The 288,358-nt window shown below is 35.9% G+C and overlaps 3 protein-coding genes and 1 non-coding gene across 6 annotated transcripts; 1 reads left to right on the top strand and 3 right to left on the bottom strand.

The window, feature by feature from the left end:
• Positions 1–2,723: 2,723 nt before the first annotated feature.
• On the bottom strand, positions 2,724–44,820 carry BRMS1L (BRMS1 like transcriptional repressor). Its single transcript, XM_065906522.1, has 10 exons — positions 44,547–44,820; positions 40,987–41,077; positions 37,136–37,263; positions 35,268–35,347; positions 15,367–15,463; positions 14,247–14,330; positions 13,491–13,555; positions 12,739–12,778; positions 10,687–10,813; positions 2,724–6,771 (listed from the first exon to the last, which is right to left on the bottom strand). The coding sequence occupies exons 1-10, from the start codon at positions 44,686–44,688 to the stop codon at positions 6,654–6,656; spliced, it is 972 nt and encodes a 323-aa protein (XP_065762594.1). The 5' UTR covers positions 44,689–44,820; the 3' UTR covers positions 2,724–6,653.
• A 5,760-nt stretch (positions 44,821–50,580) lies between these two features.
• On the bottom strand, positions 50,581–50,687 carry LOC136147733 (U6 spliceosomal RNA). Its single transcript, XR_010659379.1, has one exon. It is a non-coding gene; the product is annotated as a U6 spliceosomal RNA (small nuclear RNA).
• A 16,135-nt stretch (positions 50,688–66,822) lies between these two features.
• RALGAPA1 (Ral GTPase activating protein catalytic subunit alpha 1) lies at positions 66,823–266,981 on the top strand. Of its 3 annotated transcripts, XM_065906824.1 has the most exons (41): positions 66,823–67,333; positions 104,167–104,277; positions 104,832–104,881; positions 107,699–107,756; positions 111,579–111,622; positions 113,586–113,763; positions 115,098–115,213; positions 119,758–119,896; positions 122,205–122,413; positions 124,102–124,341; positions 133,634–133,831; positions 136,135–136,272; positions 140,232–140,380; positions 143,678–143,807; positions 145,507–145,744; positions 146,977–147,138; positions 161,288–162,832; positions 164,568–164,692; positions 165,605–165,821; positions 167,057–167,233; positions 168,930–169,082; positions 172,402–172,595; positions 172,834–172,932; positions 173,683–173,838; positions 175,170–175,298; positions 178,195–178,320; positions 181,801–181,859; positions 184,116–184,224; positions 185,507–185,617; positions 192,186–192,254; positions 196,051–196,185; positions 196,569–196,752; positions 202,873–203,737; positions 206,434–206,505; positions 218,232–218,355; positions 222,304–222,459; positions 237,886–238,044; positions 239,346–239,473; positions 256,766–256,890; positions 257,493–257,523; positions 265,628–265,735. In XM_065906824.1, exons 1-40 carry the CDS (start codon positions 67,228–67,230, stop codon positions 257,498–257,500), a joined length of 7,491 nt encoding a protein of 2,496 aa, XP_065762896.1. In that variant the 5' UTR covers positions 66,823–67,227; the 3' UTR covers positions 257,501–257,523; positions 265,628–265,735. The 3 variants fall into 3 exon arrangements, with proteins under 3 accessions (XP_065762896.1, XP_065762895.1, XP_065762897.1); XM_065906823.1 differs by lacking the exon at positions 257,493–257,523 and having other exon boundaries at positions 265,628–266,981; XM_065906825.1 differs by lacking the exon at positions 257,493–257,523 and having other exon boundaries at positions 66,825–67,333; positions 161,288–161,455; positions 265,628–266,981.
• Positions 266,982–269,043: 2,062 nt separating this feature from the next.
• INSM2 (INSM transcriptional repressor 2) lies at positions 269,044–270,675 on the bottom strand. Its single transcript, XM_065905955.1, has one exon. The coding sequence runs from the start codon at positions 270,673–270,675 to the stop codon at positions 269,044–269,046; it is 1,632 nt and encodes a 543-aa protein (XP_065762027.1).
• Between the last annotated feature and the right edge of the window lie 17,683 nt (positions 270,676–288,358).

Here is a 288,358-nt window from a genome sequence, read left to right as displayed (position 1 = left end):
AGAAATCACTTGCATTTCTATATACTAACAATGAAAAATCAGAAAGAGAAATTAAAGAATTACCCTCATTCACCATTGCAACAAAAAAATTAAATATCTAGGAATAAACTTACCTAAGGAGACAAAAGAACTGTAACAAAAAATTATAAGACACTAATGAAAGAAATCAAGACGACATAAACAGATGGAGAGATATTCCATGTTCCTGGGTAGGAAGAATCAATATTGTGAAAGTTACTGTACTACCAAACGCAATCTACAGATTTAATCCAATCTGTATCAAATTACCAGTAGCATTTTTCACAGAACTAGAACAAAAAATTTCACAGTTCATATGGAAACACAACAGACCCCGAATAGCTAAAGCAGGCTTCAGAAAGAAGAATGCTGCTGGAGGAATCAACCTTCCTGACTTCAGATTATACTACAAAGCTACAGTCATCAAGATGGTATGGTAATGGCACAAAAACAGAAATATAGACCAAAGGAAGATGATAGAAAGCCAAGAAACCCATGCACCTATGGATACCTTATTTTTGACAAAGGAGGCAAGAATATACAATGGGACAAAGACAGCCTCTTCAATAAATGGTGCTGGGAAAACTGGACAGCTACCTGCAAAAGAATGAAATTAGAACACTTCCTAACACCATACACAAAGATAAACTTAAAATGGATTAAAGACCTAAATGTAAGATGAGAAATTGTAAAACTTCTAGAGGAAAACATAGGCAGAACACTCAATGACATAAAGCAAGATCCTCTATGACCCACCTCCTAGAGTAATGAAATAAAAACAAAAGTAAACAAGTGGGACCTAATTACACTTAAAAGCTTTTGCACAGCAAAGGAAACTATAAGCAAAGTGAAAAGACAACCCTCAGAATGGGAGAAAATAATAGCAAATGAAACAATGGACAAAGGATTAATTTCCAAAATATACAAGCAGCTCATACAACTCAAAACCAGAAAAACAAATAACCCAATCACAAAGTGGGAAAAAGACCTAAATAGACATTTCTCCAAGGAAGACATACAGATGGCTAACAAACATGAAAAGATGCTCAACATCGCTCATTATTAGAGAAATGCAAATCAAAACTACAGTCAATCAGTTCAGTTCAGTCGCTCAGTCATGTCCAACTCTTTGCGACCCCATGAACAGCAGCATGCCAGGCCTCCCTGTCCATCACCAACTCCCGGAGTCCACCCAAACCCATGTCCATTGTGTCAGTGATGCCATCCAACCATCTCATCCTCTGTCATCCCCTTCTCCTCCTGCCTTCAGTCTTTCCCAGCATCAGGGTCTCTTCCAATGCGTCAGCTCTTTGCATCAAGTGGCCGAAGTATTGGGAGTTTCAGCTTCAACATCAGTCCCTCCAATGAACATCCAGGACTGATCCCCTTTAGGATGGACTGGTTGGATCTCCTTGCGGTCCAAGCGCCTCTCAAGAGTCTTCTCCAGCACCACAGTTCAAAAGCATCAATTCTTTACATTACATTACCATATGTAAAATAGAGAGCCAATGGGAATTTGCTGTGTTGCTCAGGAAACTCAAACAGGGGCTCTGTATCAACCTAGAGGGGTGGGGTGGGGAGGGAGATGGGAGGGAGGTTCAAAAAGGAGGGGATAGATGTATACCTGTGGCTGGTTCATGTTGAGGTTTGACAGAAAACAGCAAAATTCTATAAAGTAATTATCCTTCAATAAAAAATTAATTAAAAAAAAATTTCCCGGCACATGGCAGGCATTCAAATTACAAGCATTATTATTGCTGGCTGCTCACGAGCCAGGGATCACACTGGTCCAATAAACAGGGCAGAAGGGCAAAGTACACAGTATAGAAAGAACTGAGAGGGGGGCTGTGCATCTGCCTTCACAGTGAGATCCCAGTCAGCAGGATCCCAGTCAGCACCAGGAAAAACCAAATCAAAAGCTAAAAATGGAGTTGCCATGATTCAGAAATCCCACTCTTGGGCATACATCCAGACAAAACTGTAATTAAAAACGATACATGCGCCTCTATGTTATGTTCATAGCAGCAGTATTTTACAATAGCTAAGACATAAAAACAACCCAAATATTCATCAATAAATGAATGGAAAAAGAAGATGTGGTGTTGGGACTTTCCTGGTGATGCAGTGGCTAAGACTCTGCGCTCCCGATGCACAGGGCCTGGGTTCAATCCCTGGTGGGGGAACTAAGATCACATATTTCTCAACATGAGTTCGCATGCTGCAACTAAGACCCAGTACAGACAAGTAAGTAAAAATACACATTAAAAAAAAAAATATGTGGTGTATATGTACAATGGATTACTAACCATAAAAAGAATGAAATAATGCCATTTTCAGCAACATGAATGGACATAGAGATTAATGTACTAAGTGAAGTAAGAAAGAGAAAAACAAGTATCATATGATATCACTTATATGTGGAATCTAAAATAAAGCATAAATGAACATATATATAAAACAGAAATAGATTTCCAAGCATAGGAAACAGATTTGCAGTTGCCAAGGGGGAAGCAGTGTTGGGGAAACACGGATTCGCAGTTTGGGACTAGCAGATACAAACTATACAGGATGGATAAATGACAAGGTCCTAATGTATAGCTCAGGGAACTATATTCAATACCCTGTGATAAACCATAATGGAAAAGAATATGAATTAGAATATATATGTGTACAAGAATCACTTTGCTGTAGAAAAGAAATTAACATAAGATTGTAAATCAATTATACTTCAATAGAATTTTTTAAAAATCAGATTATAACAATGTGTCCTGCATAATGAGAGGATGGGTGGACTCCCTAAGGTTTCAACAAAACAATCTTTGGATTCCAAGTTTGATTTCACACGGATTTTCCTAGAAGGAAACAATATGCCAAGTAGTTGACTTGAGTCAGGTCTCCTCCTCAGTTATATTTCCCAATGTAAATTATTAAACTGACACGCAGATGTCACTTCAATCCACTGTGAGTGAGTTGGTCTAACTTTCCCAGAGTGGTCAACTCAGGGCGTGTTACTAGTTTGACAGACTCGCCGTAACAAATACCACAGACTGGGAGGCTTAGACAATAGAAATGCATTTTCTCACGTTCTAGAGGTTAGAAGTCCAAGATCAGTGTCAGCAGGTTTGGTTTCTCCTGAAGCCTCTCTCCTTGGCTTGCAGGTGGTAGACTTCTGTCTTCATATGATCTTTCCTCTGCACACATCTGCTGTCCAAATTTTTCTGTGTCCAAATTTCCTCAAAAGAAATTTTGAAAATAAATAAATATAAGGACATTAGACTGGATGAGGGCCCAATGTAAACACCCATTTTAACTTAATCACCTCTTCAAAGGCCTCATCTCCAAATACAGTCGTCCTGAGGTAATGGGTGTGATGGCTTTAATTTATGAATTGGGGGGGGGCAGACACAATTCAGCCCACGAAAGGGCATATGGATAGAGTTTAAGTTCTGGGGCCTATGAAGGTAAAGGACAAGACTCTGAGCCACAGTGACCAATGACGGAAATGCCTCAATTAATCCCACCTGATGCATCAGGCATACTTCCAGCAGTTCATCCATGAATACAACATAAGGAACATGTGTTTTCCCTAACTCCATTCTGAGCTTGCATGTTCTTTTAAAAATACTTCAGATTTCCTCATCTTTAGCAATTAAAATAGTTTATATTCCAACTTGGCAAGAAACCACATAAATCCTAACTAGTGTATACATTCATCCTACATCCATTTTCCTTATCTTATAAATTTATTTTAATTCAATTTTAGTGTACTGGACTTAGTGGATCCAAAATCAAAATCAGAAATAACAGACAACACTCTTGTTCTTCTTTTAAAATAATTATCAATTATTTAAGATTGTATATGGTTCTGTCCAGAGGTATCTGAGTACTGAGTAACAATACATATATCAAAACTACTTTTATGTGAAAGAAGTTTGCAATGAAAAGTACTCAGTGGCCAGTGAGAAGAAGGGACAAAAGGGACAAAAAGGAGTGTGCATTTACTGTTCGCTAACTATTTTTAGTGATGAACTAGATTAGTAACGATTACATTATTATAATGGGAAATGTTGGGGAGGGATAGACTAAACATGAAATCCTGGAAGTTAAGACAGAAAAGGCCACATAATGATCCTAAGACAGAGACTGATTGTAAGGTTACCAGCAGCTGCTACATCACATTTTGCAGATTCCAACAATTCCCCTAGACAGCATATTAAAAAGCAGAGACATTACTTTGCCAACAAAGGTCCGTCTAGTCAAGGCTATGGTTTTCCCAGTAGTCATGTACGGATGTGAGAATTGGACTGTAAAGAAAGCTAAGCACCAAAGAATGGATGCTTTTGAACTGTGGTGTTGGAGAAGACTTGAGAGTCCCTTGGAATGCAAGAAGATCCAACCAGTCCATCCTAAAGGAAATCAGTGCTGAATATTCATTGGAAGGACTGATGCTGAAGCTGAAACTCCAATACTTTGGCCACCTGATGCGAAGAACTGACTCACTGGAAAAGACCCTGATGTTGGGAAAGATTGAGGGCAGGAGTAGAAGGGGATGACAGAGGATGAGATGGCTGGATGGCATCACTGACTCAATGGACATGAGTTTGAGTAAACTCCGGGAGTTGGTGATGGACAGGGAGGCCTGGCGTGCTGCAGTCATGGGGTCACAAAAAGCCGGACACAACTAAGCAACTGAACTGAACTGAACTGAACAGTTCCCCTAAACTAAACTATTTGACCAGAAGTCAAATGGCAAACTGACAACAATGAAATCTATTTTATAGTACTTCAATCACAGACAAGCATATGCTTACCTGAATCAGCATCAATTTTATGGAATTTGTTTTATATGATACAAACATTGAAGTTCTGAAAGTAAATGTGCTAAATCATGGTTTTTAAAATAAAGACTTTTACTTAAAATTTCAGAACTTATTCAATATATTTTTATTAAAGTAGAACATATATGCATATATTTAAGTATAACTTAGCCATCTTAAATATTTGCAACAGAGGTTGAAACAGAGAAGCTGTAACATTTGTTCAACACTCCATATCTATTCATGTAAACTGGCTCAAATCCTTCTCAGAAGTAGACAGGTTATAAATAAAAGAACTCATGCACAAGTCATTCAAGACACTACGAATGACACTCAAACACATCTTTTTATTATATACTAAATTTAAAAATACAAATCTTATTAAAAATGCTTATGAAACATTGTATACATAAGTACTGTCAAATACTATCAGATTATGACATTATGTACATTTGCTAAGGTTAATTAGAAACGAACAACATTCATAATTTTGCTGACAACGAATTTCAGAAGTCAAATATTTTAATCAACATTTGGCAACTTTGAAGTAGTGATCTGCACAGGAAGATGTCTGCAGAGGTAAAACAGTGAGAAAACAAACGGAAAAATGCAGATATTCCTGCCCTAAGTGTTAATAAGTAGATCTCTTCTTCATCCTCTTAAGTCTCAATATAACAGAAATTAAAGTGCATAAGACCGCCAGGAATACCTGATTTGGTTGTACCCTAATACATACTACAGCCAATTGTGCTGCCATATTGAGGGCTTCGATCTCTGTACTGTTCCCGAGGTTTTAGAAGTTAATTTTGAATGTGATTAGGGGAAGAGAGGCCAATACTTTCTAAATTGCACGAAGTGGCCTTAAAGTGTAGAAACACTGAAGATAAAAGTATTAATTTGGGAATAGATTCAAGGAGATCAACCCTGTCTATTTTGCCCTAGAAATAAAATTAGGATATGAACCTAGTTTTACCTCTGGAAAATGCTTACTAAAAATCTGTCTTGAAAGATCAGACATATATAGCAAGTACCACAATACTGTCAGTTACTGTCCACCCACTTACATACTGTATCATAAATACCAGGCATCAATACCTGCCCTCCAAAGATTCACAAGAAACACAGGAAGAAGCATGATATTACTTGACACTAATCTTGCTAATCAACATAAAGTATGATCTGTAAAAATAGGTCACAACCATACAATCAAGGAAGAGGAGAAGGAAAGCTGCTAGTCTATAAAAGTGCTCCTTTTAGCTTTCAAGCCCAATAGCTTAATTTTGGGTAAAATAAGATTGTAAAGTAAGGCCATCAGTTCTAAATAAGCTGATGAAGCCATTTATACATACACACGTATACACGTTTAAATTTCAGTTCTGATTTAACACGAATGTGCTATTACAAACCATTTATAGGAAACATCTTATCAGGCTTATTTACAAATATATGATCAGAGAAAAGATCTTGAAAATCAAGAAAACTGCAGATAAATGTAGCCATTGCTAACACAGTTCACTAAAGGTAAGACAGATTTACATAAAAACCAAAGAAAAAAGTTTAGTAAGAAATCCCTACCATATACACCTATTGGTCATTGGATCAAAAAGGCAAATAAATGTAATGATCATGACTAAACTTTTATTACTGTCTCTTTTAATAACATATCAACAAGAGGTTTACTTAGAATACTACCTATAAATACACAGTCTCTCATGATTCAATGAGAATATTAAGTTATTGAATACATTTTTTAATTCCCATGGCACATCATACTTGGTAACACTAATAAGGTAGATTTAGATAACACTTAAATCATGATTACGAATGTTTAATTGAGTATTTTCCTTTCTGTAGCTGTGAAATGTAAAGCTTAGATTTGCTTCCATCAGGCCTCTTAAACCAAACTTCATCATGGTTAATTGTTGTAATTACAGCACTAAAAAGAAAAAAAAAAAAAATGAATGAATGACAGTATGCCTCCTCCACTCATTTTAGAGCATTAACTATAAAACCACAATAGCTGGACTGTAAGGGCAGACTCAGGTATGTAATTGTCATTTATCAGAATGCTACTAGCAGGGCATGCGGCCAGAAATACCACATTCAGCAACACAATTATCTCCTTTCTTTTCTTAATAGAGTTGTTAAAATTTACTCTTGGAATCATTAAAAGCACACTGTCCATTCCCACTCCACCTCCAAAAGACAAAAAAGTGGAGCTAAAACCACTCTTTATCTATGGTATTACAGCTCCAACTCATATTGATATGGTTGTAGGATATGTTCCAAATACAAATCTTAATTCCCAGTGTCAAGCATCTATGATACTCAGATTTTTTTTTAAACACTATTAATCTTTATATATTAGGGTGGTGCAAAGGTAATTGCAGTTTTGCATTGTAGAACTTTGCCATTTGATATTGGAATGCATTCTTAAATAAATGTGGTTATGTTACACATCATTTTTTAATATACATTTCTCACTTTATGTATTTTTGCTAATGACTTATTACTTGCTGTGTATTTTACATTTATTTTAGACAAGGGAAATGATGCTAGACAAAAAGCAGATTTGGGTGATTTATTCGAGTTCAAAATGGGTCATAAAGCAGCAGAGACAACTCACAACATCAATGCATTTGACCCAGAAACTGCTAATGAACATACAGTACAGTAGTGGCTCAGGATGTTTTGCAAAGGTGCCGAGAGCCTGAAGATGAGGAGTGCAGCGGCCGGTCACCAGAAGTTGACAACGAAATTGAGAGCCATCATCGAAGCTGATCCTATTACCACTACACGAGAAGTTGTTGAAGAACTCAACACTGATTGTTGAGATCAAATCGCCAACACCCGCTGGATATCGAAAATGCAAGGGAGTTCCAGAAAAACATCTATTTCTGCTTTATTGACTATGCCAAAGTCTTTGGCTGTGTGGATCACAATAAACTGTGGAAAATTCTGAAAGAGATGGGAATACCAGACCACCTGACCTGCCTCTTGAGAAACCTGTATGCAGGTCAAGAAGCAACAGTTAGAATTGGACATGGAACAACAGACTGGTTCCAAACAGGAAAAGGAGTACGTCAAGGCTTATTTAACTGATATGCAGAGTACATCACGAGAAACGCTGGGCTGGAAGAAGCACAAGATGGAATCAAGACTGCGGGAGAAATATCAACAACCTCAGATACGCAGATGACACCACCCTTATGGCAGAAAGTGAAGAAGAATTAAAGAGCCTCTTGATGAAAGTGAAAGAGGAGAGTGAAAAAGTTGGCTTAAAGTTCAACATTCAGAAAGCTAAGATCATGGCATCTGGTCCCATCACTTCATGGCAAATAGATGGGGAAATAGTGGAAACAGTGGCTGACTTTATTTTTTTGGGCTCCAAAATCCCTGCAGATGGTGACTGCAGCCATGATATTAAAAGATGCTTACTCCTTGGAAGGAAAGCTATGACCAACTTAGATAGCATATTAAAAAGCAGAGACATTACTTTGTCAACAAAGGTCCATCTAGTCAAGGCTATGGCTTTTCCAGTAGTCATGTATGGATGTAAGAGTTGGACTATAAAGAAAGCTGAGTGCTGAAGAATTGATGCTTTTGAACTGTGGTGTTGGATAAGACTCTTGAGAGTCCCTTAGACTGCAAGGAGATCCAACCAGTCCATCCTAAAGAGATCAGTTCTGGGTGTTCATTAGAAGGACTGATGTTGAAGATGACTCTCCAATACTTTGGATGACAAGCTCAGCGGTTGGACCAAGAAGCAGCTCCAAAGCACTTCCCAAAGCCAAATTTACACCGAAAAAAGGTCACAGTCACTGTTTGGTGGTCTGCTGCCCATTTGATCCACTACAGCTTTCTGAATCCTGATGAAACCATTAGATCTAAGAAGTATGCTCAGCAAATTGATGAGATGCACTGAAAACTGCAATGCCTGCATCCAGCATGCAACAGAAAGGGTCCAATTCTTCTCCACGAAAACACCCAAACACACGTTGCACCACCACCGTTTCAAAGTTGAACAAATTGGGATACGAGTTTTGCCTCATCTGCCATATTCACCTAACCTCATGCCAACTGACAACCACTTCAAGCATCTCAACAACTTCTTGTGGGGAAAACGCTTCTACAACCAGCAGGGTGCAGAAAATGTTTTCCAAGAAAGAGTTCATCACATCTCAAAGCATGGATTTTTGTGCTACAGAAATAAACTCATTTTTCGTTGGCAAAAATGTGTTGATTGTAATGGTTCCTATTTTGATTAATAAAGATGTGTTTGAACCTAGTAACAATGATTTAAAATTCACAGTCCAAAACCACAATTACATTTGCACCAACCTAACAGAAGTCTTTCTAAAACTATGTTTATGCTTAATTCTCTTTTATGCTATTTTATCTCCTCTTTAGGACTACCCTGGTGGCTCAATAGCAAAGAATCCACCTGCTAATACAGAAGACACGGGTTTGATCTACGCTGCAGGAAGACCCTGAGCCTTCCCCTGGAGAATGGAACGGCAACCCACTCCAGTATTCTTGCCTGGGAAGTCCCACAGATAAAGGGGTCTGACCGGCTACAATCCAAGGGGTTGCAAAGAGTCAGACACAACTTTGTGACTGAGCACAAGCATTTCCTTTCTAACCACATTTATGCTACACAGTAGTAGTTGTATGTCTCAAAAGCAATAAGATAAAGCAAAGAAGCCAGGGGTATTTTATATATATATATGTACATATATTTATAATATAATATAATATATATGCTTCCCAGGTGGTGCTAGTGGTAAAAAACCCACCTGCCAATATTGGATATCTGAGACATGGATTCGATCCCTGGGTCAGGAAGATCCCCTGGAGGAGGGCATGGCAACCCACTCTAGTATTTTGCCTGGAGAATCCCATGGACAGAGGAGCCTGGCAGGCTATAGTCCATGGGATCACAAAGAATCTGACACAACTGAAGCAACTAGCATGCACACACACAGATTCTAAGTAGTAGTAGTTATATGACTCAAAAGCAAGAAGATAAAGCAAAAAACCCAGGGGCATTATATATGTAACCTAGTAATTAATTAGCTCATTGGACTTTTATGAGAAAAGTTTGCTCCTGAAATGAGTATTTAATACTAAATGCAAACACTTTATTTACTATTACTACCTAGAAAAAGTTATTTTCTTACTGCAGAGGACAAAAAAAAACTCTGAGGATTAAATAAAAAACTACTAAAGGAACTAAAGAAGTGAGGCACATTAATATTTTCCAAAGGTCACAGCAGAGAAAACTTAGAAGGCTCTATAAATAATTATACAAACTTTATTTAAGCTCAGACAGGTTGAATCTTTTAAAAGGCAATTTTCAGTTTGCAAGTTATACTTTAATTACCATCACTCTAAATTTTCATTAATTTTCAATTCCTCTCCCATTCTAATTGACGTGATTTTTTTTTATACAAAATACTAAAATATTCCTCCAAAAGTTAAGAATTAAGAGCCACACGGTGGAAGCATACTGTCAAATTCATAGTAGTCTGGTTTAAAGGTCATAATACGAGAATCATAACAAGTCATCTACTGTAAGAATTAACAAATGGGATTTCTTACCTGGCTAAATAATTCTAATCTTTTCACTTATGTTTAATGCTTGTGTCCATGAACTTAATATGTAACTCTAGTGTATAACATTAACACTGGTGTTCAAACATGCTAATCAAATAATACATCACGAGAAGAAAGAAATCCATAGGCAAATATTAATGTATTATGAATGCACTACACAAGCAGCAAAAATTTACCGACAACAATGCAGTACACTCTAATACTAAGAAGCATTGAAATAATAAAGGCTTTTTACCTTGTAGGACATTCATCTTTTTTGTCAATACATATCGTCTGTCCACGTATATACCATTCACCGTCATAGTATAACCTTCCCTCTTCGGATCTAGCACTGTGCAGGTGTTTTTCCAGTTTCACGGGTGCTAAAGGGATCAGTTCAAAAACCATTATATTAATAAGACACTGTCAGAAGAACAAAAGTGCAGAACACTTAAGCATTAATACCAATCCATGCATCTATGTGAAAAAACACTAAAAATACTTTTTTAGATAACAAATCTACATCTAATAAAAACAAAGAGAATTTCATTTCCTACATTTTTTATATAATTCACTGTTTTTAATAGAGCTATTTAATAAAGTTAAACAATATATAATAAATCAATTAACAAGTGCAAGAGGGCAGATATATTACTCATTATTACTGCCAGTTTTAAGTAAGATTTAAAATCTGAGTTGTCATATTTCCACTGAAAAACCCTGATGGCTCAGACTGCAAAGAATCTGCCTGCAAAGCGGGAGATCAGGTTCAATCCCTGGGTGGGGAAGATCCCCTGGAGAAGGGAATGGCAACCCAGTATTCTTGCCTGGAGAAATTCCATGGAAAGAGGAGCCTGGTGGGCTACAGTCCATGGGGTTACAGAGAGTCGGACACAACTGAATGACTAACACACACACAAACAATATATAATAAATAAATAACTAGACAAGTGTAAGGAGGAGAGATGATGCAATCTGCTTTACTAGTGCCAATTTTAAGTAAGATTTAAAATCTAAGTTATCGTAATTCCACTGAAAATTATATTTTTTCATACTGTCTCACCTGACACTTTTATTGTCTCAACTGACACTTTCAAAAAAGCAAAGTTTAACATATATTCCAAGAATTTCCCAGGCCTTTGATTCTAAAAAGCAAATGCCCTCAGTAGAATTTTCATTTTGAAATTCTAGAAATGGTTTGAGATTCGTCAGATAAACTCATGCAGAAAAAAAAAAAATTCTTTATGGAAGCACACTGTCAAAAGCACACCATGAAATATGCCCCTCTGCATCATTCAAATGTCACCACCTCAGAAAGGTCTTCCCCAACCACTCTACCCACTCCTCGTTAATCTTCCTCACAGCTTTATATTTCCTTCATAGCAATTATTACAATTTGTCATTATCTAGTTAGTTATCTATTTACATATACATTATCATCTGCCTCCCTCAAGGAAGTTCCAGGAAGATTCAAGTCTTGCACCACTGCATTCACTGACCTCAAAAAGTGCCTGGTATATAAAAGGTTTTCAGTAAGTATTCACTCATTCATTCATTCAACAAATGTTTTCTGAGCACTGTGACTGAAACAGACAGATTTCTGACCTTTGTGGAGCTTACGATTCTCTCAGGAGACAGGTAAACATGTAAACAATCAAAAAATTACAAATTGTGGTAAGTGCCATGAAGAAAACAAAGAATACACATGCTAAAGATAACAGGGGCTGGGGAGGAGACGCATTCAACAGTGCAGTGAGACTCTTAAAGGAATCCATGGCTCAAATCTACATAGTGAAAGAAGGCAGAAACAGAGAAATTATTCTAGACAATAATGTCTGTCACTACTTTGGCAGTGATTTCTGGATTTTTGATGAACCCCACTGCAAGCATTCTAATCTCTCTCATAGAAAATATAGGTACAGAAGTAATTTTGCCCACAATTCCAGAGGCTTGTGGAATTGAAATTCCACAATTCCTATTCACAGTCTCGCTGAAGGCCATCCACGGACTCCAGACACCTCCCCTATAGAATTATTGAGCCCATTAAAAAACACTAAATAAGTACTTTTATGATTACTGATCCATTATCAGCAATTGTAATGCAGTTGAAACACTAAAAGAAGAAATACATTCCATTTAGAAATTGCAAAACTTTTACATGAAGCAAATACTCCAGAAGAATTTTTCACAGTTCTGCATATAGTGTCCACTGATGAAATGAAACCAGTGATGGGGGAGTGGTTTAATAAGTAGATGACTTTAAAAGTCTCCAAAGAGAAGATTTCTAAACACAGACAAAATGACTTACGTTCTGTTTTCACTCTATGTGGACCAAGTGTAGCCATTGCCTTAATTAAAAAAAAAAGAAGAAAGATGTCTGAGTTCAAAATCAAAGTATATTTTGATATCCATTTAATATATAAAACTTACAAGCTTAATAACAAACACAGTGAAACATGATCTGCTTCAATAAATTGGTAATGTCTAAAACCATGGGAATATAAAAAGAATGAAAATTTCTTCTAGAGATGTTATCAATACCTAATATAATCTCAAATTCTCAACCGAGAAGCTTCTGAGAATGGAAAATTTTAATGGGAAAATAAGTCTCTACTTTCAAACAGGCACAGAAAATCTTCTAACATTTCAATTTTTAATGACAAAATGCAAAAATATATAATAAAGATTCAAATATTCACTCACTTTCATTCATTCAACAAATATATCTTAGTGCCTTCTGTGAGCCAGTACCAGGCTAAGAACTAGGCACAGAATGGTAATTCATTACTATTTTGGGGCAACCTAAACACTTTTCCATACTTCTGCATAAATTATTAAGTACGTTATCACAGGAAAAAATACAATCAAACTGCTAACATGCCTCTCTTAAAATACTCTTGCAATCCACAGTTATCTGTATTAGTAATGACTGCCCTAGAGAGACTGTTGCAAAGTAAAGCATATTTACAACAATATTTTGATATATTAGTGAAAAATTATAGACTCTTAAAAAGTAGACTACAAAAAATATACTTGAATTCCATTGCTCTTTAATCATACCTTCCTTATTGTTGTCCAGTCTTCAAGAATATCAAGATCTTGTAACATATAAACTATATACGGACGTTGAAAAGTCAAGGTCAGTTTAGCTGTAAAAATTTCAATTTTAAACTACACTTCCAAATTTCTGTTTTTCAGAGACTGGTAGAATGACTTAAGACAGAAACCTTCAACATGCTGAATTCTGACTCCAAACTGTTTTTTCAAAAAACTTAGTACTGGCATAAGTATGTTCTAGTACTTCAGATATTATAACTATATTCTCTTAATCCTATGGTGTCTCTGACACTAAGATACACCAACAACCTAATCACTATTTTGAGGTGGATGACGGGAAAGCAGGAGCCAGGGGAGGGTACCATAGGGAATGCCAAGATTGAATGTATACATTAATTTAATTTAAAGACATACCAGTTTCAGAGACATTAAAAATGTTAAAAAGTACACATGAGAATTAACCAATCATGCTATATAATAAACAGCTGCTTCATTTCAAAGCCCTTGTGATCTACAAAGCCATATTAATTTTCAAAGTTGAGATCATGGCTAAATTTCTTATCCTCTCTACCTCGCTTAATCTAAACTATACCCTTCTGCTTTCAATCATTTTTAAAAATCATCTTTTCTTATTACAGTATTATGCAAATAAAGACAATGTATACTAATAAAAGTTACAGAGATATGCACAGTGCAAAAAAGTACATTAAAACAACAACAAAAAATTTAAAAAAAAACAGAAAATTTGAAAAAGGATATCTGACACAACAACTGGCTTCTTTTTGTCAGGACTGAAAGGATCCTTCCTCTTTTTTCTTGACTGAAGCTCATCGTTCCACAGCTCTGGCAAAGTAAATAAAAATTAAGTATTATCTGATTTCTTGAGATCAAAGGGAAAAAAAGACTATAATTTCATAGTAGCAAAACTGCATTGGTGGCTATGTTTATATGATATAAATATGGGTATATACTGTATGTATATATATGACTAGATATAATTTCATGAGCAGCTATATATTCATGAATTTTCCTCTGCTTTCGTTAGAGCAAAATTCAATTTGGCACTTAACGCCTAGTAACTGATGAACATAAATGTCAGGCACTTAAATATTCATCACATGAGTGGTCTCAACTAATCTTCGAAGCTACCTCTCAGGCAGACAGTTTCATTACTTCAATCAAATGAAGGGACTGACTCAGAAAAGCTAAAACAACCGTCACCCATGGTCACCCAACTAATGGAAGAGTGGCACGGGAGCCTGCCTCCTCCATACTGGAGAAACAGAATTTATAACAAGTAACATAGTACACATGCAAGAATCATAGGATAACCCAGGAAATCTTCCAAGGTGCAGAAAGCCTTTCCCTGAAAAAGCCAATTTCACTTTGTCCTAATCTCATTGTTAATAAATATTTCCCTTTTTTGAGACAAAAATCTGCCTCCTTATAGTATACATCCTTTTGTCCTAGTTTGTGTAGGACCAAGAGAAAAGGCTTCTATTCCTTCTTCCACGTGACAATCTTTCAAGACTTAAGAGGAAAGAATATATACTGTAGCTGTCTTCCAATACTAACTACTCTTCTGTTGTACTAATATTCTTAACTATTCTTACAGTACATTATTCTTATGCCTGTTGTTCTGACACACTTCTATTTCATTCCTTTTCATGTGCTTCACTTTCTACATCTTTCTGAAGTATGAGTTCAAATTAAAGCAACACTCACAATCACAGCGAATTCTTTAGCAGTCTTCCTCCTTGCCCTCTCTTTAGGACACCTGATTTGTATACCGTTGGTATAGGAGACGAGATGTGATGGGACACCTCAGTAAACCAGGGGTCCAGTGTCACTTACACGTGAGTCACAGCCTTCCCTTTACCTGAGGTAATATCGATGCTGTGCCGGTCCTCTTCAAGCCTTCTGATCTTCTCCTCCAGCTCACTCTGTACTGTATCATATAACAAAAGCTTTTCACTCTGGGAGAAAAAAAAAAACAGATCACACATAAGTAGGAAGGAAAGAATCGTTCCATATTTAACTAACAGTACCAAATAACTCACTCTTCAAGTATTTTAACATATGGTGCTTTTGTTGAAATTCAACTTAAAAATTTTAATGATGAAATGTCAAATATATGAATGAACTAAAACTAGAAAGTGCAGAATCTAAGTATACAATGAACTACACACAATTAAATTGTTTAAGAACATCTAAATCTTAAAAAAAGAAAAAAAAGAACATATAAATCTGCATGTGATAAAGAGGCAAATATTTACTTCATAAAAAACTCGTAGTGAGCTCCTGTAGCCCCCTTTAAATACAGGCAGGTCCCCTGCAGCACAATGGAGAGCCTGTCCTGTGAAATGCATCATTGTAAAACAAACTATTTTTTCTCCAATCAGAACAATTCCTCACTAATATGTCAATCATATTAAAAGAGATTAATATATCATCAAGAGAAAAAATTCAAGTATCAATTTTATAATTATTTAAACAAGTCAATTAAAGATAAAATTGTAAAATTACAGGCTAATTATATCCCAATCTTTCAACAAAGCTATAGAAAGACTGAGCCACTGGCTAAGAGACAAGACTGTTTACTAGTAAATCAGACTAGAATCCAGGTCTACTTGTTCTAGCCCATTGTTTTTTTTATTATAAAATACTGTATTCTTTATTTTAAAAGCCACAAGATGAGCATCAATATAATGTGTTGTGTATGTGTGTGTGTGTGTGTGTGTGTGTGTGTGTGTGTGCACTCAGTACTGTCCAACTCTATGTGACCCCATGGACTATAGTCCATCAGGCTCCTCTGTTCATGGAATTTTCTAAGCAAGAATACTGGAGTGGGTTGCCATTTCCCACTATAATCTTATATGATAAATTACACATAGATTTATCATCTAAAAGGCTGTGACAGATTGCCACCCACCTACCACATGCATATCTCTAGTAAAGACAATAGCCTATTGAGATATAGCTAGATATGACTGTCTCATAGTAGCTACTGGAATACAGTTAGTTATGATTTCTTGTGGAAGGCATAAGTCATGCCCATTTTCAGCATTCCCAGTGTCAATCATGAAGTCTTCTCTTTTGGGGTTTGAAATTTAGATTCTACATATGCTTGAAGGTTCTCCCAAGTGGTAGAGAAAAGATGGTTTCTGTAAATTTGAAGCAATCCCGGAGGTAGAGAGAAAGCAGAGCTAAAGAAGGCTAAAACTAGATCTCCTTTGAAAAATTATCTCATTACATGTTACTCTCTATGCTAACTTCCTTTTACTTACTCCTCTGCTTTTGGTAAAATTTTATTGAATAGTTTAGCATTATCTACATTGTACTACAAGATTTGGGAACTGTTACATAGCAGATAAGAAGCAAGAACAGGCTGCAGCCACAGTCAAGACTGTGTGATGGCTATGAATAAAACCAGATTCTCCAACCAAAGAGGACTCTGAAAGCTAAGCAGGAGTGATAAAGACTTTGCTTTCAAGAATATTTCAATGAAAAAAAGTTTTTTTAATTACCATTAAAAAAAAGAATATGGACTTTAAGCTGGTAAATTCTTTGTATTCCATCGATATATTTGCCCTAGGCCAAGCAGAAATTCTGAAATAAACCTACCAGTCATTGTTTACAATTAAAAAAAAAAAAGGTACAGTGGGACTGAAATGTTTGAAGTTTTGAAGGCATCTCTAAAAAATATAAGGTATACTTTAAATTACACAAATAGAAGTGTCTTGACTCTATCCTCATTATTCTTTGTTCTTCCCTCCCTTATCCCCAGCCCCTCAACAGCCTTCCATGAGAAGGAAAGAAAGTCATAAATGAAGCAAGTAAAAAGCCATCCAGAAAAGAAAGAGGCATTCAAACTCCCTTGCTTTGGTGCCTCTAAAGCCTTCTATACTGAATGGGTAATTTAGCTTTTATAAAGTATTACTAATTATAACTACATATTTGGCTTCAAAATCCCACCCCCCTCCAATCTTCACACGTATACTTAGTGAACCTGCTCACTGACCCCTTTCACCAACTCAGACCACGCTCCTTCTCATCAGGGCCATGTTAGGGAGTGACAGGAAAATGGCTCCAAGGTTCCATGTTTGCACTGGTCTCCCTCTGGCCTGGGTTCAGAACCAACTGCCTCTTGGCAGTTCCCTGACTAAGGCATCTCACAGTTTTGAACCTGAACTAGCGTCTTGGGAGATTTTCAAGGACTAGCATTACCAGAGAAAGAACAAAACATATTAATGAGGCTATAGTCTTTTTTTTTTTTTAAGTATGCTGCATTAGAATAAAAAGATAAGCAGAATGGGATTTAAAAGCCAAGAAACAGACTCCGATTGTAGAAAATGTTACAAAAAGGTGACTTTTTAAATCATTTGAAAACCAGATGATAATAAATGACAAGAGAAAAATGAGTTTAACTGTACAGAGACAAAAAAGTTGGCTTAAAACTCAACATTCAGAAAACTAAGATCATAGCACCCATCCCCATCATTTCATAGCAAATAGATGGTGAAACAATGGAAACAGTGAGAGACTTTACTTTTCGGGGCTCCAAAATTACTGTAGATGGTGACTGCAGCCATGAAATTAAAAGACACTCCTTGGAAGAAAAGTTATGACCAACCTAGACAGCTTATTAAAAAGCGGAGACATTACTTTGCCGACAAAGGTCTATCTAGTCAAAGCTATGGTTTTTGCAGTAGTCATGTATGGATATGAGAGCTGGACCATAAAGAAAGCTGAAGAATTGATGCTTCTGAACTGTGGTGCTGGAGAAGACTCTTGAGAGTCCCTTGGAGATCCAACCAGTCCATCCTAAAGGAAATCAGTCCTGAATATTCATTGGAAGGACTGATGTTGAAGATGAAACTCAAATCCTTTGGCCACCTGATGCGAAGAACTGACTCACTGGAAAAGACCCTGATGCTGGGAAAGATTGAAGGTAGGAGAAGGGGACGACAGAGGATGAGATGGTTGGATGGCATCACCAACTCAATGAACATGAGTTTGAGCAAGTACTGGGAGTTGGTGATGGACAGGGAGGCCTGGCATGCTGCAGTCCATGTGGTCATAAAGAGTCAGACATGACTGAGTGACTGAACTGAAATGATGCAGAGAAAAAATTCTATAACATGAGGTTCTTTGCCTTATGTTATACAAAAGAATTAATGGACTAAACAAATTTATAAAATGAAATGTAAAGGAAGCATATTGGGATGAAGAAAGCTTTTCAAAGCCCAAAAATCTGAAGGACAAGTTATTTTTTTTTTACAAGTTATGTTTTAAAAAACTATTTGTGCACACAGAAATTAAAGACACATTAAAAAGCAAAGGTAAGAAGAAAGCAATAAAAAATATCTGCAACATGACAAAGCCTTAAAACCATCAGATGAAATTAAACAAGCATAGATAAATCAGTAAGAAAAATCTAAATACTGTCCATACTCACTACCAAAAGCAGCCAAAAGAAGAGACAGAGACAAATATAAGGGCAAATTAAATGTGCAGTATGTAATACTATTCTTAACTTGGCAAAATTGTTTTATTCTTTTCAATTATAATAAACAACGCCTACCAGAAAAATAAATGACCCAATCAAAAAATAGGCTAAAAAACTAAACAGACATTTCTCCAAAGAAGACATATAGATGGCTAACAAACACATGAAAAGATGCTCAACATCACTCATTATCAAAGAAATGCAAATCAAAACCACAATGAGGTACCATCTCACGCCAGTCAGAATGGCTGCTATCAAAATGTCTACAAACAATAAATGCTGGAGAGGGTGTGGAGAAAAGGGAACCCTCTTACACTGTCAGTGGGAATGCAAACTAGAACAGCCACTATGGAGAACAGTGTGGAGATTCCTTAAAAAACTGGAAATAGAACTGCCATATGACCCAGCAATCCCACTGTGGGGCATACACAGTGAGGACACCAGAAGTGAAAGAGACACGTGCACCCCAATGTTCATCGCAGCACTGTTTATAATAGCCAGGACATGGAAGCAACCTAGATGCCCATCAGCAGATGAATGAATAACAAAGGTGTGGTACATATACACAGCAGAATATTACTCAGCTATTAAGACGAATGCATTTGAATCAGTTCCAATGAGATGGATGAAACTGGAGCCAATTATACAGAGTGAGGTAAGTCAGAAAGAAAAACACCAATACAGTATTTATTAACAGATATATATATGGAATTTAGAAAGATGGTAACAGCAACCCTATATGTAAAACAGCAAAAGAGACACAGATATACAGAACTGACTTTTAGACTCTGTGGGAGAAGATGAGGGTGGGATGATTTGCGAGAATAGCATTGAAACATGTATATTACCATATGTAGAATAGATCACCAGTCTAAGTTTGATGCATGAGACAGGGTGCTCAAAGCCGGTGCTCTGGGACAACCCGGAGGGATGGGGTGGGGAGGGAGGTGGGGGGGGGTTCGGGATGGGGGACACACGTATACCTGTAGCTGATTCATATCAATGTATGGCAAAAACCACCACAATATTGTAAAGTAATTAGCCTCCAATTAAAATAAATTAATTAATTTAAAGTAAATAAATAAACAATGCCAACTGATACAGAGAATACAAACCAACTCAACAATTTAGAAAGTAACTTACAAATAAGTTTTAAGGACTTCACTGACTATATCCTTTGACCTAGTAATTACACTGAGGATTCCATCCTAAAGAAATAACAACCTTGGCCAATGTTGCATGGAAAAGGATGCTCACAAAAGCAATACTTATAATGCATAAAACCAGGAACAAAGTAAAATCCAATAACAGAGTATTGGCTACAGAAATTATTGTACTACTCTGCAGATAACAAACATTCAGAATTCAAAAAGTAGGGGAAAACTGCTACAGTAAAATTACAAATGAATCCAGATCATAAACTCTCTCTTCCCGAAGACATAATGAAGTAAACAGAAAACATGTACAAAATAAATCAACAAACTACACTTATAGTTATCAAAGGAAGGAGCACAATGCCATGCCATAACCTCTGAACATGATAAATAAACTGAGACAGAACCCCAAGATCTGCATCATGTACACTATACACACGCAGGCACTCTGTAAAGAAAGAATTTAAGGCGGGGGAGATATTCGAAAAGTCTGAGTCATACTTCCAAATCTAGAAAGAAATGAAGAAGGGTCTGGATAGGGGAAAATACATGGGAAGCCCCAAAGAGCAAAAGGCTCACCAGTGAGAAGAAAACTTCTAGAGCTCAGCAGCTGACAAGCTCTGCACACAGGCAGATTTCATTGACTCACTCCTAGATACGTATGATGGCCAAAGGGGGCCAGTTGTTTGTGAAAAGCATCAAAACGAAAGACACAGAGACAATGAACAAAAAAGGAGTGTAAAGAAACAGAAACAAATCAAGATACAGAAAAAAAGTTCAAAACAACTGCATTTAAGACCCATAAAGGGATGAGATCACACCCATGAGAAAAGAATAGGAGTTGGAAAAAATATAGAACATGGGTAATCAGAGGACATAAGAGCTCCTGGAAATTAAATACAGAATGGGAATAAAATATTTAGTAGGAGGACTGGAAAAGAAAGTTGAATATACTCTTAAAAAGAATAAAATAAGAATGAAGGGAGGAGGTGGAGGGAAGCACAATAAAAATATAATATGTAAGATTTACATAATATGTAATAATATATATATGAAATATAAGAAAATTCAAAGATCAATCTTGGAGGTTCAGGAATTAACCAATAAGAGTTCCAAAATGAGAAACCAGAAAATGGAGAAGAAACAATATAAGAAACTTCTCAGAACAAAAGATATGTTTCCTGATATAAATGTTCCTGAGTATTCACATGAATGAAAAGAGACGCACATATCACCTTGCTGTTCCATAGCATCAAGGATAAAGAAAACATCTTACAGCTATTCAGGAAGAAAACAGGTCATGTACAGTGGATCAGGATTCACAATGATAACAGGCTTCTCAAAGTACTGGAAGCTAGAAAACAATGGAAAACTGCCTTCAAAATTCTGAGGAAACATCATTACTTACCATCTAGAATTCCATACTCTGAAGGGTGAGTTAAAAGATGGTTCCAAAAAAAAAAAAGATGGTTCCAGACATGAAAGATGTAAGGGTTTTAAAACATGTCCAATAAATCTTTGACATGCCTCCCTCAAAAGGTAGACCCTAATTCCAGTCCCCTTGAAAGTGAGCAGGACTTAATGACTCATCTGTAATGAACAGAATGTGGAAGAAATCTAGGTTATTAAAAACACTGTCACTTCTGTCTTGCTCTTGTGAACCATTCACTCTGGGAGAAGCTAGTCACAAGGTCATGGGAGCCCTCAGTCAGCCTGTGGAGAGGCCTATGGGAATAAGGCTTCCAACCAACAACCAGCAACAACCCGCCAGTCTTTAAGTCACCGTAGAAGCAGTTCCTGCAGTCCCAGTCAAGCCTTCAAATAGCTGCTTCCCTGGCTGACCTCTTCACTGCAATTTCATGTGATTCCCTGAGCCAGAACCACCCAGCTAATGCTCCCAAATTCCTGACCATAGAGACTGCAAAATAAAATGCTGATTACTGTTTCAAGTGACTAAATTTTGGAGTAATTTATTATAAAGCAATAGATAACCAACACAAGAAATCTCAAACAACTAACTTCTATACACTTTTTCCCAAGAAGCTACTCAACAAAACTGAAAAAAGAAAACAAGATTATAGCAGGGAAAGAAGTTAAAGGGAATTATTTTACTTGTGGAGAGATACCCATGAAGGCAGAGAAGCAGCTGGCATAGAAAGTATCTGAAGGATGGAGCAGAAAGGAACAGGGTCTAGGGATGGAAGACTTACTCCCAGGATGGAGAATTCCAGAAGGAAATGGGTCTCATGGATTACCTGACACATTTGACCATGTGGAAAATGGCAGTGTGGGTTTTCATAAATCTGCTGGGGTCTCTGGGGAGAACTGATAAATAAGAAAAAACTAACAATAAATGAAGCAATTAATTCCAAGGTTAAAAAAAAAATAGTTGAACAAGAAGGGAAGTTTGAGCAAAGCATAAATCTGGGATCAGCAAAAAATAGTTATTGTTACAACAAAAACAAAAATTGTGACATAACAATATTAGAAGAATGAGATGAGGGAAACTATTATGGAATCCTCAGCTTTCAAAAGGTACTATCCAAAACTGATATTATTTAGAAATAAGGCTAAACTCCAGAAGCAGTAGATAAAAGATTTAGATAGACAATTGCTGCTTGCATGTAGAACACAGAGATGGGAGTGGAGACTGCTATTTTTCATTATAAGCCTGTGCTTTCAGAAATATGTATACACATTACCCAGTAAAAGCAGATTTTTAGGAGTATTTAGGGAGGGGAAACTGGTTGAAGGCCGTCAAAAGGTACAAACTTCCAGTTATAAAATAAACAAGTACAACATGATTAATATAACTAACACCACTGTGTGTTATATACGAAAGTTGTTAAGAGTAAATCCTAAGAGTTTTCATCACAAGGAAAAATTTATTTTTCTATTTTTTAATTTTGTATCTATATGAGATGATGGATGCCCATTAAATTTATATCATGATGCTTGTAAATTAAATCACTATGATGCACACTTTAAACTTACACAGTGCTATATGTCAATTACATCTTCATAAAACTAGAAGAAAAAAAATTTTTTTTATTGAAGGATAATTGCTTTACAGAATTTTGTTGTTTTTCGTCAAACCTCAACATGAATCAGCCATAGGTATACATATATCTCCTCCCTTTTGAACCTCCCTCCCATCTCCCTCCCCATCCCACCCCTCTAGGTTGACAGAGAGCCCCTGTTTGAGTTTCCTGAGCCATACAGCAACTTCCTGTTGGTTATCCATTTTACATATGGTAATGTAAATTTCCACGTTACTCTTTCCGTACATCTCACCCTCTCCTCCCGTCTCCCCATGTCCATAAGTCTATTTTCTATGTCTGTTTCTCCACTGCTGCCCTGTAAATAAATTCTTCAGTACCATTTTTCTAGATTCTATATGTGCATTAGAATATGATATTTATCTTTCTCTCTCTGACTCACTGCACTCTGTATAATAGGTTTTTGGTTCATCCACCTCATCGGAAGTGACTCACATGCGTTCCTTTTTATGGCTGAGTAATATTCCATTGTGTATATGTATCACAACTTATTTTTCAATTCATCTGTCAATGGACATCTAGGTTGCTTCCATATTCTAGCTATTATAAATGTGCTGCTATAAACAATGGGATATATGTGTCTATTTCAGTTTTGGATATGCCTAGGAGTGGGATTGCTGGGTCATATGTTGGTTTTATTCTGGTTTTATTCCTAGTTTTTGAAGGAATCTCCATACCGTCTACCATAGTGGCTATATCAATTTACATTCCCACCAACAGTGCAAAAGTGTTCCCTTTTCTCCACACCCTCTCCAGCATTTATTGTTTGTAGCCTTTTTGATGAGGGCCATTTTGACCCGCATGAAGCAGGATCTCATTGTAGTTTTGATTTGCATTTCTCTAATAATGAGCGATGTTGAGCATCTTTTCATGTGTTTGTTAGCTGTCTATATGTCTTTGGAGAAATGACTGTTTAGGCCTTTTTCCCACTTTTTGACTAGGCTGTGTGTTTTTCTGGCATTGAGTTGTATGAGCTGCTTGTATATTTTGGAAATTAATCTTTGTCAGTTGTTTCATTTGCTATTATTTTCTCCCATTCTAAGGGTTGTCTTTTCACTTTGCTTATAGTCTCCTTTGCTGTGCAAAAGCTTTTAAGTTTAGTTAGGTCCCACTTACTAACTTTTGTTTTTATTTCCGTTACTCTAGGAGGTGGGTCATAGAGGATCTTGCTTTTATGTCATCGAGTGTTCTGCCTATGTTTTCCTCTAAAAGTTTTATAGTTTCTCGTCTTACATTTAGCTCTTTAATCATTTTGAGTTTATCTTTGTGTATGGTGTGAGGAAGTGTTCTAATTTCACTCTTTTGCATGCAGCTCTCCGGTTTTCCCAGCACCATTTATCTAAGAGGCTGTCTTTGCCCCATTGTATATTCTTGCCTCCTTTGTCAAAAGTAAGGTACCCATAGGTGCACGGGTTTCTTTCTGGCTTTCTAGCTTGTTCCATTGGTCTATATTTCAGTTTTTGTGCCAGTAACACACTATCTTGATGACTGGAGCTTTGTAGTATAATCTGAAGTTAGGAAGGTTGATTTCTCCAGCTTTATTCTTCTTTCTCAACACTGCTTTGGCTATTGAGGGTCTGTTCTGTTTCCATATGAATTGTGAAATCTTTTGTTCTAGTTCTGTGAAAAATGCTACTGGTAATTTGATAGGGATCACATTGAATCTGTAGATTGCATTTGGTAGTATAGTCATTTTCATAATATTGATTCTTCCTACCCAGGAACATGGAATATCTTTCCAGCTGTTTATGTCATCTTTGATTTCTTTCATTAGTGTCTTATAATTTTCTGTGTACAGTTCTTTTGTCTCTTTAGGTAAGTTTACTCCTAGATATTTAATTCCTTTTGTTGCAATGGTGAATGGAATTGATTCCTTAATTTCTCTGATTTTTGTTAGTATATAGAAATGAAAGTGATTTCTGCATATTGATTTTGTATCCTGCAACTTTGCTGAATTCACTGATTAGCTCTAGTAATTTTCTGATACTACCTTAAGGGTTTTCTATGTACAGTACCATGTCATCTGCAGTGAGAGGTTTACTTCTTTTCTGATCTGGATTCCTTTTATTTCTTTTTCTTATCTGATTGCTGTAGCTAGGACTTCCAGAACTATGTTCAGTAACAGTGGTGAAAGTGAACACCCTTGTCGTGTTCCTGATCTCAGGTGGAATGCTTTCAGTTTTTCACCATTCAGAATAATGTTTGCTGTAGGCTTACAATATATGGCTTTTACTATGTTGATGTAGGTTCCTCCTATGCCCACTTTTGGAAGAGTTTTAATCATAAATGGATGCTGGGTTTTGTCAAAGGCTTTTTATGCATCTACTGAGATTATCATATGGTTTTTAATCTTTCAATTTGTTAATATGGTGTATCACATTGATTGATTTTCATATATTGAAGAATCCTTGCATCCCTGGAATAAACCCAACTTGATCATGGTGTATGAGCTTTATGATGTGTTGCTGAATTATGTTTGCTAAAACTTTTTGAGGATTTTTGCATCTATGTTCATCAGTGATATTGGCCTGTAGTTTTCTTTTTTTGTGTTGTCTTTGTCTGGTTTTGGTATCAGGGTGATGGTGGCCTTGTAGAATGAGTTTGGAAGTGTTCTTTCCTCTGCAATTTTTTGAAAGAGTTTTAGAAGGATAGGCATTAGTTCTTCTCTAAATATTTGACAGAATTCTCCCATGAAGCCTTCTGGTCCTGGGCTTTTGTTCTTTGGGAGATTTTTTATCACAGCTTCAATTTCAGTGCTTGTAATTGGGTTGTTCATAATTTCTTTCTGGTTCAGTCTAGGAAAATTGAACTTTTTAAAGAATCTGTCCATTTCTTCCAGGTTATCCATTTTATTGTCATATAGTTGCTCATAATAGTCTCTTATTTCTGTACTGTTTGTTGTAATGTCTCCTTTTTCATTTCTAATTTATTGATTTGATTCTTCTCTGTTTTTTTCTTGATGAGTCTGGCTAAAGGTTTGTCAATTTTGTTTATCTTCTCAAAGAACCAGCTTTTAGTTTTATTAATCTTTCCCACTGTTTCTTTCATTTCTTTTTCATTTATTTCTGCTTTGATCTTTATGATTTCTTTGCTTCTACTAATTTTGGGGGTTTTTTGGTTCTTCTTTTTCCAGTTGTTTTAGCTGTAAAGTTAGGCTGTTTATTTGATGTTTTTCTTGTTTCTTAAGGTAGGATTGTATTGCTATCAACTTCCCTCTTAGAACTGCTTTTGCTGCATCCAATAGGTTTTGAGTTGTGTTTTCATTGTCATTTGTTTCTAGAAATTTTTTTATTTCCCTTTTGACTTCTTCAGTAATCTGCTGGTTATTTAGAAACGTGTTGATTAATCTCCATGTGTTTGTATTTCTTATAGTTTTTTTCTTGTAACTGATATCTAGTGTCAGCACTGTGGTGCCCCTATGTTGGGTGCACAGATATTTACGATTGTTATGTCTTCCTCGTGGATTGATTGCTTGATCATTATATAGTGTCATTGCTTATCTCTTGTGGTCTTCTTTATTTTAAGGTCTATTTTGTCTGTGTGAGCATTGCTACTCCAGCTTTGCTTCCCATTTGCATGGAACATACGTTTCCATCCTCTCACTTTCAGTCTGTACGTGTCTTGAGATCTGATGTGGGTTTCTTATAGACAGCATATATATGGGTCTTGTTTTTGTATCCATTCAGCCAGTCTGTGTCTTTTGGCTGGAGCATTTAATCCATTTAAACTTAAAGTAATTATGATATATATGTTCCTATTGCCATTTTCTTAATTGTTTGGGGTTGATTTTGTAGATCTTTTTTCTTCTCTTGTATTTCTTGACTATATAAGTCCCTTTAACATTTGTTGTAAAGCTGGTTTGCTTGTACTGAATTCCCTTAACTTTTTCTTGTCTGAAAAGCATTTTATTTCTCCATCAATTTTGAATGAGATCCTTGTTGGGTACCGTAATCTTGGTTGTAGATTTTTCCCTTTCAGTACTTTAAATATATCCTGCCATTCCCTTCTGGCCTGCAGAGTTTCTGCTGAAAGATCAGCTATTAAGCACTAGGGTTTCCCTTGTATGTTACTTGTTGCTTCTCCCTTGCTGCTTTTATTATCCTTTCTTTGTGTTTAGTCTTTGTGAGCTTGATCAGTATGTGTCTTGGCATGTTTCCCCTTGGATTTATCCTATATGGGACTCTTTGTGCCTCTTACACTTTATTGACTATTTCCTTTTCCATGTTGGGGAAATTTTCAACTATAATCTCTTCAAAAATTTTCTCATACCCTTTCTTTTTCTCTTCTTCTTCTGGGACCTCTATAATTCAAATGTTGGTGCATTTGATATGGTCCCAGAGGTCTCTGAGACTATCCTCAGTTCTTTTCATTCTTTTTACTTTATTCTACTCTAAAGAAGTTATTTCCAAAATTTTGTCTTCCAGCTCACTGATTCGTTCTTCTGCTTCGGATATTCTGCAACTAATTCCTTCTAGAGTATTTTTAATTTCAGTAATTGTGTTGTTTGTCTCTGCATGTTTATTCTTTAATTCTTCTAGGTCTTTGTTAACTGATTCCTGCATTTTCTCCATCTTATTTTCAGTTTTTCATCATCTTTACTATCATTATTCTGAATTCTTTTTCAGGTAGTTTGCCTATTTCCTCTTCATTTATTTGGGCTTCTTTGTTTCTAGTTTGTTCCTTCATTTGTGTGGTATTTCTCTGCCTTTTCATTAATTTTTTTTTTTTTTTACTTCTTGTGCTTGAGGTCTCCTTTTCCCAGGCTTCCAGGTTGAATTCTTCCTTCCCTTTGGTTTCTCCCCACCTAAGGTTGGTCTCAGTGGTTTGTGTAAACTTCATATAGGGTGAGATTTGTGCTGTGTGTTTGTTTGCTTTTCCTCGGATGGGCAAGGCTGGATGAGGTGGTACTCCTGTCTACTGATGATTTGGTCTATATTTTTGTTTTGTTTGTTGTTTAGATGAGGCATCCTGCACAGGGTGCTACTGGTGGTTGGGTGATGCAGGGTCTTGTATTCCAGAGGTTTCCTTTGTGTGAAAGGAATATCAAATCACTATTTGATACCACCTAAGGTTACCCTGGCGTCGCAAAGAGTTGGACACGACTGAGCGTCTGAACTGAACTGAACTGAAGGTTAGTTCTCTGGTAGCGTAGGGTCTAAGGGCAGTGCTCCCACTCCAAAGGCTCATGGCTTGATCTCTTAAAGTGCTAAGGAGCGTGGCTTGATCTTGCACATACTATTCTGCATCCCTTTCTGAGCTTTAAGTGCATAACTCTGTATTGTTCTGGGTTCCAAAGCTGAGACCTCATCAGAGCAGTGAATGAGCCAGTGGTTTCCTGGATGCTCCCTCAGTTTTGAACTGAGTTGGAAGATGTCGAGTTTCTGAAGAGATTATAGACCTATCTCATGCAGGGCTGGGTTTGTCGTTAATGAATCCCTACAAACAAAAATCTGAGTCTGTCAACTAGTAGAAGTTTGTCTGTTCCTTTTCTCAACTGCCAAGCACTGAGGGCAGCCAGGTCACTGTAGGGAATCTTGAAGGAAAGAACCTCAGGACAAACGGTCCCAGCAGCTGCTAGGGTCTTGTCCCAATATTCCTTGATTAGGATCAGCTAGCCACAAGCAGCAGGCTCCTGGCTAGCTAAGCCAAATTGATACTGAGTCCAAGCTTGATCTGCTCACTGCATAACAGGCCAATGAATCTAAGAGACAAGGGGCTGAGGCAAGAAAGAGACTTTTTTGGGGGGCCAGCTGATCAAGAAGATGGCAGGCTAGCGCCTTAAAAGAACCATCTAATTTTTAAAAATAAACAATAAAACACAAAATGACCCTCTAAAAAAAAAGTATTTAGAGCAATAACGATATGCTTATGAAATGTTGCTTATAAAAAAGTTAGGATACAAATAGTATACACAGAGTCACACCAGCTATGTGAAAAACAATTATACAAACATACGCACACTTAGGGCTTCCCAGGCGGTTCAGTGATAAAGAATCTGCCTGCATGCAGGAGCTTCAGGTTTAATCCCTGGGTTGGGAAGATCCCATGAAGAAGGAAATGACAACCCACTCCAGTATTCTTGCCTGAGAAATCCCATGGACAGAGGAAGCTGGTGGACTACAGTTCATGGGGTGACAAAAAGTTGGATATGACTGAGCGACTGAGCATGCATGCACACTTATTAACAGTGATTACTTCTGCTTAGTAGATTACGGTTGCTTTTATTCTCTTCTTTAGACTTATTTCTCAAGTTTTCTCATCAAACACTTACTAATGTTATAATCAGAAAAAAAAATAATCAAATGAATTGAAAGCCAAAAAAAATCAGAGCTCTGAAGAGCTCTCACCAATTTTTAAAAATAGGAATGCTAACCCTGAACCCTAAGGGCCTGGTTGAAACCTTCCTACCACCTGCCACCACATCTTAAAACTCATTACCAGCTCCATGGGGAGGCTTAAATGAGATAACCTAAATAAAGCATCTCTACCCATCTTAGTGTGTGAGGCACTTTATAGTATTCTATAAATATGATTTTCTTCCTTAATTTGACACAAACCATCTGCTGCCTTGATTGCCTCTGTATACTCTCTGTGTGCAAACCTGCGTGAACCCGTCTAGTCTCTGGTCCTGGCCCTTCTTTTCTATCTGCTGCTAATCACACTTTTACTCTGACAACTGGCAGTATGCCTTCCTTCTTCCCACTTCCCTTGCCCTTCAGGTTATTTCCATTATTATTATATGAGTCAAATGAAGAACTAAGGAATAAGCAGGTACAAAGCCCTGTACAAAGTTCAGATTTAACACTAAACTACATAAATAACTGGAAAAATCAAACAAAGGATTTCAATCCTTGTTCTGCTGCTTATTAACTGTGTGACTCCCAAGCAAATTACTTAACCTCTCTGAGTCTTTGTTAACCTATTCATAACAATCAAGACAATTCCTATTCTATAAAATTGTTGTAAGGATTAAAATGAGAGTGAATGTAAAACACATAACACTCTAAATATTTAAAGTTCCTATTCATCTTCTATTTCCTATCTAAAATGCCCTTGAGCTACTGGTCAGTATTTTCAGATTAACTATATAATTAAACAGATTAATTATAATAGTAATTATATATTAAACATTTAAAACATCAAACCATAACTAAACCAGAAGAAATTGAGGTAAATATTCAGCATCTCTATGAAGAAGCGAGGACTTTCAAAGCTGAAAAAATGATGAAAGAGAAAGAATATCAATACAATTGCCTAAGTAAAAAACATTACTTAAATGTATCTTGTTGACTTTTATTTATGGCAATGTAGTACACTATATATTCACAAAAAACAAAACTAAATAAAACTTCCAACACTCTAGACATTCTAGATAGAATACCACAAAATATCTTTTTAAAGATATAGCTAATCTCTCAAGAAAATAAGAGATATCCCCAAGGATCAAACATAAACAAGGAGCTAGAAACCAGCATGCTAACCTGATACTGAAACTGTGGTTTCCTTGAGGGTATTTGCTGGTTACTGAACAGAAGAGGCATGGTTTTTAGTGGCTGTTTGGTTAAAAGAGAAAGATCTTGGAGGTAACTGAGATCCCTGCATGGTTCTGAAGGGTTACTACATTTTATGAAAAAGCTGACTTAAATGATCCACCTGAGGGAAATCTCTCAGCATAGAGCGTAAGTGGAGAAAAAAGTTTTCCCTAAACATGTATCATCTCAGGTCTGACTTCTACCTATCTGAGATTTAAACACAGAAAATCCCAAGCCAAAAAAACTAAAGTAGTCATGTGCTGGTGGCAGATGAGGATACCTGGCTAAAACAACTCAGCAGAAAAAACAGCAGATACTATTTGAAGGGGGCTTCCCAGGTGGCACTGTGGTAAAGAACCTGCCTGCCAATGCAGGAGACACAAGAGACAGGGTTCGATCCCTGGGTTGGGAAGACTCCCCTGGAGGAGGAAATGGCAACCCACTCCAGTATTCTTGCCTGGAGAATTCCAAGGACAGAGCAGCCTGGCAGGGTACAGTCCACAGGGTTGCAAAGAGTCAGACATGACCGAGCATATGCATGCACACACATACACACAATCTCAAGAGCCACGTCTTCTGTCCAAGGCTCACAGAATTCCTACCAATAAAGCCTCCAGAATCATGAAATAAGGAAACAAACTGTGAGGTTTGGCAGAAATAAGAAACAGCAGAATTAGGCTCTGAAGAATGTCTGATAATGACTTACTGAATAAAAACAAGAATTCACTATTAAGCAGTATGAAAGGCAGAATGAGGACTTACATATGACTTATTAGAGTTCCAGAAGATGGAAGTAAAGACAATGGAAGAGAGGCAATACCAGAAAAGTTAACAGCTGAGGAATTTTCAGAATTAATGGAGGGACTTCCCTGCCAGTCCAAGTGGTTAAGACCTCACCTTGCAATGCAGGCAGTGCAGGTTTGATCCCTGGTCAGGGAGCTAAGATCCCACACGCCTCGCAGCCAAAAAAACAAATAAACAAAAAAACATACAACAGAATTAATGGAAAACAAATTATAAGATGCAGAAGTCACAGCAAATCCAAGTCAGGAGAGAAAAATAATCCTGTAGAGACACACAGTACAGAAACTAAAGAACAACAAAGAGAAGAGTTTTTGCAGCCAGTGAGGGGAAGGGAAAAAATTATCTACAAATGACTGTAGGCATCTAGCACCCACTATAGAAAGCAAGATCCTAAAAATATTAATAGGAAATAATTGTCATCCTAGAATGTTATAACCCCCTTAAACTGTTATTCCACAATGTTTACAAATAAAACTATTTTTGAACAAATAAAAACTGAACTAAAAGACTTTCAGGGAAAGAATGCCTAGGATATTCTTAAAAAAGCAAAACATAAACCTGCAGGGAAGGGTTGCAGCTAAAAAACAATGAACAAGGGGCTGCACTGGTGGTCCAATGGTTAAGAATCCACCTTCCAATGCAGGGGATGTGGGTTCGATCCCTGGTTGGGGAACTAAGACCCCGTGTGCCTCCAGGCAACTAAGCCTGCATGTGGCAACTACTGATCCGATGCCCTCTAGTGACCCCTCATGCAGCAGTGAAGATTCCGCATGCCACAGCTAAGATCTGATACAGACAAATTAATTAATTTAATAATTTAAAAAGTTAACAAGTAACTACTATTAATAAAATATGGATAAACTTAAACAGAACTAAATCTATGAGATCAAAGTAATGTCTCATCTAAAGTATGAAATGTAAGAAATTGTGAACAACTATAACTTGCAATTTGGGAGGGAGTAACTGCAGTTAAGAGTTCTAAGGTCCTTTATATAGGAATTCTATCGAGAAGAACAGAGCTATCGATTGGTATTTAGATTCTACTAATGGAGGTATGCATACTGAAAATTTAAGATAATCTTTAAAATATAGAAATGGAAAGTGTGGAGGTAATCAATTAAAATAGAAATAGAGGACATACATTTCTGATGTAATTTTAAAACTCAATAAATCACACACACTTATCAAAAAAAGGTCAGAAGAGAATTTTAAAAAAGGATAAAGCAGAACAAATTAAAAACACAGAATAGGCTGGACTTAAATATCAAAATAATTGGACTAAATTTATCAGTTAAAAGACAAAAATTGTTGAATAGCTTTATTTTAAATCAAGATATTATGTTATTTATAAGCAATACACCTAAAATACAAGGCCAGAATAAAGTTGAGAGAAAAAAAATAAAGAATGAAAAAACCTTTTATCAGGCAGATGCCAAGCCAAATAAAACTAGGGTACCTGCTTTAACTGTCAAGACAAAACAGACTTTAGGGCAAAAATCACTGTTACAGAGATAGAAGGATAAAAAAAGGATAAAATATTACACTCATTAAAAATACAAAAATGTTAATATGTGTGTGCTAATACAGATGCTCTCTCTCTCTTCTTTCTCTCTCTCTCTATATATAATATGTATATACACATATATAAAGCAAAAACTGATAGAATTAAGGAGATGTGGGAAATTAAAAATCTCATTTACAAGAGTATCTAAAACAATAAAATACTTAGGAATACACTAAAGTGAAAGACTTGTATACTAACAATATAAGACACTGATGAAAGAAATTAAGGAAAATACAAATAAGTGGAAAGAGAGCCCACATTCACGGATTAGAAGACTTATTATTGTTAACATGTCCATACTACCCAAAGTAATTTAAAAAATCAATGTAACCTCTATCAAAATTCCAATGACTTTTTAATAGCAATAGAAAAAACAATCCTAAAATTCATATGGAAATACAAAGGATCCCAAGTAGTCAAAACAATTTTGAGAAAGAAGAACAAATGTGAGGAGGCCTCACATTTCCTAATTTTAAAACATATTATAAAACTACAGTAATTATAACAATATGGTAACAGAATAATACTTAGACCAATGGAACAGAAACAGAGAGCCTTGAAAATAAACCCATGCATGTATGGTCAACTGAAGTTCACCAAGGGTGCAAAGAATACATACATCACTTTCACTGCAGCATTATTCACAAATCACATTATTATTTATATGATGATTTATTTATATTATTTACACTCTAAATTAAGAAAGGGTAACATGGTTGGATATAGTATCAATATATAAATTCACTCATATACACTCTTCAATATATAAAGCTCACTTTTCTAGGCAGCAGCAGAAAATAAAAAGTAAAAAAGGTAATTTTTAAAAAGCTGTTACTAAACAACAAATAAAATTAATAATAATAGCAACTGTAAGAAGAAAGAGAGCAAGGTAAAATTATTAGGCTATTGAGTCATCAACTTACTAGAATGAAAGCTGTAAAAAGAGAAATTGTGATACTGGTGCAAGAGGAGTCAAAGAAACCACTGGAACAGATGGAAAAAACACTAAAAACAAGCCAGCACGTATGTGGATATTTGGTAAGAAAAAGAGATGGAATTGTTGATTATTGGGGAAACAATGAAGTATGTAATAAACAGTGAGATTACCTATCCGTAAGCAAAGAAGTAAAATTAGATCCATACTTTAATCACACACAAAAATAAAATAAAGGTAGTTTAGCAACAAAAAGCAAAATTTCAAATTTTAAAAGAAAACGTATCGTTTTACTCAAAGTGAGGAACACACAAGAAACATATATAGTATTATAAAGGAAAGATGATAAATTCAACCACATTAAAATGTGAAATTTTGTTTAAAAGGTCATCAAAAAGAGTGAAAAAGATACCCCACTTCCTGGGTAAAAATATTTGCAAAGCTTATAACCAGCAGTGCATTTGTATCCAGAATAAATGAAGAATCACTACAGTTAATGAGGAAAAGACTAAAAGCTCAACATAAAGAAAGGCAAAAGATATGTACAAGTACTTCTTAGAAAAGAAAATCCAAACAGCCAGTAAACATTGAAAGATGTTTCATCTCAGTTATAACCAAGAAAATGACACAAGCTCCATTATTTTTATATCTGTCTACTCCCAGTATTTTAATAGTTTATAAAGATATGGTACATTAAGATAAGAATCATCACAGAACTTGTTCTTATTTTCACTAGTTATTTATGATCTTGTCTAGGTCTTATGAAAAGTAATCGGCAAAATCAACACTATGTTTTCCAGTGCTCTATAAACAGAATATAGAGAATCCATTTTTCCCCCATAGAGAATTTTGCCCTAAGATGTGGAAACAGATCTAAAAATTGAGAAATTAACAGAACTACTGTATATACATTTTTTGAGTCTTTAGCATTATACTAATTATACTATTTGGTGATGCCACATGACATAATCATTACAAAGTCTTTTAAGGTGACAGCTGCAAAACTTCTAAAATTATATCACTAGTTCTTTTGTATGATTCTTTCTTTGTGTCCTATTTCCAATACAGCTTTCAGTGAAACTGTATTAAAAAAAAATTGCATAAGCGGGCTGAGCTAAAGTACTATTCAATTTTGTTTCGTTTATTTTACTTTTTAAACTGCTGCACTCAGAAGAAGATTTGAAGAATTGAAATCAGCTTAAAAGTTAAGCAAAATAACAGTACCTCACAATGCTGGCGAGAAGCTTGAATTTCACATTCATATTTGTTCTTTACAGATTCTAAGCAGAGCTCTCTATAGATTCCTGCAACCAAACACAATTACTCTGATTATGTTAGCAATAAGGAGTTTCATTATCACTTCCCTGTAAGAATTCTGTCCTATTTTATAAAATGAATCAAGAAGAAATTGGCAGGTCTAACTTTACCTTTAAAAACTAGAAATAATAAGGCTCAGTCAAAATATATGTCAAAGAAGACTACAAAACTAAGAGTTTAAGAGCTAGAGAGAAACTACACTACAAATTTTAGTTCTTACCCATTTTTCTAAAGAATACTTCTAAATGCTTGATAGAGAATGATTAAAATGAAAATAAAACTCTTCACCTACGAAAAACGATGTCTCAGGACTCATAAGGGAAACAGAGTCAAAAAACTCTGGTTTCTCAACATATATACCCAAACTAACAACTGGATACCATAACCATCGAAACCACTCTTTTTTAACTATTACTTATTTTCAGAGTCCAAAGCTTCCAAGAAGACTAAGTGTATAAACTAATATAACAAAATTTATAAATTAACACAATGTTTGAGTGCTCCTGACAGAGCTTTACCTAGAGGATGGATGGTCAAGAGAGTTTAACTTAAGAGGTACCAAAACAACCACATAAAATAGGCACCCTAAAAAAAACACATAAAATAGGCCATGCAAGTACACCATCACAAAAATGGCAAAGAGGTCTAGATGTACATACTTAACTCTATGCCATAGCTGCCCCTAGAACTGCAATACTCTTTCCTGTAGAGTAAAGGCAAGGAACAGATATCTGGAACTATGCCTTCAGCAACACAATCACACACACGACTCTGGGTACAATCAAAAAGTAAAGGAGGCCAGTTAGTAGCAAAGTGAATAACTGACTCAAGTAATATTTTCAAAACATTAGGAAGTCTCACTTAGTTCTTTTCAAATGTCAAATAAAACTAAGGACATGTTTACTTTTAAGGATGTCTAAGTCAATATGCAAAGATAGCAGATTAAGCATCACATTATCTATACACTTAATATTAAGCACTCAAGACTAAAATTCAGTTTAAGGAGGATTCAGTATAAGAAGAACCTATTATCAACAATGCCATACGTATTATTCATAAATAACAGGTGTATGAGGATCAATGATTGTTCCCCAAAAAGAAAACAATCAGTATCTCCAGTAAATTTCAGTTTTTAGTTTTACTGTGAAAAATCATTACATGATCTTCAAATAGACATATCCTTTGTTAGGCATGGTAGGACACAATTCTGAGGCCAGATCCCAGTTACAAACAGAAGACTGAAATTTAACCACACAAATAAAATACATCTTCATTTATTCATAGTCACAAACGCATCACCAAACTATTCAAAATAAAAACTTATGACTGAACTACAGGTTTGAAGGTTAATTCCCTGTTCTTTAACATCCTGATCAAATTTTTTTTAATGCTTTATAAATAAGAACTCTTTATCACTCTTAAAGATGAAAAATACTAAGAGGACTTAAACTGAACATTAATAGAAAAATAACTATGGTAGTAACAGTATCTCTTAATGGAAATATCCTGGTTTCTAATTATTTCACGTGTAGAAATACCTTTTCAACAACACTGTGACCAATTTGAGGGCTTTTTTGTTTTAACCCTCCACAGCAGCAGAGAAAAGCAGGAGACATTTAATAAAATAACTATGGGTTGATTGATAGTATAATAATCTGGTCAATGTAAATACATTTGTACTTCTATTAACAACAACCACTCATTTGATGAACACCTTTTAAATCTATTGAAGAATTCATATTCTACTATATGGAAAAGATGTTTCACTTTCCTACCTGCTACCTTTGTACGAATTTGCATATTTTCTTGTAAAGTTGCCAGTGGTTCCAAATATTCTGGTGCTTTTCCAGCTATGACTTCTTGTAGTTTTGCATCCACCTGACTTAATCGTTCTTTATAAAGTCTTAACAAAGCAAAAATTAAGATATTAATTTTAAAAGCCCAGCAAAGGCTAACAATTTACCATTTCTATACATTCTCTCTTAATATCCTTCATATTCTAATAGCCTAACAAATGTATTTTTTCCTTGATCTCAGGTGACAAGAACAAATAATTACATCATTTGACTTTTATGCAAATAATCACAAAGAAATATTTTTCTATTTTTTAGATATATTGCTTTTTAATGGTTAATTTACAAATCAAAAAAAATACAACCAAAATAACTACCTCTGAACACTGTAGATGTTTTTAACTGCAGAATAAATCAATTCTAAGAGAAAAGGTCAAATAAACACTGAGTTTAAAAGGAACAAATCATTTTGAGTAAGTTAGATACAGGCATTACTAGCTGTCAGAAATAAATAATTCCCTGTCTCCTCTCCAAATCTCCTGAAAAGGAGTCAGTATAACAATATTCAGCCTACTTAATTTTTAAGAGAACAAAGAAGAAGCAGAGTGATGAAGGTAAAACCAAAGGCTAGGGAACTTAAGACCTGGCATACTCAGCTCATCTAGACTGTGAATGAAGAAGCTATAACAACATGAGTTGCTCAGCAGATGGGGAAGTGAAAAGTGGAGGAAAGAATCCCCGTTGCTCTTTTTAATAGTCTACGTGCAAAGAGGCCTAATGTAACAGCTGTCACATCAACACCTTCAGTGTGATTATCAAAGATGGTATGTGAGGCAACTCAATGTTTATTTTTACCAATAGTCCTGCAGGATAGAACTTTTTTAACAAGAAAATGTTGAAACTGTCATTCTTTATGAGAAGCGTTTCTAACCCTGGTTTTGTGGCATTTCAAAGATATCCTAAAATTTCAGAGCAGATTAACAATTTAAGATCATTATGTAAAAAAATTTTTGCCATTTATTACTGCATCATAGGTGAATATCTCATAATACACAAGGATGGCATGTAGTAACTCCCAGGAGAAACCACTGATCATGATTATAGCTGTTTGTATAAATAGCAGTTGACTATTGAAAACATGATGATACTTGGCGTTCATGTAATATTCCACTCTTTCCTCTTGAAAATACCAACTAAGACAACTAATATTGCCTATTATTGATCATTATATTTAGCATAGCAATTTATATAATGATTTTAAAGGAATAAAGCAAGTTTGAGTGTTCATGCTAGTTAATATTCTTTTTTTTACAACCAGAAAGGAAAAATTATCTGAATCAACTTCCAAAATAATACATTATCATGTCTGGGTTAAATTTTTCTAAAACTCAACATACAATGTATGAAATCCAAAAAGTATAACATGATACTAATGGTTTTTGAAATTATAAATACAACTTCAAACAAAATGCTAAAAACTAATACAAAAGATGACTGCACCTGAAAAACATCAAACTCATACAAAATATGGATAATAAGGTATCCTGAATAGGTGAACATCCTGAATGAAGAGGATATGTGAATTATCAGTATTCAATTAACTCACTTTAAAAAAAACAGATTCCTCAAAATCAGTATAATTTCTACAACCTTGGAATCAAGTATAAACTCATCAAAGGCAAGGATCATGAATCCTGCAGCAGAAACCACAATACTATTCACAGAACAGAAGCTAATTAATGTTTGTTGGATGCTGAACACGGAAATGAATGGACACTTGGGTGGGACAAGTCCCTCTTTCTTTTTTAGAAGGTGGAAGAACTCACCTTCCACCACTTTACAAACTGCAAATTGTGGATTTTCTGCCTTAGGAAAGGAGTGCTATATGTGCCCTATAGTGCTAGAACAGGCAAAGTAGGATATTTATTATTATTATTATTATTATATTTCCCACCTCTTCCAAAGAGGATTTGAGACAGCTTAAAGAGATACACAGTATGAGAAGACAAAAATAAAAAACAAAGAAAAAGGGTAAGACAAAAAAATAATTATAAACCTTGTGCCAGGATTTTTTTTTCAAAAACATATTTATAGATACCAATTCCTTGAGAAAGAATCCTATTAAATAGTGTTAATGAGTCTACTTTTAATACTTCCAGAAATGAATAATGCTGATGGGGGAACTGGCTGGTGATCATGGTGAGCCATGAGAAAGCAAAAACCAAGGCAACTGCCTGCCCCAAGGGGAACAAGATCAGACCAAATGACTCACTAGATGCAAACTTCTCTTATGTAATATATTACACTAGAGCTTTACAACAATTTTCATTTCTTGGATAACCAAAAAAGGCTCTATAAAAGCTCAATACGTGTATCTTAAATAACTGTTTTAAGAATCATTCATTCATGGATTTCTTATGCTAAAATACAAATTTGCTTCCTCTTTTCCAGAATGATCCCAAATGAACTGCATGAACTCTGTGTGCTGCCCAAATAATGGATTCCTGGGAATCCAAACTAATTTTAACTTCAAAGTAGTAATGTAAATCTTTAGCATTAGAAAATATCATGCTTTTTAAAAGCAAAATTTTACACTATGGATTATTTTGGATTGCTTATATTGTCACACTAGCATAGAACATTAACTATATATTCATCACTAATACCAATGAAAGTTAACACCAGAAATGGCATAAACAGGATTCGTTTGGTAACGAAATCTGTCTTATTTCAGGCTGGCAATTCCAGATATTAAATGGGCTTTCATCTCTTCTTTGGGCCTCTCTAGGGAAGAAGTAGGAGAAAGAGAATAAACAGCAAAATCACAAAAAATCCATAAACTAAGAGGCAGCTTCTGAATAAGTTAAGCTATCTATGGTCTCAAAGGTTTCTCCCTTTCATTTATGTTTCCTAAAGTATATCATGCCCCATGACCTTGCCAGCAAGTTCCAAACTGAATGTTCACCTTTAAGATTTCTTTAAAATCTGCATCTATTCTATTCTCTCCAATCACTGGAGCCCGTTCTTGCATTACCAACTTTACATAAGAGTTCTGGCATTATAAAGAGGGGGGAAAAAAACAGTATCTGTAAACACACACTACATGTCAGACAAATGGCTGAGAATTTTATATACTGCTCATTCAATCTTTACAGTGGATAATAAAGAACCTATTACTATATTTTTAAAATCTGTCAAGAAAGCCTGGATTCAGGCCCTGTGATTCCACCATGATTCCTCCAAAGTAATGTGCCTTAGTGGAAAGAACACGATAGCACCTAAGATGCAAAGCCTGGCTTAATTTATCACCCTCTGATAAACTATGAACAAATCACTTAACCTGTGTGATCAATCTTCTCAAGAGTAAATGAGAGATAAAACTATCTTCCAACCTTACAAACTAAACAATGCATGTGAAAACAGGCAATGTATACATTATCCAATGTTAAGATATAAATAAAAATCAACATGCCATCTCTTCGAAATAATCAAATTTTTTAAAAAATGTTATCTTTATCCAGTTATTTAACAAAGGGATGAATGAAGCATATTAGAACCAAGGGTGCAGCAATCCAAGGAAAACACTTTCATTACCAATACCCACATAAAAATCTTATTAAATTCCCCCCCCCCCCCACCAAAACCAGCCTCAAAACCCTTGATTAGTTAATGAGGCCTTCAACAGGCAAACAGTTGAAGCCTTTTTCAGGTCAGTCAGTCCCATACAAAACAAAAAGGAAAATAGTTTAGAATGAATATAATTTCTCTCATGCCAGTATACATGTGCCAAGGTTGAGATTCAGTGACAGTGACCTTCAGAAATTACTACTTACTGATCCTTGAGATCGGTAAATTGTTTTTCAAGATTGGACATTTCATCTAAACATTCCATTCTTCTTCTTTCACAGTCTTCATCATCCATTTCTGTTAATAAAATGCAAATATCAAAGATAAAACTAATGCTATGTTCCAAATACATCTGAATGTTAATTAGAATGGTTAAAAAAAAAAAAACAGAAGAAGTACTTTAGGACTTAAACATTTATCAAAAGTAATTTCCACTGTAGATTTAATGTAAAATACAGATAAGAGTTAAAACAGTGGCTAGTTCTTAATTTTATTCATTTTTTCTAATAATTGTATTTATTTGGTTTTGGCTCTGCTGAGTCTTTGTTGCTGTGCGGGCCTTTCTCTGGTTGCAATGAGTGGAGGCTACTCTCTAGATGCGGCACGTGGGCTTCTCGCTGTGGCAGCATCTCTTGTTCCAGAGCGCAGGCTCCTTGGAGCGAGACTCCAACACCTGCAGCACTCAGGCTAAGTAGTTACGACTCCTGGGCTCTAGACCACAGTCTCAATAGTTGTGGTGTATGGGCTCAGTTCTTTACAGGATGTGGGATCTTCCCAGATCAGGGATCAATCCTGTGTCTCCTGCATTGGCAGGCAGATTCTTTACCACTGAGTCACCAGGGAAGCCTCTTTATTCACTCTTAAATCATTTTATTAAAGGGCTGATGGGGCAGGGGTCCAGCGGTTAAGACTGTGCTCCCACGTGTAAGGGGCACAGGTTTGAGCCCTGGTCAAGGAACTAAGTTCCCACGTGCTGTGGCACAGCCAAAAAGGAAAAGGCTGACCTTAAACTGTGACTGTAAAGTAATTAGTCCACTTTGGGCTTGTTTTTCACCAACTCACCAGAACTTAAGCACCAAAAGATTATGTCCTTTAAAGGTTAATATTGCTCAAGAATACTTATGGATTTCCACTTACAGAATGCTCACATGGATAATTTGCGAGTCAAATAAAAAAAAGATTAACCTCATTATGTTCACCACAGAGCATCTTGGTTTCCTACTCCTAGGCCCCCACTGTTCCCACTCCCCAATTACAGTCAGTCAGTGAGAAAGAGGAAGGAGGCAGACAAGCAAACTTTTCAAGGAAAACAACGGACAGCTACCAGCTCTCTCCTAGATTTCAATTGTCTGTTTTTGTCAATACATCACATATAGCTGACAACATCAGAATAACTTAAGCACAAAATGATGTTCATATTGATCATCGTCAAATAAAGGTCAAACTATGAGAAAAAATTAAATTATTTTCAGTTACTTTCTACAGCAAGAAAGTATGATTTTTTTTTTAATTTTTCTGAAATAGATTAAAATTATTTCTGACTCTTCAGAGCTTATTCCTTCACTCTTTAAAATGTGGTCCCTCAAGATGATTCACTCCCCAATATCTCTAGATAGAGTTTTTCTGTAGCCTTAAGACTGGCCCAGTACCAAGGCTGGAGAAGAATAAAACTGTGGGAGCTTAACATGCAAGATAAATGGTAGAAAAGAGATGCAAAAGCAAATGCAACTGAAAAATTTATTTAATTTCTTTGTACTTAAAAAATCTGACTTGTGCTTCAAATCATTATCGTAGTCTTCATAAATTAATGTGTCCATTATTTTTTGGGACAGAACAAAAAACAGTTAAAAAAAAATAAAAACCCACAGGATCAACATAAAAATTAGAGGCAGAATTTTAGTAGATAGATGTCATTTTGAGAGATCCTGACTCCCATAAAAACAAAAACAAAGAACAAGTGAAGATAAAATGTTTTACAGATCCAGAAAACGTACTCACATAAAGCATAGATATTCTCTGTATTCCTCACTTTTGAAATCTCACCTATTTTCATGACTAAGCAGGTGAATTCCAAACTAGGCTTCTCATCCCAGGCAGGTTCCAATGCCACATTACCACCTGTCAGTTGGGCACTCTGACTCAAATATACCATCAGGACCTCGAAAACAACATGTCTTTCATGCTTTCATCTCAAATCTTTTTTTTTTTTTTCTGTTTCTGTTCAAACTACCACCATTCTCCTTGTATTTGGGTTTTTCTTCTTACATTGACTCCTAAACTTGTATTCATCAATCCCACTTTCTGCTTTTTTTCAAGTCTTTCACACCTATATCTTTTCCTTTTCTAGCTCAAATCCTTCTGCCAACCAAACTGGTTTTCTCACTCTTTTAAATAAAGCTTAAGCTCTGGCCTTGCACTTTTTCTTATATTGCTGCTTCTACAGAAACACCTGAACTTTACCACTCCAATCCAAATTCCACCCATTCTTCAAGATAATTTAGGTAATCCCACTAGCCTTTGCTGACCACCCTGTACTGAAAAGATTTCCTCTACCTCTGAATTTCCACAGTATTGTTTATAAATAAGCGTTCATTTGGCAATTGAATCAAGTGGTGACCTATGACAGCTCTTTAATTGTGGTCAGATCATAACTATTTATACCTTCTACTGAGTAGAACCCAATACTGCAAAAGCAAGTCACTCAGAAACACTTATTCGGGGTGGCTGATTTATTGACTGAAATTACATACTTCCATGGAGGTTTTCTCTGAAAGGGAAGCCTAAAAAAGAGAGTGTCACAGTGATAGGCTGTCGTCAACCTGTCATCAATCCTTGCTTCACATGGCCAAAATCAGGCCAAAACAAAGAAATAAGTCTCATCTTCATCGTATGGATAGAAGGAAAAGAACCCAGGTAATCATAAATTTCATTTCTTTTTAAAATAACCATTCCTAAAAGATTGCAAAAATTGATTTAAGGTGTTAACCTGCCCCCCTCCACTCTACCCCATCCCACTCCCTTCAAAACAGAAAACAAAAACAAATAAACAGACAAAAAAACCAGCACAAAGTTAGAAAAGATTGCATGGGAGAAGACTTGGAGAACTTCAAAGCTGCCAAAAATCAGCCAGTTATTTATAAGCATATGAAGATCTCCAATCGGTCCTCATGTTGGGCTGTTCTTCTCGGTCTTGAAAAGTTCACAGAAATGATGCAGATGACCCAGCTCCCACGTCAGCCCCCCGAAAGAGGACGAATGTCCAGTACGGACTGACACGCTGACTTGGAAGCTGACATTAATAAATTCTAAACCAGCCAAGAGCGAGTACCCTCGGGTCCCGACAACCCACACACGCTGAGAAGAGCTGCAAAGGTGCAAAAGAAGAAGTCGGCGGTGTGGGGAGAGGAGGCATTTCCAGCGTCTCCCAGACAAGATGCGGGACATTTTCCGCTCCGGATAGCCCGAGGCACTACCCGGAGGTCCCAAGGGCGGGGCGGATCGAGAACAGAACCGAGCATCGCCCGTGAGCCGGGCTAGTCCAGGCCCGCGCCCTGCCCCGCCCCGCCCCGTCAACCGGGACCCGCCAGGAGCTGGGCAGCGCCCCGCGAACAGCTTGGGTGCCACGGAGGGCCGGGAGCCAGTCTCCGCCCCTTCCCTCTCTCCCCGCCCCGCTCTCCCAGCAGGACGCAGCTGCCCGGCGTGCGGAGAGCGGCCTGTCGCTAGCCTGGCGCGAGGACTCGGGGTCCCAGCCCGCTGGGTCGCGTACCTGAGCTATCTCCATCCTCGGAGACCGACGAGCTCTCGGTGTCCTCGTCCTCGGAGCTGCTCCCCTCGTTTTCGGCGTAGTCCACCTCCATCTCATCGTGATGGTTCGTCTCCTTCTTATCCCCTCGGGAATGGACTGGCATTTTCCAGCCGCGCCGTCGCTTCCCACTCCCGGCGCCCAGCCCGGCCACCGCCGCTTCAATGAAGGGCGCGCCGAACGCCCCGACCCACCCAGCAGCCGAGCTCGTTCAGAACCCCCTCGGCTCCTCCCCGCCCCCGCCGGAGCCTCACAACCTAACCCGCAGGCTCAGCACTGAGAGCTCTGCCATTGGTGGAGGCAGCCCTCCCGAGCCGGGGGCCGGAGCTAATCCTGCTCCGGTCCGGTTGGCTGCCGGTAATTACGGCGCGGCCTCGGGATGTGTGTCGGGAATTGTAGTCCTTACTGTTCAGACCTGCAGGGGCCGCCGGCTTCGAAGCTTCAGCTACCCTGATCGCTTCTCACCTCTGGACTTCAAGTCCCACAAGGCACGAAAGCTGCCAGACTCGGTCGCAGTTTGTAAACTAAACAGAAACAGATTGTGAGATTTTGGTCTGTGTTTATTCTTTTCCCGCCAAGTGCTTGTCTGAGCTTCCAGGCCATCCAGGATGTTACTGTCAGATGTGAGAAGGTCTTTTGCCTGAGGGTTTTTCCTCCTCTTTGAGGCTACAGGAACTGGAGAAATGTCTCTTTAGCAAAGCCCTTTTATTACCACTATTAAACTATTGTTGAATTAGTTTCTGCAGACAACTTGCACTTTCTATGTTGCACAAAAATCTTTAAGTTACTCTTGAAACTTTTGCAATATGAAAGGAAAGGAAGTTTTATCTTGGCACTTTTCTCTAGTATCTTTTACATTTGTTTTTTTTTACCATATGCGGCTTTCCCTGGTGACTCAGACGGTAGAGAATCTGCCTGCAATGCAGGAGACCAGATTCGATCCCTGGGTCCGGAAGATCCCCTGGAGAAGGGAATGGCTATCAACCCCAGTGTTCTTGCCTGGAGCATTCCATGGACAGAGCAGCCTAGTGGGCTACAGTCCATGGAGTGAAAAAGGGTCGGACACAGCTGAGCGACTAACACAGTTCCAGTTTACCATACCCAGCCTGAATATGCCTCCAGTCTTAACTTCAGTTTTCAATGAAAAACATTTATTTGACTTAATGAAATGTTTTATTTTTTCAATAGTAGGAATGATAGACAAGATTGTATATCCTAATCATAATGACATACTAATTGACCACTTTTACTCTGTATCAAATACCCTGGTAAGTTCTTTACATCACTTACATTGTTGAATTCCCAATTTATTAGCCCTGAGTTAGGTGCTATTATACCCATTTTACAGATAAGGAAACTTTACTTGCAGACAAACCTAAAAACTGTATTTTATCCATTATAAAGACAAGGCTTCTTCCTGAAGTGGCAATTTGCTATTGAAAGAGATTTCATAGAATATTGTGGGTTGTAAATTTCTTTCTCAAACACAAGGTCCAAAGACATTTGACAGAGAATGATAAGAGTATCCAAGCATAAATGCATTAAAGTTAGATTTCGAATTTAATGACAGAAAACATCTCAAGGGCTATCCACCTCTTGGCTGAAATTCAAATTAAGGGACTTTTATTATCTAGTGTCAGCCTACTTGTCCTTTTCTTACTGTAGTCTCCAAAACTGGACTCATCAGTTGAGAAACAGACAAACTGTTGGCCATTTCAGTGTTCTTTGCATATCCTATTTCTCTGCAACCCTCTTGCACTCCTTTTTTTCAAAGTCACTTTCTTGACAATGTTCATCACCAGCAACCCCTCCACCATTCAGTACATGCCCCTGTTCCTTCAGATTACTGCTTGGCAACTTTGTACTTGTTTCTGTCACACTGTATTGTGGGTTGTTTACCAGATGCATCTCACCAATTGGATTGTGAATTCCTTGAGAACAGGGATCCTCTTAGCCTGGGATGCAGTTTCAGAGTCAAGCTTGTGAATACATTATATGAATGGTGTGGACTAAAGCTGGGTAGCTGCTTTTAGCTCCAGCCAGTTGTTGCTACATCTGAATTTGGGGCTAAGTGTCAGACCTTCTGATTTTCAAGAGAAACTTAGAAGTTTAAGTGAAATTTAGAAGTTTACATGAAATTACCAGATTTGTAAACATTATTTCAAGAGCATTTTTTGCTGTTACTTTGGTTTGGTTTGGTTTATTAAACTCCAGACCAAACAAAAGCAGCTGTGAGTAATACCCCTGGCCTCTGTTAATCTCTGTTATATCAGCAGCTAGCAGAGTATGTGCTAGATAGCAACACCAGCTTGGATTTCTGGTCACTCTTCATGTTCCAAGCACTGGATGTGCTTTAAGGAGATTAATTCATTTAATCATTATAACAACTCTATGAAGTAGATATAATTATGCCTTCCATTTTGTAGATGGAGAAACTGAAGCACAAAGCAGTTAGGTTGCTTGGCCAAGGTCACACAGCTAATAAGTAGCAGACTTAAGATCTGAACTTCAGTAGTCTGACCTCAGAGCCTGCAGTCCACTATCAGTACACAGTGTCCCACTAGCAGATGATTTCTGTGTTTCCGCTGTTTAGAGAAAAACAGAAGGAAGTTGGAGAGGAGGCATGGATTCTAGCCCTGCTAGTAACCAGGCAAGTCAACTTGGCAAATCATATACTCTCAGGTCAGGTGCAAAATGAGAAGTTTGCATTATGTTAAGTTCTCGTCAAGCTCTAAAATTCCTGTCCTCGATGTGTTTATGTTTAAGGCAGACAAAATAATGGGAGATTAAGCAATTAGAGTTACACAAAGATGTATTGCTTAAAAGGAGTTTCTTTCTCCTCTCCCCAAACAGATTTTAGAAAAGATACATAGGAAATGTAAGAGGAACCATAAGGGGAAAAATGAATAAGGCTGGAAAAGAATATTGTCACCTTTAGAAAATACAAATTAACGTTAAAAAAAAAACCATGAAAGCAGAATAAAGTTTTCTCAGTTGAGGCATTTTAAAAGGTAGGAATCATGCCTTCCATTTACGTTTACATTTCACACAGAGTTTATATAATCATTAGATACATTTTAAGTCTCATTTTTCATTAATCCTTAATAAGCACTCATTTATTGAGAGCCTTCTAAAACTCATGGTCGGTCATCAGCAAAATCTGCTATATCGTTACCCTCTTCTCTGGAAAGGTCCCTTAACTTTCCTGTTCTAAAGGGAACGTGGCACTCCCCGAGGAGCCTTGTCATGGAGTAGGTATACTTGGTGTCCTTGTTCCTTCTAGATGGTCATTTCCACCTCCCCTCCCTAAAAGCCCCCAGCTTGTCATCAGGATATGCCACACCGTCTCTTACTTGTGGCTGTTCTGTACATACCTCCCAGGCTCACCCTCCTCCCCTCATTTTTTGGAGATTTTAGCTCTTGGCTCATTCTCTCCCATGGTATGCTCACCAGAATCCTTAGTCATTTTAGTATTCAGTAAATAGGCCAATACCACTCCATTTCCTACTGGGTTTGCTCTGGCTTGTGAAAATCATTCAGTCATATTCAACTCTTTGTGACTCCATGGACTATATAGTCCATGGAATTCTCTAGGCCAGAATATTGGAGTGGGTAGCCTTTCCCTACTCCAGGGGATCTTCCCAACCCAGGGATCAAAGCCAGGTCTCCCACATTGCAGGCAGATTCTTTACCAGCTGAGCCACAAGGGAAGCCCACTCTGGCATAGAGTAGACGTAAAATAATTCTGGCTTTTTCTTTGTACTTTTTCTCCTGTACCTTCTTTGGTATAACTTTTCAATCTGCCTTATTAAAATTTTAACATTGACATGATAATTTAAACACATAGAAAGGTAATTCAGAATATTATATATATAACAACAGAATGCCCTCTAAGCTTTGTCAGATCTTATCATTTTATTGCATTTGTCCACATCCCTCTTCATTCCCAATTTTCTCCTTCCCTCTCCAGAATAACCATTATTCTGACTTCAGTGTTTTGATTGCCATGCATGTGTACATTTCATTTTTTCTATATTTAGAAATGATTATGTGTACATTTCATTTTTTGTATATTATAGAAATGATTATTTAACATGTTTTAAACAATCATGTAGTAGAGTAGTGTCAGTCATTCAGTCATGTCTGATGTTTTGTGACCCGATGGACCATAACCTCCAGGCTCCTCGGTCCATGGAATTCTCCAGGCAAGAATACTGGCGTGGGTTGCCATTTCCTTCTCCAGAGGATATTCCCAACCCAGGGTTTGAACCTGGGTCTCTTGCATTGCTTTATCATCTGAGGCACAGAGAAGACCTAAACAATCATATCATATATGATACATATAATACATAAGTATTATATAATGCATATAATACTAAAACTTCCTTTATCCTCAACAATGTTTTTGAAACGTATTTATTATGATACAGGTAGCTCTAATCCAGGTAACTTTGATCTGCTCTAAGGTAGTCCCTTGAGTACACTTATTCCATTGAATAAGTATTAAAAGTTTCACTCACACACGCAAAAAATTCACTCACTTACCTATTAATGGACAGGTAGGTTGCTTTCAATTTTTTCACTACTAAAAACAGTTGCCTCTATGAATATTCTTGTATTTATCTTTTGGGGCCTTTGTGTGAGGATTTCTCTAGGTCAGTGGTCTCCAAAGTACGGTGTGTGTATTCAGGGAGTATATTCTAGGGGATAGGAAGAAAAGATTAAAGCTTCAGTGTATAAAATTTTCAATTGCATTTTTATTTGGAGTAAAGTAGATATAGGGAGGAAGCTACAAGCCCATTTTTTTTACTCTGATTTATCCTCATTATGGTTTCCCTGGTGGCTCAGGGGTAAAAACTCCACCTGCCAATGCAAGAGATGCAAGAGAAGCACGTTTGATCCTCTGGAGAAGGAAATGGCAACCCTTTCCAGTATTCTTGCCTGGAAAATTCCATGGACAGAGGAGCCTGATGCTAAAGTACAGAGGGTCGTAAAGAGTCAGACACGACTGAGCAACTGAGCAGCACACACGAACTTAATTCCAAACACTACCACGTGGTGGAGCTGAGACATCAACTGTACATCCACAAACCTCGTTCACAACTGACGGACCCAGGCCAGATGCCAGTTAGATAGAAAAACAAAGGCAGGAGGCAGTAACTAATGGCTAATAAAATCAGGGTAAACATTTTAATCATTCAAACTAAGCCTAGGTCTTTAGAGATCTACTAAATAACTAAATAATAATAATCCACTAAATTGACAACTAAATAAGACCAATTTATTATCAATTATATGAGACCATGATAAAGAAGCCGCCTGCCAGTGCAGGAGACATAAGAGATGAGGGTTCAATCCTTGGGTCAGGAAGACCCTGGAGAAGGGTATGGCAACCCATTCCAGTTTTCTTACCTGGAGAATCCCACGGACAGAGGAGCCTGGCGAGCTACAGTGCATAGGGTTGGAAAGATCAGACACAAGTAAAGCGCATTACATGCACCATGATTTCAGTTGCTTAAGAATGAAACTTTTTTAGTGTTAATCATTTTATTGTTATAATGAGACAGATGACAATTTTTCATATCACCATTGCATTCATGCTAGGGATAACAATGCTTCCTCTACTAATAATGCTATTTGATCTTTTTTTTTTTTTTTTCAGTGGGTTTTGTCATACATTGATATGAATCAGCCATAGAGTTACACGTATTCCCCATCCCGGTCCCCCATCCCACCTCCCTCTCCACCCGATTCCTCTGGGTCTTCCCAGCCCCAGCCCACCAGGCCCGAGCACTTGACTCATGCATCCCACCTGGGCTGGTGGTCTGTTTCACCACAGATAATATACATGCTGTTCTTTCGAAACATCCCACCCTCACCTTCTCCCACAGAGTTCAAAAGCCTGTTCTGTACTTCTGTGTCTCTTCTTCTGCCCTGCATATAGGGCCATCGTTACCATCTTTCTAAATTCCATATATATGTGTTAGTATACTGTAATGTAATTATGGAACGCTTCACGAATTTGCGTGTCATCCTTGCGCAGGGGCCGTGCTAATCTTCTCTGTATCGTTCCAATTTTAGTATATGTGCTGCCGAAGCGAGCACGCTACTTGATCTTTTTAAGACATGTTATTTACTAAGCTTGGAATATCTGGGAATGCTTAATGAAATAAAAAATTATAAAACATTCCAAATTGTTCTTTTACTTAAGCAAAATACCTAATTTTATTCAATTTACACACAACTTTTCACTTAGAAAGAATGAAACTATTTCACTTCTGACATTTAACAATTATTAGTATAAGATTATTAACAATTACTTTTAATAAAATCCATTCCCTTCTCCAGGGGATCTTCCCAACCCAGGGCCTGAACCCAGGTCTCCAGCATTGCAGGCAGATTCTTTACCATCTGAGCTACCAGGGAAGTCCAAGAATCCCTTCTCCGGGGGATCTTTCCAACCCAGGAATCGAGCCAGGGCCTCCTGCATTGCAGGCAGCTTCTTTACCAGTTGAGAAACCAGGGAAGCCTAATATAAAATTATTATAATTATTATTAATAAAAGAATAGATTCTGGGAAAAAAAAGAATAGATTCTGTCACCAATATGATGGCCTTGGCATCTTACATATTACGTTTGCAGTTTAAATTAAGTCCTATTTACCAAGCCAAGATAATGAACATGCATGCATGCTAAGTTGCTTCAATTGTGTCCACTTCTTTGTGAACCAATGGTCTTATGGTCGGAGGACTCCTCTATCCATAGGATTCTCCAGGCAAGAATACAGGAGTGGGTTGCCATGCCCTTCTCCTGGGAAGAATGGAACTATTTAAAGGTGCTTGAAATAGCCTATTGACAGTACAGGACCCATGCCTGTATTAACTGTCTATTTGCAGAAATTAGTTCTTGGATTAGTTCAACTATAAACCTGATAATATTCTATTAGCATATTTATGTTATTATTCCACTATCTCATAGCTCATATTATCATGTTCTTTTGTTGTCAATAACTGATTTTTTTTAAGTAGAGAAATTTTTCTTTTCTCTTTTAAGATTTTTCTCAATGACAAACATTTTACATACAGTTTTATTTTTAATCTGTGTTTTTCCTCTTCAGATAATTTTTTGGTATAGTTACAGTGGGAATCTTTTAGCCTCCTCAATATCTATCCCCTTTTTGAAGCAATAGCTCTTTGATTTTCCCTTCAATAACTCCCTCTGCTTCATTCTTCCCATGTGGTTCAAGTGGCCAATCAGAATATTATATTCTCTTGGTCCAGGGATGGACACATGGACCAACCTAGGCTGTGATGGACATTGACAGAATTTATATTGGAGCTATTGAGAAGCAGTTTTTGTCTTTAGAAGATAAAAGATCCATGAAGCCTATGAACCTAGCTTTGCTAGGGTCATTTCTCCTCTACATGCAACTTGGGGAAGCAGGGAGGCAGGCGTGGGAAGCAACAGAAGAGCAGAGAGAAAAAGCAAAAATTCCTGATGACTTTAAGCACCTGGATCCACATGTGTTCAGTGTTAAGCCTTAGACTTTCAGTTACATGACCTAATGAACTACTCTTCTTATTGGAGTGGTTTTTCTGGTTATTCTTACTTTCAGCTAAAAGAGTTCTGAGCACAACAGACAGCTAATTATTTTTTCTTTAAAGTGTGATTTGAAAAGCAAATAAAATATTTTAAAATCTATCGTAATTTCTTTGTTCTTATCAAAAGTCCCCTCTCATATTCACTTATATAGTAGCTATTTATTGAATGTGTATTGTGTTTCAGGTAGTGCAGTGGTTTCAGGAGATTCAGTGATGAACAGAACAAACAGCGTCTGCTTGCACAGAGCTCAGAGAAAAGTAAAGAGGTAAATATTAAACAGTTAATTCTGCAAATTAAGGGATGTTCTCTACTGGTGTTACGAGAGTGTAACACAGAGACCTGTGGAAGTGGGCATCAGGCAAGACCGCTCTAAAATAGTAATATTTCAGCTAATATCTGACAGTTTGGCATTAGGACAGCTTGTATGGAAAGGAGGAATATCATAAACGGAAAGAACAGGATGTGTAAAGGACATTTGATTTTTTTCTAAATCCTAAATGCAGTGGGTTGCCATTAGGAAGTTTGTACGAAGGGATGCCATTAGATTAGTGGTAAGATTACACTAACTTAAAATCAGACCTCTTAAAAAAAATCACTCGTTGCTTAGTGGAAAATGAATTGAGTAATAAAGGAAGAATCAATCAGATATTGAGGTAAGATAATGGTGGTTTGGACAGGAGTAGAGGCTGTATGACAAAAAGAAATGGACAAATTTGAGATAATGGGAGATAAAAATCAACAAAACTTACTAATGGATTAAATATGGGACTTGAGAGAAAGGATATACAATATAGTTTACTTATCTATCTTTGAATTAATTTCCTGATGCTATTAAATAATGTTAGCAGTCTTTGCATCAACACATCTCATTAAAAATGTATTTCGCTTAAGAACTTCTATATTCAATGTAATATAATTTTCAGCATTTTCTGACCTTAACCAATCATAAAGTTTCTTCCAATGCTTCTTTTTTTTCCCCAGTTTTACTGAGATATCCTTGTTCAGTTCAGTTCAGTTGCTCAGTCGTGTCCGACTCTTTGCAACCCCATGGACTGCAGCACACCAGGCTTCCTTGTCCATCACCAACTCCCGGAGCTTGCTCAAACTCATGTCCATCGAGTTAGTGATGCCATTCAACCATCTCATCCTCTGTTGTCTGCTTCTCCTCCTGCCTTCAATCTTTCCCAGCATCAGGGTCTTTTCCAAAGAGTCAGTTCTTCGCATCAGGTGGCCAAAGGATTGGAGTTTCAGCTTCAGCACCAGTCCAAATGAATATTCAGGACTGATTTCCTTTAGGATTGACTGGTTTGATGTCTTTGCAGTCAAAGGGATATCCTTGACAGCAATGCAAAAGTTTAAGGTATGCAACATAAAGATTTGATTTACATACATTAAGAAGTGATTATCACAAGTTTAGGATAAACCCATCATCTAATATAGTTACAAAAATTAAAAAAATAGAGAAACAAATTTCTTGTGATGAAAACTCAAGATTTACACTCTTATTAACTTTCATACATAACATACATCAATTAATTATATTTATCATGTTGTGTATTACATTCCTAATTCTCCTACTCCTTCTTGACTTGTATGTAAATGCTACCTGTTTTCCCAAAAAATTAAATCATAATGTATAAAATTCCAACAGAAAGAAATTACAAAATTTATTGACATTGGAAGTGAAGGTACAAAAGCAATGATAAGTAAAATGGTTGGCACATTAGCATGAAGGCAGTGATACCAAATGATACCAACATTCACTGTATTCTTCATTACCAATTTCACTTACGAATATCCTAGATGAATCAGGAGAGATCTTTATGTGATCCCAAGCATTGAGTGGGCTTCCCTGGTGGCTCAGTGATACAGAATCCTCCTGTCAATGCAGGAGGCATGGGTCAAGATCTCTGAGTCAGGAAGATCTCCTGGAGAAGGAAGTGGCAACTCACTCCAGTATTCTTGCCTGGGAAATCCCATGGACAGAGGTGCCTGGTGGGCTACAATCCATAGGGCTACAAAAGACTTGGACACAACTTAGAACCTAATCAACCAAAGCACTGGTACATCATTTTTAATATTTTCTGTGGAAAATCCTACATACTAAAGTACAGTGGTGGTCTTCAGGAAGAATACTTGCACAGTTAAGTTGTAAGCTAACCTAGCAACTTGATTCAAGGAATGACATTTTTATTTGAAAGAACTGACAAACTATAGTTTTTCAGGCTTGGATATTTGGCAAATATTTTCACAAAATATCAAATAAACAAAGTGAGCCTGTCACTTTTAGTAAAACAATTGACAGTATTTGTTACTAAAGGTTAAATTCAAGCTTCCAAATGATAATTAGGAATTCAGAAAACTTTTATTCACCATGGTGAACATGACAACTTTCTAATACTTAAAAGGATTTTCTGATGTGTTTGATTTTTTTAAATATTTATATTGTTTAATGAAATGTATTAACATTTGGAATATCTGTATATCTCAGTGAACAATTATTTTTCAAATGGCAAGTGTATAGTGCTACAAAATTATGCATAGGTAAAAGTTCCACTTAAAGTGCAAGATTTTAATGTAAAGAATACAAAAATTTCTTGATATGCTTTCATAGTCCATGTTACAACTAATATTTAAGAAACTACCCCTCATTGAGTTTAGTTTTAGTAGAGTGGTGACAATTATCTGAAAAAAAATTATTAAAATATTCCCCTTTTCCAATTATCTATTTGTTCTCACAAAACATTTGTTGTCTTTTAAAAAAAGATATTTTATTTTTCATAAATATGTCAGTTCGAAATACATTTTTCAAAAAATTTTGAATATTATCTTGCAACAGCATATCATTGTTATTTTATGCATATTAAAATAGCTTCACAATTTCTCAGGTTTTTTTTTTTTATTAGTTGGAGGCTAATTACTTCACAACATTTCAGTGGGTTTTGTCATACATTGACATGAATCAGCCATGGATTTACATGTGTTCCCCATCCCGATCCCCCCCCCACCTCCCTCTCCACCCGACTCCTCTGGGTCCTCCCAGTGCACCAGGCCCGAGCACTTGTCTCATGCATCCCACCTGGGCTAGTGATCTGTTTCATCATAGATAATATACATGCTGTTCTTTCGAAACATCCCACCCTCACCTTCTCCCACAGAGTCCAAAAGTCTGTTCTGTACTTCTGTGTCTCTATTTCTGTTTTGCATATAGGGTTATCGTTACCATCTTTCTAAATTCCATATATATGTGTTAGTATGCTGTAATGTTCTTTATCTTTCTGGCTTACTTCAGTCTGTATAATGGGCTCCAGTTTCATCCATCTCATTAGAATTGATTCAAATGAATTCTTTTTAATGGCTGAGTAATATTCCATGGTGTATATATGTACCACAGCTTCCTTATCCATTCATCTGCTGATGGGCATCTAGGTTGCTTCCATGATTAATGATTTAAGAGACTTTATTTTTAGAACAGTTTGAAATATATACAAAAAATTGAACTAATACAGGGAGAGTTCCCATTTGCCCTGCATCCAGTTTTCTTTTCCTACAAATGATATGGTACATTTGTTACAATTAATGAACCAACAATGATACATCATTAACTAAACAACATAGTTTATCAGGTTTCCTTGGTTTTTACCTAATGTCCTTTTTGTATCCCAGAATCTCATCAGAATTCCTTGTTACCTTTAGTTTTCATTTCTCCTTAGGCTCTTCTTGACTATGATAGTTTCTCAGACTGTCCTTGGTTTTGACCTTAACAGTTTTGAGGAGCACTGGTTAACTGGAATTTGTCTAATGTTTTTCTCACGATTCGACAGAAGTTATAGGTTTCAAATAGGAACCACAGAAGTGCCATTTTCATTCTATTATACCAAGGGTACATACCCTCAATGTGATACCTCACTGCTGATTTTAGCCTTGGTCACCTGGCTGAGTGTGTGTCATTTCTCCACTGTAAAGTTTCTTCCTCTGCCCCTTCAGTACTCTACTCTGGAAGAAACTCTTAATGTGCAGATCACACCTAAGAACGAGGGGCTTACTCTCTATCTCCTTGAGTCTCTATATAAATTCTTTGAAAATCTTCTTGAATGGGAGATCTGTCTCTTCTCCCCCATTTACCTTTTATTCAATTATTATTTACATCAATATGGACTCATGGATGTTTATATTTGTGGTTATAATCTAAGATTACCTTGTTTATTTTGTTGTTCACATTATCTTAACTTTTGCTATTGAGTGCTCTTTCACTTGATATATTCCTGTCACTTTTGTGTGTGTGTGATGGATTTCCTTATTTCTGGCACTACAAAGTGCTCCAGGCTCTTCTTGTAGATGGGAGAAGGCAATGGCAACCCACTCCAGTATTCTTGCCTGGAAAATCCCGTGGACGGAGGAGCCTGGGAGGCTGCCGTCTATGGGGTCGCACAGAGTCTGGACACGACTGAAGCGACTTAGCAGCAGCATCTTGTATAAATGAAACCTAGAATCAGCTCCAGTCCTAAAACCAGACATTTTTCCAAAGAGCTGTGTTGTTTTTTAATTGGAAAATGGTATTAAAGCCGACATCTGGCTATGGTGTGTTTGCTGCTACTAGGGTGTCATTGCTTCTAAATCCTCTCAGCTCAGAGCAAGGAAATACACATGTGTTTACTAATCCATCCACATACACCTATCTGTAAATATTTCCACATGTAACTGCCTGTATCTCTATTAAGATAAACAAGTTCCTGGTGATCTCTTCAACTCAAATCCACTACCAAAGGGATTATTCTACCCACCTCCCTGGGCTTATCTGAAAAACCCCAACTCCAACAAGGGAGAAGCTTGGGTCCTGCCATCTGCTGTCCATTTACATAGTTATTTAATTTCAGTATACATGTATACCAGTGTCAGAATTAAGCCATACCCTCATGGGAAAAAGATTTAATCAACTGAAGTATGGTGTTTACATACATTTTCTTTAGTCTTTAGTCTTATAGATTTCTTTCATTTTCAAATGAGTATGTTTTCCCTACCTTCTTCAGTGAAGCTGGCTCATACATGTAATAGTGTTAAATTATTTTGTCACATTCTGTGTTCCAACTTGGGATCCTATAGCCTTCTAAATTATTTCTTTTAATTTGCATGTATTAAGGTTCACTAGAGGTTCTATAAGTGTCTATGAATATTGATAAATGCATAGAGTCAAGTATCCACAATTAAAATGTCATATAGAATAATTTTACCCCCTAAAAAACTGCCTGTCCTTTACCTATTCAATCTTCTCCCCCTCCTCTCCAAGCTCCTGACAACTATTAATTTTTACCATTGCTATCATGTTGTCTTTTCCAGAATGTTATATAATTAAAATCATAAAGTATGTGGCCTTTTCAGACATTTCTTTTATTTAGTAATACACATTTAAATTCACCCATGTGTTTTCTTGGCTTGCTTTTTTTTTCACTGATGAATAGAATCCCATTGTATGGATGTAACACAGTTTTTTATTCACTCACCTATTGAAGAACATCTTGGTTCTTCCAAATTTTGGAGTTATTAATAAAGATAATACAAATATTTGTGTGCAGATTTTGGTGAAGCCATATTTTCAAATCAGCCATATTTTCAATTTCAAATACCTTGGAGTGTAACTGCTGGATCATATTGGAAGAATATGCTTAACTTTATAAGAAACTGCCAAACTGCCTTCCAAAGCAGGCTGTACCATTTTACAGTCCCACTAGCAATGAATACTTTCCCACCAGTATTTAGTGCATCATTGTTTTGAATTTTAGTCATTCTAATATATGTGCAGTAGTATCTTACTGTTGTTTGAATCTGTAATTCTCTAATGGTCAATGATATTGAGCATCTTTTCATTTGCTTATTTGCCATTTGTATATCTTCTTTGGCAAGGTGTCTATTCAGTCTTTTCACCATTTTTTAAATTGGGTCACTTGTTTTCTTGAGAGTTCTTTGTATATTTTAATCAAGTCCTTTATCACATATGTATTTTGCAAAGATTTTCTGCCAGTTGGTCAGTTATCCTGTGATTCTTTTTTTTTTTAATATTTATTTATTCATTTGGCTGCACTGGGTCTTAGTTGTGGCATGTGGGAGTTAGTCCCCTGACCAGGGATTGAACCTGGGCTCCCTATATTGGAAGTGCAGATTCTCAGCCACTGGATCACCAGGGAATTCCCCTCCTGTGATTCTTTTCACCATGTCTTTCCTACAGCAGAAACTTTAATAAAATCTGACATCATTTTTTTTCTGTCATGGATTATGCTGTTGGTGCTATATCGAAAAACTCACTGCCAAATGAAAGCTCACCTAGGTGTTCTCCCATTTTCTTTTAGTAGTTTTATAGCTTTGTACGTTACCTTCAGGAATGCTCCATTTTGAGTTAACTTTTGTGAGTTGAAAGGTCTATATCTAGGCCTTTTTTTCTGTATGTGGATGTCACTTGTTTCAGCACATTTACTGAAAAGATTATCTTTTCTCCATTGAATTGCCTTTGCTCCTTTGTCAGTTGACTATATTTGCAGGACTCTATTTCTGTTCCATTGATGGTTGTGTCTGTTCTTTCACCAATACCACACTTGTCTTGATTATTACAATTGTTAAGTGAGTTTTCAAATAAGGAGGTAGCAACTTTGTTCTTCTTCAGTGTTGGTTGGCTGTTCTGGATCTTCTATCTTTCCACATAAACTTTAGAATCAGTGTGTTGATATCTACAAAATAACTTCCTGGGGTTTTGATTGGTATCGTGTTCAGATAAGGTTGGGAAGAACTGACATCTTTAAAAACCTGAATGCTCCATTCCATGAACATGAAATATTTCTCCAGTTATTTTTGGTTGCACTAGGTCTTCATTGCAGCATGTGGGCTTTCCTCTAGTTGCAGTGAGCGGTCACAACTCTTCATTATGGTGTTCAGGCTTCTCATTGTGGTGTGTGTGTGTGTGTGTGTGTGTGTGTGTGTGTGTGTGTGTGTGTGCTGTGTGCTAAGTCGCTTCAGTCGTGTCTGACTCTTGGCGATCCTATGGACTGTACGGGACCAGGCTCCTCTGTCCATGGGATTTTCCAGGCAAGAATACTGGGGTAGGTCGCCATGCTCTCCTCCAAGGGATCTTCCCTACCCAGGAACAAACCTGCGTCTCCTGTGACTCCTGCATTGCAGGCGGATTCTTGACCCCAGAACCACCGGGGAAGCCCTCTCATTGTGGTGGCTTCTCCTATTGCAGAGTCCAGGCTCTAGCGCATGTAGGCTACAATAGTTGTGCCTCTCGAGTTATAGAGGGCTCTGTAGTTGTGGCACATGGGCCTAGTTGCTCCGCAGCTTGTGGGACCTTTCTGAACCAGGGATCGAACCTGTGTCCCCTGCTTTGGCAGGTGCATTGCTACCCATGCACCACCAGGGAAGTCCATTTCTCCACTTACACACACACACACACACACACACACACACACACACACACTCCTCAGCTTTAATTTTAATAATGTTATAGATTAGCAAAAGCTATTTGTGTGTGTGTGTTAGTTGTTCAGTCATGTCTGACTCTTTAGGACCCCATGGACGATAGCCCACCAGGCTCCTCTGTCCATGGAATTCCTCCAGGCAAGAATACTGGAGTGGGTTGACCATTCCCTTCTCCAGGAGGTCGTCATGACCCAGGGATCAAAGCCAGGCCTTCCATGTTGCAGGCAGATTCTTTACCACCTGAGCCACCTGGGAAGCCCTTTGGAGGCCCTCAATAATTTTGATCCTGAGACACAGAGGTTTGAAAACTATTAGTCTCTCTCCTGATCACTTCTTTTGGTTTTTAATTTTGTGTTAACTTCAGTTCCTTGCCATTCATGTCTCATTAGGATTCAGCTGGTAAGCATTCTGCTCCTCCTTTTACTAATGCAACACAGTTGGAATTTCAACCTTCTCTTTCACAAGTAGTGAAACTAAAACAGACGCCATGTCTAAAGTAATAGAAGAAAATGTACAGCTTTTATAATAAAATGCAGTCAACTAATATTGACTCACATAGTGATTTTCCTCCGAAGAGAATGGTAGGGAAAAGCCAAGAATAAATCAAAACAAAGCAAAAATTTACATTGGAGAAACCTGCCAGTACGTTAATCAGGTGATCTAGGTCAACATTAACAGTGGAGGTCAGGTTGATAGTACTTACCATTGATACGATGTGATGAAAATGGCTTTATCTCTGTGATCTTCCTCCCCCAAACCCACAACTTTAGTCTAATCATGAGTAAAACAACTGACAGATTTCAGTAGAAGGGCATCCTTCAATAAACCTGACCAGTATGCCTCAAAACTGTTAAAGTCATCAAAACCAAGGAAACTATGAGAAACTATCACAGCCAAGCGGAGCCTAAGGAGAAATAATAACTAAATGTAATAACCTATCCTGGATAAGATCATAGAATGGAAAAAGGACATCAGATAAAAAATAAAACTGTGGCATGTCGTTAATAATGATAACATATCATTTTTATTTTTTGGCTGCACTGGGTCTTCATTGCAGCCCAAGGACTTAGCTGCCACCAGGCATGTGGAATCTTAGTTCCCTGATCAGGGACTGAACCCCCATCCCCTGCACTAGAAAGTGCATTCTTAACCACTGAACCCCAGGGAAACCCCTTATTGGTTTATTAATTGTAATAAACATACCATACTAGCAGTTGAAAACATGAGAAGTCTTTATACTATTGGCCTAATTTTCCTGTAAATGTTTTAAAAAATGAGTCTGTTCAATAAAAAGATCAGTGGTTGCCAGGGGTTAGAGAGAGGGATGAATAGAAGAAACACAAAGGATTTTTATGGCAGTGAAAATACTCCATTTGATATTATAATAGTGGGAAAATGTCATTATACATTTGTCCAAGTCCATAAAATGTGTATCACCAAAAGTGAACCCTAATGTAAGCTATGGTCTTTAGGTGACAAGGATATGTCAGTGTAGGCTCACTAGTTGTAACAAATGTACCGTTTTCATGGAGGATATTGCTAAATGGGTGAGGCTGTGTACATGTGGGGGCAAGGAGCATCTGTGAACCTAAAACTGATTTACAGAAATAAAGCCCATTAAAAACAGTTTTTAAAGGTCTCTTCAATTTGAATAAACCTGACTTTATAAAAAAAATAGTAACGTAATGTTTGCATATGGGAGTTTGATGATGACATGTTTTTCTCAGGATGCTCATGATTTTAAACTTAAGTTTGAAGTCTAGTTTTCACAAGCGGTATTATAAAGATAATTTTCTAGGTTTGTCTTTTCAAAATAAATATGTCTTCAATGGGGAGAGATTTTAAAGAGAAAATCAGGCAGTGGATTGGGCATGCTATCTCTAAATTACATTTGTGCCAGCTTGTTTTGCTACGGTGTTATGGTGTTTCCTTTTTCCTCAGGTGTGCCAGCCATATAATTATTATTAATGATATGTTACATTTTTTATTTTCTATAATCATTTCATTCATTCATCAATCATTTACTGAGTGCCCTGCAAGAGAAAGGGAACGGGACTGACACTCATTCTTCCATTCAACAGGTATTTATTGAGAGCATTTTGTACTGGGCATTTTGCAAGAAAATGGGATATAGGATAGTGGGGTTGCAAATTTTTAAACAACTACACAAGTTGCTCCACTAAAAGTCTATCAAGGAAATGAAAGGGAAGTAACATTATATGTCAGCCATTGTAGAAGTAACTTTCAATACCACTTCTTACCTAATTATCACAATTACTGATATGGTTTACATATGAAGAAAATGAGGCTTAGAGAGATTAAATTATACACCAGAGATCCCTGATAAAGTAAATCCTGAAATGAAAGGTCCAGCTCAGATCTACCTAACTCTAAAGATCATGGCTGAAAACACTATTATTTCCTGAATTTCACAAATCACTGAGAGCACAACTTATCTTGACTTGCCTAATGAGGAAACTGATGCTGAGAGGAACTAGAACCCAAATCCCTTGAATAATTCATCTTTCCACCGAATCATAATGTTTCCTCAAAATAAGCTCTGTAACTTTCATGATACAAGCTATGCATGTGGGAAATGAATAATTTTTGTAAACTTTAAAAAAGGATATATTGTCATTGAAATTAACTACTATAAGTAACACATTGGGGTGGGTTTTTTTTTTTTTAATATTGGGGTAGGTCTTACAGCTCTCTTAGCTGAATTTAAAATTTTTTCTATGCTAATCAAGTATTTCATTGTATTTTAGACAGGGCTATTGATATGGGTCAGGAAAACAGTTTTGCAAACAAGCAGACTTACTCTTATTTTATAGGAGAAATTTTCCAAGCACAATTTCAATTTATACCATTCAGAATTTTACAGATTTTTTTCAGCTATTGCAGATTCTTTTGGTGACTCCATCAATGTAATAGGACATCCTGAATTTTTCTTTGCAGAGGAAAGTGTTTTTCTTTGCATAACCATGTTTATATGAGGTACAAATAGGGAAAGAGGATTTAAAAAACCACAATAATAGGAGAGGAAAGCAAGATTAATTTCACAGAAAACATATAGCTCTGCTTAGAAGCCTTTCTGTTTGCAGCAAGAAAAAAAACTGGGATATGATATAGCAAATAGAGAAAATATATACAAAACAAACACAGAAATAGTATTGGAAATATTCTTAGTAATACATTTGGGACAGAATGAATTGCCCAAAATGTAGCCTCCAAATTTATCTTTCTACTTGAGTCTCTGGGGACCACAACTTATGTTCATTTTCATGGATAAATCATGGAAACATTTAATAAAGACTACTTTTCTTTTCCCCTATTCCTTGCATCTTTATTCTTGTCTCAATCATGTACAACTTTCTCATCTTTTAAAGCTTTAATTAGCTATTTGACCTTCATAGTTGAAATAGATCAACATAAAAGATGGAAAAAAAATTCCACCTCAAACCCTAAGGAAAGCATAGAACACATTTCCCTGTGAATTGAAATCTGAAAAATAATCAAAGATTGACTTTGCTTACATACTGGCCTGCCCCTGCTGGGCATTGTTTCTCCTTCCTTAGTCCTCTTTCCATCATCCTCAGCGGAAACTACAACTATTATCTTTGCATAAATTCAGTAAGCATTTACTGAGTGCCTAGTGTTTACTTATTCTTTCCATAAATATGTATTGGATGCCTACCTCATGCCAAATAGCACTGGAGAGAGCAGAGAGAGAGAGACAGAGGAAAAGCAACTCTTGGAGCCTGGAATTATGCAACATAGGAAAAATTTTAAAAACCTGCCTTAAAGACAGATTACAGCTTAATATAATGGAGATGAAGCATAGAATGACTATAGCATAGAGTAAGGTGAGTGTCATGGTAGAGAAAAAGCACTGGAGGACCTCAGAAGAGGGCTGTAGTCTTGCTTTCAAGCAGTTTTTTTTTCTTTTAAAATTTCTACTCCCTATTCAGCCTAGCAGAGTATCTTTAAAGTGTCTAAGTCAGGAACTTTTCCTATTGCAAGTGACTGAAACCCAAGTGAAATTGGCTAAAGCAAAAGAAGGACTTTGTTGACCTGGGAAATAGAAAAGACCATGGTACTTTAGGCAAGTTGGATCCAAAAGTCCAAGTAATTCAAGACTTACTCTCTACTTAACTATCCCCTCTGTTCTCAAGCGTATTGGCCTTGTCCTCAGCAGATTCTTTTCACCTGTTAATTCCTAGCAGTTCCAGGCCTTCATCTTGGAAAAAAGAACTTCTCTTTTGCAGTAGTTGTAGGAGAGAGTTTTATTAGACTGAATTGGTCACGTGCCCATCCCTAACACACTTTCTTTGCCAAGTGCTAGAATACCAAAGTCTAAAGGGGGCAGTGCAGCAGCCTATCAGATGAGATATCAGATGAGAGGGGTGGCTTTCCAAAGAAAAATCTGGGTGTGTTACCAGATGGTAGGCAAGCTAGCGTGTATCCACCACAATCAATGTGGCTAATTCCTTTTTTTAAAATTCCACTTCAATAAGTTTAGAAAGAGCGAGAGTCTAGGTCTGCTTTTCCTGCATCATCTTAACAAACTTAGAGACTGGCTATAATCACTATGAAGTGGGAGCAAGGCATAAAATCTGGACATGTTTATAGCCTTTCCTCAATATGGGTTTTGTTCTTTAATCCAAAGTGCTGTGCATTTCCTGGCTATAAAATATATCCTTAAGCAAATATGTATACCAAAAAAATAAAAATAAAAAGAAATGTCTTGATTTATCCATGCCACATCTTTTCCTCATTAATACAGATATTCAGGGACTGATTGCAAGACCATTGGGCATCTTTTTTTACTCTTAAAATTTACTTAAAAAGGAATGGGTACTCAAATCTTACTAAGATGTGGGGGTAGGGAGGAAACCCCTGCCATTTCTAGCATACATGGCTAGAGATGGTGAAGCCCTGAGCCTGAACAAAGGTGGTGATAAAGGAGAGAAGAGGACTAAATCAAGAAATACTTAAGAAGTAGACTCATCAGGTGTTGGTAACTGACTAGATGGCAGAGAAGAAGAAGCCTTAAGATGAAACAACTGGATTGAAAATCTGAGCTAATAGTGGTAGTACCAGTGAAGATATTTAACAAAGGAGGATCAAGTTTGGGAGTGGAGAGGACAAAGATGATAAGTGTTGTTTTGTATATACTGAATTTGAGTAGCTTGTGGAAGCTCAGAAAGGAGACTTGGGTTACTAAAAGGGACATAAGTGTCTAAAATCACCAAATAAATGATAGTCAGAATCATGGGGTTGGATGACTCTTATACTAGCAAAAGAAACCATTTTAATGTAAACATAATTTAAATATCAACAAATATTTATTCCTATTGTACCACAATAGGACATATCATAAATTTTTCAAAAAAGGCTTTATTTTCAAGGAGTTTCTATTCCTACACATACATCTTAATTTGTTTTGTGAGTTTAAAATTAGTACATTAGATTTTCTTAATTTTCTTTAAATAGACTTAAGTCGTGAAAGCAATATATGACTTTTAGTTTAAAAAAGCTAAGCAAAAATGTAAAGAAAATAATTAAATTCACCTGTGATTTTACTTTGCAGCTATAATCACAATTTTGGAGGCTTTTTGACTTTTTTTCTAACTACATTTTACATGCATAGCTTCTTTCAAAGTTTTGATAATATCTTCAGCATTGTATTGCTTTTTCATTTAATAATGTCTTGAGTATTTTCTATGTCATTAAAAAGTCTTCATATTAATAATTTTCATGGTTCTGTGACATTTCACCTACTGGATGTTTTATCTCCTAATGGACATTCATTGTTTCCAATCTTTCAGTGTTATAAATCATGATTTAATATTTTTATATAAATATTTTCCCATTTCTGATAGTTTAGAATAGGGTCCTAAAAGTGAAACTAATGAATCAAAGTATATATAAAGTGTCTTGATACACAATGCCAACTTTTGTAGTCATTACTGCTTCTTTCTAGTAAGCAATAGGATTGTCTGCTGCTGCCTTCACCTGCTGTAAGATGACTAACTTAAACTCCTAGTTTGACCGATGAAACGTTACATTATTTTAGAATAAGTTATGTTGAGTGTAAGAAATCAGACAAGAGTATACTATAAGCATACATTTCCATGAAACTCTAGAAAATGCAAATGCCGGGTGACAGAAAGCAAATCAGTGTTTGGCCAAAGACCAGGCTGGGGGCAGTGGGAGGGAGGGATTACAAAAGGGCAAGAGGACCATTTGGGGGCTGATGGGTATGTTCACTATTTTGACTGCTTAAGTTTTCATGGTCATACGCAAGTATCCAACTTACCAAATTGCACATTTTGAAAATGTGCAGTTTACTGTATATCAAGTACACATCAATAAAAGCTGTTTAAATTGTTTAAATATATGTTGTTTTAATCTGATTTTTAAAAATTACCCACGTGTGAACATTTTTCACATGTGTTAATTGAGCACATACTTCTTTAATTCTTGTTTCATGTTTTCTACTAACTTTTCTACTTGTGCTTTAGCAATTTTCTCCTGGATTTGTGAACGCTTTACAGATGAAGAAAATTAACCCTTACAGCTCTCCAGATTTCTTTTCCCTGTAATTTTTCTTTCTACTACAACAAGCTTTTGGGAGAACTCATTTGTGCAAGACAGTTTTAACCAAGAGGATGTACTACCACGAATCTCGAAACTACAGTAAATTATTAATCATCACTTTGCCATATAAATAAAAATTCTTTATACAAAATTCAAATTAAGGAAATTAAGGGGTGTTACAAACAAAGCCTTCAGAAATGGCGTCTAAAATACACTGCTCATCTACTCTTATATTCTGGAGCTATGTTCTTAAGTTACATAGTAATAGCGGGGACAGGCGGAGGACCTTTAAAAACAGACTACTCTGGGGGCTTGGCTAGGAGACACTGTGCTTTCAAAGGCGCACGCAGGATTTCCCTGCCCTGACTCCCTCAGGCTACTCCTCTGTCTCCTTACACAGGAAACTAAAGGAAGGTAATGTCACGGGTGATCTCACGCTGGCGTGACGTCAAGAACTCTTGACGTCAGAAGGTGGTTGCCACGGGGACCATTCGCCACCGACGGCAAAGTCGTGAAACCCCATCACCACACTCCGTCTCCTTGGCGGCTGCTAAAGAAGATTTAACCTTAAGGGGGCCTCAGGGAGAGAGGAGTGCTGCCGCTGCCGCCGACAGCCGCACCTCTGCGGCTACGGGTCCTGGGTGCCCGGCCCCAGCCTGTGGCGGCGAGCGGCGGCCGGAGGAAGCGGCGGCGGCGGCGGGCGACTCGCCCGGGTCTCCGTCCCTCCGTGCAGAACTGGAAGAGGGGAGCCGCCATATTGGAGCTAGAGGCGAAGGTGCCTTGCAGACGCCGCGCGAGTCGGGTGGAGGTGGCGGCCCTGGCCTTGGTCTGGGAGGAGTCGGCCGCGCCGGGGCCCGCAAGGCTGGGGAGTGAATGAGCCGCTCTCACTAGTCTCCTCCCCGCCCACTCCCTCCACTTTCCGCCGCTGTGACCTGGCCGGGAGGGGGCCGGAGTCGGCCGTGGCGGCGGCAGGATGTTCTCCAAGAAGCCGCACGGGGACGTGAAGAAGTCTACCCAGAAGGTGCTGGACACCAAGAAGGACGCGCTGACCCGCCTCAAGCACCTGCGCATCGTCATTGGTGAGGGGCGAGGGGTGGCGGCGTCTGGAGGCCTGGGTTGCCCGGCCTTCCCTCTCCTGGGAGCCCTTGGGGACTCTCCCCCCGGCTCTGGCGCGATGCTCTAGTGGAGGGCGAGGCATCGCCTCTACAGACGCGGGAGGGCGGATAGTTTGGGGAAGGGAACCCTTGATAGTTGGCAAACGCTAATCACACAGAGGGTTACCTTGTTTTGAGTTAATAGCCTGAACTGTTTTAAAAACACCTATTACTCTAACAACTTATTTTTAGACTTTCTGGAGACTTGTTGTTGCAGATAATGGTGTTTATAGGATATGTTTGTCAGATGACTACCGCCATCCCCACCCAAGTGAAAGAAAAAAAAAAAAAAAAGACAATATAAACCCTAATCTTTCAAGTTTCTTGGCTAAGGAGGGCAAGGAGGAAGCAGTTACACCTCTTTGGGAAGTGGGTGGTTCCCTAAAAGCTTGTGGGAAAGAGCCCCGCCCTTGTTAATGCACCTTGTTCATAATTACTATCATTTAGAGGGAGAACTATGATTAATTGTAGAAAACAAGGTAGTTTATAGTTTCCTTTTCTTTTGGAGACTCATACAGCATTCTATTTTTAAATAAAATTTTCTTACCGTCTGTTACCTTCTGTTTTGCGTCCGACCAAACTACTCTTGAATTGTGGATATAGGGTTAAATGAGTTTCTTGCACACTTGGTAATTTCGTGACCTAGTAGGCTGTAATAGTACTTATGGAACAACTGGTCCAGAACTTGGATCTTTTTATACGAAATTTGAGGTGAAAAGGAAAGTTTGCCTTTGTTGATACAGAGAGATAATGGCAGAACTGAGTTTAGAACCCAGATGCCTGAATCCTAGTCCAAGGTTTATCATCTTGGGCTCTCTTCGTAAAGAATGTTCCTTACTGTTTACAGAATTATTTCACATAAGTGATAACTGATCCACACAATAACTTTAGAGTTAGTTAAATTATTATTCTCCTTTTTTACAACGAAGAGAGCTGAAGTTTGGGGCTGTTACCTGGTCATCCAAGTACGAGGAGGCAGAGTCAGAGCTGGAACCCAGATTTCGTGTCTCCAGTTTGTTTTTCACTCTTTCTACATTTATGGCAGCAAATCTGTATCACAAGTCAATTATGTTTATTCTTGTGTAATAGTAAGAAAGCAATTAAGTCCAGTTTAGCAATGTAAAAAGACATTTTTTCAAGAAAATACAAATTTTCTAGACATAGTTGACATTGTGATCTTTTTATTTTCATTTTACTTGAGAGTTAAGCCATTGAAGAAAAAATTTGGCTAGGAGACTGCGACAGGGCAAGTTAAGTGTGTAGGAGATTTACCACAGGTAATGGCAGATTGAAATTGAAGACAATGATATTTGATAACCTACTTAGGACAAGATGTAGGTTGGGTAAAGGCAGAGCTCTAAAGTTGAATTCTAATAGAGTATTGACATTTTCTAAATTAATTGCCACGGTTTGTTAAGGAATGGTTTGTTTATACTTCTTTGGCCTTAGAAGTTTTATTTTCCCACCCTGGAGACATGGTCTGAATGAAGAAGTCATAGGTATCAGGTATTTTGTAGGGCCTAACTTTCTCAGTTTGAAAACAAAACAGTGTGTGTTTGTTTAAAAAAAAACAAACAACCTTTGCTTTTTAGTAATTTATTATTATTTTTTAAAAAGGAGCGTATACTATCTATAAACATTTAAAATATTTTTAAGAACTTTCAGATGGAGGACCCTGTTTTCAGATTCCCTCCCTGTGAGTGAAGGAGGTCCAGATAGATTACTGCACTCATTTCAGTAATTCTCAACAGGGACTGTTTTGCTCCCCTGAGGACAGTGAGAATGTCTGGAGACACTATTGATTGTCATAACCATGGAGAGATTCTTCTGGCATCTAGTGGGTAGCAGGTCAGCTGAACATCTTGAAATGCTCAGGATAATCCCTCACAACAGTTTTCTAGCTCCAAATGGCAGTAGTGCTGAAGTAGACCTTGTCAAATGTTGAACAAAAAAGATGGACCTCTAAGTACTATACTTGGTTCTAACATTAATTAATTGAATAAAATATTCTGTATTTCTGAGTGGTCACAGTGACTTTGAAATATAATTAGTGTAATTCCTAAGCTAATGAGTAGGGGAGAGTAGAACTACAAAGAGTGAAAGATGTCTTAGAGGTCTCCCATTTTGCAGATGGGAGAGCCACTTCAAATCCTCTTTGCAAGTTAAGTGCAGGTTTTATTAATACATAACCACTGTGAGGAAGTAAGTTTGCAGAATAGGGTATTCCCAGTTACACAGGATTTTGATTTTTGTTTGGTCCCATCTAAACTATATTTTTAACCTTTAAATTAAACTGCCATTCACTAAGGGTCTTTTTAGAATTCAGTGCTTACCAGTATATTAGAACATAATTTAAGCATCTAATGTAAACCTTGTCCTGGCATGGAGTCCCACTGAAGGACAATTCCTGCTGAATTTATAGAACTTGGAGGATTTAGATTTAAATCTGTGTTTATTGATAGTGTTGTATGTTTGATTTTTAGGAACTGGAAGTTAGAATTATTACAGAATAGAAATAAAACCTTGTCTAGTTGCTAAAGTTTCATATTACCGTCTTACTGTGCCCCATCCCCTCCCTTTTTTCCCCCAAGGAATGGCCTTACGGTGACACTAAGCACGTAACTTAGTCTGACAAGTGGCTAGCGTAAGGCTTAGCATATAATGGGTATTGACTAAATGTTAATTTTCTTGTATGGCAAGGTAACAGTTCAGTCTTCTTGGCTTAAAAAAAGGTAAGTGCTTACGTAGCTGATATATTGATTATTTTGGATCATTCTAGTAACTTTATTGAGGTATAATTGATAAATGATGTATCACACAAATTTAAAGCATATAATTGAATACTTTTTAAAAAGTTGTAATATGGTGATACACAATATTGTATAAGAGCTGTACAATATAGTGATTCACAGCTTTTAAAGGTTATACTCCATTTATAGTTATAAAATTGGCCATATTTCCCGTTACGCACTGTGTCCTTTTAGCTTATTTTATGCATAGTACTTTGTACCTCTCAATCTTCTACCGCTATCTTGCCCCTACCCCCTTCCCTCTGACCACTGGTAATTACTACTTTGTTCTCTGTGAGTCTGCTTCTTTTGTTGTTGTGTTTGCTGGTTTATTTTTTTGATTCCACATACAAGTGATATCATAATATTTGTCCTTCTCTGACTTATTTCACTTAGTGTAATAACCTCCAGGTCCATCCATGTTGCTTCAAATGGCAAAATTTCATTCTTTTTATGGCTAAGTAGTATTCCATTGTATATATAGACCACATCTTCTTCATTCATCCATTCTGGACACTTAGGTTGCTTCCATATCTTGGCAATTGTAAATAATGTGGCTGTGAACATTGGGCATAATTGAATACTTTTGGACATATATACATTTTGTGAAGCCATCATGACATCGTGATTAGGAATATAGTCAGATAATCAAGAAAACAAATAATATCTATAATCTCTCAGAGTTTCCTTTTGCCCCTTCGTAATCCCTTCCTCTCACCCTTGCTTGCCTGCCTTCCTACCCCTGGGCAACCGTTGATCTGCTTTCCTCTACATTAGTTTGTGTCTTTTGTATACATAACGTGTGTGTGTGACCCCTCTTTGTGACCTCTTGGACTGTAGCCCGCCAGGCTTCTGTGTCCATGGGACTTCCCAGGCAAGAATACAGAGTGGGTTGCCATTTCCTACTCCAGGGATCGTCCCAACCCAGGAATCAAATCCACGTCTTTGACATGTCCTGCGTTGGCACTGTGCCGCCTGGGAGGCCCATGCGTAACCTAGACATGGAATTGACAGCGCTTACTCTTTTGGATTGGTTTCTTTTACTCAGCACACTTTGAAATTCCTCTGTGTTTGTTGTGTGATGATGTGTCTATAGTACATAGCTCTTACTGCTTTTCTTGTATGGATATGCTATAATTTGGTTGTCCCGGTCACATGTTGATGAACATGTGGGTTTTCAGTTTTGGACTATTACTTGTAAAATTGCTGTGAGGTACACCTATTGTGTAGACATATGCTTTCTTTTCTCTTGGAATCAGAACTTAGGAATGAAATGGATGAATCCTATGACAGTTGTTTTCTTTTTAGAAACAAATGTACTGTTTCTTGGTATTTTTATTTAACCAATTTACAATCTCATAAGCAGTATATGAGAGTTGTAGTTCCTGTAGAAATGCACCACCACCACCTGATAATGGGCTTTCTTTTTCTTGTCAACCACTATAATAAGTTATGTAGCAGGTGTAGTTACTATTTCCCTGATATCTGATAACATTGAGCTTCTTTTCACATGCTTATTTGCCATTGTATATGATTTCTTTGATGAGATCAAGTTCAAATATTTCGCCTATTTTTAAATTGAGCTGTTTGCTTTCTTACTCAGTTTTGAAGATTCTGAATATATTCTGTATGTGTGCTAAATCACTTCAGTCACATCTGACTCTCTGCAACCCTGTGGACTAGCCTGCCAGGCCCGTTTTGTCCATGGGATTCTCCAGGCAGGAATGCTAGAATGGGTTCCTGTGTCCTCCTCCAGGGGGTCTTCCCCACCCAGGAGTCGAACCTGTGTTTCTTATGTCTCCTGCATTGGCAGGCGGGTTCTTTACCACTAACGCCACCTGGGAAACCCTGTATTCTGTATATAAGTACTTTATCAAATACATGATTCACAGAGTTTTTTTTCTTAAATATCTTTTAATTCGCTTAACATTTTCTTTGAAGGAATAGGAATTCTTAATTTTGATTAAGTTCATATATCAACTTTTTCTTGTATGGTTCATGCTTTTGTATCTGGAACCTTTGCCTAAGTCCAAGGTCATAATAATTTTCTCCTATGCTTTCTTCTAGAGTTTTATCATTTTAGGATCTATGTCTGTGATCCATCTTGAGTTAGCTGTGAATATAGTTTGAGATATGGATTGAATTTTTTTTTTGCAAATGGATCGCCAAGTGTTCTAGCACTGTTTGTTGAAAAAGACTTTCCTTTCTCCGCTGAATTGCTATACTTTTCCAAAATTCAGTTGTCTCTATATGTATAGAACTATTTTGGGACTGTTTTGTTCTGGTGATCTGTTTGTCTGTGTTGCTGCCTACACCATGGTGCATTTTATTGTTATTATTACTGTAACTTGATAATAAATCTTGAAATTAGATAGTGTATACCCTCCAACTTTTTTCTTCCTTTCCAAAGGTTTTTTTTTTTTTTTTTTTTGCTGTAGGAGGAGGGAGCTATGCCTTGTGTTTTAACTTTCCATAAGATTAGCTTGTTAATTTCTAAAATAATTAAATGAATAAGTAAAAAATTTTGCTGGCAGTGAGATTGTGATGAATCTGTAGGTCAGTTTGGGAAAAATTGACAGTAATAATTTTTCTGACTCATGAAGAAGGTATGTTTCTTCATTTTATATAGAACTTCTTTAATTTCTCTAGCAATGTTTTGTATTTTTTAATCTACAGGTCTTAAATGCATCTTTTGTCACTTATCCCTAAATATTTTCTACTTTTGATATCCTTGTAAATGGTATCTTCATGACTATCTCTGATTGCTAGTAAAATACAGTTGATTTTCATACATTGAGCTTATATCTTGAAACTGTGCTGAATTCACTTGTTCTATTAGTATTGTGTAGATTTCATTGATTCTTTTACATACTTGAACTCATTGTCTGTTAATAGAGTCTTTAGGTCTTCTTTTTAATCTTGATGCCTTTGTATCTTTTTCTTGTTTTATTGCACTTATTGGAATTTCTAGTACAGTGTAAAATAGAAGTGGTGAGAGTGGATATCCTTGTCTTTTTATTGATCTTAAAGGTAAGGTCTGTTTTTTAACTAACCATATAATGCCATGTTCGTTGTAGGCTTTTGAATAAATGTTCTTTGTCATGTTGAGAAAGTCTTACTCTGTTAGTTTGCTGAGAGTTTTCATCAGGAATGGATACTAGATCCGTCAAACTCTCTTTTCTGTTTCTGTTGAGGTTAACAGGTTTTTAAATTTTTTTCATTTTGTTTTTTAAAGATTTTGTTGTTAACTTTTTTTAAAGTCTCTATTGAATTTGTTACAGTTTTGCTTCTGTTGTCTATATTCTATTTTTTTTGGCCTTGAGGCATGTGAGATCTTAGCTGCTGGACTAGAGATTGAGCCCACACCCCCTGCACTGGGAGGCAAGGTATTAAACCCATGGACCACCAAGGAAGTCCCTCATTCTGTTAATATGATAAATTCCGGTATGGATTTTCAAATGTTGAATCAACTCTGCAGTCCTCTGTAAGCCTAGGTTGATTGTGACATCTTGTCATTTTCATATAATGTTAGATTTTGTATGCTAGAATGTTTGTAATTCTGTAGTTATATTTTTGGGGGATATTACTCTTCTTGTAGTGTTTTTGCTTTTTTTAAATATAATGTTAGCCTTATATTATTAATTATAATTATAATTATAATATATATATTATATATATTATAATTATATTATTAATTGAGAAACGTTCCTTTCTCTTTAGTTTTCTGGAATTGTTCATAGAAAAGTTGTATCTTTTTTTTTTTTTTTTTTCATGAACGTTTGGTAGACTTCACCAGCAAAGCCATCTAGATACAGCGTTTTCTTGGAGGGAAGGTTCTTAACTACTTTAGTAGGTAGGGGTCTGTTTGGGTTATATGTTTCTTCTTGAAACAGAAGTTTGTGTCTTTCAAGGAATTTTCTTATTTCATATTAAGTTGTCAGATTTATAGGCATAAAGTTGTTCATAATGCTTCCTATTGTTCTTTGACACCTATAGAATCTATAAAGAACCAGTTTGTGACTTCATTGATTTTTCTCTATTTAATGGATTTCTGCTTTGGTCTTTATTATTTCTTTTTCCTGCTTAGTTTTAGTTTAATTTGCTCTTTTTCTAGCTTCCTTAAGTGTAAACAGAGGTTATTAATTTGACACCTTTTTTCTTGATAATGTATGCATATGTTGATATAAATTTTCTCTAAACAATGTCATGCAAATTATGGCATTTTGTATTTTCATTTTCATCTAGGTCCAAAATGCATTCTAATTTACCTTTTGGTTTCTTCTTTGATCTATGGGTTATTAACTTGTGTGTTCTTTAGCTTCAAATATTAGTGGAGTATCCTGATATCTTTCTGTTATTGATTTCTAATATAGTTTCATTATTGTCAGAAAATGTATGTTTTATGACTTGAATTGTTCAAAATTTAGTGAAATTTGAGGGCCTGGAATATGTTTTAACTTGATGAATCTTTCATATTCACTTGAAAACAGTATATATTCTGCTGTTGTTGGGTTGAGTGTTTGAAAAGTGTCAGGACAAGTTGTTTGATAGTATTGTTCAAGTCTCCTATATCCTTGCTGAATTTCTTTCTTCTTCTTTTATGAATTATTGAACATGGGGGTGTGAAATTTCTGACTGTAATTGGGGGTTTGTCTTTCTTTTTGAGTTCTATCAGATTTTGTTTAACGTATTTTGAAGCTCTGATACTAGGTTTCTAAACATTTGGTGTTATTATCTCCTCTTTATAAATTGACTTCTTTTGCCTTATGAAATGATCTTTATCTGTGGTAATAACCTTTGCTCTGGAATCTAATAGTGATATAGAGACTTCCGCTTTCATTGCTAGCATTACTAGGATATATATATTTCTGTTTTTAATCTATTTGTTTTGTTACATTTATATAAAAATTTTTTTGGAGGCAGCATATATGTTTGAATCTTAATTTTTAATATAATGTAATCTTGGCCTTTTACTTAAGATATTTGGATGACTTTTTTTTCTTTTTTTCTTTGTCCCTGTGCTGTACCTTACATTCCCAGAACTTATTTATAACTAAAAATTTTTACCTTTTCACCCTCTTCACCCATTTTCCCCTCATACTCACTGCCTCAACCACCATTCTGATCTGTTTGAGTTTGGTTTTTTAGATTGCACGTGTAAATGAGATCATACAGTATTTCTTTCTCTGTCATTTCACTTAGCATAATGCCCTCTAAGTCTGCCTATGCTGTAACAAATGACAGTGCTTGGTAGAATTCACCATTGAAACCATCTGGTTCTGGATATTTCTTTGTTGGGATACTTTTGATTAGTGATTTAGTCTTCTTACTTGTTCTGTTCAGATTCAGACCAATAACTTATCATTTAGAATTGGATGATGTACAGTTAAAGACATTATTGATTTGAGTTTGATTTAAATTTTTGTCTTTTATCTTGCTTTTTTCTATTTGGCTTATCTTTTCATAGTTCTCTTTTTTTTGCCCTTTTTGTATTAGTTGAATAAATGTATGATTTTTTTTTTACATTTTTCTTTTATTGTCTTAATTAGCTATAATCTTGTAATATTTTACTGGTTGATTTAAGATTTATAATAACTGTTTTCAACTTGCCAGAGTCTATTTACTATTTGAGTGATATGCTGCACCACTTCTTGTATAAGAACTTTACAACAATTTACTTTCATTTATCTTCCCAGACTTTATACTTTTTTGATCATACATTTACTTACACATGTTGTAAACCCTATAATAGTTCAGTTTGTCTAAACAAGCAGTTATCTTTTAAGGACTTCTAAATAATGAAGAAAAAGATATATATTTACCCATGTAGTACCATTTTCAGTGCTTTTCATACCTTTGCAGAGATGTTTCTATCCATCCAGCATCATTTTGTTTTTGTTGGACTTCCTTTAACATTTCTTTTGTAGTGATACTCTGCTGGTGATGGATTCTTTACTATTTTAATGTCAAAATCTGTATTTTGCTTTCTTATTTGAAAGATGTTTTGCTGCAATGGGAATTCTAGGTTGATGGCTTTTCTCCTTAGTCCTTTAAATAAAGACTTTGCTCCACTGACTGTTTGCTTGCTTTGTTTCTGGTAAGAAGTCTGCTTTCCCCTCATCTGACTCTGTATATAGCTTCTTTTTTCTGTTTTTTTCTGGCTACTTTTAACACATTATTGACCGTGGAATTTTTGCTGAAACTAACGCCTGTGGTATTAATACGTCTCTGATCAATGCTCAGTAATGTATTATGATTTTCTCTTCGTCACTTGTTTTGAACAATTTGATTATGATGTGCATTGGTGTAGTTTTCTCACTATTTCTTGCCATAGAATCAGAGACTCTTAGATTTGTAGGTTTAGCTTTTTCATCAAGTTTGTTAATTTTTGGCCATTTTTTCCCAGTTATTTCTTCCCTCCCTTCTCTTATTTTTTTGGTTTCCCTTACTGGCATATAAAAAGGTATTAATATCAGGCTCATCTATTAGGAAGTATTGTATTGGAAGGTCTCATAGCATTTGAAAAAGGACTGATACTCTTTTCATTTTTTTTAGATTCTTTTTTCTGTGTTATATCTTGAGTAGTTCCTATAGCTACTCCTCAAATTCACGAGTATTTTCTTCTGCTGTATTAGTCTGCCATCCCACTGGTTTATTTTTCATCTCAAACATTGTAGTTTTTATCTAGTTCTTGGTGTATGTGTGTCTGTATGTACATATAAAATTATATCATCTGTGTATTTTCTTAGCTTCTTGAACATATAGAATACAAGTAAAATGTCGTTTGTAATATTCTCTGCTCATTCTGACGTCAGTTGGCTATTCTTCTCATCCTTGGTTGTTTTTCCTGCTTCTTTAAATGCTCAGTTATCTTTGGATGTCTCACTGTGAATTTTACCTTCTTAGCCTCAGGGTATTTTTATATTCCTATAAATTCTTGAGCTTTTAGTGAGATGCTGTTAAATTACTTGAAAACAGTTTGATTATTTCAAGTCTTGCTTTTAGAGTTTGTCGAGTGGATCCATCTAGGGGTAATTATGTCTTATGAGGCAATACCTTCCTGAATATTCCATTTAGTGCCTCACAGATGTGAGGGATTTTTTTTGTAGCTCAGCTGTCCCCAGCTTATATGAACCTCTGGCACTGTTGTCTCATATTCTCTCATAGTTCTTTTCCCTGTTCTGGCAAGTTTCCTTGTACGTATTTATGTTCAGACTGAAAGGAAACTTTCTCCAGTCTTCTAGGATCTTACTAGGTATGGCTTTCTCATCTTTGGTACTTTTCTCATGTGGACTCTAATTACGTTGGTTTCCTTGGACTGTCAGCTCATTTTCTCAACTCACAGTTTCCACTGGCTCTGCCTGGATTCCCTTTCCTCTCAGCATGGCCTGTAAACTCTTAAGTCAGTAAACTGGAGCTGTCAAAGGTATACTTCATTTGTTTGCCATCTGTCAGGAATGACTTTCCCTATCTGATGTCCATACCTGCTTGAAACATACAAACCAAAGAACAGAAAACCCCTGAAACATAAACAGTTTTCAAAACAGTGGACCTCAGATGCTGATAATAAGTTCTCCTAAATGAAGGAGACTGAAAATTGGATTCATAGCCGTGCAACTTGGCCCCTACTTTTTTTTTTTTTCCGTATATGCTAGGTTTTTTTTTTTTTCTTTTTTTATTTTTCAGTGGGTTTTGTCATACATTGATATGAATCAGCCATAGAGTTATACGTATTCCCCATCCCGGTCCCCCATCCCACCTCCCTCTCCACCCGATTCCTCTGGGTCTTCCCAGTGCACCAGCCCCGAGCACTTGACTCATGCATCCCACCTGAGCTGGTGATCTCTTTCACCACAGATAATGTACATGCTGTTCTTTCGAAACATCCCACCCTCACCTTCTCCCACAGAGTTCAAAAGTCTGTTCTGTACTTCTGCGTCTCTTCTTCTACCCTGCATATAGGGCCATCGTTACCATCTTTCTAAATTCCATATATATGTGTTAGTATACTGTAATGTTCTTTATCTTTCTGGGTTACTTCACTCAGGCCCCTACTTTTTAACATTTTTATATTTAGAGAAGAAATTTATGATCAGCTGACTATTGATTATATCTGTGAAAAATATTTAATTGTTCTCTAATCTGAATATATCAGTGTTTTAAAAAAGAAAGGTGGATTAAAATATCTTAAATCAGGAAAATGAGAAACTAGTGTTCATTAGATATAAAAAGTAATGTATAAAGACAGAAACAAGTATTGCTTATGTTCATTAAGTAAATAACTTGAAAGAGGTATAGATTATCTTGGAACAGATATGCCTGGAAATCTGAAAATGTATAGGAGTCACTATGAACTGTAAACTGCCTACAAAAATAAACTAAGTTGATAGTTGAATATGTTTTTAGGATTTAATATGCAAAGTTAGTAAGTAATCCTATATACATGTCACTAGACTCTTTATTATTAATTTGTATAAACTCTTTATATTCTTTAGTTTGACTCTTGAAATGTTTTATCTTTGTGTATTTATGAAAAAGTGATACACTGAGCAGATTATTTACATAAACAATGTTACTGATTAATTTGCTTAGTAAAACAAACTGTTCCATAATACACCAATTTTTTTTGTGTATTTTTGCATTAGCACTTCTCTTATTAAGGATTTTATCATTTTACATGGCTTATAGTACTGAATAAAATGTAGACTAGAAACAATTAGTGATAAACAGCTGAATAGCCATTACTTAAAGGTAACATTATCAGGTGCCAGAGATGAGCTGATTATAGCTATAAGGCATTGAACTTGATTCTTAGATTTCCTGACAGCCAAAGTGAAAAGAGAAACATGTTGAGGTACAGGCCTACAGTGTCTTAGAAAAGAAAGCATACTTTTTTTTTGGTTAAAACTTTTTATTCTGAGTTCGATCACAATTTGTGTATATATGTACATTCATATATTATCATATATTATCTAATGTCTCTTTTAGAAAGGTCATGTGGGAGAAATAGATTGTAGAGAAAATAGAAAAATAGCCAATTAGTATGTTTGTTAGATCTATTCGAACAGACAAGATCAAATGTCTACAAATAAATGTCTGTAATTTTTTTTTCATTTGTATAAGTGACATCACCATATTTCACATATGTCTTAACATAAAACTTTGACAATGTGGTAGAGAAAGAAAATTTTATTTTAGTCTCAGTTTCTTTTTCTTTTTTTTTTTTTAAGTCTCAGTTTCTTCTTCAACTTCTTGTTACCCCTCTCTGTTATTTTACATTTCATTAATATTGAATGAGAAATCACTTTCTGCGATGCCTATGCTTTTGCTAATGATATTTACTGTACCATAATCAATAGCCCATTTCTTTTAACCTTCTTACTAAGAAAGAATAAGAGGGAGGAAGGAAGGAGAAAGGAAGAAAGAAAGAAGCATCAGCAACAAAATAATAATCCTACCTACTGGATTTCAAAAGTACAGTCTGGAGGGACAGTTACTATGGAAAGGAAGTAGACTTTGTACGAACTCTAAGTTGAAAACCTAATATGGTTTGGATGCATGCATCAATCCATTTTTAGAAAATATCACTACTTATTACTTACAAGCCAATTTTGAATTAGGTATACTGTATGTGAAAGTGGTACTCCATGAATATGAGTGGTAATAAGACTTCTGGGATCCCCACTGGTGCAATGAAAAAGTAGACCAGATGCTATCAAGAAGGCATCTAAACAGTATAAGATGGCAACTGTATTCAAAGAAAAGCAGGGGCTAAAACTTATGCTTACACCTGAAAGCCTTAAGCCTTAAAACCTCTTCCTTAAGAATAGCGGGAAACCTGTAGAGCTTTGCTGAAGCCTTCTCTGTCATCCTGTAGGTATAGGAACTTTTCTTATTTACTTCTAATAATTTGGTTACTTTACTACAATGTAATTACTTACTTGCATGCCTGTATCTTACAACCTTCCTGAGAGTAGAAGTGTGTCTCTTCAGCTTTGTATCCCTAATCTCAGCATAGTGCCCAGCATGTATTAGGTGCTCAGTAAATATTATGTAATTCATGAATGAATATATTAGGTACCAGGAGAGCAAAGCTCTTCTTCTTTGAACATTTCAATGAAGAATGATAGAAAAAACCATTAAAGTCAGTATCAGAAATAACCCTTGGGTTATCTTAATAACCTGTGCAAAAAATTGTCTCAATATCTAAAATTTGTCCTGTGTGAAACAGAAAAATAAAAGCAAAAAAATAGGACGTTAAATGAAGAATGCTTACGGCATTATGGCAGAGGTTATTGTATAATCTTCACCATTATTGAAAGAACTCATGATTCTTAACATATGATTTTCAAAAAACTTATGAATCAGTGAGCACAACAACATGTCATGTTTGAAGTATATACCACCACCCCACCACCCCACCACCCCCAACATACCTAACAGAATAAACTGACTTGTAGGTAGACACGGAGAAGATGAAACAAAATACTGAGTTTGTGTCTCTTAATTGGTCACAGCAGCCACAGTAGACTAATATAAATCTTTTAGTGTTTTGTTGTTTTGCTTCTCCATATGAATTTGGAAATCAATTAAATTTGTGAATATTGTTAGGACTTTAAAAATTGGATGGCCTTGAATCCATAGGTTTAATTTAAAGGAGATTGACGTCTGTGGTATATCTACAGTTGGCCCTAAGACAGCATAGAGGTTGAGGGCACCAACCCTCTGCACAGTTGAAGATCAACATGTGACTTACAGTTGGTCTTCCACATCCCTGGTTCCACATCCAGAGAGTCAACTATGGATTGTGTAGTGCTGTAGTATTTACTTTTGAAAAAAAATTCATGTGTAAATGGACTTGAGCTGTTTAAACCTGTCCTTTTCAAGGGTCAGTTATATTCTTCCTATCTCACAGAGTCTCCATTTATTTAATTAGGCTTTCCTTAAAGTTCATAAAAGAAAATTTTATATTTTTCTCTGAGAAAGATTGGTGCATCTTTTATGGTCAGGAAAAGGTGCATTTAAAAAGATTGTTAAAATTAAAAGGGATGGCTTCTGTTTGCTGCAGAAGGAACTCATGTCACCACTTCATTAAATGGTAGTTTAGATAAAGATTAGCAAGAAAGAATGTTCATTTGGATAAAAAGTATATATAGATCACTACTTTATATATATATATATTTTTTTTTTTTTCACATTCTGCCATTTATTATATTGCTGGTTTAGTCACTCAGTTGGGTCTGATTCTTCAGACCCCATGGGGTGTAGCCTGCCAGGCTCCTCTGTCTCTGGGGATTTTCCAGGCAAGAATCCTGGAGTGGGTTGCCATTTCCTTCTCCTATATCTTTTAACAGAGTATGTTCTACATTACTTAGATCCTTCAGTATGAAAAGGAAGACAAATTAAACAAATATACTTGCAATATTGGGATAGAGAAGACAGCTCTTAAAACTTAAAGTTAGAAACTGCCATGGAAATGTTGGATAAATTTGCCCTTATAAAACATTTAAAATTTTTAATGATAAAATCTGTCATTAACAGAGTTAAAAGGCAAACAACCAAGAAACATTTGCAGCATGTTAAAAGGAGTTAATTTCCTTAATTTATGAACTGTTAAAAATGTATGAAATTGGGAGAAAATTGTAAAGGGTATTGTCAAGACATAATGGAAGGAGATTTTCCTCATACATTGCTGGCCAAGTGTAAATTAGAAAGCTTCATTAAATGTGAGAATTTTAAATGTACATGTGTTACGCTTTGAAACCAGTACTTCCATTTCTTAGTATTTTTTCCCCTGAGGAACTAAGTGGATGAATGTGTCCAAACACTTCAGTGTTGTTTAGAATAATGAAAAAATTGAACTAGTCTAAATACTATTTGGGGATTGATTTTAGAATTTAGGTATGTTCTTTTAGATGAACGTTAGCATTCTCAGAAATAGCATTCTAAAATTACTTCACAAATAGTTTGACCTTTTTCTCATGAACACAAAGTACATTTTAGTTATGGGTCTATCTCTTTTCTATCTTTTGGAAATTTTCTAAAAATGAAATTGTTTATAGAAGCAGCTGCCATGTATGGAAATAAAAGTTAATATTTTTGAACACTTACACGTGACAGGTGCTGGACCAAACATTTCACATGTGTTACTTGACTTAATTCCTTCAACAGACCAGTGTGGCAGATAGTAATTGATCTCCAAGGAAATTTGAGTATTACATAACTAGTAACGGGATATAGTATGTACAATCAGAATATCTGGGTTCTGATCTCAGCTATATTATTTGCTTAACAATTTATAGATACTTTGGCTGTCTAAAAAATTAACATAATTTCAGGTATTATATGAAAAAATGCATTTGAAGCACAGAGTTTATGGAAAAATTTAAAACATTTGAATTTTAATTGGAACCTTAAAGGTGCTAAAGTTGAATCAGATATTAATGATCTATTTAAAGTCAGTAGAGTTTTGTTTTTAAAAAATAAGAGTACAAACCTCTGAATATACTTGATGATGGTCTTGATTCTGTATTTTCAGTTTCTAACCTATTAAAAATGGGTAAATTAGAGAGGAACTTATTTAAAAATTATATTTTGATAAAACAAAGAATTGAATAAATGAAAGGAAGTGAAGTTCATTGTTGGTATTTTATTTTGAATAACACAAATCTTTAAGTTGCATCACTTAGCAACTTTATTCTTTGCTTCACCACCCCAAACTAAAGTGCCATAGCTAGCAAAAGGTGTGTTTGTGTTACCAAAAAAGGTGTGTTTGTTACCAGTGTTTGAATTGTTTAAAATCAGTAGCTTCAGAGTTCCCAGTCATCTTTTCTTTTCTGTCAGTTGTCCTTAGGACCTTCTGGAGGCAAGTTGGTTGTTATCATAAGCTGCTGCTTATAATCATGCCATTTCTTGTAAATTGTCTTTAAGAAAAGTAATTATTCATTTCTGCCTCCATTTCTTTAAAAATCTGAAGATAATAGTTCTGAACAACCATTTGAATAGCTGACTATAGTATAGTGCTTTGCTAGGTTTGGGGCAGCTGCAAAAGAATAAAGGACTTAATGGTATAAAAAGAGAATCATGTCAAATATGAAACATGAGTATAAAAGGCAAAGGGATCATGTATATTATATATTATTTATTTGGCTGCACCGGCTCTTATCTAGTTCCCTGACCAGGAATTGAACCTTAGCCCCCTGCATAGGGAGGATGGATCTTGTAGTCTCAGGAGGATCATATATAAACAAGATCGTTTGAAGAAAACTTCCTGAAGCTGGGTCATTTGAGGTGTACCTTGAAAGATGATTGAAATTTTAGTAGATGTAAAAGAAGAGCACAGCTATAAATGCAGGAATGTTGAGGGCAGTGGTCTTTCAGGCTTTTAAAATATAAGGGTATCAGGCCTCACCCTAGAAATTACAGTTTAATGGCAAGGTTCCTGAATTTCATTGTAGGAACAGATTCCTCATTTCAAGTACCAGTATTAAGGATACTCAGCCTATATACCAAAACCTCTGCATCATTCTTCCTAGTCAATACTACTGCTACTCAAAATGTAGCCTACAGACTGGTGCAAGTTTTTCATGTATTTATTACAGGTCTGTAACATGTTAAGTGTAGAAATTGAGGTGTTGAGAAGCTCATCTCAGTGTGATAATGCTGTGACATCCAGTTGTGTGATTGAGGACCTGCCTTGTTGAATATAGACTATTGAATAGAGTATAGGTGCTTTTCACTGTATTTTCTAGCAATTTTTTGTACAGCATTTGTCTGTTTTGAATTGGAATTTAAAAACAAATGAACAGAATCCCCAAAAAACAAAAAGCAACTGTCCCTATATATAATTTGAGAAGTATGGTCTACACAGTGTTTAAAATTAACTTTTTATATTCTGACTCATTCTGTTTTTATCCTGTTTTATTTTGTTGTTGTTTTCACCCTCTGTTGTTTTAAAGTATGCCTTCTTTTCCTAGTGAAATAGTATTTACTTTCCCTTACTAGTATTTTAAAATGTGTGTATGTTTAATTATTTTCAGTATTCAAAAGAATGCCTTTGAATTTAGGGATATGAATTGAGAAACTGTTTTCTATTTTGGAGGTAAAGAACTAGATCGAGAATAGATTTCTGGATTTAGCGAAAATAGTTTTCAGTCTTTTTTTTATACAGAATTATGTGTTTTGTGAATAGAGATGTAATGCTTCTCACTTTACAGTATATATGTGATTTTTATTTATTTTAATGCTTAATTTGACAAAAACTTGCAGTACAGTGTTGAATAAAAGTGGCAAAAGCAGACATCCTTGTCCTGTTCGTGTTTTTAGGGGTAAAACTTTAGGTCTTTTACCAGTCATCATGAAGTTAGGTATGGGATTTTCATAGATATCCTTTATTAGATTGAGGATGTTACTTTTATTATATATAATTTTATTTTTTTATTTTTGGCTGTGTTGAGTCTTTGTTGTGGTGCAGGCTTTTCTCTAGTTGTGGAGAGCCCAAGGGCTGCTCCTCATTGCGGTGCATGGCCTGCTCACTGCAGTACATGGCCTGCTCCTCATTGCAGTGCATGGCCTGCTCCTCATTGCAGTGCATGGCCTGCTCCTCACTGCAGTGCATGGCCTGCTCCTCATTGCAGTGCATGCGCTCCTCATTGCAGTGCATGGGCTGCTCCTCACTGCAGTGCATGCGCTCCTCATTGCAGTGCATGGGCTGCTCCTCATTGCAGTGCATGCGCTCCTCACTGCAGTACATGGCCTGCTCCTCATTGCAGTGCATGGCCTGCTCCTCACTGCAGTGCATGGCCTGCTCCTCATTGCAGTGCATGGGCTGCTCCTCACTGCAGTGCATGGCCTGCTCCTCATTGCAGTGCATGGGCTCCTCACTGCAGTGCATGGGCTCCTCATTGCAGTACATGAGCTGCTCCTCATTGCAGTGCATGGACTGCTCATCGCCGAGCATGGACAGTAGGACTCTCCGGCTCTGGTAGTTGCAGTGCATGGTCTCAGTTGCGGTGCCCAGGCTCAGTGATTGTGGCACATGGGCTGAGTTGCTCCATGGCATGTAGGATCTTCCCAGACCAAGGATTGAACCTGTGTCTCCTTCATTGGCAGGCAGATTCTTTACCACTGAACCATCAGGGAAGCCCCAAGGAGATATATATATATATATATATATATATATTTTCTTTTTTTTTTTTCCCCTAACTTTCTGAGTGTCTTTATCATTAAAGAATGTTGGCTATTGTCAAGTGCTTTTTCCATGTCTGTTGAGACTGTCACGTGGGTTTTGATCCTTTTACTAATATGGTGTGTTGCATTGATTGATTTTTGCTTGTTGTACTGACCTTGCATTCTGGGATAAATCCCACTAGGTCATGATGTATAATTCTTTTTATATGTCATCGTATTCAGTTTTCTAGTAGTCTGTTGAGGATTTTTGTGTCTTTATTCATAAGGAGTATCAATCTGCAGGTTTCTTGTAATGTCTTTGATTTTGGAGTGCAGATAATACTGGCCTCATTGATTTAGTTTGAAAGTGTTCTTTCTATTTTAGAATTCACCTATGAAGCCATTTGGGTGGGCCTGGTCTCTTCTTTGAGGTCAGTTTTCTTTTTTATTAAGTCTGTCTTTTTATGGATCTGTTCAGATTTTCTGTTTCTTCTTGAGGCAATTTTGGTAGTTTCTTTTATGTCTTTTCTTTGAATTTGTCCATTATATGTCAGTTCAGTCAATCAGTTGTGTCCAACTCTTTGCAACCTCATGGACTGCAGCATGCCAGGCTTCCCTGTCCATCACCAACTCCTGGAGTTTGCTCAAATTCATGTCCATTGAGTCGGTGATGCCATCCAACCATCTCATCCCCTGTCGTCCCCTTCTCCCGCCTTCAGCCTTTCCCAGCATCTGGATCTTTTCAAATGAATCAGTTCTCATCAGGTGGCCAAAGTATTGGAGTTTCAGCTCCAGCATTAGTCCTTCCAATGAGTATTCAGGACTGATTTCCTTTAGGATTGACTGGTTGAATCTCCTTGCAGTCCAAAAGACTCTCAGGAGTCTTCTCCAACACCACAGTTCAAAAGCTGGAGCCCATTTTACAGAGTGAAGTAAGACAGATAAAGAACATTACAGCATACTAACACATATATACGGAATTTAGAAAGATGGTAACGATGGCCCTATATGCAGGGCAGAAGAAGAGACGCAGAAGTACAGAACAGACTTTTGAACTCTGTGGGAGAAGGTGAGGGTGGGATGTTTCGAAAGAACAACATGTATATTATCTGTGGTGAAACAGACCACCAGCCCAGGTGGGAAGCATGAGTCAAGTGTTCGGGCCTGGTGGGCTGGGAAGACCCAGAGGAATCGGGTGGAGAGGGAGGTGGGATGGGGGACCAGGGTGGGGAATTCGTGTAACTCTATGGCTGATTCATATCAATGTATGACAAAACCCACTGAAAAATAAAAAATTAAAAAAAAAAAAAAAGCATCAATTCTTCGGTGCTCAGCTTTGTTTACATGTAGATCACCTAATTTGCTAACACAGTTGCTCCTAGTATTTCTTAATATGTTTTCTATTACTTTAAGAATGGCAGTAATGTTTTCTTTTCCAGTCCAGACTGGTGATTTGAATCATATCTCTTTTTATCTTGGATAGCCTAGCCAAAGATTCATCAATTTTGTTATCTTTTCAAAGAACTAATTCTGGTTCCTTGATTTCTTAGTATTATTTTTCTTGTCTCTGATTTACTTATCTCCATTATAATATTTATTATTTCCTTTCTTCCCCACGCTTTTGCTCTTTGTTTTCTAGTTTTGTAGAGTAGAATATTAGGTTATTGATTTTCAGATCTGTATTGAGGTGTTTATTAAAGCTCTGAATTTATCTCTATACATTGTTTTAGCTAGATGCCTTATATTTGGTTTATTATTTTTTCACTTACAGGTCAAAGTATTTTTTCCAGCAAATTCAGTTTACTGTCTAGAATCTTTTCATTTCATCTGATGGATTCACTTGCTAACAGCAAATTCAGTTTTGGTGTACTTGGGAATGCCTTAATTTTGCCTTAATTTTTGAAGGACAGTTTTGCTGGACATAGAATTCTTGGTTGCCAGGTGTATTCTTTACGCTTTTCGACTGTGTCATCTCAGTGACTTCTCGCCTCCCTGTTTTCTGATGACAAATTATATTTTTCTTTTTGAGGCTTTCTTGTTAACTGATGTATTGTTTCTCTCTTTGTATTCTCAAGATTCTTTTTGTAGTTGACTTTTGACAGTTTTGTTGTGAGGTGCTTAGATATGGGTCTGAGTGCGTTGCCATTTCCTTCTCCGGGATCCTCCCCGGCCAGGGACTGAACCCACGTCTCCTGTGCTGGCAGGTGGGTTCTTTACCACTGAGCCACCAGGGAAGCCCCAGTGAGTTTCTTAAATATATGGAGAAGTGTGTTTCATCAGATTTGGGAAGTTTTCAGCCATTATTTGTTGAAATTCTTGTGTTTCTTTTCTCTCCTTTGGGTTCTCCTGATATATATGTATTATTGCGTTTGAAGGTGACCCAGAAATGTTTGAGGTTCTGTTCATTTTTATTCATTATTTTTAAGTTTTGTTTGTCAGACTGGATAATTTCAACTAACCTATTTTTGAGTTTGCTTATTTGTATTTTATTTTTTAAAATTCTTTTGTTTTTGACTGCTGGCTCTTCATTGCTGCACGGGCTTTTCTCTAGTTGCAGCAGGTGGGAGCCACTCTAGTTGTGGTGCGTGGGCTTCATGTTGTGGTGGCTTCTCTTGTTGTAGAGCACAGACGGGGTGCACAGGCTTCAGTACTTGTGGGATGTGGGCGCTATACAAGCTCAGTAGTTGTGGCACACAGGCTTAGTTGCTCAACAGCATGTGGGATCTTCCCAGATCAGGGATCGAACCTGTGTCATTGGCAGGCAGATTCTTTATCACTGAGCTACCAAGGAAGCCCTGCTTAGTTTTAATTTTGCCATTTCACATATGCTGTTAAGCTTTTAGTGAGCTTTTCATTTTGTTTATTGTACTTTTAAACTTTTTTAAAATGTAAAGAAGTGAAAGTTGCTCAGTCATGTCCGACTCTTTGGGACCTCATGGACTGTAGCCTGCTAGACTTCTTTGTCCATGTAATTCTCCAGGCCAGAATACTGGAATAGGTAGCTATTCCCTTCTCCAAGGCATCTTCCCACCCCAGGGATCGAACCCAGGTCTCCTGCATTGCAGGCAGATTCTTTACCAACTGAGTCACTAGGGAAGCCACCGTACTATTGACATTCTCTCCTTGGTGAGATATCATTCTCACACTTTCCTTTAGCTCTTTAGACATGGTTTTCTCTATCTTTTGGAACATATTTAAAACTTGTGATAGTGTTTGATACTATCACGCTTGTCTGGTGTATCTAATGTTTGTGCTTTTTCAGGGACGGTTTCTACTGACTTCTCTTTAACATGGACCATACTTTCTTGTATCTTTGTGTCCTGTAATTTTTGTTGATAAGTTAACATTTTAAATAGTACAGCAACCCTGGAAACCAGTGTCTCCCTCTCCCCCATGATTTGTTGTTGCTTCTGTTTGTTACTGTTACTGTGTGATTCTTTAATGACTTTCCTGAACTACGTGCAGTCTGTTTTCTTCTATAATTATGACCACTGGATTCTCCACTCATTCAGCCTAATGGTCAGCTAATGATTGGATGGATACTTCTTTACAAGCCTGGACTCTGTAAGTCTCCTAGTCTTTACCAAGGGGCTCTGTGTGTGTGTTTGGGACATACTATCAGTATTCAGGAAACAGTTTACAGTACTTTTTTAGCCTTCATATCCTTCTTGTGTAGTCTCAAAATCAGCCAGAGGTGAAAGTTTAAATATTTTTCCAGTCTTTCCTTAACACACTTGTAGCTCAGGCACATGGCCTTCTATACTCCCTTTAATGTGTTGGTGTTCTTTAAAGTTCCCTATGGATAGGACATCCCCCGGCTTTTCCCTCTTAATTTATTTATTTATTTATTTATTTTGGTTGTTTGCCTCATCAGTGATTGCTGCCCCAGGCAGCTGTGGTGTTAAATAATTGCCACTGACTGTTTTTCACAAATGACTCCCAGAGAAAAACTGTTGCACTGGGTGAGTTCTGAATTAAGTTAAATAAAGACAAGCTTTGTGAGCTCCGTTTTCGAAGGAGCAGGTAGGTAAGTCAAATAGTGATGTTTCTCTGAGTGAAGCATTGAAAGAACTCTGATCTGTTCTGGCAGCTGCTTGTCACTGTGTTTGTTGGCTGTTGGTTTTTAAGGCTGCCATGGAGATGAGGATGGAGGATAGGAACACAGTAAGTTTGAAATGCCACAAAGCTTACTGTTTTTATTGAGATTCATCCATTTTTCATGAATAAATGTCTTTGTTGCAAGCCTTTGATTAATTTCTAGGTTTCCAAAAAAGTTTTGGTTTTTAGTGTTTACTTTTGCTTGTTTTTAATGGCAATCTTCAGAGTTCTTTATTCCACTAATTTGCTGATACTATCTACTTATAACCTGCTTTTTAAATTATAAATACTTAATGTTTCTTAGTTTTATTAAAATAATTCTTTTATGAATATTTTTAGTGACTGCCTATTCACTTGCATGTATGTACCATGATTCATTTAGTGTCTTACTGTGTAGTGGACTAGATAGTAGAAGTTAGGGAAGAAAAATAGGACTTGTATATCATGTAAGGGAACCTGGGCATTATCCTGTTTACAGTGGGAAGCTCTAAGTATTTTAAGTAGATGAGTGATACAGGTAGTTGGACTTAGGTTTGGGTAAATTATTGTGGTAGCAGTGTGTGGAGGATGGATAAAAAGTGGGCTTAGAATATTGTGAGAATAGGTAAGGAGGCTACTAGTAAAATTCAGGCAAGAGATCATGAAGTATCAAATGATAGCAGGCATCGAGAGAGAGAAATGCATTGCAGAGCTGCTTAGGTGAAAAAGGAGTGCTCATTGAGTAGTGGGGGTGGCGGGGTGGGGTGGAGGGAGCTGAAAAGAGGGGGATGAATCTGAATTGATTGTCAGGCTTAAGATTTAGATGATATTACCAAAGTAGTAAGGGAATGTTAACAATAAAGACCTTGGAGAAGATGAGAGGAAAGATGGTGGATTCACTTTGGGCCAAGTTGAGTTTGAACACCTGTGGAAGATGTAAGTGGATAGGTAATGTAAGCCCGAATCTCAGAAAAGAGCATGAAATAAATAGTAGCTGTGGATTGGTGGTGGTCAGTTGCTTCAGTGGTGTCCAACTCTGTGACCCCAGGGGCCATACCCATAACCCACCAGACTCCTCTGTCGATGGGATTTTCCCAGCAAGAATACTGGAGTGGGTTGGCATGCCCTCCTCCAGGGGATCCTCCCAACCCAGGGATTGAACCCACATCTCCCGCATTGCAGGCTGATTTCTTTACCTCCACCAAAGCCCAGGGATTAGGGAAGTATTTTTATGTAGATAGCGTTCAAGTTGTATCAGATAGAGGAGGAGGACATGTTCCTGGTAGACACCACAATTTAAAGAGAGTATACAGAAAGAAAAGTTCATAGTGAACATGGAAAAAGCTCGTGGCTGACATTATTTAATAGTTTTTCTGTATCCTCTTCCTTCAGCATTGACTTGTGTCAGTCCTAAACTTTAATGTCACAACTGTTTGTGTGTCTTGGGAGGTAGCATAGAGTAAGGCATACTTTATTCTTAGTTCAGTTTGGTTCTGTTAATTGCTGTTTGACCTAGTGTCTTGGTCTCTTTGAAACTTGGTTTTGACTTTATTTTTAACTTTTTAATAAAATGAAGAGGTAAAATAAAATTGCTAGGTCCCTATCTCCATGGGGATTAATGAAACTAAAAGTATCTAGCTCAGTCTTTAGAGAATGGCGGGTGTTCAGTAAATGATATTACCTTCTTTCCTCCCCATCTTCGCGTTGTATGAGAATTCCTGTGCTCCTTTGCTGTGTTATGAGGAAAGCAGTTGGTACCAATTTATACTAATGTTTGAATTGTACTTAACTCTTCACTCTGTGTGTTAGAGTGGTTTGGTATCACAAATAAATTTAATTAGTAAAATTTTAGGTATTCTGATGAAGTGAGTAGGTTATAATCAGCCAGTGTCAGGAGTTACTTTAAGATAGTATGCATGCAACTGCACTAAATCCTCTGAATTCTTGGTAATTTGCAGTGCCTGCCTGTCCTAAACTGCAAAGTTCCTATCTCATCCCTTGCTAGGCTGTGTAGCTTTCAAATAATTCTTTAAAAAGACTGTTCTTTCAGAATGAATTCAGTTAAAATTGGCCACATGTTTGTTTTGGCCTACCACTTCAAGTGTGGCTAATATGGTGGTGTTGATTGAGAGCTCAGAAGAGCTGGTTTGGAATTGTTTAATAGCTTTGTGTGGAGAATTTTAAAAATACATTTATGGAGAATGAGTAAGATCATGTTTGTGTAACTGTAAAAGTGCTATCTATGCAGATATAAACTATTAAGTAAGCGTAAGTGATTACAACTTGTTTGCCTTTCCTTATCTTTATGTTGCCATACTTAGCTTGTATGTTTGATAAAACAGAATTGACTTTGTTCTTAAATCAGACACTGTATCTTTGTTTATTAGGTTCTCTTTTTCACTGTATCTCCTCATTTCCTCTGTGCCTATGTGGAATCGTTGAAGACAAGAGAAAAAATTTTATTTTACTTTATAGATTTTAGTCTTAAAATTAAAGGGCTTATAAATATTTTCAGATCATCAGCTCAGTCGCTCAGTCGTGTCTGACTCTTTGCAAACCCATGGACTGCAGCTCGCCAGACTTTCCTGTCCATCACCAACTCCTGGAGCTTACCCAAACTTACGTCCATTGAGTCAGTGATGCCTTCCAACCATCTCATCCTCTGTCATCCCTTTCTCCTCCCAGCTTCAATCTTTCCTAACATCAGTCTTTTCGAACGAGTCAGTTCTTTACATCAGGTGGCCAAAGTATTGGAGTTTCAGCTTTAGCATCAGTCCTTGCAATGAATATTCAAGACTGATTTCCTTTAGGATGGAGTGGTTGGATCCCCTTGCAGTCCGGGACTCTCAAGAGTCTTCTCCAACACCACAGTTCAAAAGCATCAATTCTTCAGCACTCAGCTTTCTTTATAGTCCAACTCTCACATCCATACATGACTGACGCAGAAACCATAGCTTTGACTAGACAGACCTTTGTTGGCAAAGACATGTCTCAGCTTTTTAATGTGCTTTCAGATCATGATCACATATTAATGCTTCCTTCAGTGCTTTTTGTTCTTTCAGTTTATACATTTTAATCTTCCTGTCATATCAGGAGCTTTTCTGCAGTTATTTTGAAACATCAGTATGATAAAGAGATGAACTACATATCTTAAGCAATTTTGCTTGCTTTGAAATTTTAGCATGTTTTTAGTATGATTTGTATCTGCTTGCTTTTCATGGTAAAGGACTAATGAATAATAAGTATTTGAAAGATTAAAAAAGCAAACATCTTAAGTATTTATACAGGAGATAGGTTCCTAGTTTTTGTTTTGATGAGTTAAAACATTCGGGACAGTTAAGAGAGAGATTGACTTGCCTGCTTGCTACATTGTTAAATACAAGAGTGAGTTTGCCATTTTCATCTATGTTGATACTGATTCATTATATAAAAATGCAAATCAATTTTAGTAATTATTTTTTGAGTTATTTTTTTCTAGTTAAAATGACTTTCTGGTTAAAATGTTGGGACAGTAGACTATTTTTGAAAGCATCAAGAAAAAAGTGTTTTTTGGTTTTGTTTATATTGCCTTAAATTCCTTTATAAATGTGTTATGAGTGTTTTCCAAATTTGGGGGTTTTTTTTCTTAAGAATGCATTCACGGGGAGCTTCCAGGTGGCATAGTGGTAAAGAATCTGCTTACCAGTGCAAGAATGTATTTACATGTACTAAAACTTCTGTGGACACAGGAGCATAGGTTTAAGTGTTGAGGAAATACTCTGTGGATCAATCAATACATTTCCTAGGGTGATTCCAGAAACTTTATTTTTGAAGTTCCATTTCACCCACTCTCACTTCAAAAAGCATACTGCAATGAAACTAATGAAAATAGTGTTGAATATATATTAAATTAGGTTTTTTTTAAACAGCTTTATTGAGCTGTTTAAAATGTATGTTAGCTATATGTAACTAACATATAATAAACTGCATATATTTTAAGTGCACACTTTATATTTCTCGTGAGCAGCGTAGTTGAGTTTTGCTTTTTTATCCATCTGACAGTCTCTAACATTTTGAGGTTATCATTTTTATTTAATGTGATTATTTATATAGAGTCTGTCATCTGCTCTTTATCTTCTACTTACCCTCTTTGATTATTGTTTCTTTTTCTGCCTTTGTTTGGATTAATCAAGTAGTTTTGTGATTTTTGTATTCTTTTTTTTTTTGGCTTATTACCCGTACATTTTTATTTTAGTAGTTGCTTTAATTTTTATAGTAGTTGTTTAGTCACTAAGTCATGTCTGACTCTTTTATGACCCCATGGACTGTAGCCCACCAGACTTCTGAATCCATGGGATTTCTTAGGTAAGAATACTGGAGTGGGTTGCCATTTCCTTCTCTGGGGAATCTTCCCAACGCAGAGATCGAACCCGCATCTCCTGCATTGCAGGTGACAGTTCTTTACCACTGAACCACCTGGGGCAGCCCAATGTTTATAGTACCTGTATGTACACATCTCTTAACATTTCACCTTAGACGTTGTAATTTTGATTGATACCTAGAGGCTCGATTTGAGTAGTTCTTTTTATACAGCTTCCATTCCCAACTTTTTGGATATGTGGAATATGGTTAGAATAACTGTCTATGTCCTTCTCTGCCTGCCTAACATCTGTGTTAAAATCTGGTTTAAATCTGATTTGATGATTATTTTCTTCATTATGATTTAGGTTTTCCTGCTTCTCTGCATGCCTGGTAGTCTTCAATTAAATACCAGACAAGATGGATTTATTTCATCCTGGATATTTGTATACCTATAAAACTGAGCTCTGTTCAATCTGATCTGTTTGCATCTTGCTTTTATGACATGTTAGGTGACTCTGGAGTAGTGTTCATTCTAGGGCTAATTGCTGCATCAATTGTGAGTTTTCCTAGTTTGGCTTGTGGGAATTAGGTACTCTTCCTGGCCTATATGAGTACTTGGGACTCTTACCTCTAGTCCTCTCCAGCACTTTCCTCCTTTTATATGGGGGGTTAACTTTAGTTATTAATTCTAAATTTTATTTAATTTTGGTCAGAGAGCATGTGTTAGTCGGTCGTGTCTGACTTTCTACAACCCCATGAACTGTAGCCCACCAGGCTCCTCTGTCCTTGTGATTCTCCAGGCAAGAAGACGAGTGGGTTGCCATTCTCTTCTCCAGGGCATCTTCCTGACCCAGGGATTGAATCCGGGTCTCCTCCATTGCAGGCAGAATCTTTACCTCTGAGCCACCAGGAAAGCCCAGAGAGCATGCTATGTGCTGTTTTTCTTGGTTCTTTTTCTCTTTAGTTTGTGTCCTTACTAGTTCAGTTTTACATGAAAAGATTTATACTGTGTTGAATTCAGAGTTTGAAGGGTAAAGTGCTAATTGTGTTGTTCAAATCTTACACATAGTTACTAGCCTTACCTTTGCTAAATATTGAGATAGATGTGTTAAAATCTACCATACTTTTAAAAAATTTATCTATTTTTTAATCCAAGGATAATTGCTCTGTAGTACTGTGTTGGTTGCTACCAAACATCAGCATGAATCAGCCACAGGTGTGCACCTGTCCTCTCCCTCTTGGACCTCCCTCCACATCCCACTCCTCGGGGTTGTTACAGGGTCCTGGTTTGAGTTCCCTGAGTCATTCAGCAAATTCCCATTGGCTATCTGTTTTTGGTCTGGTAATGTGTGTTACCATGTCACTTTCTCCATATTTCCCACCCTCTCCAAAATCTACCACACTTTAAGTGACTTTGCTTTTCCTTAGATAGCTGTTGGTTTTTGCTTTTTATATTTTATAACTCTTCATGCATAACTGAAATTAAGGCTTCCTGGTAGGTGGAGCTTTTTGTCAAAATACATTCAAGTTCAGTTCAGTCGCTCAGTCGTGTCTGACTCTTTGCGACCCCATGGACTGCAACACGCCAGGCCTCCCTCTCATCAGCAACTCCTGGAGTTTACTCACACTCATGTCCATTGAATCAGTGATGCCATCCAACCATCTCATCCTCCGTCGTCCCCTTCTCCTCCCGCCTTTAATCTTTCCCAGCATCAGGGTCTTTTCAGATGAGTCAGTTCTTCGCATCAGGTGGTCAAAGGATTGGAGTTTCAGCTCAACATCAGTCCTTCCAATGAATATTTAGGACTGATTTCCTTTAGGATGGACTGATTTAGGATCTCCTTGCTGTCCAAAGGACTCTCACGAGTCTTCTTCAACACCACAGCTCAGAAGCATCAATTCTTCAGCACTCAGCTTTCTTTATAGTCCAACTCTCACATCCATACATGACTACTGGAAAAACCATAGCTTTGACTACATGAACCTTTGTTAGTAAAGTAATGTCTCTGCTTTTTAATATGCTGTCTAGGTTGGTCATAACTTTACTTCCAAGGAGTAAGCGTTTTTTAGTTTCATGGCTGCAGTCACCATCTGCAGTGATTTTGGAGCCCCAAAAAATAGTCTCTCACTGTTTCGGGTGTTTCCCCATCTATTTGCCCTGAAATGATGGGACCAGATGCCATGATCTTAGTTTTCTGAATGCTTAGTTTTAAGCCAATTTTTTCACTCTCCTCTTTCACATTCATCAAGAGGTTATTTGGTTCCTCTTCACTTTCTGCCATAAGGGTGGTGTCATCTGCATATCTGAGGTTATTGGTATTTCTCCCAGCAATCCTGATTCCAGCTTGTGCTTCATCCAATCCAGCATTTCTCATGATGTACTCTGCATGTAAGTTAAATGAGCAGGGGGACAATACACAACCCTGATGTACTTCTTTTCCTGTTTGGAACCAGTCTGTTGTTCCAAGTCCAGTTCTAACTGTTGCTTCTTGACCTGCCTCTCAGGAGGCAGGTCAGGTAGTCTGATATTCCTGTCTCTCTACCACAGTTTGTGGTGATCCACACAGTCAGAGGCTTTGGCGTAGCCATAAAAGGAGAAATAGATGTTTTTCTGGATCTCTCTTGCTTTTTCGATCATGCAGTGGATGTTGGCAATTTGATCCCTGGTTCCTCTGCCTTTTCTAAATCCAGCTTGAACGTCTGGAGGTTCACCGTTCATGTACTGTTGAAGCCTGGCTTGGAGAATTTTGAATATTACTTTGTTAGTGTTTGGGGTGAGTGCAATTGTGCAGTAGTTTGAACGTTCTTTGGCATTGCTTGTCTTTGGGATTAGAATGAAAACCGACCTTTCGCAATCCTGTGGCCACTGCTGAGTTTTCCGTTTGCTGGCATATTGAGTGCAGCGCTTTCATAGCAGCATCTTTTAGGATTTGAAATAGCTCAACTGGAATTCCATCACCTCCACTAGCTTTGTTCACAGTGATGCTTCCTAAGGCCCATTTGACTTTGCATTCCAGAATGTCTGGCTTTCGGTGAGTGATCTCACCATCGTGGTTATCTGGGTCATGAAGATATTTTTTGTACCGTTCTTCTGTGTATTCTTGCCATCTCTTCTTAATATCTTCTGCTTCTGTTAGGTCTATACCATTTCTGTCCTTTATTGAGCCCATCTTTGTATGAAATGTTCCCTTGGTATCTCTAATTTTCTTGAAGAGATCTCTAGTCTTTCCCATTCTGTTGTTTTCCTCTATTTCTTTGCATTGATCACTGAGGAAACCTTTCTTATCTTTCCTTGCTATTCTTTGGAACTCTTGTATTCAGATGGGTATATCTTTCCTTTTCTCCTTTGCCTTTAGCTTTTCTTCTTTTCTCAGCTATTTGTAAGGCCTCCTCAGACAACCATTTTGCCTCTTTGAATTTCTTTTTCTTGAGGATGGTCTTGATCACCGCCTCCTGTACAATGTCACGAACCTCTGTCCTTCAGGCTCTCTGCTGCTGTCCATGGGGTGGCAAAGAGTTGGACATGACTGAGTGACTGAACTGATCCAGCTTTGGGGTCTACGGGCTCTATGGTAGGGTTAATGGTGAACTCCAAGAGCATTTACACTAAGGGGGCCCTTACCAGCCTGATCCTGCCAGTGCCCCTGTCCCCATGCCGACCCATGCCTCCACAGGCAGCCCTCCTACACTAGCAGGTAATTTTGGTTCAGTCTCCTCTGGGGTCACTGCTTCTTTCCTCTGGGTCTTGTTATGTGCAAAATTTTGTTTGTGTTCTCCAAGACTGGAGTCTCCCTTTTCTCCAGGCCCCTGGAAGGCCTGTAATCAAATCCCGCTGGCCCTCAAGGTCAGATTGCATGGGGATTCCCAGTCACTTTATCAGATCCCCAATCGCTTCTCGGCCTTTTGGCTAAGATCAAATGTATCAGATCCCCAGGCTGCGAAGCCTGGGGTGAGGTTCAGAACCTTCGAAACAGAGGGAGAACTTCTTTGGTAGTATTGTTCTCCAGTTTGTGGGTCACCCACCCTGCGGTTACTGGATTTCATTTTATCATGATTGTGCCGCTCTACCATCTTGCTACAAATCTCTTCTTTGTCTTTGGACGTGGGGTACCTTTTTTGGTGGGTTCCGGCGCCCTCCTGTCCATGGTTGTTCAACAGCTAGTTGCAGTTTTGGTGCTCTTGCAGGAGGAAATGAGCACACATTCTCCTACTCTACCATCTTCTCTCATCATCTTTTTATAATATTTTCATCTTGTTGTTATTCTGTGTTACAACATTTTGAATAAGAGCACCAGACTCTCTTCCAAATATTTGTTTCTTTCTTTTCTCCTTTCTTTTCTTCCTCCATTTTCTCAGTTTCTTCTCACTTCTCATATATCTGCCTCGTTTTAGAACTTCATAATGTATTATTTATAGTTTTCCAGCCTGTTTGTGTAGTTTTACCTCCCTCCTCCTCTTTTCTCTTTTCCTTCTGCTTTTCTCCTTATTTGTGCTTAACTCCATATCGTTTGCATCTTTTTTTTGTTGTTGTTGTTATTTTATTTATTTATTTATTTATTTATTTTTTTTTTTAATTTTTTTATTTTTCAGTGGGTTTTGTTATACATTGATGTGAATCAGCCATAGAGTTACACGAATTCCCCATCCCGGTCTCCCATCCCACCCCCCTTTCCACCCGATTCCTCTGGATCTTCCCAGCCCAACAGGCCCGAGCACTTGATACATGCTGTTCTTTCGAAACTTCCCACCCTCCCCTTCTCCCACAGAGTTCAAAAGTCTGTTCTGTACTTCTGCGTCTCTTCTTCTGCCCTGCATATAGGGCCATTGTTACCATCTTTCTAAATTCCGTATATATGTGTTAGTATACTGTAATGTTCTTTATCTTTCTGGCTCACCTCACTCTGTATAATGGGCTCCAGTTTCATCCATCTCATTAGGACTGATTCAAATGAATTCTTTTTAACGGCTGAGTAATATTCCATGGTGTATATGTACCATAGCTTCCTTATCCATTCATCGTTTGCATCTTAATACTATATTTTTGTGTTTCTTTCCCCTTACCTTTCTCCCTTCTCTTCATCCTTCCTTCCAATCTCCTTCCCTCCATATTTCCCCGTCAACCCCTTCCTGCCTTTCACCATTCCACATTCTTACCATCTTCCTCTCCCCTCTTAGCCCTTTTCCAACATCCCACTTCCTCCTTTCCTACTTACTCTCTTTTCTTCATTTCCACTCCTTCTCCCCTCTCTTGTTTTGAGCTTGTATTTATTTTTAACCAGCATTTCTGTATCTCTGTAATTGGAGAGGTTTTTGGTGTGTTATTCACCATATTGTTGCATCAGTCCTCACTATTATTGGTTATTTTAAGGAAATAATTTGCATTCTTTGTTACTTTATTATTAGAACCAGATTCCTTGTGGTACATTTCATAGTTTAGTGTATTACAATGCCATCATTTGAGAAGAAGTTCCAAATAGTAATTTTTGTTTTTTAACAAATAAGGAGGAAGAATGATAATATTGCAAAATTTGTTGAATTTTTGGTGTTCCAACTTGGGTTATGTGATAACTTTTATAAGGGAGGTATTTAGTGCAGGTGTTTGAAATTTAAGCTCAGGAACACTGGCTTCTAAACTGTGTAATTTTTAATTATGTATGTTACAGAGCTTAAATGTCTTCAAAATATGTAGTAGGAAATAGATATGTTAACCTTATTCATAAAAAAATCTTAGAGACATCTGAAATTTTATTTGTGAAAACTCAGTGAGGTCTGGAACTGTTTTGCCACTTAAAATTAGTATTCCCAAAGATCTTCAAAGCATTCCTAAGCCTGAGTCAGTTTTTTACAATCTCAGAAACTTCAATCTTAATTTATGGCTGAAATGTTTATTTGATTCCTTTAAGGAAACTCTAGTTCACAAACAAATCAAATAGAAGTGTTTCTAAAATTGGGGAAATTTTTGAATGTTTGAGCTATTAGGTTCCAGCCATCAGTTTAGCACTATGCAGAGCACTCCCTCAGATTAAAATTTTGAAAAAAATATCAAAGGTTAAAGAAGTTAAGGCATGCTTCCTATCCCCCTAGAGCATCCAGTATCTATAAGAGAATAATATAATTGGCACTCCATCTTGGAGTGGTGGGTCTGCATCGTCAAATTCAACCTACCGTGGATCCAAAATATTTAGAAAAAATTCTAGAAAGTTCCAGAAATCAAAACTTGAATTCACTGCACCCAGTCAGCCATTTATATAGCATTTATATCATGTTAGATTTTAAAAGTAATCTACAGATGATGTAAAGTGTGTGGGCGGATGTGCATAAGTTAGATGCAGATATTGTGTCGTTTTATGTAAGGGACTGACTTGAGTGTGCTTGAATTTTGGCATCTGATGGGTTCCTGGAACCGTCACCTGCTGATACAGAGGGACAGTTACACCAGCTAATGTGACATAATTAGGAGCCATATTGACTGAAATTAATGGAGGCATTCACAGAGAAAAAAACAATACCCATAATGGGTTATGGGCATTTGCTGGGGGAAAGGTATTGGGTAGATGTTTTTTCCATAATCTTTCTTCCTACTTTTCTTTTCTTTTTTATATTTTCCTTTCTCTTGTATTATTATTTTATAGAGTTGTTTTTAAATTAGTGAAGCCTTCTTTTATATTATTCTTTTATATCTACTTATCCTTTTATATCCACTTTTTTGTGTGTTTCTTCTATTTTCCCCCCACCATGTAAATTTTGTGAATTGATGAGCAAAAGTATTTTATAAGAATTTTTATTTGCTAACTAATCATTATAAATAGATACAGATTTTAAAAACAAATTTCTTAATTTCGATCCAGTACTTTTTATTAGTAAGTATATAGTTTCCAGGCTTTGTTTAACCTGGTGTATGGGAAGGAAATAGAAAGAGACTGTCTTGGCTCCTAAATTATGTTGCAAAATCTTGAGTTGATTCATGTTTGCTTCTGTTACGTTTTGATTTTTTTGTTTGTTTTGCTTTTTTTTTTGTTCTCATTTTCTTTTTTCCCTGGGGACATTTGTTTTGTTAGAAACATTAGTTTCAGGAAATTGAGTGACAATTATAGCAGTTTATTTATTCTGATTTCATAGTTCTTTGTTATTTCAAACTACTCTATGGGGAAAATAGAGTACTTTTCCTGTTTATTTTAGTGTATGTGTTTTATTTTGGTATTCTTTAAAATATGTTTAACTAGTATTCAGTGACTATTACTCTTACCTTTGTTCTTTTCTTATTTTCCTTATAAATGTGTTAACACTGGGGGTGAACAGCACAGAGGCTAAGAGCGTAAGCCCGAAGCCCAGGCTGTGTGTGCTGTGCGTAGTCACTCACTCGTGTCTCACTCTCTGAGACCCCGTGGACTACCCGCCAGGCTCCTCTGCCCATGGGATTCTCGGGCAATGATACTAGAGTGGGTTGCCATGCCCTCCTCCAGGGCATCTTCCCAAACCAGGGGTCGAACCCAGGTTGCCCACATCGCAGGTGAGTTCTTTAGTCTGAGCCACCAGGGAAGCCCAGTCCAGGTGTGTTGAGTTTAAATCTATGATTTTCTTTCTTACTAACTAAATTACTTAAACTCTCTCTGTCTGTTTCCTCATCTTTAGTCAGGATAATAATAGTACTTATTTTATAGTGCTGTTCTGAGGAATATAGGAATTAATTTCTATAAAGAACTTAGAAGAGCGTCTGGCATATGGGAAATATGGTTTATGTTAGCTGTTACCCCCTTTCCCCCGGTTCTCTGAAGAGGCACACAGGTACTATTACAGGTAGGAATAGAACCTGGGTGTTCTTATTCCAGTCAAGATGAGGCAATGCTATTTTGCTTGTCAGTAGGTTATGCAGTATTTTCCAAGATAAAAATTTCCGAGCTACAAAGTGAATACAGTAAAATTAAAATTATTTATAATAAAACACATTTGCATGTTCAGCACTGTGCTTAGATTTTGGAAGTACTAAGGTAGACATACTTTCTGTCCTAAAGAAGCTATAGACTAGTCCTGGAAAAGAGACAAGGAAATACTTGAGACATAATTACTTTCATGAGAGAGAATTATAGAAAACAAAAGGAAATAGAGAGGAGAGGGCATCCATCCCTTCCTTTGGGAGGGTGAAGCAAAAGGGAAATGGTCTTGGAAAACTCCATAGATGAGGTATCATTCAGGAGTTATTATGAATATTTATAGGATAAGATAATACACAGAGAGTTTAAAGTGTTATGTATTTGTTGTTAATATTTAATTTTATGCTGAAATCTTCTATTCAGCCTTAAAGCATTCCAAGAAATTAATTGATTCTTACCTTTTTTTTTTTTTTTTTTTTTTTTTTATTTTTTTTAAATATTATTTTATTAGTTGGAGGCCAATCACTTTACAACATTTCAGTGGGTTTTATCATACATTGACATGAATCAGCCATATAGTTACACGTATTCCCCATCCCGATCCCCCCTCCCACCTCCCTCCCCACCCGACTCCTCAGGGTCCTCCCAGTGCACCAGGCAAGAGCACCTGATTCATGCATCCCGCCAGGGCTGGTGGTCCGTTTCACCATAGATAGTATACATGCTGTTCTTTCAAAACATCCCACCCTCACGTTCTCCCCCAGAGTTCAAAAGTCTGTTCTGTACTTCTGTGTCTCTTTTTCTGTTTAGCATATAGGGTTATCGCCACCATCTATCTAAATTCCGTATATATGTGTTAGTATACTGTAATGTTCTTTATCTTTCTGGCTTACTTCACTCTGTATAATGGGCTCCAGTTTCATCCATCTCATTAGAACTGATTCAAATCGGAACCTTCTCCAGAATAGATCACATCCTGGGCCATAAATCTGGTCTCGGAAAATTCAAAAAAATTGAAATCATTCCAGTCATCTTTTCTGACCACAGTGCAGTAAGATTAGATCTCAATTACAGGAAAAAAATTGTTAAAAATTCTAACATATGGAGGCTAAATAACACGCTTCTGATTCTTACCTTTAACTTGAGTTTACCAACAAGTAGTAGTTTATCCTATATTTTACTCCCAGGGTGTAAAAAAAAAAAATTTTTTTTCCAGTTGCTTTTTTCAAATTTGTTGATTATAGAAGAGACACATGCTTTTTGTAAATGAATTTGAATAGTTGGAAGTATATAAAAGTTATTAATCCCTCCCCCTCTCCCCAACTTTCTCACTCCCTCTGAAAACAAACAATAAAATGCATAAGTAAAGAATCTGCCTGCAATGCAGGAGAGCCTGGTTTGAATCCTGGTGGGGAATATCCCCTGGAGAAGAGAGAGGCTACCCACTCCATTATTCTTGGGCTTCCCTGGTGGCTCAGACGGTAAAGAATCTGCCTGCAATGTGGGAGACCTGGGTTTGATCCCTGAGTTGGGAAGATCCCCTGGAGGAGGGCATGGCAACCCACTCCAATATTCTTGCTTGAAGAATCCCCATGGACAGAGAAGCCTGGTGGGTTGCAGTCCATGAGGTCGCAAAGCATTCGACAAGACAGAGCAACTAAGCCCAAGCACCTGTATACTTGTGTAAATATCTTGCTTTAAATGATAACTGCCATTTCCTTAGTTTGCACTTAAGACATTTCATGACATAACAAAGCTACTTTTTCCATTTTATTTTTATCAAAATGCTCAAAGCTAGCCAAAATGAATGATTTTTGTACATTTTATCCTGTTTTCCTCACTTCATGTTTTTGTTTATGCCAAGAATGTCTGTTTTGTTCAAAACCACTACATCATATCCAAATTACTTCCTGTCCGTAAAGGTCTTTTCAGATAATACGTTCTCTGTCAAAGCTTTTCTTTCCCCACCTTCACTCCTTCCTGTGTTTTGAAAGTAATTTTGTGTTAATACCCAACACTTGCTGCTGTGGATGCAGTTAAATGTTTGGTTTTCTGTGCTTTGGACTACACTGAGAGTTCTTGTAGCAGTATTTTATGAGTTTTGTAATACTTAAATGCCTATTTGTAAAGCCTGTTGTTAGATATTTAAAATAAATGTATTTTAGTCATGTTTTATTATTCTTGGAAGTACTGATTTTTAACTGTCTTGGGGAGAAGTTACAAAATGTGAGCTGTGAATTGAAAATAAAACTTCTTTTTTTAGTTTGGTTAATGATTTTGGATGAGTGTTTCTGAGACATTGTTGTCTTCAAAGATTATGATAACCTGATTTGGCCAGTTTTTAAAATTAAAACTAAAATCTTTAAAAACTAAAGTTGTGAGAATAAGGTATAAATAAATCTCTCAAATATTTTAATAGAAGTTTAAGAGCAGTTTTTTGACATTTTTGAAGGAAACTTGCTGAATGTGATATAAATAGTAATCACTAAAAACTGTTTCATTTGTTTTTCAGAGAATGCAGAATCCATTGATCTTAAACAGTTTTTTGACCAACATTTTTCACATATATATTATGTGTTTTTTGAGAATTTTGTTACTATTGAAGCTAGTCTTAAACAGAAAGGTAAGATGTTAAAATCAATCCTGGCTTACGGTGATGTTTCAAATAATTGTCTTAAACATTCACTTAGAATAGACTCTTGCACATTGGAATTTTAGTATTATTTCACTTCTCCTCTCAAATGGCTTGTAGACACCCTGCTCACACTGTGGGTTAGCAGTAGTAACAATACCCATATTATTTTGAGAAGGCTTAGAAGATTGCCTTTTCTCTGGCCAGATTTCCCTGTTTGCTCACCTTTGCTCTGCCCTAGTGCCATCTGTCAGGTTTGAGCAGTCATTTTCATAATTTCATTTTTAAGAGTTCACTTAAGACTTTGCCACAATATATTATGATTTATTTTTTAGACATAAATATGTAGAACCTAAATTTAATTGTCTAGAAAGAGTAGAGTTGTTATGATATTGTTTACACATTGAACAGAATACAGTTTAAATATTTTATTAAAGAATCACTGAGAAAAAACTGTGCCTGAAATATTTTAAGCTTTTTAAGTGGTTGTTGACATTGAGGACAAAATGACAATGTTTAAATATTTTTCTGTAAAAATGTTTTAGGTCACAAGTCTCAAAGGGAGGAATTGGATGCTATACTTTTTATTTTTGAGGTACGTACCTACCCATGTAACTTTTTCCCCAAAATTAATTTTTGGAACATATTGAATATTAACAAGCACTGTGAATCTGCCATGCTTTTAAAAAACTGAATTCTATTGTTTAACCTAAAAAAAACACCTATCTTAATTATTTTTTGAGGTACATTTTAGGTACAGATAGAATTAATGGTTTTATGCATTTGAAGCCACAACTGTACAATATTTACAGTATTTACAAGCAATGAAAATTTTAATTTGTGGGATGCTTACACAAATGGAGAATTTTTTTAAGAAATTCTAAAACATTCTTACTTGAGAGGGTAAATTCATGGAACTATTATATACCTAAGGAGTTCATAGTTTCTGCTTTAACTGCTTTTCATTGAAAACTTGTATAGAATAGTTTTAAACATTTTATACATTGTTGTTCTACCACATTACTTTTTATTGGGGCAGGACAAGTTTTTATTGCTAAATAAGCAGAAGGAAATAACAACATATGATACTCTGTTAAAATTTCTATTTTTAGCACAGTGATAAAAATGAGGGACACATATGCTTCTCAGATAACTCCTTACTCTTCATTCTGACTTTCAAATCAAATAGTGATAGGAGTATTCCAGTCTTTATTGAGAATTTTAGTGATCAGGAAACAGCCAGGATTAGACCCTGTGTTTTGAAAGGCATAAAGAATTTAGAAATCAGTTTCTAAAGATGGAACTATTACTGCTAATTAAAGATAAAATTCACTGTCTTGTATATTGACTATTTTGGTATGGTTTAGAAGAATTTAAAGAATTTGATCTCTCTCAGTTGCTGAGTTAGTCACAGCTTAAAAAAAGAAAGTTTTTTGTTTTTTTTTAAGCATTCCAAAAGAAGTAACTGGTTTGGTACCTGTTCTGCAGTTAATTTTCGTTAGTCATTAACCCTGAGGAATTTGCTCATATTTACCTCCCAAAGTGTTTACATGAATAGTTTATAGGGGAAATATTAAAGCATGGATATTTTGAGAAAGAATAAAAAAGTATGTACAGAGAAAAGATAATAATTCCTGGAAAGTATTCCTTCATACATTTGTGAAACTATATTTAGGAAATTGAGATCATTGACTAGTTAATAGAAGCTCTTTTAGGGTATTCCTTCTATTAAGACATAATACCTATTTTTCTGTATATAATATATACTGGTCATTTGTTACTCTTTGAACTGAAATGTTTGTCTGTAATCTATCACTAAATTTCATTAGGAAAAGTAGTGTTAAATGTAGGGTTTTTATCTTTTGGAAAAAGTACTTAACCTGTGTGCTGTTTTTGTATGTATGATGGTAATAATATCTGACTTCCACCTTTAGAGACTAATGATTTAAAAGATCAAGAACTTATCTAAATAAACTGACTTCCTTTTTCTGGAATAAAATGCATCTTTGTGGAATGTTAGTATGACACAGATTGATATCCTGTTTTCTTCTGTGTAGTTAGGAGTATACATAATTTCTTTCATCTTTATATTACTGAATAAAAAGATGATAAAGTGTAATTTAATAGTGATAATGTAGAAGTACTTTAAGTAGTTCACAGACTTGTCTTTTTAGTTTTCTATAATTTTATCTCTTTCCATACTGCAATAAATATAATTATACAGCTGCTGGCTAAGTATGGGAGAAATGTAGGAGGGCAAGGCTGAAGAATTTTCTGTATCTTATGTGGGAATAGCACCTGTCTGTGAAGAACTTTGTGATTTCCTCTTCATCCTCTTATATGAGAAGGACTAGAGACGATTATCAAAAGGAAGATAGAGAAGTGTAAAAACAGGCATACCATTCTTTGAACAGAATAGTATGAAAGCACAAATTCTGGAAATAGGAATATGGAAGCTGGAATCTGTTTTTCCACTTTCTAACCTAAGCACATTTCTTAACCTGTTATGGCAAATGAGCTCACTCCTTTTAGGATGGTTTTGAGGATTAATGAAATATCCTTTATATAAAGTGTCTATTATTTGGCCCTTATGAACATTCAATTAATGGTGACTCTAAGTAGTAATAAAATAGAGCAGCAATAACAACAAATACCATTCAGCAAGCAGATAGATGAGTATTGAGAACAGCATAGTTCAACAGCATAATAAGGCAGCTATTGAACTAGAATAATTCATACAGGTGCAATATGTAAAGGAAAATAAAGACAAAATTTTGAAGATATTATATGTAAGAAATATTCTAAACTTGTAGAAGTATGTATGGGTTAGCTTAACCATAGGGCTCCTGAATTAAAATTTTTTCTTCTCATACCTATAGCCATTATAATATATAAGTATCTTTGGGTTCATGTGATTAATTTAGTACAAGTATTTGATAGGATTTTTGTGAAGGCAAAATATTTCCCCTCTTAGGTTTATCAAAATAGGAGAAAGAAAAAAACTACTTGAAGAGAATAGATCACAGATATTAGTATCTAAAAGAATTTAAAACAGATCAGTAGTTTCCACAAAGTCTAAGAATAGAAAACAAGCCTTAAAAAGTATAGTATTTATTCACTGAAGAGAAATATAATTTTTACATCATTGTAAAAGGTAAATTTCATCAGTTTCCTGTTCCAAGACTTAGTATAGCTTGTCTTCTGGAGTTTTGGATACTGACCAGTATGCTAGTGCTGAAGTAGTGCCACTAGCATCAGACTAGCTCAAAGATGATTTTGTATTTGTAATACTGTTCTGTGTAAGAAACTTTTAAAGGCTTTGTGTAATTCTTTAATTTTTCACATTGTTCAAGATGTGAACTTGTTACGTGCTTTTCATACTTTTCTTTGTTTTATTCATATTGATTTTTAGAAAATTTTACAACTTCTTCCAGAAAGAATTCATCAGCGATGGCAGTTTCATAGTATTGGTAAGTAATATAAATACTCTTTCACATTTGAAATAAATGATAATATTTGAACATATTTTGTAATGAGTTGGTTATTATTTGAAATGAGTTCATAGTTTATACTTTAGTAAAAATAAATAAAGAATACAGAATTAAACTTACTGGGAATATAAGATAAAAATATACATGAAGCCATGTTAAATTTCATAGTGGCATGTTAAATTTCTTTGATCCACCTGTTAACTTACTCTGAATATGTTAGCAATGATGATAAACTATAAAGCCTAAAAATAAAAGTAGACTCTGCATCAAAGTCATGTTAAATTTCATAGTGGCATGTTAAATTTCTTTGATCCACCTGTTAACTTACTCTGAATATGTTAGCAATGATGATAAACTATAAAGCCTAAAAATAAAAGTAGACTCTGCATCAAAGTAAATATTCTGTAATCAGAAATTGAAGAGAAAATGCAAAGTGCCAAGTAGAATAAGAGCCATGGGTTCCAGCTTTCAAAGCAAGCAGTGTAGGTTGGCAGTTTGCTCCATTAAAAAAAAAAAGGGGGAGGGAACCTGGGGTTTAGCTTACTGCTTGAAGAGCCAAAGTAGAACTTCCAAGATCAAGAAATGAAGCTGAAAAGGAAAAGGGGAAAGGAAAAAAATGCAGCCCTGCTGTGGATAACTGTGAAAGACCAAGTAGGCAGGAGGTCACAGGCCACTCTTACAAGGAGTTAAGCCAGGATGCTGGCTGGCTTGGAGTCTGGTTCTTTAACAATCATCGCATTGCCGCAGGACTCTCTGATTCTCATTCTAAACCTTTTTTCTCTCTTGGATGAAAAAGGAATCTGCAGGTAGGCAATTTCTGACTTTGGTTCAGTGTCTCAATGAGAACAAAGGTGATTGCTAGTGATTCTTGTGACCTTTCTCTTGTGGTGAATACACAGCCAGCCACCATATCTACATTGTTGAGGTAGAATGTTATAGGCCTTATATTCATTTGTAAAAATTGTATTTTTCTCTTAAAAAAGAGTCATAGATTTATTTAGGCCCTACAATTCTTAATCAGTTATATCAAATAAAATCTCTGAAGCTTTGAAACTATAAGTCATCCCAATTAGCAGTTCTGGAAACAAAAGAAACTACATATAGGATGGATATTGATGTAGAGGCTAAAAAAGACAAAATTTTAAATAATAAAGCCTTTTGAGAATAAACTTTCTTGATAAAGCTCAAGACTAAAAATGATATGTCCTTAGTATATAAAGAACTCTGGCATCTCAGTAAGACAGATAAGTTTTTTAAATATGCAAAATGTTTGCATAGATAATACACCAAAGAAGACATATGAATTGCTAATAAGCATGATAAGGTGCTCAGTAGAATAGTGTAATCCTGTTTTTTATTTTGTAATCATTAAAATGTTCTTGGTTATCTGTGAAGAAACTTCTCTAGACATCTGAATTTCTAAAGTTTTTCTCATCTGAACTTCTAAAGTTTTTCTCCTGAGGAATGTAGTCTTCAATCTGTAAAAGAGCTTTGCACTATCTAGTTGTGATCAGTAGTATTCCAATAAATGTCCAATTGGAGAAGATATATCATCATTTTTTCTTTGTCACTAAGAATCCTTAAAAAAAAAAAGAGTAACTTGAACAACTTTACACTAACAAGTCAGGCAGTTTTTTCTTTAAAATACTTATTTATTTATTTGGCTGTGCTGGATCTTTGTTGCAGCATGTGAGATCTAGTTCCCTGACCAGGGATAGAACCCAGGTCCCCTGTATTGGGAGTACGGAATCTTAGCCACTGGATCACCAGGGAAGTCCCAAGGCAGTTTTAATAAAATCAACAAATTCCTAGAAAGATACAAAATATTTAGACTGACTCAAAAAAGAATGTGCTCAGTCCCTCGGTTGTGTCCAGTTCTTTGCGACCGTAGCCTGCCAGGCTTCTCTGTCCAGGGTATTTTCCAGGCAGAAATAGTGGAGTGGGTTGCCATTGCCTTCTCCAGCGGATCTTCCCAGCCTAGGGCCTGAACGCACATTTCCTACACTGGTGACAGATTCTTTACCACTGAGCCACTTGGGAGCCCTTGTTTAGATTACTCATTTTCAGAGCTGCTGCCAGAAAAGCTGTATTCCATTTTGCATCTCCTTGCGTCTGTCGTCGTTCCCTGTTGTTGAATACTTTAAAAACAATCTACTAATTCATTTCAAATATACCATCTAATTTCTATAATTTTTTAATCTCTGGGGCACTTAAAGTAATAATTACAAATCTTCTCACACAGGAAAGCTTAACTCCAAATATCTTAAAAAGATGTAATATCAATTGGTCACAAACTCTGAGAAAATAAAGGAACTGTTCCCAGTCTATGTACATGTCTATTATTATCTTGATAATAAAGCCAGATTAAAGACCTCACAGAAGAGCACAGTAGTGTTCAATATCCATCATAAACACAGAGGCAAAAATCTTTAATAATTTATTAGCAAACTAAATTTAGTAGTATGATGAAAAGACTATGTATAAATGGTAACCAATTGGGATTTATCTCAGGGATGCAAGGTTGGTTTAACATTTGAAAAGCATTGTGTGAAAAATACGGTATTAATAGAATAAATAGCAAAACCACCTGTAATACTGACTGTGATCATGCTATTAGAAGAAAAAGCATCTGACAGAATTTACTGCCCATGCGTGATTAAAAACACTTATCAGATTTGATTAGTTTTCCACTTAAGTTCTTTTTCTGTTCCAGGGTTCAGTTGGTGATACTACAATGCATTTAGCACGTATAGATTTTTTAGGAGAGCTGATTAAGACCTAGGCTTTACATAGAATTGATGTAAGAAAATGAATTTGCTCAGACACTAGGAGGGGAATTGCAAATAAATCAACACATTTGTTGAAATAGTAAAACTTATTTTTGTATGATAAATAAAACTTAAGCAATAGAGTCACAATCTTAATCATTTTATACATATATTTCATATAAAAATATGTAATCTTGTTGTTAATAGAAAGAAATAAAGATGTAAGATTAGAACAAATAGCTGTAGAGGGAATTTTGTTACTGGTATAAATTTTAAACATAGAAATAATTTCTAAATATTTTATGGATTTATAAATAGGTAGTAATAACACAAAATATTTTTGGAGATAATTAAAAACAAAATCTGGATAAGATTTCCTCTGGGGAAGGAAGGAGGAAAATGATTCAGGATGAGTTCACAGGAGGCTTCTGTTTATATAAAACATTATAGATAACATAAGTAAATGAAAATTTGAAATTACAGGAAACATGAGACTTTTAGATTTGTTCAAACTGAATGGTGGACTTTGGTTGTTTGTGAATATTATTTCATCATTTTATTATAGGTTTGAAATATTGTATAATCACAAGAAAAAGGACTATTATAGATGGTTCTGAGTATTTTGAAAAGAAAAAGTAGTACAGGGTAAACGTTTGTTGAGTTTCAGGTGTTTATTTGATTAACTATATAATTTTCTACAGTGGTTTTTATTTGTATTAGTGATGGTGAAAGTATTTATTTATATTCTTAGTCTAAGTAAAATATATAGATTGTTGCCCTTAAATGCAATTTTGGTTTTATTGTTTGTTTTAATAGGATAAATCATGTTTAATTCCAATAAACCATGTGTTAAAATGGTGACTTTTTATATGCCCTCTATCCCAAGACTATGGCCAGAGGGATGTTAAGGTCACCAAGAATAATTTGGAGGTGGCCAAGGACTTGTTTTTAAAGTGTTTTCAAGTCTACCGATAACTCTTGACATTTAGAAATGAATAAGATATGAATGTTTAAAATCATGTTTTCTTTTCAGGATTGATTTTAAAGAAACTACTACACACAGGAAACTCCTTGAAGGTATAATGTAATTATATTTCTTTCTTATATTAAACGAATTTCTTTTGAATTAATTTTCTTCAGCTGTGCTGGGTCTTCATTGCCACACAGGCTTTTCTCTAGTTGTGGCAAGCGAGGGGTACTCTCTCGTTGTGTCCGGGCTTCTCATTGCGGTGGCTTTTCTCGTTGTGGCTCCTAGGCTATAGAGCACAAGCTCGGTAGTGGTGGCGCACAGGCTTAGTTGCTCTTGGCATGTGGGATCTTTCTGGACAGGAATTGAACCCATGTGTCCTGCATTGGCAGGTGGTTTCTTTACCCCTGAGCCACCAGGGAAGTCCCATTTCTGTGGGTTTTTTTAAAAAACTGAGTAAAACATATAGTCAGCTGCTCTACTTGCCTGCATCAATGTTTTCCTAAATAAATTTGAATAATCTTCAGTTCCTTTGATTGAAGTGAAATCACTTAAAAAATAGCAGCATGGTCAGTATGCGTGAGGTTAACCATGCTATTGAAAAACTCTTGTAGTTTTACCACTGCATTTGACTCATTTGGCAGAAACATAGTCAGCTCTTGATGTCCATGGGTTCTACATCCATACCATTTTATACATCGAACTTGAGCATATGCTGATTTTGGTATCCATGGTAGGGGAGGTCCTGGAAGCAATACCTCATAGATACTGAAGGACAACTGCAGTTTGCCCTGTGGTCCCCAGAAGATACAAATTATTAAGCTATTCAACAAATAATTCTTCATTTTACCATAGCTATCATGAGATGCAGAGGAAAGTAGTACACCTGTTAAAAATGGTTGGTTTGTTTCTTTTTTTTCTTCTTTTCATTATCCCATTGTGCTGTTTAGAAAAGCTTCTCAGTCCAAAAGCATCTTGCTGTAAGTTAGGTAAAAGTCTCATTGTAGGTACTTTTGGTGTCAAGACTTGGGTTTGCAGTACAACGGGATAAGCCTTCCTACAGCTTTGTCCTGTTTCTAACTGAACTGAGAGGGTGGCAACAGATGCCTAGCTTTGGCAGTGGCTTTTTACAAAGCATGCATGCGTGCTAAGTCTCTTCAGTCGTGTCCAACTCTGTGCTACCCTGTGGACTGCAGCCCGCCAGGATTCTCTGCCCAGGATTCTCCAGGCAAGAATACTGGAGTGGGTTGCCATACCCTTCTCCAGGGGATTTTTCCAACCCAGGGATTGAACCTGCATCTGTTACATCTCCTGCATTGGCAAGTGGGTTCTTTACCACTAACACCACCTGGGAAGCTCAGTTGTCTACAAAGCTGTGGTAGAGTAATATCCGAAGCTATCAGTGAGGTTAGGTTAGTGAAGAACTTTGTGTTTCGGTTGAAGATTTGGCGTTTCCTTTGTTTTCTCCTTTTGTCTTCCTGAAAGAGCATTCTTCAGTTTAAATATTTATTTTCTGTGTATTGGACATTGTTCTAGTTGCTTAAAAATACAGTAATAGGCCAAATTTACCCTTTAGAAGCAAATTAAATAAATGAGATAATTTCAGGCTGATAAGCCTTTAAAGGACAAGAGCAGTGAGTTAGCAGTGAATCCGGATCCCCATGACCATTCCTCCTTTTAGCAGTTAATAGTTATAGCAAGGAGTGGTCATTGCCCTCTCTCCTTTCTTCTTGGATTAGTGTGTCAGTGTTGGAAAGAATGGAAGTAAACAAGAAGGAAATGATTTTGACTTTTTATAAGTGAAAGTTATAGCATAAAAATTACCTGATAGCTTTAAGTAGTTAGAGACCAAGTTTATTTGTTCAGAATCCATAAATTCAGATTTATAAGTGCTAAGGGGGTCAATAAATTGTCATGGCCACCATTCTGTCTCCCTCTCCTGCCTGCCTGCCTTTCTTCCTCTCTTTTGCAGAGTATCAGTCTATAACCATCTTCCAGAGAATTTTAGCATGGAAGGAAGAAAATATTTCCATTTTAAATAAAACTACTGTCTTTCATTTCATTTCATTTTAGATTAGGCGGGAAGGTGTTCGGCTTTTCTTGTTATGGTTGCAAGCTCTTCAGAATAACTGTAGCAAAGAACAGCTTTGGATGTTTTCATGCTTAATCCCTGGATTTTCAGCCCCGCAGTCTGAGTATGGACCTCGAACTTTAGATAATCTGATTAATCCTCCACTCAACCTTCAAGAAAGTAAGATTCATCTTTTCCATCATTATTTTAAAAATTTTGTGTAGTTTGTTAATGTATATTTTTAAATGTCTGTACATTTTTAACTGGTTAACCCAATGCCATATTTTTAAATGTAGGGTTTATAAAACAAAACTCATAGAGAAAGGATTAGTGGTTGCCAGGGGCATTTGAGCAGAGTGGGGGGAGGGGTTTGAGGGTGGGCAAAATTGGTGAAGGGGATCTAGAGTTACAGTCTTCTAGTCAGAAAGTAAATAAGTCATCAGGATGTAATGGACAGCATGGGGAACTGTAGTTGATGACAACTATTGTGAATTTGAAAGTTGCTAAGAAACTAAATATTACAGTTCTTACCACAAGAAAAAAATTTTTTGTAATTTTGGTGACAGTAAATACTTAACTGGAGTGATTATTTTATACTGCGTACAAATGTTGAATCATGTTGCACACCTGAATCTAGTATAATGTATGTCAATTATACTTTAGTAAAAAAGGTAAATAAATAAAAATTTTAAAACATCCAGGTATAATGAGGCCAACAGATCAGGAGATGATTACTGTTAAAAGATAGTTTGTTACTCATAGTTCCCAGGAGAAGGGTGTGTGCCACAGCAAGGAGGGTGGTAAGACTGGGAGAGCCCAGGGTCAGTTGGGAATGGGGCTTGAAGGACAGGGGTGGATATCATGGGCAAGAGCTCAGTCAGAAATGTGTGAAGTCGGGTGAGCATGTCTCAGACTGGTTAGTTCGGGTAATTTTATTAATAGCAGGCTCTGGGGCATAGAGGTTGTCTCTGGTTATTTGGTACCTGGTCCTAGGAGTTACTAGGTTAGGGGACTAGTAGCCCTGAGTGTAAGAGCCCAACAGAGGAAGTGGTAGAGATACGGGCTCTGGATATTTAGTTTGTATTTGGAAGGCAAACTTTCAGGCCAATAGTTTGCTCTTTCTAGGAGTTAGCTAGCTGTGGGAGAGGCTTTCTCACCACGGTCTGTAAAACCCCTGTTATTGTTTAATATAGGCCATTTTTACATTTAATTTTGAATTGTCATGTATCAGCTTGTATCCTTCAGCTTGTACCCTTAGGTAATTTTGATGTACACTGAAGTGCAAGTATGTTTTACTTTGTGCAAAGAGAACTGTAAAAAAAAAAATAAAATAAAAGTTGATGGTTGTTGTGATGGGCTGTCAATATGACCTTAGATTTATTTCAAGTTTCAGTCATTAGAATGTTCTCAAGGTTTGCTTATTCTTTGCTTATCTGTTTTGTAGCTAAATTTTATTTGGGTCATGTTATCATATTCTTAAATTTGTGGTTATATCAAACTTTTGTCTTGGATAGCTCAAGTCACTATAGAGGAAATCACTCCACTTGTCCCCCCACAATCAGGAGATAAAGGACAAGAAGATCTTACAAGCTATTTTCTTGAAGCACTTTTAAAATATATAGTAATTCAGGTATGTGTAATCTTCTTTTATATCACCCTCCTTACTATCCTGTGGGTAGTTCATTTTCAACTCCATCCAGTTATTCTGTCATAGTAGATACTTGCCTATTTTCCTAAAGGAGGAGTAACAAATTTTTACTTCTGAAAATATATGTTAATATGCCCTTCCTGAAATAAAATCACTAGAGGGATTATGAACCTCTTAGGGAGCTGGAGAGAGAAATTTTTATAGTAGACTCCTTATACAGTCAGCAAAAACAAGACCAGCAGCTGACTGTTACTCAGATCATGAACTCCTTATTGCCAAAATCAGACTTAAATTGAAGAAAGTAGGGAAAACCGCTAGACCATTCAGGAATGACCTAAATCTAATCCCTTAAGACTATACAGTGGAAGTGACAAATAGATTCAAGGGAGTAGATTTGATAGAGTGCCCAAAGAACTATGGAAAGAGGTTCATGGCATTGTACAGGAGGCAGGGATCAAGACCATCCCCAAGAAAAAGAAATGCAAAAAGGCAAAATGGTTGTCTGAGGAGGCCTTGCAAACAGCTATGAAAAGAAGAGAAGTGAAGGCGAAGGAGAAAAAGAAAGATATTCCCATTTAAATGCAGAGTTCCAAAGAATAGCAAGGAGAGATAAGAAAGCCTTCCTCAGTGATCAATGCAAAGAAATAGAGGAAAGCAACAGAATGGGGAAGACTAGAGATCTCCTCAAGAAAATTAGACGACAAGGGAACATTTCATGCAGAGATGGGCACAATAAAGGACAGAAATGGTATGGGCTTAACAGAAGCAGAAGATATTAAGAAGAGGTGGCAAGCATCGACAGAACTATACAAAAAGATCTTCATGACCCAGATAATCACAATGGTGTGATCACTCACCTAGAGTCAGACATTCTGGAATGCAAAGTCAAGTGGGCCTTAGGAAGCATAACTGTGAACAAAGCTAGTGGAGGTGATGGAATTCCAGTTGAGCTATTTCAAATCCTGAAAGATGATGCTGTGAAAGTGCTGCACTCTATATTGCCAGCAAATTTGGAAAACTCAGCAGTGGCCACAGGACTGGAAAAGGTCAGTTTTTATTCTAATCCCAAAGAAAGGCAATGCCAAAGAATGCTCAAACTACTGCACAGTTGCACTCACCTCACACACTGTGAAAGTAATGCTCAAAATTCTCCAAGCCAGGTTTCAACAGTATGTGAACTGAGAACTTCCAGATGTTCAAGCTGGATTTAGAAAAGGCAGAGGAACCAGAGATCAAATTGCCAACATCCAATGGATCATCGAAAAAGCAAGAGAGTTCCAGAAAAACATATACTTCTGCTTTTATGGCTGTGCCAAAGCCTTTGACTGTGTGGATCACCACAAATTGTGGAAAATTTAAGAGATGGGTATACCAGACTACCCGACCTGCCTCCTGAGAAATCTGTATGCAGGTCAAGAAGCAACAGTTAGAACTGGACACGGAACAACAGACTGGTTCCAAATCGGGAAAGGAGTACGTCAGGGCTGTGTATTGTCCCCCTGCTCATTTAACTTATATGCAGAGTACATCATGAGAAATGCTGGATTGGATGAAGCACAAGCTGGAATCAAGATTGCCAGGAGAAATATCAATAACCTCAGATATGCAGATGACCACCCTTATGGCAGAAAGTGAAGAACCAAAGAGCCTCTTGATGAAAATGAAAGAGGAGAGTGAAAAAGCTGGCTTAAAACTGAGCATTCAGAAAACTAATTTCATGGCATCCAGTCCCATCACTTCTCAGCAAATAGATGGGAAAACAGTGGAAACAGTGAGAGACTTAATTTTGGGGGGCTCCAGAATCATTGCAGATGGTGACTGCAGCCATGAAATTAAAAGACACTCCTTGGAAGGAAAGTTATGACCAACCTAGATAGCATGTTAAAAAGCAGATACATTACTTTGTCAGCAAAGGTCTGTCTAGTCGAGCTTATGGTTTTTCCAGTAGTCATGTATGGATGTGAGAGTTGCACTGTAATGAAAGCTGAGCACAGAAGAATTGATGCTTTTGAGCTGTGGTGTTGGAGAAGACTCTTGAGAGTCCCTTAGACAGCAAGGAGATCCATCCTAAAGGAGATCAGTCCTGAGTGTTCATTGGAAGGACTGATGTTGAAGCTGAAACTCCAATCCTTTGGCCACCTGATGCGAAGAGCTGACTCATTGGAAAAGACCCTGATGCTGGGAAAGATTGAAGGTGGGAGGAAGAAGGGTACGACAGAGGATGAGGTGGTTGGATGGCATCACTGACTCGATGGACCCGAGTTTGAGTACCGGGAGTTGGCGATGGGGAGGGAGGCCTGGCATGCTGCTGTCCACGGGGTTGCAAAGAGTCAGACACGACTGAGCGACTGATCTGAACAGAACTGAACTTTATGTGTATATACCTTATTTGAGCCAGTTGTGTTTACTTTCTAGTCTTTCATTTATAGTTAGCAGCTATGGTACTTTAAATGAAAAATCGTTTGATTGAGGGATCAATCTGACTAGAGGCAGCAATTGAGGAGGTGGACTGAGGATGCCCTTAGAGGGTGGAGGGATATAATTTGTACTTAAACCTACTTGTACTTTTAAAATTTCTAGGTGCATGTATTATGTAAGATAACCTGTTTATCTCTATATATGAAATGTGCATATCCTGATTGATGAAAACACTTTTAGCATATACACATTTAATTGTTCTGAACACAAAAATTCCCTGTGTCTCAGAAACAAACATTATGAAGTTAATTTGCACCCTGAGCGGGATGGCCAGGGTTTGAATCCTACTCTGCATCTTACTGATAGTGTGACTTTTGGTAAATTACTTAACCTCTTTGTGCCCAAAGTAGAGACAAAACAGTAATACATATCTCATTTTGGTGTTTGGGACTTAAGTAATTAGTGTATAGTACTTAGAATAACCAACTATGATATAGTATATGTTTTGTAGTGAGTAGTTACCGTTACTGTCAGTATTACCAGTAGTTATTTTTTAAAAGTCTGTTGTACTTCATGTAAATTTTTTAAATTGTTTTACTGGTTTATTAAGATACCTTTTATGTACAGTAAACTGTAATGTTCATTTTAATGAATTTTACTACATGTAAATACCCATGAGACCATCACAACAATCAAGATAATGTATCTATCACCCTTCAAAGTTCTCAGATCCCATGGTAATCCACCCATCTGTACCTGCCTACCACCCTTCATCATCTTGTTCCCCAGGCAACTGTTGATCTGATTTACTCTCACTGTAGTTTGCATGTTCTGTATTTTCATATAAATGGAATCATACTGTACCTCTTTTTTTCTTTTTTTTTTGGTCTGGCTTTTTTTTTTTCCCCCAGCATAATAATTTAAAAAATATTATTATTGTATGTATCTACAGTTTGGTTCTTTTTATTGCTGAGTAACTTTTCAGTGTATGGATATGCTATGATCTTTTATCCAGTCATCTACTGATGGTACAATGAATTGTTTCTAGTTTTGGGCTATTACAGATAAAGCTACTATGATTATTGGTAAATAAGTCTTTGTGTGAATACAGACTTTATTTTCCCTTGAGTAAATACCTAAGTAGTAGAATGACTAGATTGTGTGGTACGTATATATTGACTTTTTCCCAAATGGTTGTACCTTTTTATATTCCACTGGCAATGTATGAGACTATATACGGTTGCTTCATATCCTCACCATGAGTTGATATGGTCAGTCTGTAGTTTTAGTCATTCTAAAGTGAATGTACAGTAGTATCTTGCTGTGATCTACTCTGGGCCTTTATTACCCCCCTACTTAGATATCTTCCTCAGCCTACTGGAGTTTTCACACCCTATATTTCACAACTGTGTTCCTGACTTACTTCGCTCTACACTTCATGGATACTTTCCTCACCCCTGTAAGACTCTTGAGTCCCCACTGAACTGCTGCCTCTGTTACCCTCCCTTCATGGATGCCTCCTGCAGTCAGGCTCTCATTGCCTGCACTTGACTGGCACTGTTTCATACCTTCCTCTCTTTCCTCTCACATAGGCCTGTTTTGTTTGACTTTTAGGTTGAATTATTCAGGAAGGGAGAAAGAGGAAAGATCACTATAATCTTTGTCAGTAGCAGAGCGGAGTTTTAAGTCAACTTTGACAGTTTTCTAGAGCACATTATAAGATTTTTGAAAAATAACATATATCATTGACCTTTGAACAATATAGGTCCCCTTATACACAGATATTTTTCAATAAATATGAGCTACACTACTGCACAAGCCACTGATGCTTGAATCTTTGAATATGGAGGGCTGACTGCAATGTTACAAGTGGATTTTTAAGTGCACAGAGGATCAGCACTTCAACCCCCAGATTGTTCAGGGGTCAACTGTATAATGTATTTGCATGGCACAAGTTTTTCTGTTTACATAAACATACATATATACACAGATTTAGCTTCTTATTTTTGTAGTCTAAGTTTAGTTTATTGCTTAGGTAGCCTCTTATAAGCTTGTTTTTAACAGTATTTTTTTTTCCTCCTGGAATAATTCTAATTTTTTATTTTTAGGTAAAAAGTTTAGAATGGAAGAACAAAGAAAACCAAGAAAGAGGATTTTCATTTTTGTTTTCACATTTTAAGAAATATTATTTGCCTTATATTTTCCCCAACATCTGTAAGGAGAATAGTTTATATCATCCTGTACTTGGTAAGTAATCTTTGTAATTTTCTAAAATACTATATATAAGAGTAAAACATTCATCTGTATGAATTTAGCATTTATTACCTGCAAAAAACTTGCCATATTTAATTTGTATTGATTAATTGGAGATAGTGTACCATGATTCATACTGAATTTCATATTGAAAGTGCAATTTTATTAGTGGAGAATTTTCTTTTTTTTTCTTTTTTTTTTTTTTTGAGAGTTTTATTTTACCTAATTTTATTTAATTTTATCAATGAGGAATATATTCAAGTGGTTCAAAATATTTTGAAAGTATCAAATATACAGTTGAAATTGTTACACTGATGTTTGTAACATAAATGTATCTATAATATCACTTTTAATATTTTTGTCTTGATTTTGGTAACAGGATTACCCTGGCCTTATAGGATAAGTTGGGAAATAATTCCAATTTTTCAGTTGTTTAGAAAATACTGTATAAAATTAGGATCCTCTCTTCCTTGAAAGTTGGTAGAAATTGCTTGTAAAATATAATCTAGCCTTTTTCTGGTGAGAAAATATTGCTTTGATTTCTTTAATAGTTATAGGAACATTTAATTTTTTGAGTAAGTCATGGTGAGATATATTTTTCTAATAATACATCCATCTCACGTAAGATTTCAAAGTTATTGGCAGCATTCACTTTTCTTTTTACTCTTTATCTGCAGTCATTGTTCCTGTTTCTTTTTTTTTTTTAATTTTTTTATTTTTTTTAATTTTATTTTATTAGTTGGAGGCCAATTACTTCACAACATTTCAGTGGGTTTTGTCATACATTGACACGAATCAGCCATTGAGTTACACGTATTCCCCATCCCGATCCCCCCTCCCACCTCCCTCTCCACCCGACTCCTCTGGGTCCTCCCAGTGCACCATGCCCGAGCACTCGTCTCATGCATCCCACCTGGGCTAGTGATCTGATTCACCATAGATAATATACATGCTGTTCTTTTGAAACATCCCACCCTCACCTTCTCCCACGGAGTTCAAAAGTCTGTTCTGTACTTCTGTGTTTCTTTTTCTGTTTTGCATATAGGGTTATCGTTACCATCTTTCTAAATTCCGTATATATGTGTTAGTAAGCTGTAATGTTCTTTATCTTTCTGGCTTACTTCACTCTGTATAATGGGCTCCAGTTTCGTCCATCTCATTAGAACTGATTCAAATGAATTCTTTTTAACGGCTGAGTAATATTCCATGGTGTATATGTACCACAGCTTCCTTATCCATTCATCTGCGGATGGGCATCTAGGCTGCTTCCATGTCCTGGCTATTATAAACAGTGCTGCGATGAACATTGGGGTGCACGTGTCTCTTTCAGATCTGGTTTCCTCGGTGTGTATGCCCAGAAGTGGTATTGCTGGGTCATATGGCAGTTCTATTTCCAGTTTTTTAAGAAATCTCCACACTGTTTTCCATAGTGGCTGTACTAGTTTGCATTCTAGTGGAGAATTTTCATTCTGAGTAAAGAGATTTATCAAAACTTATTTCTGGGTATCACCTCTTGGAGAAGTTAGCCTACCAGGAGTATTTATGATCACAAATTAAACTTAACTCTAATGTTTGGTATCATCTTTAAACTATTCTGTAAAACTTTTTATAAGTCCCTCGAAGGTTTGGTTTTGTATGTCTTTTTCAAACTCTATGAATAATTACATTGTCATATATTTTGATCATATCTTGTCCAGTATTTAGTGACTTTGCCAAAATGTCTTTTGGAACCTTGAAGCTGTAACCTCGAGGTCAAATCCTGGGTTAGAAGTAGACCACTGCCATGTATAGAAGGCATTGACAGCCTGTATGTGGAAATGTCTTTTTTACACAAAGATGTTTCTGTTTTAAACTCGGCCAAGTTTCGACAACTCACAAGCTTAGGCACAGTCATTAAGGCTAGTAGAAATGACTTAAATTAGAGTAGCAGACCTTTACCATTGAAAACAATATTTGCTTTAAAAATAATTTTTCTGTGAAAATTCTCATACTTTGTATGATATCAAAATATGTGTCTCAGACTTAGTTAATTGAAGTGAGCTCTCATTAATTTTAAATGGCTCTGGAAGTTTCTTAGAATTTTTAATGATTTTTTTAGTGATAATTTTGCACATTTCCATATATCAGCTGTATATGGTTCAGTCTTCTAGATTCCATGCTAATATCTAGCAAATTATTTTAAAATGTATGTATGCTATTTCTTAAATCAGGATATTATCACAATGTTTTCTGAAATATTTAAAAACATATTTATCTAAGCATAATTCCTTTCTTATTCTGGTTTTTGTTTCATTCTGCGTAGATATCCCACAGATGAGACCAAAGCCACATTATGTCATGATAAAGAAGGATGCTGAAACCAATGAGGCAATCTATTGTACAAAGGAGCCTTTCATTAAGGCTCGTGTTATTGTCATTCGTTGGCTGGTTTCATTCTGGCTGGAGCCAAAGCCTCATACGGGACCTCATATTCCTGGGATGGAAGGTGAAGTCTTGCCAAAAAATATTCAGGTAATACACACACAGAGCAAACTTGTTAAAGTTAAAAATGGGTTTAGGGATTTGTCCACTGATTTCAGTTCCTTAGATGTAGAGCACATTGAAAACAAATAATAACACTACATTCTTTTTATAAATGTATTTTGTAAATCCAGATTTTTATAAGTACTATAGAAACAATAATTTTCTTAATGAAAAATGCAGTTTATAAACTTGTATAGAAGATAATTTCAGTCATATACAAGTCTCAGCTTATTTATTTCATGTTAATTGTACAGTACTAAAAATATTCTAAATTGTGCAAATTCTTGCAATTGGAAACAACTTGCAATTAAATGACCTTCATAGTGCTATTTATTTTTTATTTACTTTTAAAATATTTAGTTACTTATTTTGATTGCGTTGAGTCTTATAGCACACGAGCTCAGTAGTTACTCTGTAGCATATGGGATCTTAGTTACCCAACCAAGGATCAAACTCATATTTCCTGCGTTGGAAGACAGATTCTTTAACCACTGAACCACCAGGGAAATCCCATTCATAGAGTACTGTTTTAAAGTCCTGTCACCATGTCATGTCCCCTTTTTTCAAGAACACTGACTCTGGATATGTGATGTAAAGTTACACAGCTATGTAGCGGAAGGGCTAATATTTAAAATTCTGTTATTTTATTTTCCTTTTCTCAGATTTCCTCATTTAGTTTTAAAAATATTTTATATGTGTGTGCTTTTTATACAACCTCTTTAAGTACTTTGAAAGTTAAGTGGAGGTATAAAGGATGTTCATTAACATTCAGAAAATTTGACTTATATTCCCTCTAGCCTTTTATTTGTTTGTAGCAGATTATGTGATGTGTTTTCCCCAAAACATTGTTCTAGGTTCTCTACAAAGAATTTTTGAATGTAGACACTCTCAAGCAGAACTATGCTTGCTGATCCCAGAATTCAATAAACTAAAAATCAAATTATTTTTTTTTTAGTTGGGAAGGTGCATTTGAGATCATTTACATACTTAAAACCTTTTTATTTTATAGATGATAGAACTGAGACCAAAAATTGAATAACATACCAGAAAGTATATTATCATTCCACTATATAGTGCTACCTGTCATAGCATGGCAGTAATTTATCACTGCCTTAAGGCTTTTACTTTTGCCCTAAGTTTAGCCATCATCTTCAGTCATGGTGAAAATTGTTAAATTATTAGAATGTAGAGTTTTCTAATATATATTTTATGTTAGCTTCATTTCTACTTTTTCTGTCATACTTTTTTTCTGTTCCTTTGCTTTTTTTAAGAAGTTTTGCTTGCATAATCTTTGTTTATGGTAAAATAGAAATGACTTTACACATTTAAGACAGGAAATAGTCCAGTTTTAAGGTATTTGTTATTGAAAATCAAGGTGACTCCACTGGCATTATTCTTTTACCCAGTCTAATTCGTAACTTGTTTGTGCTGCAAGCACATTGAAAAACTTAATTGAATAGATGTTTAATGAGTATCACTATGTCACTTAGATATTGAGTTATTTCATTGCCATTTAATTATTTAGCATGGATTCTAAATGAAACTCTATTCCTAGATTTTAAACAATGCTATAAGTTACTTATGGAATGCTTTGGATTTTGTCAGTATTTGCTATTGGAAGACAAAATATTGAGTTAAGTGATTGTGATATTCTCCCCCTTTTGTTTTTATTTTAGAGAGCAGCTGCTAGTTTGGTATCCAGAGAAGAAAACAAAAATGATAATGCTGATAAAGCAGATAGAAGTACAGAACCTGAACAGTCTCATTCCAACACAAGCACTCTCACGGAACGAGAACCTAGCTCTTCTAGTCTGTGTAGTATTGATGAAGAGCATCTCACAGACATTGAAATAGTTCGCAGGGTTTTTTCTTCTAAAAGAAGTAATGTTAACTTTGTCACAGAGATATTTCGTCAGGTAAAATATCTCTCAATATTTTTAATTTGTAATACAAACTTTGCCTTTAATATTGAATATATTGACTTTTAGCTATTTAGAATTTATTCTTCATGAAAAAGTTTTTTAAAGTTCATATTTAGTTTTTAAAACTTACTACATCTAATCCTTGAATATTTTCAGTTATTTTTTTAGTTTATAATAACTTTGGTTTTATAATTATCCCCCCAATATTTCTTCTGTTACCAGAATAATTTTCTTAGTTACTCACTTTATGATTTGAAAGTTTTCTTCCTATAATTTTTTAATAAGTTAGAGTAAAATTATTTTTCACTCTAAAATTAATAAAAAGTGATTTATGAATACAGAGTGTCTTTATCCTCCGCATGGAGGCTTGGTTTTGTCTTCTAAGGCATTCTGAAATTAAATTTGCTTAAGGCATATATTGTTTGGGGAATAAAATAAAAAAGAGGGAAGGGAAAAGAATAAAAGCTATTTCACATGAAGGTAGTTAGAAATTTCTAAAGGCACATTTTCAGTTACATAGAAATTTTATGGGAAAATAAACCTTTTGAAAACTAATCATTTGCTCTTAATAGCAAAGGTACTTAACTTTTACAGGTAAACATCATTGAGTTTTGTAGCTGAAGGGGATCATTCAAGTCTCACAGCAAGTAAGTGGTAGATCCTGGACTAAAATTCTGTTAGTGCTCTTTAATCTGTGCTACACTGTCTTCACATGCCAGGGAGCTCTCCAGGCAAAGCAGATTTTCTTCTCCTACATGTTTGTTGATATGTAAAAGAAAGCATGAGGCAGCATTAGTTTTGTCAGTCTGAGGTAAACAAACAAGCTGTAACATTTTGTCCAGCTTTGGCAGTGAGTTTCCAGCTTAAGGATTTGGGTTGACAGGATATATGACAAGTGCAAAGCGAAAGATATTTGACAACTATGAGTGGAATTCTTTGCTTATGGGAAAATTTAGAGCTTATAGAACTATAAAGGTTTTCTGGTTCTTGAGCCGGTTTGAGTATGTTTGTTTTTGTAGGAATTTGTTCATTACATTTGTTTTTAAATGCTTTCTCTTATAATCCTTTTAAATCTCTGGAGCATTTATATTCATGTTTTTTCTTGTCATTCCTGTTAGTATTTGTTTCCTGTTTGTTTTTTCTTAATGATTCTTACCAGAGATTTGTCAGTTTTATTAGTCTTTGGAAAGAGTGAACTTTTGGCCTTGTTGATCCTCTGTGTTTTATGTTCATTTTCTCATTTATTAATTTTGCTACTTGTTATTTCTTTCTGCTTTTCTTGATTTTATTTGATGGTTCTTCTGCTAGCTAATTTAATTAGCCTCGTTTTTTTCATGTAAGCATTTTTGAGACTGTTAATTTACCTCTTAATGCTATTTTAGCTACAGTCTACAAACTTTGTATGTGTATTATTCACTTCTAAGTGTTTTCTAATTTTCATGTTATTACCTTCTTTAACCTGTGAGTTATTTAGGTGTCCATCTGCCAAACAAATAAGGTTTTTCTAGTTTTCTTTTTTCTCACAGATTTCTAATGTGATTCTTTTTGGTCAGAGGATATAATTTGTGTAATCAGTATGTAGGCCGTCCTCATAAATGTCCTGTGTTTGAAGAGAATGTATTCTTTTCTATGAAGTTCATGATTTTTAAAGTTTATTAAATTAAGCTTATTATTGTGTTGGTGAACTTTTCTGTATTCTTACCTAAAATTTTTGGTCAGCTTGACCTCACAGTTATTGAGAAGGTGTGGTAAAATCTTTTGTTCTGAAGGTGATTTGCTTATTTTTTTCTTTGTAGTTCTGTAAATTTTCCTTTGTATATTTTGAAGCTTTGTAATTAAGTATATACATATTTATATCTTCTTGGTGAGTTAAGCTTTTTGTTTATGGACCTTTTAATCTGCAGAAATTATCTGTAGTAAAAAAGAAAACTTAAATTTGCTTAAAGTCTACCTATAGTAGTTTGTCTACTTTTAGTACATTAATACCACTTTTTATTAGAATTATCCTCATGTATTTTTTAAAATTCTTTAATTTTCAGTCCTTTTTATTACATTTTATATGTCTCTTATAAATATGGTTGGATTTTTAAAAATCTTTGTCTTTTAACTGAAATATTTATTATAATTACTGATATGTTTGGATTTACTGATATGATCTTATTTTGTTCTTTTTATTTTTCTTGTGTCTGTATTTTTTTATATTCCTCTTATTTTTTGCTTTTATTTAATTGATGTTTTTTCATTCTGTATCCTCCTTCCTATCACTTGGTTTGAGAGTTTTTTCTTTTCCTTTTCCTTTAGTGATTACTATCTAAATTTTAACATACATACTTCACTTTCCAAGTATAAAGTTATTATTTTTTTACCCTCTTCCTAATCAATACAAGGTTAACAGAACCCTATTATTCTAATTTCTCCCCAAATAGTTTATTGTTATTAACAAATAATTCAGTTCTATTTTGCATGTTTATATATTTAACTCCAGTATCATTATTATCTGTGTGTTCAGTTGGTTTACAGTTAGTTTTATTCATCACTCCTTTTGATTATGATTTCTTCCTTTTCAGATCTTTCATTTAGAATTACTTTCCTCTGCTTAAAGTTCATCATTTAGAATTTACTTTAGTGGATGTCAAGCACTTATAAATTTTTGCTCTAAGAATACCTTTATTTTGCCCACATATTTTTTCCACTGGATATGAAATTCTAGATTTACAGTTATTTTCACCCAGTACATTTCAGATACTTTCCCACTTTCTGGGTTACTGTTCACATGTCAATCAACAGTTGAACTCTTGATGCTTTATAGGTCAGTTGTCTTTTCTCTGGCTTTTAATACCTTTTTTTTTTTTTTTTTTTTTAACTATTTGGCATTTTATATTTTACTGTGGCATATTTGAGACTTCCCTGATAGCTCAGTTGGTAAAGAATCACCTGCAATGCAGGAGACTCCAGTTCGATTCCTGAATCAGGAAGATCCACTGGAGAATGGATAGGCTACCCCCTCCAGTATTCTGGCCTGGAGAATTCCATGGACTACAGTCCATGGGGTCGCAAAGAGCCGGACACCACTGAGTGACTTTCACTTTCATTTTTCACTGTTCAGGTCTAGATTTCCTTTTATTCTTCAGGGGATACTTTGGGGATACTGTATTTATGGATTAGTATAATTTGACAGTTCTGGTGGAAAATTTCCAGCCGTTCTGTCTTTAAATATTGACTCTGTCCTTTTTTTTTTTTTTCTTTTTGCATTTCAAGATATGTGTTAAACCTTCCCGCTTTCTACATCTACTAATCTCACATATATATTTTCAGCCTCTTTGTCTCTCCATGCTACATTCTGATTACTTTCTTTCTAATTACAACTATTTCTGGAACTTGGCCAGTCAGTTTGGTCAATTTTAGGTGTCTAGTTCATACCTTACTTTTTATGTATTGATATGAAAATTTTTTATTATATTTATATTTTATTTTCTGTTGATTGATTGATTGATCCTCCTGATATCCCTGAAGTCTTTATAGGTCTGAGTCTGCCATATTTTGTTTCTGAATGCTTTTCCTCATGGTGCTATATATTCTCTTGAAATATTTTGTGATCAGAATTTTGATTCTGAGCTTTTACTACTTAACGACTGTTTCTTGATTTGGTTTGTTAAAGGTTGATTGTTCCAGAAAGAGGATGCATTTACTTCATATAGATGCAAGGAAACTCTTCCAATCTCACATTAAACTGAATTCCTAAAGTTTAAGCCAGCCAGATAATATGAATGTACAAGTGTAAACCTGTATTACGGCTAGCTTTTGGTTACAGTGTCTCTGAGGAGATGTCTGTTACCTACTTTGCCTCTATGTACAGGCAATTTTCCTTGCAGACTTTTATGGGGTAGTTTTAAGTGGTGGAACTGGAAGCCGTGATCTTTATTTTTTGAATGTTGAGTTTTAAGTCAGCTTTTTCACTCTCCTCTTTCACTTTCATCAAGAGACTCTTATAGGTCCCCTTTACTTTCTACCATAAGGGTAGTGTCATCTGCATATCTGAGGTTATTGCTATTTCTCCCAGCAATCTTGATTCCAGCTTATGCTTCATCCAGCCTGGCATTTCGCTGATGATATATATTCCTTTGGAACTCCAACTTTGTTTGGAGGTTTCCTATCATTCTTTCTTCCTTGCCCCTTTAGATCCATAAAAACCAGAGTAATTGGTTCCATTCAAAATGAAACCACTTTATTGCTACACCTAAAACCTCTCTTGAGTTTGGACCTCATGTAGGTTTTTATTTTCAAATATTTCTCCCTACGTCTTGGCTCATCAGTGCATTTAAGAAGATAAAAGTTTTGTTTTTTTTTTAATGTATAACATTTTTTTTTTCAGTTGTACGATTGGTTACCTACTTATCACACTCTTAGAAATAGGATTCCCCTTATTGGGTTTTTAATGATACTATTTATATTTTAATTTCTAGAAGTTAATATTTGGTTGTTTTAAAATATCTGTGTAGTGCTTTTTTTACAGTGGCTTATTCATATTTTTACTTTCTTAATATTAAAATGTATTAAAATATTCATATTCCTTATTCTAGTAGTTCTGGTAACTTAGGTTTTTGCTGTTCTGGCCTTGTTTGTTGTTTGTTTGTTCACCCTCATTTGTTTGGATTTTTATGTTAAGAGCTTGCATTTCTTTGGAATCTTACAAAAATTACTTTAAAACCTGGGTTGAAGCTTGTGTTCCTCCAGAGAAGATTTGCACTTGCTTCTCTCAGGTATTCAGGAGTCCTGTCAACCTTGGTTTACTTTACATTACAATTCTTTGCTTATGATTTTTCTCACTTTGCAGCACTCAAAAGTTAGGTGATAGCCAGCCTATGAATATGAGTTTCCAGGGAAGACTGATACTCCTTACTCGAAGTCAGCAGACAAGTTTCCTCACTGACTCTTTTCTGGAGTCAAGTTTTTTCTTCCTGTCCTAGCTCACCATTGTTTTGAGGATGTACCCTTGATTGGTTTTACATTTATATGATCTCTCCGGTCCACACAGAGGGCGTTAATGCAAAGCTCTGAAGGCTGTCCAAGGCAACACCCACCTGTTGCATTGCTTACTCGTCCCTCTAGATCAACACTTTCATTTTGTTCTAGACTCAGAATATCCTTACAAGCTGAGCCATTCATTTAAAAGGTATATTATACTTTTTATGTGACAACTTTTAGGTGTTCTGTGCAAGTAGATTCTAGGGTATCTTTCTTACAATACTTCCAGGAACTGAAGTTCTCTGAGATGTTATTTTTATTGTAACAGCTGCTTTTTACACGTGGTTTTTAAGGCAAAACTTAAAGAAAAATAGATTTTAGGATGGTGACTTCAATGAATCATTAATGTTTTGAAAGGAATCAATTTCTAAGATTAGATTGTAGTAGAAAAGCTATTTTTACTTGCTTAATACTGATGATAAGTTTGCACAATGGAGAATCTGGGTAATAATTTCTTTCTTAATTTGAAGGCTCATATGTTTCATGTTGTGGTATAGACAGAAATATTTAATTAATTATTAGGTATATGGGCATATGATGATTTTGCCCTTAGCAGTCCCAGCTAGAGCCCAAGTCCCTCTGTAGGTAAGTTTAGTAGAAATGTCTTATCTTTTCATCTTTCAAATAATTTCATCCTCATAGCCATTACACTAAACTGGTTCCCTGTCTTCAGCTTTCCTCTCTTTCCTTCCCACCTCCTCTTCTTACCTGGCTACTCAACCTTTAAGATCATAGCTTAAATGTGAGTACACCAGAAAAGTCTTCCATGACCACCCTCACCCATTCACTTGCCCACCCACGAAGCAGGTATACGCACGTACACATACACATACACACACACACACACATGCTCAGTAAGGACCTCTTTTTAATGATGTTTTTGAAAACTATACTCTCCTTCATAGTATCTCTCCTGAGTTTTAGAAATTTTTTAATGTTTAATTTTGATCTTTCTTATTACCCCCCATAAATACTTATTTTACTCATTCATCATTGTAGCCATAGTGCCTGGCAGTGAGTTAGGCACCAAATAAATTTTGGTGAATTTGTTTAGTGAATTTTGGTGAGCTATCAAATTTGATGAATTAATCAAGAAACTCAGTAACTGTTGAGTGCTGGGCACTTTGTTAGTGCTAGCTGTGGGCTAACATGTATTTCTAGAAGCCAAGTCTTGAGATAATTTGTTATATAGGTAATAATTTTTTTAATACCACTTTAATGATTGTGAGTTCTGTCTCAGATAAGGGTATCTATAATTTTATGTGTCTTTAAAAGAAAGGTACAACTGCAAAGCGTAAATGCCCAGATTATTTGAAATGATAAAATTATTCTCCATATCCCTTCAGTTCAGTATAGAATGGGCATAATAACACGCCAGACATCAACACTCTATTTTATGAATAAACCCATTCTTTGTGCTGTATGTTGTTAGTACTTGGGGGCTACAGTGAGGAGCCACAGGTACTTTGATGTGAGGTAAATAAAACACATAGAGTGTAACCTTTAAAAGCACCACAGCTTTATCTATATGTATGTAATTTTAAAATATATAAATATACATATATATGTAAAAAAAATTTTCCGAAGGCAGTGGGTGGCAAAGTATAATCTGGGGCTCCTGAGACATCCCCAGAACATTTTGAGGTTCATAAGGTCAAAACCTTTTTCACTGTTGCAGTGAAATTTTCCCCAGTGTACAGTGGGGAAAGTGTACAGTGTACAGTGAAATTTTCCCCAGGATACCTGACATATGATACTGTATCAGATTTAATGGGGAAGCAAGTGGATAAGAGAATCCAACTGTCTTCTATTAAGCTAAACATTAAAGAAATTTACAAAAAAGTAAATAATTCTACTCTTCTTTTAATTTGGAAAAGGAATTATTTGTGTTAACATACATTAGATTAAGTATTCTGAGACAAAATGTGAACCTCTTTGTCTCTAAGGAGGTTTGTCTCTAATCTTTTTGTCTCTAACCTCTTTGTCTCTAAGGAGACAAAAAATTCCCAGGTCTGCTAAATGCTCACTGTATTTAATTAAATTTTAAAGAATGTGTCTGTCACAATCTGGGTTGGTTAATAATGGAAGCCCATTAAAAAAGTAATCAGACACTAACATGTTTTGTTAGTGTTTTTTCACCAAAGAAGAGAGGCTTAGCTACCAGTAAATCAGATCCCGTTGGCGAAGCCAGTTGTTAGAAAACTATGTACCAGGTTGCCTTAAGCTGATACCATTAAATATTTTACTTATTTTTTTATCTCTTCTTGTTTTGATTCTTTGTCCCTGTAATTTTCTGGTTCTGATGTAGTTTTATGGTCATAGAATCATGAAAGTGGGGATGACCTCGTAGGTCTACCTGTAGAGAGAAAATTTGTTGAGTATTGATTGACATATTCTTGCCTATAATGACAGACTCCCTTATTATCATTTAATACTTGTATTTGATTGTGAGTGATACTTCTTTGTAGAAAGATTATGGTGCCACTATGTGGATTTGACTTCCCTGGTGGCTCAGACAGTAAAGCGTCTGCCTACAGTGTGGGAGACCCGGGTTCAACCCCTGGGTCAGGAAGATCTCCTGGAGAAGGAAATGGCAACCCACTCCAGTATTCTTGCCTGGAAAATCCCGTGGACGTAAGAACCTGGTAGGCTACATACAGTCCATGGGGTCACAAGGAGTCGGACACGACTGAGTGACTTCTCTCTCTAGGTTCAAAACAAAAATGAGCAGAAAATACAGAGACTTCTCATGCTAATTTTTAAGTAAATTTTTCAGTATTTGAGAATAGAACTTTTAGAGATTGAGCTTTTTTTTTTCTTTTAATATTTTTAAGGAGCTCTGAAGTGTTGCTTCAGTTGTAAAATAGTCTTAGAGCAGGTGATCAAAATTATGCCATTGACCATTAAACTGTCAGAACATGAGAATGAGAATTTGGGAATGGGCTTGGTCAATGGAGGAAAGTAACAAGTAATGCAGTTTTCTAGGGAATCAATAATAGCAATAAATAAAAGGATTACCAAACAACATGAAAGACCCTATTGATATTACACATGCGCTTTTCATCATTATTTTCTTGGCTAGTTTCAGTCAGATAAAGTAGTCTTTTGACCCCGTGATTGTTATTAAATATTCATAGATAATTCTAGAATAGAAAGTATCAGGTTTTAGGTAAAGGTTTTGTGATTTTTACAGTTGAAATTCATAGATAATCATTATGAAACATACAAAAACAAGTTAGTTGAATACCAATTTTATTTGTTAAAAAATACAATGAAAATGTTAACACATAAACACAAATATTATAAGGGAAGGACTTTGAGTAGTGAGACTGAGTGTTTTTCTTGCTTTATTTTTGTAACTATGAATTGTATAAAGTTTTTTTTTCTGTGATGATGTTTTTGTGTTGAGGAAAATGTTATTTTCCAACTTAAGATTACCACTGAAAGGAAAGGATAACTGTAAGGTATTCCTTTAAACTTTCTAAATATTTTTGCATATTATTTAGCTTGTAAAATTTTAAGTGTGTAAAATGACAGAAGAAAACTCTTACCTTTTTAAACAGTATGTTGTGAAAAGCTGAGTTGCCTTGTTACATAGTGTTTTTATTGCTTTTTAGAGTCATTTTTTAAATAAAAATCTTTTTATCAAAATTTATTTTAATCTACAAAAATGTGATTCATTATGAAAAGTTGTATTTACATTAAACTTATAGGAACACAGTTACAGGGAATATGTTCATTCTGAAATATCGCTATTGAAACAAATCTTTGCTCCTAGGACTGGAAATCCATGTCTACCTACCAAAAGTATTTGTCTTAATGTATTTACAGATTATTTGGAAACAAAAGGTTTTTTCTGACAATGAATTGTTTGACTTTAGCTCTTTAAGATGGAGAAGGCAGTGGCAACCCACTCCAGTACTCTTGCCTGGAAAATCCCATGGACAGAGGAGCCTCGTAGGCTGCAGTCCATGGGGTGGCAACGAGTCGGACCCGACTGAGCGACTTCACTTTCACTTTTCACTTTCACACATTGGAGAAGGAAATGGCAACCCACTCCAGTGTTCTTGCCATGAGAATCCCAGGGACAGGGGAGCCTGGTGGGCTGCCGCCTACGGGGTCGCACATGACTGAAGTGACTTAGCAGCAGCAGCTCTTTAAGAATCATTTATATCTCACGTTTTATTAAGATAGAAATGTATATTTTAGTAGTTTGCTGCAAAGTAAAAGGTGTTATTATATTCTCTCTTTTTTTCACTAGGCATTTTTATTACCAATTTGTGAAGCAGCAGCTATGAGAAAAGTGGTAAAAGTATATCAGGAATGGATCCAGCAAGAGGAAAAACCTTTGTTCATGCAAGAGCCTGAAGAAATTGTGGTCTCTTCTTCAGACCTTCCATGCATTGACAGTGTCACAGACCATGATATTTCAATGGAAGAAGGAGAAAAAAGAGAAGAGGTAAAATAAGACTTACGTATTTTAATATAAGTTTAACAGATAAGATTTTCACAGAAGTGTGGTGATATGGGATAGATGGGAAGATAAAGATACTTTTCAGTATACAGTTGATCCTTGAACAACATGAGTTTAAACTGTGGGTCCATTTATACGAGGATCTATTTCAATAGTAAATATAGTAAATATTACAGTACCACATGATCCATAGTTGGTTAAATCTGTTGATAATGGAGAAACTGTGGCTATTGAGAGCCAACTATAAGTTATATGCAGATGTTTGACTGCTCGAAGGGTTGGTGCCCTACACCCAGTGTTGTTCAACAGTCAGTTATATTTCACAGTTTAGATAATATGTTATCTTAGTACTCTATCCCAAAACTCTTTTCAGTCATTGTTTAGATCAAAATTGGATGGTATTACAAAAGGTATAATATTTTAAAGTGTGGTGGGAATTCCCTGGTGGTCCAGTGGTTAGGAAGTGGTACTTTCACGGCTGGGGCCCAGATTCATCTTTGGTTGGGTAAGTAAGATCCTGCAAGCTGCGCATCCCAGTCAAAACAAAACTGTGAGACTAAATCAAAATGGATGCTGTAGTACATACACTGAAAATACTTTCATTTGGCTGTAACCAAGAGTTGGTGGTTGAGAGTGACAAGAAATGTGAAATAGATAAGAACTAGACCCTGTTTAGTAAGTTGTATGCTATCATGATGGACTGATTACATTCTGGACACTGGAAAGATTATGAATAGAAAAATGGCATGGATAGTTACAAATCTCAGAAGAATCATACCAAGCTTAGAATGGAAGACAGATTGGAGGCCAGTCTGGAGGCAAGGACACTAGCTAGGAAGTACCAGAAGGAGATAATAGGCACCTGATAGAGGAGAGTGGCAGTTGCAATGGAAATATAAGGGAGAAGACAGATTTATGAGCTCCTTTTATGGTAAAATCAAGTATTGATGATTAATCATATATGAGGAATGAGAAGGTGTCCCAAAACTTTTTCTTTTACAACCAAGTTAGTTGCCATTCACACATGAACAGGAGTGAAAATAAGTGCAAGTGTGGTGATTATGTCCAAGGAGGCTATATTAGGGTTTGTAGAAATGAGGAGAGCATGCTTGTATGAATTTACTTTTAAGTGTCTTGAATTTGAGGTGCTTGTGGGTCATTCAGGAAGAACTGTTCAGAAGATACCTGATCGAGAAGTATGGAGCTTAAGAGAACAGTGTAGACTAGACCATGATATATTGTATTGGCTACTTAGACAAAGCTGAGTTCCAGTACTGCTTCTGGTAATGAAACAATAGTTTGATTAGACTAAATCTCCTATGTATTAAAATTGTAAGTTCTAGGCAGAATACCAAAAAAAAAAATTGAAAATACTATTGAGTGACCAAAAGCAGAAAGAAATTAGAAACTTTAAAAATAAAAGTAGAACAACATTGAGTGAAATTTCTGTTTAACTCCTTAACCAGCAGAACTTTGACAGCTAACACTCTGGCAGAAAGCTGCAGTATTAATGGTTTGAAGTGTCAGTATTCATCTATCTTTGGATAACAGGAATTTTATTTTTCTTAAGTAGGATAAATAGAAGCTATTTTCTTTTATTTAAGTCATTTGGATTCTGGCATGTTCTTTAGAAGAGGATTTATCTTTTACAAAGCTATAAATAATACGATCTCATTCTTTTTAAGATTTATTTATTTACTTATTTGACTGCGCTGGGACTTCCTCTAGTAGTGAGTCAGGGCAGGGGCTACTCTTTGTCGTAGTGTGCAGGCTTCTCATTTCAGCAGCTTCTCGTTGCAGAGCACAGACTCTAGGGATACTGGCTCAGCAGTTATGGCTTGTGGGCTCAGAAATTGTGGTGCACAGGCTTAGCTGCTCTGTGTCATGTGGAATCATCCCAGACCAGGGATGGAACCTGTGTCCCCTGCACTGGCAGGCGGATTCTTAACCACTGCGCCACCAGGGAAGCCCAGTGCAGTCCCGTTTTGAGTGTGCAAGTGTAAGAGGGGAGGTTTATACATTAGCAGGTAGAAAAATGTCTCTGTATCTGAAATAATACAATTCCTGACTGGTCCTGATGGGTGATTTTTTTACTCCTTATATTTTTGTCAGTGAGAACTTGTTTTTACAGTGTACATATGTGTTACTTTTGTAGTCAAATAGGATATCTTCTATTTTGAGAGAATGTATAACAGAGGGACCTAGTACTTTCCAGTTTACATATTGAACTTACTGACTTGTCACAGCATTCTTAATTGATAAAGTATTAACTTGATATTTTGCTTCAGGAAAATGGGACCAATGTTGCTGATCATGTTAGAAATTCCACTTGGCCTAAAAATGGCACCTACCAAGATGTTCTTCATAATGCTTCTGAAGAAGCCATAGAACAAAACATACGAGCTGGTGCCCAGGCAGTTTTGCAGGTAGATCACTTTCTGTTTATAAAATGAAATAAAAATCATTAACTATTTCAAATACATATTTCACTATTTCAGTGTAATTTTTTAAGTACAATGAACTTACCACACACATTTATCAATTATTGTTATGCCCTATTAATGTTGTTTTTTCCTTAACCTTCCTATCATAATGTGTATTGATAAACATTGCATTTTTTTTTTCTATACAGTTTTAAAATTTATATAAATTGTGTCATGGTATACTGTCATCACAACTTTTTACATTATCCATTATGTTTTTGAAATTTCTTGTTGATACATAGCCATTATGTTAATTCATTTAAAACTACTTTGTGGTATTACAATTTTGATTATTTTGCATTTAATCATTTTTCTGTTGATGGTCTTTGTGTGTATGTGTTGATGGTTTTTTAAGTTGTTTTTTTAAGATGGTTTCCAGTTTCTCAGTATTTCAGATAATGCTGCATTGAATATTCTTATACATGTATTTTTGGGTACATGTTGGACAATTTCCCTAGGATAGGGAATAGAAGTGGAATTGCTGGGTTGGTGCATTTGTACGTTACCAGTTTTACTTAACTATTAATTGCCAAATTGTTCTTCAGCATGATTATATTTTATATTCCCTTAGTAGTGCTTATAAGTTCTTATTTCCTTGTCTCTTCCTCTTAGCTTATATTGTCAGATTTTAATTGTTGCTACTCCTGTGTATATGGAATATTATTCTTTTTAGTTTGTATTTCCCTGCTTTAATTTAATTTGCTTTTCCTTTATCACTACTGAAATAGAGCATCTTTTCTTGTGTATGAGTTGACCTATTAATGTGTTTTTCCGTTATTCTTTTGGATTGTTTTTTTGTTACTGATTTTTAGTTCATTGTATTTATTCATTTTTTAAATCTTACTGTTCTTGTCAAGGTCACATGTGACTTCTCCATTGTTAAATCACATGAAGTCTTTCAATCCTAATTTTACCAGATATGTCAGCATTTTTACAGACTAGATCATTCTTCTCTGTTAAAACCATTCTTCAGATGGCCTTCAGAATAAAATACCCTCCTGTTTTTCTATTTTCTCCTAACTCACTGGCTACTTCTCAGGTTTTTGGTTTCTTTTTTGTTTTGTTTTGTTTTTTACTGATTTTTCAAAATATTTCTGAACTTTTCTTGTTGAAGTACCCAGGAACCAGTTCTTGGCTCTCATTTCTGTGTAAACTTACTGATGTCTTATTGATCTTATCCATTCCTAGGGCTTTAAGTGTCATCTATACACTGCAACGTATACTTTTTATTTCTAGTCTGAGACTTATTATCTGAACTGTTAAGAGTCCTGAACTCAAACATTCAAATGCCAAGTTGGTATCTTCACTTGACTATCTACTAGACATCTTAAATTTGACGTATCTAAAGCTTGACTTACTTGTTCAACAAACATGGTCTTCCTGCAGTTTTTCTCATTTCATTTGATGACAGCTCTGTTTTCCAGTTGCTTAGGCCATTTGATTTCCTGTATTTCTTTTATATCTTATATCTAATTTGACAACAAATCCTGTCAACTTTCAGAATGTATATAGACTCTGACTACTATTCAGCACTCACACTACCTCTTGTATTCAAGCTTCAATAATCTTTGATCTGGAATATTGCATTAAATTTCTAATTACTGTTCTTGCTTCTGGTCTTGAACCTGCCATCACCGTGGTATATTCTCAACCCGATAGCCAGAGGGATCCCATGAATCAGATCTTGTCATTTTTCTGTTCTAAAGTCTCTGGTGACTTTTCATTATCACTGAGTTATTCCCAGTGATCTGTCAAGCCTTTACATCATTGCTCCTCACAGAATGTGGTCCACAGGCTAGTGCCAACCCACAAGTAGTTACAAAATTGAGAGTGAAAGTTTAGAAACTTAAGTCATTTAATATCCTTTGATTCTGATGAGAAGTTTGGGTTTGTATTTTGCATGCTTTTTCTCATTTCCTTTTTCCTATTCATTTTTTAAAATTGTATTTTACAATAGGATTGGTCTGCAAAAGACTTGGGGGGAAACCTGTACCTCACCACTGGCAGTATAAGAAGCTCTGCTTCATGTGCTCCGGTTATTTATCAACATACCTCCCACTGCTTTTCCCCTGCCTCACTTCACTCTATACTTGGTATTCCTCATGTACGCTAGGCCATCTCTGACCTCAGGTCATTTAAACTTGCTTTTCCTTTTCTTAGGAACATTTTTCTTCCAGGTTGCTACATAGTTGACCTTTTTCTTTTCTGTTTTAAGTCATCCTTATTTATATTCATTCCTTGCTCCCTGTCACTTCCTTTGGTTACTGGGTTCCCCGGGACAACGAGATGATAGTGAGGAATCCTTGTCTTGTTCTTGACTATTGGCCACTACTTCCATGTATTCAGGTTCAGGCAGAACTTTTCAAGCTCAATTGCTGTTAAAACAAATGCTGTAGTTCCTGATAAATGCTCTTTTTCAGATTAAGAAATTTTGCCTTTTCTCTTAGTGTGGTAAATTAAAAAAAATGAATAAGTGCTAAATGCTTTTCTTTATGCAATGTGATGAGTCTGCCTTTTCACATTTTAATCTGTTGATAGGGTACATTATATTATTAAACTTTGCTCATGTCAAGGCATTCTTACATTTCTGAGGTAATTATTACTTGGTCATAAAGTATTATATTTCGCTTGAGTTGAATTGCTACTTTTTTGAAGATTTTCGTCTGTATGTTCTGAAGTATCTCTTACTTTTCTTATATAGTCCTTATGTGCTTTTGATAACTGGGTTATAGTTTTATAAAAATAAATTTGGTAGTTTTTCTTTCTTTTTTTGTTTCTGAAACACTTTATGTCAAATAGGGATCATTTTCTGGGAAAACTGGACAAAACTGCCTGTAAAGCAACGTAGGCCTGGCGTTTAGGGATGGATCAGGGATACCTTGATTAGCAGTTCCCTGTCTTTACAATAGTACCTCTTTTCTATTTTTTCTTGAGTCAGTTTTGGCAGTTTTATGTTTTATCTACAAAATATAATCCATTTTATTAAATTTTCAGTTTTATTGGCATAAAGTTTTTCACTAAACCATCATTTTAAAATTCTCCACTGGGTATGTAGGTACATCCTTATTTTATTTCTAATGTTATTTGTGCTTCTCTTAAGCTTTTCTTAGTCAGTGTTGGTAGACCTACAGAGTCAGCTCTTTTCACGATGTTAAAGTTAGCTTAAGTGTTCTTTGCTCACATGATTTTACAACTATATTCTGTTACAGAGTTCATCCAGGGAATTTAAATCAGAATTGTGGGTATGGAAGATGTAAATGTCCTTGATTCACAGTAGATGTAATGTTCTATTCCTCCAAAGTGTTTTGAGAACCTTTGTACTTACCTGTCACTAATATAACAACTTTGTCCTCTATAACAAAGTATAATTAATGATATTATAATAAATTTAATTAAAGATACATATTGATGGATCCTGATTAGTAGTACTGTAATATGCAGCCTGTTATTAACAAAACAGATATGCACACAAAATCACTAAACATGAAAAAAGAAAACAGATGATTTTGAACGCTTCATTCAGAAAGTTCACCTTGATTGAGGTATCTATCATCTTGATTGAGGTATCTATCCTCTTTTATCCTAAACTGTTTTTACTTTTTTATTGTTCTTTCCATTTTGTGACAGCAGTAAGGTTATTATGTTAAAGCCTCACTTTTAAAACTTGCTGTTTTTCACTTGGTTTATTTTCTTTCAGTGCCTGCTAGTAACCGTATATTTGTCTAGATAAACATAAAAATAGATTTAATGAACTTAAATTTCCCATATCAAGCTGGTGGTAGAAGCAGGATTGGAATTAACCTACAGTCTAATGCTTTTAAGTTTGTTGTAGATCACCTAGCAGTTTGATTTTTTTCCCTTTAAATTTTGTAACAAGCAGCTTATGATTTCTTTTATCTTAGGTGTTTATTATAAACTCTTCAAACATATTTCTTCTTGAGCCTGCAAATGAGATAAAAAGTCTTCTGGATGAGCACACAGATATGTGTAAACGAATTCTTAACATTTATCGGTTCATGGTTGTACAAGTATCAATGGACAAAAAGACTTGGTAAAAAAATGCTTTTTTTTTTTATAGTGTATATGCACATAGTAAATTCTAGAGGAATAGTGTCTGAATAGGGCCGGTAACAGTATTGCACAGGCTTCCACTATTGAATGAATGAATGACTATTACATTTTAGGTAAAAATCATGATGGCAACAATGGTCTCCTTCACTTTATCTCAAACATCTTTTATCAAACTTTACAAGATCCCTTTGTTTATCTTTCTAAGGTGGGCATTTGATGGCCTCCCCAGGAGTGAATACTGGCATGCATGTATGAATAAATGAATTTATGTATGTTTGAATGAATGATTAAATAAATGTTTGAGTGTATGAATGCCTGATTCCGGAACCTGATATTCAAGGCCTTGTACAGTCAGGCTCCTGACTACTTTTCTAGCCCTTTCTCAAGCCTGAGTTCTGTCCTGCAGGATGCAATCCTACCTGCCAGCTTTATCAGATTGCTCTCTTTTAAGCAATCTGAAATTTTCTTTAGAGAATCTAATTCCTGTCATCTTTTCCTGTTGTTACCATAACTATCCTTAGAGTCTACCTTCCTTTCCTCACATGTTCTTCCTCTTTCCGTTCTCTTCCTTTCATTCTGTGTTTTTACCTTTGTCGTTTTGTGGTTTTGCAGTCACTAAGTCATGTCTGACTCTTTGCAAACCCCTAGGTTGCAGCATGCCAGGCTTCCCTGTCCTTCACCATCTCCTGGAGTTAGCTCGAATTATGTCCGTTCAGTTGGTGATGGACATTTATACAAGTAATTTAGGAACTAAGACAATTTTGACAAGATCTACAACGGAGATGAGGATGAGATGGTTAAATAGCATCATCTATGTTGCAGATCTTTTCAAAATTGTCTTAGTTCCTAAATTACTTGTATACAAGTATGTTTACCTCACTGAATTAAGATGCTCTACAAGATATATGGTAATTGTCTTGTCTTTATATTTCCTACATTTCTTAGCATAGTATCATTTATTATGGATACTCTATAAAAATTTAATTGAAAGAAAAAAAGGACTTTTAGAGAGATGAGAAGAGCAGTTCTTCAGTTTTTGTAAAGATACTTGTTCATTGTAAATTTCAAATAAAGAAAAGTTTTAGAAAGAAAATAAAAGTTTCCCAGAAGCTCATTCTCCATAGGTAATCATTGTTTGTCCTTTGGTGAACGTTTGGTTCACCAAACCACATAGAGTCACATGGTATTATGCCATATGTATGCACCAAACCTTAACTAACCTCTTACTGGACATGTAGTTACTTATTTTGTTGTTGGAGAGAAGGACAGTGAACATCCTTACTATGTATATAATTTTCCTCTTTTGACTCATTCTTTAAAAGTGGGAGTACTTAGTAAAAGAATATGCCTAGTTTGTTTTGTTACATATAGGAAAATAGTTTTAGTTTTATTTTTTTTAAAAACTTTTTATTATCCATATTGATATAGTTAGAAGTAGTTACTGTTATTAACTTATTTGGAGCACTTTTCTGTGTCACATCTTTTTAATCTTTTTACATCTAATTTTTTCTTAATCTTTGTAGAACCCCATGAGGTAGATAATTTTACATGGTGATTCTTAGGCACAAAGAAATTAAGTAATTTATTTTTGTTTTGAACTGTGGTTCTTCTGACTTCAGAGCCCAAGTTATTGTCCGCCAATAACTTTTACTTTGAACCATTCTTTGTTAGTCCCTCCCCTTTTTTTCTTTTCATATGCTTTGAATCAATGGTATTGAGCCAGGTTAAAGTGAGAGACTTCTGTGTGGAACACAATTTTAAATTTTTGTAAGTTCCCTTGAAGTCATAGCATTATGAAAGATTACTCACATATTTACATTGAATTTGCAAGACTTTATAATTAAAATCATTATTGTATTATAAGGTGAAAAGTTATCTAATAATATATGAGTGAATTGGAGTTTGACCACAAATTAGAAAGTTTTACTTGGAAAATCGATTATTTATTGAATGTGTAGTTGACTTTAAATGGCTTTTTGTTTCATATAGTGAAACTGGAAGCCTAAAGGTTACAAATACATTACCTCTGATTTTTACTTTATGAGCTGAATACATATATTTGTTTAGTTAATAAGTTCAGATATTGTTCGTTGAGTGATACTTTTATGTTTAATTCTGCCCTCACTTCCCAGAAAACCATGATACCTATATCTGGGATCTCTTGCTGCCTCTGGCACATTTCTCACATGGACTGTCCCACATATTGCTGTGCCTGGAATGGGCCTGCAGACAAGCCAGAGAAGAGGAAGCTGTGATAGAGACTTGGGCTATGAGTCTGTCTATATACCTGCCCGAAATCCCCTTGTCAGGTTTTTTTTTTTTTTTGGCATGTAGTTGAGTCAGTTTTTGAATTACCAGGTGCAAATAAGGTAGTTTTATGGTCTTAAGCATTAAGGAAAGAGGCATGGTAAGGATAATATAATAGGATTGGATGACTTGCAGTACACATCGAGGATAAAGAGTTGAAAGATGACCAAACTAGAAAGGACAGAAAGGAGTAATGACCCTTGCTTTCTCATCAGGCTCACTGTGCTCTTTTAGTCTTAAATTCGGAGAAGGCACCCCACTCCAGTACTCTTGCCTGGAAAATCCCATGGATGGAGGAGCCTGGTAGGCTGCTGTCCATGGGGTCGCGAAGAGTCGGACACAACTGAGCGACTTCACTTTCATTTTTCACTTTCATGCATTGGAGAAGGAAATGGCACCCCACTCCAGTGTTCCTGCCTGAAGAATCCCAGGGATGGCAGAGCCTGGTGGGCTGCCATCTATGGGGTCACACAGAGTCGGACACGACTGAAGTGATTTAGCAGCAGCAGCAGTCTTAAAGTATCATGCAGTTTTTGAAATTGAACCTGGTACAATTCTAGATATGTAGTTTCTCCATGTTGTAAAGATGAATGAGGTAGACAGGCATCAAGGTAGAACTGTATTGTAAAGACAAATGAGTGTTCTTCAGACAGCTCCATAAGGTCACTGCTTGATTTGTGGGGTGGGGGGATGGGAGCAGTCTCTGTATTCTCACCCCTAACTCTTCAGCTTTTGTACAAATTTTTATTTGATGGAGAGATATTATGGCTGAAAAATGGCTGGTGTAGATTTGGAAAATGAAAATTTATATTTTAATATTTAAAGAGTTCTGAAAATTTGAAAGATACTTGATATCTGAATTATTGAAACATAATACCATTTTTATAGCAAATATTAATTTCAAAGTTATTCATTAACCAAAAGCAAATATATGCAAGAAGGAAACATTAATTAATTTTTTTACTTTAAGGGAACAGATGCTGCTTGTGTTGCTCAGAGTCACGGAGTCTGTACTGAAGATGCCATCACAAGCTTTTCTGCAGTTCCAGGGGAAAAAAAATATGACTTTGGCAGGTCGACTTGCAGGACCACTTTTCCAGGCAAAATAAATAAATAAATAAATAGATAAATGGATGGATAGATATGTAATTTTTCTTAAGATTCATTGAGCCCTGAACTTGTTTCCTGGGGAAAAAAGCTTTAAATCAGAAATCATGTTAAAGGAGCTTTTGTAGAGCCAGATAAAAGTTGTGCATCTAAGTAGTATGTTTGCCGTACATACAAACTAACAGCCTAGCAGAATAGATGAAATACCAATCAGTCCTATGAAAAAAGTGTTAAACTGATGACATTTACTTTATCTTTTGTGGGATACACTTTCGTATGATTGCAGAAAGCTGCCAGATGGCTTTGTGGTAATGATTTAATTGTTTGCTTTATGAGTTTCCAAGTCTCTGGCATTTTTAGAAAAACAAAACTTCCTTTTAAGTTGTTCTGTAGTTAAAAAAAAGTAAATCAAGATTCTTTCCCACCACGGTATACTGTAAGACTTTATTCTCTTCATGTCTTCATTTGAATTATCAGTAGTAATTGATTATATAGGAATTACATGTTGTGTTTTCCAACCCAAGGATAGAGTACTGACTTTACATGTGTAGTAGATTATTTGGGAAACAGAAAGCAAGATAATGTTTTTTTAAAGACAAGACATTAAATATAAACACATGGATAAAATGGCTCTTAATGTCAAGGATAAAAACTATCTCAGATCTAATTCTTGGCCATTTAGTGTAGTGTTTCAATTTAATATTTTTTCCCAGATAGTGCTAGTTTACCTAAAATTCTGTGCTGATAGTGAATAAATCTTTCAAATCAGCTACATTTATTATTTAAATTCCTCTTGACTTCATTAGTCTTTTATTCTCCCCCTCATCATTAGAACTAACCCAGTGGTGAGTGCTATTGGATGATACACTTTTTGCTTGCTATATGGAATAATTTCTTCTCTGAATGGAATGGAAAGCACTAGTTATTACTGTTTTATGTCATAAACTCTGCTTATTTTTATCTTTATGTTTAATGTTAAACTTATGTAAAATTTGTTGAGTTACACTTTTAAAACACTTATTTTGTGACTATTTCTTCGGTAAGATTTTATCTTCAGTAGAATTCTACGAAGTCTCAAGGGTATAGTCTGATCAGTAATTTCTGCCCTTTTATAAATAAGTTTTTTATTCTATGATTGAATTTGTACAGAACACCTTTAATTCCACTGGTGTCTTTAAAATCAAATTTAATTTTATCCTTCAAGTTTACATACAAATTTTCAGAAACATGTATCAGTAAGTTAAATGCATTTCTAGTAACTTTTTCTTTTAGAATATTCAAATTGTGTAGTTAGTGATTCCAGTCTTTTTTTGAGAGTGTTAGTAGTTAGTAGTTAGTTCAGTAACTACTAATTACTCAGTTATTTCAACCTGTAATAATGTGGAGACTTAACTCTTTTTGAACAATGTGTACTTAACATTAATGTAACGTACCATGAAGGGTAGTTAAACTTTAGGGAGATTTCTTTTCAGTTTTGGTAACTTGTCCTAATGTTAGAATGTTGGAAATTGGCAGCCGTTGAAGTTTGGAGTAGACGCTAATGAGTGCATGTGTTACTTTTATAAGTATTATGCACCAAGAAAGGATATCATGGATATTATGTGATTTAAACTTCTACTAGTTCGGGGATAATTTTTTAATAATTGATTTTGAACATATTTCATTATTATTTCTGATTATTTGTCTTTATAGACTCTTATAGTTGCCTGGATTAAAGCAAATCTAAATGTGTACATCTCTCGAGAACTTTGGGATGACTTACTCTCAGTATTGTCATCATTGACCTATTGGGAAGAGTTAGCCACTGAATGGTCGCTGACTATGGAGACACTAACTAAAGTTTTAGCTAGAAATTTATATAGTTTGGATCTCAGTGATTTACCATTGGATAAGCTGAGTGAACAGAAACAAAAAAAGCACAAAGGCAAAGGTAAGAGTTGTTCACAGAGATGCTTCATATAATTTTGTTTAAATAATTTGGTCTGGGAGTGAAGGTGAAAGTCATAATTTCTCTTAATTATTCCTAATTTCTCTTAATTATTCTTAATTATTAACTAAGGAATTTACCCTGAAGGTTAAAAATTTTCAACAGTGAAACATGTACTTACCTTGTATTTGTTACTGAAGAGCCTTAAATTCAGTGGTTCTGTGCATATCTAATAAAGTTAAGTAGTTCAGAATCTTAAATATTTTATTTTTAGCAATTAACCAAATTGAAAAATTATAAAACACTCTTCGTTTTTATCATACACATATTTTTATGAAAACTTAGAAGGTGATTTCATGTTACTGTATTCAAAAAGAAGTACTTGAGAAATTCTTTTGAAAGCATTTCCTTAGTTTTAACTAAAACCAAACATTCCCTGACTATGGATTATGTATCTGTCTAATGTTAAAAAGCTGGAGAGGGACAGTAACATAGTGATTATATCAAAGAAACATGTCTTTATAATACTGGTAATAGTGCTTTATCACTAAAGTCATGTCTGACTCTTGTGATCCCATGGATGTAGCCTGCCAGGCTCCCCTGTCCATGGGATTTTTTTAGGCAAGAATACTGGAGCGGATTGCCATTTCCTCTTCCAGGGGATTTTCCTGACCCAGGGATTGAACCTGGGTCTCCTGCATTGCAGGCAGATTCCTTACCTACTCAGCCAGCAGGGAAGACTTGTATAATATTGAGTTTGCTAAGATTTTTTGTTATTAATAATTAGTTGCTCTCTAGAGATTACACAAGTCACATTTCATACTTAACAGCCCAGAGTGGTAAGTATGTCAGCAAACTACTTTTTCCTGGACTGTTTATTTTCTAAGTGGCTATTATTGGCAGGTAAAGATAGAGTAACTTCCTTCACAGGATGGATTTTGGTTAGTTCATTTTCTATCCTTTTTTGCTTGTCCAAATGTTTCACTTCTATATGAAACAAGTGGGTGTCAGAGGATTTATTATCGCTTATTGTTGATGGTGTATTTTTTAAAATGTGCCTCAGTTTTGGAATGTGACTTTTACACAATAAATTTCGTAAACCCTTTTAGTACACAAACATGTTATCTAGTTACTTTATGAGTAAACCTAAGAATCTGAGGCAGAATGGCATACATAATTTGATGCAGTTATTGATGAGGTAACAGTGCACTGAGATTGAACATCTGCATTTCTAGGAGTGGGACATGAATTTCAGAAAGTTTCAGTTGACAAGTCATTTTCTAGAGGATGGAGTCGCGATCAGCCTGGCCAAGCCCCAATGAGGCAGAGAAGTGCAACAACCACTGGTTCCCCAGGCACAGAAAAGGCAAGAAGTATAGTACGGCAAAAAACTGTTGGTATGTATTTTTTAAAATCATGAGAATTGTATGCAGCCATATGTTTATAGTTCTTAGTAACAATGTATGTAAACACACAATTTTCCTATCAGTTGTTTTTTTGTTGTTAAATGAAAAACTATAGCAAAATTTTTTTCAGGAATACTTGGAGTCTGATGACATACTGTGTTATTCCTTTATGCTAGTAAGGTGTATCTTACATTACTGTTTTTATGTAGTTTATTTTACCATTGATGTCAATAATTTAAAATTGTTATTTTACAGAATTGAGAAGTAGAACTCTGGTTCACTCTACAGAACTCATGCATTAACTGATGTAGTTTCTAATAAACATGAAAAAATAGGGCAGCTTATTTTCAGTGCTACAATTATATAATTATATTGGCTTCACAGACTTCCAGTGAGGAATTTACGTTTTCTTTTTATAGACAGCTGAGGCTAAGGTAGAGTATATTGCTAGGTTCCTTGCTGCCTTTAACAGGTAGGGAAGACATTTCTAGTCTTGGAAATATCAACAGAGGTCAATGATGGAAAGAATTTCTGGATGTGGGATCACTCACATACTGTGAACCTGGTTACCATCTCACTCCTTTACCTCAAGGATTTAAAACTTGGTCTTCATCATAGTAGAAAGAGTGCTGCAATGAAAAGCAAGAGGACTTTGTCCTGATCTCTTTCACTCTCATCACTAAGTAGCTAGATAACCTTGAATAATTTGCTGAACTTTCTAGGCTTGATTTACTTCATCTGTGTAGTTGGAATGACAATATCTCACATGCCTGAAACAAAAATTGCTTGAAGTTACTTTAGGCTTTGCAATCTATGATTCTGTGAAAGTGGAATTTTTTTGTGGGAATATATCTGTATTTTATAGAGTCAATGAATAACTTATTTTAAGTAAATTTAAAATTGTTGTAGGATATGTCTCTATAAAATGAGGTGTTCTAAAGTGTTAAGAATTAGAGTTCTAAAGGAAGAAACAGGTAGAGAATAGGGAAATTAAAGGGTTTAAAAGAACTTAAAATGCTTAGTTTAAAATTGTTCAAAAGAATACTTTCACAGTTGTCTCCTGCCTGTAAAATAACTATAGAATTATACTGATGTATGTCAAGCAAGAAGAGTAAGAAATCATACAAGGAAAAAGGATATTGGATAAACATTAATATAATACTTAGACACTTTGGTATAGAATTATATTTTGAAATTTTTAATGGAACATGCTGATTACATCTGAAATGCCTTTCTTCATTTTATGTTAAGGTCACATGTATAGAAAATATTTCTGTATTGGTTAAGAAGGAATTCTTTTAAGTTTAAAATGTTACTTTATTTTACTTAAAAATAGAATATTTTTTAAAGGTTATATATATTTTTCTGATTATAGAGGTAATTTATGCTTAATGTGAAAGATAAAAGTTTAAGGAAGCACAAAAACAGGTGTCTAATGAGAAGAAATCATGGCTAACATGATGGCATATTTCTAATCTTTATAAAAGCATATAATGATTAAAATACTCATCTTAAGTGCATGCCTGACTATAATTAGTTTGTGATACCTCTGTTAAAATCTTATCTGGCTTGTTCATTGGACTGACCAATCAAAAGTTTAGTGCATAAAAAGTTTTGTTTAGAAAGGTGCTTACATAAAGTTAGAAAGTACTAAAAGGGGCAACACATTAGATCAGGATATTCTTTAGACATATATTTTCTTAAATTTTTAATTTTTTAGGTAATGTACAGTTAAAAATTCAAACTGTGATAAAGCATATATGTGTTCTAATAAGTCATTCCTGCATCACTGCTCCTCACCCACCCAGGTCACCTCACTAGAAATAACTATTACTAGTTTTTGAAGATGTTTCTAAAACTGTGCATATAGTATAATGTATGCATGGCTTTTAGTCATTCAAATGAAAAATACTTGTACTCACAGTGGAAGCTTTGTTGTAAGCATTGAGGATACATGTGAGAACAAACTTAATACATTGAAGCTGACAATTCTTGTGTCAGGGGAGACACATAACCAGATAAACCAAGCATCAGGCAGTATTACATGCTGTGAAGAAAAGTAAAACAGGGTAAGGGGGGAGAGTATCAGGATAGAGAAATGGGACTGTGTTAGATAGGGAGGTCAGTGAAGACCTGTCTAATCATACAAGAACAGAGACCTGAATAAACTGAAAGGAACCATCTAGGGAAAAAGTGTTCCAGGCAGAAGGAAAAGAATAAAAGCTGTAGTCTAAGAGTGTGCTTTTATTTAAGGAAGAGGAAAGAGGCCAGAGTGACTGAAGTGTAGAGTAAGAAAGACAAGAGTGCAAGGAGATGAAGTCAAGCTGTAATGCTACACCTTAATGATTATTGCATGTCAGAAAATGTCCAACACCTTGCATCAGATGTACATTACATGACAGTACCATAATTTAACTTGTATCCTGAAGATGGTTTTATTTCAGTTTATTTCAGTTTTATTTCAGTTTATTTCAGTTTTATGGTGGTAAAAATGACACAGAATATAGTTATGAATACTTCTGTAACTTGTGCTTGTATGCGGATATGTCTGTAGGTTTAGTCTATAGTATTTGAAATTAAATTGCCCTTAAAACAATGAAATACTACATATCTATCAGAAATGTTGAAATCCAGAACATTTATAACCCCAAATGCTGACAAGGATATGGAGCAACAGTAATTCTCATTGGTTGTGGGACTGCGAAATGGTACTGCCACTTTGGAAGATGATTTCTTAGTTTAGAAAAGTAAACATATTCTTACTGTAGACTCAAACCACCTTTGGCATTTATGCAGGTAAGTTGGAAACATATGTCCACACAAACATTGGCATGCAAATATCTGTAGCAGCTTTATTCATAAACTTGGAATTTATGCCACAACTTGGAACCAAGATATTCTTAAATAAGTGAATAATTTAACAAACTGTGGTACATCTATACAGTGGAATATTACTCCTTGAAAAGGTACAGTGAGCTACCAGGACATGAAAAAAATATGGAAGAGCTCTGAATGCTATTGCTAAGTGAAAGAAACCAATCTGAAAATGTTACCTATACAGCGATTGCAACTATATGATATTCTGAAGAAGGGAAAACTGAAGAGACAATAAAAAGACTGCTGATTGCCAAGGAGTGGAAAGCAGGGCCACGAGGAGGGAGGAATAGGTGGAGCACAGCAGGTTTAAATAAAGCAGTGAAACTATTCTGTATGATACTATGATTGTGTATGCATGTTATACGTTTGTTAGAAGCCTGTAGAATGTACAACACAAAGAGTGATCCCTAATGTAAACTATAGACTTTTGTTAATAACACTATGCTTTGAAGCTTAGAAGCCAGGCAGTAACTTCTCTAGTTATGAAAGTCCTTGATGGCTTCTTCCAGTAGAAGCTGTTGTGTCCACATTGAAAGTCTGTTGTATAATGTAGCTACCTTTGTTAATGATTTTAGTTAGATCTTCTGGATAGCTTACTGCAGCTTCTGCTTCACCACTTGCTGCTTCCTATGTACTTTTATGCTATGAAGGTGGCTTGTTTCCTTACATCTCATGAATCAACTCTGCTAGCTTCAAACTTCTGCAGCATCTTCACCTCTCTCAGCCTTCTTAGAATTAAAGCGAGTTAGGGCCTTACTCTGGATTAGGATTTCGCTTAAAGGAATGTTGTGGCTGGTTTGATATTTCCAAATAACTTTCTCTTTACCAGCAATTAGACTGTGTTGCTCTCTTATCATTTGTCTCTGCAGTCTTAATTTTCTCCAAGAATTTTTCATTTGCATCTACAATTTGACAGTTGGGAGCAAGCAGTCTAGCTCTTGGCCTATATTGACTGTTTACATGGCTTCTTCACTAAACTTAATCATTTCTATTAATAGCATTTGATTTAAAGTGAGAGATGTGTGACACTTCCTTTCACTTGAACATTTAAGAGATCATTGTAGAGTAATTCATTGAAGTTGGGCCAGTTTGAGTGGCTTTACAGAGATTCTGTGATAATCTTTAAATTAGTAAATCCCCCCAAATCCCCGTAGCTAATTCATTGTAAGTTATTTTCTATAGTGTAGATTGCATATCTTTGAGGCACTTAACAGATTCCAGGTAAACATAAAGATAGTAACAGATGGAGGGGTGTCTTTTTGAAGAATTCATTCAGGATCATAGCACACAAACTTACATCATAGTGATTATGGGGAAAGTTCCAAGGGAAATGCCCAAGCTCTTGCTTCAAGTTGGCAATAGAAAAGAAGGAAAAGAAGGAATTGTTATTTCCAAGGAATTACCTAACCCAACAGGGAAAACATCAAGAAAGCTTGTAATTCATCTGTGGAATCGAAAATTTGATTCAATTTGGTTCTAAAATATATCTTTTTAATCACATCTGATTATCACTGTAGATGGTATTTTACCTTTTGTGTTGATAAGCAGCACTTTAGGTTTTACCTTTGTGTTTATATCTTTGTTCTAACAAGTTTTAAGGAATGATTATCTTGAAGTCAACATAACTTTTATTTCAAATTGGATCATAAAATAGTTGACCACTTTCACAAGAGGGAGAGGAAGCCAGCAGAAAAACATGATTAGGGTCAGACTCTTTTCATTTTGTATATGGTTCCCATTTTAAAATACGCTTAACCTTTAGTATACTACATGGGAAGTCATACACTGAAGGCACGTTGTTGCCTTTTCTTAACATATTCCAACCTTCCACATTTTGCTACACATACACTTATAGAAAAGCTACTCTTAAAGAATCCGTTATTTTTCCAACATTAATAAATTTGGGGAATAGGGACTCTTAGATTACTCTTTTCCAGTGATAAACTCTATTGCATACATCTGGTTTTTGGTTAGTAATTTTTTTGGTTTTCTCTTCTATATGTTCACAATGAACACTTTAGTTCTTTTCAAATGATTTTGCTGTGCTATCCAAATATAGGTACTCAGTCAGTAAAGATTTGTTGAGCTCATGTGTGCCAGGCACTGGAGATATAAGATAAGAAGATATAGTTATTTGCCTTTGCAAAATGGGGAGGCCTACAAAATGTACAGTCCACTCAAAATAGATCATAAGCTTTGTGAAAAAGAGGAATTCTTGTTTGTTTTGGTACCTGCTGTATTGCTAGTAAATTAATTATGTGGGAAAGTCTTAAAGCTTCACAGATGAGGTGACATTTTATAAATGAAGGCGTGTCAAGAAGAAAAGAAGACCAAGTATATTGTGAGCCCATAAGGCCATGCTGTGAAAGAGCCTGGAATTTTCAAGAATTGGTATAAAATTCTGTATGGCAGTAGCATGGAGTAACAGTAGGGAGGAGATGAAGTTTCGATATTGTGGTTGGGTTGCAAAGGCCCTGATACACTTAAGGGATTTAGGCATTGGGGAACCAGCTGTTTCTAATAATCAGGAAAACCTAATATTTTTGAAATGATGGTAACATTCAAATATATATGTGTATATGTATTATTAATGTCACCATTACACTGGATTTTATGCAATATTATTTCTTTTAAAATCTTCATACCTTCATTTATTCAAGAATCTCTAAATGTTAAAAAGTACTTGAGATAGAAACTTGACTATTATTTATTTCTAAGTGTGTCAAAATTTGCCTTTAATTTTGCAAACTCGTTACTTTTCTTTTAAGAAAATACCAAATACAATTAAATACAAATGAAAAAAATGTTAATTTAATCTTTTAAGTTTTTATGTAATATATAAGTTTTTATGTAATATAGTTAAGATTTGAATAAACACAAACTTGTTTTTCTCAATAACTTGATTCTTCATGCTGATTCCAAATGCTATTTTCTATAAATATTTTTACTTAAAAATTTAAAATTTAGGTACTATTATCTTTAAATAAGAGATACTGATTTAATTAAACCTTCTTCTATCAGGAACAGATACTAACCATGAGATTCAATCCTTTAGATTATGAATTACATACAATTCTCTAAAAAAGACCTGTGAGTAACTTTGAAACTTTATTAGGGAAAAGTATGAAAGTAGGAATTTGCTCTTGGAATTCAGCTTCATAAAGAAGAGTAACTCAGAAAAATGCCCAAATATGGTACCCAAAATCTCTTGAACCTATTGGTATGGGTTCTTTTCAGTGTTTCTGTTCAACGAACTTTTCAGTCTTTAGTTTTGAGAGCATAGTGCTAATTAAAGTGTATGCTATTTTTAATGCTACACCATTGTAATTGCTAATAATGAAAAACAAATCATTTTCCTGCTTTACACAAAGAATTTACATTTGAAATGTCATGTGTGTTCTCTGATTTCTTTTCTTACAGCTTGCCAGTATTTGCCGTGCTGAAATGTTTTAATTTAAGATTTCCTTCCTTTGTATCTTTTAGTTTTCTCTGTTGCTGCTTTTTCTATGACACAAGCCTTTCATTATAGTCACTCTTCTTTTTTCCTTCCCCACTTCTTTCTTTTCCTTTTTTAAAGCCATGAGAAGCCGATCCATTGGTGAATGTGCTCTGCCATCGGCCTATATACGCAGTGCTAAAAGTGCTCCTGTTCTGATCCATACTTCCAAACCCTTCTTGCCTGATATTGTTCTCACTCCCCTTTCTGATGAGCTTTCAGGTAGTGCCACCTCTGCTAATTTCTGCACCACCTTTTTCACTTTTTAATCCTTCTGCTTTCAAATTTTGCTTAATCAAATAAACTCTTCAAAGTTAATTTCTTTGGGGGGGGGGGAAATTGGGAAAGTGGTTGAGAAATCAACATTTTGAGTTATTTGAACTCTAATGCTATCCTTGCAGTTCATTCTGGAAGTGCTAAGTTTAGTGCTGTGCCAATGACCAATATTTGGAGTTGTAAATGGCTGGGTTTTTTTTTTTCTGTTCATGTCTGATTTTTTTTCTTCTCAGGTAGTCAGGTGAAGTAGTAATGTATATTTATAATTTCTTGTATAATGTCATCATTTGACTGAATATATGGTAAATATTAAATAATGCATTCTCCACCATCTGTAGTAATGAAATTTAAGCTAGGGGAATCAAGTATATAAACGAAAATTTGCTATGGAATACATCTTTGTATTAGATTATGGTAGTGTATAGAATTCTAATAACTAATTTTTAAACCAAATAACAAAACCATTCTGTGAAGCCCCAATTTCTAAGGAGCCTCAGAATCTTTCCTCAGAAAGTGGTCAGCTTTCCACTTCTGCCTCGGGTCCTTTATCTACGATATTGGGATGATCTCCTCTTTAATAAGGCATAATTAGCATAATAAAATGCATAGTTCCTAGGTTCATTTCAGTTAGATTTGAGAATTGTACACCCGTCATCATCTTTCATCCCAAACAAAATACAGGATCTTTTCATTACTCCCAAAATTTCCTAGAGACACTTTCAAGTCTCTCTCTCTCTCTCTCTCTCTCTCTCTCTCTCTCTCTCTCTCTCTCTCTCTCTCTCTCTCTCTCTCTCTCACACACACACATACACACACACACACTGTCATTTCTACCACATTAGCTTAGTTTTTTCTTTAAAAATTTTTTCTGTATGACTAGAATTGTATAGTGCCTTGTCTTTTAGACAGAAGCAAGTTTGTTTTTAGTATACACTTGGTACTTGAGCAATGCAAGGGTGAGGGTTGCTGTCCTTCCACATTATCCAAAATCCATGCACATTATCCAAAATCCATGCACATTATCCAAAATCCATGTATATGTAACTTTACAATGAGCCCTCCACTTCTGTGATTTCACATGGGCAGATTTGATCAACCACACATAGTGTAGTCCTGTAGTACATATTTATTTGTAAAAACCCACAAATAAATGGACCCACACAACTTAAGGGCTTCCCTGGTGGCTCAGTGGTAAAGAAGCCACCTGCCAATGCAGGAGAGGCAGGTTCAATCTCTGGGTTGGGAAGATCCCCTGGAGAAGGAAATGGCAACCCCCTCCAGTAATCTTGCCTGGGAAATCCCATGGACAGAGGAGCCTGAGGGACTATAGTCCATGGGGTTGTAAAAGAGTCAGACACAGCTTAGTGACTAAGCAGCAGCACAGCTCAGAGCCCTGTTCAAGAGTCCGCTGTAGTCATTATGCAAAATGTGCTGGCTTAAAGAAAGTTACTCGTGCACCCTTGGGTGCTTTCCTATCGTTTTCTTAGGAGTGTTTCTCTCATATTGTGACTTTTGGTGAGGTTACTGGTTTTTATTTTTTAACAACCTATCTTTGTACCCTTTTAGTTCCTAATGAACTGTAGGCTTATGTGAGAGAAGGTGCATTTTTATTAATAATGTTATTTCAAGTTCATGAAGGTCCCTTCCACCATCCCTAATCCTGGTAAGGTCAGACATTTTTCCCAAGAGGAGGTACATAAGTGAAAGCTAAAAAGGAACGTGAACTCTGTTTTTCATAGTTTAATCTCTCCCCCTGATGTAAGCGGGCTTAGTTGAGCTCATAATAAATACTTCCTGGGTGCATCATCTTAAGAACAGGAGTTGAAGTTTCTATAACTGCTTCACCAGTAAGACAATGAAACTACCTATAGACAATCCCTCTAGCTTCTGGTTAGAAGTATAATTTTCCAGAAAAATATTTACCTGATTCTCTTGAATACTTACATGGCAAAAAGACACTCCTTTTAATTCTTTTATATTTGTTTTAACATACTGTGATTTCTTTCTAAGAATGAACTGTCAGTTTTCAGTGTACCCTATTGTTATCTAGCCCTTTTTTCTCCTCCACTATTCTGGGTTAGATGACCATTCAGTCTACATTGTTGTAAATGTGATTCTATGTGGTATAACTTTATATAGATAGACAAAACTAATTGAGTCGCTGAATATCCTTGGAGAGTTTTTCTTAAGCTCCGGGAACTATTTCAAGGCCATTGACATAGTCAGTGACATGAGTTCTCAACATCAGACTCATCTGATGTTGAACAAATGTTTCCTCGCAGACTTGTGTCTGCCTCTGGTTTTGATATAATATCCTGGGGGTTGCAGGAGATCTTTATTTTTTAAAGCTCTGCAGTTAGTGCTGGTGTCTGGGCAGACACATTTTCCGTGTCGTGTCTCCTATATCACCAGATTGTACTTTTACATATATGGTAGCCCTGTCTAGCAGTCTTTATTTTCCTGAAAAAACAAAGAGAAGTCAGAAATCTCAATAATTTTTCTTAAGTAAATTAGCTTTCACTGCCAAAAATAATACTTTCATGATAGAAGGCATGTAAAAGAACATAAGAGTGGTAGGCAATTGACTTTTGCAACTGTTGTTACTATTTTCTAATCAAGTACTGTCTCAGTCTGAAATTGTTTACAGGCCCACTTTCTTCCCAGTTAGTTCTCAAAACTGCTTATTTGTTTGCCACATTTGATGCTGTTAAATTCCAGGCTGTCTAAGCCATGTTACATAGACTGCTAAGGTTATTAGCAGTACTTCATTATTTGAATTGAGCACTGTAGAGCAAAATGTTTTTGATCTTTCAGCTTTTATTTTCTGAGTATCAGGAGAAAGAAGATGGTATGTCTCATGCCCCATCTTGTTCCTAAGATCTTCCTGATCAGGAGAAGAATTTCCTATCTAATCAAACAAGTAGGCCCTTCTTTGCACAATCAAGGAATTTATTCCTTCTCACCAATATGTGATAGTAACTTTCTACAATTTTTGCACCTAGAACACCAGCAGATTCTAGTGTAATTCTAAATTAGAATTTTTTTCACTGAAATAATTTGTATTCTTTTAAAAGTACATCTCAAGAAAAATTTGAAGCTAACTTAAACACGGTATTATTTAACATGTTTGCAAACAAATACTAAATCTGTATGATTTTCTTATAAAAAATATATTGGTAATTTATCTATTTCCAGAATTTGAGTCAAGGAAACAACATTAAAAGGGTAAAAGTAGATGATAGTTTAGTATTTTAAATTTTAGTAGTCTAAAATTAATTATTTTGACTTGGTTTATTGCTTTTCAATCTTTCCATATGATTTAATGATGTGGATACTGCTTTGAATTACCTACAAAGTGAACATCTAGTCTTAAAAAGATGTAGAGTTTTTGCTAGCCTCTACTAATAATAATTCTTAACTTACCTTGAAGGTACATTTTCATTATAGCCCAAATAGGCAAAAAAAAAAAAAAAAGAAAACACACTTTTTTAATTACATAAAGGACATTGTCTTTTCCTTCAGGTAATTCCAAAAAAAACCTCGAGCCTCTAAATAACATCAGTTTCTACATGTATTAATATAAATGATTTTATGAACTCAAAAGCTATAAAAATATTGCCACTCATAGCTGCTGTTTGTGATTAACTGGGAATAGAATTTAGCTTTGATAAAAGGGATTTGGGTACTTTTTTCTGTACCCTGTTTTAGAAATTATTTAAATTTTCCAGTAGTGTCTTAGTATAATAAATTAAGTTTTTCCCCTTGAGAAACTAGCTTGATATTTTACTAGTTAGTAGCTACTAGTTTTTAATATAAAAGATATGCTTCCCTTCTACCAGTATTTATTGAGCCCCTACTGTGTGACAAGAGCTATTTCAGACAGTGTGGATATGGTCATGTTAATATAAAAAAAGAAAATCCTGAAAAATGGTAAATTTCAGTGAAAGGAGTTTTTTTTTTTTTTTTTTGGTTACATGTTACAAGCTAATATTGCACTTTCATTTACAGCTTATCTTTTCAAAATATCAAAGAAAACTTTTTTTGAAACACAACATTCAGAAAAAACTGCGTTTTAATCCAGAGATGATTTCCAACACTTTAATGGTAAAACATCATTAAGCAAATCTAGAGATGAAACTTGACATTTCAAAGACTTTTTAGGCTCTATAGGAAGCATTTTTTCAATGTTCACTTATTTTTTTAAGTTTATTAAAAAACTTTCTTCTTGTTTTGTTTAGTCATTGGTTAGTGATTATTTAGATTGAACTAATTTAATTAGACACTTGTTCAAAGTGAAATGTAAGCAGCGTAATTAAATAGTTTTAAAGGCCATGTCTGTTTTAACCTGTTACTACCCTTATTTTCAGCAGTCTAATACAAAGTTTATCCGTTGTGTTTTTCTGTATAATTTACTAATACTTGTAGTTGACCTAAGTTTTGATTCCTAAGATTCTCAGCTTTATAGAGATAAATTACTGTGCCGATTTATCATTTATTGATAGTAATTTTTAATTATTTCATGAGTACATAATATATATTATTCAGGAGATAAGAACATGGACTAATTTTTGCCTTCCTTCAAATCCCAGCTCTCCACCTCCTAGCTGTGTATCCTCAGGCAAGTCTTACAGTTTCTTCATGTGTAAAATGGGGATAATACACCTAATTAATGAGGCTATTGTGAGGATTAAATGAGTTAGTATATGTAAGATGCTTAGAACAGTGCATGTAGGAAGGACTGTACAGTCGGTCCTTCGTATCCAAGTTGGTTGAATACAAGTAAACCTGTTGGTTTGGAGAGCCAATTGTATTTATTGTACTTGGCCATTTTATATAAGAAACTTGCATCTGTGGATTTTCGTTTCCATGGGGCCTTCTGGACACCAGTCCCCAACGAATACAGGACAGCTGTGTATGATTGAGCTGTCATTTAGACATTATCTTCAGTAAGGTTCAGGGTTATTTCTTTAAACTTAAAGCCTTGTTAGAGTCAGTTTTGCTTAATTTCAAGTGCTGATTTTGATTTCATCTCAGCGGTTACTTTCTTCTTTGATTTTATGCAATTAGTATTAGTGTTACATGCCCGGGTAAGAACTGTATTTAAAACTTAAAACTTTCAGAAAGCTTTTTTGTTGAAACTTAGATTTATTAACAGTACATTATTGTTAGAAAAATATTTTCATTGTCTTCAAAGCCCTTGCCCTCTTAGACTTGAAAGTTTTTTAGATATTCATATGTACTAACAAAAGTTTAGGGGAAAAACAAGCTGAAATAATGGCTAAATTTCCTAACATGCAACATGAAGACTGGATTTTGGAGGAAATGCCTAAAAACAGAACTTCACAGTAATCTTTATTGGTTTCTTTAGAATGGAAAAAGTATAAGATTATCAATAAAGAAAACTAAACATTAAAACTAATGTTCAGCTTTTTTCCTGAAGTTCATACACTTTCTAGTTTCAGCATTAGATTTTAATAAGGTTTTAATATCTTGATTTTAAATTTGCAGCTAAAAAAATAATTCCAACTATAAAATTATTAATAATTTTTATAGAAAAGTTATATAATCTGTATTCCTTGATGAGTCCTTTTAGAATATTTTGTGGGAAGAAACTGGAGTGCGTGGTGAATATAATCTCTTGGCAGAGATTCTTACGACCTATTATGGGACACAAACCAGAAATAGTTAGCATTTGTCAAGATGCACAAATATGCATTACTTATCTACTACAGTAATGCAATATATACATAAAGTTTCTGCGGAAATGCTTTGTTTTTCATTTAGAAGAATTTGTAAGTGAAGTGTATGAAGAAGAAAGTTAACATTGTTTAAAAGTATTCTCAACTTAATGATAAAGAGTTGTTTCAACTTTAGGAGATAGTTTATATTTGATGTGTATTGGGAGTCTCAGTGTATATCTTCAGGAATATAGTGTGATTTTAGTATATTACAAACTGCTGTTGATTTGAATTTAGTATAAGGTGGCTCCTTTTGGACCTCATACAAAGAAAGTGATATCAGTGAAATAGCAGAGGTACCAGCCTCTCTTCATCCCTCACATAGATCCTGAGAATATTTTGAATTACTGTCCCCATCTTATAAATGAGAAAACTTGCTTCTCAGAGTCTGGAGTAAGAAAACCTAAATTTTAGATCTTGCACCATTTCAGTAAATATATCTGTGATCTTGGACAAGTAACTGTTCTCTCTGGATCTAAATCTCATTTTCACCACTTATAGTTCTGTTACTTTTAATCTATGCATTACAAGCCTAATGAATACCAATATCAGATTTTTTGACTTTTGACTCTTTGTCCCTTTTTCGTGATATTTTTTGGTATTTTTCTGTCTTTCAGTAAAATGCCAAGATGTTTTTGTAGACATGACATTTTATCAGTAGTAAAAGTTTTAATTTGTATATATCTCTACAATTAAATAGTATTTCATATTGTGATTTTCAATTTTATATATATTTTTGAAGACTTGTCATATTCTTAGCACTTCAGGCACTAAAAACAATGTAATGACATGGAACACTAAGCCTGCTTCTCAAACTTGAGAGAGTAGTTTCCTCTCTTTAGGACTCAGCTTGTTCAGTAGGAGAGTTAAATAATCTATAATGTCCATTTTGACTCTCAAATCTGTAATTTTTAAAAGAAATGTAAGAAGCTGTAGGTGCATTTTTTAGGGTTCGATGGTTACCTAGTAGAATGGGCCAGTGTTTGGCAGAGGAGATTTCTTCCTAGTAGATTAATGCTGTTTGTGTCAGAAATGAAAAAGTACATTTTTTTTTTTTTAGCAGTGTATTAATTTTATTTGATAGGGTGAATAGATTTTGCAGGGTAGGGGTAAATAGATTTTAATAGTATAATAAAATAAAGTAAAATACCTCTGTAAAACAGATAACTAGTTTCCTGACAAAGAGAACTTTAGGAAGAGGATGGAGATTTCCTTGTGTAATAAGTGATCAAACAGATAAGCAAAATTTGAAGAAAAGGTGATGTTTCTTGCCTGATAAGGAAGGAAACAGGAATTTATGAGATCCTATGAGTTTCTGTAGTGGGATACTAAGATCAGCTTTTTTGTGTTAAGATCTACTTTTCTCTAGACCTGAAACTTTATTAGGAAAAATTGAATAGCAAGTTTGAATTGCTTGATTTATTGGCACAGCTCTATCTTTAACTGCACTTCCAAATGTTTCATCACCTCACTGTCTGTTCTATGCATGTTAACATTTTAAAATGTATTCTGATAGTTTTCTAATTCATTTATACTACATGCTGTATTGGCTTGCACCCATCATTATTTAAAAACAAATTTGTAGATTTTCTTTCATTGAGCTTACAAAAAAAAATCTCAAAAATTTTTATTTTTAAGCATATGCTTAGAAAATGGTTGAAATTAATACTTATTTTTTTGTGTTTGTATAGTTTCTACTCTATAATTTTTCTTTTTCTTTTCTTTCTTTTTTTTTTTTTTTTTTTTTTTACAGATATTGATGATGCTCAAATACTTCCTCGTCCAACCAGAGTCAGACATTTTTCGCAAAGTGAAGACACTGGAAATGAAGTTTTTGGTGCTTTGAGTGAGGAGCAGCCATTGCCTCGAAGTAGCAGCACTTCTGACATCTTGGAACCATTCACTGTTGAACGAGCCAAAGGTGCAGTTCCTGTCATTGACAGTTCATCCCGTCACGCACCGAGCTTGCAGAGTTCCACAGAGGCTTCTTCAATAACTAGATCCACTGAGAGCCACATCACTGATACTCATAGTAGAGAGTCTTCTCTGGAAGTTGGTGATAGCATATATGACCATCTCTGTCACTTAATAGATCCAGTAGAACTTGCAGATTCAGCTTTTGAACAAATCCAGTACATTGACCTTGAAGGAGATGATGATCTTCTTTCCTCCCTGAAAGAATATTTTAAGGAAACCCAAGAGAGTCACAGTAAAAACGAGTTAGATAAAGATGCAGCTTTGCAGGAGGTGATCTCTGTTGCAGTAAATAAGGATGAAAGATCATCCTTAGATAAATTAGAGTACATAGACCAGGAAAGTAAATCAGAAAATACCACCTCTTTTGTTGGAACTCCTGAAAACATACAGTTTCAAAAAGAACCAAACTCCACTGTCTTCACAAATATTAGTGCACCCAACCAGTTAGACAGCTTTATGAAAGCAAAAACTTCTGAAAAATGTAAACAACTAAACAATGATAAACAGTCATCGGAACCTAGTTTAGGTAGCCCTTGTGATAAAGAAAAGAGAAAACATCTGTACAGACAAACAGCCACAGAATTAGACGCCTGTATAGATATAGCACTAGCTGAAAAGGTTAAGGGTGTGCAAATTAATGAAAAAATCACTGCCCCACATGTTTTGCATGCCAAGAAAACGACACTAAAAGCACCTGTTAACCGTAGAATGCCTCATGTTACAAGCGCTAGCAAGCTTTCTCCAACTAAAAGGAGCTTGTCTGAAACAGTAACTCACAGAGCCAAAATCATGAAAATTGCTACTAAAAAGAGAAATAGTGTTCATGTTACTTTTAGACCTTCTACTGAGTCAGTCCAGTTTTATAATCCTCTGGAAAACAAAGAGGCTGCATGGAAGATGAGACTGCGAAAGCTCAGTGGCTTTAGTGGTGGTAGTAATAGCAACATCAGCAACCCCCACACCAGCTCCAACAGCGCTGCAGAGCTAGTAAAGCCTGGTGTGTACAGGCCTCTAGATACAATTAGTGCAGCATCAGCAAGCAGTGAAACAATTAAGGAAACAACAGAGATTCCCACCGCCATATTACAAAAAGAAGGAATCGCAACTAATCAGTTAGGTAGTCGTAGTACTATTAAGTCATCAAGCCATGAGGCAGGACTACAGCAGGGCTCCCTGGGTGGCGTTTATAAAACTGTTGTCCATGCTCTTTCGAAGCCGAAGGCAAATGTTTCCCCACAGAGGCAGAACAGAATGCCACCAGAGGCTCCACTGAGGGATCTGTACAGTCATGTAATGGGCTATTTTGGAAGGAAAGCTGCAGGTGAGCACTAACAGTGTGCAGAGCGCAAAAGGAGAAGACAGCACCAGTTTGGCTTAATGCAACTGAAGCAAGCTCTAAGCAATCAAAAAGCTTTGGGATGGTCACTGCTTTCTCTCTGTTTGGTTATGCATGCGCCTTTCCCCAGCTGTATTTTCCCCAGCATAAAGTGTTTATTTAAATTACTAATTTCCCTTATAAAGCATTTAGTTAAACCTCTTTGCTGCTGAACAAGATAGAGAAGAGGGGATACAGGAAAATTTAATGACCTTCCAAAGACTATCTAAATCATGTTTTTAGTGTTTACTACATGAACTTGAAATTAAGATTACTGAGGAGTTGGAATACTTTCTCCCTTGCTCCCCCAATAGTTTACATTTAAAAGGATCCCAGCTCTATATAATTGGTTTCATTTATTTTTACTGCTGACTTATTTAATTTCTTAATGTAGAAAATTATTTTGACATAATGTAATGGAAATCAGGGTCCTACAATGAAAACCAACATTTTTAGTTAATTGTTGTTGAAGAGGAACTTATTTCTTAAACCTCAAAGTGGGCTTAGTTACTTTCATGTACTCCATTTCCAAATTAGCTGTAGGCTTTTTAGTTTTGCATTCATTTGTATAGAATGCAAGTCATATCTTTAAAACACTTATCATTACTTTCTTTTTTCTGAGATTTTAGATGTGCATAAAGGTTTCATGATAGCCAATCATGATTTAGATATGGAACCTCTATGGACAGATTACAGAAAGCAAGATTATGGTAACTGTTTTCTCTTACCTTGATTCAAATTTAAAATAACTGTACAGTTATAGAAAATTAACTTTCAGCAGTAAGGTAGGTTTTGATTTTATTTGTTTAACATGGTTTTGTTAGCATGATTAACAGAACGCTGCATCTTGCACTGAGCGATTAATGCCACTTGAGGGCAGTATTTGACAGCTTAGCAAAGCCTGGCCAAGTAGTATAAAGATAATGGTATTTCACAGTGAGTTCCTGACCAGTATATTTTCCTAACCTGAAATGCTTTGAAGTTCATTAGGAATATTAACAGTGTTGATTTCCTTTGGTTGTGGAGAAATCCCCTTTTCAATGGCATAATATTGAAATAAGTAGATATCTTACTTTCTGTCAGTTTCCCAAGTTTTAAAATGTCTATGTTAATGTAAATCACAATATAGTCTTAAAAAATTCAAAGTAACTATTTTTTTTAAACAGAAAAAGTTTTGTGAAAATCTTTTTTTTTTCAAACAATAAAATTAGATTTTGTAGTGAATAGAAACAACATTATGTCAAGATCATAGAATTTAAACATATTAATATCTTAACTTAAAATTCAGGGGATATATTCCTTGTAAATATTCTTTGGGGAAGATGGATTTCTAAATTATTAAGGCTCCAAATAGAAGCATAGAGACAGGAAGAAAGAAAAATATACCAGTTTCTTTATAGACAATATTAACCTAACTCCCAACTAGTGCTTATCTATAAGCTTTCTTGCTGTTTAAGGTTGTACTGAAGATTGACTAACATCTGCTTAGTTAAATAAAGTAAATATCAATTTACTAATTCTTAAAATTAAATCTAAAAGGAGAAAAATTACTCTTAGATGCATGTTTGGCAAATAATTGATATGGCATAGGTAATTTGTTGTGGCTGTTTTTGTTTGTTTTAAATTTAGGAAATGTAGTTAAGTCTTTACTCACTATATATAGTTATTTATTTGTTTTTAGTCAATAAAGAGGACATGAGCACAAAACTGCCTCCTCTTAATAGTGATATTGGCAGCAGCAATGCTAATGTTCCTGATCTGATGGATGAGTTTATAGCAGAACGACTTCGAAGTGGTAATGCCTCAGTAAGTGTTATTTTATTTATTTGTTTTTAGAGAGGAGGGTAGAGAAACTAAAAAAATACGTACCTTTTACATATATATGTGTGTGGTACACATGTGAAAAATTTTATTCCAATCAGCTGTCACTCCAAATTTAGGGCTTTTTTTAAAATTAAGGTTTTAAAATTATATTAGCAGAGTGAAAGACTGGTATACATGGTTGCTCAGTTACTGCATTATAAGCCACTGCCTTGCTAGCTCTTTGTTTTTCATCTTTGCTCTTAGGGTGCTCTGATGCCTGCTGCCAGCCATCAGCAGGAAAGATAACAGTAGAGGTCTTCTGGCCCAATTCCCACAATTTTAAATATAAATATATGTGAAATTATGTAGATAAACATATGTGGAGTTGCTTTTTTAAAAAAGAAAGCTGTTTCAGTTGTATTTCCACTGTCTTCAGAGAAAGTCTGCAGCTCCATTACATTTTCCTTTCTTCTTAAATTTTTCTTCATTTTGGCTGTACCACACAGTTTGCAGGATCTTAGTTCGCCAACCTTGGATGGAATCCAGGCCCCGTGCAGTGGAAACCTGAAGTCCTAACCAATGGACCACCAGGGAATTTCCTCTTCCATTGGCCTCTTTTTTTTCCATTTGAATTTCTTAACTTAATATTCACTTGATGGATCCTTTTAGGTCTTCAGAGTCTCAGGCCCAGCACCATATGATATTTGACTCTTTGATTTAGGCAGACCAACAGTGCTTCAGGCTCTTGACTCCATACAGTTTCGTAGACTCTTCAGTTAGTGTCCCCGCCCCCCGCCCCCATGCCCTAAATTTCAGTACTTATTGTGATGATTATCTTGGAAATTAAAGATTTCAGATGCTTAATGAGAACTAAAAGCAAATTTTTTAATGGTAAAATTTTTCTTGGATTTTTAGACTATGACACGAAGAGGAAGTAGTCCAGGTAGCCTCGAAATTCCCAAAGACCTCCCTGATATTCTGAATAAGCAAAACCAAATGCGTCCTATTGATGACCCAGGTGTACCCTCAGAATGGACTTCTCCTGCCAGTGCAGGGAGCAGTGATCTTATCAGCTCAGATAGTCATTCGGATTCTTTCAGCGCTTTCCAATATGATGGCCGAAAATTTGACAGCAAGTATCTTTTTACTGTTTGAGCAATATTGTTTTTTGTTGTTTTCTGTTCGCGACTGACTTATGAACTATATAACCATCACCTTCCTCTCTAATGTTGGTTCCTATATATGTATTTTGATTTCATTTTCAGTGAAACTTTGTAAGGATTTGGGGGATCACTTCAAGTTGAGACTACTAAACACACTTTTCTTTCATAAAACAAATGGTATCTTAAGACCAGAAACATAGAAGAGGAAAAAATTAGGATGGGCTTGATGTTAGAATAAGGGACAGTCATGCTTATGAGAGGGACTGTTTCATGTGGTCATTTTAAGGGACCACTGTCTAGTCATGGGGGCTTGCCTGGTGTCTCAGACAGTAGAAAATCTGTCTGCAGTGCAGGAGATCTGGGTTCGATCCCTGGGTCAAAAAGATCTGGAGGAGGGAATGGCTATCCACTCTAGTATTTTTGCCTGGAGAATCCCTTGGACAGAGGAGGCAGCTGGGCTCTAGTCCCCGGGGTCGCAAAGAGTCAGACACGACTGAGTGACTTAACACTTAATATCTAGTTAGGGGCAGGGCTTCAGTATGTTCAGTACAGTTACAGTCAATGTTCCATTACCCAGAATCTTCCTTGAATAATCGTTTCACGTTAAAGTGACATCAGTGATGTTGCCTGGTGCTGTATTACTGCCGCATAGCTTTTCTGCTATAATTCTGTATCACACTTGGCAGTCAGTGAAGGATACCAACATTTAAAAGAAGAGAGTCAAAATCTTGGGAAGTAAGTTTATGAAGAGCTGGGAGATTCATTGGAGAATTGTATTTCTTGCCCTCGTGGATTATATACTACTCTAATCTTGGACTGGAAATGAGTTTTAAGAGAAAAATTACTTTTAACACATATGTGCCATTTTTATGTTACATATCTCTTCCAGAGATTGTGAAACTTGCAAAGCAGTTAGCTATATTTCCATCTATCAGAAAACATGGATAAGAATAGTGATGATATGTGTTTCTGTCCTTTTATCATTTTTTTTGTTAATAATAGGCTCTGAAGATCTTTAAAAATTTATTTCTAATTATAAACTTCAAAGTGTTAACATTGTTTACACTTGCCTGAATGGTATGTAAATATGAAGTAGATTTAGGGGGGTGTTTATATTTAATTATTTTGATAAAGTAGCTCTGTCTCTTTGGTAAATTGTTTTGTAATCAGAACATCTGTTCACTAGCATGTCTTCTTCCTGTAGATTTTGGTTTTGGAGCTGACACTGGGAATGCATCCTCTGCTGACATGGATTCAGGTTCTGGCCATTATCAGAGTGCCGAAGAGCAAGAGGTGGCTAGTCTAACCACTCTACACATCGACTCGGAAACAAGCAGTCTTAATCAACAAGCTTTCTGTACTGAAGTTGCAACGGTTACTGGTAAAGTTACTCAAGGGAATGTATTCCTTAAATGCATTTTTGTAAGCCACCAAAGAACTTTTGCAGGCTTTTATTTGATAGATTTTATTACTTATTACTATTTAAGTGTTATTTTTTTTCCCCACTCATCTTTATGTAACAATGGAGATAGAAAAAAAAGAAAAAACATTATTATAAGAGTCGCTTGACCTGGAGTCCACATGGATATGCTTTGGGGAACTCTATGAACTCCTAATATCATATGCAAAATTTTACAGATGTTTCCTCCAGAGCATTTCCTGCAGCAGTTTTTAAATAAATACCGAAAAATGTTGAGGGGCACTACACTTTATCTCTTTCATTGATTTTCAGAGTTAGTCTAAATTTTTGTAGATTTCTTTGGTAAAATATTATTGAAAAGATAAACCACACCGCCAAAAAGAAACTGTTTTTACTAATACTCTGTATTTATACAGTCAATTATGAATTTCAACAACTTTCTATGTGTGGTTAAACCTGACAGTCATATGACACGTGGGGTCCAAGAAATTGAGTCCTGACAAGTGTCACTTTATTCCCAGAGCAATACAGTGACCATAGGAAGCCTGAGCAGCCTGTGACCCATATTCAAGAATTCCACTGTCTTATCCAAATTTACTCTGGTTCCCACTGTAGTTTGATGCCCTTTTGATGGATGATAGGTGCAATATCTGCCCATTGCAGAATGAAGGCTGAGTGGGAGACAGGAGCCAGTTAGGTTGGATCCACAGTTTGATTGTTGCAGAATTTAAATTACTACTGAAAGAGAAATACTAGAAAAAGTTCTTGTTTTACAATAACACCTTTTAGGAAACAGATTTAGATGAGAAGATAGTCAGCGTTACTAGTAATCAGGAAATAGAAATAAAATCCATGAGATACCGCTATACATATAATAAATCAGCTCAAGTTAAAAAAAACCCCTGACAATACCAGTGTTGAAGAGAATGTGAAGCAACTGGAAATACCATACATTACTAATTGGAGTGCAAAGTGATATGGCCAATGCAAAATCATGGTAGTAGCTTTTAAAATTAAACAATACATTTACTATATGACCATCCCTAGGTATTTATTTCAGTTGTTTATATGTGAACATTCATAAGAGCATTATTCATAGTAGCTAAATTGAAAATAGTCAAGATATCCATTAACTAGTGAATAAATGATCAAATTCTAATGTATTCATTCAGTATTCATTGAAATTGTCCTCAGCCATTTAAAAAAAATTAAATGCTTATATTTGCAAAACCACAGATGGCTCTCAAAAATATGCTTTTAAATGAAAAATGTTGAAGCTAGCAATGGTAGTGGCATATAGCAATAAGGAAGTTTCTCTTGTGAATCGCGTCAAGCCTGAAGTAAATAAAGTAGCAGTGGGTACCAGAGTTTCTGTAGCTGAACTGGGAATGGGAGTAGACATTCTTACTTTCACTGATGGTCCCTGTTAACTGGTAAGTCCCGTTCTCATTCCACACTAGTCCCATGGTAGACATGGAATGAGACTGCTATATATGAATCTTGTACAGTATCATGATTTTATTGAGCTCTTCATCCAGTTTATAATCTATTTTATGATATTTTCAGTTTGTGTTTTATTGGGCTTTTAAGCATTACATCTTAGATTGAGGGTATTAAGTATACTCTTTATGGTAATTTTATGAATTTATATTTGCAGGTTCAGAAAGTGCCTCTCCAGTCCATTCAGCTCTGGGATCCAGGTCACAGACACCTTCTCCTTCCACACTGAATATAGATCACATGGAACAGAAGGATCTACAGCTCGATGAGAAGCTCCACCACTCTGTTCTTCAGACACCAGATGACCTAGGCAATATTTTAAAATTAGATCTTTGTCATTTTTTCTTTTGGGAGCATTAGTGTCAGGAGATCTTGAATAATGCATCTTAAATTTGATTGTGTATTTTATATATGTTATATAAGTATTATTATAAGTCTTTTGAACTGTTCTGTCTTTGGGAAATTTATTGCTGTAACATTTTTTCCTTGCCCTTAAAGATATTTACATTCTGATTTTTGTTATTTGATATATTATCATAAACTAGGCAGTCCAAATGAAGTATTTTTATGCTTAAGCAAATGTTTAAAAGTGACTGGGAAGCCTTAGAAACTAGAAGTTAATAAAAAGTTATCTTTGCTGTGCCCTATATGATGTAACAAGCATCAGGATAAAAATCATTTTGGAAATATGCTAAAAACTTTTTCCAAGGACACAGTTGATAAAATATTTATAATGAATAATATAAAATACTAGTTTTCATTGGTGATGCAGGAAATTTACTCTTTGGTCAAAGGAAGAAATTTAAAACCACGTGACTTCTCCCTCTCCCCAGTCCCCTGCTCCCTGCTTTCTCCTCTCCCCATTCCCTTCCTCCCTGCTTCCTCCTCCCTCCATCCCTACCTCCCTGCTTCCTCCTCTCCTCACTCCCCACCTCCCTGCTTCCTCCTCTCCCCATCCTCACCTCCCTGCTTCCTCCTGTCCCCATCCTCACCTCCCTGCTTTCTCCTCCCCCCATCACTACCTCCCTGCTTCCTCCTCTCCTCTCTCCCCACCTCCCTGCTTCCTCCTCTCCTCACTCCCCACGTCCCTGCTTCTTCCTCTCCCCATCCTCACCTCCCTGCTTCCTCCTCACCCCATCGCTACCTTCCTGCTTCCTCCCTGTTTCTTCCTCTCCCCATCCTCACCTCCCTGCTTCCTCCTCACCCCATCACTACCTCCCTGCTTCCTCCCTGCTTCTTCCTCTCCCCATCCTCACCTCCCCGCTTCCTCCTCACCCCATCGCTACCTCCCTGCTTCCTCCCTGCTTCCTTCTGTCCCCATCCTCACCTCCCTGCTTCTTCCTCTCCCCATCCTCACCTCCCTGCTTCCTCCTCACCCTATCGCTACCTCCCTGCTTTCTCCCTGCTTCCTCCTCTCCCCATTCTCACCTCCCTGCTTCCTCCTCCCCCATCCCTACCTCCCTGCTTCCTCCTCTCCCCATCCCTACCTCCCTGCTTCCTCCTCTCCCCATCCTCACCTCCCTGCTTCCTCCTCCCCCCATCCACACCTCCCTGCTTCCTCCTCTCCCCATCCTCACCTCCCTGCTTCCTCCTCTCCCCATCCTCACCTCCCTGCTTTCTCCTCTCCCCATCCTCACCTCCCTGCTTCCTCCTTTCCCCACTCCCTCACCTTCCTGCTTTTTTTTTTAAGGTACTCATACTCTTAATTCCCAATTACCTTGTAATTATATAGCCCTAATTTTCTGGTTTGTATCAATAGATTATTTCTGACCTTTTCTTTCCTCCTCTTAGCTTGCAGTTTTTTGGCTTTTTGATTTTTATTTTCAATTTTCCCCACAACATATGGAAAAAATTTCAAACTGATAGAAAAGTTGGAAGAGTAGTAAGATGCATACCCATAAATCCTTCAGATAAATTCACCAGTTGTTAATATTTTACCACTGTATCTTTTTCTGTACGCACGCACACACACACACACACACACAGTCCCCCCCGTAACACACACACCCACCCACCCACCACCACCACCACTGTACCTGCCCTTTTTTTCTGAGCCATGTAAGAGCAAGTATAAGACTCTTTACATCTAAACACTTCAGCAACTATGTCCAAAGAATAAGTATACACTTCCTGAAAAATCATAATATAAGGGCCACATTCAGGATATTTAACATTAATTTATTACTACAGTTTTAGTCTATAGTCGGTTATCCTCATTTGTTCCAATTACATCCTTCGTAGTTACAAATCAGTTGATTTATCACTGTATTATGAAGTTTCTGTAGAACAGAGAAGATGTTAATAGTGATGATTAACTCTAGTGTTTTTTAAAAATTTCATTTTAGTGAATTTACACTGGAAGCCTGTTTTTATTATTATGAAAGAGTGTTTAGTAACTTTTTAATAATATAATTAGTTACTGCACACTTTACATGCAAAGAGAAAAAAGTTAAACATTAAGCGTAAAGGATATATGTCTACTACATATGACTTTGTAAATTATCAGTACATTGAGATTATCAAGCAGGAAAAACCTTCACTGACTTTCTAATGATTTTACATTTTCCATTATATACGTTGCATAGGATAAAGACTTTTTTTATCTGGAGGAGATCTGTAATGATACCTACCTAAACCATCTGTTTTACAGATGAGCTGTAGTCTTAGATTATTGAATAACTTATGCAATATCACATAATTAGTGACAGAAATGAGACTAGGACCCTAGGTTACCTGTAGGTCTTATATATAATCATGCCAATATTAATAAAAGAAATTTAATTATGGAAATTTTAGATTATGTTTTTTTTTCATGCCATTGTGATAATCCCTTTTGATGCTAGACCTGACTTAATTGTGAAATAACAGAAATATTCTTTGAAAGTTTTAATTACAAAGAAAAAGCCTAGGGAGACTTGTTTCCTACAGGATTTGCCTTCAGCCTGAGATTTTCTGTTAAGTTTGATGAGGTAACTTGAAATAGCTATTAGATGGAAGAGAGAGTACATACTTATAAGTAAGATCCTTACTTCAAAGCTTAAGTTTCTCCATCTTGTATCTGCGTCATTTTCTCCTTAGGTAAATCTAGATAGAAGCACTATTGAAGAAGTAATTACTGTCATAATAAGTGAAAGTGAAAGTCGCTCAGTCGTGTCCGACTCTGTGATTCCATGGACTGTGCAGTCAACAGTCCATGGAATTCCCCAGGCTAGAATACTGGAGTAGGTAGCCTTGCCTACCTACTTCACAACCCAGGGATCAAACCCAGGTCTCCCGCATTGCAGGCAGACTCTGCCAACTGAACCGCAAGGGAAGCCCAGGAACACTAGAGTGGGTAGCCTATACCTTCTCCAGGAGATCTTCCCAACCCAGGAATCGAACCAGGGTCTTCTGCATTGCAGGTGGATTCTTTACCAACTGAGCCATGAGGCAAGCCCATATTGTCATAATAAGGAATTATGAACTAGTGAGGTTTTGATCTTACCAGGACAAAATAACACTAAGGCATATTGACGTTTCTCTTACTCACTTTTGTGATATTTAAGATTATTAATTTTACTCCTATATATTTTTGTTTAATCAATTCTCTGGAAAAATTACTGACACTTGTGTGTAATTTTTTTCTGTAGAAATCAGTGAATTTCCGTCTGAATGCTGCAGTGTGATGGCAGGGGGCACTCTTACGGGATGGCATGCTGATGTTGCTACTGTAATGTGGCGAAGGATGCTGGGTATTTTGGGAGATGTCAACGCTATTATGGATCCTGAAATACATGCTCAAGTTTTTGATTACCTCTGTGAACTTTGGCAGAATCTAGCTAAGGTAAAAAAATAAACAAAAGCTAAAAAGGGAGAAGGAAAGAAATATAAAGTATTATGAAGTATAAAAAAATCCTAAGATAACATTCCCTCTCCAGTCCCCTACTACAGACTGGTTACTTAACCATGATTGAATATATAGTTGGTGGTAGGAACCAGATCTCAGGTTTAAGGTAAGGTAAGCCAGAAAAGAGAACACTTTTCATATCATAGATTTCTTGTGTTTTATTTGAAAATTACAGATTAGAGATAATCTTGGCATTTCAACTGATAACCTGACCTCCCCTTCTCCACCGGTTTTGATTCCTCCACTGAGAATTCTTACACCTTGGCTTTTTAAGGTAAGTTTAATATATAAAATACTAACTTAAAAATTGCATTTAGTAAATAAGTATGTAGTCTCAAACATTTGAGAGAGAAAAGACTGTTGTGTAGTCTTCTAGAGCACTTAATTTTGTTTTGTGTTTTGTTTTGCTTTTTAAAAATTTGTTTCATTGAAGTATAGTTGATTTACAATGTTGTGTTACTTTCTGCTGTGTAGGAAAGTGATTCAGTTATGAGTGTGACACATTCTTTTTCATGTAGTGTTCCATTACAGTTTATCACAGGATATTGAATATAGTTCCCTGTAAAGCACTTAGTTTTTAACCAGCCATTAGGGGTTATATAGAGAGGAGTGGGCCTAGCAAAATTATTATTTAGGATGCATCAATTTTATTACTGAAATAAAAACAAATATAGAAAATAAGGCTACTATATTTAAATGAAATATAAACTTCAGTTTTCTGTTATAGAGTATGCTGTGTACTTTTAAGGAACTGATTCTTTTAAGTATTATTTGATATGTGTGGTGCATTTCCCTAAGTGAAACAGTGTATAGTTATTCACACCTACATTGTATCATTTTAGTAATAAAGATAATTCTAGTAATTCTGATATTTGGTTCAGTAAAGAAAATGAGCCAACACAGGAATAAATGAAAACGAATATATTGCTTGTTGTATTCAGTTGCTTCAGTATTTAACAAATAGTATTTGGTTTTGAGTATTTTTTTTGGTTTTGAGTATTGAAACAACATCTTTTAATTGTAGGCAACCATGTTAACTGATAAATATAAACAAGGTAAATTACATGCCTATAAACTTATTTGTAATACAATGAAAAGGAGACAAGATGTTTCTCCAAATAGAGATTTTCTAACACATTTCTACAATATAATGCATTGTGGATTACTTCATATTGATCAGGTAAATATATGTACTTTCTAAGAAATTGCTTTATGACTTTATCTTTGATTCTTGAATCTGTTTAACTCTTAACTTTCAAGATGTAGAATTAAAAAGCATTCCTTTATGTGAGTAATTTATTTACTGATTTCTCCTATTTATAACATCATTTATCCTGAAAAATGACTTCAAAACAAGCTACTGTAGTTGAGAGATTAACTTGATTATTAAGTGCATGTTTCTTCTAGTGTTATACCAACTAGTTTGTTTTTGAAGAACCATCCTTTGCTTACATCGAGAGCATCTTCCTTTAGTGTCCTGATATACGACTAAGCACACACACACGTGCTTAGGGCTTCCCCGATAGCACAACGGGTAAAGAAACCACCTGCAATGCAGGAGACACAGGAGATGGCGAATTTGATCCCTGTGTCAGAAGATTCCCTAGAGAAGGAAATGGCAACCCACCCCATCGTTCTTGCCTGAGAAATCTCATGGACAGAGGAGCCTGGCGGGCTACAGTCCATGGGGTCACAAAGAGTCGGACATGATTGAGTGACGAAGCACACACATAGCTGGCACTTAAGACAGGATTTGCTCAACTAGTCATGCAGTGATCAGAAGTTTTTTTTCCTATTCTAAGACTCCATATATCACTTGCAGTTCATTTAAGGAGCATTAAATTAATATCAAAGATGATATATCTTTCTGAAAAGTAAAAAAACTTCTTGTGTTACTTTGAAATAATTAGTGTTTTACCTTACACTCTTAATTATGGATAAAGAGTTCCATTTAAGGTAAATTGGATTGAGTAATATAACCTGGTGCACTTCATCTTCATGGTAAATTCCAAAGGCAAAATGAATGAATAACCAAGTTAAGAATATTCCCTCAAGAATGCCTGAGTCTAGATTTTTGAGGCTAGATGTCTATCATCAAAGGGCTTCAGTTTTTCTAAAAAAGAATTTTCCAAGTTGCCACATAGCAGGTCATGCAGCTTCAGACTTCAAAGTGATCTATGGAAGCAAGTAGGAGGCAGGAGGAACTACTCTGCAGTTAAGTTTGACAACACAGGGGCCTTAGATTTTTAACCCTGTGAAGTGAAGAGTCCTCTAACTGACTCCAGGGTTGATGTCAGTTAAAAAAAAAAAGTGTTTTAAGTTTACTTTGCTTTGATGAAATATAGTACTAAGCATGTATTATTATGAAGAATTAAAATTAGTCTTTCCTATTAGGCAAGCACCTATAGTTATTACTTGTTATTTCGTATCTTATGTGTATTTAAGGATACTGATTAGCTGATGCCCAGATTGCACATTTGTGATTTTCCTCCTCTTCTCTTTCTCCCTAAGGACATTGTCAATACCATCATCAAGCACTGCTCTCCTCAGTTTTTCTCACTCGGCTTGCCTGGTGCCACAATGCTTATTATGGATTTTATCGTAGCAGCTGGCAGAGTGGCTTCTTCAGCTTTTCTCAATGTAAGTTTTTATTTCCTATCCTTCGTAATGTAACAAACAGCAGTTAACCAAAATGCAGCTAACAAAGCAACAAAGGAAGAGCTATTGTTGACAAAATATGACAAGCTGATGTTCAGGAAAAATATATAATTTAATTAGAATTAAGCCTCTTTATTTATTTATTTTTTATTTATTTATTTTTTCATTTATTTTTATTGGCTGGAGGCTAATTACTTTACAATATTGTAGTGGGTTTTGTCTTGCATTGACATGAATCAGCCATGGATTTACATGTATTCCCCATCCTGATCCCCCCTCCCACCTCCCTCTCTACCCGATCCTTCTGAGTCTTCCCAGTGCACCAGGCCCGAGCACTTGTCTCATGCATCCAACCTGGGCAGGTGATCTGTTTCACTACAGATAATATACATGTTTCGATGCTGTTCTCTCGAAACATCCCACCCTCACCTTCTCCCACAGAGTCCAAAAGTCTGTTCTATACATCTGTGTCTCTTTTTCTGTTTTCCATATAGGGTTATCATTACCATCTTTCTAAATTCCATATATATGTGTTAGTATGCTGTAATGTTCTTTATCTTTCTGGCTTACTTCAGTCTGTATAATGGGCTCCAGTTTCATCCATCTCATTAGAACTGATTCAAATGAATTCTTTTTAATGGCTGAGTAATATTCCATAGTGTATATGTACCACAACTTACTTATCCATTCATCTGCTGATGGGCATCTAGGTTGCTTCCATGTCCTGGCTATTATAAACAGTGCTGTGATGAACATTGGGGTGCACGTGTCTCTTTCAGATCTGGATTCCTCAGTGTGTATGCCCAGAAGTGGTATTGCTGGGTCATATGGCAGTTCTATTTCCAGTTTTTTGAGAAATCTCTACACTGTTCTCCATAGCGTAAGCCTCATTTTAGATCCCACACATATCATCTTCCTTTTGTTAATCCCCCCATCCCTAGACAGATAGATTACAAAGTAATTTGATTAGGTGTCTTCTTTCTTAATTATAGTTGCATTCCAGTTGTGCCTTTCATTATACCCCACATACCTGAACAAGTATTCCCAATTTTATTGTTCAGCTTTAAAGAAAACCCATAGCTAATCTCTGTCATTAATTTTTTTTTTCACTTTGGTAGTAAAATTGATTTTTAATTGAGATAGTGGTTGTGCGCCTACCGTGCTCCATTATGCCTCTGGCCTTGTATCCGTAAATCTAGATTATGTTTTAAATATGGAAATGAGTTATTTTGTTGAAGATTAGAATACTCCATCACTTCTGTTATAGCTTTTATTAACATAAGGAAACCCTTTTGGAGATAAATTCTTGTTTTATGTGTATAGAAGATGTTTTATATTTCTAATAGATTTGTTTTAGCGTTTTTGTTAGGCGTGCTTAAACATACATCAGTGTGTAGGTATTTTAGTAATTAAGTAAAGCATTGTATCAGGAGGTGGATGTTGATGGTTCTTGGGCATGAAAGAAGGCAGAAGAAGAAAAATAAACATTCAGTGCTGATACTTAAGAAATGGCTTCATGTAGCCAAAGAGAAAGGATGAAACGTTACCTTCATCCCCAATCTAAGCATAATTTATTTTTCATTTATTTTTATTAGTTGGAGGCTAATTACTTTACAATATTGTAGTGGTTTTTGCCATACATTGACATGAATCAGCCATGGATTTACATGTGTTCCCCATCCTTATCCCCCCTCCCGCCTCCCTCCCCATCCCGTCCCTTTGAGTCTTCCCAGTGCACCAGCCCTGAACACTTGTCTCATGCATCCAACCTGGGCTGGTGTTCTGTTTCACACTTGATAAAATACATGTTTCAATGCTATTCTCTCAGATCATCCCACCCTCGCTTTCTCCCAGAGTCCAAAAGTTCTATACATCTGTGTCTCTTTCTGTGTCCTGTATATAGGGTTATCGTTACCATCTTTTAAATTCCATATATATGCGTTAGTATACTGTATTGGTCTTTACCTTTCTGGCTTACTTCACTCTGTATAATGGGCTCCAGTTTCATCCATCTCATTAGAACTGATTCAAATGTATTCTTTTTAATGCCTGAGTAATATTCCATGGTGTATATGTACCATAGCTTTCTTATCCATTCGTCTGCTGATGGGCATCTAGGTTGCTTCCATGTCCTGGCAATTATAAACAGTGCTGCGATGAACACTGGGGTACACGTGTCTCTTTCAGATCTGGTTTCCTCGGTGTGTATGCCCAGGAGTGGGATTGCTGGGTCATATGGCAGTTCTGTTTCCAGTTTTATAAGGAATCTCCACACTGTTCTTCATAGTGGCTGTACTAGTTTGCATTCCCACCAAGAGTTCACCCTCTCCAGCATTTATTGCCAAGCATAATTTTTAATTTTTTTTATTAAGTAGTATAGGTAGTATTTTATCATGTACATAATACCATAAAACTCATCTAGGCTAGTGCCTATTTCTTGAAGATACAGTGAACATTTTCATTCCTAGTTACTTTATTTATCCTTAGGTCGTTACAGATGTAATATAGAGACACTGAGTCTTCTACTCATTAGAACAATCTATTACAATGCATAAGTTGCCTTTAAAATGAAAATATATTTTTCCTCGAAATTAGGGTAATTTTATGCTGTTAGCTAAAATTGTATTCCTGTCTACATACTCATTAGCTGCAGCCACATTTCTGCTTTTTAGCTGCTCTTCAGGAAAGCTCTGTTTGTTCATTGCTTTTATTGAGAATAACAGTAGTTTATGTGGAAAGAATAGGTGAAAACCTACTCTTTTTGTGTTCCCCTTTCCTTTTTGAATTTTGTCTTGTACTCTAACTTCCCTGTGTAATCTGATTAGGTAATAAAGTAATTTTTCTGATAAGTTAAAGATTTTTAAAATCTGATACATAGGCACCAAGAGTGGAAGCACAAGTTCTTCTGGGATCTTTGGTTTGCTTTCCCAACTTGTATTGTGAGCTGCCTGCTCTCCATCCCAACATCCCTGATATTGCTGTGTCTCAATTTACAGATGTTAAGGTAAGAAGTCAGAGACTAATTTATAATCATAACAGTACATTCAGGAAAATTTGCGTTCTTTATTTTCCTCTAGAAAGCCACACAATTTTTAAAGAACATTAGCCTGCTGTACCCCTCAGACACAAAGGCTGGAATGTTCATTAGGAGCATAGCCTTTATTATTTGTAACTACTGTGGAAACATTATCTCACTATTGAATCCACTTATATGTCATTATCTTAGGATTCATTCATTCACTCACTGAACATTTATTGAAATCCTGAGTCAGATATGATGCTACTTACATAAGGCTTTTAAGATTGATGGCACTCGGCCTGCCCATTTGACTCTCCTTCCAGTTTGCCAAGGTGATGAATCAAACAATGTAAAGGAATATTCTTTTCTGCCCTAGGAAACTATGGAATTGGGGTGGGGATCCCATGTACCTGAAGTATTAACAGGCTTAAACAAGAGATGGTGCAAAATTGAAGTGACCATGCAATTGCTTACCCAGATAATAAACCTCTCTTAGCTACTATAAATTCCCGTGGGTTTAACAGTCCTAAGAAGTTGTACTTGTTATAGTAATTGCCAAATGGTCTCTGTGAGCTGAGTTGGCCCTAGAATTGGAAAAAGAGAATAAAGAAGGGACAGGACAGTAGCATTCTGTCTCCTTGAGAGTCATGCTGATGACTTTTTTAAAACAGATGTGCTTTCTCTGAAAAATTTTTTAAGACCAATTTTTGTCTGGAATATTCCATATACTTTCCATACCACCTTTATTTTTCTTTATCACACTTGTTATTTTTCAATGTCTGATTTATACTTTAGACAAATAAACACCAAGGTCTTAGTTACTGCTACATCCTCAATCTTACCATGATGCTTGGCATGGAGAATATACTCAGACGTTTTTTAGACAAGTGAACTTCACTGAAACATAAAATCGTAGGGGCTGATGTGAATTTGCAATGATACTTGATTGAAATTATACAAATTGACCTTTACTCTTTAGGAATATACTGGCTTTGGTTTCTTCTACGTTCAGAAGATTCTGAAAATCAAAAATAAGAGCTTCAGTGTTCTTAGGCAGTTTTGAGTTTGAGCTTAGCTTAGCCTACTATATGTGATTTGCATGAACTGAGTGGCCTTCTGCTTTGTTGGCCATTGTGTAGGACGTAATGGCTGAAGTGATTTAAAAAATAATAATAATAATAACACTGTCACATAGAGGGGCTGCCCTGGTGGCGCCGATGGTAAAGAATCCACCTGCAGTGCAGGAGACCTGGTTTGATTCCTGGGTCAGAAGATCCCCTGGAGAAGGGAATGGCCACCCACTCCAGTATTCTTGCCTGGAGAATTCCATGGACAGAGAGAAAAGAGCTTGCATAGAAAGCTCTAGGGTTTAAACAATAGGTAACTTCCACCTACCTATTAATTCCTAGCCATTGGGCTAGATGCTAAATTCACAAAGGTAAGTAGAAGTTCACTCCTCTTAAGGACCTTACAGTCTGTATATGTGATAAATCTTTAGTGAATGAAATATGAATTCTATTCCAGTTTCTATAGACTATAGGCCAGGAGACACTGGCACATATCCAGGGACATAAAACAAGATACAAAAATTTCATGCCCTAATGGTATTGAAATCATACAGAATCTATTCTCTTATCACTGTAGAATTATGTTAGAAATCATTATCAAAAGATAATTGAAAATATTTTGAAATGTAATGTGACATTTACCAAGAAAGATATTTGACTTAGCCATTGAAAACCTCTAATTGAATGATTTTTAAAAAATACATTAACTATGAACTGGCCTTTCTCCCCAAATTCACACATATAATGGTTTACAATTTTTAAAGAAGCAGCTTTCTTTTAAATGATAATTCTCAAAGTTTTGAAAAGTTTAAAAAGATGTTCATACCTTTTAGCAATTAAATCTGCTTTAATTATGTTTATAGTGAACATATTATTGCTTTTCTAATCAGGAAAAAAAGCTGGCTTAAAACACAGCATTCAAAAAACCAAGGTCATCTGGTTCCATCACTTTATAGAGAATAGAAGGGGAAAAGTGGAAGCAGTAACAGATTTTATTTTCCTGGGCTCCAGAATCACTTTGGATGGTGACTGCCGCCATAAAGTTAAAAAACGCTCCTTGGAAGGAAAGCTGTGACAAGCGTAGACAGTGTATTAAAAAGCAGAGACAGCCCTTTGCCAACAAAGGCCATATAGTCAAAGCTATGGTTTTTCCAGTAGTTGTTGTATGGCTGTGAAAGTTGGACCATAAAGAAAGCTGAGTGCTGAAGAATTGATGCTTTGGAGTTGTGGTGCTATTAAGACTCTTGAGAGTCCTTTGGACTGCAAGGAAATTAAACTAGTCAATCCTAAAGGAAATCAACACTGAATATTCATTGGAAGGACTAATGCTGAAGCTGAAGCTCTAGTACTTTGGCCACCTGATGCAAAGAGTCGACTCTGTGGAAAAGACCCTGATGCTGGGAAGGATTGAAGGCAAAAGGAGAAGAAGATGAGGTGGTTGAGGGTGAGATGGTTAGATAGCATCACCAATTTAATGGACATGAATTTGAGCAAACTCTGGGAGATAGTAAAGGACAGGGAAGCCTGGCGTGCTGCAGTTCATGGGGTCACAAAGAGTTAGACATGACTTAGTGACTGAACAACAACAAAATCAGGAAAAAGTTTTTGAACATATACATTTGGTGATAAATTTCCAAAAATATTTGTCTGCTATAACAAAATACTACAGAATGGGTAGCTTATAAGTGACCAAAATTTATCTCTTACAGTTCTGGAGGCTGAGCCCCAAATCAAGGCTCTAGCATAGTCACTTTGTGGTGAAGGCCCTCCTCCTGGTTCTTAGCTTGTGCCTTCTTGCTATTTCCTCACAGAATAAGAAGTGCTTAGGGAACTTTGTGGGAGTCTCTTATAAGAGTGTTAATCCCATTTGTAAAGGTTCCACCCTCGTACTCCTAATACCATCATCTTCAGGGGTTGGGATTTCAATGTATGAATTTGCAAGGAGAGCACAAACATTCAGGCCATACTATTGTTTTATTTAGGGCTTTCCCTAGTGGCTCAGATGGTAAAGCGTCTGCCTACAATGAGGGAGACCTGGGTTCGATTCCTAGGTTGGGAAGATCCTCTGGAGATGGAAATGGCAACCCACTCCAGTACTCTTGCTTGGAAAATCCCATGGACGGAGAACCCTGGTAGGCTACAGTCCACAGGATCCCAAAGAGTTGGACAGGACTAAGCGACTTCACTTTCTTTTTCTTTCTTTCTATTGTTTTATTTATTTAGCTAATTTTATGAAAAACATTGGAATATATTAAAATTATGTACATGAGAACAAAAATGTCTGTTTTATTTCTCTGTTGTATCCCTAGTGCCTAGGCCCATAGTGACTATTTAATAAACATTTGCTGAATAAATGAATGAAATCTTAGTCATGGCTACTGTTTCTCCTTCATTTTAGGAACTTATAATCAAAACTGTGTTAAGCTCCGCAAGAGATGAGCCCTCTGGTCCTGCACGGTAAGTCAGACCTTCTTAAGACTTGACATAACTCTTCTGTGTGTGCAGTTTTATTTTAAAAGTTAATGGAGTTATTTAGCAATCCGGGTTGTTTCAGATGCACAAAAGCTATTCTGAATCACAAATTTAAATTATTTGGATGATTAAATTTTTCATTACAAACTTCCTTCGGTAAAAATAAAATCCTAGTTACCTTTTTCAGTATCTTCACCTTCTGTATCTAAAATGATTTCTTTTAATCTTATTAAAATTCAGCTACTCTAGAAAACAATATTGTCTTTTTCATTATTCCACATTTTCATTTCATTTAGCTTTAACTCTAAATTTGATGATTTTCAGTATTCTTTCCTTAGCGTTTTCTGTGCTAATAATGATAACCTTCTAAGTTTACAGAGATATTCCTATAATATTATTCCATTCAATCCTCATCACAATTCTAAGAAATTATTAGAATCATTATTCTTCCAATTTTACTAGCAAGAAACTGGCAGCATAGAAAGCTAACATTCATTAAACTTTTTCCAAGTGCCAACCACTGTTATAAATACTTTATTACCTCACTTAATCTTTGCAACAATTTTTATCCTCCTTTTTATAGATGGGAGCCCAGAGAATTTTAGTAATCTGCCCTATCACACAGAAAATGTAGAGCCATAATTGAAACCCTGGCAGTTTGTCTTCAGAGCCTTATTAGATACATAAGTAATAAGTGGCGGAACCAGATTTGAACCTTAAGCTTCCAACTCTAGATCTTCTGCCCTTTTCTATTTCTTTAATGTCATTGCCTTTCCAGTGAAAGAATATTTAAGCCTAAAACATAATTATTCAAATATAGATTTAGGAATCATTAACATAACAGCTGGTGTTGACAGTATAGGAGAATCCCAGAAGTTGAACATTAAACATTTTCTAAACTTGTTTGATTATACTTTTCGGAAATGTGGGGCCTTACGCACACAGACACACACACACACCCTTTTCCTATACTTTTCAGGAATGTATGACCTTACATACATATACAACCAAAAAACAAAACTTAAATATTTGTATTCCAGTTTGTGCCTTTAGTTAGCTGCACCCATGGAGAACTTTGCTTTACTTCGGAGTTTATTGTTATTTTAGGATTACAGCTCCTTCCACTGCTAAGTCTGACACTTGGCCATTTAGATCTGTGAGTGTATAAAGTTTATGGGTGGACAAACTGAGAAAGAAAGCAAGTAGTAGACCACACATAAAGACTTTCTGCAGTTTTGATAGTAAATTAGTAGCATTAACACTGAAAGGAGGACTTTGATCCATTACATTTAGGAAGAAAAGTATTTCTGCATTGAATTGTTCTGAAATTTAGCATTATACTGAATTTAATTTAAGAGTATCAGGACATGGAAGATATATCAGAAAAACTAGAAGGAGTTGACTTATTTTTGTACCTTGAAAAATTACATACTTCATTAGACGCTTATACTTGAACACACTAATAGAATTTTTACTGATTCTGATCACCAGATAACTTTCTTCAAGCTGAAACTCAGATATAGTAGGGAACTGGAGTTTCACATTAGAAAATAAAACAAAAATTCTCCAAGTTCTATTTCTGTTGGAATTCCTTTATAAAGTGTATAAGTTTTGTGTTCTCAATTTGTTTTAAAGAGAATTCTTGGCTAGTTATGTTAAATTTAAAAGATATGAAAGAAAAAAATATCTTATTACTGCTATCAGTCAATAAAATCAGTTTCTATTTTGAAAGCAGGTTGCATATTTGTTTGGGAAATTGATGATATCAATTTATCAATATGGGTTTGTTAGAAAGATCCTGTATCTTTATCCCCACCTATGATCTTGGTAGTAAATTGTAGTTGAAAATAAGGCTTAGAACAGGAAACTCTACTCAATAGTCTGTAATAATCTGTATGGGGAAAGAATCTGAAAAGGATGGATATATGTGTATCTGAATCACTTTGCTGTACACCTGAAGCTAACAGCATTGTAGATCAACTGTACTCCACTGTAAGATAAAGATTAAATTAAGCTTAAAAATAAGGCTTTGCGTTTGGGTTCTCCCACTTTATCTTCCTAGGTAACAAATTGATTAATGAACAGTAATGAATTAGCAGTAACAAATTGATTTATTCGCCTAAATTGTGCATCTTCACTCTAGGTTGGTTGGTTGGGAATATTTTGGTTGTGGTGGTGGTTTCATTTCATTTACAGGCACATCCGCTTTTATTTGTATCATTACTGGTTGCCTTTTTGCAGATGTGTAGCACTTTGCAGTTTAGGTATTTGGATTTGTGAAGAACTAGTCCATGAGTCTCATCATCCTCAAATTAAGGAAGCTCTGAATGTGATTTGTGTATCCTTAAAGGTAAGTAAGTAAATATTTAGAAGACTGTATTAAGATAGTATAGAATGCATGATTATTTTCCCCCAAATGTTAATTATATTTTGTGCATTACATTATTTCCTTGATTCTAACGTTTTCCTTAGTAGTTCTACTCTTGAATTTAGGGTATCTTAGTGATGGCCTGTTTTATTCCAACTTTTTATGTATTTGGCTTTGTCCCTAAGATAGATATGGATGACTGCTATAAAGGAAACCAGTCATTTAACAACATATGTAGGGCTGTTTACCATTTCTTAATCAGTATTTTTGTAACCTACTCTTTGATCTTTATTACCTCCTGAATTTTTAAGCTGTTCCACTTTCTGGCTTTTTCATTCAAGTTAAATGCTCTGTTTATGACCAGATTCAGTTTTGTTCAGAAATAATAACCTGATTATTTGGAGTCTGAATGAACAAATGAATATTTTTATTAGTAAAAAGTTTAGTGATATTATTTTTTGTTGTGTGACTTGTAATACAATATCTATATAGAACTCTAAACACATAAAATACAAAAATACTTGACAGGTATTTCTGAGTATATACTATGTTTGAGGTGCTTTGCTAGGCAGAGGAGAAATATAGAATAAAAAAGAAATGTAAATATTAGATTGAAGAGATTAATAATGTGGCTGAAAAAGATCAAAATTTGATCAAATATTACTCTTAATAAGAGTAATAAAATATAAAAAGCTGAGAGAACCAAATGAATGGTGCATGTAAGCTGCTGATTCAGTTCAGAGAAAGCAGAGGTTACTTTGACTTAGTTATCAGAGAAGACTTTAGAAAGAGGACACATCTAGTCAGGGCTTAAAGAGCGGGTGAGATTTGGTCGTAAAGAGGTAAGCATAGAAGTTTGACTTTATACCAGTGGGGAGTCATCTAAGAATTTTAAGCACAGAGAATGTCAGCATCAGAACAGTTCAGAAAACAATTTGGAAGTATCATACACAGTAAATTGGAATGGGGAAAAATGAGATAACAAGATTAGCAGTGTAGAGGTCATTCTAGAAATGAAATAAAACCTTTAATGAGGACAAACATTACAAAGAAAAAATAAAGTTAGTTATATATTTGGAGTGTGTTATGATTTTTAATTTTGCAGGTTATATTTATCTTTCTAATATTTTAATATAAATATAGAGTGACAAAAACATGTATATACAATTAAAAATTTTTCAACAACTAGTGCATAAATGAATAATATCAAGAAGAAATTTTTTATCATATTTCTTTTTTGTTTTTTTTCTTCTTATTACTGCAGTTTACTAATAAAACAGTAGCCCATGTAGCTTGTAACATGCTTCACATGCTGGTTCATTATGTACCTAGACTTCAGATTTACCAGCCTGATTCTCCCTTGAAAATTATTCAAGTAAGTAATTTCTCATTTGTTTATTATGACTTGTTAAGGATTCTTATATTTGGATACCTTGAAATATAAAATTATTTAATAGTTTTCTTTAAATTTTTCATAGCTAAATAGTGGCCACTCAGGGTACATATTTGAAATATCATAGTTCATGGTAGTCCTTTTCTATATTACGTTATCTTAATATATTAAGAGATTATGTGGTTGGTTTTAAATGCTACGTGCAAATTTATTATTGCTGTTGTCTTTATAATGTATATTCAGTATCATTCCCTGTCTTAGGTTAGAAAACAGTTACCAAAATCAGAACATTATCTTGGTTCATTCCTTCCCTTTCCTCTTCTGCCAGTCATTTATAAAGTGTTTTTTTTCTTTTTTTTTCTTTTAATTCTGTGTGTTCTGTGCTTCCTGTAACACAAGATACTATAATAGCCTTTTAAACTGGTCTCCTGGCTTCTGAGGTCATCCCTCCAAGTCATCATTCATATTGACATGACTTATGTCACTATCCTGAAGGAAAAAAAAACAGTGAAACTAAAGTCTCCAAGTGGTTTTCTTTTACCTATAAAATAAGACCCAAACTCTTTAGTTGCGACTTACTTGGAAGTCTCCAGATGAGAACCCATACCATCTTTTCAGAATCATGTACAAATTCCTTTGATGAAATACCCTGTAGTCTAGGCACTTGAGTCAGCTATTATCCCCTAAACATACCCTTTACTCATCTTCTTACCTAAAATGCTCTACTTTCTCTGCCCACCCCATCTTTCAGTGATTGGTTTAAATACCATCTCCTCAAAAAACAAGAATCCTTATTCTTTCCAACCAGAATTTATCTTTCTTATCTTCATGTTCTTTAACATTTTTAGGAAAGACAGTAATATTTATTAAGCACTTACCATTTATCAGTCATTATACTAGTCACCTTTTCATATGTTACCTCATTTAATTCATAAAAGGTCATTTGAAGCAGATTGTTATGTTATCTCTTCCTCCTCTTCTCCCTTTATATGAGATGAGAGAAGTGAGGATATAGTAACTATATAAAGTCATAAGCTAAACCAGGGTAGAAACAGAGTTCAAACCCAGTCTCTTAAATTTCAGGTCCAGGTTTTTGCCACTCAACCATTGTCACCAAGGCCCTATTGTAGCACTAAATATATTTGTGTAAAAAATCTAAGCTTCTTTAAGGCAGTGACAGTTTTTCTTTATTATTTTTTATGCATAGGATGACTTTCATATAGAATCTCTTAAATATCTGTTGAGTTTAATAAAGTATTATGGATCAGAGACTGGGTTTGAAGGTTAAACCTGGTTTAATTAACCCACAACTCTGCCATTTACTAAGTTTATAACTATGAACAAATCACTCAGTCCTCTAAACTTTGACTTTCTTTATGTTTGCATTTGGGATAAAAATACCTACCTCACAGAGTTGCTCTGGAAACTAAATGAGAAAATACATATAAAACACTGATACATTTTGCCATAAAAGTGATGGGACATAAATTTTAAAAAGTGTGTTGTCTGCAGCTACTGTCGCAATCATGCAGGATTTGATAACTGGATGTAAATGTGAATGTTCATATATATATATGTATTAAAACATTTGTAATTTTAAAACTTGAAAATTTTACTCTTTAAGATTGGTTATTCTGTTGAAAGTTAAGATATTCTTTAAGCAGATTTTTTTTTTCTCATTTGAAAGTCTCCAAATGCTCTCTTATATTTTCTTTCTCAATTTATGTATTTTAATACTTACCTAAGTAATTCTTAGGTGTGTAGAGTTTTTGCAGATTGCCTCACTATAAATTATGGTGGCCAATGGCTACAGATAAATAGTTATACTTCACCTCTAATTGAATGAAGAAATGAAGTGCTAAAATAATAGAGGAATTCCCTAATGGCTGCCTACTTGCATATTTAGGAATAGAATCCCAGTTCTATTACCAGTATTAAGTATTAATCTTATATACTAGATTCATTCTGTTAGTGAGTAAAACCTTTTACAGTGTAAATTACCTTAGAGCAATTTTTTTGCTTGAAGCACTCATTTATAAAAATATAATAGCATGCAATAAAAATATAATAAGTTTACCTCAATACATTTTTAACATATACATTAAAAAAATTGAATAAGATTAAGAAATTTTCAGGGTAAATGATAAAACTATATTAATATTTTGCTTTCTTTAATAAGGTCTTCTGTTTCATACTTTATCAATTTATCAACAAACACTATGTTCAGTGTACAATATATGTTAATTTAAAAAGTCACATTATAAAATTGTTTTTTAAGAGTCATATATTTGCAAGTATGTATACCACAATATCCAGGAAGACAAGAGTAAATTATTTTTCCCTCACTTCCTTGGGGAATAATTGATAAATATATTATATTTTAAATGTGTAAAGCAATGATTTGATATTGTAGAAGGGTTATCAAAATCAAGATAATTAACATATTGATTATTACACATTGTTAATTTTTTTTATGGTGAGAATGCTTCAGGTCTACTCTTAGCAACTTTAAGATAATATTGTGTGATTAACTGTATTTACTGTACTATACGTTAAATCCTTAGAATTTATTATTCTTATAACTGAAAATTTGTTCCTTTTGACCTCCATCTCCCCAGTTCACTGGACCTCAGCCCCTGGCAACCACTATACTATTCTATTTCTATAAAATCAGCTTTTTTTAGATTCCACATGTAAGTGATACCATACAATATTACCTTTCTCTGGCTTATTTCATTTAGCATAATACCCTTCAGGTTTTTTCATGTTCTCACAACTGACAGGATTTTCTTCTTTCCTATGGTTTAATAATATTCAATAGTGTATGTATGTACACCACAATTTCTAAATCCATTTATCTGTCAAAAGACATGTGGGCTGTTCCATATCTTGGCTATTTTGAATAATATTGCAGTGAACATGAGTGTGCATATATCCCTTTGAGATACTGATTTTATTTCCTTCATATGTATACCCAGAAGTAGTATATATGGTAGTTACATTTTTAGTTTTATGAGGAACCTCCATACTGTTTTCCATAATGACTGTACCGGTTTCCATTCTCACTAAGAGTGTATAAGGGTTCCCTTTTCTCCACATTCTCGCCAACATCAGTTCTCTCTTGTCTTTTTAAAAATAGCCATCCTAACAAATGTGAGGTGATACTTCACTGTGATTTTGATTTGCATTTTCCTGATGATTGCTGATGTTGAGTACTTTACCATGTTCTTATTGGCCATTTGTGTGTCTTTGGCAAAACGTAACTCAGAATCTCTGCCCTTTTATAAATTCAGATAATTTGTTTGGCTGTTGGGTGTTGAAGTTCCTTGTATATTTTAGATATTAACCCCTTACAGATATACGGTTTGCAAATATTTTTTCCATTAGTAAGTTGTCTTTTCACTTTATTGATGGTTTCTTTCTCTGTGCAGAAGCTTTTAGTTTATATAGTCTTACTTGTTTATTTTTTCTGTTGCTTGTGCTTTAGGTATGATTTCCAAAAAATTACTACCAAGACCCATGTCACAGAGCCTTTTTCCTATGTTTTCTTCTAGGAGTTTTAAGGTTTCAAGCCTTTGTATTGAGACTTTGATCCATTTCAAGCTAATTTTTATGAGTGGTATAAATTAGGGGTCCAGTTTCATGCTTTTGCACATGAATACCCAGTTTTTTTCAACACCACGTGTGTGTGTTCTCAGCATCCTTGTCAAAAATAGACTGTATATGTGGGTTTATGTCTAGACTTCATTCCAATGCACTGGTCTGTGTGCCTGTTTCTATGTCAGCCCCTTACTGTCAGTGCCATATTTTGATTGATGTTGTTAAGTCGTGTCTGACTCTTTGCGACCCCCATGGACTGCAGTATGCCAGGCTTCCCTGTCCTTCACTATCTCCCAGAGTTTACTCAGACTCATGTCGTTTGAGTCAGGTGATACCACCCAATCATCTCATCTTTTGTTGCCCTTTTTCCTCCTGCCTGCAGTCTCTCCCAACATCAGGGTCTTTTCCAGTGCATCGGCTCTTCCCATCAGGTGGCCTAAGTATTGGAGCTTCAGCTTCAGCATCAGTCCTTCCAATGAGTATTCAGGGTTGATTTCCTTTGGTACCGACTGGTTTAATCTCCTTGCAGTCCAAGGGACTCTCAAGAATCTTTGCCAGCACCACAATTCAAAAGCATTGATTCTTCAGGTCTCAGTCTTCTTTATGGTCCAGCTCTTACATCCATACATGACTACTGGGAAAACCATAACTTTGACTGTATGGACTTTTGTCGGCAAAGTGGTATCTGTGCTTTATAATATGCTGCTTGGGTTTGTCATAGCTTTCCTTCCAAGGAGCAAGCATCTTTTAATTTCATGGCTGCAGTCACTGTCCACAGTGGTTTTGGAGCCCAAGAAAATAAAGTCTTTCACTGCTTCTACTTTTTCCCCTTCTGTTTGCTGTGAAGTGATGGGACCAGATGCATGATCTTAGATTTTTGAATGTTGAGCTTCAAGCAAACTTTTTCACTCTCCTCTTTCACCTTCGTCAAGACACTCGTTATTTCCTCTTCACTTTTTGCTGTTAGAGTAGTATCATATGCATATCTGAGGTTGTTGATACTTCTGTCAATCTTGATTCCAGCTTGTGATTCATCCAGCCCAACATCTCACGGGATGTATTCTGCATATAATTTAAATAAGCAGGATGACAGTATACAGCCTTGCTGTACTCCTTTCCCAATTTTGAACCCGTCAGTTGTTCCATGTCCATGTTCCATATTTTGATTGCTCTAGCTTTATAATAAAACTTGAAATCAGGGAGTGTGACGCCTCCAGCTTTGTTCTTTTTTCTCAAGATTGCTTTGGCTCTTTGGTTTTGTGTGTGGTGAGGGTGAGGAATTCCATTCACATTTTATGCTATTTTAGGATAGTTTTCTCTAATTCTGAGAAAAATGCCACTGGAATTTTGATAGGTATTACACTGAATCTGTAGATCACTGTGGATAGTGTGAACAGTTAAACTGTTAATTCTTCCAATCTATAGCATGGACTATCTTTCCATTTATTTGTCGTCTTCAGTTTCATTCAGTAGTGTTTTCTAATTTTCAGTATATAGGTCTTTCACCTCCTTGGTTAAATTTATTCTTAAGTATTTTATTGACTTCGATGCTGTTATAAATTAATTTCTCTTTGTGATAGTTTATTGTTGGTGTATAGAAATGCAACTGAATTTTATATGTTGATTTTTGCATCCTGCAACTTTACTGAATTCACTTATGAGTTCTAATCTGACAGGGAGTTTTTTTGGTGGAATGTTTAGGATTTACTGGGTATAGGATCATGTCATCTACAAATAAAATAATTTTATTTCTCCCTTTCAGATTTGGATGCTTTTTATTGCTTTCTCTTGCCTAATTGGTGTGTAGGACTTCCCATACTGTGTGGAATAGAAATGACAGTTATGAGAATCCTTGTCTTGTTCCCAACTTTAGAGGAAAGGACATTAACTTTTTACCTTCAAGTATGTTGTTAGCTTTGGACTTGTCCTGTATGGAGTTTATTATGTTACGATACCTTCCTTCTTAACTTGTTGAGCAAAGCAGAGGTCTTGAGTCATAAATTACCAATGGTTTTTAATATGTCATTTTGCTTGTCTGTATCTTCTGATTTTTCTGTCAGAACATATATTCAGTTCAGTTTATTTCAGTCTCTCAGCCGTGTCCGACTCTTTGCGACCCCATGAATCGCAGCATGCCAGGCCTCCCTGTCCATCACCAACTCCCGGAGTTTACTCAAACCCGTGTCCATCAAGTTGGTGATGCCATCCAACCATCTCATCCTCTGTCATTCCCTTCTCCTCCTGCCCCCAACCCCTCCCAGCATCAGGGTTTTTTCCAATGAGTCAACTCTTCGCATGAGGTGGCCAAAGTACTGGAGTTTCAGCTTTAACATCAGTCCTTCCGATGAACACCCAGGACCGATCTCCTTTAGGATGAACTGGTTGGATGTCCTTGCAGTCCAAGGGACTCTCAAGAGTCTTCTCCAACACCACAGTTCAAAAGCATCAATTTTTCGGTGCTCAGCTTTCTTTATAGTCTAACTCTCACATCCATACATGACCACTGGAAAAACCATAGCCTTGACCAGACGGACCTTTGTTGGCAAAGTAATGTCTCTGCTTTTTAATATGCTGTCTAGGTTGGTCATCACTTTCCTTCCAAGGAGTAAGCGTCTTTTAATTTTATGGCTGCAGTCACCATCTGCAGTGATTTTGGAGAACATATATTACTTGTATATTTATACATATTGATTCAAGAATTGAATCTATAAGAAAGCCATTTATAGTTAAGAGAGCATATATAACTTTGGTTCTGTACGTTAAGATTGTAAATATTTGATAGTTAAGTATACTTGAAAAACTGACCTATTAAAAATTACTTTGAAATAACAATATATTTTGGCTTAAATTTTCAACAATATATTTTCTATCACTTTATTAGCATTAGTGTTTGTTTTATGATACAGCATTAGTTTGACGTATTTTGAGCTTTTTTTTAAATTTCTTACAGATTCTAATAGCCACTATTACCCATCTTTTGCCAAGTACGGAAGCGTCATCTTATGAAATGGACAAGAGGGTAATTTAAATTTGTTTTTATATTTAACAATGTGATTATCTAGCAAAATATATTTTTAAACTGTGAAGGAATATATATTTATGTGGGACACAGTTAATCTTAAAGTTAATTATAATATGAGATAAAGCTTTCCATTATTTAAGTATAGCTAAGTTATATTTTTAGTTCATATTTCAAATTAATCATGGTCATTTGATAAAGTCTTTAAATTTTAGGGTTGTAAGGAACTTGGGAGGGTTCTGTTCATTTTATGTTTTTTTTACTTGTTATGATCTTATTTATCCTTGAAAGTTATTAATTGTGAGGAACTCATTCTTAAGGAAGCTATGCATTTTTATACAGTTATCACTGATAGGAAGTAAAGAAATTTCCATTAAGGAGAGTGCATATAATGTATAAAGGTATGATGCTTTGGAGAAGACATACCCTTTGGCCATCAAAAAGTTCTACAAGATTGTATTTATCTCAGTACATTTATGATGAGATTCCTTAATTATTTCAGATATTGTACTTATCAGTCTACTAAGTTTCTATTTGATATCTCTTTATAGTTTTCATATCTTTCCTGAAATTCTGCATTACTTCATAAGTTATCTCCATTTTCTCTTATAGATTTTTAATATATGTATTGTAATTAAAGTTCTAGCTGCTAAATTCAATATCTGGATTATTGATGAGTCTGTTTCCATTGAACTTTTTTCCTAAAGACCGTAGGTTCCACTTTGCTGTTGGTGCATATGTCTGTTAATTTTTTGCACATAGCTTGTTATAGAGACTAGATATGTGCTGCCCAAATATGTGCTGCCCTACTTACCATGTGTGACTTTACATAAAATTAAATTGAACATTTACATGAAAATTTTAATTCCTTGTTTGTACCAGCCACATTTCAAGTGCTCAGTAGCCACATGGGCAAATACATACCATTTCCATCATTGCACAAAGTTCTATCAGACAGTGCTGCTCTAGATCCTGTTAATTTTCTCTGAAAATTATTCCTTCCCATTTTCACATCCCAGTCTTGAATTCTCTTCTTCAAATCTCAGTGTTATGATTTCTTAATCATATTGTGTTGAAATCGCATGTATTCTGCCCATTGTTTACAGAACTCTGTAGTTATAGTTATGTTTCTGGACCTATTCTCAGTTATTTTCTTGTGTGGGCTTGTTGTTGTTTAGTTGCTAAATCATGTCCAACTCTTTTCGACCACATACTGCAGCACTCCAGGCTACTTTGTCTTTCACTATCTGCCAGAGTTTGCTCAAATTCATGTCCCTTGAGTCAGTGATGCTTTTTAATATTTTTTGGTCTTTCCTGTTATCTTCCATATCACTAACTTCATGAGTTTACCTAAGAATTTTCTATTCTTCCTCTTTGTACTTAGTTTAAAACTTATTTGATCGTATTATCTCCCATCCAAGTACTAACCAGGTCCAACCCTGGTTAACTTCCAAGATCAGACGAGATCGGGCGCTTTCAGGGTGGTATGGCCATAGACTGATCATATTATCTAATGATTGATAAGTACATTCTTCCTCATCTTTAAAAGACCCTGTTACTCCATTTTTAGGCAGGAGTCCTTCATTTTAGTGTCTTAAACTATGGTCAAGAATTCCAAATCCAATTTGTGAACTATATCTGGGTCACTAATTAGCCACCTCCTTCTTTATCATTTTGTCTTCCAAAGGCCTAACTATTCATATGAAAAAGCTCCACTACCAGGTTTTTGTTCCCCACCTACTTTATTCACTAAATATTTATTGATCACAAAATATGTCTGTGGTATTCTGTTTGGAGCTAGTTAAACAGACATAAATAAGATGGTCCCTGCTCTCATGGATTTTGAAGATTAGAGGGGCAAGTGAAGCCATCCAGTATAGTAAGTGCTTAGTGTAAAAAGTAGAAGAATGTGTATGATACAAGGTAGAGGAGGAAGTAAATAACTATCAAGGCAGGAAGACTTGTTTTAAGGGAACAGTAGCTTAAAGATGAATGGGGTCTTCTACATAAATGGAAACAAGTAGAGTCAGAGAGTTATTCCAAGTGAAGGGAATAGCATGAGTAAAATCATGTGTACAGTGTCATGCTGTGTTATGGGAAGACAGTTGTTGTTATTCAGTCAATTATGTCCAACTCTTTGTGACCCCATGGACTGCAGCACACCAGGCTTCCCTGTCCTTCACTACCTCCCAGAGTTGACTCAACCCCATGTTCATTGATTCGGGGATGCCATCCAACCATCTCGTCCTCTGTCAGCCGTCTTGTCCTCTGTCATCCCCTTCTCCTCCTGCCTTCAATCTTCCCCAGCATCAGGCTCTTTTCTAATGAGTCAGCTCTTCACATCAGGTGGCCAAAGTATTGGAGCTTCAACTTCAGCATCAGTCCTTCCAATGAAATTTCAGGGTCAGTTTTCTTTAGGATTGACTGATTTGATCTCCTTTCAGTCCAAGGGACTCTTAAGATTCTTCTCCAACACCACAGTTCAAAAGCATCAGTTCTTCAACGCTCAGCCTTCTTCATGATCCAACTCTCAAATTCATACGTGACTACTGGAAAAACCATAGCTTTAACTATATGGACGTTTGTTGGCACAGTAATGTCTCTGCTTTTTAATATGCTGTCTAGGTTTGTTATAACTTTTCTTCCAAGGAGCAAGCATCTTTTAATGTTACGGGAAGACAGTAGGCAATTATTTCCATATTATAGGACATGAAATGCATGATTCAAGGTTGGGAAATTAGGCATTAGATATAGAAAGGGGTCAGAATTCTACATTAAGAACGTTGGACTTTTGAGAATGTTGTTTTTTTGAAAGCGACTTTTTGGAAAGGTTTTAAGATGCAACAAAATGCCAGATGTGTGAGAGATCACTTAAGAACGTGTGAAAGTCAAAAAGAATAATATAGTAATTGTTAATTACAGTAATCTCCATGAGAATTTATAATGTTCTGAAATAAAGCTAAAGGAATAAAGGTAAATATTGACAAAGTGGCATTCATCACTAGCATCGGGAATAAAGAAAAAGGCAGGATATTTGAAGAAAGATGCATTTCAGTTTTTAGTGTGTTGCACATAAGAAGTGATGCCCAGGTAGAGACCACCATCTATATAACTAACGTAGTAAATTTGAGACTGGAAACAAAATTATTGGCATTGTCATTACATGAGTTGTCTTAAACTGGAAATATATGTGATCACTTAAGGAGAAGCTAGAGAGTAAGATAGGTTAGCAAAGTATAACACCTTGAAGAGTAAGAGTTAAAGAACAGGCAGAGAGGGAGTCAGGTCACCAGGATAGTGACCTAGAGGGCTCCTGAGTTTTCCTCCTCTCTTGGGCCTGTGGAAGATATAGCTACACATGGAGCAGTTCTCTCTGAGAGAAATCCAGAAACTAATCAAGTGACCTCTACACATCAAGTGACTGAGAAAATGCCACATCAAAAATAGGTAGGAAAGGCTGTAGCACTCTTGTCATAAACCCCACTCCTAGCATAATTCCATACAATCAGGAGGAAACTCCCAACTCATACCCTGTCAGAGGAGAGAAGGGTTTAGACCATACGTCTAGCACTCCACCATTTAAGCCTGCCACCCAAGGGACAGATGCCAAATCATCTGCCTTGTACCTAGTTCCTCTTTCTCTTTTACACTCGCTCTTCACAAAAGCTTGCAGTGGGAGAATGGGTGAAAGTTCATTGGATTTGCTATGTATATTTTATACTTACAGATAATTTGAAGTTTGAATGTTCTGTTTTCTGGTTATACTGAAGATGTGGGATTTTGTTTATTGTTTCAGTTGGTGGTATCCTTACTTCTGTGCCTTCTGGACTGGATCATGGCCTTACCTCTTAAGACACTGCTCCAACCAGTCCATGCTACAGGAGCAGAAAATGATAAAATAGAAAAATCTGTCCTTAATTGTATTTATAAGGTAACCTTTGCTTTATTATTTATTTGGTAACCAAGAATTTTTGAAACCTAAAGAATTAACATTTCTTGGTGTTGCATTTTCATTGTTTTAGAGCTAGAATTTTCTAAGAACATAGATTTATCTTACAGTACCTATGGATAATTAAAAAGTACTTCTTACAAGACTTTGTTTCGTTGCAAAATTTTGAAAAGTCAAATCTTTGTTGAATGTGTGAGAATCGTTAGTTAAATATTGCTCATTCTTTTTAAGATAAATTTTACCTTAAATGAAGAGCTGTGTTTAAATATTTAAAAATGTCAAGTTCTTATGTTAGCAGGTGCTTTCTCCTTTTCCTTCTGTTTCCACTGAAAGGAAAATTTGTTATGTTTCCCCTGTATTTGCAGGTATTACATGGGTGTGTGTATGGAGCTCAGTGTTTTAGCAATCCAAGGTATTTTCCAATAAGCCTTTCTGATTTGGCATCTGTAGATTATGATCCTTTTATGCATTTGGAAAGCCTGAAAGAGCCTGAACCTTTGCACTCTCCTGATTCGGAACGATCCTCTAAACTCCAGCCAGTAACAGAAGGTAAAATGAATTCTCTTCAGGACAGTATTGTTGCTTGGGTTCTGCCAGAGTATGATTTGAGGCCTAGGTAGAAATACTGGAAGGTAGTATATCTTAATTTATAATTGTTTACCTTGCTGTGTATATTATAACTAAGTTCATTTTTAGTTTAAGAAATAACTTCAGATACACAATTACTAAGATGATATGTGACGACATTCCCTTTATAGGTATTCTGATACGGATTAAGTTCTTTAACCATATTGTGGTTAAGTTCTGATTAAGTTCTTTATTTTGGTTAAGTTCTTTAACCATATAGTTTTTGTTTCTGATTAAGTTCTTTAACCATATAGTTTTTTATTCAGTGAGCTTACTATCTGAGTTAAGGAACTATGTAGACAAGTAACCGTATGATATAATTACATATAGAAATAAAAGTACATCCAAGATGCAGGGGTATATTATGATGCAGGGAACTCAAACCCAGTGTTCTGAGACAACCTAGAGTGGTGGGAGATGGGAGGGTAGTTCATCAGGGAGGGGACATATGTACGCCTATGGCTGATTCATGTCGATGTATGGCAGAAACCAACACAGTATTGTAAAGCAATTATCCTTCAATTAAAAATAAAAAAAGATGCAGGGGTAGCCCAGAGGAATCCCGCAATTATTGAAGGGTTTTAAGGAGGTGGTATACATGGTAAAATTAGTATTAAGAACTCTTTGAGAGTGGTATTTTAGGAGTCAGCAGACTGTGGCCCACACCTGCCACCTAAATACAGTTTTATTGAGACACATCCACGCTGTTCATTTATGTATCATTATGGCTGCTTTCGTGTAGTAATAGCAGTGTTGAGTAGTTTGGACAGAGAGCATGGCCCATAAAACCAAAGATAATTACTTTCTGTCCTTTGCAGAAAAGGGGATTTGCTTGATCCTCTAATATGTTAGATTGATTTTTAGAGAAGTTAATGCAGGATCAGAGACCAATCATGATGCTGTTGCAGTAAGAGAAACAAGAGTTGCTAAAGGGTTAAATTGGTTATATCTTCCTCAAACTAGACCACGAATATGAGAAAGGTTAGAAAAATAGGAAGGGAAATGAGAGCAGTATTAGAAATGGTTTAACTTGGAGTGCCTATTGGATAGTCATGTGACTTAGTGGGACAGTTCATTGTGCATGCAGATCTACGTCTTAGCAGAGAAGTCTTCGTTAGGAATATGTATTTATACGGATGTGTGTGTTCTGAGAAGAAAAGGTTAAAAAGGAAGGAAAACCAGGAAAGAGTAGTTTCTCAGAAGCAGAAGAAAAAGATTTTTGAAAGACTGGCCACAGGTATTAAATGATAGAGATATTAAGTACAAAAAGACTGACAAATACATCTACTTTGGTTTTAGCAGAGAAGTAGGACAGAAGTGGGTTAACCCACAGATGACTGTGGGTTAAAGAGCAAGCAGGACGTAAGGAAGTAGAGCCATTTGGCAAACGTGCTCTTTAAAAAAGCTCAACTTTTTTATATTTTAAAAAAGTCAAGAAAAATGATAAAACAGATAAGATTATTCAGGATTAAAGGAGTTTTAAAGACAAAAAGAGTTAAACTCAATTATAAACTGAGAAAGAAAGTTGTAAGGGGTTCATTAACAGAGTGAGGTTCCTGAGAGCTAGAACGTTTAGGTATTAATATTAGCTCTTCTTCTGAAATCAGAAAGATGAAAAAAATTGAAATAAATTAAGAGGACTGACAGAAGTTATTGAGGACCCAATAGAAAGTAGAAACCACAACGCTTTGGTTGTATCTCTCAACATTCAGTAAATTGGATCTGACAGATAGACAAGGGAACGATAGCTTTCAGAATATTGGTATAGGTTTAGTTATAGAATCAAGGGTTGGTAAGGATTGAACTGATGTTAGAAAATAGCTAATAAGCTGGAAGAAAGTAGAGGAGATCCTGTGAATCAGAAAGTAGATGTGGCTGGTGATAAGAAGTTTGAACAATGATTCTCAGCCTTGGCTACATATTACAATACTGATATTCTGATCCCATCCATAGAGGTTTTGATATATTGGTCTGGGATTGCTGGAACTTTTAAAATGTTGCAGGTGATTAATATCCAGCCAAGGTTGAGAACCGCTGACCTTATCAGTATGTTAGGACGGTGGTTTATTGAATGAGCAGCAGACACTCTTCAGATAAATTTCACAAGGAAGTCTACTTTGTAAAACTTCTTAAAGTAGAGCTACAGTGAAGATTCTGCTGACTTCTCTCCCATTCATATCTAAGAGCCCTCTCCAAGGGCTCTACAGAACAGAATTGGAAAGTCACTAGACTAGGAGGTTGTGGTCAGAGTAGAAACTATTAAGGAAGAGTTTGACTTTTAAAGGTAAAATAGTTATAAATGATTAAAACATCCAGAATGTGGTCGTGGTAATGGATTGATGCCGTAAAATGCAAGTGAAGGTATGAAGTTATCTATCAAGGAAATACAGAGCTTGGGTTTTGAGTAAACCACAAATACCTAATAGTTTTGTCTAGAACACGTATGTACTAGGAATGTAAGAAACCAGAAATTGATATAGGTGACTTATTTCTTTAGATTTGGCATAGTATAATACAGTGTTTATTTTACTTAAAAACAAAGTTAAATGAAAATATTCTTTTTGCATTTTTAAAGGTGTAAAATGATAAAACTTGTTTCAGGACTATATAGTATATTTCTTAAACAGTGAAATAAATAGTTTACTTAATATTTACTTACTAAAAGGGAAGTTTTAATGTATTTCAAGTAAAATGTACTGTGCCATTAACAGTCAACTGTAAAAGAAAGGTGTAAAGATTTTAAACAGACGAGCTTTATATTGATACCAAATACTCCATGGGGTACTATTCTCTAAATGTATTAAAGTTGTTCCCTTTGGACTTTCTTAAAGGTATTAAGGACCAGATAAATGCAGAACCTTTTAGGAACAGCTGTGAGCTAACAGCAGGTGATTCTGTGGTCTGTAGTGACTACATGCTGAGGGTTAGGCTTTTTTTTAATGTGGCATAAATGGCTAATCATTGTGCCCTTGTCTAAGGCATGCATCATCGTCTTCAAGTACTTTTTTGGCCAAAGATTTCTAAACAGTGTCCATAATAAGCTCAGTATTGGACTGAACAAGTCTGATTTGAAAACTATTGGCAGGAGTAGCTGTAATTATTAAATTTACTAAAGAATAAAGCAAGGTAGTGAAGTTGGCTTTTTGTCAAATGGCAGTAGTCTTATTAGCAAAAAGTCATCATTTGCAGGGTCACAGTGAAAGGAGGCTCCAAAGGATTCATTCTGTCTTAATTATAGTTTCACCTATACATATTATGCAAAGCTAATATTTAAAGCATTTGCCAAAATTAACTTCCTCTGCATGTTCTGTTATAGTGCAGTGAATTGCAGCAGCTTTTTATGTCTTGCTGCTTTTGTGTGCCATAATAATCTGTAATTATGGGTTTGCTGCAAATGCTGTAGGGTTTGTTTAATCTGACGCTCTGAAAAGACAACCTTGAATAGATTTATTTAAATGAATGATAGTTACCCAATGCATTAGAAGCATTGATATCTTCGTTTTGCATTTTCTCACAAGGCTAGTTGTTTTAGAATTTCATTTTTAATTTCTAAATTAGAGAATTTCATTTTTTTATATCTAAGTATATATGTAGAAAATATGTATGTTCAATAGCTTATGATTCAAAATAAATCTAAGTAAACCTAACTGCCAAATTAACAAGTTGAAAGGTGTATTTTTTTTTAATCCTTTTATATTTACAGATACCCTGAATTTAGAGAAGCAGTTTAGAAAAAAAAATGCTTTTGCCTACTTGTGAAATCTAAGTTCATTTGTTAAATGTTCTTGGTGTTAGTAATTATGACATTTGTGAACAAGCTCACTAAAACTGCGTTCTGACTGTCTCTTTCCTTGAGGGGAGCATGTATGGGACGGACAGGACCTAGACTTGGGTCCTATTTTAGGGAAGGAGCTGGCTCATTCTTACAGTTTAGTTATAGGCAAGTTTGCAAAAGGAACTCATAAAACCTTTGTGACTTACAGTCCTCTCAAAATTGATTTGTATTGTTTCAGTTATATCAGGCTTTGTATATGAGTTTTCAGTTCATCTTTACCAAAAACCCCATGTTATCCTTAGAGAAAAATGGAGTTTAAGAAGTTTTATGTGACTTGTCCATGATCACAGAAGAAGCCAAAGTTAGAAATTCTTCTCTTTTCTATAGTCCATTTCTATTAAATTACACTCTTTTGCTTCTTGAGAAATGTTCTGCAAAGAAGATTCACTGCCTAAAATTGAGTCACATGTTTGTCACTCAAAAGGAAGAAGGGAAAAAAGTTTTCCTGCATCAAAAACTTAATTTAATCATATTTTTCTATTACTATTTAAAACATGGCTTAGTTTATTTATTTATTTTTTCAATACTTAGTTTAAATGAGTTTTTCCAGTTGATCTTCGCCATTTATTAATTTATGCTAAGTACTACTTTTTTGTCTCTGTATGCAGAAAAAACTTTTTTGAATGCATTGTTTCCTTATGTCAAAGTAATTTGCCAAAAGAAACAGACAGTTTAACAAAAGAGAAAAATATGGATATTTGAGTTGTGATAAAGATGAAAATAACACTACCCCAATGTGATATCTTCTGTGGCAAATCCCTGAACTTGTGAACCCATTTGTCTTCTTGTGCAAAATGAGAAGTATTGGCTAGTTTATCTGCAAGGCCTCTTAGAGTTGGAACACTCATTATTTTCTAAGTTATAATTAGAGAAGCAAAAGGCAGACACTAGATTCAGATTACCCGTTTCTCATCATTTAGTGGCATATCTTTTTGCTTTACCATAATAGGTCTTGAAAATGTAGGATTGACTTAAGATTAGTCATTTAGTTTGTTATCTAGTGTTAAAATAGCTCATTTTCAGAGCTAGCCCTAACTATAATCAAAGAACAGCTTGATAAAACTGGAACTTTTTAGGTAGATTGAAGAATGTTTATATATACATATATGTAATAAAACTTGATTGATTATGGAAAAAGATTAAAATTTTGACACAGTAACATTTCCAAATCAATAAAAGTCCAAAGAAAATTGTTCTTTTTTATATTCGAAATAATGAAGAAGATGTTATTGGTATTAATGGCATAGCTGCTGACTTGTTGCTTACTCTTTGCCTGTACCCAGGGGTGTCAGTTCTGAATCTTATATGACACTGTTTGTCTCTCTTGCCTCTTTTTAAGTAACCATACCAACAATGTACAACTTAGTTCCCTTATGAACTTTTAAAACTTGAGTTTACTCTCTTTTTCCCTTTACTCTCCTTCTGTGTTATTTGTCTTCCTTCCTTCCTCCCCTCCATTTTCCTCTTCCTTCAGGTCCATACATGAGGCTCCTTGCCTCTTCAGGCCTCTTACTGCTATATTCTTTTGAGTTTTCTGTTTTTAACATTTCCTATGGGTTTGTTTTTTTTTTAAGTTACTCATATAGATGTACTCCTTACCTGTTTACTGCCTTAGAAAAATAAGCAAGCCATAAATACTTTTCCTTTAAAATTTCCTTGGCATATCCAGGTTACACTGACTCACTGTTTAAATTGATCCTGACTCCTGAAGTTTAGTTGAAAGATCACTTTTCTCTGACACTTTTACATCATCCATATAAGCCATAGTTAAATGACATTTAAGGCATGTTACGAACTATGTCTCTGCATCTCCTGATAAGATAAGAAACTTATCAGTTGGATTTTGTTGACTTTTTAATCTGGGAGCAAAGCTATTTCACATGTTAAAACACTTTTGAACCTTCTTTGAAGGTATGCTGTACATTTAAGGACCTCAATTTAAATCATTAATATGAATCCATAAGCAAAAATTTCAAAAATGGCTTTCTTATAAAAATTAACAAAACTTTATCTGAGTAGTTTTCTTCTTCTTTGCCATCATTCTTGTAGTTCATATGCTACATTGAAAATATTTGCTCAAATATTTGCTCTAATATTTGAATGTGATTTTGATAATGTGATGGAATCCCTGTTTGCTGTTTCATTGTTATATGACTCTCTAGGAAGCAGCAGTATTCTCACTCACTTATATTTTTCTTTATTCCTAGTGAAAACTCAAATGCAGCAAGGATTAATCTCCATAGCTGCCCGCACTGTTATTACACATCTGGTGAATCACTTGGGCCATTATCCAATGAGTGGTGGTCCTGCTATGTTAACAAGTCAGGTGTGTGAGAATCACGACAATCATTACAGTGAAAGCACTGAACTTTCCCCTGAACTCTTCGAGAGTCCAAATATTCAGTTTTTTGTGTTAAACAATACAACCTTAGTGTCCTGTATCCAGATCAGAGCTGAAGAGAGTGTACCTGGAGGAGGTTTATCTGCTGGTCTTGCATCAGCCAATTCAAATGTCAGAATTATAGTACGTGATCTTTCTGGAAAATATTCATGGGATTCTGCCATCCTGTATGGACCACCTCTTGTAAGTGGTCTTTCAGAACCTACATCTCTTGTACTTTCATTGTCTCACCAAGAGAAGCCAGAAGAGCCTTCTGCATCTCATGAATGCTTAGAAGATATAACAGTTAAAGATGGGATTTCCCTCCAGTTTAAAAGAAGTTTTAGAGAAACTGTACCAACTTGGGACACAATAAGAGATGAAGAAGATGTTCTTGATGAGCTTTTGCAGTATTTAGGTGTAACCAGTCCTGAATGCTTACAGAGAACTGGAGTCTCACTTAATATTCCTGCTCCACAGCCTGTGTGCATTTCTGAAAAACAGGAGAATGATGTTATTAACGCTATCCTTAAGCAGCATACAGAGGAAAAAGAATTTGTTGAGAAACACTTTAATGACTTAAATATGAAAGCTGCAGAACAAGATGAACCAACACCTCAGAAACCTCAGTCAGCATTTTATTATTGCAGATTGCTTCTTAGTATATTGGGAATGAACTCCTGGGACAAAAGGTAAGAATAAAGAACAGATTTTTCCTTTTTAAAAGAAATATTAGTCTTATTCATCTTATGATCAGCATTTTAGTCTCCATTCTTTCCATCACTAAATTTTACCTACTAATTAGTTCTTTGACCAGTAGGCAGATTTTCTTTCTTTTTTTAGTCCACTGAGTCATATCAGGTTTCAGAGGAATAAGAAGATAATTGAATGTAATGAATTAACTCTTAACATTTTCATAATGACTAGTATAACTGTCTGACTTAGAACACATACCTCAAATAATTGAGAAAAATCTTCTTTCCAACCTTCATGTAAGCTAATAGGAAAAACTGATTTTCCTTACAATACTTCTGACACCAAATGTGTGAGTTTCTCACACCAGGCAGTTTCAACAATACCTGGAGTTGCCACAGACAGGTTAAGAGCTTAGACTGATGAGATTGCCGTCTACTTCAGACACCAGTTGCAAGTCTGGGTAAATCAGGGGTTCCCACAACCCCCTTCTTGGATTTGATAATTATAATGACTCTTAAAACATTTACTTAGGTTTATCAGTTTGTTATAAAGGACAATTAAGGATATAGATGAGCAGCCAGATGAAGAAGTAAGTGGAGTAAAGTCTGGAAGGATTCCAAGTGTGGATATTCTGTCCCTGTGGAGTTGGGGTGTGCCACCCTCCCAGCACATTGAATGTGTTCAACCAGGAAAGCTCTCTGAATCCCGTTGTTGAGGAATTTTTATGGAGGTCCTACCATGTAGGCATGATTGATTATTAACTCAATTCTCTAGTTCTTCTCTCTACTCAGAGGCAGGCCTGAAAGTTTCAAGCTTGCTCTCTCTGGTGATGAGGCACCATCCTGAAGTTAATGAGAACACCACCAAGAGTTACCTTATTAGAACAAAATTAAAAGGAAACTCCAGAGGTTTTAGGAAGTCTGTGTAAGACTTTACTGTCACCTCCTATACTCAGGAAATTACAAGAGTTTTAAGAGCTCTGTTTGAGGAATTGGGGACACAGGCCCAGTGTATATTTCTTACTGTGTCATATAAGCCTAATTTTTTTATTTTTTAGACAAACAGTGATATGATACTTTCTTGTTTGTATCAAAGAAATTAACTCAGGATTTAGCATCAAATCACAAAAAGAATTTAGATTTAATTTTTTTAATGTTATTTAATGTTTTCTTTCATGCATATTGCAAAACCTCGTTAAAAACTTGCAGTACACACAGACTTTTGTAGGAAGTTAAGTAGGAGTTAAATGAAAAGGCATGAGACTTAAACCAGAAGATCCAGGTTAGAGAAACTTAAACTTTGAGCCTTGCCCCACAGTCTGCAGATTGAGGAAATAACTCCTACCTCACATGATGGTGAGAATTAAATTAGACAATGTATATAAAATAGTAAAACTGTACACTGGTCAAGTGTAAGTTGTAACTGTAAACTATACAAGTATAAGCATTATTAGCATACATTTATTTTTTTAATTTCTATAATACTAAAAGCAGTAGGGAACTGAAAAAATAAATGTTTTCATATATATATAATGTATTTTTGTTCAATTTATAGTAGGGCAGCTCAGATATAACTGGATGAATAAATCTTAAAGTAATTCAAACGCATGTGAAGCATTAAATTGGAATTCTACTTGCTTACCTAGTGTTTATAATCTTACTTGGTTTAAATACTTCCATTTATTAAAAGAGTATATCCTCTGCCTTATGGGAAAGCCAGGTTATATCAGGAGCACAATTTGGTATGTCCAGTACAGGTAATTGCTACTAATTTAAATTTATTCTACTCTCTTTTCGGAGAAGGCGATGGCACCCCACTCCAGTACTCTTGCCTGGAAAATTCCACGGACGGAGGAGCCTGGTGGGCTGCAGTCCATGGGGTCGCTAAGGGTCGGACACGACTGAGTGACTTCACTTTTTGTTGTTGTTGTTGTTGTTTTTTGATGAGTGACTTCACTTTTAAGCATTAGAGAGGAAATGGCAACCCACTGCAATGTTCTTGCCTGGCGAATCCCAGGGACGGGGGAGCCTGGTGGGCTTCTGTCTTTGGGGTCGCACAGAGTCGGACACAACTGAAGCGACTTAGCAGGAGCAGCAGCTACTCTCTTTTGCTGTTCAATGGCCCATATATTGTTTCTTGAGAAAAATTAGAGAAGGGAAGCTCTGTTTTACTTTCATGAATATAATTTATATATATTCAACACCTGTATAATTTATTTGGTAAAATTTATACACTGCTTTGTAGTGTAAAAAATACATATAATGTAAAACAAGAAAGAAACAAATTCCATTTGGATTACGCATCCCTATCTGGTGAAGAGTTAGAGTTTGTGAAATGTTTCCCATGAGGGACAACTTTCTCACACATTTTTATGAAACTCTTGAGAAGGAACCTACAAAGTACTTTTATCCATTTTTCTGAATATGAGTTTGGGAAACTCACAGCATCTTCAAGGAGACATTTACATGGTCAAGAGAATAATGATGCACAAGCAGAAATGTATGAGGGATTCAGTGGAAATAATGATGTATATTCTTTACATTTTTTGTAGGGTCTGTTCTCCTTTGTGTTAGAAGTATGAAAAAGCAAGGACAGTGTTAACAATTGCATGAGTAGACTGGAAAGTGTTTCTGGGACTGTCATGTCATTCACTGCAAAGATGATGAACATGTTTATGAATCTCTCTATTTAGGAGGAGCTTTCATCTCCTGAAGAAAAATGAAAAACTACTTAGAGAACTTAGGAACTTGGACTCAAGACAGTGGTAAGTCATTGAGAAATTTTCAAGTCTATATCTAGCACATCAGCTGTTTCTATTCATAATGTGAATAATAATGTATTGTGTATTGTTGAATTATAAATTTCTGAACACAAACTTTTTTCATTTATACATATTTTAGAAATAATAAGCATTTTTTTAAAATGTACAACTACATTTAAATGTTTGGTATCTTTGGATTATTTATATCTTTTTATATACCTCAGAATCATCTTCTGAGTTGAATAAATCTGATTGAACCTATAAAATGTCCTTTAGTTTCCCCATACTTAGGTATTCCCTTTTGATGAGTGTAAGAGGCCAAAGTGAAATGACTGGTGTAAATAAGCTAGTAGCTACGAAAATATTAATGAAATGAAGAAGATGGAGATAGTTTGTTATATTGCTATAAACCCGATTTCTTTTTAAAACCTTGGATATATACCCATTTTTGTGTGGCTTTTGGTGTGAAAACTTTGTTATATCACTATTTTAATAATCTGTAGATTCCTGGTGTATCTGGATGCGATTTCCTGGGAAACTCATACTAGAGTTTCAAACTACAAAACTACAACTACAAAAACTATTTTGTAGTTTCAAACTACAAAATACTACTTAACTGAAATTCCCATATGGTCAACTTACATATATGTACTACTTTCCTTTTTAGGTTCATAAAAGTAAAATTTACGGATAGGTGTTTTTGGCAGTATAACTAGAAAAACGTTAGTAAAGCTATACTTCAGAAATACTTCATTATTAAGAATGCTTATATTTCTCAAATTTGAAATCCACAACATCCTTAGCATTCACATTTCTTAACTGTCTCAACATCTTGCTTGAGTGGTGTTTTATACTTTCGTGTCTACAGTTTTTGCTTTTCATGTTCTCCCAGTTTGCCCACCCACCACTGATTCCATTTGCCTGCCTGTCAAGCAAATTCACATATTGTTAACCATTTTTAAAACGCCTTCTCTTACAACATCAAAACTGTTGTTTATAGCTATATATTTCTATAACCAATTCTTTAATCAGAATCATTCTTAACATCTGCTTTCTCTACTCCTAGGCAGCAGTACATTACTAGAGAAAATTATCAGAACAATATGATACAGGGAGTTACTGTAGATTCATGCATCTTTACTTCGACAATGCTATCTCTGTTGTTTGGCAAATTTTTTATCCCTTGATCACTTTTATAATACTATACTTCTTAAAGTAATTATTATAAACCACTTCTTTGTTCCTCAAGCTGTCAGTATAGTCAGAAGTCATCTCTATATTCTGACCATTGAGAAACTAGTTTGTAACAAGCCATTCACCCTGCCATCACTATTCTGTAGGAATGCAAAGTGAAGAAGATGATTCACACCATTCCCACATCAAACACACATACCTTACATCTTCGTTTTTTAAATTTCTCTGTACTGAGCCATCTTCTCTTGCTCGTTTTCTTTGTCAGAAAAGCACTTTTTTTCTTTCTATGCTTCTGCTTCCTACCTTCTTAGTCTGTTCTAGGATCTTTAGAAAGTTATTCCTTCTTTATCTTGTATTTCTACTTCTCTTGCTGTAAGTTTGTTATGTGTTTAAAACAAAACTTTCCTCAGTTTTTATCCTTTCAAGCTATAGTTCATCCCTTTCATGTTTTTACTACCAAATTTATAGAAAAATGTAGTTTTTATTCACTTCCAGTCATTCTTGTTTTTCCTTGTTTTTAGCTTTCCTCAGTAATTTTTTAAAATAATGTATGATTTCTTTGGCTATTACAGCAAATAGAAGAATAACACTATTGTTATTCTTAAGACTATTGTTAACATTTCTTTATGTATTTTAGTCTTTCTTTTTGATAGACATATATATCATTTTTGTTTTACAAAGTTGGAATCATAGTAATATATAGGAAGTTATGTCTTTTAGAAAAACTCTGTATTGTGAGCATTTTCTTCCACCGTTTTGATATTCTTCAAAAAAATATTTTTATGGCACCATAAAATGAATTCTATGAATTTTTGACATGAATTTTTATTTCTTGCCCTATGGTAGATTACTAGAAATAGAATTCTTGGGTCAAAGCATAAGAACTTATTTCAGGCCATATATATTATAAAATTGCTTTCCAGTAAGTACTGATTTCTAATCCCACCAACATTGTGTAACTGCAGCCTGTTCAGCACAAGATATTAATCACATTTTCTTAATTTTTATAATTTGAGGGGCAGATCATGGTATCTTATTAGCCTATAGTTTTTAAATACTAGTGAAGTTAATATTTTTCATATATTTGTAAAAAAAATTTAATCCGTTTCCAAATTCTCTCTTACTGTCCTTTTCCTCTTTAGGAATTTTTATTAATTGTAAGAGCTCTCTTACATGTGTATATGTCTTAAGGATTAATTTTTGTGTTTATTGTGGGAGTTTTTCTAGCTTAGTTTTCAACATCTTTAGGTTGCTTAACAGAGGTTTTTCATTTTTATGTAGTAATTATTATCTCTCAATCTTCTTTTTAATTTCTGTAATTGTGCTTAGAGAGTTCTGTCTTCAAATCAATTAGTTACATTTCCTTCTAGACTTCTAAGTATTTATATTAATTTTTTATCCCATCTGGAATGTATTTTGATTTATGGAATGAGAAATGGAACCACATTGAAAGTTGGGAAATAGTCTCTTTCTATAATTTGTTTTAGAATTTGTTAAAAATCATATCTTTCCCATTGACTTGATATTGTCTTTGTCAAATATTAAGCTGTTTCAAAGCTATCTGTTTATTGCTATTAATTTGTCAATTTTCTGGAGTATTACTGTTTATTACAGCTTTATAATTTAGTATCTGATAGGATCAGTCTTCTTCCTCATCTCATCCACACACATTCTTCTTTTTGTAGATGTTCTTACCTGTTTTTTCTTCCAAAGTTTTGTTAGAATTATGATGTTGTTTTCCAGGGAGGAAAAATCCCATTGATATTTTGATTGGATTTGCAATAAAACTTTCCTGTGAAAAGAGTAAACACCCTTATTATCATCATTCTTCCCATTCATAATCATAGAGTGTTTTTTATTTGTTTTGAGGCCTGGATATTACTTTTAGGGGTATATTTTACTTTTGTGTTGCTATTCTGAGTAGACTCTTTCCCCTCACTGTATTTTGTATCCAGATACCTTAACGAATTCTCTTACTGATTTTATTTTTTTTTTGCCATTACCAAATCAGAAATTTATTTATTTTAATTAAGGCTAATTACTTTACAGTATTGTACTGGTTTTGCCACACATTGACATGAATCTGCCACGGGTGTACATGTGTTCCCCATCCTAACCACCCTCCCACCTCCCTCCCCATCCCATCCCAGTTCACCCTGGGATGACTCTTAATTGATTTTAAACGTTTTAGAGCTATCTCACTCTTAGGCACTCCAGTACTCTTGCCTGGAAAATCCCATGGGTGGAGGAGCCTGGTGGGCTGCAGTCCATGGGGTCGCTATGAGTCCAACACGACTGAGCGACTTCACTTTCACTTTTCACTTTCATGCATTGGAGAAGGAAATGGCAACCCACTCCAGTGTTCTTGCCTGGAGAATCCCAGGGACAGGGGAGCCTGATGGGCTGCCATCTGTGGGGTCGCACAGAGTCGAACACGACTGAAGTGACTTAGCAGTAGCAGCATAATCTTTTTCTGCAAATCATCTCCTTTCGAAAAGTAATGACAAAAAAAGGTTATGCTTTCTTTTGCTTATATCATCATGTCTTATTGCACTGATTAAAACTTTCACTACAGTTTTAAATAGCTATAGGAAGACTGGTTATCCCTGTCTTTTCTACTTTTAATAGAAATGACTCTTCTATTTAATCTGTAAGTAAAATATTGGTTATTAGTTTGAAATAAATTATTTTTATCATGCTGAAAAAGTAGCTTGTTTCCTATGAAATTTTATAATGAAAAGGTGTTAAATGTTGTCGGAATCCTTTTCAGCATCAATTCAAGTTTTCATATGTTTTTATTTATTTTGCATTCAGCCTTTGCTTTCTTACCTAGTTGATACGTATTTATTAGATTGTTTACATTAAATAATTCTTGCATCCTTGGGATAAACCTTCCTTGGTCCTATGACTTCTTGCTGGGTTAAATTTACTAGAATTTCATATTTAATTAGGGCATGGTTTATCTATTAGAATATTTTAGTTAAATTTTTGTCTGTTCTCATGTTTTTAAAATTAATGTTACAGCCAGATACATAAAATGAATATTCAGTGCAGTTCAGTCACTCAGTCATGCCTGACTCTTTGCGACCCCATGAACCGTAGCACGCCAGGCCTCCCTTTCCATCACCAGCTCCCAGAATTCATGCAAACTCATGTCCATTGAATCAGTGATGCCACCCAACCATCTCATCCTCTTGTCTTCCCCTTCTCCTCCCGCCGTCAATCTTTCCCAGCATCAGGGTCTTTTCAAATGAGTCACTTCTTCGCATCAGGTGACCAAAGTATTGGAGTTTCAACTTCACCATCAGTCCTTCCGAGAACACTCAGGACTGATCTCCTTTAGGATGACTGGTTGGATCTCCGTGAAGCCCAAGGGACTCTCAAGAGTCTTCTCCAACACCACAGTTCAAAAACATCAATTCTTCAGCACTCAGCTTTCTTTATAGTCCAACTCTCACATCCATACATGACTACTGGAAAAACCATAGCCTTCACTAGATGGACCTTTGTTGGCAGTCATGTCTCTACTTTTTAATATACTGTCTAGGTTGGTCTTAACTCTCCTTCCAAGGAATAAGCATCTTTTAATTTCATGGCTGTAGTCACCATCTGCAGTGATTTTGGAACCCAAAAATATAAAGTCAGCCACTGTTTCCACTGTTTCCCCATCTATTTACCACGAAGTGATGGGACCATATGCCATGATCTTAGTTTTCTGAATGATGAGCTTTAAGCCAACTTTTTCACTCTCCTCTTTCACTTTCATCAAGAGGCTTTTTAGTTCCTCTTCACTTTCTGCCATAAGGGTGGTGTCATCTGCATATCTGAGGTTATTGATACTTCTCCCAGCAATCTTGATTCCAGCTTGTGCTTCTTCCAGCCCAGCGTTTCTCATGATGTACTCTGCATATAAGTTAAATAAGCAGGGCGACAATATACATCCTTGACATACTCCCTTTCCTATTTGGAACAAGTCTGTTGTTCCATGTCCACTTCTAACTGTTGCTTCCTGACCTGCATACAGGTTTCTCAAGAGGCAGGTCAGGTGGTCTGGTATTCCCATCTCTTGAAGAATTTTCCACAGTTTACTGTGATCCACACAGTCAAAGGCTTTGGCATAGTCAAAAAAGCAGAAGTAGATGTTTTTCTGGAACTCTCTTCTTTTTTTGATGATCCAGCAGGTGTTGGCAATTTGATCTCTGGTTCCTCTTCCTTTTCTAAAACCAGCTTGAACATCTGGAAGTTCACGGTTCATGTGTTGCTGAAGCCTGGCTTGGAGAATTTTGAGCATTACTTTACTAGTGTGTGAGATGAGTGTAATTGTGTGGTAGTTTGAACATTCTTTGGCATTGCTTTTCTTTGGGATTGGAATGAAAACTGACGTTTTCCAGTCCTGTGGCTACTGCTGAGTTTTCCAAATTTGCTGACATATTGAGTGCAGCACTTTCACAGCATCATCTTTTAAGATTTGAAATAGCTCAGCTGGAATTCCATCACCTCCACTAGCTTTGTTTGTAATGATGCTTCCTAAGGCCCACTTGACTTCACATTCCAGGATGTCTGGCTATAGGTGAGTGATCACACTGTTGTGATTATCTGGGTCGTGAAGATCTTTTTTGTACAGTTCTTCTGTGTATTCTTGCCACCTCTTCTTAATATCTTGTACTTCTGTTAAGTCCATATCGTTCCTGTCCTTTACTGAGCCCATCTTTGCATGAAATGTTCCGTTGGTATCTAATTTTCCTGAAGAGATCTCTAGTCCTTCCCATTGTATTGTTTTCCTCTATTTCTTTGCACTGATCACTGAGGAAGGCTTTCTTATTTCTCCTAGCTATTCTTAGTGCATTCAAATGGGTATATCTTTCCTTTTCTCCTTTGTGTTCCATTTTGCTTTTTTGCATTTCTTTTTCTTGGGGATGGTCTTGATCCCTGTCTCCTGTACAGTGTCACAAACTTCCATCTGTAGTTCATCAGGCACTCTGTCTATCAGATCTAGTCCCTTAAATCTATTTCTCACTTCCACTGTATAAATCATAAGGGATTTGATTTAGGTCATACCTGAATGGTCTAGTGGGTTTTCCCTCCTTTCTTCAGTTTAAATCTGAATTTGGCAATAAGGAGTTCATGATCTGAGCCACAGTCAGTTCCTGGTCTTGTTTTTGCTGACTGTATAGAGCTTCTCCATCTTTGGCTGCAAAGAATATAATCAATCTGATTTTGGTGTTGGCCATCTGGTAATGTCCATGTGTAGAGTCTTGTATTGTTGGAAGAGGGTGTTTGCTATAACCAGTGTGTTCTCGGCCACACTCTATTAACCTTTGCCCTGCTTCATTCTCTGCTCCCAAGGCCAAATTTGCCTGTTACTCCAGGTGTTTCTTGACTTCCTACTTTTGCATTCCAGTTCCCTATAATGAAAAGGACATCATCTTTGGTGTTAGTTCTCAAACACCTTGTAGGTCTTCATAGACCCGGTCAAGTTCAGTTTCTTCAGCATTACTGGTCGGAGCATAGTCTTGGATTACCATGATATTGAATGGTTTGCTTTGGAAACTAACAGAGATCATTCTGTTGTTTTTGAGATTGCATTCAAGTACTGCATTTTGGACTCTTTTGTTGACTATGATGGCTACTCCATTTCTTCTAAGGGAGTCTTGCCCACAGTAGTAGATATAATGTCATGTGAGTTAAATTCACCCATTCCAGTCCATTTTAGTTCACTGATTCATAAAATGTCGATGTTCACTCTTGCCATCTCCTGTTTGACCACTTCCAATTCGCTTTGATTCATGGACCTAACATTCCAGGTTCTTATGCAATATTGCGCTTCACAGCATTGGACTTTGCTTCTATCACCAGTGACATCCACAACTGGATGTTGTTTTTGCTTTGACTCCATCCCTTCATTCTTTCTGGAGTTATTTCTCCACTGATCTCCAGTAGCAAATATGCCCCAATAGGGCACCTGCTGACTTGGGGAGTTCATCTTTCAATGTTCTCTCTTTTTGCCTTTTCATACTGTTCATGGGGTTTCTCAAGGCAAGAATACTGAAGTGGTATGCCATTCCCTTCTCCACATTTTGTCAGAACTCTCCACCATGACCCATGGGTGGCCCTGCAAGGCATGGCTTAGTTTCATTGAGTTAGACAAGGCTGTGGTCCATGTGATTAGATTGGTTAGTTTTCTGTGATTGTGGGTAACACATAGTTACCCATATTATTTTTATATTGTATCATTGTGGTACATTTGTTAAAATGATGGCCCAATATTGATATATTAACTGAATTTTATGTTAGAGTTCACTCTTGGCATTGTATATTGTATGAGATTATGAGATTTAACAAATGTATAATGACACATGTACACCATTCGGGCTTCCCCCATGGCTCAGCAGTAAAGAATCCACATGCAATGCAGGAGACACAAGAGACGTGGGTCGGGATGATCACCTGGAGGAGGGCATGTCAGCCCACTCCAGTATTCTTGCCTGGAGAATCCCGTGGACAGGGGAGCCTGGTGGGCTGTAGTCCACGTGGTCACAAAAGACAGACACGAATGAAGCGACTGAGTGCACATACCCCATTACGATATAATACAGAGTAGTTTCTGCCCTAAAAACCTCATGAGTATTATAGCCCCTAAAAATGCAATACCATTGTCTGTTCTCTCTCTTTTTTTTTAATTTGTTTTTTTATCATGTGTCTGTTCCCTCAAAATGTTCTTTTCCCCTGGCTTCAAAAGGCATGTTAAAATTACCTTGTTCTAAATAAAATTTTTATTTTATTCCTTTGTGACTTCCCAGTGTCTGATCAGATTCTTTAGAACTCAAGCCATACCAGCCAATCTTGGCTATTCATGGTTTCTTTATATTACCTTATGCTTTTCTGTTTCTTGGCTTCTGCTAAACTACTTCCATTCTCATATATAGCTGGAGTATATGGAGGACATCATCACTGAGACAGCATAGATTCTCTTTTTGATATTATATGCCAAATGAACACATGACATTTATTTTGCTTTTTTATAAGATTTAAATAATGAAACCAGTTCCCTTTCTTCTTCTGACATAATGGGTTCAAATAAAAATTTATTCTAATTATGTGAAAGTAAGGCAACTTTGAGCTGCTTCTTAAGCCAAGAATCTGGAAACAAACCTGATTATTTGTTTCCAGGATTAGGGAGAAAGAAAAGGAAAAGATACTTTCTTTATAGTCTTATCTCTTCAACCATTTATAGATCCTCTGTTTTCTTTGACTAAATTAACTCATTCCTATTCTTCATGGTTGAACTACCATATTTTTAAATTTCAAATCTCAATTATTTTTTTTTATTCTTTCTATTTCAGTGTATATATAGGGAATCAGAGTGCTTGTAACTTAGCATATTTCACTTTTAACTTTTCAATAGTAAGCTCATAATATTTTGCCAGTACTGAACTTATAGAATATTTGTGCCTACAAGTTCACTAAACTCACTTTTTTCTAATCTTTTTTACTTCATTCACTTTTGTGGTACATAATAATTTAATGGCAATCTGATACATACCGAGCATTTTAGCAGAAGTAGTAAGTAGAAAAATAAGAAGGAATGGTGAAAAATTAACATCTGATGCTAAAGGGCAGGTAAGGTCTCCTTCACATTAGAGGCCTGCAGTCCATGGAGTCACAAAGAGTCAGACATGACTGGACGACCAAACAACAACAAGCTCTACTTTTACAAATTTTAAAAAGGGCATATAAAGTGATTCCTCTTTTACTTTTGCATTTTAAAGATTTATTTTCTAAATTTTCCTGTTTGGCACATATATTTCTCTTTTTGACTTAGTAATAGGTGGACATTTGTATATAACTCTGCACAACTTTATTAACGGTGACTTATGAGTTCTAACTGATAGTCCTTTACCTGGAATACTGAGAACACTGAGAGGTCCCCTTTCTGCCGGGATCAAAATTGACACATAATTCCAGCTTAACTTTACTTCATACTTCCGACTTAAATTCTGACAGCTTTCTTGAGATGTAATTCACATACCATAAGGTTCATTCAAAGTGTACATGTTTTTAGTATATTCATAAACAGCTATCACAGCAATTTAATTTTTATTTCCTTCAAAAAGAAACATTGTTCCCATTACTAGCCCTTCTCCATTACTCCTGAACACTACCCCCTACTCACCAGCTGTAGACAACATTTATCTACTTTCTTTCTCTATAGATTTGCCTATTCCGGATATTTAATGTAATAGGAATCAAACATATGTGGTCTTTTGTGAGGGCTTCTTAGCACCGTGTTTTCAAAATTCATCTATGTTGCAGCGTGTGTCAGCACTTCATTTCTTCTTATCCCTGAATAATACTCATTTGTGAACATACTGCATTTTGTTTACTCATTCATAAGTTGATGGACATTTGTGTTAGGTTCACTTCTTGGCTGTTATGAATAATCCTGCTATAAACATTCATGTCATTTTTTACATGGACATTTTATAGTTCTGTTAACTTTTTAATAAGATTTTTATATTTTAGACCTTAAATTTAGAGTCTATGATGCTTTTTAATTTTTGTATATGGTGTGAGGTAAGATTCCAACTTTATTCTTTTGCATTACAGATATCCAGTTCCCTCAGGACCATTTGTTGAAAATACTAATTTTTTTCTCCCATTGTATTGGTTTGGTACTGCTGCAAAAAGCCTTTTTTGTCCATTAAAAATGACACATATGGTTTATAGCAGCATTATTCATAACAGCCGAGAAGTGAAACTGACGCAAATATCCAACCACTTATGAATGAATAAACAAAATGTAGTACATTCACAAATACAGTATTATTCAGGGAATAGAAGAAATGAAGTGCTGACACATGCTGCAACATAGATGAATTTTGGGAACACTGTGCTAAAAATCCTGTCACAAAAGACTACATATCTATGTCTCTGCTCTGGTGGTACCATAGGCTTCCCTGGTGCTCTGCAGTGCAGGAGACCCAGGTTCTGTCCTTGGGTTGGGAAGATCCCCTGGAGAAGGGAATGGCTACCTACTCCGGTATTCTTGCCTGGGAATTCCATGGGCAGAGGCACCTAGCAGGCTACAGTCCAGGGGGTAACAAAGAATCGGCCAGGAATGAACTACTTTCACTCCCATGATAGTCCCACAGTCCATTGATTGCTGTAGTTTTGTAGCAGGCTTTAAGACTGGGAATTATGAGTCCTCTGACTTCATTCTTCTTTTTCAAGATTATTTTGACTATTTGGAATTCTTAGCATTTTCTTGTGAATTTTAGGATCGGCTTATCAAATTCTACATAAAAAAGGAAGCTAGGATTTTTGGTAAAAGTTGTATTCAATTTATAATCAATTTGGTAAATATTATCATAATAAGTTTTTAAGTCCATGAATATGGGATTTTTTTAAAGATCTTTACTTTTCTTCAACAACGTTTTGTGGCTTTCAGAGTATTTAAGTTTTGTACTTTTGTTAGTACAAAGTATTTTTGTTAAGCATTTTTGTTATTGTGTTTTTTTGATGCTAATATAAAAGAAATAGCTTTCTTTATTTTGTTTTTGTATTGTTCATTGTTAGTTTATAAAAGTACAGTTGGTTTTTTGTATGTTGATACTATATCCTAAATCCTTTCTGAAGTCATTTACTAGCTCTAATAGCTTTTTAGTCTTTATTGCTTGTACCATACAAATATGGGAATGGGGACAGACAAATGGGGAGGAGGGAGAATTGTCGGATTAATGACATATATACACAGAAAGGAAGAAAGAACCCCTTGTACCCAAACCAACTCCCACCTCACCCTAAGACGTCTCTCTCTGAACTACCTGTAACATTTTTATTTAAAAGTCTAATATAGCAACATCAGCCCTTTTGATTGCTGTTTGCATAGCATCTTTTTCCATTTCTTTTACTTTCTACTTTGTGTCTTTGAACCAGAAGTACATCGGTGGTTGTTGTTTTCTTGAGTCATTTATTGTTATCTTGGAAAGCCAAATTTCATACAAGAAGTTTGCTTTTAGGGAGAACTAAAACTAAAATGTCAGAACTTGTCAGTTATTTCATAACGTTTTATAGTATTTATATATAAATTTCTTATAAGTATTTGGAGAAATGGATCATTTCTTATTCATCTCTGTACTCCTACTTAGTTTTAGTTCTAAAACGCAGTCCCTCTAACTCTGGGATTCAGCCACATTGTACAACAGGCAGCTCTTCGGATGCTTTGTGCATTCACACCTACGAGTCTTTCCTGAAACCTTCTCTTCATCTGTCAAATCTTAGTTTCCTTTATCGAGCTTCATATTCCCTCCTCTTTTAAATTTCTGTCTAATTTCTCGATCAGAGGTAATCATGCTTTTCTTCTGTTCAGATCACAAATTTGTGACTTTCAGATTTTTTTACTTACAGTTACTTAGATCTCTCTCTGTAGATTATAAGGTTTAATTCATTTTCATCTTTTTTATTGTCCCATGTTTAGAAGTTTATTATTGTATGAATTAATGATTAAATGAATGATGAAATCTTTTGTTTTATAGCCGAGAGACACACAAGATTGCAGTATTTTATGTTGCTGAAGGACAAGAAGACAAACATTCCATTCTCACCAATACAGGAGGAAGTCAAGCATATGAAGATTTTGTAGCTGGCCTTGGTTGGGAGGTATTGTTTTTAAATTATATAAATATCATTTTATTTCTATTTGGAAGCAGCAGTTTTCTTTTTAGTTTACTTTAGAAGCATTATTTTAGGAGACTCAGCAACTTAACGATGGATTTGTTATTGTTTCTGCCTTATATCTCATCTACAAAGACAGCAGCAATTGGGACTTAGGAACTCTTTTGACAATTTTATCATATAATATATTGTCAGAGTATGCTAAACTTATCGACTTAAAAGATCCGGATTTTCCTCACAATTATGACCATTAGACTAGTGATCTTAAAATGAAGATATAAATATTCTAGGACTGTCCCAAGGATTCTAACTAACCATGTTGGCATGGTTAGTTTTGAGGAGATAAATTTCTGTATTCTCAACTTTACTAAAATTAATGTGTGAGAACCCTTCTACCAGTCTCTTGCCTCTCCTTTTCTGTTTTTCATCTTTGTTAAAGTATACCTCTCTCTCACCTGAGGCCTACCTTGCCCTCTAAGGTTTGGTACCCAAAAAAGAGACAGTTCATTCAAGAGGGCATGTTCCTGAGAGAGAGTATCTCCAATCGCAAAGCAGGAAATATTGGAAGGTGCTACACTTTATGTCATGCTAGCAACCAATTCATGTCGAGGTTCCTGAACCAATTTGTCTGTCTTAATAATTATAACTGGGAAGTGAGGTGTTTGTCACAGATTTGAATTAGTATGTTTATTTAAATTGTAAAATGGTGAGGCGGACATGTTCTAACAGAAAATGAATTTGATGTGGTTGATTGATTTGTCATTAATAGCAGACATTTTATATATATTGGATCAGCAAAATTTGTGCTCTGAGATTTTGATGAATATACATATATATTCATCATATATTAAAATTTTAATTCATATTTAAAATACATATAAATGGAGGACCCTACTTTTTTAATTTTTATTTTTAATTTATTCATTGTTGGCTGTGCTGTCTTCATTACTACATGTGGGCTTTCTCTGGTTGTGTCTAGTAGGGGCTACGCTACATTACTTTGAATGGGTTTATCATTGCAGTGGCTGCTCTTGCTGCGGAACTTGGGCTCTAGGCACGTGGGCTTCAGTAATTGTGATGTGAGGAGAAAATATATGTAAAGTACACATATATAACTATAGTATACTGGAAATTGGGCTTCCCATGTGGCTCAGTGTTAAAGAATCCACCTGTAAATCGGGAGACGTGGGTTCAATCTCTGGGTTGGAAATATCCCCTGGAGAAGGAAATGGCAACCCACTCCAGTATTCTTGCTTGGGAAATCCCATGGAAAAGGAGCTTTGCAGGCTACAGTCCATGGGGGTTGCAAAAGAGTCAGACATAGCTTAGCAACTCTACAACACCACCACCAAGCAAATATTCATGGCAATTATATTACAAACGGGAGGGTTAAAGGACATAAAGTGACATAGGGTTTCTGTGTTTCACTCAAACTGGTAAAATGACAACATCAGTAGACTGTAATAAGATATGTTTAATAAATACCAAGGAAAACCAATAAGAAACATACAACAGAAGATACACTCAAAATGATAACTAAAATCAGAGTTCTAAAATATGTTCCAAGTAACCCATGGGAGATAGAAAAAATAAAACAGCAGATGTGCAGAGAACAAAAAAATAAAATGGTGAGCTTATGCTCTAATATATCTGTCATTACAGGAAATATTAATGATCTAAATATAACAATTAAAATTGGCAGAGTCGGGACTTCCCTGGTGCTCCAATGGTTAAGAATCCACCTTCCAGTGGAGAAGCAGGTTTGATCCCTGGTCAGGGATCCCATATATTGCAGGGCAACTAAGCCCATGCATGTGCTGCAGCTGCTGGGCCCACATGCTCTAAAGCCTGTACACCGCAACTTGAAAGAGAAGCCTTGAAACCACAGCAAAGAGCTAGCATGCCGCAATGAAAGATCCAGCATGCCGAAAGATCCCACGTGCTTCAACTGAGACCCAAGGCGGCCAAATAAATAGATATTTTTTTTCCCCAAAAAATAGGCTGAGTGGATTAAAGAACATGACTCACTTATATGCATTGTAAAAGAAACTCACTTCAAGTATAATAATATCGGCTGGTAGAAAGTAAATGGACAGAAAAAACTATATTGTGCAAATCTTAAAGCCAGAGTGACTGAATTTATATTAGATAAGGTAGGCTTCGGAGCAGAGAAAATTATCAGAGGTAAGGGACATTCTATAACAGTGATAAAAGGGTCAGTTCACTAAGAAGACTTAAAAATCCTAAACATGTGTGCAGCAAACAACAGAACTGCAAAATATGTGAAGCAGAGCTGATAGAACCGAAAGAAGAAATAGGCAGTTTCACAATTATAAATGGAGACTTTACCCCTCTCTCAACAGCTGAGAGAAGTAGACAGAAAATCAGCGAGTATATAGAGGGTCTCAACACCACCAACAACCAATAGGACCTAATTAACATTTATATAAAACACCCCACCCAGCAATATCATAACATATTTTCAGTGTCTAAGGAACATATACCAAGATAGACCATGTATGAACCTTTAAAAGAAACTTCAGCACATTTTAAGGTGTTGAAATCATACAGTGTGTTCTCCAACTACAGTAGGATCAAACTTGAAATCATTAACAGAGAAGTAATGGGAAAATCTTCAAACACTTGGAAAAGTTACATGCCATATAGTCCACTTACGTAACATTCTTGAAATGACAGTTTTAGTAGTAAAGAACAAGTTAGTGATTGCCAGGCATTAAGAAGGAGGTGGGTTAGGGGGAAAGTGGGTGTGGATCATGTAACAGGGCAACACGGGGAATCCTTTTGGTGATGAAAATGTTGTCTCAGTCATATCAATATCAGTATCCTGGTTATAATATGGCTCTGCATTGGGGGAATCTGAGCAAAGAGTACGTAAGATCTCTTTCTATTATTTCTTAAAACTTTATAGAATCTATAATCTCCAGATAAAACATTTAATTAAAAAATAGAGATCTGCCCATGTTACAGAACTGTTTTATAGCAAGGAGCTCTAAACTTAGACTTTCTCCTTTATGTACTCAGAAAATTGACTTGAAGGTAAATAACTTTCTCACTAAAACAAAACAACAAAAATGTACACTTAAAATATCATTTTTTTTAACCTATCAGCAGAGGTCATACAGTTTTATAATATATTTGAGAACGTATGAGGGAAACACTCATGCAACTGTTGGTACAATCTACAGAGAGCAGTTTGGTAGTGGGTTTCAAAAATCAGAAATACACATGTCCTTTGACTTACATTTCCACTTTTGATTCTTTGTCCTACAGATCTGCTTTCACAAATGCAGCATGATATGTGTTCAGTGTTATCCATTGCAGTATTGACTGTAATAGCAAAAGATTGGGAAAGTCTAAATATCCTTCAAGTAGGGCACTAAATTATTGTATATCAGGAAAAGGGACTTCTGTGAAGTCATAAAAAGAAAAAGATGTTTTTTCTGGGCTATGATAGATACTGATAATTAGGAAGCCAGTTTTGATGAATAAATATGTCACACCAAATTAATTATTTAATCAAAGTGACATTACTGTTTGTTTGTTTTTTTTTCTAACTTTCCCCCAGATCATTTCCAGTCTTTGATTTTTGCCACTTGGTTTTTACTCTCTGCCCTTGGTGTCTCCCCCATAGCCTTTACAGTTTAACACCTAGTAGCCTAACAAAAGATGTACAGTGCTCAGCAGTTGATTCCTTTGCTAATTAGTTCCTACTAATTAGAGATCCTCAGATACTTAAGATCTACCAGTGTATAGGATAGCTCTGACTAATAATTCTGGGACAAGCCATGGTTGGTAGTATGCAAAAGACTTCATTCCCTGTATTTTTGCAAAGTGAGAGATTTGAGTCTTTTTCCATAGTGAGTTTAGTTTGGTTTAGTTGATAAACTTTATGTGTCTTTTCATTGCTTCTAGGTAAATCTTACAAACCATTGTGGTTTCATGGGAGGACTACAAAAAAATAAAAGCACTGGATTGACTACACCATATTTTGCTACCTCTACAGTTGAAGTAATATTTCATGTGTCAACAAGAATGCCTTCAGATTCTGATGACTCTTTGACCAAAAAAGTAAGTGCTAAGGAAAAAAGTGCTCAGAGTTAGAATCTTAGTAAAATATGTAAGCAAGTAATCTAAGTGATTAAGAGCTGTTTCTGAGTACTCTGTTCTTCACCTAGTACTGTCTTAAGAAACAGTATTGTTCCAGAATAAACTGTTTTCCTTAATGATACGATTGAAGGTTATAGTCTTAAAAAAGCATTTGCCTTCAAGAAAATGGGCATTTCACAAATTGAAAAACTACTATATATATTCAGATTGGTGAAATTATAATTCACATCCCCACACAGAGATGGATATAACATTTATATTGATTGAGGGAAAGGGGAAAAAAATGAAAATGTAAATTATTATAAAGCATTTAAAATGTGCTTTATAATAAATTTTAACTAAAATTAATATAGCAGATAAAATAAGTCTTAATTCTAGTAAAATTCTAAATTTTAAATTTTACTGCCTTAGAATTTTTGGGAGGTATAGTGAAATGGTTTTAATGGCCCATGTCTTTTAAAACCTACACTACCATTTTGCTGTAGCTAATGCTAGCATTCAAAAGTCATTCTAGTGACCACAGATGTACCCTGGAATAAAGTTGTGTGTGCTCAATCCATGTTTGGTGTTTTTAGGGAGAAACATATTTTTCAAGTGAAACCTTGTCCACCATTTCTTTTATCTTCTTTTTTTCCTATCCCTGTTTATTCAAAACCACTGTTGAATGTAACCTGCTTAATATGGTAGATCATTTACTCAGTACTCTTATGTTACTTAATATCAGAGCTCATCACAGTTCATTAGTAACCTATGAAAACAGTTTTATACTCTTTTGAAAAGGAACTTCAGAATTCCTCTCAAATACTTTATAAGATTGAATTAATACCCTTGATGTTTTTTATTTACATTTTAGAATACTGTTGGAAATTGCCTACTAAATGAGTAATGGTTAGAATAACTAATATATGGATGTTAATTAGATTGGAATGAATAGTAAAGGTATAGGTAATTGATGTGTAGGAAGTTAAGTATATTTAGTCACAGATTTTCTATAGACTATCTTAGCATATAGTTTTTAGTAATACAGAATGAGACATGAATACTGATAAGAAAATGGTAAAGAGTTGGGTTGGCATAAAACTTGAGTAAAACTTCAGTTAATCACTTTCTACCATCTTCTCATTTTAAATCTGTATGAAAATAAGCCATACCCAAATTAGAGATAATTATGGGTACAGTGCAAAAAGATAAATTATTGTAATCATTAGGAACTTGTCAGTGATCCTCATTTTCATGGAACCGTGAATACAACTTTTAAACCCCAGAGCTGAGTCTAAAATTAATAGTATCGTCAATTGCAAACATGAGAGCAGAACAAAGTATATCACTTTTTGTTGAAATTTTCTTAAAGAAACTTATGTAGGATATTTTTATTTCAATATATTAAACCTGATGGTTATAAGGTACTTGAAGTTGTATTTTTGCAACCTTTGTAGAAATGTCTTAAATTAAGACTTCTTATTTCCTTCATAACAGTCACAAAGGTCTTCCTTAATTATTCAAGAAGAAGCTGACGATGTTTAACAATCCATTATCATAGCAAAATTAATTTTGGAAATGTGTTAACACCATTTAAGAATAGTTAAATGGTTGAGTTTTAATTAAAATTATACCCTAAATGGTGAAATTTTAAGTATTGGATATATTAGAGTATATTGAGGGATTAAACCTTAAATACTAATAGTTTGCTTCATTTATATAAGTACAGAAATTTTTTATTGTGGTAAAATATGTATATAAAACATAAATTTACCATTTTAATCATTTTAATATGTATAGTTCTTTGTCATAAAGTGTGGTACAGCCATCACAAACATTCATTTCCAGAACTTCTCCATTTATTTCAAAATATTTTTTGACCTATGTGTTACTTAGAACTGTGCTGTTTAATTTCCAGGCATTTGGGGCTTTACCAGCTATCTTTTTGTTATTGATTTCTAGTTTAATTCCATTGTGGTCTAAGAGCAGACATCATATGATTTCTATTTTTTTTTAATTTGTTAAGGTGTGTTTTATGGCCCAAGTATAGTCTATCTGGTGAATGTTGTGTGTGAGTCTGGGAAGAATGTGTAATCTGCTATTGTTGAATGAAATAGTCTATAAATGTCAATTATATTCACTTGATTGATGAAGCTGTTAAGTTCAACTATATCCTTACCAATTTTCTGCCTGCTCGATCTCTCCTTTTCTGAGAGGGGTGTTAAAGTCTCCAACTATAATAGTGGATTCTTCTGTTTTCCTTGCAGTGCTGTCAGTTTTTGCCTCACATATTTTGACACCCTGTTGTTAGGTACATACACCCTAAGGATTGGTATGTCTTCTTGGAATATTGACCTCTTTATCATTAGGTTATGCCCCTCTTTATCCCGGGTTATCGTCCTTGCTCTGAAGTGTGCTCTCTCTGAAATTAGTGTAGCTACTCCTGCTTTCTTATTGGTGGTATCATTGTATATCTTTGTATATCTGTTTACTTTGAATCTGTATGTGTCTGTATTTAAAGTTGATTTCTTGTAGACAACATATAGTTAGGGCTTTTTTTTTTTTTTTTGGATACACTCTGACAGTCTCTATGTATTCAAATCATTGACATTTAAAGTGATCGTTAATATAATTGGGCTAATATTTACCATATTTATTATTATTTTCTACTTGTTACTCTTGTTCTTTGTTTTTGTATTTTACATTTTTTTCCTGCCATTTATGGTTTTAACAGCATTTAACAATTCGATTTTCTCTCGTTTCTTAGCATATCATTTGTGCTTTTTTTAGAGAATTATTTTCCAGTTCTTGCCCTAGAGTTTGTCCTATTCATCTATAACTAAGTCCTCTTTCAAATAACACATAGTGCTTCACTGAAAGTACCTATATGCCCAGTTTTTCCCTCCTGTCCCTTGTGTCATTGCTATCATTCATTCCACTTTACTTAACCATGTATATGGATGAGTGTGTTAGGTACTCAGTTGTGTCCTACTCTTCACAACCCCATGACTGCAGCCTGCTGCTCCTCTGTCCATGGAATTCTCCGGGAAAGAGCACTGAAGTGCGTTGCCATTCCCTTTGCCAGGGGATCTTCTTGAACCAGGGATCGAACCCAGATCCCCCGCACTGCGGCAGACCCTTCACTGTCTGAGCCACCAGGGAAGCTCTTACATACATAAGCATACATTGTCAAATACATTGTTGCCATTTATTACCTTAAACTGTGATGTGTTAGATCAATTAAGAATAAGAAAAATTCGTTTTTATTTCGCCTTCAGTTATTGATTCTTTGATGCTTTTCCTTTCTGCATGCAAATCCAAATTTCTATCCTATATCATTTCCCTTCTCTCTGAAAAGGTATTTCTTACAAGGCAGGTCTGCTGGCAACAAATTCGCTCAGTTTTTGTTGTCTGAGAATGTCTTTATTCTCCTTTACTTGTGAAGGATAATTTCACAGGGTGTAGAATTCTAGGTTAGTAGTTTTTTCTCTCAGCCCTTTAAACATTGTACTCTACTCTTCCTCCTTTCATTTCTTAGGAGAAGTCAGATGTAATTTTTAATCTTTGCTTCTCCATAGGTAAGATGTTTTTTCCCCCTTCTGGCTTCTCCCAAGACCTTTTCATCTGATTTTCTGCAGTTTGAATGTGATATGCTTAGATGTAGTTTGGGGGCCTTTTGTCCTGCTTTGTGTTCTCTGAGCTTCCTGGATCTGTTATCTGGTGTCTGACATTAATTTGGGGCAGTTCTCAATCCTATTGCTTCTGTTTATGTCTTTCCTCCTATACATAAATGTTACACTTTTTGTGGTTATCTCACAGTTCTTGGATATTGGGAGGTTTTTTCAGGGTTTTTTTTTCTCTTTGCTTTTCAGTTTCAGAAATTTCTGTTGTTATATCCTCAAGCTCAGAGATTCTTTCTTCAGCCATGTCCAGTTTACTAATGAGCCCATCAGAGGCTTTCCTCACTTTGCTTACATTGTTCTTTTTTATCTCTAGCGTCTTTTTTTTTTTTTTTTTTTTCTGAGAATGTCCATCTCTCTGCTTATGTTATCCATCTGTTCTTGGATGATGTTTATTTTTTCCATTAGTGCCCTTAGCATATTAATCATAGTTGTAATTCCCACATCCCTGCCATTTCTTACTCTGTTTCTGATCTTCATTCTTTCACTCTTATTTACGGTGAGTCTCCAGCAGTTTGTCAATGACAACTCGGGTTTTCCTGCTCTGGCACTGGTTCCTGCAGAGGTTTCTGCTCTGTTAAATTGTTTTATTCGTCATATTTGCCTATCCAGTTTTGGGACAGCAGTTTTCCCTGTGACCTCACTTCTCTGATCCAAGAAGAGTACTGTAGTTGATTTTTCAGTTGTTCAGCTTTTTACTTGTTGCTAGGACAGAGTGACAACTTCTGTTCTCCTTGCTTGCACGGCTGGAAACTGGAAATCTCCGAACGTTATCCTCCCAAACAGAACTCTATATCCATTAACAATAATTCTACATTACCATCTACACCCAGCCCCTAGTAACCTCTAATTTGCTTTCTTTCTCTTTTAATTTTCCAATTCTAGATATCTTATATAAGTAGGAATCACGTAGTATTTGTCCTTTTGTGCCTGATTTCATTTAGTATAATGTTTTCAAGCTTCATTGATGGTGAAACATGTCAGAATTTCATCCTTTCTATGACTGAATAGTATCCCATGATATGTATATGCATTTTGTTTGTCCATATATCTATTGATGTTTCCACTTTTTAGCTATTGTGAATAATGCTGCTTTGAACATTGTCTGCAGGTATTTATTTGAGTTCCTATTTTCCTTTCTTTTAGGTGTATAGACTTATGAGTGGAATTGCTGGGTAACATGGAAATTACATGTTTGGCTTTCTAAGGAATTGTCCAACTGTTTTCCAAACTGATTGCCATTTAACATTTCCACTAGCCAATGCACAAAAGTTCCAGTTTTTCCACATCCTTGCCATTACTTGTTATCAGCTATCCTATTAGAGTGCAGAGTGTTATACTGTCTGTGGTTTTGACTTGCATTTCCCTTTTGAATAATGATGTGCATCTTTTCATGTGCTTATTGGCCATATGTATATCTTCTTTGGAGAAATGTCCATTCAGCTCTTCCACCCATTTTTTAAATTAGGTTGCTTGTAATTTTCTGGTTATGTTGTTGGAGTTCTTTATATATTCTAGATGTTACTGTCTTATCAGATATATGACTAGCAAATACTTTCTCCCATTTTTTGGGTTGTCTTTTCACTCTCTTGATAGTGTCCTTTGATGCACATAAGTTTTATTTTGATGGAGTTCAGTTTATCTATGTTCTCTTTTGTTGCTTCTGAATCAGTTCAAGAATTCATTGCCAGATCCTATGTCGTGAATATTTTCCCATGTGTTTTCTTCTAAGAGTGTTTTAATTTTTGCTTTTATGTTTATGTTTTGGATCCATTTTTAGTTATTTTTTTGTGTAGAGTATGAGATAAAAGTCTGACTTCATTCCTTTATATGTGGCTATTCATTTGTTGCACTAATGTTTGTTTAAAAGATTATGCATTCCTTTAGTGAGTGGTCTTGGCACCCATGTCAAAAATCAATTGGTCATCTGTGTAAAACTATACTTTTGATCTCCCTATTCTATTCCATTGGTCTGAATGTCCTTTTGCTTTAATTAAATGTTTTAATTATTGTAGCTTTGTAGTAAGTTTTGAAATCAAGTAATATGAATTCTACAACTTCATTCTTCTTTTTCAAGATTGTTTTTATTATTCATAGTCACCTGAGATTCCATATGAATTTTAAGATTGGTTTTTCTATTTCTGTGATAAACTTTGTTGGGGTTTCAGTAGGATTACACTGACTCTTTGAATCACTTTAGTAGTCATTTTAATAATATTAAGCCTTTCAATCCATGAATATGGGAAATGTTTCCATTTTTTTATGTAGTCTTTCATATTTTTTCAGCAGTATTTTGTGGTTTTCAACATACATCTTTCTCCTTAAATTTATGCTAGTATTTTATTCTTTTAATGTGTTAAAAATTGAATTGTTTTTACAGTTTCCTCTTCTGTTAAAAATGCAGCTGACTTTTGTGTGTTAATTTTGTATTTGTTGAATTCATATATTAGTTCTAACAGATATTATTATAGAATCAGGGTTTTCTGTATAAAAGATTGTGTTTTTTCAAGTCTCTAAAGAAACAATTCCTTGGTCCACGGTTTTGCTGACACAACACCCTAGACAAAAATTTTGGTTTTTTTCTCCTTTTAAATTAATTATAAATGAGAAATTGTATATTTTATATATTTTAACAATTTACCAAGTGGAATAGGACAGGTGTTTTTTTACTTAGTGGGTTTTTTTTTTTTCCAAATTATTAAAAAAAAGAATGCAGGTAGATACATGGCACAATTTCCCAGTTGTTTAGTACTGAAATGTAAGAAGTATTGTAACTTTTTTTTTTGTATTGTAACTTTTAAAAATACAGGGGACTTCCATAGCGGTCCAGTGGTTAAGACTCTGCACTTCCAATGCAGGGGCACAGGTTCAGTTCCTGGTCAGGGAACTAAGATCTCACATGTTGTGTGGTGCCACCAGGATAAATATATAAATAGGTAGGTAGGTAGGTAGAAAAAAAATAAAAATGTAAGCAAATATTTATCATATTAAAATTTATAATGCAAGCATGCTGTTATGTTAGTTGCTAAAGTAACTATACCTGTTTTATTGAAGAAAATTATCCTGGCTAGATAGGCTTTTTTAACCTAAAGCCTTTTAGGAGTTTGTTTGTTGTAGTTGAAAATCTTAAAAATATCACTTCTTTCACATATAAAAACAAAATACCATATAAAAATAAAACCTGTCAAAATTATAAACAATAAATAATATGTAATAAAGTGTTATCATTTTGGAAGGTATAGTTCTCTTGTTTTCTCCAGTGGTAATTTAAGTAATCTGAAACAAAGTCTACTCTATCAAGGTGGGACTAAATTGATGCAATATTTCACTTAATTCAGTAGAGATGAAAAATTTACCCCGTTTCATAATTCAGTATGAATTATTCTAAATGTTCTTTTCATAGATATCAAAAAAGCTTAATATTTATTGCTCTCTATGTGAGGCGTCTTTTTACCTATTTTCTCTGCTCAGTGCTCTTCAGAATCCTAGTATGTAAGATTTTTCTAAGTAACAAGCTTATATTTTAGCTCTATTATAGTATCAGTTTCTTTTTAATAAAAGGTTAAATGCTTAAACTTCATCATGGAAACTAGTTGTCTTATACCAGTTCTCCTTAATAAAAAAATCACTTTCTGTATTGGTATTTTTTCTCCTGAATTTAATAAATTCCACATTAGTGGTAATAAGTTGAGGCCTAGAACATGTGTCCTATTACAAATGAACAATTGGATATCATTAGGTTGTCCCCCTTTGCTTTGTACATATATCTTTAGGTGTGTTAATCCATTCAGTAGACACATTAATGAGCACTGGTTGAAGTGTAATATTGAAGGAAGTAAGGCTTGTTGACCTCAGCATGGAGTTTAATACCTCTAATTAAATTAGATAGTCGACAGTCAGTATAAAGAAATAGCTGTGCCTCTGGCAAGGTAGAATTATTTATGACTCTGGTTCTTTGTTTTAAACTTGATAGGAGAAAATCATTTATATCTATTTTATAGAAACTAATTTTAGTTTTTACTTTTGTTTAAGCTATCATGTGGTAGTTCTGTAAATTATTTTGAAGCATTTTATGTTCTTAGAGGTAAATAGCTTTGGTAAATAGAGGTAAATAAGTGTAGCCGTTTATTTCTTGTCAAGAAAGGCTTTTTCAAGGATCAAAATGATAGTAACAGAATTTTTACAACATGGACTAACTATACTTTTTTTTTTTTAAACAAATTAACCAAGCATTCAGTCTAACAAAGTAGTCTCTCTTAGAAATATTACACCATCATATTAAGAATCCTGATGTAACTCCAGTCCAACCTTCTGTTCTGTAAATTATCTCTACCTGAGGAAGATTGACAGAAAATGGTTAAAAATAATTTCCACTTAACTGAGTTTATTCACCCCTAAAAATCAAAAGTGCTGCAAGCATTGGTATAAAGTGTTCACAGGAGCTTGTCTCATTTCCTCTGTCTCCTTGTTCTAGCCACTTGCTGATACTCTGCTTCATAGGTAGCTGAATCACCCTTTTAGGAGTTTGATGAAGATCAAGTTGAGATAATTGTAACCTACTTAGTTGGACTCTCTAGCCTATCTTTCATTTCCTGGACCCCCCAAAAGAGGGGAAAGAGCACTTTATTTAAGTCAGTTCGCTCTGAAACACTGTTAGTGTCTTGGACAACAGTTCGTTTTCTGTTTTGAAATTTGGTCACAATAGTTTCACAAGTAAATGAGCTGTATATAACTGTTTGGTCTGATTTTAACTTTAAATCCATTTTTCTGGATTTTATCTAGAAATAGAATGAACATACTTCATTTTCCAAAGAACTATATTCTAGTATAGTCTGGAAAATGAAAAACAAATTGAAGAAATAATAAAAATTTTTTCATTGTGTTAGTAAAAGTGTAGTTAATGTAATAGTTAATAATTCTATGGAATTATATACATCATTTTAGTCCCAAATTTAGCCACATTACATAAAATAATTTTAATATAATAAACTCTACCTTTAACCATAGGTGGCTCAGTGGTAAAGCATCTGCCTGCAGTGCAGGAGATGCAGTTTCCATCCCTAGGTTGGGAAGATTCCCCCCTGGAGAAGGAAATGCAACCCACTCCAGTATTCTTGTCTGGAAAATTCCATGGACAGAGGAGCCTGGCAGGCTACGGTCCACAGGGTCACAAAGAGTTGAACACAACTGAATGACTAACATCTTTAACCCAGTTTCTCTAAATATACTCCTGATGATAAGAATCGAAGATAGAGAAACCAGGAAATATAAATGGTTCAGAGTGAATTTATCTTATCACTGTGGCTGGTTTAATTTGGATGGTATAGCAGTGGCTTCTCATTGCATATAGATTAAACTAATTCCTTACCATGGCCTTCAATGCCCTACAAGATCTGGCTATTTGCCTGTCTACTTCTCCAATCCCATCTCTTGTCACTTTCCTTTTCATTTACCAGAACCTGGCCTCACTGGCTGTCATTCTAACCTGCCATCACATCGAGCTCATTCCCAACCCACAGGCTTTTCACTTACTGTTTCTTTCCATTTGAAATACTCTTTTGCCACCTCATCAGGCTTTCTCCCCGGAGGAGGGAATGGCAGCCCACTCCAGTATTCGTGCCTGGAGAATTCCATGGACAAAGGAGCCTGGTGACCTACAGTCCATGGAGTGGAAAAGAGTCGGGCACGACTGAGCAACTTACAGAAAACACACACACGGCAACTAACACACACACACACACACACACACACACGCGCGCTTTCTCATCTGCATTGTTCTATTCTCAGACTCACATGACACTTCCTCAGAGAGCTTTCCAGACCATCTGAGCTAAGGAAGCCCTCTCTACCCAGTAACACTATCACATTACCCTATTTTATATTTTTAAGCACTTATCACCATCTAAATGGTATATTTAAGTAAAGCCATAAGTGCAGGTAGTTTTATTTTTATGCTGTACACTATGTAATAATAGGAAAAAAATTGCTAAGTACTATGGTATTATCTTTTTAATCACATATTTATCAAGTATCCACTCTGCTAAAGTATTATAATACTACATGCTGTTCCTGTTGCTTCAAAAATCTTTTCTTAATTAATAGGAATGAATGATCCAGACAGCAAGTGAGTTATGAAAATGTATGAGAATATATTTTTTTACATGGTTGAAGAGTATATGATAGTTTATGTTTTGCTACATATGAAAATGAGGGGCAAAGAATGAAGGGCTTGGGATAGTGAGTATTAACTCAGTTTCAGTTTCTACACATATACCACTAATCCTCTGAAGTAACTGCCTTAACTTAATTATCATCTGTGCATTCTTCAAATGCCATTATAGTTGGGTTGTCTTTGTTATTTGCATTCAGAGAGGTATATTTGTATCATTGTCTATACTGTTAATTGTTCGTTAATTGAATCGTTTTTTACTTTCACTCCACTGCTCCTAAAGCTTTGTGAGAGTAGAAAACACATCTGTTTTTCCTCGTCGTTGTATCTCCAGTAGCTGGTACAGTGCTTCCGTGGTGACTCAGTCAGTAAAGAATCTGCCTGCCAATGCAGGAGACCTCGGTTCAGTCTCTGGAGAAGGGAATGGCTACCCACTCCAGTATTCTTGCCTGGAGAATCTGGTGGGCTACAGTCCATGGGGTCACAAAGAGTGGGACACTACTGAGCAACTTAACACTTTCACTTTCACAGTGCATTTGGCTTTTAATATTTGCCAGTGTTTGAAAGAAGGTAGATAAGAGAGAGGGAAGGCCTTTTAAGAACTCAAGAACTAGATGTAGAGCAACAGTAGAGGCAATAGGAAGGAAAGCACAAAAATGGAATATGATAGTTTTAAAAATTTTTTATAAAGAGTTTGTTAGAGATACTATAAGTGTAGTTGTGTCCGACACTTTGTGACCCCGTGGACTGTAGCCCGCCAAGTTCCTCTGTTCATGGGATTCTCCAGGTAAGAATCCTGGAGTGGGTTGCCATTCCCTTCTCCATGGGATCTTCCTGAACCTGGGTTTCCCGCATTGCAGGCCAATTCTTTACCATCTGAGCCACCAGAGAAGCCCTATAAGGAAAATGGAAATTGAAGACTTTCAGGTTTTGACCCTAAGTAATTATAATTAGTTGTTAGGTGGTTTTAATAGAAGTAGGGACATTGGGGGATGAGTTGATTTTGTAAAAGAGATGATACAGTTAAATTACCTGAATTTTCGTCTCCAGCACTAAATGAATGATTTTCACTGAAGAAATCTAGAATTAACTCTGGAATCTCTCCTGAAAATCATGGAAAATGAGAAACACTGTTGTTGATAGGCAAACATCTGATTTTCATAAAGGACATGGAACAGGCCACCAAGTACAAAAATTACTAACATTCATGAGTTCCATGTCAGTGTCTGGCAAAATAGGATTATTAAACAGATGGTTTGTGAGCACTTAGGTAATGAAGTAGTGATCACTAGGAGCTAGCATGAGTTCACCATAACAAATCACATCAAACTAACTTAATTTGTTTTAATAGGATTACTACATCAGGGAAGGCCATAGACAGTATAAAGCATTTAACTAAGTCGTTTGTTGTGGACAGGTTGAAGAAATGTGGTCTTAATAATAGTTCAATAAGTATATTCTTGACTGGTTGTGTAATTATACCTAAAGACATAAATTAATTATTTAATGAGAGGCAATGTATAGAGGTGGTTAAAGTGTGGTTTCTGAAACTAACCTGCTTGGGTTTCAATCCTGGCTCTGCCACACTAGTTATATAACTTTGTCTTTTTAAGCTTCAATTCCTCACCTATGAAAATAAGGTTAATAATAATTATACTTACCTTATAGCGTTGTGAACATTAAATAAATTATCACAGAGCACTTAGAATAGAAAACATTTAATAAATGTTGGATATTCATTTAACTAAGAAGGACATCTGTAATGACTTGCTGTAAGGCTCCTACCCAGATCTGTCCCATTTGACATTTTTATCCAAAATCTAAATAAAGACAAAAAAAATGTGATTTTAAAGATAACCCAAATCTATAAAAGTCAGAGCCAACATGTTGAATAGAAGAATCATGCTAACAAAAGACCCTGATAAGCTTAAAGATAATCAGAACCTGGTAAGATAAAATTTATTAAGAGCTGTAGTTCTAGTAGCCAGTTGTACCTGCTTAAAGTTTCTAAGAAAAAGTCTTAAGGGTTTGAATTGACTACAGCTTCTGTTTAAGCAAACAGTGTTGTAAAAATGCAGAGAATAATTGAGTGTACAGAACAAAGGAAATAGTCTCTGGTTGTATTAGAGCATAGGTAATTTTTATATTCTCTTCCACAGATGGCACTAGTGGTAAAGAATCTGCCTGCCAGTACAGTAAATATAAGAAACTCGGGTTTGATCCCTTGGTCTAGAAGATCCCCTGGAGCAGGAAATAGCAACCCACTCCAGTATCCTTGCCTGGAAAGTTCCATGGATAGAGGAGCCCATGGGGGTCACAAAGAATCAGACACAACTGAGCGACTGAGTACATTCTACATTTGATATTGTTCTATTCCACACACCAAAATTTAATAGAAATATCAATAAGCTGAGATAATAATCCAGAAAAATGAATGTTTGTAAAAAAAAAAAAACTTAACCATTTGTCTTCATAAATTGATAATGATAATCTGCAGCTTATGTTATATACCTTGAATTCCAAAATGACTTCAATAGCAGTCAGTGAATTTGGAAGAATATTTTGCTTGCCAATCATTTTGACAGACCTATCCCATATATAGAATTCTTATACTCTATTTCAGAAGTGATTGGCATCTGGGTACAAAAATACACAGGTGGGAATTCCTTTGTGAGTTTTCAGTATGTAGAAAAACTTTCTCAGTATACGTAATTACATGCATACTCAGTCACTAAAGTCATGTCTGATTCTTTGTGACCCCACGGACAGGCTCCTCTGTCCATGGAATTTTCGTGGCAAGAATACTGGAATGGGTTGCCATTTCCTCCTCCAGGGATCGAACCCAAGTCTCCTGTGTCTCCTGCATTGGCGGGCAGATTCTTTACCACTATGCCACCTGGGAAGCCCAGAGAGAAACCAGTACATAACACACAATCCTTTAAATCCTTATAAGATAAGGTATAGATAAAATAATTTAAAATATAAAATACTATATAAAATATGTCAAACATACTTCTGAAATTTCCATTAACTGTTAACCACTCAAAATTCTTATTTTCAGTAGTCTTTAAAAACTCCAAGATACATGGTAGTGATTAGCAGTTTCTCCATTTGTTTAATTATTATATAATAATAATTAGTAATTTAGTTAATTTTATATAACAGATTTTTAAAGACAAAGATATAAAAACATGCCTCAATATAACAGTATAAAATAATTACTTTTTTAGCATTTGGACATAAATGATAAGGGATGTTCTTGAAGCTTTTTCGTTAAAATGATTCAACATGTTTTGAATGACTTTGTCACGTGCGTGGTTCTATGCCACAAATATCTGCATTACAGTATTTTTGTAAAAATCTGTTGTTCTTTTCTGTTAAACTTCCATAACAGACTTTTAATACTCTGTGGTAGATATTTGAAGACAAACTTTCATTATGAAATAAAACTACAGTTGCCCTTTTCTCTCATTTCTTTAGATAAGTGGGCACTAGAAATTATAGATAGCTTTGGCAAGAGTTCAAGGGTTAATGTAGCAGATAAATAAAAGGAATTTTCTGTAAATTGAGACCTGCATTATTTCAGTTGTCTTGTCTTTCCTAACCTAACTCATTTAATTTTAAAAAGTAAATACTTAAATTCTTCCTGACAGTGTGCTCAGCTTTTACTATCGTTTATTACTTCAATTATACTTGATATCACTTAGAACGATCTGCCATTTGGAAATCTCAGTATAGCCTGGAGCTTAGTATTAGATCTGGCTGCTATTGTAACATGTACAGCATATGACATTAATGTATCAAAATTAGATTGGATCATCCCTCCTGGTTAAATTTATTTCACATTTCTTTTGTATTCAGTTAACATAAACCTATTAGGGAAGCTGACACATGGGGTTGGCTGTATAGGAAGGATATTTTTAAAGTATTTTGATTAAAAAATGAAATTATAGAGCCATGGCTTTTCTGAGTTGTGTAATCTTTTTTGGTTTTTAAAAATGTCACAAAGCCTAAGCTGTGCATTTATATCATTCAAGGTGTGTGTGTGTGTGTTGTAAATAGTGGTAATTAAAACTTGAAATAAACATTGTTTTGATATTTGAGGTCTATCATCATGTATTTAGGGCAATAAGCACATTTATGTTTTCCAAAAAGAAACTTTAATCCACTTAAACCTTAAAAAAAGTCTTCTTTAAAAGAAAATAAAAATCTTTATATTTCTAAAATAATAAATTCTGCTCTATAGATTTAGCTAGGCACTGTCTTTAGAGTAATAGCTGGCACTATCTTATAATCCGTCAAAGAAGAGAGGATGTTTCTTACTTAGGAATATAAATTTTAAAGTTCAGGGATTTACCTTGTGTTTTCACATACTTAATTTTATTCATAGTGATTAGGATTTTCTAGATAGATTGGTGTTGGGGACTTTTAAGAACCACTAGAACATTGGTTCTTGGCTTTATTTGTTACCTAGTCCTGTATGATAGACTCTTCTCAGAAAAATACATAGATTTTGCAAAAACATAGATTCCCTTGAGCCCAGATTAAGAACTCCAGGGTTAAAGGATGACAGAAGAGAAGTTTTTATTAACTGGACTTAATTCCTTTCTTTGTTTGAATCACACGTTTGTAATCCTGCTGTGTAGTAAGTAAGCCATAAATCGCTATTTCAAAAACAGAAATTGCCTGTATTTTAGCTCATACTAAGAATATTGACAACACTTACCCTAATTTTCTCTTCCACACATTTCTGTCTGCAGTATCTCAGGTTATCTGAAGGTAATAGAAAAACCTGTGAGATAGGCACCAATAATAGACTCAAATGTTTGCAGTGGCAGAATCAATAAATGTACCAAGATAACCAAACTGTATATTAAAATACATGTTTAAACATATTTCCTTGAAGAAAACTCAGTACTGATGGATATTAATTTTTCTAATAACTTAATAGAAATATAACTTCTAGATACTTTTTATAATTTTAATCAACACAATGTTAACTCTCATTGCCAAAAACATCTTCATAGGCAAAGAAAACCTAGAAATAAGTTTGTTAAGCCAAGTATAATCAACTTTCTCTTACTCCTAAGGTAATTTATGAATTATTTACTTCTTTTACGTCTCTTCCTGTTGCCTCCTTTAGTCCCTTTCACTTTGAGTCATTAGCACTTTCAGAGAGTGGTCAGAAAAAAAGAACAGTCTTAAATCAGTCACTTTTTAAAACACTATTTTAAACAATTTTGAAAAGGTTTGGTAGTGGAAAATTGGTGCAATTGCTGGTTAAGAAGAGTGGACTGTACGTGAATCTTTTAAAATCTAATTTCTCTGTTTCCCATTGACTGTAGATAGTTGAAAATTATCTGGTCTTCTGCAGCATCTCCTAACATCTTTTTGAGTGTTTGTGTTTTGCATGTTGTGAAAAATGGTCAGATGAAGTTTTAAAAATATTCTAAAAATTTCTTTCCCTTTTAATCTTTTTATAGTATGTTGTCTGTAGCTGTATGACAATACTCACAGGGCTTTTCTCAAGCACTATGAACTATTTTCTTGGTTTTCCAGTTGAGACATTTAGGAAATGATGAAGTGCACATTGTTTGGTCAGAGCATACTAGAGACTACAGGAGAGGAATTATTCCTACAGAATTTGGTGATGTCCTTATTGTAATATACCCAATGAAAAACCACATGTTCAGCATCCAGATAATGAAAAAACCAGAGGTAAGAATTCTTTATCTTACATTTTAATAAAATATTTTGAGTTCTATGTGGATTTGTGAGTTTCTCTCAGATGAATTAAGCTATGTAAAAATGGAGAGGGAGATGAGACACAGACTCTAAAAGCTGTGTAGAATTGTCCAAGTCTAGTTCAGAAGGAGCTAAAACAGGAAAGACAGAACCTGTACTTGAATGGGACAAGGCCAGGTAGTGCCAGAGTGGAAGTACCTTTCACCAAGCTCACAAAAAGACTTACCTTTATTAACAGGATGATTTAGAGCTTCCTAAAACACTTGGTAATCATTCCCTTTTAGAACAGTATGATTCCTATATTTTTAGTTGATATATTTTGTTAAGATTACATGATTATTTAGTTATATCACTTAAGTGAGAATTCTACAAAGTTTAAAAAAAGCAAGTAGTTCTAGTTGAATGTCTTATAGGGCTGAAACACCTGCAGAAGTATTTTCTTTCAGAAGAATAAAAGTTTGACAGTATTTTGGTGTCTTTTTTTTTTTTTTTTTGAGTACGTTTTGTTTATGGAAAAACTAGGTTTTGACTGTTGATCATGAATCTTCGTGAAGTGGATTGTTTCCCATGTGTGAAGCAATGGCTTATGGCCAGATTTTTTTGGGATTCATCTAATCAGAGGTCAGCAAATGATGGCCCGTTCCCTGTTGTTTTCGTATACCCAACAAACTAAGAATGTTACGTTTTTAATGGGTTTTTCTCATTTGAAAAATTGAAGAAGAATATACAGCAGAGACAACATATGGCCACAAAACATAAAATATTTATTGTATTATCCATAGCTCATGTCTTTGCCTTTAGCTACCATTTGTACTAGCCATATTCAAATGGAATACTTTTGAAAATATCAGTTATCTGATAATAGTGACATAGATCTTTTTCTAATAAACCATATAATAAAAAATAGTGTTTTAGGTTCATTGGTAAAGCTGGCATTGCATGAAAATAATAAAGTAATTTGAAGTGTTGGACTTTTGTATACAATTGAGGCTACAAAAATTGGAAAATTGGCAGGTAGTATAAGTTGTTTAATCAGTTACATGAAGCACATAATTCTTTTGAATGGAACCCCTGTAGACCTTTGGCATTTTTTGTTTTGTTTGTTGTCCTAGTATGAATGACCCATCACGGCAGAAAATTTGAACAGCATTTCTACTAAAGGAAGAACTAAAGAGGAAGCAGAAAGATTTTTTTATATGCAAACTGTTTTGATTGTTGTTATTTAAAGCCTTTTTCCAGTTTGAATTGTTAAATTATTCTAATTTCTCAATCAGGTTCCCTTCTTTGGTCCACTCTTTGATGGTGCTATTGTGAATGGAAAGGTCCTACCTATTATGGTTCGAGCAACAGCTATAAATGCAAGCCGTGCTCTGAAATCGCTGATTCCATTGTATCAAAACTTGTATCCTTTTTAACAGTTGGTTTAACAGTTGTTTTCCACTTTCCAAGGTAACTTCTTCTAATTTGCTAAGACCTATGGAGTTTTTGTTTATTGACCTATAGATGATGGAGTTCCTACCCAGTGTTTAAACAATTATGGTATTTTCTTTTATACAATTGTAGTCAGTACTTGTCTTTTGGTTAATTAATTAGAGCCCCATTGTATACTAGGTGTTCTGCTAATCTGGATGTGCAGAGATAACCAAAACAGTCATTGCAAAGTACTCAGTCTAGTTGAGGAAATATATTGTTTTCAGTATCTACACTGTAATAAGTGTTAGGCATGGAATGTTCTGCAAGTTATTATAACAAGGGGCCTCTCAGCTGGAAGGGATGGTGGTATATCAGCAAACACTTCTGAGAATATAAGGATTGACCCAGTCTTGAAGGATGAATGAGTTACTCAGGTAGATGAGATTAAGAAGAGTATTCCAAGCGGAGGGAACAACATAAACAGAAACATGGAAGTATGAGAAGACATGTTTTAGAACATGACTTCTGGAGCCAGATTGCCTGGACTCAAATACTGGTCACCTCTTCCTTAGTTCTGCAGCTTTGGGCAAGTTATTGATCTTCTCTGAGTCGCATTTCCTTATCCATAAAGTGAAGAATGATAATAATATCTAGCCTATAATGTTACGAAAACTGAATCAGTCACTATGTGTAAAACTCTTAGAGCACTGCCTGGGATGAAATATGCACACAGTTTTAAAATTTAAATTGTTTTCTGTTACTCCTTCGTAAAGTGGATTTGTGTCTTCGTATACTTTTTCTATATGGTTAAAAACATTTCAATTATTTTTCTTCTACATAATAAACTATAGATGTTAAGCTTTACAAGGAAGGCTTTTTAAAATATCCTATTACACATAAAATAGATTTATCATAAGTCTACAGCATATCCCAGGGACGAGAGCCTGGTGGGCTGCCGTCTGTGGGGTCACACAGAGTTGGACACGACTGACGTGACTTAGCAGCAGCAGCAGCAGCAGCATATGTTTTCTTCTTTTAAGGAATGTTGACTTAAGTAACCTGATTTCTGTGTAATTTCTCATGTATTCTGACTGTGTGGAATAGAATTACAGGTAGATTCTGACGTGTTACATTGATTAATTAAGCTTAGTGACATGTAGCATTTCTTATTTGTAGTGGTTACATCTTCATTTACTTCTAGTTGAAAATTCAGATTTAAAGTGGTCATTGTTATGAAATGTAAAGTTTCAGTTTATTATTTCCTGAATATATCTAGAAAGCTTATTATGCATAAACTAATTTTGTCTGCATAAACTAATTTTGTCCACCTTGTCAACTCTACTGCAATTGATGTCCTTCTGACCTTTGCCTCTTTATAGTTCCCCTGATCCTGATGTTTGTCCTGAGATTAGTGTTTTCCATCATTTCATTTAAGACACAGTAGAAAGAATGCCTTAAATCTTTTTTTTAGTTTTAATTGGAGGATAATTATTTTACAGTAGTGTGATGGTTTTTGCCATACATTGACATGAATCAGCCACAGGTATACATGTGTACCCCATCTTGAACCCCCCCTCCCCCCTTTCTCCCCTCCCTAACCCTCTGGGTTGTCCCAGAGCACCAGCTTCAGGTACCCTGCTTCATGATTCGAACTTGCACTGGTCGTCTGTTTTACATATGGTAATATACATGTTTCAATGCTATTCTCTCAAATCATACCACCCTCACCTTCTCCCACTGAGTCCCAAAGTCTGCGTGTCCTTTGCTGTGCTACATGTAGAGTTGTCAGTGCCATCTTTCTAAATTCCATATATATGTGTTAATATACAGTATTTGCCTTTCTCTTTCTGACTTACTTCATTCTGTATAATAGGCTCCAGGTTTGTCCACCTCATTAGACGTGTTCCTTTTTATAGGCTAGTAATATTCCATTATGTATATGTACCACAACTTCTTACCTGTTCATCTCTAGATGGACATCTAGATTGCTTCCATGTCCTAGCTATTGTAAATAGTACTGCATTGAACATTGGGGTACATGTGTCTCTTTCAGTTCTGGTTTCCTCAGGGTATATGCCCAGCAGTGGGATTGCTGGATCATATGGCAGTTCCGTTCCGTTTTTAAGGAATCTCCACACTCTTCTCCATAGTGGCTGTACTAGTTTGCATTCCCACCAAGAGTGTAAGAGGGTTCCCTTTTCTCCATATCCTCTCTAGCATTTATTGTTTGTAGATTTTTTGATGATGGCCATTCTGACTGTTATGGGGTGATAACTCAGTGTGGTTTTGATTTGCATTTCTATAATAATGAGCAGTGTTGAGCATCTTTTCATGTGTTTATTGGCCATCTGTATGTCGTCTTTGGAGAAATGTGTGTTGTATTTTGGAAATTAATTCTTTGTCAGTTGTTTCATTTGCTATTATTTTCTCCTATCCTGAGGGCTGGCTTTCCACCTTATAGTTTCCTTCGTTGTGCAAAAGCTTTTAAGAATGCTTTAAATCTTTTGGGAAAGTGAGGAGAGTGAGATTAGAGTGTAATACAAACCTCTACTTGCCTCTTGTGTCAATAGGAACTCAATTTATTGAACTAACACAGTTTCTGGCCTGAGAGACAAACAGCATGTAAGATGCACATCTTACCAAGTAGTTCAAGTATACCAATGAAAAGTGAGGATATGACTTAATTTCCTTTACCTGCACCTCTTGAGGACTATTTCAGATTTGCATGTTACACTAGAGGTATAATAGCTGGATTTGCTGTTAGAAACATTGATTTTAACCTGAGGTCTGCCTTGTGATCATAGTCAAGTCCCAAAATCTCTAACCCTAACTTTCTTCATCTTTAATAAAAAACATGCTAATACCCATCTCAGAATTGTGGCAAAGAATAAATGAGATAATGAATTTTAGATGCGCCTAGTAAATGAAATAAGGTACATTATTTTGTGCCATCATTAATTCTGTTATGTGTAAAGATTCCAGTCAATATAAAACAACTCTACCCAACAGCAAGGAATTGCCTAATTGGGTTTTTATATTTGGTTGGTTGGTCAGTTAATTGATTGAATTGGATTTTCAGGCTTGTTTCATGAAGTTCTTATAGTTAATCTTGCTGAGACATTAATAGATACCACACTGGAGAAAATTCTAAGATGAAGAGAGAAAATTTAAGATGAAAACAGTAAACCTGAACACTTTACACAGCAGATGTGAGGAACTTCTATCAGGAAAAACACTTCAGCAACAATCAGTAAAAATATTAGATCAAACAAGTTTTTCTTGACTTGGAAGCTTGAATTTAGAAGCTGTATAGAAGTTGTTTCCCCATACTATTTAAGTATGTAGTAGAGATACTCTTAGCCTTTGCTAATCTGAAGAACTATTCTCTTTTCACAAAGGTGTATATTAATTTTAAATATTGAGGGAATTGACAATATAGGTAGATTACTTGATTTTTAAGTGAAAGTTTACATAATAAATTACAACTAGATGGTTTCATTTTAAGATACTAAAATATAGATGTCCTTTTCATTTTAAATATCAAATATTTCAGAAATAATAAAATTTTAAATATGTAGTTTTGACAAATTCAGATAAACTCACATTAAGGAAAAAAATCATGTATTCTAAAACAGATCAATAAAGCTTATGAGAAATTACAATAAAAATTGAGATAGCAATAGGCTTTGAAAACCATCAGGTTCTATTTTAATCCTCATAAGAGAAATGAAGGAGTAAAAGAATATGTAATAAACTCAATTATATTTGGATAATTGAACTGCTGTGTCAGTTATTTTATGCCCAATAAAAGTACCCACTAAGATTCCACAGCATAAATTGTGCTATTTATGATCATTAAATACAGCTTAAATTTTATCCTAGGAACATCTTCTGTATCTATGAATCTAATGCTGTTCACTAAATGAGGACAATATTGATTGTCATATGCTGCCCAAATCGATCATGCTGGCAGCCAGAATTACAGTAATCTGTCAGTATTGATGACTGTCTTTCAAGCTTTGAAACCTCTCCTTCACTTCACTTGTCATTTCTTGCATTACTTGTACTTGAAAAGCATTTCCTTACAACCTCTGACTTTGTCAACCAGGTTTTTCTTTTTTTCTTTTTTTTTTTTTTTGTCTCAAGCTCAATTTGTTGGTTTGATCATGCAGTTAGAATTGAAATGCATCACTGGGGAGGAAGAGTAGGCACATTCTGGTTAACCGTTGGATCTGAGGAATATTTCAGGATGATGTATGTGTGTTTTGGTGTGGGGTTTGGGGTTTTTTTTTTTTCATTGTTTTTGACTTTTTTGTAGTGAGAAAATAATTCTAAAACATTAATTTCATGATCAAAAGTCATATCATGGCTTTTTCTTAAATAAAAATTTTTAATTATTTGTTTTGATCGCAGAGACATTATGATTGTGTATAAATGTTAAATATGTTGATATTATATACATCCTATTTTTCTTTTTTAATGTGAGATTTATTATACATAGAAAATTTTCAGAAGTTACAGTATATAATCATATTGTATTTGGGTTCTCAGAGAAACAATCAGTAGGATGCATGTTCTTAAGTATATATGTAGAGAGAGGTTGATTTTAAGGAATTGACTCACATGGTTATGGGTACTAGCAAGTCTGAAATCTGTGGCAGTTAGGGTAGAGATGGTAATCACACCAAAAAATTACCTTCAGAGCAACATCTAAGCTGGTACTTAACCAAAAACTGGGTATCATGGCCTAGCCAAGTTAACATAAAATTAACCATCTCCCATGTCTTAGTTTTCTTAAGTTTTCTTCTTAACCTTTCTTACTCCAAGATATAATTTGAAAAAAGTTTATAAGTCTTAAATATGATGAATAATTAGTTTAACCACCACCAGGTAAGAAGAACTGTACTATTTTTCTTCTATCAAAAATATTTATTGATCACTTACATAGTAATGGTAAAGATTTTGAGAGAAATGCAAAGACAAATCAGATGGTAATCTCTTCTATAAGTTTATAATTTAATAAGAGAGATAATATATATGTACACTAGAAATTACACAAGGTAAAACGTGTCACAGTCGGATTGTAGATAAAATGCTATGGGAGTCCTGAGGGAAAAAATCATTACTTTGGAGTCGGAAAACTAGGGAAGAATGTGTAGAAAATCTGGGCCTCAAAGGTGAGATTTGAGTAGGTGGAATGGAACATGTCTGTTATAATCCTTGTCATTTATATTTTGAGATTTTATGTATATATGTGTATAATACATACATAATATTCTGAAATATACATTATAAGGGATATTATGAAACTAAATGGTTATCTTTAAAAAAACACTTTCCTCCTAGATTTAATATTCTTTCCTACCAAACCAATATTATTTGATTTCTTCTAATCTGTTTAGATTTGACTTTTTTCGTAAATGCCAGAATTGGGTTTCTGTTTAACTTTATCAGACAAATTACCAGAAGTCAATGATCATTCTTCAATTAGTCACAGTTTGTTATCCCTGCAGTTCTGCTACTCAAATGTAAAGAACCTGTTGCAAAAGTATAAGAGCCAAAACGAAATGAAATGTAATTGATTGGCTCTGCTAATGCAGTTTGCCATTCATTACGATAGAACATTATAAAACCTCTTAGGGAGGCCCATCAATATTGCTGCCATTTCATGTTAGAAGAAAGTGAGTTTATTGAGAAATTACATAAATTTATATATCTACTGTCTTTTGTAGATCATTTCCTCAGAAGATAATATTGATAAATGCAGACTATCCTTATTTAAGTCCTTAATTATAAATTAATTATTCTTTACAGTGTGGCAGCTGACTGTTGGGAAATCAGCATGGGCTTCAGAGTCCAGAAGTGTCTGCTAAGTGTGTCCCTGTCTTTACGTCTGATTTTTATTTAATCTGTAAAAAGAGTACCAAACTCAGGAATGTTGTAAGGATTAAATGAGATTATCCATATGAAGCACTAAGCAGCCTGTCTGCCATGTAGCAAGAGCTCAGAAAATGTGCTTTTACATACTATTATACCTTAACATATTGTTGACAGATGAAGTATTTTTATACTTTTCTGATAGGATAAAAGCACTACCAGCATCTTCCCTGTTTTGTCACATCGAGCATGACAGTATGGTCCACATATGGTCCAATCTAGATAGTTGAGTTATATCATAGTATACCAGAAAGAAAATAGAAAACTATCAGGTGATTGTCCAGCTTTTCCCTAAAAACAACAAAACTTGAAGTTTCTCTACTTCTGTATCTTTACTAACTTCTGACCTATGCTAGAAAGGAAATTTTTCTCTATTAAACCCTTATGTTGTTGATATTAGTGACAAAGGTGCACTAGTGTGCCGCTGTTGTTATTAAGTATACCTACTACATAATGTGTAAGTTTTATTCTAGTCTTTTTTTAAATATAAAAAATAGTCGTAGATTCAGATGCTATTTGGGAATTTCAGAGAGCAAAGAATGAAGGATGTAAAGCTGAAATTACTCTAACCTTGTTTAATGAAGGAATTGCAGTGCTTTTAATCCATTAATTTCCTTTTTTACTAAATATAAGGAATTTGGCTGTTGAATTTTTCATAACTCAATAATGGAATTAAAATTAAACTATGGATCACAGATCTCCTCATTTTCTTCTAACCGCCTTTCCTCTCAAACACTAGAATACAGCCTATTTAAATCTTAACTTTTGCTTGCCAAACCACTGTTACCGTCCATCTGTTCATGCCAATTGTAAAGAAGGTTCGGTTTTTAGTGAAGCTTTGCATTTCACATAAGGTATGTGAAGTGAAATTTCACAAGGGACATGATGGATCCTGATTCTTAGTGATAAACCTTTGGGGCCATCAGGGTTGGCATATGGTCCAGTATGATATGAAGGCTTGGGTTCCCTGGCTTCACTTCTTTGGCGTGAAGCTGATAAAACCTGGCTCTTGAGTATTATTTCACTGGACACCAATCATGGGCAGCAGGAACTGCCCATTTAACTCTCTGTGGGAAGGAAGCCCAGAGAGCATTCACAATGGTACCATTGTCGAGTTGCAAACTGCTCTGAACAGCTTGACGGCACTAGGGAGGAGGGGAAGGGGTTGCTTTACTAATTGCTGTTGAGAAAAAGAGAAGCAGCAAAAATAGCTGTTGTGGAACTGATGTTTCTGCATTTACTTATTCTCTCTTGATAAAGGTGTTGATTTTTCTTTAGCACATACCTGCTATCAAAAAGAAAGCAAATAAATATATTTAAGCAACCACCTGTAGTAATTCTCAACAGCCCTTGAGATTATAGCAGAGCAAAAGTCAGTTTTCCTTTATGATGTTTTTATGTTTAAATGATATGAAAATAATGTTTTGTAATCTTGATAGAAATTTAAAATAAGGGAAAGTGGGTTAAAACCACCAAAGTTTATACATCACATAAGATTAGAAACAAGTTTGGCTTAATTTCCTTTACTGTGTGCTTTAACAATTCCCGAATATCATCTGAATATATATAAGCTATACTGATACAGAAATATGAATCAATTTTATGTGTAACAGTCGCAAATGCTAAAATAATCCACTAAGCAAATCTTAAGGTTAAATACTAGATTTATCATTTAAATGAGTAGGTGATGCCTGTTTCGGTCACTCATGATTGTCTTTCTCTCCTTGAATTCTGTTTTGGATATCTTTTTTAAAAGTGAGGCAGTGTATGCTGTAGTATTTGTATAAACACCACTCTAGGTCTTTCCATTTTCTTCTGGTCAGTCTAATCAAGCAGTTGGAGCTTCTCATGCATAAAAACAATGATCTACAACTTAAAAAAATATTAAAAGCTTATTTCAGCCCCCAAGATCCTGACTCCACAATATATTTCCATAGATGATTCTTTTTTTTCAACAGAAATTAAGTTGACTAAATTATACTGCAGTTTTGTAATTTATGCAACATGTCCTTTCAAAGGATCAGGGAGAGTTATTTTAAGAAAAGTTTTTCAGTCTATAGATTTTTAAAATTTTGATGTTCTTGCTAAACTGAGGGAAAATCAAATGCATGTTTTATAAAATTAGTAACATTCTGTAAAATTTAACTAGTATTCCATCTCTCATATCCGCTTAAATTATTTTAGTAAATGAGCACCCAGTGCAATATTTCAAAAACAGTAATTCATTGAATACCCATTTTTCCTTTTACTACAGAATAGATTATAGTTAAGTCAAGATTAATGGGTAGATTTTAATGTTAAAGTCCTGTCTCTGAGCCTTTTATTCCCTGGGGGCATATAGTGCATTAGTTTAAGCCAATATATTGTTTATCATAGATTCTATGACACTTTCTTAAATGATGGTTTGCTGTACCCTGTAACTATTTACCATGATAATAAATCACTTTTTGTACTCCCAATAATTATAGCATTTAAACAGAATCTTAATTAAGTTAGTGCACATTTAGGTAGAGATAACACTTAAGTAATTGTACACTGTAAAATTTCACTTAGTTATTTTTTTCCTTTTTTTGCAGTCTTCTGACATAACCCAAGTTTAGTATTTATTCCAAACACATTGATTTCCTTAACTTAATGTACTGATATTTTTGTTCCTAAAAGGAAAAACAAGTGATTGTTTCTAATTTTCCCCAATATTTTAAAAACTCTTAATACTTAGTAGTTCTGAAGCAGTTCTCTGGTGACTGTGAAAGTCTTATTACTTAATGATAATATTTTCAAGCAGATCTTACTGAGAATGAGAGTACAAAATTTTAATTTCATTAAATTTGAAATCCAAGTAACTTAGTTTTTCTTTTAGATGATTTGGTTTATACAACTTTCATGAAAGTGAAACATATACATATTTGATGATGTTAGTGCTTTTTAGAAGCTGCCAATGATTATTGGATTACTAAATCAGGAAGGATTTTCAGAACCTTTAGGTAGGTTTAAATTTTTAATCCTGTTTATTTAAGGTTAATCTTTTTAGTGTGTTTACATATATTTTGCTATATAGAATTGGGTTTATCAACTTTTTACTTAATGTTTTCATTTAATAATTGACTGATTTATGAGCAATTATATATGGTCCAAATTTTATACAACTCCAGCTTTCAATAATAGGACTATGCTCACAGTGCCTTAGCACCTGTTATGGATTTTGAGTCATCTGGCAGCCCATGGGACTTAGATAAAGAAGTACCAGGTGTCCTGCCTGTCTCCTAATTGAGACGCAGTGAAAACAATATAGACTTGGCAGTATGGTTAAAAGGATGGATTAAAGCCCAGCTTTGTCTACTCTGACAAATCACAGCTTTTCCTTCATGGTGTAGATAGTATCAACTACTAAAGAATTTCATCAATATTAGACATCATAAAAATCATACACAATTATTTGTCATAACCTGTTGTGGATTTTCAGAATTTCTGTTAAACAATTCTAAGATTCATACTGTTTATGGAGGAGAATTTTATTTTTACTGCATATGAACTAGACTCCATGTTTCTTAAAGAAATTAGGTGCTGTAGGAAAGAAATGGAGTGTTAATTTACTAGATCTTTATAAAGTAAGCAATATAGCCTACTTTTATAAAGGAGCAGTGCCTTTTAGTCTATGGGATACTTGATTGCCCTGTATATTTCAGGAAAGTATGCCACTTTACTCCTGATAATAATAGTCATGAGATCCTTGAGTTGTACTTACAAAATGTATCCACCTATGTACTATATCTCAATAAAATTTTAATTTTCCATTATGTTTTCAAGATCCTATAATGATACTGCTTCAGAATGTTTGAAAATATTTCTTGGCCTTTTAGAACTGAAAAGCCAAATGTGGTTTATTTTCTCATTTTTTAGATCATGCTATAGATTTTTACTATACTACATATGAGATTCAACTATATAAACAAACATTTTTTGAAAATTGCCAGTCTTAGAAGTTAAGCTAATAGTCATTGTGTCATCCCTGAGCTGATTAAAATGCCTTTTATACTTTTTTTTTTCATCTAAAGTTCATACCATTGAGATTGTAGAAAGAGCACTGGACTCTTAAATGATCAGGGTTCTAGTCCCAACTCTACCAGTCCGTCAGCAGCTTTGTTTTTCTGAGCAAATCTTTATATTCTCCTTCAAGGCAAAGCTTATTGTTGAATAAGCATTTTGCTGAGTTTCCTGAAATTAATGTTGGTAGATCTTTATTGTATCCTTCCTCAAGTTCTGACTTGTCCTAAAATATTCTCTATAAATGATGCCTTAGGATCAGTCCTCTCAAGATTGCCTTTTTAAAACCTTAAATATTTAAATTCCCAAGTATTTTTTTCAAGGATATTTTTACCTCTCTTCTTAACGGTGTACAGAGCAGTTTTGGATAACTGCCTAAGATGATTTTGAAAATACCTTTCATTTGATTTTATCTATAGATAAAATTTCTTCCCTTTTCTCCCTTTTTCTTCCCTTTTCTTCCCTTTTCTCCCTTCATTGCAGATGGCCACTTGAATGATAAGAAGTAGAATTGATGAAAAAATTTTTAATTTCTTAAAAATCCCAACCAATGGGACAAAATGTTTATTTCAGTGCTAAATTGTAATGAGTTGTGATTATGTTGAACATTATAGCATTTCTTCTATAGGCAATTATTTTATGTTAATATCAGCTTTCTTTTAATGTTACACCTTACATAGGTATACACGGTGCTTTACTCACTTCTTTCAAAAAATGTCGGCTGGCTCAAGGATGGGGTAGAACCAAACTCTTCCTTGTAAGTAAGATTCAAACTGTCTCTAAATTCAACCCTAGGAAGGTCCCAACTATATTTGCCCCAAGGGGGTTTGTCTCTGGAGAGCCTAATTGGGATTAGAGGAAGTAGGCTCTCTGCATAAGTGAAGTCGCTCAGTCATGTCTTAACTTTTCACGACCCCATGTACTGTAGCCTACCACGCTCCTCCGTCCATGGGGTTTTCCAGGCAGAAACACTGGAGTGGGTTGCCATTTCCTTCTCCAGGGTATCTTCCCAACCCAGGGATTGAACCCGTGTCTCCCGCATTGTTGGCAGACACTTTACCGTCTGAGCCACCAGGGAAGTCAGCAGGCTCCTAATCAATTATCAGACTAACTTTATTCATTCCTTCTATAGTTTATAGACAGTCAAGGCGTACTGCTGGGTCTTGTGCTAAGGTGCTGGAGACATTAAGATAAAAAGGCGTGGCCTCCCCCCTCAGACATTAGCCTCCCACTAGCTTATTAGAAGAACAGGCATGAAGAAAGAGGCACACTTGGTGCCTAACAGCTGGCTCTGGAGAGCAGGAAGAGGCCTCGATTCATGGCATTTACTGAGTTCCATGATGTGAAGACTCCCACCAGAGTCAGTATCAAGCTACCAACCATCTCGCAAACTTTGTAAATAATATAGGTGGTAGGCGCAAAACATTTCAAGTCACTATGCAAAAGTCTTTCTCTTCCTGCAATTACCATTCTTGGTATTTTCTATAGAGAGAAGGCAGACGAAATTCCTCACTGGTAAAGCAGCAAAGAAACCACATTCATATGAATGGGGGCAAATGCTAACTGAATTAGGAATTTCAGAATGGGCCTTGAATCTCTGAGGCTGTGCTGTCGAGCACAGATACAGACACTTCATACTTTGCCTTTACTCAAAAAGGAGTCAGTAGGGTTTTTGTTTGTTTTGGAAAGAAAGCATTAAACTTGAATTTAAGAAGCTATTAGTTAGGCAATGATAGGCCTTTGATATCTGCTTATAATTTTCATTAACACCTTTTTATGAAAAATTATATTCATTCTTACATACTACATGTATACACATATATACATATATAAACACATACATAAACATACACAAATTTCAATTTCTTTGAAACTAGTCACAAATTACATTGGACGTATAAATCCCCTGATTACACTGTATTATTAAGAAAATTATTGTGGAGAATGAAAGGTGGTTGCTTCTTTAAAACCAAATCTACCTTTTAAAAAATATTACCTTTTGTCTGTTTTTCCTATACATTAGTAAAGTTGAAATAAGTGGCACTAATTAACTGTTTACCATCTCTTTTCTTCATATTCTCTTTTTTCTCATGAGAAATCAATTTTCTCAGAATAACTCAGAAGTTCCTCTTGTACGTACCATAGACAAGTTTTATCAAAGCATTCTTGCAAATGAATGCATGTATATTTCTTAAACTGATACTGAAAAGTGTCCACATGAAGACAACACTTGCTATTTATTAGGTTGGTGCAAACATAATTGTGGTTTCTGACTGTGAATTTTAAATCATTATAGCTAGGCTCAAACGGATCTTTATTAGTCAAAATAAAAACCATTACAATCCACATTTTTTACTAATAAGAAATAAGTTGGTTTATTCCTATAGCATAAAAATCTGTTTTGGGGGGATTCAATGAACTCTTGGAAAGAATTTCTCTGCATTCTGCTGGTTGTGGAAGCATTTTCCCTGCAAGAAACGGTAGAGATTATTGAAGTGGTCGTTGGTAAGAGGTCAGGTGAATATGGCGGATGAGGCAAAATTTAATGGCCCAATTCATTCAACTTTTGAAGCGTCGGTGGTGTGACACACGCTTGGGCGTTGTCATGGAGAATTGGGCCCTTTCTGTTGATCAGTGCTGGCTGCAGTTGCATTTTTAGTGCATCTCATTGATTTGCTGAGCATACTTCTCAGTTATAATGGCTTCACTGGGATTCAGAAAGCTGTAGTGGATCAGATGGGCAGCAGACCACCAAACAGTGACCATGACCTTTTTTTGGTGCAAGTTTTGCCTTGGGAAGTGTTTTGGAGCTGCTTCTTGGTCTCAACACACTAAGTTGGGCATTGCCAGTTGTATAAAATCCACTTTTTGTTGCATGTCACAGTCTGATCAAGAAATGCTTCATTGTTGTTGCATAGAATAAGAGAAGATAGCACTTCGAAACAATGTTTTTATTTCTGGTCAACTCGTGAGGCACCCACTTATCTAACTTTTTCATCTTTCCAATTTGCTTCAAATGCCGAAAGACCATAGAATGGTTGATGTTGAGTTCTTCCGCAGCTTCTTATGTGGTTGTAACAGAACCAGCTTCGATGGTCTCTCTCAAATGATCGCTGTCAACTTCAGAGGGCCAGCCACTACACTCCTCACCTTCAGGCCTCGCGTCTCCTTTGCAAAACTTCTTGAACCACCACTGCACACTGTACATTCGTTAGCAGTTCCTGGGTCAAATGAGTTGTTGATGTTGCAGGTTGTCTCTCAAATAAGAAAATTGCTCGAAATTGCTTTTGATCTAACATTATTTCCATAGTCTAAAATAAATGTAAACAGCAAGTAATAAGCCATTAGCAAAAAAAAAAAAAGGCAAGAATTGCAAATTAAAATGATGTATAACATAACCACATTAGTTTAGAATGTGTTCCAGTATCAAACGGCAAATTTCAACAATACAAAAACCGTAGTTAGTTTGGCACCAACGTGATACAAGGACTTGAGTCAAAGGTCAAAATAACTGTTTTTAACATTCAGATTAAAATGTGGCACAGAGAATTCATGCATCTCTTTCCAGGAGTGGACTGAAATTGAACCCTAGTTTCATGACAGCTGATCTTGATCCAGTGACAGAGGGCCATTATTTATTATTTCATATGTAAGTTTAAAATCAAAAGTAGTTACTTAGAATGAATACTGATGTTAACATTGTGTTAATGAAATACAGATTGGGTTTAAGCTATTTATTTATACTATAAAAAATATTTAGTTCCTTTTTCTTATTTTTAGAATGGGTAATACTCCTTCCCCCCATTTCTGCTTTTGCAGAAAGTAGAAGGAAAGGAGGATTAGTGGATAATTATATTGCTGTGATTGCAGCACCTGTGTGTTATTTCTTTTGATTGGCTAGTTCTGTATTAAAGATTCCTACCAGACAAAAGTCTCCTTCATCAAATGGCTTTTTACTAGCTAGTTTTTGCTTCGGTTGTTTTTGATTTGCAACAAAAGCTGTCTTAATTCAACTTAGACTTGTACTTTTAAGTTTTACTCTGAATTTGTAAGTATGCCATCACCTTTTTAGCATCTCACCCATTTCATTTGTAATTTCAATGCCAATGGCAACATACAATTGCAGTAGGAATATAGCTTGAATTGTTATTATCCATCAGGGTTGTGTAGGCCACTCAATTTGTAGGTACTAATAACTCTTCCCTAGAGAGCTGCCTTTTAAGGAATAAGTGAGTAACCTATTTTAAGGACATATAGGAATTAACTGTTTTGGATTATGGTTACCATTGCAGATGCTAACATCACTGTTTAGAACTTTATAATCATCTTAGTCACAAAAGGCTCCTTGTTTGTGGACTCAGGATTATGGTTTAAGTACTTCGAGTTCAGTATATCACCTTAATACATGTTTTCCAAAGTAAAAGGAGAAAAGATGTAAGTACATAGATTGGGTTGCTTTGATATTATTGTTTGTACTTTTTTTTATTTGACTATAGCAAACTTGGAAAATTAGAAAGAATTTACTTTTTAGAATGTGGTTTACTGTAGTCTGCTGTTACTAAGCTAATAGTATTTTCTGAAAATAATCCCCCAGAAGTAAACTGCAGACATCACCATTACAGTTTTTCATTTAAATTCAACCGTCAGTGATTGTTTTCCTTCACTCTGCCACCTATACTTGAACTTTAAAAATTATTTAGTAAGCATTATTACCTCTAATGATTTTTTTTGCAATTTTATTAAATACATCATGTGGTTTTTCTATAAAATGAATACATTATGTCTAGATAATTTTAGTTTGTATAGTTTTATTATTGAAGTTTCTTGAGAGTTTTATGAATCTCCTTTTATATAGTGAAATAGAATTACACCCCAAAATGTATCTTCTCCAGATATTCATTTCTTGTTCAAATAAATTTTACTACTTTGGAAGTATTCTGCTTGCTTTAGAAATACTAAATTTGCTTTCTCTCTGCCTAATTTTTGTGTAAACTCTAAATATAATAAGATAAAGTAAAATATTTCATTTATAGGCCCTCTGAAAGTAGAGCATTTTAAAAGCAGGTAGGTGTCTCCACCCTACTTTTCATGAAGCATTTTACCCATTCAAGCAGACTTTTAAAAACAGCTTGTTTTGATAGCAGACTGTTCTCCTGTGGGCCTTCAGCCTTTGCTTCCTGGCAGCACCTTTGGTGCGAAAAGAGAGTGATCAATTGGGAGACTATCAGTGCCAGCATGCATAGCGTGATAAGTTAACACACCACTGGGAATTTCTAGGGCCCACCAAGATACTTCACTTCTAATGTGCTAACAAGCTCATTTTTCTACCTCTTGCCTCTTCAGTTATTTTTTTTCTCAGAAGAGCTTAGAAGTTGAGTGCATCAGGCATAATGAAAAGCTCTGTAGGAGGGAGAAGCAATAACCCCATTTTTCCCTTTTCAGCCAAATAGAAAATTAGTTTCTGGTAATACACAAAGGCCAGTATTTTTTGTACAAGGGGCACTGCTGTGAATCAAAGGACTCTATTAACTGCAGAAAATTCGGCAGCTGTGAATCTCCCCCAATGAAAAAAGTACTTTCCAACAAGTTGTGAGATATGTGGTATTATTTAGATTGAACCATGAGTTTCATCCCCTTTCATTTATAACCATATACTCTCTTTTAAAAGTGTGCTATATTACTTTTCTGGGTTAACACTCAAAAATGTCTGCATGATCCTTCTATAAAATCCTACTGCTGATCATTTTAATATAGCATCTTTTCCTGTTGCTGCCCATTGCAGGAGTGAAATTATTTTGAAGTTCAGTCTCAGAAGTGAAAATAACAGATTACGAGGAATTGGAATTAAGATTATTTGAATATTTGATACATAAAATGTAATATAAGAGATTACTCAAGTCATTTAGATGGCGAAAGACATCACAGTCTTAAGTCAAGTGCATAATGAATATAGACTTAACTTTATTTCTCCCAATAATGCCTCGTAAATATAACTGGCTATGGGATCTCCCACTGAATTAACATTTTAAATTATCTTCCTCTCAAAATTTTTTCATGGTCTTGATTATAGACCTGGTCTACAGTTTAAAGAACTGAAGAATAAAAATTGAATTGCAATTTTAAAAAGAAAGAATAATGAATTTTGAGGGTAAAATATTAAAATGGGCTTTAGGGGAAATCCAATGAATAGGGAAGAAGAAATAGGCAGATTTTTATTATCCTTCATCCTTATTTATATGTTTTATGTAAAGCCTGTCAACATAGCACACCGAGTACAGCAGGAAAACTTTCAAAAGTTGTAGAAGAAAGGTTAACGGATTTCTCAGTTCAGGAACTGTACGACATGAAGTCAGCGTGTGAGTTTTTCCTGATAATTGTATGTTGCTGCCTGCTGCTCTACATTTTGACAGCCATTTCCATAGTTGCTTTGTGAACAACAGAAATATTCTCTCTCTTTCTCGCCTTCTCTGTGCTAACAGCACAATCAGGCCTGCTGAAACAGGAAGCCTGGAGTGGGTTGTTCAGAAGCAACAACACTTCAAGATACTGGTTGCCTGTCAATAATATCAGAGAGGAAAGTGCGGTGAAAGGGAAGTACAGTATTCTTCTGTCAGTGTCGGTGCCCTGTAGATGCTTTTGTTAGACAGCATTTAGGAGTCCTGTGGACTCCTTGCAAATATTCCTGTCTGTTTCAGTGTTATAATTGACTGCGTATTTTTTTCTGACATACAGATTCAACTGTGTATTTATCTTAACTGCATGGAGTTATTCAAGGATTACAGCAACAGTAGTCTTCCATTCAAAATGAGAACAATTGTTGGGAAAATGCAGGGATTTAGAAAAAGAAGAAGATATGCAGGAATTTTTCACAATAAATCATTGCAAATGAAAAATAGAATTTCAGACATAGTATTTTAAGCAGCATTATAATATTTATCATGTGGCTTTTCAGAGTACATCTGCAGATCGAAGCTGCTTAACCAGACAAGATGAGGCTAGGCGGCCCTGGTAGCAGTTGAATCCTCTTCCAAGTAAACTGTTAGCCTTTCTTTCTTCCAACAGTTTACTGTTAGTTATATTCTAATAAATGTATCCCTGTTAAGCTACCAGGTATAGTGGTGTCCGGAAGAGTAAACTTATGTTAACAGCTACATTTTTTTACTCTTTGTGATATGCAAGAATAGTTGGCGAATATATTTATCAAGAAGTAATGGCTTAGCAGTGATAGGCCTTTTTGAGCAGATCTGTTCTTTTCTGATGTAAGCTGCACTTAAGTTCAACCTTAACTGAAGGAAATCAGCTATGAGGAGAGAGCACGGTATCTGCAAACGATTGTCCAGCACCATTTAGAACCAACAACGTTTGAAGATTTTGCAGCACAGGTTTTTTCTCCAGCTCCCTACCATCATTTACCATCTGATGCCGGTAAGGTTAAAAGCAAGTATTAGTTACTGGTCATTATTCGAACTTGAAATGCAATACCCTTTTGTTCTGAGAAAAAAACAAAACTCTTAATGAAAAACTTACTTGAATACAATTCCAGTCATTGAAGTATAGATATTTTTCATCATTATTTTCATATTTGGCCTATAAATTTGATTTATACTTTCTTTTACCTAAATACAGTTCCTTTAAACATCAACGGTCTTCATTAAAAACACATACACTACATTTTATCTTAGCTAAAGGGCAGTAACAATTATGTTTCACAGAATCATTGCTGAAGTATCTGCAAAAGAAACACAGTTGAGCAGGCACTCTCAAATTTGGAGAATCAAATTTTATGGCCAAGAATATTGCCTTATCATCTCTGATTTTACAAATAAAGTTAAAATAACTGGTCTAGATTTAGAAGTACTTAACAGTAAATTATTTGTAATATTTGAAGATTATAAGAGGGTACTGCATTTTTACAATTAACTAATTTTTAAGAAATCAGTAAGAAAATAAATGACTCATGGCCTTCCTATTCTGTAATACTTTGCACTCCTTATGATTGTTTCATTTATTTTATTTTCCCTCTTTAGATCATTAAATATCAGTTCTGTTTATCTGAAGGTAAGACAAAGTGTCACACAAAACACCCTTTGTTCTTCCCCCATTTCCTTTTTTAAAAATTAGCAAGCACTAAGCTTGTAACTCAGTTAATAAGCAAACTTAACACTGCCCTGGTTCATACTAAACATTTCAGAAATTGTCACTAAATTTCTTCCAGAATTATACTTACTAACCTAGGTCTGCATGAAACACTAACATTGGTTCTGGAATAAAAATAACTAATAATAGAACCCTTGGTTGAAGTTAGTTACACCTTGTTGTATTGGCCTTTTTATTTCTCAGCATGAAAAAGTAGTCCTACTGAGCTGAACTGGTGTGTCTGTATTCTGTACTGTGTTGCGTTGTTGTTGGATATCCTCACTCATCAAATAGCTACTGTTGTGTGCCTTACACTGTACTAGGCACCTGAAATACAAAAACTGTTTTAATGATGCTCAAGGGAAGCAGGAAAAAAGAATACAGTATACTTGAAATTCATTATAACAAGCCTTCAAATTCTCTTCATACTATGTAAGTTTTCTTTGTATTAAATAAGTTTAACAGGCACAGTACTTTTCTGGACTAATTGACTTGAAAAAAATAACTAATTCTCAATTGAAGTTTAGTCTTTGAAATTAAAGTTTCATTCCTGTCACCATTTAATTGGCCATTATAAAAATAATTTTACAAAGAAACTTGGAGCCCTTTCAATTAATAATATAAAATACCTAACAAAGAGAAAATTATATTAGACTGGGTTCAATCTTTTGAAAGATTTAAAAAGTCTTAAGGTTTGCTTCGGTGGATTGACACTATCTGAAATTACTCAGCTTGGCATTAAGAAAGATGGTAAAAGAAAGATACTAAAATTAATGAACAACAAAGTACAAACTAGTTAAGTATACCTGGATATTTCATTTTTAATAGAATATCTGATAAAATATCAGACTACATTATTGAAATAGACATGAACACTTTTGTGTATCATAGTTGAACCATAAGTTTCACAAGTGAAAATATTGATAAGACCATGTTCAGACCAGCTTCTCCCCTTAAATGTATACAGGCTGTCGGGTTTTATGTTGTAGTTGTTTACTAGCTGGAGTCCTTCATATTCCTGTTCTTAATGTTTTTCTTATATTTTATGTATTATCCTGCACATTTGACCAGATACGTAATATGGGAAGTAAGTAGTATTCTCACTTTCTGAGACTTGAGGTAAAGGATGATGATACAGCAGCCAACTCAAGGCTCTTTGGTTAATTTGGGGGTGAGGGGGTTGTGGTTGGTCTTAGTCGCAGCTTGCAGGATCTAGTTCCCCAACCAGGGATTGAATGAACCCTGGCCCCCACCTTAGAAGAAACCCAGAGGTCCCAGCCACTGGACCACCAGCAAAGTCCCTGGTTAATTTTTTTTCTAATTGTCTTTGCTTTTAGGAACCATTAGAAACATGACCTTGAATTTTTTTAAAAGGTCTTTTTACCTGTAAATAACTTTTCCAGTATTACTGAACACATTTTTATGCTTTTTCACAGACTTGAATAGTTATGAAAGATAAAACTTTTATCAGAGTAGTTTTAAGGTGGTCTTTTAATGTGGCCCATTTTTAAAGTCTTTATTGAATTTGTTATAATATTGTTTCTGTTTTGTGTTAGATTTTTGGGGCGCAAGGCATGTGGGGTCTTAGCTCCCCGACCAGGGGTGGAGCCCACACACCTACACTGGAAAGCGAAATCTTCGCCCCTGGACCCCCAGAGAGACCCCAGAGTGGTTTTCAACTCAACACAATAATATAAAAAAGGAAATATTTACCCGTTTACAGTAGCAAAAACATAATGACATCTGAAGAATGATTCTTTGCCCCAATCAGCTCAGATTTTGATTTTCCTGTCACAAACCAACTCATACATGCAGAACTCCCTTTAAAGTTATAAGTTAAAGTATAGAGAGAAGACATAAAGTAGGCCACATAATAGCCATATGGACCTGACCTATGGTTTGTAAAAATTGCATAGTAGTGTGAAGATTTTTAGGTTCATTATTACTTTTTAATATAATGAAAAAATTGATTTGCCACACTAAGGAAATGGCATTCAGAACTGCAATTGAGAAGCAGTTCAGATAGCCTATGCATACCACATCTATATAAACTAATACTAATCAATACAACAAATTGAAATTATGTTTTAAAGGAATACAAGAATGATAATCATATAAAGGATATAATTCTGTTCCTTCTTGCCAAACCTGTAATATAATTCTATTCAGTAGAATAGTGGAAAAATACTACTATAAATGTACTTAACTTGGCTCAAGCTTATTTAATACCTACTTCCTGTATAACAGTAATTTATCAGTTGTGATGACACTGAAATCCAAGGAGGATTTTTCTAGGTAATTTTTAGTATTATTTAAATAGACATGAAAAACATTTTTGGTGTATCATAGTTGATCCATAAATTTCATAACTATATTTTCTCAAAATGGACTCTGTCTGTGGCAGTAGACTGATACTTAAGGGAAATTATTTTTATCCCTAAGGTCATTGAGGGAGATATCGTGATGTCACACATTGTTGATCTTCCATAACCACATTAAAACATTATTAGATTTTTCATGTCCTTTATTTAAAAAAAAAAATTACAGGAAAAAAAAATCCCTTTATCTTTGTCAGGCATGTGTGTGGAAAATATCAAAAGTTTTACAGTGACCTTCTTTTTTAACATCTTAATATTCATGAACACCTCTCCTCTAGCTCTAAACTTTGAAATTACTCCTCTTCCTGGTCAGATTATATTGGCAGTTCAAAATCCTGATATTTTCCCCCAATATCATATTATCTTCTCAAAGTAACTCTTGTCTTTTCTCCCCCACCCTAAGTCTTTTCCAGTGTTACGTTTTTTTACTATCATCAGCCATAAGTATTTTTTAATACATTCTGTTAGTAGCACATCTAGAGTTACCTCTATTATTTCAGTTGAACTAGTATTAGATACCTCCCTTTGGATTTGTTTCTCTACAGATTGTTAGAAATTTTAGTATTTTTAAAAGTAAAGGGTTGATTGGTATTTGACTCCCTCTCACTTGCACATATATACATACATATATACATATACACACACACATATACATGTACAGTTGACCCTTGAACAACATGGGTTTGAACTGCACAGGTCCACTTACGCATGCATTTTTTTTCAGTAGCAAATATTACAGTACTGCACAATATTAGATTGGTTGAATCCATGAATGCAGAACCACAGATAACAGAGGAATAAGAACTACCTACCTATAGGGAGAACTGCATATATAGAGGGCTGACTATAAGTTACAGGCACATTACATAGAGAGTTGACACCCCTAATCCCCACATTCAAAGGTCAACTATATATACACATAAATATATGTATATCTACATATTACATACCACTTTGTATAATTACCTTTAGAAAACATATAGGTTCCTAAGTAAATATTCTAAAAATAAGTAGTAAGATTCAAATAATCCAAATAGTGATTAAGAAGACCTACAGTAGATTCTAATCTTTCTTCATTCCAACCTCAGTTTTGCTATTAATTCATAAAATCTATATTGCCACATGTAGATGAGACAGTATTACAATTGTCAGGCCCATCTCTTTGAATCTTTCAATGGACTGAATCATCAAAATGTAGCCATTAAAAGTTTTCTCCTTTTCCCAGACTTTGAAATGATCTAGAAGAAAAGATTTTAGCTTTTCAGAAGATAGTTATTTTATATATATGCTAAGTAGTATTTGTGAGTGCCAATTAAAAAATCAACTGCCTTTGACATATAAGCTATACGTTTGTTTACTGTTTTTAAAAACAAATTCCTAATGATATTTATTTATCAGTAGGTTAGCCTCAAATTAAAAGCAGCCAAATATATTCTAAATATTTTGAACTTAGAAATTTGGCTTGTATGTTGACCAAGAAGCAGATAATATTAATCTTAAATAAAGTTCATTAACCTTTAATAACAATAATTACTAGGTTCAGTTTTCACATAGACCAGTCATTCAGATATAAAATTCGTGTAATGAAAATAGCAATAATTGAACAATCACTGTGCATCCTCTCATTGAATCTCCTATGAGATGAAAACCAAGAAAGTTTACCCAGTCACCTGGTAGTCAGAGTCTGACTTCAGAGTGCACGGTCTTAACTACTATAATTATTCATTTAGTCTAAATATTTTCAGTCCCTTCTTGATATTGAGGGAGGAGAGAAATTGCCCAGTAACCTGTCATGTTTGCAAATCAGAGTTTGTTAAAAATTTTTATTTTGAAGGCTCTACTTTTCCATCCATTGAAAAATCTTCATTATTTTTTATATAGTTTTAAGGTTGCCATGGGCGAACTATGGGCTTTGGAAGTCAGACTGATCTGGATTTAAATCCTAGTTCTGCTGTTTATTATCTCCATGAACTCAAATGAATTCATTTATCCTAAACTGGCGTGCTGCGATTCATGGGGTCGCAAACAGTCGGACACGACCGAGTGACTGAAACCCATTTTTCCCATTTGTAAGGAGATAAAATATGACAAGTTTAGACTGATATGTTCTCAGTCTGCAATAATGGTAGTTCTTGAATATCTTAATAAGAAACCTCATGTTTGCCTGTATTTCTGTGTTGTTTTATTTTAAATTATGTGTTAACTTGATGACATTCAGTGGTGCGTCCACACTAATCTTAACCACATATCTACTCCTTTAACAGTATTAAAGCAGTAAGATTATTTGGGTAATCTGTTCTTTAACAAAGGTTATATTTTGTAGGAATATTAAAAGTGGATAAATTCTCTATTTTCCCCCAAACTAAATGGTTATGTTCTCCACATTTTACCAATTAGCATTTTGTTATTGGTCATTTTCTTCAAAAACTATTTCTAGTTTCTATCCCGTCTTTTCTAATCTTCATCTGTTTTGATTTAAAGTCTGTTAAGTTTTGCTCTTACTGTAGTTTTATTGTATACCTGCTATATGTCAGGGTCTTTGCATTTGTAGGCATTCATTCCCACAACTTTGAAATACAGCTAGTATTGTCTCCATTTTACAAATAAGAAAGCTGTCTCAGGTTAGTTTGCCCAGTATCCAGCAAACTAAACTTGTCATTTAATTTAGGTCTGTCTAACCCATGCCTGTGCTGTTTCTAACATGACGCTACCTCTTAGTTCAATATTATTTAGAATTGCTTTCAAAGTCACAATATTTTTAAAGGCATCATTTAGTAGATCCAGTAACTTTAGCAGTTTTAAATGGGTCATGCCTGTCAGCAAGTAGTATAATCAAAGCCACAACAAATAACGATCCATTAAGTGCCCTTTTATAATCTATAGATCCCCAAAGTCATATTCTTCATGTTGCTTGTAATAAAGTTCATTGTAATCAGTGTACAAAATATGAATCAATATATTGTACCATCAAGATACAGACACCAGTCTGTGTGAGTATTGTAAAAACATTAGTAATAGATACATTTTGTAAAGCATAGGAGCATATACTTTTTAAACTTGATACTTGAGAATATGTTATTGATAGAGATAAGTCAGTATTCTTTATGACTCAGGTGACATAAGTCAATACTTAAAGTAGGATGTGAAATGAAGTGCAAGTATCACATTATTCTTTAAATCTAAAACTGAGATCTATCCACCATTGATTATTTATGGAATTTGGGTATGCTGAGTATCCGGCACAAACATCATTTGCTAAAACATGAGGAGGTCCTAATAGCTCTATACCACACACACACTAAAAAGTCCGATTTGACTCAGTTGACTGAAAGGGGTTTCACCTTGAAGGCAGTAAGGGGGATGTAGAGGAATTGCTGTTTTTGAAAAAAAAAAAAGTTCTTTGAATTTGGCATACTCTAAGTAGCGTTCTTTTCTGTGATGATGGAAATGTTCTGTGTCTGCACTGTCCATTAGGGTTGCCACTAACCACTTGTGACTGCTAAACAATTTAAAAGATGCTCCTTTGCATCAAGAAGCCAAATTTTAAATTTTCATTTAATTAACTGTAATGTGACTGTGGCTACCATGTTGGACGGTACAGCCCGAGAGAATCTGTGATGGAGTGATTAGGATAACCTGCCACCAGTACACTGAACACCTGAAAAGGCAGATGTTTATAGAATTTCTCATAGACCTTTTTTTTCTTTTCTTTTTTCCCATTTGAACTTGTTTTGTTAGTGGGTAAGTATAACATTTGAATGTACAAGCATTTGTCCATTGTGAAACTTCATCGCCCTAACACATTGCATGCCCAATTGTATTTCATAATAAAAACCTGATTACTGTCTTCTCGGTTCCTTTGTTAACACCTGTAAAATTCTGCACTATGTCGCTCATATCTGTTATCTGTCTTCTCTTTTGTTTTCTCACTTCTGCTCGCTACTCCATTTCTTCATTCACAACAAAGAAAGAAATGCAGTGATAGTTCTCTTCCTCCCAAAACCTCCACTAGAAAACATTGGCCATCTCAAGGTAAACAGACATGGGAAGGCCTCTCATGACTGGCCGGAAATAAGTATGCATTACCCGAAAAGCATGAGCTACTGCTCTTCACCTTCCTTCTGCCATCCGTCTGCAGGGCTCCCCTAAAAAGGGCCGTGGATTCGTATTCTCTAAGATTTCCAGTATGGGTCCAGTATGAACCAGTTCAGATCTTTGGGAAGAGTAAAGGCGAACAGAAGTACATGTCCTTCTTGTATTTTGAAGGCCAACCTCATTTCAGTTAGAAAAGAAAGAATGTTGGAGAAGTTACTTTGAAAAAGAGGGCAATTTACCTGAATTAGGATTAGTGATAAAATATTTTTTCCTTGACTATTAATATACTTGTTTTTCCTTGACAATATATACTTGTTCTTGAGTATACTATTTGACCTTGAAAACACTTCAAAGTGTTCTACAGAGATACATTCTTAATTTTCTAAGACATCTTAGTAGGATCTGTACCCCTTATTGAACGGTTTTGTTTCCTTATAAATATCCATAACTTAAACTTAGGCACAAGTGTTTCACTATACGGAAGTCGTGGTATCAGTATTCCCAAGCTCAGAGTGTCAGTGAGGAGCTCCAGTGGCTAACAGACGTGCCAGAAGTTTCCTACAGAGTAAGGAGCTGGGTCAGTTGAAACCTACAGCTTGTGTCATGTACCTTTGTTTGTGACACACATAATTTTTATGTACATAAAGGAAACCTGGATTAAAGTGCCTAAAAATATACAGAATTTTTAAAATTTTGTTATTTGCAGATTTTTTTGTTTATTCAGGGGTTTTAATTTTTAATGAAATATTTGCATGCCTATAGTATGCAAAGTTCTGTAGTACTGCTATAAATTAGAGAATCATAATTCATAGAAATAACATGCAAAGGTGAAGAACTGCTTTGTACATATGAAGAATTTTCCAGTTTTGCTTCTTTTAAATATTTAAATCTACTGACTCTATTGGTAACTACAGAAGTTTAAGAAAACAAGAGCATTACTTGTCTCTTCTAAATTGAGACGTTTTGAGAGAGCGGCTTTTTCTTTTGAACTGACTTTCAGATGAGAGATCTTGTCCTCACCCTCCTCTCCCCCCCCGGAATTTATCTTGTTCCTTCTTAAAACATATTTAAATTTAACTTCCTAGCATGTTTAATTGTCTCATACTACCAAGTTCCTTCTGGGAGCGTTTGGTGCTGTTTTATTTTCCAGTTTGAGCAGTGAAGGCCCTTTTGTTGATTATATTCTGTACCCGAGAGATAGGAATTGGTCCTTCTCACCTGCTTCTCCAGCCCTCACATGCATGCTGATGGTGCTTTGGATCCCTGTCCTTTCTGTCCCAAAGATCTTGCTTCCCATTGCTTCTTCTGGGGAGCTCTCTGGTTGGTTCTGGTTCTGGAAATAATAATTGGTGTTTTCTGGCTACTATGATGACATGAGCCCACCAGATCACTGGGTTTTAAATAAAATACTAGTAGACTGTTGTAACAAGCAAATCTGGGGCTTGCTCTTTCCTCTCAAAAGACCTCACTAAGGTCTTTGGATCTCTAGCAGAGAAGTTACTCTTGTAGGAGAGCCAGAGGATTCGCACTAACGCGCTTGCTGTTTCCCACAGGCTCCTACCCAGAGATCCTACCCAGTGAAACTCCCACAGCGGCGCAGGTAGATGGGGCCGACCTGGCCTCTCCAATGTCTCCTCGAACGAGCAAAAGCCGCATGTCCATGAAGCTGCGTCGCTCCTCTGGCTCCGCCAATAAGTCCTAAGGAGACAGCAGCCTGGCAGCGGCCAACAGTAGCCACCCTAGCATGAACATGGCTTAACCCTTCCAGGCTTTGTGTTTGCCGTAATATGCATGTTCCTTCCTGAACATTTATTTTAGAAAACACTGGATTTCAATAATTTGTAACTTAGTATTTTAGATTTGGGTTGTTTATTCCATTGGTTTTTTCCCCCACACTCCAAGCTGCCATATGAGGGAGGAAGGGGTGAAGCTTTATTCTACACCCTTTACCTTCCCTCAATAATTATGTCTAAGTAGTTTTACTTTCAATTTCATAATTAACTTTGAGCCAAAATATAATTGGACAGATAGCCTCATGATTTTATCATGCCCCATTACAACTTTATGGCTCAGTAAATATATAATTTTTTAATAAATGTACATCTTTAAACATTTGTAAAGTTGTGCCAGAAGTTGCAGATTTGTTAATACACTTGATGTGTATGGATTATTTATGTTATCAAAATAAACCACTTAAAATAAATGGTCTTTTAGCATCTCAAGTTCCAGCTGAAATAATTTTAGCATTACCTTTTTCTTCCCCAAAGCAGTGTCTCATTTCTTGGCTGTGCAGCAGGTGATGCCATGACATATCTAATAACCAGAAAAATCACTGTGCTGAACTCTGATTCATGTTTAGCTTCCAAATATTTTTCTAATGTTTTGCTTTTTAAATGGTATCACTGTTAAATGCCACTTCTGTTTTGAGATTATGGCCCCTTATTATTGGCTGCTGGACCCTGGTATATCTATGTTCTTTCTTAAGTACCAAAAAGGGAAGAATGAGGTGGGGTGGGTAGGAAAAAAAAAAAGAAAACTTTTCTAAATGTGTGGCTTAAATTATGTGTATTATTTTAAAAGAAAAGGGAACATGACCCAGGAGTCTAAATTAATCTAATATTGTTAATATTGAATATGCAGGTGCAGGTTGGTATACATTCCACCCTCCAGAAATATTTTCCTACAGTAGATAAGCTGCTCACATTTTGCTCACATTTTTTTTTTTTTTTTTGAACGAGCATCTCCTAAAGAAATGTAGCATGACATTGGTACTAACTGCATGTGTAAATACATCATATCGGCAAACTATAAAATATAAATTATGTATCATCATTCATGTAGTATCTACAAATTTGTAACAGTGGAAAAAAGATGGTATTTAATAATACAATAAAAATATTCTTATCATTTTGTGTTCATGAGTGGTCTTTTATATTTTTTCAGACTTAATAATAAGCAGGGCCATAAAGCATAAAACTAGGTTTATCTTAGCTAATCATGAAAAATGAATTTTAATTCTCTTCTTTGGATACACCCCAATTTATTTCTCAGAGATCCTAACCACAGTTACTAAAAATAGAGTTTTCACTTTCATAGCCTCTTACCAGAAACTTCCTCCAATGCACTTGGTTAAAGCATCTGTTTATCTCACCCTCATGCTTCTTTACTTAAATTTTACTTTTTTTGGTAATATATATTCAGGAACAAAACTTTTTACAGTTTGTAAAGGAAGCTTTCAGAGTTCCTATGCACTTAAAATTTTTATTTCTTTATAAATAAAAACAAATTCCTATGAAACTATGTAGAAAACAAACTAAAATTCCCGTTAAAGCTTATATAAAGGATAAACATGAATAGAGAGCGCCCTGGGAACAAGATTAAACAATATAGACCGTTTCCCACAACCAAAGTGAAGAACTGCAAAAAAGATAAAATAACCTACTTACAAATTTCTATAGTGCTTTTCCTTTAAAAAAGAAATGAACAAGTTAATGGTTTGATAATATGTAACAAATTGAAAATACTAACGTAAAAATACTGAAGTTAATTAGCATAGTTAACATTTTACTCATCTTCAAATTATTCACTAACTTTGAAAAAGAAGAAAATATTTAAAATATTTTCTGTTCACATTTTTGGGTGGTAAAGTATCTTTAATATTTGAAGAATAGTACATATCCCTTGCTTTTTGGAGTTCAGTCTATGCAGCCATACTTCCAAGGAAAATCTCCCATTTATGCACCATTATAATCATTTACAAAATATAATTTCTCTTTGTATTCCGACTAAGTGGGTCACCAAGATTACTGGCTTTGGGGAGATGAGAAGTGTGGCATTTAGAAACAGGCTGTGTTCAATGGGATTCTTTAGACAAACACAGAACACAACAAAGCACCAGCTATGTACATTTATTTGGTGATAAGCATCTTACAAATATGGGCTACCTGTCCAGCAGTACTCAGCCAGTGTTCCAAACTCTGGCTATTAGGGTACAGGTACAGAACGCATGCTAAATATGGTTTACAAAAAGAAATTCAAAGCCAGGTTGCTGCTGAAATATTGAATGAATTGCTATTCATTTTCATAGTGGGTTTTAAGTATTAACATCTTCCTTAAGCTGAACATATTGTCATATATAATACACATTATAAGATTTACAACAGAAGCATTCAAACAAGTTGGATGAAACCCTACTAAAACTTAAACTTTAAGAAATGAGTTCTCTTATTTCCCAAAAGCTTATATTAAAGGATCCCGAATACTGCACACAAAAGGGCTAGAGGTGAGAATCTGGGAGGGGTCTCAACTCCTTTCAGTAACAGGTGTTATTCCCCACCTTCAGACACGAGCTTCAGAGTGGACTAAGCATTGAGTAAAGGAAAGTGTACAAGGAGATCTCCACATCACCCAAAAGTTCGCAAACATCTTACATTTCCTGCCCACAGACACTGGTCTTGTATTTCCCACCCACCCAATGTAAGTTTGGCACCAATCACGTAACTTTTAATTCACAGAATATACAGTGCAAGACATCTGACCCTATTGAGACAGAAACTACAGAGGCGCTTGCAATGGCTAGAGAAAAAAAAAAAAAAGGACCTCCACTTTTGGTAGCTAGAATCCTTTGTAGAGACATGCACGCACTCACTGCGACTTTCCATAGGAATTACAAGTCATATAGGATTCGTTGGGGTCTCCAGAGTTTGGTGGGGGCGGGGAGAATCCTATCTTGTGAGGAAGATTTAAAGCTGACAATTCTTGACCGGGAACGCTTATACCATATACATACCTGCTCTAGAGAGAGATTTTACATTTCTCTGTCTGCTCCTCGGGCGGAACAGACACTATTGAGAGTTTCAGGTGAGAAAATAAGGAAAGAGGGTAAACTCGCAAGTTGAAGGAAACCCCACAGAAATCCCCAGGATCGTTTCCTCCGCGGCCCACCTTACAGCTTCCCTCGTCTCAGCCCTCAGCAGCCCGGCCGCAGCGGCATCTGCAGCAGCAGTACCTGCCGACTTTCTGAGGGGTGGCACTTACTGATGTGTCGGGTCAGCCCCGGGGAGCTAAAAAAAGTGGACGGGCAGTGCTTGCACGAGAAAATCTGCTGAGCACTCCCGTCGGATGCCCCGCCTGGGTTCGGTGCATCCGGAGGCGCCCCGGCCAGAGCGGGCAGGAGCAGCTCGTCGCGGACCGCATGCCACAGCCGGTGTTTGTCCCTGATGTCTGCCGACGGGAAGTGCGCCCCGCACAGCGGGCAAGCGAAGGCCAGGGGGCCGCCGCGTTCCGAGCCAAAGCCGGCCCCGAGCGCGCGGGCCGAGCCCGCCTCGTGAGTGCCCAGGTGCTTGCGCAGATAGGCTTGGCGACGGAACTTTTTGTGGCAATATGGGCACACGAAGATCTCGGGTCCCCCGACACCACTAGCACTGCTGGGTTCAGGCACCCGGCGCCCCAACAGCCCCGCCGTATAAGGGAGCGGAGGCTCGGGGTGGGACAGCACCTGGAGGCCGGGCTGCGGGGCGCTGTCCTGGTGCTGTTCCTCCCCGGAGCTGTCCCTGGCCTGCGGGTGCTGATCTGCAGTTCGCTCCGCCCGGCTGTTCTCCTTCCCCTCGGCCAGGAAACAAGCGACAGTCCTGGAATCCGGGGAGGACGACGACGGGGGCAGTTTCCCGTCGGCCGAGGAGATCGTGGCTGCATTGGCCGCTGCGGGACGTGGTTTGTGCCAGCGACGATGAGAGGCGAGGTTCGCAGGGCAGCTGAAGACCTTGTCGCACTCGGGGCAGCGGTACTCGACGCGCACGATGCGGGAGCAGCGGTGCTGAGCCAGGGCGAAGGGGTCTGCGTACTGCTCCTTGCATAGCTGGCAGATGAACTCCCCCAGCGGCGTGCGGCTGCCCCCAGGGCCCCGGGACGGCGCCCCGGGCTCCTCCTCCTTGATCTTCAGGCCCAGAACAGGGGACGTGGTGACTTCATCGGCGAAGCTCAACTTCCTCATGGCCTTTGGCTTCTTGACTCCGGCGGCCGCGGGCCCAGATGCGCAGCCCGAAGGAGCCTTGGCGCGGCGCTCGCCGCCGGTGGCCCGCTTAAGGGGCGCGGGGTCCGAATGGAGCGCGGGCTCCGGCAACGGTGCCCGGAGCGGGAGCAGGAACTGCTCCCCCGAGGTCGGTGCAGCTGCTGGTGCCACCGAGCAGGAGAAAGAGGCCACGGCGGCAGCGCCCCCGGGGAAGGACTCAGCAGAGACGGGTGAGCTGAGGCAGCGCTCCAGGAACGCCCGGCGCAGTTCCACGCCCGCCGGCTTCGTGGGGCTGGGGCTGGGCCCCGGACCCTCCCTACCATCCGCCCGCCATCCCACACCTTCCCGCCCGCCCGCCGCTGGGCTCACCCTAGCCGCCCGACAGGATGACCCTGACAGTTCACGGGCCGCCTCCTCCTTCAGAGTTGGGGGTGCCTCCCGCTCCACACCGGGCTGAGGGGCACTGGAAGCCTCCTCGGGGAAGGGCGGCGCCCCAGGTGGTTCCAGAAGCGGGAAGACCCGCTCGGCTAGGCGCACTCGGTAAGAGCCGCCCGTCCGTTTAGTTCTCTTTACCAGAAAGCCCCTAGGCATGATGGAGTCGGAGCGCTCAGGGGCAAAGAGTGACAGGGGCGCCGCGGGGTCTGCGAGAGGGCGAGCCCGCAGCTGCCAGAGCTTCGCCGTGGCCGTCATGCGTCCGCCGCTTTTATAGCTGCGACGCGGGCCGGGGGGCCGCCGGGTCGCCTTCGGGCTGGACCAGCCAATCAGGAGTGGGAACGGGCGCGGGGGCGGGGCTTTCACGCGACTGGGCTCGCGCGGGTCCGCCAGGCGGGAGGCGGCGCGGGCCCGGCTTAACTGCGCCTCCTCCCTGCCGCCCACCGGGTGAAGACGCTAGAAGGTAAAGTGCGGAGTGTGAGGAAGCTCGGCGCTCCCTGCCTCAGCGGCCTCCAGGGGCCGTCTGGGGTGCCGGGCGGAGAGGCCACCTCACAGCGCCCTCCTTGCGGGCGGGACTCCGCTGCCCCCGCGTGGGGGAGGCTGATGGAAAGTCACCCCTCCCCCCCACTTTGCGGGAGCAGAGCTGAGAAGAAGGGCGCCGGGCCGCAGGTGCCGGGGAGGCGACGGGGTGGGTGTCAGCCGGCGAACGGGTTAACGTCCTCTGCTGGTATCGAGCTGATGAGAAGCTGCAACAGAGCGGCAGGGCGGCTGACTCCACCGCCCTGTGCCTACACTTGACGGTGGGAGCACGTCTGCCATCCAGTATCGATCGAGGCTGCGCGCGTCTGTGATACTATGAGAATTCATCTGGGAAGAAGGGCTCTCAGTGCGGGAGAGCGTGCGTGCTGGCAAGCCTCTGGAGCTCAGGACGCCAGCAGGTTTCTGGGCCCCGGTCCTCGGGGCTTATGAATGCCTCCTCCCCATGGGAATAGGAGCGGGGAGGGGAACACAGGATCTAATTTTCGACTGTCCTCAGATAAAGTGCTTTCTCTGTTCGCACCTTCCACTTGTACTACCCAGAGACATGATAGTGCCTAACTGAACTGTTTAGCATGGAGTAGATTGAAAAATACTGGTGGAATCAGGATTTCTTCTGCTCCCCTTGTGTAAGAGATACTTGGCCAAAGATGTGCTATGGACCTTTAAAAACTCAATACATTTTCATCCAGCATTGTTTTCAGCACTAGAAGAGATCTGAAAGTTTGTGATACTAGTTGAACCATGAAAAATAATTAGAATATCTATGGCAGATACATAGTAAAGTGCCCCAAATCCATGGTATAGACAAGTACAATCAGAGAATAGGAAGGGAAAAGAACTGTGTGTTCAAGCCTCCTCCCTAAGTAAAATTGGAGAAACAGACTGAGCCGATATGTTTTCAGAGTAGACTGTGGCATAACAGATCCAGTCATCAGACACACATTTTGTCTTCCTTCTAGTGCATGAAGCATTTTTGCATAGCATTATTTGAGGAAAGATTTGGAAGTAATTATATATTTGTTAATCAGCGGCTATATTTTGTGCATTCTACTTAAGTAATCTCCAATCTTTCCACAAACACAAAACAGAAGTAGCTATTATTCTCCTTTTATGATGAGGGGGCTGAGCCACAAGAGAAGTTGTCACTGGCTGAAGTCACCCAGAGCCCACAATCAAACCAAGTTCTCGCTAATTCCAAAGCTCAGACTTTCCACTAGACCAGTGTCTTCAAACTATTTTTTTTCTGATCACATCCCACATTAAGAAATGTTTTACAGAACACACAGGTAACTGAAACAAAAGTTTTACAAAATAACATTTACCCTTAACTAGGTGCAATGCATTTTTGTATTTTCTATTCACTTCTATTTTATTTTTTAAAAATGCTAGTCATAGCAAACGAATGTATTTGATAACTCACTAATGGATTAGGTCCCAAGTTTGAAAAAAAAAATCATTATGATGTCTCCCATTAAATAGCATGAAACCATACAAAATTAAATAAAATAAATAAACCTGATACTTTATGATCAAAATTAATATTCTGAATCACTACTTAAACTATTTGAGTCCTTTAGCTGTGTAGGTAAGCTTTGTTTTTCGAATTGCTTCTGACATGCCACTTTATGTATGATTTCTAACTCAACGTCTCAATTTTTGTCCTCTTATTTCTCCTTATGACCCAAATACTGTATGGTTTGGAAAATTGAATATAAGAATTTTAATACTTTAAGACAGGCCCGTTTTTTGGGGGGGTGGCTTTTCATTGGGTGCATAGTACTCTGTCAGAATTGCTGTCAGCCATATGACCCAGCACTTGTGCTTCCAGGTATATACACAGAAGAATTGAAAACAGAGACTGAACAACACGCCGGCACAGTGATGTCCATCAAGATGTAGCGTTATCCACAACAGCCCAAAGGTGAAAACAACCCAGTGTCCACCAACAAACACACCAACAAAATGTAGTATATACAACTGACGGGGTGTTATTCAGCCATAAAATGAACTGAAGTTCTGACACATACTACAACATGGGGACTCTCAAAAACATTATACTAAGTGAAATAAGCCAGAGACAAAAAGACAAATATTCCAAGATTTCACTTACACGAAATGTCTATAATGCTTATTGAAAAGAATGCTTATCCTTATTTTACTTAAGTGAAATATCTAGACAAATTCATAGAACTAGAAAGAAGACTATTATTGGTTGTCAGGGGCTGCAGGAATGGGAACTTATAGCTTAAGAGGGTTATATAATTTCCTTCTGGAGTGATGGAAAAAGTTTTACTAATTAATAGTGGTGAGAGATGGACAACGCTGTGAATGCAATTAATGCCTAAACTGCACATGTTTAAATTTAAACAATTTTAAATTGTTTAAATGGACACTTTTGTTATATATATTCTATTTTACCACAATACAAATTTTCACACACACACCAAATAAAAAAGAGTGGAAGGCAAAACCATGGCATATGAGCCTGTGGAAAGAATGTAAAGGACTAGGTCATGTAATCTGGACTTAATTACACAGGACAGGCAGAGAGAGTCACTTAAAGTTTTACAGTGAGGGAGTGACATTTGCTTTTGAAACTGCATAAGGGATAATATCTTTGCCTAAAATTTCTGCCAGAGAGAGAAAAGGAAACACAGATAAAGCAGTCTCCTCTCCTCAGTCTTTCCCCTTTCCGAAAATGTGGATCTATCTTCTAGGGGGAAAAAAATATTATGGAAACTTGAAAAGTCAGAAGAGCAGTTATAAGGTGAGAATACTTAGTGAAGTGATTGGCACAGAGCTGATATTCAATAAATATTTTTTGAATGAATGTTGCTGATTGTTAAATGGCTAGTGAATGTGTCTATCCATCTATCCAAGCATCCTTCCATCCCTCCTAGCTTCCAGACATCCTGTCTTCTTCTATCTGTACAACTATTCAATCAGATCAAGTAACTGCTCTGTAATCTTTCTGTGATGGTTTAGAAACATGGTGTTCAAGGATTGTCTTTATTTTCAGATAAACAAATTCATGGAGAAGAGGGCCTGGCCTGTACTATTTCTATTCCTGACCACCATTTTACAGAAATCTACCCTGAAATTTCTGGTTGACCCAATGGATATCAGCATCACCCAGGTTACCAAAGGGTTTGCTCCTGACCCGTCCTCCTACCAGCTCTGCTTCATTCCTTCCAGGGAAGAGTTGACTGCCTGCCTGGGAGCTGCTCTGCTATTGCTGCAATTCCCCCTCCTCTGGGGGAAACAGCCACCTCCTTCTCACTCACCCCCTTCCCAGAATGCCTCTCTGTTCCTTCCTTTCCTCATCACCCCATTCTCTCAATATCCAGTAAACATCAGATCTCCATTAAAAGGAGAGTTTCCCTGCACAAGTGCATCTGCCATTCTCCCTACTCTGTAACACTTGTATTGGCTACCGCATAGGCTAAGGCTAATACTTAGCTAGTATTGAGTTAGCCTGTGTTACCATGATGAAACAGAGCAACTAATCATTAGTACCTAACAATTCTCAGGTGGCTCAGTGGTAAAGAATCCACCTGCCAATGCAGGAAACAAAGAGACACATATTCGTTCCCTGGGTTGGGAAGATCTCCTGGAGAAGGAAATGGCAACCCACACCAGTTTCTTGCCTGGAAGATTCCATGAACAGAGGAGTCTGGAGGGCTACAGTTCATGGGGTCGCAAAGAGTCAGACAAGACTGAGCGCACACACACAGACACACATAAAACACGCATAGTCACTTCTCTTCTTGTGTTCAAAATAAAAAAGCATTATTTTTTTTAAAAAGAAGAAAAATTGTTATCAGATATTTTCTACAGATCCAATAGTTCTAATAGGCCTCCCTCACTTCCCCTCAGGTGTAACTTGATAACAGCCTTTCTGGAAATCAGTATAGCAGTGAATATCAGAAGCTTTAAAACAAATAGGTATACCCTTTCATTCACCAACTCCTCCTTTAGTAAATTATCCAAAAGAAGGGAAAAGATACATGCACAAGCCATTTTCCACTGTGTTTTTGTAATTGTTTATAATTAGAAACTACCTGAAACTACCTTGAAATTGTGCTGCAGCTATACTAAAGATGATTATGTAGCCATAAGAATGCAATGATGCTGGAGTTTCCCTGGTGGCTCAGTGGTAAAGAATCTGCCTGCCAATGCAGGAGACCCGGGTTCAATCCCTGGCCCGGGAAGATCCCACGTGCCACGGAACAACTGAGTCCATGTGCCCCACTGAGCCTGTGCCCTAGAGCCCGTGCTCTGCGACAAGAGAAGCCACCGCAGTGAGAAGCCCGCACACCGCAGCTAAAGAGTAGCCCCCGCTCACCACAACTAGAGGAAAGCTTCTGCAGCAGGGAAGCCCTAGCACAGCCAAAAATAAATGAATAAAAATATTAAAAAATGCAATGACACTAACATATGTGTATGTCTTAATGTTAAGCCAAACAGCAGGCTACAAAGCTACATGGGCAATAAAAAGCTTAGTTATGAAAGTACAAAATGAATAAGAGAATAGAAAGAAATATGCCAGAAGGTTGTTGGACTTGCTTCTAAGTTAGTAGAGATTTCTTTTGTTATTTTTAAAAATTCTGTTAAATTTTTTGCAATAAGCATATAGCACTCTGATAATGAGGGGGAGAATTAATGTCTTAAGTCCTTTCTGGTATTAGACATGGTACCCCTCCTCCAGGACACTGTTGCAGATATGACAGTGGGACATCAAATGGGAATTGCACAGTTAAGTAACGTTCTCCAGAACTCGGGGCCCAGAAAAGAGATGAAAAGCTTCCATCATGCTATGGCCTTCCAGTTGAAGAACACTTTGGGGGAGAGATTAGGGGTTAAATAAAAGGTAGAAAGGGGGTTAAAGGGGGGAGAAAATAATTTAGATGGATACTCTCCACTTAGCTGTAAATCCAGATAATCCTTCAACATATGAATACTTCTTTTTCCATTTTCCCATTTAGAAATTATGATAAATAGGGTAGTCCTTAGCAAGATTGTGAAATCTTTGCTTTATCTGTAATACATCCTTTCTGTTGATAATCACACTTTTTTTTTTTTTTTACCACTCAAGACCTTTTGAATACACAATAGGACATTCATCTGCTCTGGTACAGTTTGATAAAAAGTCATACACACTGAATTCTCTCTCAAGCTATCTGCATTTCAGTTTTCCTATTTCTAATTATGGAATGAATTACTTTGACTTAAATTCAGGAATTTTGTGATAATAGCAATGGGGAAAGTTTTCTGTACAGAGAGAGACTTCTTGCCCTGAAATCAAAGTGTGTATAGACAAGCTCAGATAACTGACCTACTTTCTAGTCACTTGAATATCATATGATTACTCAGAAGGAGCTCTATCTCTTCTATTTCTCTGCGGCCTCGCCTCAACACAGACATGCCCCTGTGCAAGGTAAAGACCTGTGGCATCTACTATGGGCCTTTCCTCCCGCAAGAACTTAGTAAGTCAAATGGCCTCTCATTCATCTAAGGAAACGCACTGGATTTATTTTTCTAAACCCAGTCCTCATTTTGGTAAATGGCACCTCCATTCAATTAGCTGCCTAAACCAAATTTTAAAAACCTCTGACTGAAGCCAAACACTCCACATTCAATCTATGAGCAATTCTTATCAGCTCAAGCATTTCCTGAGTCTGAAGACTTTTCAGATTTCCCTTCCACTGTACTCTCTTGAATCTCTCTGCTTTCACCCCCGACCCTCTATAATGTGTTTCTCATTGGGCAGCAAGATGGATCCCATTAGAACATAAATCTGACCCCTTCACTCCTTTGCTCAAAATCTTGAAATGACTCCCTGCCATATTTGGAATAAAATTCAAAACTCTGTCTGGTCCCTGTTATTCTTAAACCACAACTCCCACCACACTCTTCCTCATTTTGTTCCATACATACTGATCTCCTTATTTTCCCAAGACATGACAAGTACACTTCCACCTCAAGGCCATTCATTCTACCAGAATGTTCTTTCTACAGATATGCTCACAACTTCTTCTCTCACTTCACTGGGGTCTTTACTCAAAGAATTCCACCTCAGAAAAACCTTCCCTGACCACCTGAACAGAAATGGCAGCCCCATACCCACTAGTACCCTTCATCATTCGCTACCCCTGTACCACTCACCTTGCTTTCTCTTGACAGAACTTACCACAATCTGTCACCACATTATATATGTATTTATTTGTTAATTGTCTGTTGTCCCCCCCAAAGCTATTCTTTGTTTTGTTCACAGTTGTATATCCTGTATCTAGAACAATGTCTGCCACAGTTGTAAATGAATTGATGACTAAAATAGTGAACCACTGGATTTTAAAAAAGCATCTCTGTGCCAAGTGGGATATATAGAACAGATAAACAACAAGGTCCTACTGTCTAGCACAGGCAACTATATTCAGTATCCTGAGACAAACCATAATGGAAAAGAATATGAAAAAGGAGATATATATATATGGGGGGTGTGGGTGTATGTGTGTGTATAACTGAGTCATTCTGCTATACCAGCAGTAATTAACACAACATTTTAATTCAACTATACTTCAATAAAAAATACATTTTAAAAAAGTGAAAAAGGCACAGAGTAGAAGAAAGTATCACATCATATTTGTGACAAAAGATTTTTATCCTAAATTTATAAGGACCTTCTACAAATTCAATAACAATAAGAGATAATCAAGTAGAAAAGAAACAAGAAGAAGTACTACACAGAAGACTATATCCAAATAAATGAAAATGTGCTCAAGCTCATTAATTATCAGGAAAATATAATATTAAGTCCACAGTGAAATGCTTTGATACCACCACCAAAATGACTAAAATTTAAATCTGTTAATATCACAGTGTTGGCATGCATATGGAGCAACTGGAACTCTCATACACTGCTAATGGATGCTAACTCAGTACAACTACTTTAAAAAAAGTTTGGCACTGTCCACAAAGGATAATAAACATACTCTTTGACTCAGGGAATAAAAGCATCTCTGTTTTTTATTACTGCAAACTATAAATCTAGAGCCAACCTTGAGCACAGAAAGGGGAGACAAAGTCATAGAGAGTCCCAGATTCTAGACATTTGGGAATCTTGGTACAGAAAAAAAATGAGAGGAATAGAAAGGTCTTCCTTGAATTTTTACATCCTTGAAGGATCTTTTCTCCCCACCTCAGTCGCTTGACCCATGATTTGGATCACTCCCACGCCCTTCCTCTGAAGTCCTTTCCTCCAGGGAAAATAAACACCAGCTCCTAAACCAGAGTTTTTGTCTTAAGCTCTTCAGTACCCAAGAAACCAGGAGAATGGGAGCAGAAAGAAGCTTGCTGGCTGCTTAGATGGAAAGACAAGACTTGCAAGATAAGATTGCCTGTGTGAAAAACAAGGAATTTCAGGCATAAGGCATGGAGGTTATTGACAAGTTTAATAAACTACACTATTCTGTCTCTCAGGAGCTTTGTGGGGAGACAGAATGGTGTAGCCGTCAGGGGCACAGGTTATAAAGTGAGATGGTCTTGAGTTCAGTTCCAGCTCCACTTCTAGCTGTTTCATCTCAAGCACCTTATTAAGCATTTTTGCAGCTTCAGTTTCCTCATCACAAAATAGAAATAGTAACAATTATTTCAAAGAATGCTTTGAACATTAGATATTTTAATGTATTTTAAAGGCTTAATGCAATGCATAGCACACAGTGAGCCCTAAATGAATGGAAAGTATTATTGTTATTATTACTGAGGTAAAGGAAACCTATTGACACTAATGGCAGCAATAAATTCTACAGAAATAGCAGACTCATTTATGTGACTGGCTGATATTTTATACCCAATTATGATGCCAGATAGCACTGATGGGGCATAGCATTTGGTATGCTCAAAATTAATTTTGTTTTACTGAAATAAGATTCACAAGACATACCAAGACAGAAGACAGTGTAGCTGACTGGATTAGGCCCATGATTTGGAGTCAGGCCTGAGTTTGAATTCTTAGTCTGCCATTTACCTGCTCTATGACTGGGACAGGTTCTTTAAACCCTCTGGCCCCAGACTGTTGTCACATGGGCACCACAGCACCATGTTCTCCACTTGTGGGCAAGAAGTCTGATGTCCCTTGTAGTGAGGAGATGCTGCCAAGTAGAGGGGCTGAGGCTGGAAAGATAAGTCAGGGCCGGATTGAAAAGAACACTGTATACCACACTAAACTGAGTGTTGGTGTTATTCAGAGAAAGCCACTGATTTTCCTTCTAAAGCACTGAAATGATACAATCAAACCTTTGTTTTGGAAATATAATTAATGACTGTGTTGCTGTAAGGCTCTGGGGTTGCAGTGAAGATGTAGAGAAGGTTAGGAGAGTGGAACGAAACTTGAGGTAGGGAGTTCATCCAAGAGGGTATTAAAGAAGTTGATATTCAAAAAGATACATGCACCCCAATGTTTACAACAGCACCGTCTACAATAGTCAGGACACGGAAGCAACCTAAATATCCATTGACAGAGAAATGGATAAAAAAGATGTGGCACATATATACAATGGACTGTTACTCAGACATAAAAAAGGATGAAATAATGTCATTTGCACTAACATAGATGGACCTAGAGATTGCCATACCAAGTGAGGTAAGTCAGACAGAGGAAGACAAATATGATATGATATGCCTATATGTGGGATCTAAAAAAAAATTATACTGATGAATTTATATACAAAACAGTAGACCCACAGCAAACAAATTTACGGTTACCAAAGGGGAAAGGGGAGGGGAGGAATAAATTAGGACTTAAGGATTAACACATACACACCACTATATATAAAATAGATAACCAACAAGAAGCTAGAGCACTGGGAACTATACTTAATGTTTTGTAACAACCTATTAGGGAAAAGAATCTGGGGGAAAAAAAAAAATATATATATATATATATATATATAAAACAATCACTTTGCTGTACACCAGAAACTAATACAACATTGTAAGTCAACTATATTTAAATGAAATAAATTTTAAAAATTAAATTAAAAATAAAAATTTAAAAAGTAGTTGACAGAAGATGATATGGCCTTAATTATTCAAATATTGAATGGATTTAAATGAATGATTGCTGAACTATACTAGTATAGTATCTCTATAAGTGCTTTTCTCCCCGTGTTAAGCAGTGAAATAGATGGTTGACACCTTCTTAAAAACTGGGAAGTAGAGAGAAAACTTGACTTTCACTTAGCCGTGAAAGACTGCCTGTTGAAACTGAGATTCACTTCAGAAACTGTAAGCAATAGGAAAAGAGTGAGCTTTGAACTAGAAAAAAAAAAAAAATGATTTTCAATGGCATCAGATGCCACGATGGAAGGCATTTTAATTTGTTGTGCAGCAAACACAACCGCTCTTCACTCTCAGCCGTCCTCATGTTCCCAACCACCAGCCCCAGCTCGGTCTTTAAGATACTTCTCTCATCAAATTCTTTTAGCTACTTCTTCAGCTCAGTATATAACTCTGCTGTACTATCAACACTAAAACCTTTGTGAAGGCTGCACAAAGACTTCATCTTCCTAATTTTATAGAGATCCTTCTATATGGAAACCTACTGCCTTACTTCCAGACTCAAAAAGATATTTTATGGAGCTGGTTTATTGCTCATAAAACAAGTAGATTTCAACTCTAACATTGTCATTTAATGAAGATGTGATCTTGCAAAATTTACTTCATCTCTCTTGAGTCTCAACAATCTCTAAATTAGGTATAACAATACCTACATCATCTAATGAGAATTAAATTGAATGAGATGAATTAATATTCTCAGTAGCACTGGCTCTTGTGCTCACTATTGATATTTTTTTTCTCTATCAGTATTTATACACTTGGTGTTGCCTGCAAACGCATATATGTAGAGACTGACTATCTAACCAATTTAGGATTACACAGAACATGTGTGTGTGTGTGTCTCAGTAAATATTCTGAAATAATAACGACAGATGTCTACATGGCTGGGGGAAAAAAGCCTTCTCAATCTTTGTCTATAATTTAAATAAATCCCATTCATATGCTTGAAAAGAATGTGCATATATTTTGCAGCTGTATATACCAAGTACTGGAGAAGGAAATGGCAACCCACTGCAGTATTCTTGTCTGGAGAATCCCATGGACAGAAGAACCTGACAGGCTACAGTCTGTGGGGTCACAGGAGTCGGACACGACTTAGCAACTAAACTATTACTACTAAAATTCACGTTGGAGAAGGAAATGGCAACACACTCCAGTATTCTTGTCTGGAGAATTCCATGGACAGAGGAGCCTGGAGGGCTGCAGTCCACAGGGTCACAGGGGGTCAGACACAACTGAGTAACTCACACACACACACACACACACACACACATACCCAAGTACAAGAGAGTCAGACACAACTTGGCAACTAAACAACAGACTAAGTATTAGATATGTATATGCCTCCTTCCACATATATATGGTGAAAGTGTTAGTTGCTCATCATGTCTGACTCTTTGTGACCCCATGAACTGTAGCCCACCAGGCTCCTTGGTCCATGGAATTCTCCAGGCAAGAATACTAAAGTGGGTAGCCATTCCCTTCTCCAGGGGATCTTCCTGACCCAGGGATCAAACCCAGGTCTCCTGCATTGCAGGTAGATTCTTTTACCGTTTGAACCAAGGTAAATTATGATATTTCTCTTTGTAGTCTCTCATTTTTGTTCTGTACAGTTTGAGACTTTGTCATAGGTGCATAGAAATTAAAACAGTATCTGTTCAGATAACCAAATGTCTCAGAAGTATACAGTATCCCTCTTTATCTGTAGTGATGCTTTCTGAGCTAAAGTCTGTTTTGTCTGATATTTTCTTCTAGACATATCAACTATTATTTGATGGGCATTTACAACATATGTATTTGACTTTAATCTTTTTTAATATTATGTTTTAAGGGTGTCTCCACTTAACAGTAACTGGATTTTTTTAACCAGTCAGATAATCTTTAACTTTTAATTGGAGCATTTAGTCCTTTTACATTTGTGTAATTGCTACTATACTTGAAATGAAATCTACCATCTTCAAAAGTGTTTTCCATTTGTCTGATCTGTTACATTTTCTTTTTTTACATTTTAGATTGATTTCTTACTTTTATGTATCAAATTCCCCCTCTCTACTAATTTAAAATTACACTCTTTGCTTATATCTTTTTATTAATTCTTAAATTACATCACAAATTTTTAATTTATCAAAGGTTATTTTTAAAACATTAAGAAAGTTAGAAAACTTTAATGCATTTACTCTTTCTGACATGTGTTATTATGGCTTTGTATTTTAAAAATCTACAAGACATCATTATTATTGTTTTTCACAGATAATATTCCTTAGATCTACCTACAAGTTTTCTACTGTCTTGACTCTCAATTCTTTCTTGTATCTCAGACTTCCAGAGTGGGATCATTTTTCTCCTGCCTAAAGAACATGCTTTAAAATTTCCTTCACTGTAGATTTGCTAGGAGCAAAATATCTTAGCTCCAGTGTGCCTTTGCTACTGCTGCTGCTAAGTTGCTTCAGTCGTGTCCGACTTTGTATGACCCCATGGATGGCAGCCCACGAGGCTCCCCCATTCCTGGGATTCCCCAGGCAAGAACACTGGAGTGGGTTGCCATTTCCTTCTCCAATGCATGAAAGTGAAAAGTGAAAGTGAAGCCACTCAGTCGTGTCCGACTCCTAGCGACCCCATGGACTGCAGTCCACCAGGCTCCACCTTCCATGGGATTGTCCAGGCAAGAGTGCTGGAGTGGGTTGCCATTGCCTTCTCCCAGTGTGTCTTTATCCACCTATAGAATTATAAAATAACTATTTTCTTTTAGTACATTGAAAATAACATTTCACTGTCTTCTGTTTCCTGTTTTTCACTTGTGAAAAGTCAGCTATCAGTATATTGTTGCTCTTATGAAAGTAATTTATCTGTTTCTCTGGCTGCTTTTAATATTTATTCTTTGTCTTTGGTTTTCAGATGTTTTCTTTCAATGGGCTTAGATATGGTTTTCTTTTCATAAATCATGCTTTCATAAGACTTCTTAAAATCAGTGACATGAAGTCTTTTGTCAGTTTAGAAATTCCTCAGCAGTTAACTCTTCAAAGAATTGTTTTATCTCATTCTCTTTCTTCTCCTTCTAGAAATATGGCTGAACCCATCTTAGACATTCTCACTGTATCTTCTGTGTCTTTTATCCCCTCTTCTTTTCCCCTCTGCAGGCTGCATTCTGGATCATTTCCCTTGATGTATCTTCAGATTCATTAAGTCTTCAAGGTGTGTCTAACCTACACTTAAAATCTTGTTGGACTTAAAATTTTTATCAGTTTACTCAAAATTTATTTTTATTTGTAAAATATATATATTTTATAGTTTTGTTTAAATATATATTTTGGTTTAAAATAAAGTCACAGTATTTAAACTCACAGTAAAACTGTACTTGGTTCTTTTTTCAAATTCAGATTTGCTGTTTAGTTTCTGTGGTTTCCTGTTCTCTGTAGAAAGCATCAAGCTGGTATTTTACATTTTTATTTTTTTCATTTACATTTTTTTTTCTTTTTTTTTTTTTCATTTACATTTTTAAACATCACCATCATAATTGTGTTATAGTCCATGCCTCATAATTCTAGTATTTAAAGTCTTCACGGGTCTGTTTTTGTTGCTTGCTGTCTCTGACGACTCTTGTTCATTTAATCTGGCTTCCTCATGCACCCGATTATCATTGAGAAGATAATACGTTCTCATATTCTGCCAGATAGGAGAATGTGCTGAACATCATATTTGACAAATTTATTTACAGAAATTATTTAGGCCTATGATAAAAGTATCTTCCTCAAGAGCAGACCCGTATTCCTTCTGCCAAGCATTTGGAGACAGTACCAAACAACAATTATTTTAACCTAGGTTCAAGGCTTTGAGATTCATTGACCCAGGCAATTTGACAAGCAGTAAATACTCAAGGGCTTTGGAATCCCAGGATCTTGTGGAAAAGGGTCTTCTGTTAGACCTCCTGTCATATACAAGTCCTGGAGTTTGCTTTTTGTCTCCTTTGCACTTGCAAGTCTATCAAGACAAACACTCTCGTTGTATAGTCACTCAGTTGTGATTCTTTGCAATTCCATGGACTGTAGCCTGTCAGGCTCCTCTGTCCATGGAATTTCCCAGGCAAGAATTCTGGAGTGCGTTGCCATTTGCCATTTCCTTCTCCAGGGGATCTTCCTGACCCAGGGACTGAACCCACATCTTCTGCTTAGTAGGTAGATTCTTTACCACTTAGCCACCAGAGAAGCCCAGACAAATACTCTGATTTTCGCCAATCAGCAAATTCCCTCTGGGCAGAACATATTTGGATTCCCATTTCTCCTTCACCTTTAGTCTGGTAATTCCAAACTACCTTTTCATATCCTTTTATGCTTGAAGAATAAATTTTAAATCTGAACCTTTTAGTTGTTTTTACTGGGAGGATTCATTTAGTTTACCAGAACTATTCAATCAGACTTACATTTTAAACTTTTTTGGTGACTATTAAGAAAATGTCCTTCAGAAAGGTTGTACCTGTTTGGGCTTCTATCAGTAGGCTTAGAAATGCCTTTTCTTTACCTTTTTCCCTTAACTATATATTTTGCCACTTATGAGAAAAAACATTTCCAAGTTGAATAAGGGAAAAGTCCTGCTTTTACTAAGTATCTGTACTTATTTAACATACCAACAGGCCTTTAGAGCCCTACCCTTGCTCAGAGTCCTGGCCATTGTCAGTTCTGACTGGTTAGCAGCTATTTTGTAGATATTGTTAAACCTTTTAATGTAACATATGTGCGTATATATTGAAAGTATTTTTTTTTTATGTGACTGACAAGGGCTTAATTTCCAAAACATACCAAACAGCTCACATAACTCAGAAACAACAACAAAAAATTATCCAATTGAAAAATGGGCAGATCTAAATAGACATTTCTCCAAAAACATGTAAAGGATGACCAACAAGCACATGAAAAGATGCTCAACATTACTAATTTTTAGAGAAATGCAAATCAAAACTACAGTGAGTGCCACCTCACATTGTTCAGAATGGCCATCGTTAACAAGTCAACAAATAACAAATGCTGGAGAGAGTACAGTGGAAGGGATCCTTCCTACACTGCTCTGGGAACATAAGTTGGTGCAGCCACTATGGAAAACAGTATGGAGGTTTCACAAAAAACTAAAAATAGAGTTGTCATATGATCCAGCAATCCTACTCTTGGGCATGTATCTGGACAAAACTATGATTCAAAAAGAAACATGCACACCTATGTTAATAGTGGGACTATTCACATCAGCCAAGACATGGAAACAACCTAAATATCCATTGATAGATGAATATATAAAGAAGATGTGGTACATATATACAATGGACTACTGCTCATTTAAAAAAACAGTGAAATAATGCCATTTGCAGCAACATGGGTGGACTTAGAGATTATCATACTAAGTGAAGTAAGTCAGAGAAAGACAAATACCATATGATACCACTTATATGTGGAATCCAAAATATGACACAAATGAACTTATCTATGAAACAGACTCACAGACACAGAGAACAGATTTGTGGTTGCCAACAGTGGGTGGAAGGGATGGAGTGGAAGTCTGGGATTAGTAAATGCAAATTTTTATATATATAGTGGATAAACAAGGTCCTATTTTATAGCACAGGGAACTCTATTCAATATCCCGTGATAAACTATAATGGAAAAAATATGGAAAACATACACACACACACACACACACATATATATAACTGAGTCACTTTGCTATACAGCAGAAATAAACACAACATTGCAAGTCAATTATACTTGAATAAAATATATTTTTAAAAATGTAAAAGGAAAAAAGTCCATTTTACAATAAGACTTTAAAAACACATCATGCTGTATTCCTTTTTCCTTCCATACCCTATTTCCTTAATTTTTATTTACAATTAGATTCGGTTTCTCTCAAAATTATTACCATTACAACAGCTATTTGTTCTTTTTCTTGCTTTATTCACTTTGCTTTATTCACAAAACAATTTGTTTTGGAAATCATTCCGCATTATGACTCATAGATCAACCTATTTCTTTTTGTTTGTTTTATTTAATTGAAGTATAGTTGATTTACAATGTTGCATTAGTTTCAGGTATACAACAAAGTGATATGTATATGTATGTATACAAATGTATGTATGTATCAACAAGTTGGTGCAGCCACTATGGATTCTTCTCCCTTGTAGGTTATCACAAAGTACTGAGGACAGTTCCCTGTGCTATACAGTAGGTTCTTTTTGGTTATCTATTTTATATTACCTATTTCTTTTTAACTACTGCATAATATTCCCTAGTGTGCATATGCCATTGTTTATTTCACTGTTGCTCTGTGTTCACACTTAACAAAGTGTGATGATTAATATCCATGCCCCTGTGTCCCTGAGTCTATGTAAGACTGTTTCCTCTAGGGTAGATACAGAGTGGTAGAAATGCTACTACTACATTAGCTATGCTACATTCTCAGAGAGAATGCATATTTTAAAACTTGTATCAGATGTTAAAAAAATGTCTTCCAAAATATAGTTCTAGTTTACAAGCTGTGAAATTGTGATTTATCATAAGAAATGTACGTTTGATCTTCATCCTCATTTCTGGCACCTATAGCTATTTGCTGTTAAATGATCTCTCAGCTCTTAAAAATCTATAAAGGAATTTAGTTACAAACCTATAAGATCTTTATCAGATTTTATGTTTTGAAAACCTATCAAGCTTATGATTGTCTATGTTAGTACTTTTAGCAGACATCACAAATTATAAAATTTCCAAGTATTAGTAGAAGCCAGAATAAAGTAATAGCTCATTTTGGACAAGAAGTAAAGTATTTTGAATTTTTTGCCATGCTGTGTCGCATTTGAGATCTTAGTTTCCCAACCAGGGATTGAACCTGAGACCCCTGCATTGGAAGCACAGAGTCTTAACAGCTGGATTGCCAGAGAAGTCCCTGAACTCATTTTTATTTATGATCTGTTATCTCCTATAGAAAGAGTAAATGAATTTTTGTGTACTAAATCATTTTCATACTTGTTTACCATATTGATCTATAAAGATACCAGCTCTTTTATGGTCTTCTGCCAAATATATCAGCTAGCTATTACGATCCATTTTTTATGATTACTTTGTTTTAAATCTGATAACCACACCATTGCATTGTTATCCAGGCAACATCTTCCTAGCATTTCAATTATCTTAATCTCATGCAGACCCACATCAAAAGCTTTTACAAACATTTAGATATATTGTTTGCCCATGGAGTTTTCTTTATCCACAAACTTGTTGAGTAATTTTATAAGATGAAATAAATCAGATTTGCCTGACATAATCTGTCTTCATAAACAAATGCTGTCCGCTGACCATCACATTGTTATCTAAATGATTTCAGATCAATTTGGTTTGCTCTAACTTGGGCAATTGCATTCTGCCAGCCCCAAACTCCCTCTATTTTTCAATTGGAGACATTATTCTTCCTTTCACTTAACAAAGTGTTCTGTAAAGCAAGCAGGCAAGTATCTGAACCAATAAAGCCTAGTTTCCTGAAGATTTGTGTCTGATAGGCTAACTGAAACTATGTATTATATCCATGTCATAGCTTTAACTGGTGACATTATTACCTAAATCACTGTACTAGATGTCATAAGTAATATTTTGTGTTACATCAATGGGAAAAGTAGGCAACACAAAGAAAGTTTTTCATGTGTATGTCTAGGACCATCCTAATGCTAGATTCCCTGCAATATAATCAAATTTAGTTGGAACCAAGTTTTACATCAGAGGTTAATAGTGAGACACACTGGATGTGAGATGATTTCACTAGAAGACTTGTTATATATTGTACTAAGGCAGAATAATCACTGTGCTTTAGCTAAGAAAAATGACAATTCTACAGTCAGTCCTCCATATCCACACGTTCCACATCTATGGATTCAACCAATTGTGGACCAAAAATATTTGGGAAAATATTTCAGAAAGTTCCAAAAAGCAAAACTTGCATTTGTCATGCTCTGGCAACTACTTACATAGAATTTATATTGTGTTGGGTATTATAAGTAATCTAGAGATTATTTAAATTGTATGGGAGGAGGTGCATAGGTTATAGGCAGATACTATACCATCTTATGGACTTTCTTGGTGGCTCAAATGGTAAAGAATCCACCTGCAATGCAGGAGACCTGGGTTCAACTCCTGGGTTGGGAAGATCCCCTAGAGAAGGA

This window comes from Muntiacus reevesi, chromosome 15, assembly GCF_963930625.1.
Source record: "Muntiacus reevesi chromosome 15, mMunRee1.1, whole genome shotgun sequence".
In the NCBI taxonomy this organism is placed as follows: domain Eukaryota; kingdom Metazoa; phylum Chordata; class Mammalia; order Artiodactyla; family Cervidae; genus Muntiacus; species Muntiacus reevesi.
This window is presented reverse-complemented; position numbering and strand designations above follow the sequence as displayed.

Coding starts and splice junctions, on each gene's coding strand:
- BRMS1L (XM_065906522.1), bottom strand. CDS start 44,688: ATGCCAGTCCATTCCCGAGGGGATAAGAAGGAGACGAACCATCACGAT. Junction 35,348..37,135: donor AATTCGTACAAAGGTAGCAG/GTAGGAAAGTGA, acceptor GTTTGGTTGCAG/GAATCTATAGAGAGCTCTGC. Junction 6,772..10,686: donor AAAGATGAATGTCCTACAAG/GTAAAAAGCCTT, acceptor TTTTCTTTTTAG/TGCTGTAATTACAACAATTA.
- RALGAPA1 (XM_065906823.1), top strand. CDS start 67,228: ATGTTCTCCAAGAAGCCGCACGGGGACGTGAAGAAGTCTACCCAGAAG. Junction 175,299..178,194: donor CTTCTTCAGCTTTTCTCAAT/GTAAGTTTTTAT, acceptor TCTGATACATAG/GCACCAAGAGTGGAAGCACA. Junction 222,460..237,885: donor ATGACTCTTTGACCAAAAAA/GTAAGTGCTAAG, acceptor TTGGTTTTCCAG/TTGAGACATTTAGGAAATGA.
- INSM2 (XM_065905955.1), bottom strand. CDS start 270,675: ATGCCTAGGGGCTTTCTGGTAAAGAGAACTAAACGGACGGGCGGCTCT.